General features: G+C 43.8%; 4 protein-coding genes and 1 pseudogene across 11 annotated transcripts; 3 read left to right on the top strand and 2 right to left on the bottom strand.

Moving 5' to 3' along the window:
• Window positions 1–812: 812 nt before the first annotated feature.
• Eif4e2 (eukaryotic translation initiation factor 4E family member 2) lies at window positions 813–28,144 on the top strand. 4 transcript variants are annotated; one of them, XM_070014860.1, is made up of 8 exons: window positions 813–920; window positions 5,632–5,746; window positions 8,074–8,208; window positions 14,788–14,892; window positions 16,650–16,802; window positions 16,897–17,033; window positions 22,977–23,053; window positions 28,095–28,144. In XM_070014860.1, the coding sequence occupies exons 1-7, from the start codon at window positions 901–903 to the stop codon at window positions 23,020–23,022; spliced, it is 711 nt and encodes a 236-aa protein (XP_069870961.1). In that variant the 5' UTR covers window positions 813–900; the 3' UTR covers window positions 23,023–23,053; window positions 28,095–28,144. The 4 variants fall into 4 exon arrangements, with proteins under 4 accessions (XP_069870961.1, XP_069870971.1, XP_069870943.1 ...); XM_070014870.1 differs by lacking the exon at window positions 22,977–23,053; XM_070014842.1 differs by lacking the exons at window positions 22,977–23,053; window positions 28,095–28,144 and adding an exon at window positions 18,689–18,946.
• Window positions 28,145–51,365: 23,221 nt separating this feature from the next.
• On the top strand, window positions 51,366–102,702 carry Efhd1 (EF-hand domain family member D1). Its single transcript, XM_070014827.1, has 4 exons — window positions 51,366–52,085; window positions 84,716–84,863; window positions 93,987–94,121; window positions 101,605–102,702. The coding sequence occupies exons 1-4, from the start codon at window positions 51,706–51,708 to the stop codon at window positions 101,737–101,739; spliced, it is 798 nt and encodes a 265-aa protein (XP_069870928.1). The 5' UTR covers window positions 51,366–51,705; the 3' UTR covers window positions 101,740–102,702.
• An 11,498-nt stretch (window positions 102,703–114,200) lies between these two features.
• Gigyf2 (GRB10 interacting GYF protein 2) lies at window positions 114,201–264,645 on the top strand. Of its 4 annotated transcripts, XM_070014763.1 has the most exons (30): window positions 114,201–114,269; window positions 119,223–119,286; window positions 122,535–122,598; window positions 144,426–144,508; window positions 155,705–155,834; window positions 157,246–157,341; window positions 169,635–169,746; window positions 175,875–175,986; window positions 177,334–177,374; window positions 213,937–214,116; window positions 217,533–217,750; window positions 218,091–218,253; window positions 218,340–218,522; window positions 221,593–221,789; window positions 222,999–223,158; window positions 226,518–226,684; window positions 229,923–230,014; window positions 230,620–230,727; window positions 232,012–232,112; window positions 235,340–235,440; window positions 236,754–236,915; window positions 240,551–240,709; window positions 244,678–244,914; window positions 249,940–250,062; window positions 254,132–254,338; window positions 254,444–254,646; window positions 255,953–256,107; window positions 257,575–257,783; window positions 259,361–259,508; window positions 262,876–264,645. In XM_070014763.1, exons 4-30 carry the CDS (start codon window positions 144,468–144,470, stop codon window positions 262,941–262,943), a joined length of 3,873 nt encoding a protein of 1,290 aa, XP_069870864.1. In that variant the 5' UTR covers window positions 114,201–114,269; window positions 119,223–119,286; window positions 122,535–122,598; window positions 144,426–144,467; the 3' UTR covers window positions 262,944–264,645. The 4 variants fall into 4 exon arrangements, with proteins under 4 accessions (XP_069870864.1, XP_069870883.1, XP_069870874.1 ...); XM_070014773.1 differs by lacking the exon at window positions 119,223–119,286 and having other exon boundaries at window positions 114,203–114,269; XM_070014782.1 differs by lacking the exons at window positions 175,875–175,986; window positions 177,334–177,374.
• Kcnj13 (potassium inwardly rectifying channel subfamily J member 13) lies at window positions 183,427–192,713 on the bottom strand. Of its 2 annotated transcripts, none has more exons than XM_070014815.1 (3): window positions 192,701–192,713; window positions 188,200–188,675; window positions 183,427–185,985 (listed from the first exon to the last, which is right to left on the bottom strand). In XM_070014815.1, exons 2-3 carry the CDS (start codon window positions 188,657–188,659, stop codon window positions 185,363–185,365), a joined length of 1,083 nt encoding a protein of 360 aa, XP_069870916.1. In that variant the 5' UTR covers window positions 188,660–188,675; window positions 192,701–192,713; the 3' UTR covers window positions 183,427–185,362. The 2 variants fall into 2 exon arrangements, with proteins under 2 accessions (XP_069870916.1, XP_069870907.1); XM_070014806.1 differs by lacking the exon at window positions 192,701–192,713 and adding an exon at window positions 191,959–192,188.
• On the bottom strand, window positions 207,435–207,995 carry LOC138826448 (large ribosomal subunit protein eL21-like; annotated as a pseudogene).
• Window positions 264,646–270,401: the final 5,756 nt, after the last annotated feature.

Genomic DNA, 270,401 nt, shown 5'->3' with positions numbered 1-270,401 from the left:
AAGTTCTATGGGCCTAAAAAAGCAGACTCTTACCTCTACCTTCTTTTCTCAAAAGCCAGGACATTTCCTAGGTGAGAATTATGGCTCTGCTTTGAGTGACCAGGGAAGAAGCATGTCAGTCACTTACCTCCTTGAGCCTGTTTCCTCATTTGAAAATAATCATTTTCTATTCATCTTGATCTTTGATCACAGCAGAATCAAAGGCAGAAATTCAAAGTGCCACCTACGGCATGGGGAACCCACGCCCACAATCACGGGGTTGGCTTTGGGTCCCATCACCAGCAGGTTCATTTTATTTACTCCAGTCACAGAGGAAGTCAGGGTCCTCGAGGTAGGGGTTTGGGGGGAGGCGAGGACTTGAGTGGAGGAGACAGTCTGACGGCAGTGAGACCACCTCGGGGTCCCCACAGGCGCCCTTGTAGGCGGGTAATCTGGGCATGACTGTCTCTGAAAGCCACGGAGCACGTTAGCTACTACCATTCCCGGAGGGTCGTTCCTGACAGCCATCCTCGGAATCGCACGGCAATCTGGAGCGCAAGGCGCCTCTGTGCGCCAGGGCCGGCGCCAGAGAGGGACGGGTGCCACCGTGCACCGGGGCGAGTGCCACAGCGGAATCGGCGTCGGGAGGCGGCGCCAGCGCCGGGCCCGAGCCAGGACCCGCCCCGCCCATGGGTGACCAGAGGCCCGACGCGAAGCCCCGCGACCGCCGCGGCCCTCCGCCAGGCCTGCGCTTCTGCGCAGACGCCCTGGACCGGCGTCTCCGGAAAACCGTCCGGCACTGGGCCTGCGCACTGACGTTCCGCTGTGCCCGCAAAACCGGAAGTGTCCGGGCCCGGAGCGAAGGGACTGGACAGAGCGGAAGTCACTCCGTGAGGCAGTGGCGGCCGCGGAGGCGAGAGGATGAATAACAAATTCGACGCGTGAGTGGCGCGTGGCCGTCCCCCGGGTCCCTTTCCCGCAACCGTTTCCCCCCCGCGCCCGCCGGGGCTCGGCGACGCACACCTGGCGGCCCCGGCCTCCCACCGCCGGGCGTGGCCACTGCTGGGCCCGCCCAGGGCCGGCGGGGGAGGGGGGAGGGGGAAGGGGGCCGGGGCGGGGGCGAGGCGGGGGCCCGGGGCGCGGCGGGGGCCGGGGGCGGGCTGGCCACGCCGCCCGGAAGGAGGGGATTGGACGCCCCGCCCCGGGGCGCGGGTTCGGTGGCGTGGAGGGGGGTGGGCGCCGCGGCGGCCTGCGTGTCTCCGAATCCGGTTCTGTCCACGCGCTCCGCGGCCCGGGAAGGTCGCGTGCCCTCGGAGCTGGGCTCCCGTCTTCCACCGGCGGGGACGGTAACGGGCTGTGGTCGTAGAGTTGTGCAACCGCGATGAGGTAACGTGGCGGCCGGGGGCGGCGCTCCGTGCAGGAATTCCCTCGGTCGTCCCGGCTCTTCCGGCTTCCTCCCCCCTCCCCGCCCCGCCCGGGGTCCTGGCGACCCGCCCTTGGTCGCGGGCCATTCCCACTCTCTCAACTCTCAACCTGATCTTTAGTTCCGGCACCAACAGCATATATCCCCTCCAGTGACGGTGTCTTCTTGCATTTTTTTTTTGTCCATTTAACATTAGCTAGGCCGGCGTGGCTCACGTGCTGTGTGTCCAGCTTGCAGTGCGTTCTGTTCTCACTGTCTTCCTATAAGCCTCATCTGTCCGGCTCTTCACCCAGAACCCTGTGTGTGGGTCCCAGACTGTTTTGATAGCAGAAAAAGTTCCCAGGCTCCTGTTTTCCTAACCACTAATGCTGGAGGGATTAGATCACACCCAGCAGTTCTTAGAGGAACTTGTGTAAATCGCTAAATAAGGAGGTATTTAGACACATAATGTGGAATTGCTATTAGCATCTGACTTGCTCCTGCTGACAGTCTAGCCACTGCTGGTGTGCACATTCAGAGAGTCCTGGAGTCCCAGCTCTCCAGGCAGCTCTCATAGTCTTGTTTTCCTGGTTGGGAGAACTTTGGTGAGAAAGCAAGCTATCTTTCTTAATTCTCCTGGGTAGCGGAGCCCAACCCTGCCCTTACCCCCAACCGTAAACCCTGCAGTACTCGCGTCTGTAGCCCGGCCACCCCTCCCCCCACTGACTTAAACAAATCTAGTTACATTCTGAGAAGATACTTTATGGCCCCCCTGTCTCAGTCCTACCCAGGTCATTTAGGGGTCTGCAGCAAGAGTGGAAATAATGGCTTTCCTCTGGTATCTAGCAAGGTATTTCTGTCTTCCAAGTAACTCTGTGATGGGGATCTTAACACCCCCGTTTTTTAAATGTCAGTATTGAGGTTTGAACTTGGGGCCTGGGCACTGTGCCTTAGTTTTTTTTACTCAAGCCTGGCACTCTTCTACTTGAGCCATAGCTGTACTTCTAGCTTTTTGGTGATTAATAGGAAATATAAAGTCTTCATGGACTTTCCTCCCAAGGTTGGCTTCTAACTGCTATCCTCAGATCTCAGCCTCCTGAGTAGCTAGGATTGAAGGAACGAGCCACAGTAACTTGCCCATGACAGATAGAAAGGACCAGGTCAGGTTTGTTGTCTTCACTTTAGTTCAAGCATGTCTTGGTGAATATTGACCTGGCCATTTAAATTATTTGTAAGTATTAGCTATTGCACTGGGTCTTATAACATCTGCTCTCTAGTTTTGAAGGAAGACAAAAGCAAAATGCGTTCTTTTGTTTGAAATAAGCTGCTGAAGATAGCGCTCTTGCCCCTCATTTTGTTTTGGTTGTTTTTTTTTTTTAATGAGAAAGTTCAGCAATACTGGGAACATCATTGCATATTTGGAGTCTGCACACTTTCCAGTAGTGGTCATAGGATGTGTGCCATTTGTCAGAATCCTTCTCAAAGCACAGTGTCTGTAGCTGGGTGCAGCGTTATGATTTGACGGGTTCACATTAAAGGGACGCTCTCACCTCCTTTACTGTGTGGGCTCTGCATCATGGTAATCGACAGGAGTTTCTTGCGGGGGGGGGGGTGTGTAGAGGGTGGTGGCATAGACCCCTACTGATGCAAAACCCTAAGATAAAGACAGTTTCTTAAGAACTGCAGTCTTCCCTCTCTGTACTGTGAAAAATTTGGTATGCAGATCATGCTATTCTTGATTTTGTCTATATTTCTGTGCCATTTTAAAATTATGTATCATTAGCTTTTGACATACTCTCTTTTCTTTCTCTCTCTCATTTATTTATTTATTTATTTATTGTTGCCTGTCTTTGGGCTTGAATTCAGGGCCTGGGTTCTGTCCCTGAGCTTTTGTGCTCAAGGGCAGCACCCTACCTACCACTTGAGCTTTTTTGATAGTTAATTGAAGAAGAGAATTAGCAGTTGTTTTAGATGTAAGCAGTAGAATACCTATGAAGTGCTTGCTGGGAAGACAGAACTGGTCTGGCCAAAGAGCAATAGCAAGGGCAAGAGCAAAGATTGATGTGGAGAGTTCAGTGGAGGGGAGGGTTAGAAAGCGAATTGTAAAGGAGAGTTACCCAGGGGAATAGGCAGAACACGTGTTAGGCATAAGCGGTAAGACTGGGGAACTGCAATTAGGTTGGTAGAACTAGAATAAAAGTGTTTTGGTGGGGGGCTGGGTGCCAGTAGCTCACACCTGTAATCGTAGCTACTAAGGAGGCTGAGATCTGAGGATCACGGAGTTCAAAGTCAGCGAGGGCAGGAAAAGCCGTGAAACTCTTTATCTCCAATTAACCACCTGAAAACTCAAAGTGGCGCTGTGGCTCAAGTGGTAGAGCACTTGCCTTGAGCTGAAGAAGATCTCAGGGACAGAACCCAGACCCAGAGTTCAAGCCCCACACCGACAAAAAAAAAAAAAAAAAAAAAAAAAAAAGGAGTTTTTTGGAACCAGGCAGGAGGTGCTTACAGGGTCATGTGCGCAGAACGAGGGCCTGTGGGTATCTTACCTTCTCAGGTCTTTGGGGACAGGCACTGTGGTAGCCAGTACACAGTATTGGTTTGGTAAATTTTAATCCATTTTTCATCCATAAGACTTACTTACTAGGCAAGCTCCTTTTAAAGCAAAACAGCACAAGTTTAATTAGGAGGACGGAATTTCATGAGCACCAGTGATGGTCACTGGGAAGTGCCGGGAGGCTGCGCCCGGCTGCCCACAGCACTGGCAGTACAGCCAGGTCCTTCTCTGCATATTCTGTTCATCTGCTTCATTCTCTTTGCCTCCCTGGCTATCTCTGTTTTTGGTTCCTTGTTTTGGTTTCCTCATGGCCCATGTGGCTGCCCCAGCTCCTGAATCTGTGATCTTTCCTCTCCTGGATGAAATACTGAGGAAGGAATTATTAGCTCATGGTTTTGAGCAAGGCCTGGAGGACTAGGTAAGCTATGCTGAACTGCCCTTGGGAGGTGGCTTTCCTAGTGGTATCCTGGCCAGGGTGACAGTGGGGGGGCTCATCGCTCAGGTCATGTCTTCCTGAGTAACTCCTACAGCTGCGGCTGCAGCATGGCAGGGCAAGCACTCTAACAGTTAGCTCCAGACCAGTCTGCTGTTTATTGGGTGCTTTTTGTTAAGCACTGCTGGAGATCCATGGGCGAATACCTCCCACTGTAAATGCAAAATACCTTACAGTCTGTTCTAATGTCTATATAGGGCAATATCTGAGTTATAAGTCAAGCAGTTCTGTCTTGAAGCCAGATTCCATCTGACTGTACATTTTGTCATGGAGCCCAAATGATCCTGCTCTAGAAGAAATGACATTCTCATCTTTGTATTCGCCTTCTGCTTATTTATTTTGCTGTTTCTAGTCGATTGGATGTGCCTGGAGGCCTTTAATTGGCTTCACTATGCCTGAGAAGATAGCCCTTTGGCTCTGATCTTGTGAGGCGAGCACTCATTTGTTCCTTCTTTTAGTCTCTTATTTTTCCTTTTAACGTTTCTTCAGCATCTTCTTGTCCTGGGCCACTGGAATGATGTAAGATACCGCTCTGAGGGAACCTTCCCCCTAGTAGAACAAATAGGCATGGGAGGAGCAGTGTCTCAGGCTGGAAGCCATGTGGGATAGAGGCTGCTGGAAAGGAGAGTGCCAGTTGTCAGGACTCAAGATTGTTGAGGTCCTTACCTTGTATTGTACTTTCTCTTAGAAGATAGACATCAAAGAAGAGGGACAGTTGAGAATCTTAAAGATGGAAATTAATCACATTTGCATTTAGAAAGATGTGGAAAATAGGTAGAAAGTAGAGATTGGTGTCAGGGAACCCCTTTAGAGATTTATGAATAAGACAACAGGAGAAGAGGGCATAAAGTAGGGGAGAGAGGGTAAGGACAGGTGGCAGTGTACATAGATAACCTCCATTTGAAATGCCAAAGGAGTTATTTAATCCAGACTCTTGCCATTATTGAGAAAGAAGACAGTCTCTAACTGCTTTTTCATATTGCTTGTTACTTTCTGGAGTTCACAAGTGAGTTGGTGCTGTTTTTGATTTACTCTTCCTAGTTTGCCTTTCTGCATTCCTTTGTCCTCCTCTCGGGCCTTTTACAAGCTTGTGTTTTGAGTGACTTGGGGTTGGTTATGTGGTGCTTCCTGTGACTGGTGGCTTTGTTAGTGAATATAAATCAGCTTGGTCATGGGTTAACATTGCTCTGCCTTCTCACTCAGCTTGAAAGATGATGACAGTGGGGACCACGATCAGAATGAAGAAAACAGCACACAGAAAGATGGTGAGAAGGAAAAGATGGAACGAGACAAGAGTCAGAGCAGCAGTAAGAGGAAGGTATGTTTGGCACTGCGCAGGTGTAATTGCTTTTGGACTTGAGACTTGGTTATCTTGTAGAGTCTGTTTATATGGAAAATATTAGATTAGTTGTATGGCATCCTGTTAGAACTGCAAGAAAAAGTGGGGTTTAGGGGATTGTGGAGAAAGGGGTAAGGTAAGAGAGGAACAACCAAAATATGATATATACACATTTGGAAATATCACAGTGAAATCATGATACTTTTGTTGTTGTTGTTGGCTATGGGGCTTGAACTCAGTGCCTAGCTACTGTCCCTGAGCTCTTTTGTTCAAGGCTGGCACTGTACCACTTTGAGCCAATTGGTGTTTTTTTTTTTTGTTGTTGTTGTTCTTTTTGGTAGTTAATTGGGGATAAGAGTCTCACAAACTGTATAGCCTGGGCTGGCTTTGTACCACAATCCTATCCCAGCCTCCTGAGTAGCTAGGATTACAGGTGTGAGCCACCAGCGCCTAGCAACCATTATACCTTTAAAAGACTGGGATAACTTGAGTTCATGTTGGAACTTAGAACTTTCCTTTGGTCACAGGCCATGCCTTGCATTCTTCTCCCCTGAGGTGAAGAGGTAAATGCTGGTGCTCACCTAGGCTGGGAGCAGTTTCAAAAATGGCTGCTCAGTATTTCAAATGTGCACATCACTATTTTATACTGTAGTCAGTAGTAACTTGAAAGTGACTTGGAACAGAGTGAATTCAGAGAATGAGATACATGCATGGCTCAATTTCTCCTTGATCCTTACTTTTAAAAACAGCAAAAATGCCCATAGCTGATAATCCTTTACTACTAATTTGTGCTGGGCACTGCCAAAGAACTTTTTTTTTTGGGTCTGGTTGTGGGGCTTGAACTCTGGGTCTGGGCGCTGTCCCTCAGCTCTTTAGCTCAAGGCTAGCGCTCTACCACTTGAGCCACAGCGTGACTTCTGGCTTTTTTCTTTTTGCTTATGTGGTGCTAAGGAATCGAACCCAGGGCCTCAGGCATGCAAGGCAAGCGCTCTACCACTGAACCACCTTCCCAGCCCCAGTGCCAAAGAACTATAACTATGAATCCACTTGATTCCCTTAGTAGCCCTTTGAGGTGATTCTTTTTCCTTTCTCCACTTTTCAGGAAGGAAGCTGTAGTACAACCAGGTTGAGTGTCCTACCACATTTTTTTTTTTTTTTTTGGTGCCAGTGCTGGGGCTTGAACTCAGGTCCTGAGCACAGTCCCTGTGTTGGTTTTTACTATGCTAGCACTATGCCACTTGAGCCACAGTGACTCTTCCAGCTTTTTTGGAGTAGTTTATTGGAGATAAGAGTCTTATGGACTCTTCTTTTGTCTGGGCTGACTTTGAACTGCAGTCTTCAAATCTCAGCTTCCTCAGTAGCTAGGATTTCAAGTGTGAGCCACCAGCACCCGGTACATCCTACCACCACCACCACCCCCTCAGGACCTGGGCACTGTCTCTTAAGCTTTTTTTTTGCTCAAGGGTAGCACTCTACCACTTGAGCCATAGCACCACTTCTGGCTTTTCTGTGTATGTGGTACTGAGGAATTAAACCCAGGGCTTCATGCATGCTAGGCAAGTACTTTACCACTAAGCCACATTCCCAGCTCCATCTTACCATTTTTTTTTTTTTTTTTTTTGGTCCAGTCGTGGGGCCTGAACTCTGGGTCTGGGCGCTGTCCCTCAGGTCTTCAGCTCAAGGCTAGCGCTCTACCACTTGAGCCACAGCGTCACTTCCGGTTTTTTTCTTTTTGCTTATGTGGTGCTGAGGAATCGAACCCAGGGCCTCATGCATGCAAGGCAAGCGCTCTACCACTGAGCCACCTCCCCAGCCCCCATCCTACCATTCTTAAGTGGTGAGAGTGTTATAGAGTGGCAGGGATTGGGTAGGGCAAATGGTAAGGAAAGACACAAACACAAATCCCTATTATTAGCTATGTGCTGGTGGTCAATACCTGCAATCTTAGCTGTTCAAGAGGACAGAAAAGCCCACCAGACTAAAATAGCCAGCAAAAAGTAGGGCTGGGGTGTGGCTCAAGTAGAAGAGTATTAGCCTAGCAGGCAGTGCAAGGCCCTAAGTTCAAACCCTAGTACCAAAAAAAAAAAAAAAGTGCCTTTTATATGCGGTAGAAAGCTACTAAAGCCATAATAACACAGTGTTACAGGCTTAGAATCAACTAAGGAAACTTATTTGACCAGAATCTTGTCATTGAGATTGCATTATTTTTTGGTTGTGGTGTGGCAAGAAGTAACATTGTAAAATTGTTCTCAGTCTCAGAGCATATGGCACAAGCCCAGGACTAATCACCTTCTTTAACCTCCCAGGCTGTTGTCCCTGGACCGGCAGAGCATCCCCTGCAGTACAACTACACTTTCTGGTACTCCAGGAGGACTCCAGGCCGTCCCACCAGCTCCCAGAGTTATGAGCAGAATATCAAGCAGATCGGCACCTTCGCCTCAGTGAGTACTTGGAGGTTACAGTCATGTGTTGGTCTGCCTTCCTAGTATGCTGTCTAATGTTTGCTTTCCTTACTCAGCTAATCTGAGTCCCAGCATCAGATGTTTCTCATAGACATCCATAGTTAACATGTAGTTACGAGAATGCTGGCTTTGATCAGTAAAAAGGGTTACTTTGGGGATGTCTGTTCCTTTTTTTTTTTTTTTTTTTTTTAAATAATGTATGGTGTCTGTCTTTTTAAGGTTGGAAAGCAAAAGTGGAGAGTAAAGTTTCTTTTGTATTTGAGAAAATCCCATTAGAACCAGGCGCTGGTATCTCATGTCTATATCCTAGCTACTCAGGAGGTCAAGACCTGAGGATCATGGTTCAAAGCCAGCCTGGGCAGGAAAGTCCATGAGCCTTTTTTTGGGTGGGGGGAGAGGGGGGCGTCGGTCATAGGGCTTGAACTCTGGGCCTAGGCACTGTCTCTGAGCTCTTCAGCTCAAAGCTGAAGAGTGCTCTACCACTTGAGCCACGGCATCACTTCTTCCATGAGCCTTTTAACTCCAGTTAACCAACAAAAGGCTAGAAGTGTAGGTGTAACTCAAGTGGCAGAGCACCAGCCTTGAGTAGAAAAGCTTAAGGGATAGTACCTAGGGCCTGAGTTCAAGTCTCAGTGCTGGCACCAAAAAAAGAGGAAAAATTTCCATTAGGATTTTGGTTATGATAAGGATTTTGCATCAAGTAGCTTCTTTTTCCTGTGCTCAGAAAGAATAATGAAGTATGCAGTAATTGTTTTTGTGAGTGTTGTCAGTATAGACTGACCAGGATTTGTCTCATCTCTGCTTCAGGTGACAAGATTTGTGAACTTGGAGACTACAAACACCACCAGTCATGTTTGACAAAGTCTACCATGCACCTCCTGTGTGGGTCTATGCATGGGTCTCTCTCTGCAGAGTTAAGCACATATTTGTTGGTTTTTAAACTATTTGAGGTATTTCTATAGTTGACAATAACATTATAATAAGTAAGAGGAAAGACACAGTAAATAATAGGCATTTTATTTAGGTAATTTCTTCCAGTCACTAGTAGAATAGACCTATGAGGTCATTGCTATTATCCACATCATACAAATTAGTCAAATGAGATCTGTGTTGAGTATCAAGTACAGGGTCTCAAATGAGTCATAATTCACTTAAGTCTGGGAGCCAGTATTGAAACTTATGCCAGGTAGCCTGGAAATCACAAAGTGCACTAAAAGCATGGCAAAATGCTACTGTTTTAAAATGTTGCTTACTACACAAACTATATTTATTTTTCCATTTGTTACCAATCACATATACATATATTAACTGGTAATAAGATTGTCTCCTTAATGTGAGATAATATTGCTGGGCTGAGATCATAAAATTTCAGCCCAGTGCCAATTGCTGCATTATCACTGGAAAATTTAGGCTTTTCTGAAATATCACAAATAGCCTGGTGCATATTTTAGTCAAATGTTTATTGAAGCTGGGTACCAGTGCCTTATGCCTGTAATCCTAGGGGCTCAGATATCCTAGGATATCTGAGAATAACAGTTTGAAGCCAGCCCAGACAGGAAAGTCTTGAGACTCTTCTCTCTAAGTAACCACCAAAAGACCAGAAGTGGAGCTGTAGTTAGAAAGGTAGAGTGCCAGCCTTGAACAAAAGTGCTCAAGGAAAGCTAGGTGCTGATTGCTCACACCTGTAATCCTAGCTACTCAGGAGGCTGAGATCTGAGGATCGCGGTTCAAAACCAGCTCGGGCAGGAAAGGCTGTGAGACTTTTATCTCCAATAAACCACTCAGAAAACCCGAAGTGGTCCTGTGGCTCAAGTGGTAGAGTTCTAGCCTTGAGCTGAAGAGCTGAGGGACAGTGCCCAGGCCCAGAGTTCAAACCCCATTACCAACCAAAAAAAAAAAAAAATGCTCAAGTTCCCAAGTCCTGAATTCAAACCTTAGGACCAGAACAACAACAACAAAAATGTGAAGGAACTCAAGACCTTATTAAAAAACATTAAGAGAACCTGTCCTTGGGAGTATAATTTCCAATAGTAGGTATACAACAAGTAGAACTTCACAAATATGCCTGGAGTTGGGGTTCCGAGCAAAGAAGGGCCAGTTCCACCTTGAGGAAACCTGCCTGGAAGCAGGTGGGTTTAAGATTGACCTTAAAGGATTTAAAGAGCTTATATAAAAGCAATACTTGACAGAGGAAAGATTAAAATGAAACTTTTGAGATATCTATGCACTTCTAAAATTCCTGAATCTATTGCAGTGAATTTTTTTTTTTTTTTTTTGTCAGTCGTGGGGCTTGAACTCTGGGCCTGGGCACTGTCCCTCAGCTCTTCAGCTCAAGGCGAGCACTCTACCACTTGAGCTACAGCGCCACTTCTGGTTTTCTGGTGGTTTTTATTGGAGATAGGAGTCTCATGGTCTTTCCTGCCTGGGCTGGCTTTGAACCGCGATCCTCAGATCTCAGCCTCCTGAGTAGCTAGGATTACAGGCGTGAGCCACTAGCGCCCGGCACTGCAGTGAATTTTTTTTATTGCCTGCTCTGTGCTAATGCTAGCTAGCACAGACAAATGTCAGCAATTAGGTCATGAACAACTGGTTAAACACTTGGAGGAACAGAGAAGGAACTGTTCTGGGGAAACAGGTTTCAGCTAGATTTCTGTTAAATTGCTTTGCAGTAATTAGGAATATTTCTAGCATTTCTTTCTTTCTTTCTTTCTTTTTTTTTTTTTTTTTGGGTCCAGTCGTGGGGCCTGAACTCTGGGCCTGGGCGCTATCCCTCAGCTCTTCAGCTCAAGGCTAGAGCTCTACCACTTGAGCCACAGCGCCACTTCCGGCTTTTTTCTTATGTGGTGCTGAGGAATCAAACCCAGGGCCTCGAGCATGCAAGGCAAGTGCTCTACCACTAAGCCACCTTCCCAGCCCCTAATTAGGAATATTTCTAGCATTTCTTTCCATCTTGTACTAAATGCATGTATGAATTTACCCCCAAGTGTGCAAGGACGGTTTGTGTCATGTTTCTCCTATAGCATATATAGTGAGTGGCATAAATGTCATCAACACCTGGTGGTTAATGTGCTGTCAGTACTCTGGGAGTTGAAAATCGGTAATTCAAGATACTAGGAAATGGCTCACAGAGAAGTAACAACATTGTGAAACATTTTATCAAGTCCAAAACAATATTTTTCAGTTTTTTGCAACACTGGGCCTTGAACTCAAGGCTGGCTCTCTATCACTTCCTGATCTCAGCCTCCTGAGTAGCTAAGATTATATTAGAGGCATGAGCCACAGAGTGCCCAGGCTCTTCCCAGTGGTTCTCATTTCTAATAAGTGAGCAGCATTAAAAGTTCTTCCAGTAGAGGCCATTGAGAAGGTAGCACTTTGAAATGGAAAGAGCCTTGGACTTTGCATCCTGGGTCTGACCTCTTCTGGTGCGTGGCTGCTGGGGCACACAGGAAGACATTTTCTCAGCTCTGCAGTGAGGAAGATGATGGCATGGATGCGTTCTTGAGGTCATTTCTCCATCTCATATTCTAAGTTTCTGAACTTTATTTTTTCAGTTCAGTTGGACTTTTGAAAAAACATCTTTCAAAGTTAATGTTTCTTAAACTGTTTACTTCATTCATATTGTGCTTGAGGTATACATTTGTCAACTTTGCACAATTTACATATACAGAGAACATGATTTCAGTGTGTGAGTGTTTAGGGAAAAGGGAAAGGAGAAGGGTGAATTAATTTTCAAGTACATTGCAGCTATGTGAAATGTATTTTAAAAAGCTGTTAATGGATGGGCTAGGAATATGGCATAGTGGTAGAGTGCTTGCCTAGCATTCATGAAGCCCTGGGTTCGATTCCTCAGTACCACATAAACAGTAAAAGCCAGAAGTGCTTCTGTGGTTCAAGTGGCAGAGTGCTGGCCTCATGAGCAGAAGCACTCAGACAGTGCCTAGCCCCTGAGTTCAAGCCCCAGGATTGGCAAAAAAAAGAAAAGAAACAATAGAGGCTATTCTGATTAAAATGTTATACATGCACATCTGAAATACCATGGTGGAACAATTTGTCCATACTAAAAATGAATAATAAGAAAGTAAAATGGGCTCTGTGGCAAGAGTAGGTACCAGTGGGAAGGAGAAGGCTAATGAGGAAGTAAATGGGAAAGAATATGATCAAAGAGGTTTATTTACATGTATGAAAATGGAACAGTAAAACCTGTTGAAACTTCTAAACAGCAGTTGTATGCTTGTGTGGAAATGTAGCAATGACACTCTACCCCCTCTTACAACTGATATATGGGAATAGAAAAATTTAGAATTGGAGGAGACAAAACCTTCCAAAGTGATTTTTGTGGGCTCTCACTGCATATAGCCAGACTGGCCTCCAACTCATGATCTCCCTGCCTCAGTTGCTTGATTGCTAGAATTAAAGGCAGTCGTGACCATATCTGGTGCTTCAAGTGATTTTTGACTGGGTGGATTGGTGTACATTCTCTCTACTGTACCCCTCAGATTCCTAATTGACAGCCACTGGTTCTGTTGGGTGCATTTTGTTACTCTCTGTTAGAGTAAAGGTTATATTACTGCTCATTATGCACACATGGCCACTTGTGGTGCCAGTTGCTACACACAGTTAAGCCCAGTGCCTGAAGCCGAGAGGGCTGCATGGTAGTCCTCATGAAGTGTTATTAGTTTCTGGCTTCTTGTAAATGTGTAAGACATTTCATGTGTTCCTGTTCAAGAAAGGAACTGAAAGAAACAGCCATTTTCATGCATTGGAAGGTCACTTTTCCTCTTGCCACCCAGCTCTAGAAGTGTGACCTGAGTACTATATTTGCCAGAACTTCCCTTCTGCTATACAATTTTGGTGTCTTTCTGTGTGTTGACAAACATTCGTGGCTTCTTTCCATGCTCTTCTGGATTTTCTTCACTGTCCTCCTTCATTATGCCTTGTCTTCTGTCAGTACTGAATAGGTACGCTCGCCGGATTGCAGGGGGACCATGTCTACTGTCAAGAACTAGCATGATGAATATAAGTTAACACACAAACCTTGTTCTTCTTTTTTAGATAAAGTTTTTCTGTGTAGTCTAAACTAGGTGATCCACACGTGTGTGCTACCTACACAGTGCTAAAAAATGTGTCTAGTTTCCTATAAGATTTGAAGGTGGGCCAAGGAGAACCATACTTTTTCTAGCTGAGAACTCCCTAGCTCTGAGACTCTGAATCCTGTTTCACTTTAGTGGCCTTGTTATATAGCTATGCATGTGACGGATTCATTTATGCTCAGTAACTTTATGGTCAGATGTATTTCAGTCCAGCTCAGTGCTATAATTGCCAACTAAACAGTCTGATCGAGAATTAACTTGAAGTTGGGTATTGACCAATGGCTCATGCTTGTAATCCAAGCTACTCAGGAAGTTGAGCTCTGAGGACCACAGTGTGAAGCCATGCTGGGCAGGAAAGTTCATGAAACTGCAATTAACCAGCAAAAAGCTGGAAGTGGAGCAATGTCTCAAAAAGTAGAGTACTAGTCCTGAGTAAAAAAGATCAGGGACAGTAACCAGGCCCTGAGTTCAAGCCATAGGGCCAAGGCCTGTGGCTTGTGGAACTTAAGCCTGGAGATTAAGGTTTCCATCATGGGGCGGGGGGGGGGGGGGGGGGGGGTGAATCTAGCCCACAAACTAGAGTATGGCTCAAGTGTTAGAGCTTTTTTTTTTAATTGTGAAAATATTGTACAGGGGCTAGGAAGGTGGCTCAGTGGAGTGGTAGAGCGCTTGCTTTGCATGCCTGAGGCCCTGGGTTCAATTCTTTAGTACCACATGAGCAGAAAAAAGCTGGAAGTGGCACTGTGGCTCAAGTGGTAGAGCGCTAGCCTTGAGCTGAAGAGCTGAGGGACAGCGCCCAGGCCCAGAGTTCAGGCCCCATGACCGGACCCAACAAAAAAAAAAGAAAAAGAAAAGAAAATACTGTACAGAGGTGTTACAATTACATGGGCAAGATAATGAGTACATTTCTTATCAAGCATTGTAGCCTCCTCCTTTGTTTCCCTTTCCCATCCCTTCCCATCCCCACCCAAACATCCCCCCCACCCACCCAAGTGTTAGAGCTTTTACCTGGCAAATGCAAGGCCGAGTTCAAACCTCAAGACTGCCAAAAACAAAAAAGCAGGAAGTTCTTTTACTGTATATGATGATTCTCCTGCCACTTCAAGTGGGAAGGTAAATGTCTTTACCTAATAGTGTCCTTTTACCTAATAGTTACCAGCTTTTCTCACCCAAAGAAGTGTTTGTTTTTCCCAATATTAAGGTTTGAATTCAGGACCTTACACTTGCTAGAAGGTGTTCTACCACTTGAGCCATGTCTTTATCCCAAAAGTTCCTTCTTGGATTGCCAGCGTTTTGTGACTAAACTATAAGCTTTTCCTCTAATAATGCCCTTCTTTCCCACAGTGCTCCACACGAGAATGTGTCAAGTGTCTCCTGTGCTTATGTTCTTAAGTAAATCTTGAGTCTTTGGATCATTCAAAGGGAAGGGAAAAATACATGCTTTGTGCTCTTGGGTCTTCTCTCTTAGGTGGAGCAGTTCTGGAGGTTTTATAGCCACATGGTGCGGCCTGGCGACCTGACGGGCCACAGTGACTTCCATCTCTTCAAAGAGGGAATTAAGCCCATGTGGGAGGTGAGGATTGCCAGCCTCCAGAAAACTTAATTTTGAGTGCATGTGTGTGTATAGTATTTTTACATAGTAGCTATGATAAATGTGGTAAGAAAATAGACTTAAAAAGCTAGAGACCCAGAGCTGAGTTCCAACATCTCTTTGCAGAGCCATTGTTGGCTCCACTCTAGGACAAAACATCTTCTTTTCTGATGCCAGAGCATTTTTCTTTAAGGCCACTGTGATTGCATGCAGCCCATCCCCTTGCCCTTTTATGCAGCTTTTGATAACTACTTGTTACCTAACTTAACTCTTTTTTTATTTAAATACTGGGGTTTGGAATCAGGCCATCATGCTTACCAACTTGGCAGTCATTCTAACACTTAACCACGCCTGCTGATCTTTTTTTTTTTTTTTTGCCAGTCCTAGGGCTTGAACTCAGGCCTGGGAACTATCCTTGAGCTTCTTTTACTCAAGGCTAACACTCTACCACTTGAGCTATAGCACCACTTCTGGATTTTTCTCTATGTGGTACTCTACCTCTAACCCACATTCTCAGCCCCAGGTCTTTCTGCTTTTACATTTTTTAATGTACCACCAGGTACTTAATATTCTGCACATGCATGTCTTTCTTTTAATCAGCATAATACTCTCTGTTTGAAAATTTCATCCCCCCCCCCACGTCTCTATTTAGCAACTTTTAGTGAGATTTCTTAGGACTTTAGGTTTTTTGTTGTGTTTTTTGCCAGTCGTGGGTCTTGAACTGAAGGCCCAGGTGTGCCCCTGAGCATCTTCATTCAAGGCTAGCACTCTACCACTTTAAACCACAGCACCACTTCCAGTTTTTAGTGGTTAATTGAAGCTAAGAATCTTAATGACTTTCCTGCATGAACTGGCTTTGAATCATGATCCTCAGCTCTCAACCCCTGAGTTGCTAGAATTAAAGGCATAAGCCACTGGTGCCCAGCTTCTTGAGGTTATTTTTAGGTGGGTTTCTGTAGAGATTTTCTATGGGGTGCCTTGGGGTCATCCTGGATCATGACCTTCCTACGAAGGCCTCTTTCATAGCTGAGATCCCAGGCATGCACCATACCTGGCTTATTGGTGGAGAGAGAATCTCACTGACTTTTTGCTGTGGCTATCCTTGAATCATGAATTTCCTGATCTCTGCCTCATGACTGTCTGGGATTATAAGCATGAGCTTCCATATCCCACCAGAAGTACATGATTTTTTTAAAGGTATTTAGCTGGTTCTTTTTTTTTTTTTTTTTTAAATCAAATAGCATATGCCAACAATACTTTTTTTTTTTTTAGTTAGCTTATACTAGTTATATACAAGGGGTATCTCGTTTTTTTCTTTTCATTCCATTTCTTTTCTCCATCATTTTACCACTTTTTTCTATAAAGCTGAATAATTGGGAAGGATCAGACTTCCCTGATCTTCAGGGGACTCATGTTTTTTGTTTTTAATTTTAATTTTTTAATTTTTTAATTTTTTTTTGGGTCCGGTCGTGGGGCCTGAACTCTGGGCCTGGGCGCTGTCCCTCAGCTCTTCAGCTCAAGGCTAGTGCTCTACCACTTGAGCCACAGTGCCACTTCTGGCTTTTTTCTTTTTGTTTATGAGGTGCTGAGGAATCGAACCCAGGGCCTCAGGCATGCAAAGCAAGCGCTCTACCACTGAGCCACTTTCCCAGCCCCAATTTTTTAATTTTTTAAACTGCTCTAATGTAAAAGAAAAAGCCATGGAACATTTTAATTTGGATGCTTTTGTCTTTTCATAGGATGATGCAAATAAAAATGGTGGCAAGTGGATCATCCGGCTGCGGAAGGGCTTGGCCTCCCGTTGCTGGGAGAATCTCATCCTGGCCATGCTAGGAGAACAGTTCATGGTTGGGGAGGAGATCTGTGGGGCTGTGGTCTCTGTCCGCTTTCAGGTAAGCCACTTAGGCCATTCTGCTTGCTCTGTTGCCTTCTCTCCCCTCAACTGCCCCTGGTTTGCTGTGATAGTACCTTCTGTTCCTCCTGTAGGAGGACATTATTTCCATATGGAATAAGACTGCCAGCGACCAAGCAACCACAGCCCGAATCCGGGATACACTTCGGCGCGTGCTTAACCTACCTCCCAACACCATTATGGAATACAAAACTCACACCGACAGCATCAAGTACGTGTTGGGGGGGCTGGGGGGAACAGGTCCCTGAACTTAGCAGAAGTAGTTCCATAGCTGGGCCCAGAGGCAGATGGTCATAGAGGAGACTGGCTTGTGGAGAAGGGACGGACCAACCCCCTCTAGGGCTTCTGGCCGTGCTGCAGTTCTTGTTGGCAAGGCTCCCTGCCTGCCCACACTGCAAGGTGCTGGGGAGCAGAGCCTTCTGCAGAAGCCCAGTCATCTTCCTGGGCTCGCTGCATTTCTAGCCAGCTTGTCTTTCCTGTACTAACTACTATCTGAAAATGAAAGACAAAGCACTTTTCTTTTTTCTGGCTGTTTTTAAGATAATTTCACTGAACAATAAAGTCCTCTTCCTTGCCCATCCCTCACCCCACTTCTGCATGTCTGTTTAACCTATTAGCTTTAGTTTGTTTTCTTTGTCCTGGAAAATTGATTTCTCATCAAGAATGATGGCTCCATTTCCTGTGCGTAGAGCTGAAGTCAGAGAGGAAGGAAAGTAATTTGCGGAGGAGAAAGGGAAGGGAAGGAGAAAGGAAAGGGAAGGGAAGGCGGAAGCTACAGGGAAAGAGGCTCTGTGGTCTCCTAAGGACTTGATCCACAGTAAGAATCACTTCGGTGATCAAGTGACATAGTCTCAGGTCCTAGGACCAAATTGTGCGGAGTGGCTGCTAGATGGTCTCAAAAGCGGAGAGAGAACCAGCCAGTTTGGAGCCAGGGCTCTGAGGTTTCATTCTCCCCTGTGGCCTGAAGTCAGTATGCGCCTTTAGCGAGTTTCTGCCACTGCTTCACTTTCCCCGCTGTAAAATGGGGGAGTAACACTTAGTAAGGCTATGGGAGACTGAGTCTCTGTAACCAAGGTTCTTTAGGACAAAGCTCTTAACAGGTCCAAGTATTGCTGCCATCATCATTAGCGACAGTGTCATCATCATGCTATTCTTGTTCAAATAGCAAGCCCAGTGGTTGTGATCATCAGCAGGCAGAACGTTTGGGAATCTCTTTCCCATGCATTCACAGGCAGTGTGGATAGGGTGGGCTTGCAGCAGCAAAGCACCAGTTTTTAACTGGGAGCACTCCATGGAAGTGAGTCCATGGTGACTCTGTAGCCCCTGAGTCATTCACAGCCCAGACCCTGGTTGCTTGCCTCAGCAGTCCTATAGAAACACTTTTTCTTGAGGCAGATCTGTCTTCCTCTCTGCTCTGAGATAGGAGTAGTGTCTGCCCTCCTGCGAGGTTTGGTCCCGGCTGAAGAGATCTATGCCTTTTTCTAGGGCTCTTGTTTTCAAGGTTCCCCAGTTCTCCCACCCCACCAGCCCCCAAGGGTCAGCTTTGCACCTGGGTAGGAAGGAGAAGAAAGCAGTTTTCATCGACTGCCCTTCTCTGCTGTTCTCCCTCTCCAGTACCCTGAGGCAGTTCATCCTCACTTGCAAAAACAGGCATGAGTCCTGCCAGTGCCTAGGAGAGTCTGTGGACTTGGGCCATGGTCTGCTAGAAAGATTGGCCGGCTGTGTGCAGCTCTCCTTGGAGCTCTGCCTCTGGGACTCCAGGCCTACAGACATAGGACCAGAATGCCCTCCTTGAGACCTAGATGCCACTTTCCCTTGCTCCTCCCTCTTTCCTCTCCCAATGAGCCACTTTTGCACTTCCACTAGAATGCCAGGCAGGCTGGGCCCCCAAAGGCTCCTTTTTCAAAACCTCTGGAAGCCGCGATTGAATGTGCCATGACCTCTCACTCTGGATGGCACCGTCATTGAAGCTGGCGTCATCGGAGTCTCTTGTTCTGTTGGCGTGCCACCTGGAAGACCCTTCTGTCCTGGACAAGAGGAATGGAAGAGCATGCTATGCTTTGAGAACAGGCTGACACACAGCTACAACAACAGCTGAGATCACAAATAAATGGTGCTAAACTAGCTTGTCTCATGCTCTTGCTCTTTATGGTGCATCAAGATGTGGCCTTTCGAGATGACTGTCACCATATTAAGGGATGGCACAGACTTCTCCACGCAGGGCCATCCGGGGAACGCAGCTTCATTCCCAGGGGCCCAATTGTGTAGTGTCATGTGGTACTTTGTTCCAGGACTGCCGAAGTCTGGCAGAATGAGGTGACATCTAGCTCTCAGATAATACCCCCTGTCTGGGTACTTGAACTTAGTTTCCATCTAGTCCTGCTGATGATCAGCCCAGAGTGATTTCTGACTTCATATTCAGTTGGAGAAGGGGATCCTTAGCCTTGCTTTGCTAACTTCCATTTGCCTTTACTTCAGAATTTCTTGCCTGGAGATAAAGCCCTGCTTCCATCTGTGTGCAGCCACACATCCATTGCTTCCTTGCTTTGTGCTAACGGTGTTCTTACTGGTGCCAAAGCTGCCCAGGCCCCAAGCTCTTTGCCAGTCTCCTCCTCCTGCTTTCCCTGTAGAGCAGATTGTCTTCCTCTTTGAGCTAGCCTGCTTGCACCATCTCTGGTGATGGCCCTCCCTTCCTCTCAGCCAGGGTTCCCATGCCTCAGGAGCCGGGTGGGGAGGTTTGACCTTGCACATACTGGCCTCTTGTGCTCTGTGGCTTGGCTTACATGTGCTGCAGCTTGGCCTTGGGTCCCTAGCCTGCATGGAGAGTTTTGAGTACACTTCACAGTACATTACGTTTTCTTAGGAGTCACTATCAAAACAGGAAAGACTCATTTTTGCACATTCTAGGTTAGGGTCCGTGGAAGTGGTTGTAATGGTTGAGTTTCCCCCACTGCTTCCTCCACCTTTGGCAGCAGCACCTGGTGCTTGCACCAGGCTCACTGACTCCTCCAGGATGCTGTAAGAACACAGGGAGACCCTGGGCTCGGCGTTGTAGGGATGTCTGTCCTTTCTATGTTTATTGCATCCCCCAATTGGGTTGAAGTTGGGAGGTTTGCTAGAATGTGGAAAGGGCTGTGACCATGTTTTTAGCATTTAGAATTGCCTCCTTTGGCCCGTTCCCCCCACCCCTCCCCCATCTTTTACTGTCAGGTTGCACATGTTGAGCTTAATTTCAGCCACTTTTTAACTGCATCAGGGGATGAGCTTGATGTCACCTTGCAGCGTAAGAGTATCAGCACTAAAATGACGTTGAGACTCTCAGAGCCTGACCACACATGAGCAGAAGTCAAAACTAGTTCTGCCTTGGTCCATTCCTGGTGGCTCTTCTATAGATGTGGTTTTGTTTGAGGCAAGAAACAGCAGCTGCTAAGACTTGAGAGTTCCAAGGAAAAGGAAGGGAGGAGCCTGCTCACAGAGTGCTGTGTCTTCTGGAATGCTTACATTCTTCAGCCATGCCCCCCCGCCCCGCCCCCCTCCAGCTTGCTGTGTCTGTCCCATTCCCACTGTCCCTGGCCTGTTCGTTACTGCTTTGGTCTTTTAATTGCTCTATCCCTAGGAGAGCCACATAGAGGCTGTTGGGTATTGTCCTGGTTTATGGCCAACCACCTGAGGAATGTGAAATGTGTAAAATTGTGGTTTTGCTCAGGTCAAGGCCCCTTTTAAGGAGACCAACTCATTTGAGTTTTTATAGGTTTTTTTAGGTTTGGGTCCTCTATTTCCTCCACTTTGAGGAGAAACTCCGTAACAGGTTAAAGCTGGTCACAGAGCCATATAACCAGCACTATCTTGGGAAGAAATTTCTCTTTGAAATGCTGCCATTGGCTCCTCTGTGCTCCTGGCCTAGAATGGAAAAGCCAGCAGGACCTGTGCCCATCGTGGTCCGCAGTGCTAGGGAATACTACTAGTTGGGTTTTTCTGCAGTCATGGATAGGTGATTGTTCTTGATTCTATAGGAAACACAGATCTACTCTGTGGAGACTTTCCAGATACTTTATTTCAACACCGAATTTTAATATACAAAGTCCAACCCACTCCCTTCTGCCATGGCTAAATCACAGCCTGGTGACGCTGGTCACACCCATGTAAGCAGCTGGCCTGGCGGTGCTGGCACTTAGAGCAAGGGAGGCTGAGCTCCAGCGTGTTCCAGGGCTGACCCACTACCAAGCTCTGATGCCTGCAGGCTGCGAATGGAATGGGGGAACACAGAATTACCCAGAAATGAAATCTCCGTGCTCTCAGAGTTTTCTCCCTGATAGGTGAGACTAGGAAGTGGACTTGAAAGGGCCCTTTGTTACCCTGTCATTGAAATCTGTTCAGAATTCATGGTAGACTGTATTCATCTGAGTTTTTCTCTGCTTTTAGAAATTCTAGTTTTAGAAAGTCTGTCTTTAAAAGAAGGAAGTTTTAATATTCTCTAACATGTCCAATGGAACAGGGCTAGCCTGTGAGAATAGAAGTAATTGTCCTAGAGTTCATGGCCAGCTGTTTTCATCCCCCTGAACCCATGCAACTAAATCCTAAACCCAGAGCCTTCGCTTGAAGAGATTTCTCAAGGAACCAGAAGGTCACTTTGAGCTAGATGGGATTCCAGGTAGCTCTGGAGCTTTGCTTCTTGAGGGTCTTGGCCCACGACTGCTGTTTAGGCTAGGGAAACAAAAGGGAAAATGAGATGAAGCTTCATCCCAGCTGTATCATTTCTTATTGACACCTGTTGACACTGTTAGAACGAGAAGTTTCCCTAGGCCCAGCAGTGGGGCTCCATTTGTCATCATATGGAGTGAAGAGTGAAATTGCCTTTCAGCTCCCCGCATGGATTCCGTGTGCCTCATCACCATCTCTCCAGAAAGGGCTGTGAAACACAACCTGCTGTGGAAATTGAGCTCAGAAGCTAACAGACGGGCAATGCTTCTTCAACAGTCTTACCCTTTTCCTTAAGTTAAATGCTGCTTTTTGAAAGAGAGGGCCTACTGAGACTGGTATACACATGCCACCATGAAGTATACTAAGTCTCCTTATTAATCCCCCCCTTGTAAAGTTTTTTTGGGGGTTCTGCTGAGAATTGAACCTAGGGCATTGCACATGCTAGGCAAGTACCTCTACTAATAAGCTGTACCTCTAAACCCCTTCCTTGTGAAAAACAAAGGTACCTGAAGAAGGTCTGGTCATGGAGTATATTTTAGTGGTCATCCAATGTGCAGTGAGTGACAAGGCATGCGGTCCACCCTGGGTACTTGATCTCCAAGTTAAACCAAGAATGAAACAACTCATAGCAAGAACTTCAGATTTAGAAGCACCAAGTTTTATATCTAAGTTTCCCAAGAAATTTAATGCTTTGAGGCTGAAGAGTAACTACAACAAGAAGGTAGGAAATCAGCTTTTCTGACAAAATACAAGGTGTGGAAGGAGCTCGTAGAGCCCTAGTGGATCGGTTTCTCTGCCCATCCAGCAGCTACCAGTGGCCCTTGAGTCACAGTGCTTATCCCCAAGCCCAGTACACCAACCAGCACGAAGGCTGTGACAGGCATTTCTCCCTGGAGATTTTGAACTCCCATGATGTACACAGCCTAGATTTTAGGATGATGGTGATGGACATTTGACAAATAATTGGAATTGCATATTTAAGGTGTGAGCAGGGTTAGAGTTTGGAAATATGAAAGCAGAGAGTGGCATACCTCGCATCTTTAGACATCATAATTCTGGTAGGTATTTGGTGAGAACTGATGAAGGAAGGCGGTTTCCACATGCTTCCAGGGGCCCAAAGCAGAAAAGGCAGGAAGTGCGGCGGCAGAGGTGTTCTGGTTTTGGCTAAGCTTTAGCCCCAGCCTCAGTGGCCTCCCCTGTAGCCTTGTAGAAGAAACCCTGACAGATCATCAAGGAAGTAGTGAGGGACGCACTTGCCCAGTAGAGGAAGGCTGAAGTGCCCACTGCCCATCTGAGAGTCAAGCCTGCTGGCACCTCGCTGCTCTGCACCCAGCTCCCTGTGGCTCCTCTTAGCCTGAAGGCCATCAGAGTGGGAGGTGGGGTGGCGGTGTCTGCTCTGTTCACAGCATCTCATCTGAATGTGCTATTGTGTTTTTTGTCTCTGGTTTGCCAGGGCCTGGGAGGAGTTTCATGGCCTGGTGAACAGCAGCGGCCGCTGATCGGACGCTCCCCCTCTGTCTCTCACTCAGGGTAGGGCCTTGTCTACCTTCTCTGTAACCCTGTGATGTACCTGTCATCCATAGCAGCCCTCTTCCCAAGGAGATGCCCTCTTCCTGTTGGCCCTCAGACCACTGGGTTTTTAGCCCCATGGGCTATATGTATCTAGGTGAACCCCTGGGCAGGTCACTTGACCACACTGTGACCAAGAGCTCTCTGAGACCCCCTCTGGATACTAACATTTCACTAGGCAGATGTGCCCCAGGCAGATTTTCCTTCTGTTGGGATATGGCCATTCTTGAGCCATCTGCCAATGTCCCTTAGCTAAACTGCAGGTCCCTAGACCCCAGTATGGGTTGGTTGGTGAGAGCTATGGCTCTGTTTGCTCAAGTCTGTGAGGAAGCGATGCCAGAAAGTCAGTTTGGGCAGTGAAAGACGGGAAATGGGAAGCCGGGGACAGGACCTGTAAGACCGTTTCAAGCTGTACTGTAACTAGACCATCACATCTCGGGGAGGGGTGGGGGGGGTAGAGGTCGGGAAGCCAAGCCAACTGCCCTGCGCACTTCGGAAATATTTGCATTTCAATCAGAAGTGTCCACTCCAAGCTTGCGTAGCCCAGAGGAACAGATGAGAGGCCACTGGGCAGAGAGGAGAGCCACAGCACCATGCCAGCGCAGGCTTCTTGAGCAGATGGCACCCGCTGCAGTAGCTGCTGCGGAAATCCCTTCCCTGGAGAAGATGGAGGTTTCCCAGAGAAGGGAGACCACATCTCTTGTGGTCTAAAGAGAGATGACACTGCTGGTGACAGAAGCGGGTAGCTACAGGCTGGTGCTCTGTGCTCTGTTAGGATGATTGTAGGGTTTTTGCACATTTCCATGGGCCCTCTCCCTTCACTTGTCAGTAGTTTGATTCTGGTACAAATTCTGTGTGTGTGTGTGTGTGTGTGTGTGTGTGTGTGTGTGTGTGTGTGTGTGTGTGTGTGTGTGTGTGTGTGTGTGTGTGTGTGTGTGTGTGTGTGTGTGTGTGTGTGTGTGTGTGTGTGTGTGTGTTCCTGATAATTGAACTCAGGGCCTTATGCTAGGTAAATATCCTACTACTTCAGCCATAACTCCAATCTTTTGGGTTTTTTTGGATTATTGTTCGTTTTGTTTTTTGTCATATGGTCTCATACTTTTGCCCAGGTCAGCCTCCGACAGCAATCTTCCTACCTCCATAGTCCCAAGTAGCTGGATCTATAGGCATGTATCACATGCCTTACATTTCAATTTTAAAAAATCAATGTAGAGTTCACAGATGGCTCTAATATATGTACAGGAAGAAATGAAAATGTATGTCCGATCTAATAGTGGATAATTTATTGACATACAGTCTAAAATACAGGAAATAATTGAAATAGGTTAAAATTAAAGTATGGGTTTTAATAACAATTAGTTTTAAGGGTTTTTCATTGGTTTGTTTGCTTTTTAGAGTGATATTAAGGGTCACCTGCTTAACTTCACCACGTCCCAAGCCCTTTAGAATTTTAAAATATGAATGCTCCCAGTGTATGCGATGAGAAAGGCTTTGTCATAGTTGAGTTGGAGTGTCTAGTTGTTGAAGTACATCAAATGATGGTACCTTTCAAAATCAGCACATCTAAGGCTCATGAAGACAAGTTCTTTTGTTTTTTTGTTTTTTTGTTTGTTTTGTTTGTTTTTAAGTTAGAATAATCAGATTGGAAACTTGAAACTTGAAATCACTTCCCCTGAGAAGACACTGAATTCCCCCAAGGAAAATACCTTTGGGTTCCTTGGGGAAAGCAGTTGATGTGGTGGCCTCTCTGTCCTTTTTTAGCTCCACCCTGTCACTTTATAGTTTAGGTATTCTCGAAGCACAGGCCTGTAAGTCTTCACATTTAAACCTAAAGCAATGAGTTTGCTTCCCTATCTTAAGAGACAGAAAAGGGACTTCACTTCATTTCTACTGATTAGGTCTTGTTTTCAGTTGTGGATGCCAGCCTGTTTGCTGACTTGCCACTTAAACACGGATGCTGGCCTGCTGTGTCCACCTGCCACTTGGGAGCCGTAACACTCCCTCTCCGGCCTAATGGCTCTCTCTCTCCTTTTTTCTTCTCCCCTTACAAGTCCATCGTGATCTATGAAGAAAATTGATAGAAAAATTTCTATTTATTTTTGTTGTTGTTGTTGTACTAGAATTTGAACCCAAGGCCTCAAGCTTGCTAGCTACTCTTTGAGCTGTACCTGTTGAATTATTAAATCTCAACTTGCTATTTCCTATCATGAATCATGCCTGCTAGTATGACTGCTAGTACGACTGGTTTAGCCTGCCGAGGACAGAGGTCTGTGCTGTTGGACAGTGCAGCTGGTGTGCTGGTTCAGTGGGAGATGAGAGATTAAACCTTGTTCCCACTGAATCCAGAAAGTGTGCACAGGTTTATGGAGCATATAGAAGAGGAAGCCAGAACCGTGTGTGCCGTAGGGTAGACTGTTCACAAGACCACACACACTTGAGCCAGTAGGCCGGTGGGAGCACACACTCCGCATTCCAAGCCACTCTGAGCTTCTGCAGATGGTGCCCCTCCGCCCTGAGGACCAGGGCCCTTCCATGCTCCCAGGCGGCCAGCACAGCACAGCGGCACCTAGCTCCCGGAGAGGAGATTCTTCACGGGTCTGCCCGCAGGAACTGGGCCCTGCCTTGTCTCTCGTTTCCATGGTGAGGAGTGAGAGGGAGCAGAGCGAGTGGAAGGCTGTGGGTGTTTGGAGGCGGCTTCTCCCGGGGTACCTGGGAAGGTGGCTAGGAGCCAGTCTGGATCAGGCTCTCTGGGAATTCTGAGGCCTCATTGTTGGGGCAAGGAAAGCCAGTAGATGAAGCACGCTCCTCCAGGGCTCTGAACATGGGGCGTCTCGGTCTGTGAGAGGCCCTCAGCATTGCCGGTCAGCATGGCCCGAGGGCCGGAGGGCTGGGGCTCAAGGTGAGACTCCGAGTTTTGGTTTGGAATAGAAAGAAAAAGAAAAGAAGAGCCTCCGGTGTCCCCTGCAACTTTTGTCTGTGTTTTTCTCTTTCCCTGTCACCTAATCTGTGCATGCCGCACCCCGGGTCAAGGATCTAATATTAGTAGCCAGCTTGAGGTGGACACAGCCCTAAGACTAAAATTGGTGCTAATCTGCTCTAAACCTAGTTGTAGAAAGGCGGGACGGCAGCCATGAGGGCCTGCTGCCATTGGCTGCCTTGGCCTGCCTGTCACTCACTGGCTGGGCCAGGCCAGCCACCATCATTACTTGGATGTTTTGTTAAACTGGAACAACTCCACCAGATTCTTCTGTCTCTTCTTTTACTTCTCTCTTCCCCCTTTTCTGTTCTGTAAGTGGACTTGCAAATGATAGGACTTCTGATCAGGTCTCTGGTAAGGAAAGCAACTAGAGTATTAAGCATCTGGATAGAAAGTGAAGTAGCGCTCTCCAGTCTGCCTTTGTGGTGATGGTCCTGACAATCCTTCATATCACAGCTGCTGAGCACTGCCTACTGTCTGAGACAGACACCTCCTCTAAGACAGACACCTCCTCTTCAGTCCGAAATCCCCCATCTACCTCGCACTGTCCTGCCTTTCCAGTCACTTCTAGCATGATCTGTGGTGGCCAGCAACCTGGGGGAAGAAGTTGGTTTCTGTGACGCGTTTCTCAGCGCGCATCTGTGGAGGATAGGCATCTTTGGAAGTGCAGGCTAAACAGCACGTCGCCCCCAAGCACTCAGCAGCCGTGCCCCTGATCATACCCACCTGCTTCTGTCACGCCAGCAGATAGTCCTGGTCCTCTTGGGCCTTTGCTGCGTATTTGTGGCACTCAGAAGAAGGTGTTTTGGTAGTATTTGAGTTTGAACTCAGAGCCCTGTGCTGGCCAGACAGATTCTCCACCATGTGAGCTTCAGCCTTGTTTTTATTTTTATTTATTTGCCCTGGTTACTTTTGAGATAGAGTCTGGCTTTCTGCCCAGGCCAGGCTGGACCGTTTGTGTATGCTTCCTGCCGTTTGCCAACACCCCCAGCCTCACCCCAGCTTTTCTGTTGAGATGGGGTCTTGCAAACCTGCCCACACTGGCCTCAAACCACACACTTCCCAACCTGAAGCTCTGGGCTAAGGTGGCAGTTAGGTGACCTTAAAAGAGAAAGCCAGGTAGTGTTGAGATTCAGGGGGTAATGTTGGTTGGGTTTCTAGTGCAGGGTAGGAAAGGTGGTCAGGCATGAGGGATCGGGCTCACTGCGCCTCTTCCCCCTCAGACCATGTTTCCAAACAGGGTTGGCAGTGTTGCTCTAGGAGGAGCTGCCTTTATAAAGTAGGGGTGGGTGGTTAGCCCCACCCCTGCCAGGTTACACTGTTGCAGTTTATATATACAGAGTATGTCATCTTCCCCTCAGCCCCAGTGCAAAAGGCAGCCTCTGCTGCTCTCTTGTACCTTCTGTTACAGATTGGCTGATGGGGGATCTTTCCATGTTAGGAGGAAGATTCGTGTGTGTGTGTGTGTGTGTGTGTGTGTGTGTCTGTGTGTGTCTGTGTGTGTCTGTGTGTGTGTGTGTCTGTGTCTTGGGGCTCCAAGCGTGGGCGCTGTCCCTGAGCCTTTTTGCTCAAAGCTAGTGCTCTACCACTTGAGCCACAGTTCCAGTTCTAGCTTTTTTGGTAGTTAATTGGACAAGACTTTTCTGCCTAGACTACATTCAATCCATGATCCTCAGATCTCAGCCTCTTGAGTAGCTAGGATTGCATGCTTGAACCACCGGCACCCAGCCTTTTTATTTTTTTAACCTGCACAGTGTCCCACTGTATGGATGTGCCATAACATTGGTGCCTAACCAGTCTCCTCTTGCACTGGCCTGGTTTCTAACCGTTGGCCACTGCAGGCAACCGAGTGGAAGTGTTGGCAGGGACCTGGGAGGCAGGTTGCTATTTGGCATGAGACTGGCAAGGCAGGTGAGAAGGTCCTGGGGTGTGGAGTGGCTGCATCGACGCCCTCCTGTGTGCGTGTGCTTGTGTCTAGATGCTCCGTGTATTGAATGCCCTGTTTTCTTCTATTTTCTCTTGCAGGGACAATTCAAGCTTTCGAAATACAAAAATCACATTGTGAAAGTACACAAGCTGGCAATAATCCTTTTCTGTATGTGTGTGTGTCCAAGCTGGATGGGAGGCTCTGCTGCTCTCTCCATCTGCTCACTGGAGGGACGACCCCGGGGCCCGGCTCCCTTTGCACTCGTTCCTGGAGGCCGGTTCCACAGACACCCTCCGCCACCCTGACTTACAAAGCGGAACAGCTGGAATGGATGAGCCTGGTTCTTGGGCAGGCTCTGGGAGAGCGCATCCTCTCATCTTGCTGAGTGCTGTCCAGATGCCTCTCTGCGTCCTGCTGTGGGAAGGACACCAGGACCACGTGTCCGCTCCGCTCCGAGCTGTGAACCGGCATCAGCAGTATTATGAGTGCTCACACATCCAGAAACGGCCTCTGCCCAGAGTCCGGGGCAGCACGGCCTCCTCCAGCTCTGCCACTAAGTTATTGAGACTTTGATCCCCCCTCTCCCCCCGCCCCACCCCCACCAAGTCCACCACTCTGGAAATGGGTCATGGCTGTGATGGTGCCTGGGATGATGTGTCCTCTCTGCCCTTGGCCCTCCCGTGTCGCTCCGGAGGGACTCTGCTTAGCATTCCTGCACTTAGCACGGTGGTCTGGGGGGAAGGCGCTTAGAGGCTCTGCCTGGGGAGCAGGGAGCAGACTCCAGTGCTCCTGGGAGTCCAATTCTAATGCTGGTCTCAAGTGCAGGGTGTGGAGCGGAGGACGGGGACTGAGCGCAGCTTCCCCTGTGCGGGGCCTGTGCCAAGCCTGTGTCTGTGGGTCTCTGCGTGCCACTCACCGAGGCAGGGATGTGATTGCTGCTCATCACCAGGTATTAACACTTTGGGTGTGGATTCTCCAACCCTGACACTGGGACGTGTAACGGACGTGTGGCCTTGCACACGGCTTTCTTCCCGTGCTGTGCCTGTCCCTGCTTCGAGTCTCCACGTGGGATGTGTGCTGACCACGATGCCCCGAGAGGGACTGCGAAGGCTCCCACACTCATCCTTTCCAAACGGCCCCTCCCTCTTCAGAAAAGCTAGGCGATCTGACTCCAGAAGGCCTCAGGTCAGAGAGGTCAAAAGAGCACCCAGGATTCAAGGAAGGGATGAGCACAGGCCCCCATGTGGCACTGCCGCGCCTGGCTCTCAGGAGCAGAGATCACAGTACCTTAAATTAAGGCCTCTTTAAAACATGTCCTTGAGGTGTGGAAGGTGTGGTCCAGGTGGTAGAGCGCCAGCCAATGAGCAAAAGCATCAGATACCAAGTTGGAGTCCTGGTCTGGGGGTGGGGAGGGGCATTCTCAGCCATCAGGTTCCAGCCTCAGCGCTAGGCATCCCCTTAGCATTTCTCTAACTGTCTTCTGACTTTGATCTCCTGTCACCTCCCTTGGGGGGCCTGGGAGTCCGGGCCAAGCGGGAGGCGTTTCCACTGAAGGGGAAGCCGGATGGCAGAAGATCCAGTGGAGACTGAAACCCCAGGAGTCTGAAGCACGTGGCAGCCTGGGCCGCAGGTGGTTGTGCAATGTTGGCTACCCAGACTGCCTCTGGAGGTCTGGAGACCCGAGGCCTCCACGTTTGCCCAGATTCAGATCTCCATGAAAATTCCAAAGAGCAGACGCTTGGATTCGCCTTCCTTGGGGCATCTGTCTTGCCTGTTGTGTGTGCCTGGTGCATGTTTGGCATGCGGTGGGTTCATGAGCGAGGTTGTGTGTCAGGCCTAGTAGTTAGGTGTATTGGATCTTTTTTTTTTTTTCCTTTGTTCAGATTTTTGACTCTCTTGTATTTTCTGCTCATGTTCATCTTGGTCATTGTATTTGATGGTTATTTGTTGAAATAGGCTGACCCGGCCCGGGTTCCAAGCTGGCGTTTCCAGGCTGCACAGTCTCCTGCCCATTCTGCCCAGCACCTGTGCAGGAGGTTGAATAGTCAGTTTATCCGAGCCGGTCTTCTCTTGTAACTTGATTTTAAGGTCTCTCCTTTTATTTTGACTCCACAGGCTTCTGGTAGGCTGAGGCGCGACTTAGGTATGGTTTCAGATCACGAGAAAAGGGGGAGAAGTCCAACAGGGCAGCGTGGCCAGCGCACTGCTTGGGCTGTTCGCCTCACCCCTTTACTGGGCTCTCTGTTTGGAATTGGCCCCACCCCTGCCTGCTTGTCCATTCACGGTGGGGATGGGTTCCTGTGACACTGGCAGTCAGAGTAACTTTGCAGCCAGAGGAAAGCTCGTGCTCTGCGGTGCTCCAGACATGAATTTGCAAGTCGTTCCAGCAGCTCAGGAGCAGAGGCAGAGAGCGGTGTCCGACGCGCTCAGCAGATTCCCACTGCGGTAATAAACAGAGGAGCAGCGAGAAGAGGCTGTGTGTGGACTCGTCACTGCAAGGGAAGCGGGGCCCTGGACTGTTGGCTGCTAATTCTGCCCTTCAGTACACGAGCCTCCATGGTAAAGGCATTACAGAACAAAATGTGGGGTGGTCCAGGCAGTGCCCACAGCACTGACATGGTTCAGTGTGAATATACTCTGCATTGTCAGGGTCAAAATAGAGCTCTTCACCACGCAGCGGGGGCTCACACCTGTCATCCTAGCTACTCAGGAGGCTGAGATCTGAGCATCACGGTTCAAAGCCAGCCTGGGCAGGAAAGCCTGTGAGAGTCTATCTCCAGTTAACTGGAAGTGGAACTTGGGCTCAGATGGTAGAGTGCTAGCCTTGAGCAAAAGCAGCCTCAGGGACAGAGTTGAAGCCCCTGAGAAAAGAGGAATGTTGGAACAGAAGGAAAGTCACTGAGTTCAATTTTTCTGTGGCACTAGCTGGTGGAACTCAAGTGTGCTACCACTTAAGCCACAGTCCTATCCTGCTTTGGTTTTGTTTATTTTGTATTTTATTTATTTTTAGACAGGGTCTCAATGTTTTACTCAAGGCCAACCACATAGGCCTGTTTTCAAGACAGGGACCTGCTGACATTTTTGGCTGGCTGGCCAGCCTCAGTGATCCTTTTGCCTCCATCTTAAAGCTGGGATTATTACATGGGTGCTCTACCATACTCAGCACTGTCCCCATATGTTTGTTTGTTTTTTGTGCCACTCCTGGGACTTGAACACAGGGCCTGGGTACTTCCAAAGCTAACACTCCATCACTTGACCCACAGCTCCACTTCCACTTTTTTTTTTTTAGGGGGGAGGGGACTTAATTGAAGTCTCACCAGCTTTCCTTCCCTGGCTGGCTTTGAACTGAGAGCCTCAGATCTCAGCCTCCTAAGTAGCTAGGATTACAGGTGTGAACTACCGGCATCCATCTCCATATATAGCTGGGTGCTGGTAGTGCACACCTATATATATATATTTTTTTAATTTTTATTTTTTGTCAGTCATAGGGCTTGAACCCAGGGCTCCTCAGCTCTTCAGCTCAATGTGAGCGCTCTACTACTTGAGCTACAGTACCACTTCCGATTTTCTGAGTGGTTTATTGGAGACAAAAGTCTCAAGGACTTTCCTGCCCTTTGAACCGTGATCCTCATCTCTCAGCCTCCTAAGTAGCTAGGATTACAGGTGTGAGCCACCAGCACCGGGCTCCACATATATTTTTAAAACCAGATCTCACTGTGCAGCCTGGCCTTGGTCCCACGACCCCCCTTCTCAGCCTGTGAAGTGGGAAGATTGCAGGCATTCACCACCATTCCCAGTAAAGAATTGGCTTTTTCAGGCCTTGGTTTGTAATGTTTCCTTCCATCACAGAGCTGAGCCTAAAGATGAGCACACACGCTTGCTGTGGCCCCCACTCAGCACGTGAGCCACCACCAGTGCTTGAGTCGAAAAGAGCCAAGTGTAGAAGACTGATGTTCAAGGCTAGCCTGGGCTACACTTGAGACCTGGTCAAGCCAGATGTGGTGGCTTGAGCCTGTCCACCCAGCTGTGCGAGAGGTGTAGGGAATGTGTACTACAGTCCAAGGCCAGCCCCTGACCAAAACATGAGACCTTAATCCAAAAAAATAAAGCAAAAGGAGGGTAGCAAGAGAGTTGGAACACCGACCTGTCATGCTTCTGAATTCAAATTCCAGAATCCACTTAAATAAGGAAGGAAAATAATAAAAGAGAAAGAGGAAATATAAAAGAGCCAGCTCCTTGGGGAAATGGTTGGTTATAGGACTGGGGTAGAGGAAACAAACCCAGCAAAGCCTCCCACCATTACTGCCGTTTGCAAATGGAGATCTGCCTGGCCCTGCAGGTGAAGCCAAGCGCAGGCCACCTGGGGAGGGGTTTGCTGAGACCCCAGGGGTAGACCAGATGGTCTTTGAAGCCCTGTTCAACTAAGGGATCTAGAGGACCCTTAAAACTGAGGCTTGAGAGTTGCTAAACTCCTCCTCCCTTCCCCAGGCCACGATGTCAGACAGACAGTTGTCAGCTGATGAACTAGGCCTGGTACCAGCAGCAACCTACCAGTCTGCCAGCTTGGCTGGGAGGATGCCAACCATCCTGGCTCTGAGCTCTTGGCCTGCTGGGAAATTTGTCAGGCGTATTTCTAGACTGCAGCTGCCAGCAAGAGGTGGCTTGAAACTCCGTGCAAGCCAGGCAGGGGATTCCTCAAGACCAGAGTGACACAAGTGACGCCACATCTCCACCAGTCTGCCATGCGCCCCTCCCTACCCCCCCCCCCCCGCTGTCCATCTCCCTTCTGTGGCCCTCTCCTTCAGGCCGCTGCCCCCCCCAGGAGTTCCCCTTACCCCAAAGCCAGTGCTCAGTGGCTCTTTCCACCTCTTCCCTCTTTCTAAATGTAGGGCTTTTTTCCCTCTTTCAAAAGCAAGCTCCAAAACTAGACATTCTTTCATACATATGCATAATGGGATAGAATTCAGCAACAGTAATAAAAAGAAGAGCTGGTAAACTCTAGGAAAACTCTAGCCTGGGTCATTCCAACTACTTGACATTCTAGAAAACTCTAAACTATGGAAATGGATCCCATGGGGTTGCCAGACTTAATAGGACCGACAGAGGACCGCAGGGGTTCGGGGCGGTGGAGCCATTGCTCTGAAGAATGCTGCTAATGCAATGGCAGTGTCACCGCGACTGTCCCCAGGGGCTGTGGACCCGCTCAATGAAGCTGATGTGAACCCGGACTTTAATAATAGTGTACCAGTATTTCCTTATCATTTGCAACAATATAGCATGCTAACACCTGGCAAAATAGAGGAAGGAGGAGAGGGATCGGAAGGGGAAAACTGCTCGAAAAAAGCCCAGGAATTTAGCTGGACCGTGGCTCACACCTGTAATCCTAAGTACTCAGGAGGCTGAGATCTGAAAGTGGTGGTTCAAAACCAGCCTGGGCAGGAAAAGCTGTGAGACTCATCTCCCATTAACCACCAAAAAGCTAGAAGTGAGCTGTGGCTCAAGCAGTAGCCAGCCTTGAACAAAAAAAATCTCAGGGATAGTACCCAGGCCCTAAGTTCAAGCCTTAGGACTGGCACACACACACACACACACACACACACACCCTAAGTTCAAGCCTTAGGACTGGCGCGCGCGCACACACACACACACACACACACACACACACACACACACACACACACACACACACACACACCTAAGTTCAAGCCTTAGGACTGGCGCGCACACACACACACACACACACACACACACACACACACACACACACACACACACACACACACACACACACACACACACACACACACACACACACACACACACACACCATCTTGCCTACCCAGAAAAAAATATTCTGTCTACACTGTTTAACCTCATATTGAATTCTAAAGATAAGATCATTCTGTACATTCTTCTAATTCTTCCTTCCTTCCTTCCTTCCTTCCTTCCTTCCTTCCTTCCTTCCTTCCTTCCTTCCTTCCTTCCTTCCTTCTTTGTAAAAATTTCTGTAGTACAGGCACCCAATTTCCTTTTTATGTTTACATAATTATAGACTTACAAGGAACTACAAAACAGTATCACAAAACCAATCTCTTCCTCCTCCTCCCCCTTGCCCCTCCCCCTCATCCCCCTCCCTTTCCCCCTTTCCCCCTCCCCCTCTCTCCTCCCCCTCCCTTCTCCCCCCCCTCCTACTCTAATACCGTTACTGGGGCTTGAAATCAGGGCCTCCCACTCTTGCTTGGCTTTATTGTCCAAGGCTGGTGCTCTACCACTTGAGCCACAGCTCCATTTCTGGCTTTTTTTGGTAGTTAGAATAAAGAGACTCTGGCCTTTTCCTGCTCAGGCTGGTTTCAAACCATGATCCCCAGATGCAGCCTCCTAAGTAGCCAGGATTACAGGCATGAGGCCTGGTGCCTAGATGAGCATCTCCCTCCTGTGGCTGCCCATGAGAACGTTTCAGGTAACTGCAGTACAGTAGCAAGACCCGGAAGCTCACATCAGTCTACTTCCGGCTCTATGTGTACTGTTCTCTGTGTACACCACGGGCATCCTTTCCTGTCAATAATATTACCTGAGGTGATGTGGAGTTTTTGGTGGCTATGTCATAATTCATTGTGTGAATTTCCATATAGTTCCTATGGCTAGACACATGTATTTCCAACTTTTTTCCCCAAATGAATGCCAAGAAGCTTAATTTTAAAAGCCTGCTCCTCTCCTATGCTGTTGCCTGGTCTTGCTTTCCAAATCAGCAATTGACACGGAATCCTTGTTCCAGCACCTGCTTCTGAGGGAGGCCAAGCCGGAGAGGAAACGTGTGCTGCTGGTGTAAACAGAAGTTCTGGGGGGAGAGTAGTTCTGAGGGGGAGCTGCCATTCCATGGTGCTGCCCCCTCCCAGTGCCATTAAGGGTGTAGCTTTTCTCTGCTCTGTGTTCCTTAGGACAGCTTCGTCCTCAGTACTCTTCTTCATGGTAGCAAAATGGTGCCAGCGGTGCCAGCATTCACAACGGATTCTCTTTCTCTCAGAAGGGGAAGGAGGGCAGGAGTCCATGAGCCCTTCCTTTCCAGTAGCCCCAGAAATGTCTCCTCAAGTCTTTTTGGCTTGGATGGAATAGGTGGCCCAACAGAAACCAGCACTGCTGGCTGACAGAAGCCCAGATGCCAATTCATTTCAACTGCTTTTCCTGACCCAATTGCTGGGGCCAAAGAGTGGCATTACCCTAGCAGGAAGAAAATGGTTTGGACCAGGATTAAAGCGGGGTGATATCAGGACTGGAGGCAAGGCTCATGTGGTAGAGCACTTGCTTAGCAAGCCTGAAGGTCCAACTCCAATACTGAAGAGAAAACACAACAACAAAACAAGCCGGGTGCCAGTGGTCAGCCACCATCTCCATTAGCATGAGGAAGACACGTCAAACATTTTAAGTATTTTAAGAGCTTCAGTGGCTCATGTCTGTAATCCTAGTTATCCAGGAGGCTGAGATCTGAGGATCACAGTTCAAAGCTGGCTCAGAGAAGAAAGACTAAGAGACTCTTATTCCCAACTAACCAGCAAAATGCTGGAAGTGGAAGTGTGGCTCAACTGGCAGAGCACCAGCCTTGAGTGGAAAAAGCCAAGTAAGAGTACAAATCCTTGAGTTCAAGTCCTAGTACTAGCACGCGCACACACACACACACACACACAAGAAATATAGATGTAGATATGATGTGTGTGCATGTCTGTGTGTTTATGGGTTTTTTTTTTTTGTTTTGTTTTGTTTTTGGGTCCGGTCGTGGGGCCTGAACTCTGGGCCTGGGCGCTGTCCCTCAGCTCTTCAGCTCAAGGCTAGTGCTCTACCACTTGAGCCACAGCGCCACTTCCGGCTTTTTTCTTTTTGCTTATGTGGTGCTGAGGAATCGAACCCAGGGCCTCAGGCATGCAAGGCAAGCGCTCTACCACTGAGCCACCTTCTCAGCCCTGTCTGTGTGTTTATGAAGGCATACTTTTTGGTTATGTCAGCTGAGAAGACCTGGGAACTCGATTGGCCTATAGTGCAGGCCACACCCACCCCTCAGATTCTGGAAACACTGTTCTTCCCCCAAAGGAAGCAGCACTCCTTGGAGCAGGGGCCAGTACATCCAGAGGCCAGAGAATTAGGACAAGAGAAGAGTGACAGGAAAGAGCAAGGGAAGGGCGACATCGTCCAAAAAGAAGCGTACTTATTACCTGACTTAATGTAGCTGTAACCATGTGTGCATCACCTTTTTTTTTTTTTTTTTTTTTTGTCGGTCGTGGGGCTTGGCTTGAACTCTGGGCCTGGGCGCTGTCCCTCAGCTCTTCAGCTCAAGGCGAGCGCTCTACCACTTGAGCTACAGCGCCACTTCCGGTTTTCTGGTGGTTTATTGGAGATAGGAGTCTCACGGTCTCTCCTGCCCTGGCTGGCTTTGAACCGCGATCCTCAGATCTCAGCCTCCTGAGTAGCGAGGATTACAGGCGTGAGCCACCAGCACCCGGCTTGCATCACCTTTATAATAACAATTCAAGCATTTTTTAAAGAGAAGAATATAGGTGTGTGTGTGTGTGCGCTCAGTGCCAGTATGAGGGCTTGAACTCAGGGCCTGAGTGTTGTCCCTTAGCTTTTGTGCTCAAGGCTGGTGCTCTACCACTTGAGCCACAGTGTCACTTCCAGCTTTTTGGTGGTTAGTATTGGGGAGTCTCACAGACTTTTCTACCTGGGCTGGCTTTGAACCACAATCTTCAGTTTTCAGCCTCTTGAGTAGCTAAGACTACAGGTGTGAGCCACTGGTACCGAGTTGGCTTTTTTTTTTTTTTAACAGAAAAGCCAACAACAAGGGTCTACTAATAGTTAAACCAGAAACAATGTGAGCACCAAATATTGACAACACAGCCCATTAAAGGGTGTGTCAATAAATGAAGGCCGGAATAATGAAGTCATGCCAGCTACCCACCAAGGAGGGAGCAGCCCAGCGTGTCACTCTTTGGCTAGAAAGTAATGTTGGGGTGTGCCAAGCACGTGGGGGGGGAGGCATAAAAGTCAGGGGCTTACATGGTCTCAAGCGTCTCCCCCAGATCACAGTGGGGGGTACACTGTCATCCAGCACCCAGGAGGCAGAGACACCTCTTCTCAAAACAAAGAAAAGAAACTTTATGGTGGAAAAGCCTCTCTCGCACCAAGTGGATAAAGTTATTAGAAGCAGCGTGGGGTAACAGCAGTCAGGGCCCCAGAGACTATGAGGAGACACTGGACAAATCCCCCCAGAGGGCATTCAGTGACAGGACAGGGCCACAGTCCCCCAAAGGGTCAAGCCCTGAATGTCCGTCTGAGGACGGGAGACAAACGTGTGTGGAGACCCTGGGGAGACAGCCCCCTGTTCTGCGAGGCGTGCCTGCTCCCGAGAATTCTGCCGCTGCTGCACCAGGAAACACAAAAGGCAGAAATACACATCGCTGTTTTCAGACATCAAGAATCAGGCCAGGCAGGGGATCATCTGAAGTGAGTTCTCCACTCCTGCTCTCTTCTTGGAAGTGACATCCAGGCCCACCACAGAGATGAGCCCACAGGCTCTGGGTTAAAGGGACAGAGATCAGAGGTTGGGGAGGTCAGGAATCGTAGGCAAGGGAAAAAGCAATGGGCAAACTGCTGGTGTCTGGGGAAAGGCCTGGAGGCCGTGGCTAGATCTCAGTGTGTACCACTGGGTAACACGCAAGTGTGTCACACAGAATGCCTGCCGGGGAAAAATCCATCTCCCAGGGTGCCTTCAAGGTGGGCAGCAGCTGACTGTACAGTGGACGGGCCCACGGGTCACTTGACACGTGCAGTTTCCTTGGCCCAGAACAGACAAAAACCAGTCTTAAAAAAGATGAGAGCACTTTGCAAGTATGTGAGCAACTGGCCATAAAGCTCTAACCCTCAATAAAAGGAAGGCCACCACACCCAGCACCCAACACATAAATCCCACCATGTCTCACATCCAATAAAAACAATAATGTCACATAACAAGGGGGGAAATGACCTTCAGCCTAGATAACAGGCGGCAGAAACTGGCCTGACAAGGACAAAGGACCTAGAACTTTTTCACGTTCCATTTAAAAATAGCTCCCAAGGATCAGTCCCAGGTGATAATGCCGGCTAGGATCCTGGGCTTACCATTCTTTCTTTGTTTGTTGTTATTTTGCAGGTCTTGGGTCTTGAACTCTGGGCCTGGGCACTGTCCCTGAGCTGCTTTTGCTCAATGCTAGCACTCTTCCACTTGAGCCACTTCCAGCCTTTGTGGTACTGAGGAATGAAACCCAGGGCTTCATGCAAGCTAGGCGAGCACTCTACCACTGAGCCACCCCCGAGCCCCTGGGCTTAACCACTGTTGGGAACGATTCCACCTGGCAGAGCTCGGATCCCCGGGGGTCCCTGCCCGCGCCGGCGGCTGCACCGACCCTTGTTTTCCTTGCTCTTGTGTTTCTCTCGGCTCTGCTGTTGCAGGGCCTGCCATCCAAACCCCGGGTGCAGCGAATGCATGCTCAGTTCCAGGCTTCGATGTCAGCAGCCACGTCACCTCCCGCAGGACCCCCCCCCCCCCCAGGCTGAGTCCCGGCCTGTCCCGTGTGTCCTCCCAGCCCCGCGCTCTGGCCTCGGCCATCTGTCACCGCGGGCGGGCGCGGGTGCGACCGAGAACCGGGCCCCGGGGACCCCTGCCACAACCGGGGAGCCCACAAGAGGGCGCTGCGGGCGCCACGCGCTCGCCGGAGGAGGGCTGGGCGGGCTGGGTCGCACCGGGTGGGGTGGGGGGAGTGCGCAGGCGCTCTGGAACGCCGCCCTCACCTTGCAAGTCCGTGACCTCTCCCAAGCGATTTCCGTCGGGACGCGGCCGGCGCGCGGCCGTTCCCCGCGGCGTCCACCAGGGGGCGCTCGCGGGCCGGCACTCCCGGCGCCGCCCGGGGCGCGGCCTGGCCCTGCACACCTGTCACGTCTGGGCCCCCGCCCGTCTGTCTGCAGACCTCGGCAGACCTGAAAAATCCCGCAGCCTGCGAGCGATGGGACGGAGCTTCTCCCCCGTGCTCGCCTTCGTCCTCTGCTCCGGGCAGGTCCCCCGCACCGACCCTCACTTTACAGTGGGGTGCCCGGAATCTGCACGAGGGCCCACCCCAGGGCGCTGGCGCCTGTCAGCCTAGCTGCGCGGCAGGCTGAGATCTGCGGATCGCGGCTCAGAGCCAGCCTGGCAGGCTGGTCTACGACACCTTCCATTAACCGCCGGGGGACCCGAGGCTCCCGGGGAGCCCGGGGAACCCGGGGAACCCGGGGAACCTGAGCCTCCCGGGCAGGAAAGTCAGTGAGACCTGAGGCTCCGCCAAAAGGCCGGAAGTGGCGCTGTAGTTCAAGTGTGGGAGTGCCAGCCTTGAGCCAGAAAGCTGAAGGACTGCAAGCGGGCCTGAACGCCAGCCCAATACTGGTACAAATCAGAAGGCTACACAGGGCAAACCCCCGGCGCGTGGAGTTCTAGGAAAAAGCAAATGAAGCTGTGTGTGTAAGCAAAGTCACATCATTGAATCAATCAGTAATTTCGGGGCACAGATAGGAAGGGAGAGCCGAGTGTGCTAGTCGCTCCATTTTCACGGGTGGGGAACTTGCATTCTTGACTTTGAAGGAATTAGGGCTAGGAGTGTGGCTCAAATGGTGCCTGCCAGCAACCTTGAGGCCTTGCATTCAAAACCCATCCCCCTTGTAAAAGAAAATCCAAAATCAAGCTGGATGCCAGCGGCTCACACCTGTGGCCCTAGCTACTCAGGAAGCTGAGATCTAAGGATCTGTTTGAAGCCAACCCCAGGCAGGAAAGTCTGTGAGATTCTTATCGCCAATAAACTACTCAGAAGAAATCAGAAGTGGCGTTGTGGCTCTCAGGGACAGAGCCCAGGCCCAGAGTTCAAGACTCAAGACTGACAACACACACACACACACACACACACACACACACACACACACACAAAGAAAATCCAAGTTCAGTTCTTTTGGGTGGGTTGAGTATTGAACCTAGCATGTCATGTGGGATAATAACATGGCAGGTACTTGAGTGGAGAAGAGGAAAGAAAAGAAAACCTAGCTCACTAGAGGAAGGGGAAAACCTGGAGTTCCAGTTTAGCTAGCTCTAGAGCAAAGCATTGCGCGTGGTGCCAGGGAATCTCGGGATGACCCACTATGAGCATGCATGGGCTGGTTACACTGTCCAGTTCTGGTGTGAGTTTGGGATTGCGCGCTGGGCTTTGAGCATTAAACATGTGCTCACTCTGTTGCTGTGCCACACACTTGGCCCCTGTCAATGCTGATCAGGGGAGGTGAGTTTTTTGTTTGTTGTTTTGTTTTTGTCAGTCACGGGACTTGAACTCTGGGCTTGGGTGCTGTCCCTGAGCTCAAGGCTAGCGCTTTTTGAGCCACAGCACCACTTCCTTGGGAGGTGAGATTTTCTTATGTGAAATAGAAATAGAAATCCTCCCCTCCCCCCCTTCTCCTCTTCTCCTCCCCCCTTCTCCTCTTCTCCTCCCCCCTTCTCCTCTTCTCCTCCCCCCCTTCTCCTCTTCTCCCTCCCCTTCCCTACCCCCCCCTCCATGCCACCATCTTTGCTCTCTGAAGCTTGCAGAGGCAAAGCAACAAAGATGGCGTCCTGCCCTCTGAGCACCTCCTGCTGGCTGGCACCCAGGGTTTCCTGAGAAGAGAAGTGTGCTGGCAAAGCGTCCTAATAATGGGGTGCTGAGCCAGGGGGGGCACCCGCAGCTCTTGCACCTGCTTCCCAGTGGATCTCGGGGTGGGGGGTGCAGAGGACTCCCACCTGAGGAAGGAGGGGCCCAGCCGGGCCCAGGAATGGGCTCAGTGGGGTAAGGGTGGGCGGCGCCTCACCACCTGACAGAGCGGCTTCTGCATCTGCATCCACCTCCCCCCCCCCCAGCACTTCTTCCCGTGTTCCCATACCTAGGAGATTCCAGGAACTCAACCTGCTCTGCTCCAGGCTAGAGCTGTTCCTGGGAGAGCTGTCTGCCAACAGGAACCTCTGTCCACCTCCAGGAGGCCGGGGGCGTGGCCAGGAGCCAGCTGCCAGGTGATCCTGCGGACGGCCTGGAGGCTTCCATGGGCCGTGTCTACCCAGCGAGGTCCAGTCTAACACCAGCCTGCACCCCTGACATCACACACTACTTCCACTGTCTGTGTCTGTGCGGCTTTCATGCATCTCGGTTCCTGAGAGAAGCCCACACCACCAGGCTCAGAGCAGGTGGCTGCTGAGTTAACCGCTCCATACAACAGGCTCTGGTGGTTCATGCCTGGAATCCCAGCTTCTCAGGGGGCTGAGGTCTGAGGAGCAAGATTTGAAGCCAGTCCCCAGCAAAAACAAGTCCATGAGACTCATATACAATTCACTAGCAAAAAGCTAGGAGATGTGGCTCAGGTGGTAGAGTTAAGCATAAAAAGCCAAGCAACAGCCCTGAGTTCAAGCCCCAGTACTAGCATTAAATATAATAATAATGATAATAATGATAATAATAATAAGCTTCAGAAGAGTTTAAAAATCAATTAGAAACTGGACACTGCTGGCTCACACCTATAATTCCAGCTTATCAGGAGGCTGAGATCTGAGGATTGTGATTCAAAGCCAGCCCAGGCAGAAAAGTCCCTGTGAGACTCATATCTCCAATAAACCACTCAAAAAAGCTAGAAGAGGAGCTGTGGCTCAAGCGGTAGAGCACTAGCCTTGAGCCCAAGGAGACAAGGACAGTGCCCAGACACTGGCAAAATAAATAAATAAAGGAATAAATTAGAAGTCTGAACACAAAGTAGTCTTCTGTGGAACAAATATCCACAATGCATATATTGTGGCAAAGGATTTGATCCAGAATATATAAAGCACTTTTACATCTCAATAGACACATACAGCCAAAGGTTTGAATAACTATTTCACCAAAGAAGATAAAGGGATGGTTAATAGAGACATGAAAACTAACCAGAATTATTAGTCATTGAGGAAGTGCTACTTAACACCACCATGAGAAAGCCAGGTGTGGTGGCGCATACCTGTAATACCAGCACTCAAGAAGCCGAGGCAGGAGGACAGTTTGAGGCAAGCCAGGCCTTGTCACAAAGCACTAAGCAAGATAGTAATTGCAATTGATTGGTTTCCTGCTGTCTGGGGGGAAAAATCAGTTCTGTGGGGCTGCCGGCCCTCCTGCCTTCACACGCGTGCGGGTGCCCGCGTGCTGCGGGGCTCCTCCGTGTGTCCAGGCAGACAGCCGCATGCATTTCCACATACTTCACCTTTGTATGTCAACGCTTGGGTTTGAATTCAGAACCTTGTGCTCTTTTGTCCCTCAACCACTTGAACCATACCGCCACTTCCAGCTTTTGTTTTTTCTTCCTGTGCTGGAGCTAGGTTTGAACTCTGGGCCTGGGTGCTGTCCCTGAGCTCTTCAGCTCAAAGCGAGCGCTCTACCACTTGAGCCACAGCTCCATTTCCGGTTTTCTGGTGGTTTATTGAAGATAAGAGTCACATGGACTTTCCTGCCCACGCTGGCTTCGAACCACGATCCTCAGATCTCAGCCTTTGAGTAGCTAGGATGACAGGTATGAACCGCCAGCACCCAGCCTCCTGTGTTTCTTGTTGGCTGCCCACAGTGGCCTGCCTGTGCCCACGGCTTTTTATGACCCGTGAATGAGGTTATAAAATCCAAACAGCCCCTGGCTGCGTGAGGGCACCCGTGCCCGGCATCGCCCTGCTGCGGCCCGCCCGTCTGTGAATGAGGCCCTGTCCGGTCACCCACCCTGACCTCTGGCTCGTGCTGCTGGGGGCAGAGTGGGTTTGTTTGGTCAAGACGAGGTGGTGGGGCTGCGCCCCAGGAAGTTTCCAGGCTTTCTCGTCTTTGAAGGCAGGAGTTACGCTTTATTGTTATTTTTATTTTTATTTGTTGGTTGTGGGGCCTGAACTCTGGGCCTGGGCGCTGTCCCTCAGCTCTTCAGCTCAAGGCTAGTGCTCTGCCACTAAGCCGCCTTCCCAGCCCCTTCACTGACTTCTCTATCCAGACTGGCCTCAAGTTGCAGTCCTCTAGATCTCAGCCTCTTGAGTAGCTAACTTTACAAATGCCAGCCATCCGTGGCAGGCTAGAGAGTAACTCTTATAATGCATAATTTACAAAATTAGAATAAACACAAAGCACAAGCAACAAGCCACAGACTGGGGATGGTGACACACACCTGTAAGCTCAGTCCTCTGGAGGCTGAGACAGGAAGGTCAAGAGTTTGAGGCCCGCCTGGGCTGCACAGACCCCTCCCGTGCTTATTCCAAGCTTCTGCTCCCAACCCTTCCTGACTTCTAACGCCTTCTGCTTGGCCAACACCTGATCTGACACTTTTCTCTCTTTATGCTTCTTGCTCCTCCACTGACCAATACTCGACAGTGGACACGTGGCCCTCCTCCTGTCTCGCTTCTGCTGGGCCTTGGGGATCAAACATGCAGACTTTAAGAATATAGCTGGGGCTGGGAAGGTGGCTCAGTGGTAGAGTGCTTGCCTTCTATGCATGAGGCCCTGGGTTCGATTCCTCAGCACCACATAAGCAGAAAAAGCCGGAAGTGGCGCTGTGGCTCAAGTGGTAGAGTGCTAGCCTTGAGCTGAAGAGCTCAGGGACAGTGTCCAGGCCCAGAGTTCAAGCCCCATGACAGACAAAAATAAAAAATAAAAAAGAATATTGCCTGGTACCCTTCCTTCCTTTCTTTAATTTGGAGAACAGTCATTAAAAGTCACAAATAGGGGGCTGGGAATGTGGCTCAGTAGTAGAGTGCTTACCTTGCATGCGTGAGGCCCTCGGTTCAGTACCTCAGTAGCACATAAACAGAAAAAGCTGGAAGTAGCACTGTGGCTCACGTGGTAGAGGGCTAGCCTTGAGCAAAGGAAGCTCAGGGACAGTGCCCAGGTCCTGAGTTCAAGCCTCAGGACTGGCAAAAAAAAAAAAAAAAAAGGGTCCTAAGAATGGCTTAGAAGCAGGGGTGACTCATGGTGCATTGTCTTCATAATCTGACTTGTGGAAGTGACAGTCCTTTGTATGATTACCTAGCGATAATAATAATGATAATAATACCTTGTACAAAGGCCCGGGAAGTCTGCCTTACAGGGACTCCATTACTTGATGCGTCTGGCCTGAGCTGGAACCTGTCAAACCCCACTGCACAGGGGTCGCAGTTGTACCATGTGCCCAGAACCAGGGGGCACAGATGCTAGGATTGCTAACGAGCTCCCCAGCCCTGCCTTGCTGGCCCGAGCACTCATCCCCGCCAAACCCACTCGCCTGCCTCCCTCCTCTGCACCGCACCTTGCCTGTGCTTTCTGTGTCCCTTGCAGAATATACCCCTGTCTGTGTCTAACCTTGCATCTCATCTAGAAAAATGCTGACAGCTCTGTGGCTTCCCCTTCTTTCTGGGGAAGAACCTTCCAGAAGAGCCCCTGGTAGACAAGGGAGGGAAGTCAGGCACAGAAGTCGCCTACTGCATGTGTCGCTGTGAATGACATCAGGAGCAGGCAGAGCCGTGAGGCGCAGCTGATGGGTCACATCAGGGGATGCCAAGGCCCAGGCCAGGGCGGGAGTGGGGGGGGGTAGGGCGAGGAGGGGGCTTTCTAAGGAAGTTGGGGTCTTTTTCTGGGATGATGGGGGACAATTTGGAACCCTAAACAATTTGGAACATACAAGTATATTACTTAAAAAAACTATAAAGAGAGAATGCAGGGGTTGGAGGTTGGCTCAGGGGTAGACTGGTTGCTTAGCACAGCGGAGGCCCTGGGTTTGATTCCCAATGTCAAACCCAAACAGTAAGTCTTAAATTCATATATATGGGGAAGAATGATAAAAAAGGGGTGACATTGACCAAGATGCATTGGGTTCATACACTGATTTGTGGAATGGTAACTCCTTTGCACTACTACTCAAAGATAACAAAAAAAATCCATTATACAGGCGTCTCAGACAATATGGTAGCTCAAAGGTTCCATTCTAGGTGGGTGAGATTCTGAAATCCCTTTAGGATCAGCCGAGGCCTGACTTGCTAAAAGGCCTGGTTATGTTAGAACTTTTTATGTGGTGCTGGAGACTGAACCCAGGGCCTCATATGTCCTAAAACAGACTCCACGGTTGAGCTATGTCCCTGGCCCCAGAATTCGTGTCTTGCTATGTGACCCAGAGTGACTTCAGTCCTCTCATTCAGCCTCTGGAGTGCAGTGAATATAGACATGCATGGCCACATCCGGCTTCAGAATTTATTTTTAAGTGAGTACCACTTGAGTCATCCCTCCAGCCCCAGAATTTATTTTTAGGTGGTGAAAATAGAGGTCCATTGACTAAACCAAAGAATATTAAGCATTGAAGGGACAGTTAATGATCTTGCATATATACATATATATCCTCAGCACTGAAAAGTAGTATTATTTAAGATAAGAGTATTCGTAATCTTCTAGTTGAAATATGGATACCGAGTCTCAGTAATGCCATTTTTGTCCTCAGTGACTCTTGGCACCTCAATAGAGGATGAAATAGGTCATTCTTTGAACTGCAGATGTGTCACATTGTTGTCTTGCTCCAGGGAATTCTTACCTGTTTCTCACCTGGTTTGCCTTATTTATATAAAACACTTTTGTTAGCTTTAATTCCTCATACCATATGTGGTTTTGGCCTATATAAGTTTTGTGCTAGCTACATTCGTGGCAGCAAGTTTTGGGGACATGAGTCTGCTTGCAGATGCCAGCCAATTACGACTCCCAATTCCACCTCTTAAAGTGTGTGGCTTCTCCGCATCTCGCTGACCAGATTCCCATATAACACTGTCACTGAGACAAAATGCCCAAGATAATCAGCTTATAAGGAAGATTTATTTAATTTATTTATTATTATTATTATTATTATTATTTTGGTGGTTGTGGGGCTTGAACTCAGGGCCTGGGTGCTGCCCCTGAGCTTTTTTGCTCAAGGCCAATGCTCTACCACTTTGAGCCACAGATCCACTTCCAGGAAGATTTATTTTGACATACAGTTTTAGAAGTTTCCAGCCTCATTGCTTCTGGGCCTTCAGCAAGGCCAGCCCACACACACACACACACACACACACACACACACACACACACACACACACACACACACACATACACACACACACCCGCGCGCGCACACACACACGGCATGCACGCACGCACATGTACACCAACACACAGAGGGAGGGAGGGAGAAGGGAGGGGGAGGGAGAGGAGGAGTGAGAGGACCAGATGGGGAGGGGAAGAGGAGGGGAAAGGGAGGGAAGGGGAAAAGGGGGGAGGGAATAGGAGGGAAGGGGTGGGAGAAGGGGCCCAATTCACCCCCCAGTGACCTAACTTCCAGGAAAGGCCCCCAATAACCTAACTTCAAGGACATACCCCCAGTGACCTAACTTCCTTCCAGGAGGCTCCACCTTCTGAAGGCTCCACCATTTTCCCATAATGCCACAACCTGACAACCGCCCTTCGGGGACAATCAAGGTCCAAATCAAGGCTGTGGCCTGTGGTCTCCCAAAGTGCTCCCCTACCCTGCATCACAGCTAGGAGCCACCAAGGCCTCTGTGTGTGTGTGTGTGTGTGTGTGTGTGTGTGTGTGTGTGTGTGTGTGTGTGTGTGTGTGTGTGTGTGTGTGTGTTTTGGTCATGGGGCTTGAACTCTGGGCCTGGGCACTGTCCCCTAGCTCTTCAACTCGAGGCTTAGTGCTCTACCACTTGAGCCACAGCATCACTTCTGGCTTTTTCTGTGTACATGGTACTAAGGAATTGAACCCAGGACCTCATGCATGCGAGGCAAGCACTCTACCACTGAGCCACCTTTCCAGCCCGTGTTTTTAGCTTTTTGTAGCTAGGGTCTTGCTATGCAGCGCAGGCTGAGCTCAAAGTCATGATCCTCCAGCCTCTGTCCCTGGGGTTCTAGGATTACAAATGCACATTGCTATGCCTGGCTCTGAAGGCTTTGCTTTGAATGGCCCAATTTCCAGCCATCCATGTAAGAATAATTGTGGTTCTCTGGAAGGGGCGCTGTGGCTCAAGTGGTAGAGCCTTGAGCTGAAGAGCACAAGGACAGTGCCCAAGCCTGTAGGTCAAGCCCCAGGACCGATTAGATAGATAGATAGATAGATAGATAGATAGATAGATAGATAGATAGATAGATAGATAGATAGATAGATAGATAGATAGATAGATAATTGTGGTTCTCTGATGCTGGTCAAAAGTGCAGCAAAGGAGTTTGTCCGTGGGACCTGTGTTGGCTTCTGGGACAGGGGACTGAAACTACTGCACCTGCAGAAGAGGTCATCTGAGCCTTCTCATATCTGCTACTCAGGAATCTCATGCCTGTAATCCCAGTTGCTCGGTAGGTGGAGGTCAGGAGGATAGCAGTTTGAGGCTAGTCCAGGCAAAACGTTTGAGAGACACAGCCCCTGCCCCCCCCCTCCAGCTCGACAAAAAAGCGAGGTATGGTGGTGTGTGTTTCTCATCTCAGCTAGGCAGGAGGCTAGCAAAAGCATAAAGGAATGGGGATGTGGCTTAAGTAGTAAAGCACCAGCTGCCTAGGGGTTTTGTATAAGCTAAGCAAGAACTCTGCTATTGAGCTAAACCCTGACTGCCTTTTACTTTCTATGACAACTGGAAAACTTAAGAAAAATGGACAAATGACCCCCAAATGACTTGTACTTACTTTATATTTAATTAATCCCTGATGATGAATCACTAGCGATTGATTCGCTCTCAGCCCATTCTGTTGTTCTGCTGAGTGAGTTATCATAAAACACCAGTATGGGAGAAATAAAAAAGTACAAATGAGGCTGGCACCAGGGGCTCACACTTACAATCCTAGCTACTCAGGAGGCTGAGATCTGAAGATCGCTGGGACTCTCTGTTCTTGGCTGGAGCGCCTCTGCCTCTGGCAATGCAGGACCAGAGCTGGGCTGGGAGCTCCGTGGGCACAAATGCGGTGCACTGGGCTAGAGGAGGGCATGAGCTTCCCTTGTGTCTGTGCTGGGGCTTGAACTCAGGGCTTCACATTCTTGCTGAGATTTTTTTCTACTCAAGGCTGGTACTCTACCATTTGAGTCACACCATCACTTCCGGCTTTTTGCTGATTCATTGGAACTAAGTGTCTCGATTTTTTTGGCCTGCCCAGGGTGGATTTGAGCCCTGATACTCAGTAGTATGACACCTGAGTGGCAAGGATTACAGGTGTGAGCCACCAATGCGGGGCCAGGTTTTCTCACGTCTAACCCAACAGAAGATGGGCGTCCCCACTCTGCCCCTTGCAGTCAGGTTCAGTACCCCAACCTGACCTCTGAGATTCTACGAGACCTGAAAGAGCATCGGTGCCCAAACAACTTCAAGACTTCAGGTGGTCAGATCAGAATGTTCAACCAGAAAAATCCTGTGCAGCAGAGGCATTCAGAAATCTGGTCACAAATCCCAGGATGAGGAACACTCACCCCTAAATCATGTGCATGGGCAAAGACAGGAGTCTGAGGGAGAGGCCGTCCACAGAGCTGCTCATTCAGAGAAAAGAATGTGCAGTGCCAGGGAAAGAAAGAGCCTTCTACCTCCGTCCTCAGAACACCGCCACCCACATTGATCTCTGAAAAGAATTTCCATAATTCTAAGGCATCGTTTGTTTGTATGAATGATTAAATGAATGCTTAAGCCACCATGTCCAACTTCTTCTGGTGAGGTGAAATCTCCCAAACTTTTTTTTTACCAGCCTGATTTGGAACCATGATCCTCTAGATTTCAGCTTTTTCTTTTGGTTGGTCATGGGGCTTGAACCCTGGGCCTGGGTGCTGTCCCCGGGCTCTTCAGCTCAAGGCTAGTGCTCTACCACTTGAGCCACAGCTCCACTTCCTAGATCTCAGCTTTATTTCCCTCCCTCCTTCCCTTTTCTTCTCTCCTTCATTCCTTTCTCTTTCTTCCCCCTTCTCTCCCTCCCTCCTTCGCAACCTCCCTTCTTTTCTTCCTCCTTTCCTTCCCTCCTTCCCTCTTTCCTTCCTTCCTTCCTTCCTTCCTTCCTTCCTTCCTTCCTTCCCTCCCTCCCTTCCTTTCTTCCTTCTTTCCTTCCTCTCTTCCTCTCTTCCTCTCTCCCTCCCACCCTTTTGTTTTTTATTACTATGGATTTGAAAAGGAGATTTCGCCCACAGAACTCTTTCCAAATCTTTGAGCAAAATCATTATTGTCTTGGAGACAATTTGTGATACAGCCATGAAAATGAAAATGTTTTGGAGCTCAAAACAATGATTTAATTTCCCCCGTGAAATGGAGAGCTTCCTCTAGCCAGAAGGACCTTAGTGAGATAATGAAGTCAAGGTTTGATGTCAGAGGAGCGGTAAAAGCTGCCCTGCAGCACAAAGCCCCACCTACCTCTACTTCCTTCCCATCAACTATGGCATTTATGTCCTAAGTATAACATTTTAGTACATTCGTTGAAGGAAATTCAGAAAAATAAGTTCAAGTCCCATGCTGGCACAGAAACAAAGCACAGCACATCACAAGTCACACTGGCACAGATCTTGGTCTGTCTGTCACCAGCTAGAGGGCATGTACCTGGACACTGGAGAAAGGATGCTAGGCATCTTCCCAGTGTGGACAAGACTGTGACCACGTGATCACCAGGGAATGCAGATAGTCCATGCACAGAGCACCAGGTAGTGCCTTGTCAACATTGGTTGCCATGGGCGGGGCAGGGCTTACTGGGTATTCTGTCTCCTACCTTTACCTAGTGGCTGCAGGGGTTGGGGGGCCTCTAATGGGCACAACCCTCCAACTTCTGCTCCTGGTAGAAAATAAGCCTGTTGAGTGACACCAAGCCACACTTGTGAATTATGCAAAAGCAATTCTTGATTCGAAAACCAACAAAAAAAAAGTGGAATTTGTTTCAACGTTCACCCTAATTCAAGAACTTTCATGTGAAAATGGTTTAAGTTTTTAATTGCCAACTGGGGGACAATTCTTGTTGCTAGACTATTGGTGTGTGTGTGTGTGTGTGTGTATGTGTGTGTGTGTGTGTGAGAGAGAGAGAGAGAGAGAGAGAGAGAGAGAGAGAGAGAGAGAGAGTGTGTCCTGGGACTTGAACTCATGGCCTGTGTGTTGGCCCTGAGCTGTTTTTGCTCAAAGTTAAGTGATCTACCACTTGAGCCAGAGTTCTACTTCCTGATTTTTTTCATTTTATATATTTTACAGGGCTTTTGCCTGTGCCAGGCGAACACTCTACCACAGAACTACAACATTTTAAATTTGTTTTGGTAAAAGATATCATACAAAATGTCAAAAGCGATGTGACAACAGAGCGGCCCTTCCAGTCACCTCTACCAGATCAGCACCCCAAACCCTATTTACCAGTTCACACATTAAACCTGTCTTCACAGAACCAAGTTAAAGTTGTTCAAGGGAGATGTTAACAAGCCTTTACACTAAGCCAGGGGCTTGTGGCTCACACCTGTAATCCCAGCTACTCAGGAGACTGAGATCTGAGGATCACCGTTTTGAAGCCAGTCCAGGCAAGAAAGTTGATGACACTCTGATCAACCTCCGTAAGTGGAGCTGTGGCTCAAGTGGTAGAGTGCCAGCCTTGAGCACAAAAGCTTGGAGAGGGCTCCCAAGCCCTGAGCTCAAGCACCAACTGATGATGATGATGATGATGATGATGATGATGATGATGATGATGACGATGATGACGATGACGCTTTTGGGAGCGTTGCTGGATTGAATCCAGGGGCTCCTGCGGCTGTGCCACATCCAACTCTGCCATAAATACTGTAATCACAGGGGTCCTCCCCCACCCCCCACCCCCATCTATAGGACGAAGACAGACCAGAGCTGAGCAGGTCTTCAACCCGAGGGCGTGCTAGGAGCCCAGGCGGTCCCCAACCGCAGCGCACCGGCTGTTTACAGACTTTTCCCCGGCGAGGTGATGTAACCGACCTGGCCTGGTTCTCCCGGGATTCACCCCCGCCCCCACTCCCCAGGCTGATTTCTGTTCAAACCTTCCCTCCCCCTCCTGGAGTTTCTCGGGGTGGAAAGGTCAAAGCCCCCGAGGCTGGGCTGGTCTCCCCTCCGGTGGAACCCGATAGGTTTATTTGATTTTTATTTCATTTTTTCCCTCCCTTGGTTTATTTGTGCGTCGTATTTTTAGTTCGTCTGGAAACATTTCTCTTCGACGAGCATCTGGACAGCAGCTCGCCGGCCCCGCGGGGGCCCAGGACTGGGCGCGGTGGGCGCCCTCCCCGGACGTAGGGGGCGCGCGGGGGCCACGGGGCACCTCGCCCCACCCCCGGCGCGCTCGCAGGGTGGGGGGGGCATGTCTGTGGGACCGGGAAGGAACCTCCGGGAAGGTAGTAGACCCCCAGCCCAGCCCGCCGCCGCTGCGGCTGACGCGGAGACCTCCGGGCGCCCAGCTCCCCCGGGCGGACGCGGACGGTGAAGCCAGAGCTAACCGCTGGGTCCCCGCAGGTCCGGGGTGCGGCGTCGGGGAGGGGGACAGAGACGCGAACCAGGCTCTCGGCTCCCCACCCCTGGGCCCCGCCCCGCAGCCCCGCCCACCGCGGCTCCGCCAACCGCCGGTCCTCCCCTGGCGCCGAGGGGCGTGGCCAGACACCCCGCCCACCGCAGCTCCGCCAACCGCCAGTCCCCCTCAGGCTCCTCGGGGGCGTGGCCAGATGCGGGGGCGTGGCCAGCCGCAGGCCCGCGAGCAGCGCGCGGACGGCGGGTCCCGGGGCGCCCACTCCGCCATGGCCAGCGAGGAGCTGACGCACAGGCTGCAGCGCCGCCTGCGGCTCGGGGAGGGTCCAGGGGGCGGCCAAGGCGACCTCCAGCCCGCGGGCCTCGCCGCCCCCGCCGGGGAACCCCAGCCCGAGACCCCGGGCCGGGCGCCCGCAGCCAGCGCCGACGCCGAGCTGAGCGCCCAGCTGAGCCGACGGCTGGACATCAACGAGGGCGCGGCGCGACCCCGCCGCCGCAGCCGCGTCTTCAACCCCTACACTGAGTTCCCGGAGTTCAGCCGCCGCCTCATCAAGGACCTGGAGAGCGTGTTCAAACGGTGAGCCCCGAGAGCGGGCGGGGGCCGGGCGCCCGAGCGTCGGGGGGACGTTCCGCATCGGGTGAACGCAGCCCCGCAAGGGCGCAGCGGGAGGCGGGTGGGGGGAACCTCGCCGGGCGCCAGACTCCACTTCTGGAGCCTTCGACCCCCGGGTGGTACCCAGAGGATCCCGTGCCCTCTCAGGATCCCCGAGGGACCTGCGGGGGACCCCGAGCCGCCCCCCCCCCCGCAGCACATCTTCTAGGAAACTTGGCTGTCCCCCCAACACGCACACCACCGTCCCCCGTTTGCTTTGCTCCTTTGACCGACGGGGAGAGCGCCCGGGGAGAGCGCCCGGCGAGGGCCCCGTGCGTGCGCACCGCCCCGCCGCACCCCGCCGTTCCAGGCCTCTGGGGGGTGGGGCCTGGGTAGGTCCCCTCATTCCTGGCCCCAAATGTGGGGGGGTGGCAGGGGTCTTCCAGCCTCGGGGCTCCTGGGGGCTGTCGGTCCCCAGGGGTGCACCCGAGCCGAGCCATCCCTGCGCCTCGCTCTCTCCAAGTTCAGGGTGAGCGTCTGGCGGAGCTATTCATATTATACTCAGAATTGGGGCCAGACCCGAAAAAGCGCGGTGGTCGTGGGAAGGGGGCCGCGGGCCGCGGCCGGGTCACCCCTCGGGTCACTTTAAGGCTCACAGGACGCGTTTGCCCTTCACGACCGCGGCATACCGAGGCCGGGCTGCCCTGGCTGTGTCCGATGGCTTCCAGGGCTGCAGTTTCGGGGGGTCCGGCTCTGGTGGTTCAGGCCAGAGTTGGAGCCAAAGGATGGCACGAGGGGGGGTGGGGGGGGAGGGAGGGAACACCGCCGGGTGTCAGAGCCCCATTCAGGGGAAGAGGCTGCCCTCGTCCATAGCTGGATCCAGGTGGATTGGGGAGGGGGGACAGTGACTGGGGGACAGACCTTCATCTTCCAATTGCTCTGGGCTAACTAGGATTATTTTTATTATTTTGTTCGTTCCTGGGGCTCGAACTCTGGGCCTGAGCGCTGTCCCTGAGCCTCTGTGCTCAAAGGCCAGCGCTCTACCCCTTGAGCCACGAGCCCCACTTGCGGCTTTTTCTAAATCGTTTATTGGAGATCAGAGCCTCACAGACTTTCCTGCCTGGGCCGGCTTCAAACTGTGATTCTCAGATCTCAGCCTCCTGTGTAGCTAGGATGACAGGAGTGAGCCCCCAGCGCTTGGCTTTAGAAATTTTTTAAAATGATTATTTTATTATCTTTAAGGAGTTGTACAAAAGAGTTGCCATTGGACAAGGCAGTTTATGACTAGCATGTGTCTTGATCAATGTCACCCCCTTCAACATTCTCCCCCATCCCTCCTTCACTAGAAATTCTTTTGCTTTATCCTAAAAAAAACACTTTTTGGAAGGGTTAGTTAGTTATCCACCTGGTCAGGGGGCTTTTGAGAGACCAAGCAAAATACCACCCATGAGGAATCAGGTACTAGACCAGAGTCAAGATAAGAGGAAGGCAGCAGGTGATAAGTGGTCCCAAGAGAAATCATGGTCTAAATTGTGTCTGGTGTCTCTCCTAAACTATGTATGATCTTGGTCAGAATTCTGGACCCAGTCCTCTGTCACCTGCAACCCAAGTTGGCATAACAAAAAAAGGAATCATTTGGCTTGTGAAACTACAAGGCCATTACTGAGTTCAGGTAAGGCTGGATCTAGGAGCTCTGATGATGTCACCAGTGCTTTGTTCCCTCCCCTCCGCCCCATTGAACCTAAGACCTTGTGAATCGTAAGTACATGCTCTACCACTGAGCTGCACCCTAAGCTCATCCCGTGGCTCATCTCTGGTAGCCACAGCATGGCCACTTCATCCTCAGCGAGTCAGTGGGAAGCAAAGATAGCCACAGCTGAGGCTTTAGTGTTCTCTGTGTGGGAGGGGTGAAGCATTACTAAAGCTAGTTGTTGACTTTTTGTTGTTGTTTTGGTGTGTGTGTGTGTGTGTGTGTGCGCGCGCGCGCCTGTGTGTGTGTGCCAGTGCCAGTCCTGGGGCTTGAACTCAGGGGCCTGGGCACTGTCTCTGGGCTATTTTTTTAGTGGTGGTAGGCTAATACTCTCCCACTTGAACCACAGCTCCACTGCCAGCTTTTTCTGAGTCGTTTATTGAAGAGTCTCATGGACTTTTCCTGCATGGGCTGGATTTGAATGGTGATCCTCAGATCTCAGCCTCCTGAGTGGCTAGGATTTCAGGCATAAGCCATTGGCACCTGGCTTTAGTTTCTGGCTTTTTTGGCCAGGTGAATCTGTTACATCAGCCAGGATTGAACCTCTGGCCTTAGAAGTGCATATTTGCAGTCCTCCCAGGTCCTGCCTTCTAGCTCTCCCCTCTGGCTCCGTGTCAGGCACCCATGTCCTTTGGGCGCAAAGATCCCCCTGTTCAGAACCTGTTAGAACACTTAGTACCCCCAGCCATCACTGGGTATCTGCCTGCCTGGTTTTCTCCCGTTCTGTGGGGGACACCCCAGTCTGGGGATTTGCTGCCCGGACACTTGGGATGCAGCTCATCCACTGGGCGGAGTCTTCCATCAGCTCAGCAGGTGCGTGCAGTTGAGCTATGAAGCCTGTCTTCTATCAGGGCAGGCGCTAGGGCTCACACCTGTAACCCTAGCTATCCAGGAGGCTGAGATCTGAGGATCCTGCTTTGAAGCCACTTTGGGTAGATAAATCTGAGAGAGACTTATCTCCAATTAGACAGCAAAAAATAAATAAAAATAAGAAGTGCAGCTGTGGCTCAAGTGATAGAGTGCCAGCCTTGAACAAAAAAAGCATCGAGCCCCAGTACACACACACACACACACACACACACACACACACACACACACACACACACACACACACACACACACACACACACACACACACACACACACACACACACACACACACACACACACACACACACAGCTGTCTTCTGAAGGGTCCTGAGTGCCTATGGATGCCAGGTTCATCCAGCCTCCCTGTCATCCCTGGCGACTTGCCTTCCATCAGAAGCTGCCGCTGGCTGGCTGGTTGGCTGACTCCGGATGTTTCTCTGCTGAGCCCATCAGCCCCAGGGGCCCTCTGCGCCCTGCTGCCCTTGCCCAGGCTGGGGCAGCCCTGGGTCCCTCTGTGGCCCAGGAAAGCTGCTGTGGGCTTGGCATTTGGGGATTTGCAGACCTGTTCTGGCTGGGCAGTGTCACTGCCCTGTGGTTGACCTTCAGCTTCTCCTTGGGCCCAGTTTTGCTCACAGCCCAGCTGGCTCTTTTGAGTTTCCTTCTTCTGGCCCAGTGTCCTTAATGACCTTTTTTGTTGTTGTTGTTTTATTTTTGTGTTTCTCTGTTCTAGGAATTAACTGAGAGCCTGTGTGTGCATTGGGCTACAGCCTCAGCCTGTGTGTTTTGGTTTTTGTTTGTTTTTTATTTCTGAAACGAGGTCTTGTTTTGCTGCTCTGGCTGATCCCAAGTAGCTGGGATTACAGATGTGCACCACTACACCCAGCTCCTGTGTGACTTTGAAGTAAAAGCTCTCAAGCTCTCTCCAGGCCTTTCTTCTGAAAGCCTGTTGGCTGCTCTTCCCTGAGACTTGCCTCCTCCCCTCTCCCGCCCCCACAACCACTCTCGCACAACACCCATCCACACTGGACCACTGGCGACAAGCCAGGCAGGGAGAGCCTTTCCAGAGGTTTCTCAGGCTCCTCCTAGGTCTGATGTACCCCCTCCTCACTCCCCCTTCAATACAACCCATGGCCTGCTAACTTCCCTGAAAACACAAACACCCCATCTGCCTTCCACTGGTCAGCTGCCACCTAGTCCTGGTGGCACAGTGGTCCAGGGAGCGGCCAGCTCCTGTGGGCAGCCTGTGCTGTCAGCTTCCCTTTCTGTTAGGTGGGGACAGAACAGGACTGTGGGGACTGAAGGAACTCACTTGTATGAAGGTGTCTGCCCGTGCTTGGCTGCTGGGAAGACATACTAGGTTTTTAAATCACTGACGACAATGATGGTGATGATGGTTATTTTTGGTAGCACTAGGGTTTTGAACTCTAGGCCTCGTATTTGTTGGGTAATCAATCAACCATTTGAGCCAGCATTTTAGCCCCCCTCTTTTTTTTTTTGCCGGTCTGGGGCTTAGACTCTGAGACTGGGTGCCATTCCTGGGCTTGTTTTGCTCAAGGCTAATGTTCTACCATTTGAGCCACAACACTACTTCTGGCTTTTTTCTGAGATAAGGGTCTCATGGAGACTTTTCTGCCCACACTGGCTTCAAACCACAATCCTCAGATCTCAGCCTCCTGAGTAGCTAGTGTTATAGGCAATGAGCCACTGGTTCCCAGCTCCTTTTTTGCTTTAGTTATTTTTCAAATACGGTCTTGTTTTGTTTTTGTGTTACTGTTCAGCTGGACTTGAACCTTGATTGTCTCAAATCACAAACCTCTTGAATTGGTACCCTTCTAATCTCCACCTCTTAAGCCACTGTACATGGCTCTTTTTTTTTTTTTTACAAAACTTCAGTGCCACTGGAAAGAATCATCATAGTAATGATCAGTGATTAAAACCTAGTAGGTCTTCCCACCAGTGTTGGCGGTCAAACTCAGGGCCTTGTGCATGCTAGGCAGACACTTTAGCACTCTGCTTTATCCCCAGCCCACAGACTTTAGTTTATCACACATCTTTCATTTTGGTGGCTGCACAACTTTAGTGTGGCTTTATTTATTTGCTTATTTATTTTGTGTTCTAGTGCTGGGGCTTGAACTTAGGGCCTGAGTCTGTTTCCTAGCCTTTTGGCTCAAGGCTAGCACTCTACCATTTGAAGCCACACTTCTATTTCTGTTTTTTTTGTTGTTGTTGTTCTTGTTTTTTGGTCGGTGTGGGGCCTGAACTCTGGGCCTGGGCGCTGTCCCTCAACTCTTCAGCTCAAGGCTAGTGCTCTACCACTTAAGCCACAGCGCCACTTCCAGCTTTTTCTGCTTATGTGATGCTGAGGAATCGAACCCAGGGCCTCATGCATGCAAGGCAACCACTCTACCACTGAGCCACCTTCCCAGCCCATAGTCTTTTCTTCAGTAGTTCTTAGTCAAGCCTGAACTCTCCCTGGAAGGTGATTGTTCGGCAGTTTGAGCTGTGGGATGGCAGCCTGGTACTTCCGGTTCTGATGACAGGTCGGCTGGCTGCAGCATTGGGTTGGTGGACCTGGTCCCTAGAGCTGCTGGGAGAAAACCGCATACACAACAGAATTGCATGCCTTCCTGGTTCTAGAAGCTGGGCCTGACTCTGCAGTCCGGGTGTGGGCAGGGTCCTGCTGGCATCACAGGCTTGCAGAAGAATCCATCTCTGCTTCCCTCCTTTCTCCTGGTGGCGCTGGCAACCTCTGCCATCCACCCCTTCGTTCATGGATTAGGTGTTCCTGCAATCTCTGCCTGGCACTCACGTGGTATGCTCATGTGCGTCTCTATGTCACCACATGGCCTTAGGAGAACACCAGCTGCTAGATTTAGGGCTCACCTTGGTCCAGGCGACCTCATCTCAATTTAATTTGGTACATCTACAAAGGTCCCATTTCTAAATAAGGCCCCATTTATGAGGGTCAGAGTGAACATGTATTGTGGGAGACTGGCAGGGGGCCTTGCAGCCCCCTCCTGGGGATGGGGAGACCTCCAAGAAGGTACCTGGGTTAGGGAACATTGGAATCATCTCACGCGTCTCCAAAATCAGACTGATGCCTGCATCCCCACCTCCCCGAAAGAGCCTAATCCCAACCGACTGGCCATCTACCTGCAGAAGCAGCCTGGCACAGCTGAAACCTGCCTGTGCCAGAATTTCCCCCTTTCAGCAGCTTCTAGATGCACATTCTGATGTCGCCTCCCCTCACTTAGCCCCTTGCAGGATGTAACCTGATTATACCGGTCCGCACAAAGCACACCCGTTCTTTCTGTTGGGAAAAGGGGCAGATAGTGTTCGTGCAGATACAAAACATAGTTTGGCCCTTTTACATCTGCTTTTCTGGTTTCAAAGTCCCTGCCTGAGGGATTTCTTCCATTTTTCAAGACAAGGCTTGTCAGCCCGTGAGCTGGTTGGGTCTTGGAGTTGGTATTACTCGAGTCTTTGTGTTCTCAGACTTCACACAAAGGAGTCTGGGTCCTAAACGGGATGTTGTGGAAGAAAGGGAACTCTGTAATGAGTGTGGGACGCCAGAAGCATCATCAGCCTGGCCAGAGAACGCTGGCCTCTCTGTTTCCAAGTGTGTTACTGGATAGCCGAGCCAGGAGAAGCGTGGCCTGATTTTCAAGGCAGGGTGAGCAGGCCCAGGAGAACTTGACTCTGCAGTGTGTGTGCTCAGTGGAAACACGAGCCGAGCTGGACCAGCAGTCGAGGCTGGACAGGAAACTTTAATTACTCCAGGCCCCTTTCAAAGGGAGGGCATGGGGACAGCCACTTCAAGCAGGACCCAAACTCAACATCTTAACATGCAGCCATGGGGTTTCTGCAGAACACTGAGAGCTTGTATTTCAGTTCCCCCAAAGGAAGGGCGGGAAGAGGCACCCGGCCGGCGGGGCTGGGGGAAAAGGTTGTCTTTTTCTGAAGACTGTGAGATGTCTTGGACTTTGTGCGGACAGACGCCCTGGCCTATTCCCCACATCCCGAGGCTCCACCAAAAGCCAAAAAAGTGGGGTCCTTCATTTCCCACCCTCTCCCTCCCAGTTTCTTCTTCTCCTTAATAGGGTTTAGTACAGCAAGAGGAAGGAAAAGGTGCACGTTGTGCATTTTCCCCCTTCCTTCTTGCCTTCCTGCCTTCCTTCCCTTCCTCCCTCCCTTTTTCCCTCCCTCCCTCCCCCTCCCTTTCCCTCTTTCTCTCCCTTTTCTTCTTTCTTTCCCTTTTCCTCTTCCTCTCCCTTTTCCTCTTCCTCTCCCTTTTCCTCTTCCTCTCCCTTTTCCCCTCTCCCTGTCCCCCTCCCTCCCTATCTCTCCCTCCCTCCCTCCCTCCCCAGCTCTCACAGGGGTGGGTTCTGGGGCTGAAATTCAGGGCTCCACACCCTTCTACTAAGTTCTGTCTCCAGCTTCCCAAAAGAATATAAGTTGGAAAACGGAGAATTTGGCCACGAGTTCAAGTGTGGCCTCTTAAAGGAGGTTTACTGGGCGGGGGAGGGGAGGGACGTCCACACTTGGACATGCTAATCATTTTGGGGATTTGACTTTAACGCTGGAGAAGAGGGCTGGGCCTGGTGGTGATCCCAGCACTTGGGAAGCTGAGGTTAGGTGTGAGGTTAGGTGAGCTTTGATTTGGCAGGGCCTGGGATTCGGGGCCTGGAGGGGGAGGCTGGGGGGCCATGGTTGGCCATTGTAGGGCGTTTCTCCTCCCCACCTCACTGTCTCTGGGAAGTCTCTTCAAAGTCGTCCCTTTTATGAGACTCTGAGGGATAATACTTTGCAACTGAATGATGACAACACTTATTAAAAGTGTGTCTGCGTGTGCATGCACGAATGTGCATACGCTTGACCACGGAGCTCCATCCCCTGCCCAACTAGCAGACTCCACAGTAACTGCTCAGCAGGAAGGGGTGTGATCCCGAAGCGCCCCTCCACCCCCGAATCCATGCACAGGGGACGTGGAGCTTGGGGGTGGTGTGACCTCAGACTGCAGCACTCAGGGAACGTCCCCATCCCCATGGGACAGCCAAGGAGGAGCAGGCAGCTCCACTAGGACAAGATTCGGGCCTGGGAAGAAACCTCTAAAACAGGAAAGAAGGAAGAAAGGAAGGAGGGAGGGAGGGAGGGAGGGAAAGAAGGAAGGAAGGAAAGGAGGGAGGAAAGGAGAGAGGAAAGGAAAAAGAACTGTCTTGCTAGGAGCCCCTGTGAGTGTGGTTGGAAGGGAAGTGTCCTGACCATGGTGAAGAGAGGTGGCAGCTAGGGCAGCTGGGAGTGGGGGACGATGGCCTTGGGGCTCCTTCTAGGCCTTGTGGGCAGGTCTGCCATGTGGCCAACATATCCTGAGAAAGGCCACATAACAGAGGTTTGGCTTTGGGGTCCCTTGTGAGGGTGGGGTCCTCTAGTTACCACACTAACTGCACTTGGGACACTGCTGTGGCCAAGGCTGATACACAGATGACGGGGTTCTGTGTTCCCAGGGATCTTTGGGCCAGATTTGGCTCCAGGCTCACTCCTCCCTCTTCTTGAGAAACCAGTGGTTCGGTTTCACTTGCTAGGCCAGACTTCCCCTGGAGAAAACAATAGAAGCCATGTTGGACCCCTTGGGTGGATGAGTGCCATGTTGGGGCCAGAGTTCCAGAATCCCAGAGTTGTCTCTAGAAGATTGGCAGGAAGCAGAAGCAAGGATTGCACCCGAGTCTCCTACCAATCAAGAACTCTGAGCAGCCCTGGCTTCTAGGATGACACCTGTGTCCTCAGGGAAATTCACCTTCGTATCCCCCACCCAGGTGTTCCAAGGTATGCTTGGTTACTAAGCCCCCTCCCCCCAAAAAGAAATCAAAAACAAAAAAGAGACAGCTGACAGAGGAAATAGAAAACAAAAGGTGATTTGAAGGCCATGGCTTTGGGAATCTGCCTCCTTAGGCCCCAGGGTTCGAGTCCCTATGTCTTTGTGCCCAGGGTGATTCTTGCCTGGAACTGTGCACACATATTTGTAGCATCTGCTCCTCAGAGGATTCCCCTGGTTTAAGGAAAATCTGGAAGCTTGAAGAAAACAACTTGTCTTCATTATTAAAGTAGGATGTTCCTCATTTAAAATTCCCCGTGAGTTAGTGCAGCATTGAGACCAGGGAGCAGGGCCCATTGCCACCTCCGAGCACATTCCTTTTTCCTTTTTGTTCTAGTATTGAGGATTGAAGTCAGGGTGTTGTGCTCGTTTGGCAAGTGCTGTACCACCTTTTGCTTTTTGTAGTTTGTTTCTCTGATAGGGTTTCCCATGAACTTTGCCCAGGCTGTCCTTGAACCATGATCCTCTAATGCCTCCTGGGGAGTTGGCTTTGTATGTGTACTTCACCAAGCTTAGTGTTGTTCACGTTTTCTCTCTCTCTCTGTGTGTGTGTGTGTGTGTGTGTGTGTGTGTGTGTGTGTGTGTGTGTGTGTGTGTGTGTGTGTGTGTGTGTGTGTATTGGGGCTTGAACTCAAGGCCTTGCGCTCTTCTTAGGCTTCTTTGCTCATGGATGGCACTCTATCACGTGGGCCATGCCTGCAGGGTTTTTGTTTGTGTTTTGCTGATGAGTGGATATAAGAGTCTTGCAGACTTTTCTGCGGGGATTGCCTTCGAACCTCCGGCCTCAGATCTCAGCCTCCTGAGTAGCTAGGATTCCACGCATGAGCCAGGCTTGTACTGTCACCAGGGGCTTGGTCTCCACCCTTCTCTGCCCTCTGCTGACCTCTGTGTTGTCATCTTGGGCTGACAGCAAGATGACAAGTTTCCTCAAGTCCTCCTCAAGCCAAGACAAAATGCAGAGCCAGGAAGGACTCAGATTCTTCTGAATGAAGGGGAAAACAGCCACAGTTGCATCCCCTCAGTCAGCCCCCATATCCTATGGCCAGCGGCTGCTAGGAAGGCAGTGATTGCTTAGCGTGCTGAGTTGAGGACGGGTCCTCTTCGCTGTGGGCTGGAGTGGGGGTTCTACTACTAAGGAGGAGAGATGGGCTTCTTTGAGCTGAACAATGTACCAAGATGCTCTCCTGTCCATCTGTGCTTTTGTCTACACGAGGGACTATTTTTGTGTCCAAGACTGGGACTTGAAATCAGTATCTGATGCTTTCACTCATTGGCTGGCATTTTACCATCTGCGCCACACCTCCAACCCCAATGAGGAGAAGTTGGGGTTTTTTTTTGTGCCAGTCCTGGGGCTTGAACTCAGGGTCTGGGTGCTGTCCCTGAGCTTCTTGTTGCTCAAGGCTGGTGCTCTACCACTTGAGCCACAGCTCCACTTCCACCTTTTATTGTGATTCATGAGAAATAAGAGTCTCATGGACTTTTCTGCCCAGGTTGTCTTCCAGCTATAGTCCTCAGAGCTCAGCTTCCCGAGAAGCTAGGATTGCAGGTGGGAGCCACTGGTGCCTGGCTAGGAGGAAGAATTTGTCCCTGGGGACTCATGGAGACCTCTCCAGCCCTGGGACACTTGCATTCATTGTAGTGGACATCCATCCCTGAGTTTGAATTTTTGTTGTTGTTGTTGTTAGCCTTGAACTCTGGGCCTGGGCACTGTCCCTGAGCTCTTCAGCTCAAGGCTAGCGCTCTACCACTTGAGCCACAGTGCCACTTCTGGTTTTCTGATGGTTTATTGGAGATAAGAGTCTCATGGATTTTCCTGCCCAGGCTGGCTTTGAACTGTGATCCTTAGATCTCTGTCTCCTGAGTAGCTAGGATGACAGGCCTGAGCCACCAGCGCCCGGCCTGAGTTTGAATCTTGTTCTGGTGTAGCTCACTGGCAGCCTGGAGTGCTGGGTTGGATGTCTGTGTCAATGCTTTGCTATTTCACTTCCCAGGCTCTGGCCCACCCCATCCTTCTGGGTGTGGAGGGCCCAGCTGATCCATTGCATCATTCCTGAAATCTGCTTGCTGCTGCCTTTGGTTCTCCAGACCATCTCCCGCGCGGGCCCATCTCTCCGCTTTCCTCCCCTCTCACAAGGCTGTCTACTCTATGTGTGCATGCCTGTTATTTTGAGACAGCTTCTCACTATGTAGCTGGCCTGGAGCTCATGATCCTTCTGCCTCAGCCTCCCACTGCCCGAATTACAGGTGTGAACCACTATGTCCCACTTGGCTTTTTGTGTGCTGGGTTTGTGTGCGCTGAACAAGTGCTCTACCCAACAGCTATACTCTCAGTCCTGGGCCTGGTTTTATCTTTCGGCCTTCACCTGGCCATAGTTCCTGAGTGAAGGCGGAGTTTGGTTTTGGAGATAAAGCTTGGCTTCCTGGTAACAGTGGTAACCTCCTCACAGCTGTCAAGTCTTGGTTCTAATCCAGGCAGGGCCTGGGGATGGGGTGGAGCTCCCTTCAGCTGTGCTGGGTGGGGTCTGATTCTAACCAGTGACCCTCATCTCTGTGAGGGGGGGATGGCTTGTCTGCTCTCCCCCTCCAGGGCTGGCCTCGAGGTCACAGACCTGCCCTTCGCCTGCTGCCAACTTGGATTAGGTCTGCAGGAAGTAGGAGGACGTTGTTCAGAACTTACAAGCCGCCCAGTGCCCGTCCTTTGGCCCTTTCTGGGCAGGGAACCAGCACCGAGACCCCACTCCACGCCCAGCTCTGCTTACTGAATACCCATTGTGTCTTGGGACAGCTCGTGCCAAAAAATATCTAGCTGCTGACAGTCCCAGCCCTTCGCTGGTGGGGACCTGGTGAGCTCAGCCATGGCCCGGGATGGGTGGTGACAGAAGCTGGTCCCCCTGCTCTGCAGTGGCCACTGTTACTGAGAACTGGGCTCCAGTGCGTTCTTTCCGTCCAGTCCTCTTAGGTGGGTGCCTCCATCATCCCCTACATGACAGCAGGGAAACAGGCATGGAGGGGCCCCAGCTGATGCTTCTTGTAAGAGGTGGAGCTGCTCTCTGCTCCCTGGGTCATGAATGTCTCTCTCATTAATGTTCCCTCCCCAGCTTCTCAGGCTCCTGGGCTCAGCCATCTTTGCTACTGTCTGCTGCACGGCCAGGCTGGGGCAAGGTTGGCACAGCTTCTGCAGCCTGCATGACCTTGGGGCGCTGCTGGATCACCTGCCTCCCCTACCCCGTCCTACATATTTTAGCCAGGAGCTTGTCAGAGCCCAGATCTCATTCCTTTACTTCCCCTTCAGAAGCCCTCAGAGCTGGAGGCAGCAGACTACATTCAGTGGTTCCTGTCACCTGAGAACAAAGTCTAGAGTCCTCATGTTAAGTCTTTTTTTTTGGGGGGGGGGGGTCTGGTCGTGGGGCCTGAACTCTGGGCCTGGATGCTATCCCTCAGCTCTGCAGCTCAAGGCTAGCACTCTACCACTTGAGCCACAGCACCACTTCCGGCTTTTTCCTTTTTGCTTATGTGGTGCTGAGGAATCGAACCCAGGGCCTCATGCATGCAAGGCAAGTGCTCTACCACTGAGCCACCTTCCCAGCCCCTCATGTTAAGTCTTAAAGCCCACCGCGGGGGGTCATCACAACTTCCTTCCTCACAGATTCTCCAGCCTGTAACTGCCGCCACTGAAACAAACCCCCAACCCACTCTCACCCAAGCCCTCCAATTTCTCTACTTGATTATATGCTGATGGTATGCAGGACTATAACATAAAAGAACTTGAGGTCTTCTTCAAAAATTGATTTTGGTACCAGTACTGGGGCTTGAACTCAGAACCAGGGCATTTTCCCTTCGCTTTTTCTACTCAAGGCTGGCAATCTTGAGCCACAGTACTTTTTTTTTTTTTTTTTTTGCTAATTAATTGGAGATAAGAGTCACATAGACTTTCCTGCCTGAGCTGGCTTTGAACCAAGATCTTCAGATCTCAGCCTCCTGAGTAGTAGTTAAGATTACTGGTGTGAGCCATCTGTGACTACTGTGTGTGTGTGTGTGTGTGTGTGTGTGTGTGTGTTGCTGGTGGTAGAGTCCAGGGTCTGTCTGTATATATTAAGCTAATGCTCTACCATTGAGCCATATCCCCAGTCACCCAGAGACAAGATCCTCATGGCTGAGTGGCTAAGCTGTCCTTGAGTCCCCATGCCTGTCCCAAGGCCATTCTGAATGGGGCCTGGTCCTCTGCAGAGGTCTGTGCTCTGCTGACTGCAGTTACACCCAAGGCCTGACAGCTGCCAAGGGATAAACTGGAGCCTGGGGAAGGGAGAGTCAAGTGGCTCCTACAGCCAGCTTACTGACCCACTCAGTCCCTGACCTGTAAGTGAGATGTGGAAAAAGGTAAGTGACCACCTTCTCAGGTTGTCCCCAAGATCACGTGACCACTGGCTGAGTTGACAGTCAGGGCTTTAATTAGGTCACTGGTTCCAGCCTGTTGTTCTTGACACCATGGGCTGCTAGGTTTAAGGTGGTAACAGCACACAGGGAAAAGTTCTGTAGGTGGGGAGGAGGGGCAGGAGATGGAGGCTGTGAGGCTGGAGGCTGACATCCCAGATGTATTTCCTAATTATCCAAGCCCCGGCACTGTCCCCAGAGACACTCACGGTGAACATGGGGCTGCCTCAGGCCAACACAGCCTGGGCTTCCACTACCACCCTGCCCCTGGCCCTGCCCCTGCCCTGCCCTGCCCCTGCCCTTCCAGGCTTCCTGGCTTGGGAGTCAAGGGGCTGGAATACAGCCTGACCAGCCTGATGGAGTCTGGGTGTGGGAAGTCCACTAGGTATGGGGTCTCTATCCTCCAAGATCTGCAGGGACCTGGGAGTTCCAGGACTATTCCCAGGGGTGCATCCTGCCAGGTGTCCTGCTCCTCAAGACTCTGTGTGTGTGTGTGTACCAGTCCCGAGGCTTGAACTTGGGGCCTGGCTGCTGTCCTTGAGCTTTTTTTTTTGCTCAAAGATGGTACTTTATCACTTGAGCCACTGTGCCATTTCTGGCCTTTTTTCTGAGTACTTTATGGGAGATGAGTCTCATGGACTTTCCTGGTCAGGTTGACTTTGAACCGTGATCATCAGATTGGATTATAAGTATGAGCCATCAGTGGCTGGCTATTTGCCTTTAATCTTAGTAACACCTGGACAGAGGGAGGATCAGATACCCAGAAAATTCCAATAACTCCACCAGCATCACACTACCTGGCCTGGGATGGTGGAGTGATGATGGCCTGGGTGGAGCAGGACGACCTGGCCCGATCCAGCAGAACATATCCAGCCTCCACCACTTGTGCCTTCCCCAGGGAAAGCCCACGCGGCAGGGATTGGCACTCTGGGGTCCTGCGACACTCCCTGGCGGGGGGTGCAGTCCCGCTGCATGCATTGGGACACTGCAGCTTTGGCACCAGCAGAGCTCTACCTTCCTCTGTAATCTTGCCAAGTACCGAGCAGGAAGCGGGAACTGGGGCTTGGGGGCAGCTCTCCCTGCTTCCATCTTAGGGATTTCCAGTATTCAGAAGCACAGGGTGCTGAGGCTGACTTACAGTGGCCTCTAAGTCCATGGGTTTCTCACCAGGTGCCAGTGGCTCATGCCTGTCGCCTTCACTACTCAGGAATCTGAGATCTGAGGGTCACAGTTGCAGGAAAGTCTGTGAGGCTCTTATCTCTGATTAACCAGAAAAAAAAAAACAAACCCAGCAACAACAGAAGTGGAGCTGTGGTTCAAGTGGAGAATGCCAGCCTTGAGCGAAAAAGCCATGTGAGAACACAAAGCCCTGAGTTCAAGGCCCCAGCACTGGCACAAAAAGAAAAAATAATATGGGTCTTTTGCAGGAAGAGGAAAAATATGCTAGCTCTGTCCCAGTGCCACCCTTTCCTGCCTGGCTGGAACTGCTATGCCGGCTGGCCCCACGGAGTTCCACTCCCTCAACTCCCAAGTGCATCCTCTGTCCTGAGCTGAGAGGTTTTCCTGAAAGCCATCTGATGTTGCTCCCCGGGGAGTGGAGAAGGGAGGAGTTGCTCTTTTCCCTATAGGACCACACAACTTTCCCAGAATGCCTTATGTGAGTTGTTGGCCTGCCTCCCCCTTCCAGAATATTCTGGTACCCCAGGACTGCATTGGCCCAAAGACCACTGGCTTTTCCCAGGTTCCTCTGTTGATTCTTCCTTTGTCCCAGCTGCTCCCAGCATGGCCCCATTCTCAAAGCCCCACTGTTCCTTTATCTGCTTCCCTTTCCCGCTGGGACCATCTTTGTGCCTCCTTTCTGCTCTGGAGATGCCCAGGTAGAAGTGAGCCAGGTGGTCAGGAAGGGAGTGAATGGAGCACAAGAGAGCCAGAAGCTCATGCTTCGGAAGTTTGGGCTCTGACTCTCACTTCCTCAGAGCCCGCTACTCATCCTTTGCCTTCTGTGATCTCTGATCTGGAGACAGGAAGGGGGGTGGCGGGGAGACAGATGAGATGATAGCTAGGGATCCAAAACCAGAAACTGAGAAATCTGGGCAGAGGGGCCCCAGCCCGGAGACCTCAGGGAATCGTTGAGATTCACGCAGATGGGCAGAGTTGGGGACACCAGGAGGCCCCACCCCAGGAAAATTAGACTTGAAAGTTCCTGGTGCCACAGAAGAGCCAGTGACCTGCAGGCTGAGGAGATTCTGTCCCTGCCAACGGTTGACAATCCCTCATGTCCTTGTCTTCTGTACTTTGGCCAGCTCTGGCCATTGGAAAGGCATGCATACTTCCAACAAGGCCTTTCTGCATAAAGCAGCCACTGTCCTGGTGGTGGCTGAGGCGTGGGCTACCTCCCACCCCCCCACACACACTAGGGCATTTTCTGGGGCACTGCCATCTTCCTGAGAACCCCCTGGCCCAGGAATTCCCTCCGGAGTCTCTGATGGCTGAGCTTCAGCAAACAAAGACTGCCTGGCTTCATTCTTCCTTTGTTAATGGCACGATTATACTGGTGAGCTGAAAACCAAGAAAACCCAGGGGCTCTGGGCAGTGGAAGCCAAAAGAATAAGTGATTCATTGGCTGAGGAGGGGGGTGAAATTAGGTGGACACTGGACACCAGCTCTGGCCTCTGGGGGGGGGCTAGGGATCACCTGGACCCTTAGACAAGACTAGGGTTTTTCCCAGTTGGTGGGGACCATAGAGGTAGTTGCCTTGATCAAGAATCTCAGTCTGCCTTGATTTACCTTAGCTACCACACCTCAGTGCTTGCCAGCTAGGAAAGGAGGGGGGATATCTTTCCAAGGGAACCTGGAGCAGTACAGGGCTGGGCCAGGGTGAATGTCTATACACCAAGTACCAGTGCCTCACTCCTGTAATGCTAGATACTTAGGAGGCTGGGATCCAAGGACCACATTTGGAGGCCAGTACTGAGAGGAAAGTCCCCGAGACTCTTAATCTCCAATTAGTCAGCAAAAAGCCTGAAGTGGAGCTGTGATTCAAATGGTCCAGCACTACTCTTGAGAGGGGAAAGCTCAGGGACAACACCCACATCCTAAGTTCAAGCCCTAGTCTATGCACACACAAAATCAGCCAGCACAGGGACCGTGGCAGGTGGTTGGGTTGAATTTTCTCCAGGATGCTGAAGATGAATTTGGGACCAAGCGGAGTGTGGGCAGCTTTCTGGAGCCGAGCACTGGAAGCTGTCTTCTTCCTCGTCATTCCTTTAGAGTAGCTTTTTATAAAAATAGCCCTCTTACTCACTGCTGGCTAGTGCCAACGGAGGCCTCTCTCCCTTGGGCTGTTGACAGCTCAGCAAGGCAGAGGGGGCTCAGCTCATTCCTGGTACAGAGAATGTCATCTCTCCCCGTGCAGTGCCGGGCAGGGCACCTGGGTCTGCACCCCGGTCTGAATGTGTGGGGTCATCCCAACAGACTGTGGAGAAGAGAAAGATGAGATTGACTGAGAAAATGGAAACACAAGAAAAGCACACACATCCAGGAAGCCTCAGGAAACAAATATCAGTACAAGGTCCTGGCACGACCAAACTGGGGGTTGAACTCAGGACTTCACACTTGCTCAGCAAGTGTTCTCCCCTGGGAGCCATGCCCCAGTCCTTTTAGTATGCTTTTCAGATAGAGTCCCACACTGACTTTCCCTGGACTGGCATCAGACCACGATCCTCCTACTAAAACCTCCTGTGCATTTTGGGGTTCTATCTATGAGCTACCACAACCTGGCCACATCTAGCCTTTGTGGGTAATTTCTCTTGACTAATCTAGGTTGCTTAAAACAAAGATCTGGGATAGAATTTAACATGACAGTAAAGACTGGGAGTAGAGCTTGGTGGCAGAGCACCTGCAAGGATCCCCGGGTTTGACCACCCCCCAGCATAAAAGCCACAAAAAACAGAATTAAAAAAACAAAAACTACAGAAGCAAAAGGGAGATAAGATGTTGGTAGAGCGACTTGGGAGATGACAGTAAGCATTTGAAAGATGCAAGTCTGTCTGTCTTGTCTCTCTGATTTCAAAAGGAGGAGAGGATATAGGTTTAAGCTGGGCTTTAGAGAGAAATCAGGCCCCAGGCAACAGGTCTCTGTGGGACCTCACAGGGGCCAGGTGACCACCCCCCCCCCAACTCCCAGGCTCTACAGGTTCCTCTGGAGCCACCTGCTAGGGCTATGCCCTGTGGTGAGGATATCCTGGTCTACATACCCAAGCAGCTATTCTAGGGGTACACACACACACACACACACACACACACACACACACACACACACACACACACACACACACACACACACACACACACACACACACACACACACACACACACACACACACACACACACACACACACACACACACACACACACACACACACACACACACACACACACACTGCTGTGTGTGTAGTCCAGCTCAGAGGCAGAGCTGGGGGTTCGGGAATCAGGCTGGCCAGGCTGGGGTGGGGGCAGGGGCGTCCTGTGAGCCTTCTGAGCCCAGTGGCCCAAGCTGATGAGCCTCCCTGGGCCCCAGTATCTCCAGCAGCCTGCTGGTGCCTCACCCCTCTGAGGGGTGTTGAAAGATTAAGCAGGAGAAAATTATATGAAGGGCTCCATTGGCGAGACTTTCTCCAAATGTTTATGAGACAGAAATATTAGCCTTCTCTTGGCCAACAATGACTCCCTCTGCCTGGGATGGTGCCCTGCTCTGAGGCTGTGCATTTCTGGGCCTCCGAGGCAGGCACCAGTCACTTGGGTGGAAGTTTTCACATGTAAATTGCAAAAGACTGACTGAAGCTGAGTGTGGTGGCTCACGCCTGTAATCCTGACTATGCAGGAGGCTGAGATCTGAGGATCACAGTTTGAAGCCAGCCTGGGCAGGAAAGTCCATGAGACTCTTATCTCCAGTTAACCACTAAAAAGCCAGAAGTAGAGCTGAGGCTTAAGTGGTAGAGCCATGGGGCTGGGAAGGTGGCTCAGTGGTAGAGTGCTTGCCTTGCATGCATGAAGCCCTGGGTTCGAGTCCTCAGCACCACATAAGCAAAAAGAAAAAATCCGGAAGTGGCCCTGTGGCTCAAGTGGTACAGCACTAGCCTTGAGCTGAAGAACTGAGGGACAGCGCCCAGGCCCAGAGTTCAGGCCCCACAACTGGACCCCCTCCCCCCCCCAAAAAAAGTGGTAGAGCCACAAAAGTTCAGGAACAGTGCCTAGGTCTTGAGTTCAAGCCCTAGGACTGGCACTCACACAAAAAGTCACTCTGTTATGTATGCACAGTGCACACATGCACATAGCCCGGGTCTCCCCTCACCTCAAGAGGGTGAGTTGGGTATGTAGCATAAACTCAGCCAGTGCTGGTCATTCTTGCCAGCCCTATGCCCCTAAAAAACAGCAAATCCTGACTTGGCCAACCCAGCTCTGTGTGTGTGTGTGTGTGTGTGTGTGTGTGTGTGTGTGTGTGTGTGTGTGTGTGTGTGTGTGTGTGTGTGTGAAATCCTGACTTGGCCAACCCAGCTCTGTGTGTGTGTGTGTGTGTGTGTGTGTGTGTGTGTGTGTGTGTGTGTGTGTGTGTGTGTGTGTGTGTGTGTGTGTGTGTGTGTGTGTGTCTGTCTGTCTGTCTGTCTGTCTGTCTTTCTGTCTATCTTTCTCTGTGTATGTCTATGTGTATGTGTGTAGGTACTGGGGTTTGAATTCAGGACCTGGTAATCTTCCTTTGTGCACAAGGCTGGTTCTCTACCACTTGAGCCACAGCTCCACTTTGGCTCAATTCTGATGCAGAGGATTGGCTTACCTGCTCTCTGCCCACTCGTGACACGGAGCTGTTAATCACCCCTTCCGAGCGCTCCAACCACAATGGCGCACAGTGCCTTGCCTCGGCGAACTCTACATAAAACAGTAAAGGCAGGCGGCTACTATTAACTCATCACACGACTACTGGGCTTAATATCCTAGCTACTCAGAAGGCTGAGTTCTGAGGAGAATCATGGTTCAAAGCCAGTCCAGGTAGCGGCTGTCTCTAATCCCCAAAGAGCTGGAAGAGGAACTGCGGCTCAAGTGGTAGAGCACCTGCTTGGAGTGAAAAAGCTCAGGGACAGTGCCCAGGCCCTGACTTTTGGCACTGAAGGCCCTGAGGCCTGTCATGTGTGGGTGCACCACCGCCGCCTCGGGCTTTGAGGGGACAGACAAAATGGTAGGATGGCACCGGAACATATGAACATTCTTCTGTTTGTTTGGGTTTTTTTTCCCTGCCTGTCTTGTAAATCTTGGAGGAAGCGACCACAGACAAGCCCTTGGAAAGGGTCACTTTGAAGACAGAGGGATGTGCTTGTGATGTTAAATCCCAGCACTACTGGGAGGGGACACCTCTGATGTGGTCACTTTATAGTCTTGCCAGACTCCATAGATGGCACTGGGCTGACGCTTCTAATAGGAACAAAAGAAAGCAGCTTTTCCCGGGCAGGGGTGAGGAGAGGGGGGCGGGGGAGCTGGCCAGCCAGTGGTCCCTCAGTGCAGTGCATCCAGGGTCTTCTCTCTCATCTCATCCTTGGCCTTTTTCCTTGTCTGGGATTGGCCCCCTTGGTGGGGGAGGGAGAGTTCTGCTTCCAGACACATGCTCCCAAAGGGGCAGGATAAACATTTCGCACCCCCTCTCACTGGGGCCCTTTCTGTTAGGCATAGACAGAGTTTGAGGCCTGGGGCCCAGACCAAAGGTTTCTGGGTCAGAAGCCCTGAGGACAGCTCGGCTGTCCCCTCCCTGGGCCCTGGAGGGTGAGCTCCTCCTCCAGCGTGGCGTGGCATCATTGGCATCTGGGGCCATCTCCAGGTTAGAGTAGCTAGAAATGGTTCCCTCCTCTCTCATCTGGCTGAGGACAAATCTCTGCCTTGTTCCCTGACCTTTGCTTATCACCCCCGCATCATCCCAGTGTACCCCTGAAACTTGAGCCTTTCACTACTCCTCTCTTCCTTTCATACCAACACTGTATATGCCTGGACTGATTTATTGTGTGTGTGTGTGTGTGTGTGTGTGTGTGTGTGTGTGTGTGTCTGTCTGTCTGTCTGTCTGTCTGTGTTTGTGTGTGTGTCTGTCTGTCTGTCTATGTGCAGGTACTAGGCTTGAACTCAGGGCCTCACACTGTGGCTTAGTTTTTTTACTCAAGGGCTGGTGCTGTATCACTTGAACCATACCTTCACTTCTGTCTTTTGCTGGTTAATTTGAGATAAAAGTATCAGGAACTTTTCTGCCTGGGCCAGCTTTGAATCTTGATCCTCTGATTTCAGTCTTCTGAGTACCTAGGATTACAGGCATGAGTTAGCAGTACTGGCAGATTTGTGTCTTCAATGTACCACCCTATGGCTCATCTTTTCTGAAAACTTAGTGTAAATGTACACTTCTCTCCTTTGAAGGGACCGTCTGTTGTTTTTTAATTTAACTGGGCCACATCTTTTCTTTTATGGGTGGGTAATAAAGGATGGAACCCAGGGCCTTGTGCAAGCTAGGCAGGTGCTCTACGATTGAACGCCTCCCCCTTCCCCCAAACCCCAGGACCAACCTTCTAACTTTGAATTGCCACCATTTCCAGCGGAAAGTCCCCAGACATAGAGGATTTTGTGCTTGGCTGAACCTGTGTGCTCTGTTCCCTTTTGTAAGTTTTGGACACATGACCACATGGAAGGCTCTGGAAAGTTCCACACTACCATAAACCTGTTTACTTGGACTAGAACTCCTTGTAACAAAGACAGTGCATCTCAGCCTGTTTGGAAGAAAGAGCTCACTTGATTTTCTAGGTCCAGTTCTGGTCAGCGGTTTTGCCAGCAAGCTCCTCTGCATTGAGCTAAAGGCTGTCTTGGTCATTTCCACGTGCAGAGCCGCGCTCTGGCTGCCTACGAAGGTCCTTGTGCTACCCCACAGGCACTACTTTGCTTCCCCAGGCCCAAGGGTCCTGGCTTCTTCTGACTTTATGTAGGGTCTTAGCCCATTCAAACCACGGATTAGCTTCAACCTCCCTGGTTTGTGGGGTCTGTGTAGAATGCAATAGAGCCACGAGGTGGGTGGAAGTATGGCCCCCTTCACTTGGTCTATGATAATTAACTTACATTTTCTGGATGCTTGCTTGCTTGCTTGCTTGCTTGCTTGCTTGCTTGCTTGCTTGCTTGCTTCCTTCCTTCCTTCCTTCCTTCCTCCCTTCCTTCCTTCCTTCCTTCCTCCCTCCTTCCCTCCCTTCCTTCCTTCCTTTCTTCCTTTTTTTTGATCACAGCTAGTGAGTGCTCTACTACTTGAGCCACAGCTTCACTTCTGGCTTTTGGTAGTTAATTCAAGATAAGAATCTCATGGACTTTCCTGCTCGGGGGTGGCTTTGAACCATGATCCAATAGGTATTAGCCTCCTGAATAGTTAGGATTACAGGTGTAAAACACTAGCCCCAGGCTTTAACTTACTATTTAAAAAATGTATAGTTCAGTGGCATGAACTTCATTTTCATTGTTACATGAACATCGCCATCATCTGGACCTGGAACTTTTTCATTGTGCAAAACAGAAACACTGCTCCCATTAAAACAGTCACCTTCCCTTTGCATCCCTCAGCCTCTTGCTCCGAAAATTTGACTCCTCCTCATACCTCACCTGAGAGGAATTCTTCAGTGTGTGTGCTTTTCCTGTGTGTCACCTCATACAATGTGGACTCACCAATCTTGAATTCACCTCAAGGTCCAGTCACGTGGAAGTATGTGTCAGAATTTCCTGTGGCGGAATGCTGTTCCACTGTATGGGTGTACCTGGTGAGGCTTAGCCACTTACTTGCTGATGAGTGGATTCCTTGGGGGTCATCCACCTTTTGGTTATTGTGAATAGAGCTGCAGTTAACAGTGGGGTACAAATATCTCTTTGAGATTCTCCTTCCAGTTATAGCCCTGGAGAAGAATTATTGAATCATGTAGTAATTCTGTACTTACTGTCTGGAATCCTTTTATTTTTTATTAGCATACATTAGCAATGTAAGGGGGAATTTTATTGGGACATTTCCATGCATTTAGACAATATTTTCCCTTCACTCCCCTGTCACTCCCCCCCCCGCCCCGATCCTTCATTTCCTTCCTAATACAATTTCAACAGTTGTTCCATTTTTATACACATTCACAGTCTATTTTGATTATATTCATTCATCCTTTCCACCCTCATTAGCCCAGCTAGTGCTTCTCTCCCCAAACCCCCTCTTCTCCTTATACCCCTATTGAGCAACGGCTTTCATTAAGGTTCTTCATGCTGTTTGCCATCTCAAAATTATTCATAATCTTTTTCTCTCTCCTCTTCCCTTCATCTGCTAAGTGGCCCCTTAGATTCATGCTCTGTATCAGTGCCTTGAAATGTTCCTTGCTGTGTTTTGTCATTGGATACCATACCAAATTGCTAAAGTCTTTGGAGCCTAGATTCTACCTCCTCATATCTGCCCCAGTGAGTCTGAGAGAGCTCCAGAAGAGCCACCTCACCTGACCACCCTGGTATCTGCACTCACCTGTCACCCCCAGAGGGCCTAATAAGGCCTTATCTCCTGAGCACCGACATCAGGTTGGCCATAGTTTTCTGTTGGACCAGCTTGACACCTGTATTTCAGAAATAGAGAAGGAGCTGGGTAGTACATGCCTGTATTCTCAGTACTTGGGAAAGAGGCATGAGGATCGTGAGTTGGAAGCTAGTCTTGGCTACATGGCGAGAGTCCAGGGAGAGAGAGAGCAAGAGTGAGCAAGCAAGCCAGAGGTTGGGGGGCGAAAGTGGGAGGGAGGGAGGGGGGAGGAAAGGAGGGAGTCTGGAAATAATTGATTATGGTAAGTGAGTGTGACTGTGTGACTGTCTAGAATATAAAAGGTCCTGAGTTCAATCTCCAGCACTGCTTCTACCCCCTCAAGAGTAAATGATGGAGGGGAGGCGGGGGGGGGGGGAGATGGGAAGGGATGGGAAGGGGAAACAAAGGAGGAGGCAACAATGCTTGATAAGAAATATACTCATTATCTTGCCCATGTAATTGTAACTCCTCTGTATAGTATTTTTACAATAAAAAAAGAAAAAAAAGAGTAAATGGACAATTGGCCCAGAAATCACCCTCTTAGACATACATTCCCCCAAATTGTAACATAGCTCTATATGAACACTTGTACACTAATACTCAAAGGAGCATTATTTAGGGGAAAAAACTCAAGCACTGATCACCTGATGAATGGATAAATGAAATGTAGCATGTGTGCACCATTAGAATATTACTTGGCAGTAAAAAAGAGGTAGAGCAGATGGATACATGTTGCTATAAAATGAGTGAACCTTGAAAACTTTATACAACATGAAAGAAGTCAGATGAGAATTCTATAAGTGGTCTGAGTCCATTGATAAGAAATACCCATGGGGCTGGGAAGGTGGCTCAGTGGTAGAGTGCTTGCCTTACATGCATGAGGCTCTGGGTTCGATTCCTCAGCACCACATAAGCAGAAAAAGCTGAAAGTGGTGCTGTGGCTCAAGTTGTAGAGCGCTAGCCTTGAGCTGAAGAGCTGAGGGACAGTGTCCAAGCCCTGAGTTCAAATCCTATGACTGACAAAAAAAATACCCAAAAGAGGAAAATCCAGAGATTTTTGACTAGCCATTTGTAAGAGATGGAATGGCACATGAGGAATGATGAGAAATGACTGCTAATGGGTATGCATTTCTCTTTAGTGGGAAGAAAATGTTTTGGACTTCATAGTAATGATGGTGAAACCTGTGAATACACTAAAAAAAAACACTGGACTCAATTAAAAGGAATGAATTATTTAAAGGAGTGAATTATATAATGTGTACATTGTATCTCAGTAAGGCTTTTATTAATTCTTTTGTGTGTGTGCCAGTCCTGGGGCTTGAACTCAGGGTCTGGGCACTGCCCCTAAACTGCTTTTGCTTAAGGCTAGTGCTCTACTACTTGAGCCACAGTACCACTTCTGGCTTTTTCTTTGTATGTGGGTACTGAGGAATGGAACCCAGGGCTTCATGCATGCAAGGCAAGCACTCTACCACTAAGCCACCTTCCCAGCCCGCTTTTTTTTTTTTTTTTTTTTTTTTTTTTTTTTTTTTATCGTGATTAAGTGATTACTTAATTTCCGGAAATTCACAGTATTGTGGAATAATGATGCTCATTTAAAGTCACAAGTTCATTCTAACTTTCCTGGAGCAAATTGTCTATCACAGTCTGTAATATATAACGGTGCTCATATGTTATATACCATATATGTGATCAGCAGCATGGGGATATTTAGTAGTGGTTCAACCAGATGAGTGGGAGTTCTTTGTTTCTTAAGTCCTGTTAGTTTTGTCATATCACCTAACATTTTGGATTCATCATCCACTTATCAGGGAGACCATGTACTGTTTGTCTCTTCGTTCTTGGCTTACCTCGCTCAACATGATTCCTTCTAGCTCCATCCATTTCCCTGCAAATGCCATTATTTTGTCATTTCTAATGGCTGCATAATATTCCATTGTGTATAGATACCACAATTTTTGGATCCATTCATCTGTGGTGGGGCATCTAGGTTGTTTCCATATCCTAGCTATTGCGAACAGTGCTGCAATAAACATGGAGGTGCACGTGTCCTTGTATATTGGTTCCTGTTGTTCAGGGTAGATGCCTAGAAGTGGTATGACTGGGTCGTAAGGGAGGTCAATCTTTAGCTTTCTAAGGACCCTCCAGACTGCTTTCCAAAGTGGTTGTATGAGTGTACATTCCCACCAGCAGTGTAATAGCGTTCCTCGTTCTCCACATCCCCTCCAGCATTTGTCGTTGGCTGATTTGTGGATGTGGGACATTCTGACTGGGGTAAGGTGGTATCTCAGGGTTGTCTTTATTTGCATTTCCTTCACCACCAGGGATGATGAACATTTCCTCATGTGTTTCTTTGCCATTTTTATTTCTTCATTTGAGAAGTCCCTCTTTAGTTCCCTTGCCCATTTAGTAATTGGTGTGTTGGGTTTGGGAGGGATTAGTTTCTTGAGTTCCCTGTATATACAGGATGTTAACCCCTTGTCTGATATATTGCTGGTAAATATTTTTTCCCAATTAGTTGGTTGTCTTTCTAGCTTGGTTGCGATAGCTTTATCTGTGCAGAAGCTTTTTATTTTAAGGTAGTCCCATTTGTCGAGTCTCTCTCCAATTTGTTGTGACCCTGGGACTCTGTTCAGGAAGTTCCTTCCTGTGCCTATTAGTTCAAGTGTCTCTCCTACTCTGTCCTGCAGTAGTTTCAGAGATTCAGGTTTAATGTTAAGGTCTTTAATCCATTTTGAGTTGATGTTGGTGCATGGTGATAGGCTGGGGTCCACTTTTAGTTTTCTGCATGTGGCTGCCCAGTTTTCCCAGCACCAACGGTTGAAGAGGCTGTGTTTCTTCCATTGTATGTCTTTGGCTCCTTTGTCGAATATCAGCTGGCTGTAGGCCTGTGGATTTATTTCTGGATCTTCTATTCTGTTCCATTGGTCTTCGGGTCTGTTTTTGTGCCAGTACCATGCTGTCTTTGTTATTATAGCTCTGTAGTAGAGTTTGAAGTTCGGCATGGATAGCCCTCCCATATTGTCTTTATCCCCTAGAATTGTTTTGGCTATTCTAGGTCTTTTGTTGTTCCATATGAATTTTTGGACTGTTTTCTGTATTTCAGTGATGTACGTCATTGGGATTTTAATAGGAATTGCGTTGAATTTGTATATTAGTTTTGGAAGTATTACCATCTTTACTATATTAAGTCGGCCTATCCAGGAGCATGGGAGGTCTTTCCATTTCCTAGTGTCTTCTGCAATTTCTTTCTTTAACTTTTTATAGTTCTCATTAAATAGTTCTTTTACATCTTTGGTTAGGTTAATTCCTAAATATTTTATTTTTCGGGAGGTTATTGTGAATGGGGTTGCTCCCTTTATTTCCCTCTCTTCCTGTACATTATCAGTGTATAGGAAGGCAACTGATTTTTGTGGGTTTATTTTGTATCCTGCTATTTTGCCGAAGTGATTTATGATTTCTAAGAGTTTGGGGATGGAGTTTTTGGGATCGTGGAGGTATAGTATCATGTCGTCTGCAAAAAGGGATAGTTTAACTTCTTCTTTTCCTATGAGGATCCCTTTAATGTCTTTTTCTTGCCTTATTGCCCTGGCTAAGGGTTCTAGGACTATATTGAAGAGGAGTGGAGACAGTGGGCATCCTTGCCTTGTTCCTGATTTTAGGAGAATTGGTTGTAGCTTTTCCCCATTAAGTATAATATTGGCTATTGGTCTGTCATAAATGGCTTTTATTGTTTTTAGAAATGTTCCTTCTATTCCTATTTTCTCCAGAGCTTTTAGCATGAATGAATGTTGAATTTTGTCAAAGGCCTTTTCTGCATCTGTAGCGATAATCATGTGATTCTTGACCTTGGCTCTGTTGATATGTTGGATTACATTTATTGACTTACGTATGTTAAACCATCCCTGTGTCTCTGGGATGAAGCCTACCTGGTCATAGTGAATTATTTTTTTTATGTGTTTCTGGATTCTGTTAGCTAGAATCTTGTTAAGGATCTTTGCATCTGTGTTCATCAAGGAGATTGGCCTGTAATTCTCCTTTTTGGTTGGGTCTTTGCCTGGTTTGGGGATGAGTGTGATATTGGCTTCGTAGAATGAGTTTGGGATAGCTCCTTCCTTCTCTGTTTCTCTGAAGAGCTTGAGGAGTATGGGTATTAGTTCTTGTTTAAAGGTCTTATAGAATTCTGCTGTGAATCCATCTGGTCCTGGGCTTTTTTTTGTTGGAAGACTTTTGATAGCTTCCTGTATCTCATTATAGGATATTGGCTTATTTAATTGGTTAACTTCTTCTTTGCTCAGTTTGGGCAACTTGTATTTCTCTAAAAATGCATCCATTTCTGCCCGATTTTCTTCCTTTAGAGAGTATAGCTTTTGAAAGTAGTCTGTTAGAATTGTTTGGATATCTTGGGTACGTGTGGTGATGTTTCCCGTGGCATCCCTAATCCTATTAATATGGGTTTCCTCTCTTCTTTTTTTAATTAATCTAGCCAATGGGCCATCAATTTTGTTTATTTTTTCAAAGAACCAGCTTTTTGTTTGGTTTATTTTGGTTATGGTTTTCTGATTTTCTAATTGGTTAATCTCTGCTTTTAATTTGGTTATCTGGCTTCTTCTAGTAGCTTTAGGTTCCATTTTTTCCTGTTTTTCTAGCTGTTTTAATTGCAACATGAGATTATTTACTTGGTCTGTCTCCATTCTCTTGATGTGGGCACTGAGGGCAATAAATTTGCCCCTCAGGACTGCTTTTGCTGTGTCCCACAAGTTTCTTTGTGAGGTGTTTTCATTTTCATTGAGTTGTAGGAAATGCTTTATTTCTTCTCTGATCTCTTCTGTTATCCAGGCATTGTTAAGGAGTGTGCTGTTCAATTTCCATGTATTGGAGAAATTTCTGCTGTATGCTTTGTTATTGAGAGCTAGCTTGATTCCACTGTGGTCAGATAGGATACAGGGGATTATGTCGATCCCTTTGTATTTGCTTAAGTTCCTTGCATGAACTATGATATGGTCTATTTTGGAGAAAGTTCCATGAGCTGCTGAGAAGAATGTGTACTGTGTTGTTTTAGGGTGAAATACTCGGTAGATGTCAGTTAATTCCGCTTGCAGTATGGCCTCTCTTAATTCGGTAGCTTCTTTGCCAATCCTCTGGTTGGTAGACCTGTCCTTTGGTGAGAGTGGTGTGTTAAAGTCTCCTAGTATTATCGTATTGGGATCTATTTTATTCTGTAAGTTTGAGAGCATTTGTTTGACATATCTAGGTGCACCAATATTTGGGGCATATAAGTTGATGATGGTTATATCCTCCTCTTGGATTGTTCCCTTTATTAATATGTAGTGTCCGTCCTTGTCTTTCTGTACTGATTTTAATGAAAAGTTTATTTTGTCAGATATCAGGATAGCTACACCTGCTTTCTTACTGGGGGCGTTTGATTGGTAGATCCTTTTCCACCCCTTCACTCTGAGTTTGTTTGTATGTTTGGCTGAGAGGTGGGTCTCCTGAAGGCAACAGATGGATGGGTCTTGTTTTCTTATCCAGTCCTCAGTTCGTTTTCTTTTAATTGGCGAATTCAGCCCATTTATATTAAGAGAAAGTATAGAGAGATGCATTGTTGTCCCTGCCATTCCGTTTTCCTAAGTTTTTCTTTTTTCCTTTCCTCCTGTGCTTGCTCAGTTAGACTTTGAGTAATGCCTGTTTGGGGCAGGCCCCAGTTCCTGGCTGCTTTCTTCAGGTTGTGTCCCCCCTCTTAGAATTCTTTGTAATGCTGGCTTAATGTTTATGAATTCATTTAGTTTTTCTTTGCTATTAAAAGTTTTCAGTTCTCCATCAAATGTGAATGCTAGCTTTGCCGGGTAGATCAGTCTGGGTTGGCAGTTATTGGCTCTCAGGGCTCGTATGGTGCTTTCCCAGGCTTTTCTTGCATTCATTGTTTGTGTGGAGAGATCTGCAGTAATTCTTATTTTTTTCCCATTGTAGTATAGCTCCTTCTTCATTTTTGCTGCATGCAGGATTGTTTCCTTATTATTCAGATCTATCATTTTTACTATAATGTGTCTAGAAGTGTTTCTCCTGGGGTCTTGCTTGTTGGGTGTTCGATAAGCTTTTGTGATGTAGTTAAGATGGTCGTTTTTGAGGTGGGGAAAATTTTCATTGATTATCTTGTTAAATAGGTGTTGCATTCCCTTGCTCTGGAATTCCTCACCTTCGTCCACTCCAATTATGCGAAGGTTAAATTTTTTAGCATTATCTGCTTGCTCTTGAATATCCCTTTGGTTTAATTTGAGTAATTTTTCCATATCTGTCACTTTTTGGTCCAGTTGGTGTATTCTGTCTTCTGTATCTGACACTCGACCTTCCATTTCATTCACTCTGTTGACAGTGGCTTCTATTGTGGTTTGCATGGAGGAAATGGATCCCTTTATGGATTCAATGTTGGTTCTCAGAGTACTGATCTCACCTCTCAATGAGGTATGCATTACCTCATTGAGCATTACCGCTTTTATTATTTAAAGTAAACATACAAAGTAGTTCGATGCGGTCCACCATGGAGTCATTTTTAGTACGCCCATATAAATCACTGCTTCCTCTTATTTAACAAGCACAGACCAGCCTTTGTTACACAGGTGTGGGGCCAGACCAGCTGATTGGTAACTCTGCTCATTTCCCCTAGAAACCTTGATTGTCACCTGGCTCTTGTCCAGACTTGGGGACCCTGTCTTTGGGGGGCTCATGGGAGACCTTCAGAGCTCACTCAGAGCCACATAGCCACCGTGTGTGGGGCCTTTGGTCTCTGGCCAGTGGGGTGGCCTGGCCCCGGCGCTGAGAGCAAGGACAACTTTGGGGAAGCAATGCCCAGTGGAAGAGGGTGGTACATGCTGGGTACCGGAAAAGGACACACAGTGGGTGCCACTGGAGCACAGAGGAGGAAGAGGGTGGTACACCCCAAGATGTGGGGTGCAGGAAAGCGATGGGGGAAAGCGGGCGGGGGGTGCATGTGTGCGTGGAGGTTGAGGGGGCTGGGGGTGGCATGGATCGGCTTCTGTTCATGAAGCAGTCAGAATTCTCAGACCTCCCGTCCGGGCTGTCTTAAATGCCACGGCCCACAGCCTTGGATTGCCAGTTGTCCACAGGCTGGCTGCATTTTTTGGTGGGTGGCAGTGGTTCTCAACAGTGGCAGGGCTTGTTACTGCATGGGGGTGGGCAGATGGATGGTGAACAAGGCTCACTGGCTGATTTAATTTAATAGATATGCATCACAAAATGTGCCATCATAAGGGTTGAAGTGTCCTGAGTCCCGACAGGAAGCACGTTGGCCGTGCTGCTCTGTAACACTGGCATCCATCTCCCAAGCCTTCCCCTGTCCCAGACTGAACCAGGCAAGGCTGGCTTTCCTTCCCTCTGCGTTTGACTATTCCAGGGGCCTCTCATGTGTGCCCTTGGGTGACCAGCTTACTTCCCCTCGCATGAGGGACAGTCCTTGAAGGTCAACTGCCTTGTAGCAGGTGTTACTTTCCTTCCTTTTTATGGCTGAAGAAAATTGCTTTGCATAAATTATCATGCTCCATTTGAATGCACCGGTCTCGCTTATCCTGCCGCTGTGCATCGACACACAGCCTTCTTTAGGCTGTAGAGTCCTGATTCCTCCCTCACCACTCCCCCCCAAATTCTTGGGATGGAAACCAGGGCCTTGTGGATGCATTCGAGGCGAAACAAAACAAAAACAAAAAACAAATACATACACAATGGAATTCTATGCGTCCATCAGAAAGAATGACATCGCCCCATTTGTTAGGAAATGGAAAGACTTGGAAAAATTTATATTAAGGTGAAGTAAGCCAGGCCCAAAGAAACATAGGTCCCATGGTTATTTGCAATCACTAGTATATGTCTGAGACAAGCAGAAAAGGTCAGATAAGATGACGTTAAGCGAAATGAACCCCAAGATAGGGACACAAGTGGTTTTTTCTTCCTTGCTATTGTTCCTAATGTATTTATAAGGTACCACGTGATTTTTTGTTGCTTTATATGTCCCTCCCCCACGGTATAACCCCTGTTTTCACTGTATTTGATGTTGGTATAATTTGGGGAGTGGAGGGGAAAAAACAAAATGTTTAAATAGGGATACAGGTGGACCTATTGCAAAAATGAGATGTACAAGACGCTATGAACTTTACAATTTAGGTGGGGGAGTGTAGTTGAGGAGGTGGGAGGGAAGGGATGGTAGGGGAAAAACAAAGGAGGAGGTAACAATGCTGGATAAGAAATGTACTCATTACCTTACTCATGTAACTGTAACCCCTCTGTACAGTATCTTCACAATAAAAAAATTTTTTTAAACCCAAAAAACAAAACCCTACCATTAAGCCAGATGCTGGTGGCTTCCACCTGTAAGCTACTCAGGAGACTGAGAGCTGAAGATCAGGGTTCTAAGCTAGCCTGGGCAGAAAAATCTGAGACTCTTATCACCAATTAACCACCAAAAAGCTCAATGATGCAGTGTCATCCTTGAGTGGAAAAGCTAAGAAAGAGCTCAAGGCCCCAAGTCCAAGTCCCAGTACTGGCCCAGAAACACACACACACATACACATACACACACACACACACACACACACACACACACACACACACACACACACCATTGAACTATACTTCCAGCCCAATTATTTAATTAAATATTTGATTAGCATGCTGTAGTTTCACAGGAGGGGGAGATTGAGCTCAAGGCCCCAAGTCCAAGTCCCAGTACTGGCCCAGAAACACACACACACACACACACACACACACACACACACACACACACACACACACACCATTGAACTATACTTCCAGCCCAATTATTTAATTAAATATTTGATTAGCATGCTGTAGTTTCACAGGAGGGGGAGATTCACTTTGACAGACGTGTACAATCTATCCCCCTCTAGCACTTCGTCTTTCCCCTTTCTCATAGCCCTTATCAAACCCAATGCCCTCCCACAGTAACTACCCCAGCAGAGCCTGTTTTACTTTCTTGTCATTCATTGTTGTTGTTGTTTTAGTATGCATTGCACCAAGGAATCTCACCATGGTATTTCATTCATGCATATGTTAACATTTTGTTCACAACAACCCTCTCTTGCTTTCTGTTTGTCCTTCAAATCCCTATTGATCTATAGCATTAAGATTCCCCAGATCATCTTCACACATAGTTTTACTGTATTTTAAAATTATTCAGTATCAGCCAGGTGCTGGGGGCTCACGCCTGTAATCCTAGCTACGTAGGAGGCTGGGATCTGAGGATCACGGTTTGAGGTTACCCTGGGCAGGAAAGTTTGTGAGACTCTTATCTCCAATGAACCACCACCAACAAGCCAGAAGTGGAGCTGTGGCTCAAATTCTAGCCTTGAGGAAAATATGCTCAAGGACAGTTCCCAGGCCCTGAGTTCAAGACCTAGTACCTGTGCATGCACACATGCAAAATACAAATGTGAGTTTTCTCTTTTTTCCTTTCTTCCTTTCTTTCTTTTCTTTTCTTTTTTGTTAGTCATGGAGCTTGAACTCAAGGCCTGGACACTGTCAAGACTAGTGCACTACTTTGAGCCACACACCACTTCTACAAATGTAACCTTTCGTTCTTCTTTTTTTCTTCCTTCCTTCCTTCCTTTCTTCCTTTCCTTCTTTCTTTCTTCCTTTCCTTCTTTCTTTCTTCCTTTCCTTCTTTCTTTCTTTCTTTCTTTCTCTCTCTCTCTTTCTTTCTCTCTTTCTTTCTTTCTCTCTTTCTTTCTCTCTCTCTTTCTTTCTTTCTTTCTTTTTTTTTCAGTCATGTGGATTGAACTCTGAGCCTGGGCACTGTCCTTCAACTCTTCAGCTCAAGGCTAGTGTTCTACCACTTGAGCCACAGCACCACTTCCTGTTTTCTGAGTGATTTATTGGAGATAAGAGTCTCACATACTTTCCTGCCCAGACTGGCTTTAAACCTCGATGTTCAGATCTCAGCCTCCTGAGTAGCCAGGATTACAGGCCTGAGCCACCAGTACCCTGCCCAAATGTGACTTTTCAATACACACTTGGGAGACTAGAAAATGTGTTTGGCCTAACATTTCCTTTTCGCCTGCAGGTATGACGCTGGACGGGATGGTTTCATCGACCTGATGGAGTTGAAGCTGATGATGGAGAAGCTGGGGGCCCCGCAGACTCACCTGGGCCTGAAGAGCATGATCAAGGAGGTGGATGAGGACTTTGATGGCAAGCTCAGCTTCCGGGAGGTACCAATGCCCTGTGGGTCCAGCGCCCCCAGAGGGAGTGGCGGTGGGAGGAACTGCAGTTTACCAATGGGTTGGCCTCCTGAGAGTGCTGTTTGGACATTCAAACTACATTTCTGCTTTTAAAAATACCTTTAACTCAGGAGGCTGAGATCTGAGGATCGAGGCTCAAAGCCAACCAGGGCAGGAAAGTCTGTGGGATCTTATGTCCAATTAACCACCAGAAAACCGGAAGTAGAGCTGTGGCTCAAAGTGGTAGAGCGCTAGCCTTGAGCTGAAGAGCTCAGGAACAGTGTCCAGGCCAAGTTCAAGCCCCACAACCAACCAAAAAAACCACAGAAAAACAAAAAAACTTTAAGAGTTCCCATCTGTAATTCTAGCTACTTGGGAGGTGGAGAACAGAAAGATCTGTTAAATGTCAGCATGGGCAAAAAATATATAACTTCTTCTCAATCAATTAAAAAAACCAGGCATGATGGCTTCTGCCCATCATCCTATCTGCTTGGGAATTATAACTAGGAGGATCAAGGTCCAGGCTGACCAGAGCATAAATGGGAGACCTTACCTGAAAGATAACTAAACCAAATAGGGTTTGGGGCATGGCTTCAGTGGTAGAGTGTCTGCCTAGCAAGCACAAAACCTGGAGTGCTAGACTGGGAAAATGCCCAGGTAACAGACTGAAGACCTGCATGAGTAGCCGAATTGCAAATTGGGCAAAAGAGTAAGAAATGTAGTCATGTGCTGGTGGCCCACATCTGTAATCCTAGCTACGTGGGGGGGTGTCTGGTTGAACTGACCAAGGTGAGCCCCCATCCCCGCTGTGACTAACTGGGCTCATCACACACAACTCCAGAAATTGTCATCTTGTCCTGGCCTAGGCCGTGGAGCAGGTACATGTGCTAATGTGATCTGTATTAGATCTTCCTCCCATTTCCTGACACTCTGCCAGCTCCTAGTCCTCTTGAAATAGCGGAAGTGTCTTTGCATGCGAAAGAGAAGACTCATGACTGGCCACCCCTAGTGGTCACAAGAAGGATCTCTGGGGCTGAAGGTTAAATGGATCACCAGGGACCAATGACTTAATTAACTATGTCTATATAATGACATCTCCATAAAACCAGAAAAAACTGGTTTCTTTATTTTACGGGAGTGGGGAGGTGGGAGGTGTCTAGATTACTAAGCACAGGGAGGTTCCTGAAGGGAAGCCCAGTGTATACATCTCTTCATCAGTAAATGTAATCTGATCCTCTTCTGAATGAGATTCAATGACACCCACTAGGATTCACCACCCACTCATCCACTGCACAATCAACCACTTGTTTGGGGACCCCTCACTCTGGGATCCTAAGTATGGTATGAGAGCTCTTCCCTTTTCTCGTTAGTGTGATCATGGGAAAGCTGTGTGGCATAGCCCTTGGGTGATGGTGTCCAACTTTTACATTCACAGCTAAGGACCTAAGGGGGCCAAAATGGTCAGGATTGTCCAGCGCAGGGCTGCATGAGGGCTGCCGCCTGCCCCTGTCATCACAGCGGGTCTCTCCTGCCTCCTGCTGACCCTCTCCTGCTTTCTGTGTGGGATATGACTGGGTTGGCCTGGGGTATGGGACGTTGGGGGGGGGGTTGCCTCAGGGAAGGGAGCTTCAACTTTGGTCCCCACCTTTGTGACTTCTGGAACAGCACAGGAGATGGGTTTTGGGGGTATTTAGACATAATGCCCACAACGTGCTTGGCTATTTTCTGGTCAGCTTCCCGTGTGGCCATTCCCTGCTGATGGTAGACATCCACATCTGGCAGATCTCCAAAGATGGGTAGTTTTTTGTTTTTTTTGTTTTGTTTTGTTTTTGAGTTTGTATGTGGTTGTTGTTGTTTGGGTGGTACTGGGGCTCAAACTCAGGGCCTGAGTGCTGTCACTTAGCTTTTTTGCCCAAGGCTAGTGCTGCACTTCTGGCTTTGGTAGTTAAAAGGAGATACAGAGTGTTCATGGACTTTTCTGCCTGGGTTTTGAACTAAAATCCTCACGTTAGCCTCCTGAGTAGCTAGGATTACAGGCCTGGATCCTACCCTTGAGTTCTTTAGACATCTTTTTGTTTCATGAATATCTCCTGTTCACTTAAGCCAACTGGTTTATTCTGGTCATCAGCAACCTATGAGATCTAATACGGGGAATGTGTTTCTTCACCAGCCAGAACCAGGGAGTTAACAATCTCTTAAATCTATCAGCATCCATGGCTGATGGCTGAAGAAGCTTTTGAGCTTTCTCTCTCGGTCTCTTTCTCTTTCTGTCTCTGTCTCTTTGCTCCCCTCCTCTCCTTCCCTTCCCTTCCCTTCCCTGTCCTTATAGTCACAGCCAGGACCTTTTTCCACGTCTTCTACCACATTCCTGTCTTTGTGAACTATAAATAGCAAGACAAGCAAGGCTGGGCAGTCTGAGAAATTGTCCTTCAGGGCACTGAGTGACTGTAATGAAATGGAAATGCCAAACATGTCCAGCGTGAGTTGGATTTTCCTTTTTTTTTTTCCTTCTTTGACTGGTTAGGATTGGGGGACCCTTGATTTATGATGGAGCTGCTCTTGGTAATGTGCTGGGGTGGCAGAATGGGTACCAATACCTGGATGGACCCTGGGACCTAACAGCCCAGAAGCCATACCTCTGGGAAAGAAAAAAACAACAAACCTGTGAGGACCTCTTTAATGTTTCCAGTTCACAGAACACAAACACTTTCAGCCCTGCTATAGCTGTGAAGAACTAAGGGTCAGGGATGGGGTGAGCCCTCAGCACTGCTTGGGGCTAAGTTAGAGAGGTGCTCCCTCTTTCCTGAGCCACTTCCCAGGCCCATGAGAACACTGGCATGGCGGGCCACCTCCTCCAGGACAGCGAGGTGGGGCACTCCGGAAATGAAATGCTTAGGACAGGTGGGTGTGTAGTCTGCTTTCTATTGCTCTAACAGCATACCTGAGACTGGATTGTGTAGAAAGAAAAGAGGTTTATTTTAGGTTGTGGTTCTGGAAGTCCAAGAGAATGGTGCTGCTGGTATGTGCTCAGCTATCTGATGAGGGCCTGGTGCTGCTTCAGCTCATGGCTGGAGGTGCCAAGGCGCGCCGGATGTTAGTGGATGAGGGGAAGCAGCCTCCTGAGAAAGGGCGAGGCCCACTTAATGACCTGCTTGCTTGCATGAGTGCTTCCTTGCTTCTCTCCCTCCCTCCCTCCCTCCCTCCCTCCCTTCCTCCCTCCCTCCCTCCCTCCCTTCCTCCCTTCCTTCCTTCTTCCCTCCCTCCATCCCTCTCTTCCTTCCTTCCTTCGTTCCACTTGTGCTTTACCTTTTGAGCCACACCTCCACTTCCCACTTTCTTCTGGTTAATTGAAAATGAGTCTCAGGTGCGTTTCTGTCTGGGCTGGCTTCAAACCACGGTCCTCAGATCTTAGCCTCCTGAGTAGCTAGGATTATAGGCATGAGCCACCAGCATGTGTTGGTGACCTGATTGCTTCTTAAACATGCCCTGTCACTGGACACCATTCTGTTGTAGATCACACTTCCCTATCAGGCTCAGTGGAGACACACCGTATTGGCATTAGAGCAGCCAGCAGGGTGCCGAGGGACAGGCATTCCTTCCCTTCCCACCAATCACATTTACAGCACTGGGGTCTTGGCTGCTGCTGCCTCTTCCAAGCTGGAGCTCTACCATCACCTCCCTCCCCTTGGCCTTGGTCCCACGGCTGGGGGCTGGCTTCCTTTAACACACTTTCTCGTTTTTCAAGCCAGTCTCCTGGCTCTGACGATCTATCACAAACCCAGTCTTTGCTGGCCTCTAGTGAGAGAGCTGGACGCTGCAGCAGGATGAACCTGGCCTTTCTATCCGTCCACACTGGCAGAACTACAAGTCTCAGGGCATCTCGGCTTGTCCTCACTTAGTCTCTGGCAGTGTCCACAGTGACCTGAGCACCCCTGAAGTTTTAAGGGCTGTGATGGTGGGTGAGACTCACTCAGCACACTGCCCTCTGGAAGGAAGAGGCCTGAGCATGACCAACCCTCAAGTTGGAATCTGGGAGGTCTGTGGAAGTGGTTGTCCTGTCACTGTTTTAGAGCTGCAGGAAAATGGTATCTTTTCAGTTGGAAAAATAAGTAGTAAGGATCATCTTAGTTGCTTGCCAGGTAAAATCATGGTTACTTAAAGAACTAAATAGCCACAGAATTGCCTTGGGAGAGATTAGGAAGATGACTGAACAGCCGTTTAAGTTTGAGGGACTTAGTTAAGAATTCATCCTGCAAGGCGCTGGTGGCTCACACCTGTAATTGTAGCTACTCAGAAGGCTGAGATTGGAGGATTGCAATTCAAAGCCAGCCTGGGTGGACAAATCCCAACCAACCAGCAAAAAGCTGGAAATGGAGATACAGACAAGTGGTTGAGTGCCAGACTTGAGTAGAAAAATAGCCAAGCAAGAGCCTGAGGCCCCAAATTCAAACCACACACACCCACCCACACACACACACACACACACACACACACAGAGTACTGTATTGATTTGACAGAGTTGCAAGACTTTGTACAGGTATTATCTTCCTTGTCTTGTACTTTATGATCTAGAATGCTGTGGTATGTACTGGTAACATTAACTGAAAATCCAAATTCATTAACTAAAAAAGCAAGTGACAGTGCCCAGGCTCTGAGTTCAAGCCCCAGCATGAGAAAACACACACACGCACATGCACACACACACACACACACAGAACCCATTTAATACTTAGAACAGCTCTATGTATCTTTTAGCTTTTCACACTTGCTTACCCAATAAATTGCCATGGGCTGTCATCATAGTTTGTAATTGCTAAGTCATGATATTTCAGGTTATTTGAATATAATAACTTTTTGAGGTAATTGGGTGTGTGAGCATGCACGTGTGCATGCACGCATGTGTGCGAGTAATGGGGCTTGAATTCAGAGCTTCACACTCATGCTAACCTATCTATTTGAGGCCAGTGCTCTACCACTTGAGCCACACCTCCCCTTTCAGCTGTTTTAGTAAATTTTTGGCAATAAGAGTCTCATGGACTTCCTTGCCTGGGCTAGTTTCAAACTGAGATCCTCAGGTCTCAGCCTCCTAGGGAGCTAGGATTGCAGTTGAGCCACCTGTGCCCGGGCATTTTTATATTTTAATAGGTGGAATCCATGACGCTATGTAAAAAGATGTAACTAACTGCATTAGAAAATGAAAAATGACAGAATTTTATCCCTAGATCAGATTTTAAAAGCTATGGATAAAGGTTTGTTTAGAAATCATTTGTTACTATGGCATTCTCCCTTTCTCAGAGCAAGTATAATTGACAGAAAGTACACAAGTCACTCCTTCCTCCTCCAATTCCAGGGCATGGACTCAGGGTCTCTCCATCTCATTCTGCTTTTTCTGTTCATGGCTGGCTCTACCACTTGAGACCATACCTCAAGCCTGGCTTTGTGGGTGGTTAATTGAAGATAAGAGTCTCATGGGGCCAGGTGCCAGTGGCTCATGGGGCCAGGTGCCAGTGGCTCATGTCTGTAATCCTAGCTACTCAGGAGGCTGAGATCTGAAGATCATGGTTCAAAGATAGCTTGAACAGGAAAGTCCATGAGACTCTTGTCTCCAACTAACTGCCAGAAAACCAGAAGTGGTGCTGTGGCTCAACTGGTAGAGTGCTAGTCTTGAGCTGAAGAGCTCAGGGACAGCACCCAGGCCCAGAGTTCAAGCCCCACAACCGCAAAAATAAGAGTCTCATGGACTTTACTGCCCAGGATGACTTCAAACTACAGTCCTCAAAGCTCAGCCTCCTGAGAGAGTAGGATTACAAGCGTGAGCCACCAGCACCCAGCCCAAAATTGTTTTAAGAAGTTGGAAGTAGCTGGGTGCTGGTGGCTCATGCCTGTGATTCTAGCTACTCAGTAGGCTGAGATCTGAAGGATCGTGGTTCAAAGCCAGCCCGGGCAGGAAAGTCCATTAGACTCTTATCTCCAATAAACCACCAGAAAACTAGAAGTGGTGCTGTGGTTCAAGTGGTAAAGCTCTTGCCTTGAGCTGAAGAGCTGAGGAACAACGCCCAGGCCCAGAGTTCAAGGCCAATGACCAACAAAAAAAAAAAGAAAAAAAAAATGGAAGTTGGTAAATGAGAGTGATGGGGGGTGAATTTGATCAGGATATATTATGTGAAATGTCAAAATGAGACTCCTCTTTCTGCTAAGGGAAAAGTAAAACACCTTTCTGACTATGAGTTTTTTGAGGGTTTAAAAGAAAAATTATTGTATTGGGCTGGGAAGGTGGCTCAGTGGTAGAGCACTTGCTTTGCATGCATGAGGCTCTGGGTTCAATTCCTCAGCACCACATAAGCAGAAAAAGCCAGAAGTGGCGCTGTGGCTCAAGTGGCCTTGAGCTGAAGAGCTGAGGGGACGGCACCCAGGCCCAGAATTCAGGCCCCATGCAAAAAACAAACAAACAAATAAATAAATAAAATATTATAATATGGTGTACAAAGAGGGGTTCAAGTTGTGTAAGTCAAGTAAAGAGTACATTCTTTTTGGACATTCAAGTAAAGAGTATTCTTTTTTTCTCTCCCAGGAAAAAAAAATTTCCTTTTTTTAAAAAAAAATTTATCCTGTAGATCAATTCAAAGTTTCATTTGTTAGATCTGACATTTTGAATCTGGAGGAAGATTCAAGGATAGATTATTCAATAAATAGCACAAGATTTACTAAGTAACTATTTGGTAGAAAATAAGGTTAATGATTTACCCTCACCAGAGAGAGCAGAATAAATTTCAAAGATTAAATATTTACATGTTTTTAAAAAACAGAGGCCATAAAAATAGTAGATGAAAACACAGGTGAGTGTTTGTGTAACCTCATTGGCAAGAAATGTTTTGCTAAGCATAACTCTGGTGAGAACAAGTAAAAAGATTGCATAGTGTTTGTGTAAACTGTTTTAAAGTGCAAAAATTCCATAAGCAAGCCAAGCAGGGTGTCACACATCTGTAGTCCCAGCTACTTGGGTAGCTGGGACTGGAGGATCAGTTGAGTCACAGGTACCAGACCAGATCAAGCAATATAGCATGACCCCATCTCAAAAAATAAATTACCATGAACATAATTTAAGTGGTAGATGACAGAGTAAAAGTATTTAAAATGTACCTAAAACATACCAAAAGCTTGGAAGACCTTTTAACAATGAGAAGTAAGCACCGGGCACCGGTGGCTCACACCTGTAATCCTAGCTGCTCATGAGGCTGAGATCTGAGGATCACAGTTCAAAGCCAACCCGGGAAGGAAAGTCCATGAGACTCATCTCCAATAAACCACCAGAAAACTGGAAGTGGCACTGTGGCTCAAGCAGTAGAGCAAGAGCCAAAGAGCGCAGGGATAGTGCCCAAGCTCAGGGTTCAAGCCCCATGACAAGAGAGAGAGAGAGAGAGAGAGAGAGAGAGAGAGAGAGAGAGAGAGAGAGAGAGAGAGAGAGAGAGAGGGGTAAGTGATAATGCAAAAATAGAACCTATGAGAAAATGTGAAATGGTTTAAAAAAAAAAAAACATCAAAAATATTCAATTAGCTAGGCACTGGTGGCTCATACCTGTAACCTTAGCTACTCAGGATGCTGAGATCCAGAAGATCAAGGTTTGATGTCAACCTGGGCAGAAAAATATGTGAGTCTCTATTTCTTTTTTTTTTGGGGGGGTCTGGTCGTGGGGCCTGAACTCTGGGCCTGGGTGCCGTCCCTCAGCTCTTCAGCTCAAGGCTAGCGCTCTACAACTTGAGCCACAACGCCACTTCCAGCTTTTTTCTTTTTGCTTTTTATGTGGTGCTGAGGAATGGAACCCAGGGCCTCATGCATGCAAGGCAAGTGCTCTACCACTGAGCCACCTTCCCAGCCCCGTGAGTCTCTATTTCTAATTAACCAGCAAAATGCCAGACTAGGAGTATAGATCAAATGGTAGAGCTGTAGCTAAGTGAGCAAGCCGAGTGAAGTATGAGAGTTTAAACCCCAGTAGTGGCAGAAAAAGTTAAATTATTTACCTTTAAAAAGTATATGCAGGGCTGGGAAGGTGGCTCAGTGGTAGAGTGCTTGCCTTGCATTCATGAGGCCCTGGGCTCAATTCCTCAGTACCACATAAGCAGAAAAAGCCGGAAGTGGCACTGTGGCTCAGTGCTAACCTTGAGCTGAAGAGCTGAGGGACAGTGCCCAGGCCCAGAGTTCAGGCCCCACAACCAACAAAAAAACCAAAACTATATACTGTATATATAGATATAGATATAGATATAGATATATAGATATGTATGTATGTGTGTGTGTATATATATATATATATATATATATATATATATATATATATATATACTGTAGTATATGCAGAATTATTTGATTTTTCTTCCATGGCTGTAAGCTAGGATGTTGCCAGGTTTTGCTTGTATAGATAATGCTTGAATTATTGTGTAAGTTTCTGATGAATAGACTCCTATTAGTGGCATAAGTGGCAGGTGCATAGCATTTATTTTATTTATTGGAACAGAGGATCAAACACATGGCCTCCCCTATGTTATATACTCTGCCAGTGATCCACATTCCTAACCCGGCGTTGTTATTTCATGACAGTCTGGTAAGGGATGAAATAACTCATTGCCTACAAACATAAGCACCCTTTTCAAATGCTTGGAGAAAAAAAAAAGTCATTGGAAAGACAGGTATAGTGCTCATGCTTGTAATTCTAGATGTTCCACGGTTGTAATTCTAGATGCTCAGAGGGCTAATGTTGGGAAGATGGGAGTTTGAGGCCAGCCTAGACAGGAAACAGATAAAAAACGTCTTGAGACCCCATCTCAATGAGTAAAAAGCTGGGTATGGTGGAGTATGCCTGGCATCTATCTGTGAAGGGAAGCATACATAGAAGGGTTGTGGTCTAGATCAGCTGAAGACCCTAGTGGAAAAAAATAACTAAAGCAAAACAGGGATGGGCCCACGGCTCTAGTCGTAGAGTTCCTGCTTGGTGAGCTCTGAGTTCAGTACCATGGGAAAAAAAAAAATAAGTATGGACTTGGGCCAGAGGGATTATTGTTGGTTTCTCAGCCAGATCATCAGAATGTAGCCACCCTCCTGTCCTTCTCCTCCCACAGTTCCTGCTCATTTTCCACAAGGCTGCAGCCGGAGAGCTGCGGGAAGACAGTGGGCTCCTGGCCCTGGCCAAGCTCTCCGAGATAAATGTTGCCCTGGAAGGTGTCAAAGGTGCCAAGGACTTCTTCGAAGCCAAGGTCAGTTGGTTCCTGTTCTTGGTATGCAAAGCCCTGGCTCCTCCCCTCGCTCCAGCAGCGCCCTGGGCACTCCCTGCCCACTGACTGCTCCCTTCACTCTGTCAGGACAAGGAGGTACCTCCTGTACCATCGCAAGGAAAGGCGTGACGAGGCATCTGTCATGTGACAAACAACCGAGGGTGGACAGAGCAGAACCTGTGCACCACTCCCGTGCTCCAAGACCTTCTTCCCATCTAGAGTTTGCTAAAGAATTCTTTCAGCAAACCTTAGCTGCTCAAGAGGCTGAGATCTGAAGATCACAGTTCAAAGCCAGCCTGGGCAGGAAAGTCTGAGAGTCTTATCTCCAGTTAACCACCACATGGAAGTGGACATTTGCCTCAAATGGTAGAGTGTCAGCTTTGAGCAAAAAAGCTAAGGGACAAGTGCCCAGGCCCTGAGTTCAAGCACCACTACCAGTGTGTGCATAAACACACACACACTCTCTCTCTCTTTCTCTCTTACTTTTTTCCCCAATCCCCAGTTAGTTCCTTCAACAGCTCTACCAGCTTTGCCTCTTAAGCCTTTGGGTTACAGACAAGTGAGTAGTGGGGCCTGGGTGGGGCTGGATACCTGGGAAAAGGAGCCCTGGAGAATCCTGGCAGGGATGGCATGCAAAGGGCACTGGGTCTGCCCCACACAGCCTGAGTGCAGATCCTGCCTCCTCCACAGGCTTTATCTTGCTGCCATTATGCCTCAGTTTCATCGTCTGTGCTATGAGGTTGATGATAGGATTTCTCTGAGGATGAAAGGAACACACATCTACATTGTTGATCAAACGTTTGGCTTACTATGGGCACTGGAGTGTAATCTGAGCTATTGGGGCTCCCTGCCAATCCTGCCAGCCTCCAAGGGAGTTTGAACTTTGGGAAGCTTAGGCAGGGACCAAGTGTCCCTTGGTGACATTTCTCAGCCTGCTTAGATTCCCTAAGCAGGAGTCTGTTCTTATTTGTCTGCGATCGTTCTGGGAGTCAAACCCCATGATCTTCCTGCTCTGCAAACCTTATATGCTCACGGTGTCAGAGACAGGCTGGCCACATGCTGTGCCTAGAACATCAGCAAACAAGTGGCCTGTCCTGGATGTGGTTTGGCCTCCTCTTCCTGCCTTCACACTGATGGGTTTATTGATTTGTGCCCAGCAAAGCCAGGCGTCTCAGCCTCTGAGACACAGTTCCATCACAAGGGAGAAGAGGATGAAGTATCTGCCCTCCTGAGGGGGCATACATGGTCCACTGCCCTGCCTCAAGAGGGGAAGTAGAGGGAAGAGAGGGGTGCGTTCTGCTGGGATAGGGCCTCCCCATGCATCCATGGAGCCACACTTGCAGCCTCTTGTGATGCGTTGGACTGGCTGGGGTTGAAGCCCAGGTGTGGACAGTCTACTGCCACGGTGCACAGGGCCATGTGGCACAGGGGGGATGTATGTGAGTCCCTGGGGCCACCTTCTCTGAATGCTGAGCCTGGCTTGAGCCCCATTCCAGCCCTGTGCACCGCCTTCACATGCAGCCAGGCCATTTCACAAGTGGCCTTCAATGGCCACAGGTCCCGCTGCCCCATTCCAGTGCTTCTGCCTAGAAAACCTCCTCCTTTCAAAGCCACCTGTCAGTCTTAAAATTCAATGCATTTCCTACAAAATTAAGGAAGCTGAGGGAAGGTGTGGGGTTGGGAGGACTGGGGGGAGAATGATGAAGGGAGTGGCACTGTGTTCATAAACTGCTTTGTGGAATGACAACCAAACAACAGCAAAAACCTACCTGTCAGGGTAGCTTACTCCTAATTCACCCAGCCAGGGACTGCCCCTCCTCCCTGGGCCCCATCCTCCATGCCTCTTCCCTGTGGCAGTGGTACAAGGTTTTTCCTTCTCAAGTTGTTCTTGGACACTTAAAAAAAAAATCAGTTGTGGGCTTGAACTTGAGGCCTGGGCACTGTCTTTAAGCTCTTTTTGAGAGGCTGTCTCTCTACCACTTTAATCCACAGCTGCACTTCCACTTTTCTGTTGGTTAATTGGAGATAAAAGTCTCACAGACTTTCCTTCCCCTTGGCTGGCTCTGAACCATGATCCTCAGATCTCAGCCTCCTGAATAGCTAGGATCACAGACGTGAGCCATCAGCACCTCAGTCTGAGACTTGCTGTTAACTTGCTGTTGCCTCTGGGATTTTTTCCTTCTGAGGCACTAGAAATTTACATAGATATCTGGGCAGAGATTTTCATACAGCATTATCAGAGACAGAGGGACCTTGGAGATAACCAAAACTTTCACGATCAGAGAAGGAAGGCGATTCTGGTGCAGTCCATGTATGCACACTCTGCAGCCATCAGATTTGAATGAAGGGCCAGACATAGTGGTTTATGCCTATGAGCCCAGCAATCAGGATGCTGAGACAGGAGAATCAAGGGTCCAAGACCAGCATAGAAAGACCTAGAAAGACTCTGTCCCCCAAAAAATTCTTTTCCCATCCTGCAAGATTGAAGTATACTACTCAGGAGGCAGAGATCAGAGGATTGCAACTGGAGGCCAGCCTGAGCAAAAGTTTATGAACCCTATCTCAATCAATAGGTGCAGTGGTGCAGGTATGCAGGCCTGATGTCTCAGCTATGCAAGAGGCTGAGATAAGGAGGACCGTGGTTCCAGCCTAGTCTAGTCAAAAAGTTCTGAGATCCCATTTCATGAGAAAAAGCTAGGCTTGGAAAAACATAGATAGGATCACCTTCCAGGCTGGCTATGAACAAAAGAGCAAGCACTATCTCAAAAATAACGCAAGCAAAAAGGGCAAGAGATGTGACTCAAGCTATAGAATGCCAGCTTAACAAGCACAAAGCTGTGAGTTCAAATCCAAGCACCACAAATTTTAAAAAAAGAATTGAAAGTGCAGCTGTGTGGACAGATATACTCAAAATAATTTAAGCCAAGTAATATGTGTGACATCTGATTTTGTTAAAATGTTTAACGTGTCTGTGGCTCATGCCTGTAATCCTAGCTACTGAAGCCAGCCAAGGCATGAAAGCCTGTGAGCCCCTTATTTCCAATTAACTACCAAAAAAGGGGCAAATGGAGGTATGGCTCAAGTAGTAGAGTTCTAGCATTGAGGTAGTAGAGTTCTAGCATTGAGCTCAGGAACAGCATTCAGGCTCTGAGTTCAAGCCAGCCTCAGGAGCAGTGTGTGTACACGCATGTGTGCACACATGCACGCACACGCACACACATTAACTACACCTGTATAATTATATGCAAAAGTATTAGTAATGGCTATATAGGAGAGATTCCCTTTATAGTCCTGTAATGTTCTATAGTGAGTGTGCATTATTTTCATAAGCAGGAGACAGATGAAAAGCATAACAATAAATGTTTTTCGTCTTGCTATATTTATATGTCTGCCTCCTCACCCACACTCCAAGGCAGAGTAGGTGGGTTACCTTTGTAATTACAGCGCCTGCTGCGTAATGGCCCTCAATAAACGTTTGCATGAGTGACGAATGGAGAGCATCACCACTGGAATTTGGCAGAGGTTGTAAAAGAGCTGACGCTGGTGACAGATGTTCCGAGATGAATGGAGGTTCACCTTGTAATCAAGGAAGGAAGGCGTTCCTTCCAGCCGTGGGAACAGAGTGAGGGCTCCAAGGCATGGAGGGCAGTGAGTATCAGAGGTGGGGAGGCGTCGCCAGGCAGAGAGTACAGGGCAAGTCTGCGGAACACGACTCAGGTGGGAACTGAGCCGCACTTCCCACTCCTGCCACATAGGCCGTGGTGAGTGACAAGGTTGGGAGGGCATCTAGATACAGACCGAAAGCTCTGATCCTCCCCAGGTGGAGGGATGCCTTCCCCAGCCTGCTGAGTGCCGGAACCATCCACACACTCATTTCCCAGGCCCCGCTCAGGTCTGCCTGGGGCTTCTCCAGGAAGGGACTCAGAAACAGGTGTGATCCAGCTGTGCAGGGCATTCCAGTGCTCAGCCTGGCGGGGACTGCAGGGCCTGGATGTGAGTGGGGAAGGCCCTAGGAGAGCCGATGCCTGCGAAGAGCTCTCCACAGACGTCTGATGAAGGCATCAGTCCAGAAAGGCAATGACAGAGGTCAGGGGCAATGTATGGATCAACAGACAACTTTAGAACCCTCGGTATTCCTGACACTGGATTAATAGTGGGAGAGAGAAGCCAGGCTCTGGTGGCTCACGCCTGTAATCCTAGTTACTCAGGAGGCTGAGATCTGAAGATCACGGTTCAAAGCCAGCCCCAGGCAGAGGTTCAAAGCCAGCCCCGGGCAGAAAACTCCGTGAGAGTCTTATCTCCAATAAACTGCTAGAAAACCGGAAGTGGTGCTGTGGCTCAAGTGGTAGAGTGCTCGCCCTGAACTGAAGCGTGCAGGGAAAGCGCCCAGGCCCAGAGTTCAAGCCCCAGGACCAACCAAAAAAAAAAAAAAGTGCGAGAGAGGAAGTGCAGTTTGTAGAGCTGTGAGGTGTGGAGCTGAGGTTTTAATTCAGGACATCCCTTGCCCCGCATGGAGTGGTTTCAGGAAAAACAAAAGTTATGATGTGAAGTCCATGGTACTTCTGGCGTGGGAATGCTGTGTCTCTATTGGCTGAACCTTAGGTTGCTTGCAAGCATTCTTATTTACTTATTTATTTTTCCTGTGTGCTAGTACAGGGGCTTGCACTCAGAGCCTCTCACTCTCACTTTGCTTTTTTGCTCAAGTCTGGTATTCTGCCACTTGAGCTACATTTCCACTTTGGGCTTTTGGGTGGTTAATTGCAGATAAGAGTTTCTCATGATGGGTACTGGTGGCTCACGCCTGTAATCCTAGCACCTCAGAAGGCTGAGATATGGAAGCAAGGTTCAAAGCCAGCCCAGGCAAGAACATGAGACGCTTATCTCCAATAAACCACCAGAAAACCTGAAGTGGGGCTGTGGCTCAAGTGGTAGAGTACTCATCTTGAGCTGAAGAGCTTAGGGACAGTGCCCAGGCCCAGAGTTCAAGCCTCACAACTTACAAAAAAAAAAAAAAGTTTCTCATGGACTTTTCTGCCTGGGCTGGCTTCAAACTCGGACCCTGAAACTTCAGCTTCCTGGAGAGCTAGGATTACAGCATGAACCACCGGGATCAGGCAGGTTATAAGTCATCTTGAATGGCCTCTTGTTGGATAGAACTAGGCCACAAATGTATTTTCTTTATCCTGGGAGATCCTTGTGCCTGACTCTGAGTATCCTCCAGGATAGAATACTAGGTTCTGAGGATTGTGTAGTGATTTTTGCATACACGTTATTCTGTAACCCCTCATGGGAGGAGCTGGCATATCATTTCCCTGATTGCCCCTTTCCCAGGCCAGCAGTTGGGTTAGTCTTCACATACAAATGAGTTTCCCACAGGAATTAAAAGGTGTGAAGCTAGGAGTGGAAACTTCATGGGCTCCAGCTACAGTGCCAACAGGAGCCAACTCCTAAAGTTTGAGTTGAAGGAAGAGATTTACCAATAAATGACAAATGGTAAAGGTGACTGGACTTGGGGAAGGCTGGCTGTGAAGGCTTTAGAGAAAAAGATGCAAACAGAGATCCAAGGAAACCCTGGAGAAAACCCAACACTTGAAGAAAGAAGCAGCTGTGTTTTGTGTGCCCGTACTTGGGCTTGAACTCAGCGTCTTGTAACTTTGCATGACTTTTTTGCTCAAGGCTGGCACTCTACCACTTGAGCCATAGCTCCACTTCTAGCTTTTTGCTGAGAGGAGATAAGCATTGCACTGAGTTTTCCTGCCCAGGCTGAATTTGAACCACAATCCTCAGATCTGAGCCTCCTGAGTAGCTGAAAATGACAGGTGTGAGCTGGGCTGAGCAGGCACAGTTTTAAGATGAGGTTATTAGCCTTGGAGCTGTAGCTCAGAGATAGAGTGTTTGCCTGGGTTGCCTGGGTTCAATCTCTAGCACTGCAAGTAAGTAAACTAATAAGGAATAAATAAAAAAAAACATTAAATCAGACAGGAACAAAGTAGAGCTTTTGGGGCCAAGCAAATGGAGTAGTAGAGATGTTTAGTTTTGGGGGGGGGTGGTTTGGTGGTAGCAGAAATGGATTTAGAGCTTTGGGGGTGAAAACATGGCATAAAATACAAAAGACAGCAGGGCAAAAGTTAGGATTACACTTGTAATCCTAGCTACTCAGGAGGCTGAGATTTGAGAATTGTGGTTTGAAGCCAGCCCAGGCACCAAAGTCCATGAGATCCTTATCTCAAATAAACTACTCATTAAAAGCTGGAAGTGGTGCTGTGGCTCAAGTGGTAGAGTACTAGTCTTAAGCAAAAGAAGGGGGGGTGGGAAGGGGGGGAAGGAGAAGGATTGGGATTGGGGGGGAGGGGGGAGGCTGGGAAGGGATGTGAAGGGTAAACAAAGGAGGAGGCTGCAATGCTTGGTAAGAAATGTACGCATTATCCTGCCCACGTAATTGTAACTCCTCTGTACAGTATGTTCACAAATAAAATAAAATAAAATAAAATAATAAAAATAAAAATAAAAAAAAGCAAAAGAAGCTCAAGGACAGCACCCAAGTCCAGAGTTCAAGCCCCAGGACAGGACAAAAAAAAAAAAAAGACAAAAAGAAAATAGTTGATAGGTTTGGTTACATTAAAATTTTAAGTCAATTTAAGATGCCGTAAAGTTAAAGCAAATGACAAGGAGAAAGTATCTAAAAAAATATGTAGCAAGGGACTAAAATCAAAATTATGTGGCAAATACAAGTTTTAAAGAAAAACAAGCTGAATAGGTAAGTGAGGAAATGGTACACATGGGCAGTTCCCCAAAGAGGAAGTATGAGGAGATGCCAACTTTTTTTTTCCCTATCAGATTGGCAAAAGTAAGACTGTTAATGATAAGCTTTGGCTGAATTAGGGGGAAATGAGTACTTCCAATCCAAGATGGAGGCAGAGGAACAGCTACTTTTGAGAGCAGTGTAACAGCTTTTATTAAAAACTCAATGTGCTGTTTAGAAATTTTATGGCATGGCCAGGCACCAGCGGCTCACCCTTGTAATCTTAACTACTCAGGAGCCTGAGACTGAGAATTTCAATTCAAACCCAGGCAGGGCAGGGAAATCCTTGAAACTCTTATCTTCAGTTAACCAGCCAAAAAAAAAAAAAAGGGCTGGAAGTGGAACTGTGGCTTAGGTGCTAGAGCTCTAACCTTAAGTGAATTAACTTAGGGACTGCACCCAGAGCCTGAATGCTAGTGCCAGTATAGCAACACAAGCATGCATGTGTGTCCACACGCACACCCACCCACAGAGTGCTTGTGTAAACCAGCAACAGTGTTTGTGCCACTAACTTGTGTTCAGCTTGTAAGTTTAAAGGAAACAGCGGTGCCAGGCTTATGCCCTGGGCAGGACCAACTCCACCTGTCCAAGGCCTGAGTGGGTGAGGATTTCCATCTCCCCCTCCGACTCATCTATCCATCTGTGTTTGCTGTTTCTCTGCAGGCCCAGGCCTTGTCATCCTCCAGTAAATTTGAAGCAGAGTTAAAAGCTGAGCAAGAAGAACGGAAGCGGGAGGAGGAGGAGAGGCGGCTACGCCGAGCGGCCTTCAAGGAGCTCAAGGCTGCCTTCAGCACATAATCCTACCAACCTTGACCCAAAACCACACTGTGCCTTGCAGTCTCCCAGGGAAAGAGGACCCCTGCCAGTCCCCCCCTCTTATGCCTCCTCCCCTACTCCAGGACCCCTAGATCTTCCTCCTTAGCTTCTCAGGGGTGGCCAGAGGCTACATTGAAGTTTCCCAGTGCCTTGGCCCTTCCTTTCAAAGGCTTACTCCTCTGTCCTGCTCTCTAGCCAGGACCTGCCTTTTCTTGGCCACCTACACTTTTTTCCCCTCGACCCTTTCGTGGTTTCTGGTCAACCAGTAATCTGTTGGGTTCATTTGTACAGATTTGCTTTCTTTCATGGTCCTGAGCGCACACGGTGCCCTTTCCTTGGGCTGTCTCTGTGCTTCTCCTTTTGTTCTCTTTTTGGCCAGTCTGCCAGCTGCTTCGGTTCTGTCTTCTGTGATGCTGGTGGGAGGCGTGGGGGGCGGGGCATGACCCATCCCCTCTCCATTAGGTGGAGGAAGTGCGCAGTCCTGCCATCTCTCCTTCCCTCTCCTCCATGTCTTCCCATTCAGCACTTGTCTTCCATTCCTAAATACCGCGCTACAGAACTGTAACAAGGAATCATGAGAAGTAAGAGACCGAAGCAGAAAGGTTCATGTTAACTCTGGTCCTATACAAATATCCCCTGGGCCCTTGGTGTTCCCAGGTGACGTCCCGAGTGATGGCCATGCAGACCTCCGCCTGTCCCCAGCATCTGCTCCAGGCGTTGAGGCAAGGCCATTCCCACCCACAGGTTGGCGTGTTGTAAGTTCTTGGGATTGCTCAGACATACTTGGAGTTTGTTGAGTGATTTTTTTTTTTAAAAAGAAATTTCTAATACCAGATTTGTTACTTCTCTTTTGTAACCACTGTATTTACAATAAAGAAATCATCTGTCTTTCTACCTTAACCTGTTTGGTTTTCAATAAACTGTGCAAATGAACTTGGCCATCCACCTCTGTGTGCCTCTGGTCATCTTTGAATTGGGAGAGAGTGGAGCGAGGCCCTGGGTGTCGAAGCCACAGGTAGGAATAGAAACTGGAGCCTGCTCTCCCTCTGGTGTTCACAGTGAGATGCTCTTAATTACTGGTTACATCTGTAGTTTCTTTTCTTTTTTTTGTCAGCTCTGTGGCTTGAATTCAGGGCCACTGTCCCTGAGCTTTTTTGTTCAAGGCTAGGGCTCTATCACTTTTCAGCCACAGCTCCACTTCTGGTTTTCTGGGGGATAATTGGAGATAAGAGTCCCAAGGGCTTTCCTGCCTGGGCTGGCTTTGAACTGAGATCTTCAGATCGCAACCTCCTGAGTAGCCAGGATTGCAGGCATGAGCCATCAGCAACCTGCTATTGCAGGTAGCTCATGCCCATAATCCCAGTATTTGGGAAGCTGAGGTACAAGACTGAGAGTTCGAGACCAGCTTGAGCTATATAGCAAGACTCTGTTTCCGCCCTCACCCTCCAAGAGAGTTAATTTCTTTTGTATCTAGACACCTTAAACCTAGGTGAGGGCCAGTGCCTCTGTCTACCGCATATAATCCCGAGATGTTCGGGAGACCCATGTAAGGGCCTCCAGTAAGAACAATTTTCTCCCCAGAGTCATTCTATTTCTGTACCCATCAAAGACCCGTTGCCTGTCTGTCTGCCTGCTTCCTCCTCTTCTTCCTCCTCCCCCTTTCCTTGGCTGGCTTTGACTCCCTTGTGCCTCTGCTCCCTGAGTGCTGAGATTACAGGTATGCGCTATCACATCCAGTCTCTTTTACTAGCTAGGGTTACCTCACCCAGCGGTGGGAGGGAGCTGGAAAATGAATGGGGGCGTTCCTACCACCATTTCAAATGTCTCCAAAGGAGAGGAGAAGCTCATGCCCCCACAGAGCCCGCACAGGGACATCTACGGTATCTGTTACTGCAAAACCTTGGAAGCACCCAAGATGTGCTGGCTGAGGTGGGTAGATTCATGGGCTCTACCCACACTAGAATGTTACCCCTAGAAAGAGATGGGGTACCAAGCCACAAAAAGGCAAAGAGGAAATGGACACACGCCTCAGTAAGTCGGAGAACCATCCAGCACAAGACCCTACTAGGTTACTTCCTGTAAAATACAGAACGTAGGGTGACAGAAGGCCCATTGTTGTCCAGGGTTGAGAGGGGAGGGAGGGAGGCAAAGGGAGGGAGAGTGAGGAGGGTAATAGGGAGGAGGGGGCAGGAATCATGGGGATTTTGAGGGCAGTTATTTTTCTGTATCACTGATGTGGATACATTTGTCAAGAATCATAGAATGTACCAGAGAAAACATGAAGTCTATGTACACAGTGGGTTTCAGTTAACATTAACATTGTATCCATGTGGGCACAGCCACTGTGACAAACAGTACAGGGCTGGAAGAGCCATGGGCGAACAGCTGGGGACAGAGGACAGAGAGAGGAGAGAGGAGTATATGGAGGTGTTTGGGTTTTTTTGTTTGTTTGTTTTTGTTTTTTGGTCATGGGGCCTGAACTCTGGGCCTGGGCGCCGTCCCTCAGCTCTTCAGCTCAAGGCTAGCGCTCTACCACTTGAACCACAGCACCACTTCCGGCTTTTTCTGCTTATGTGGTATTGAGGAATCGAACCCAGGGCCTCGTGCATTCAAGGCAAGCGCTCTACCACCAAGCCACCTTCCCAGCCCAGTATATGGAGTTTTACTGAAGGAGAGAGAGAGGAAAACACATGAGAATTGTTTCTCTGGACAAACAGGCGTATGTAAGAGTTAAAACCTTTTTTGTTTACTGAGAGAGACAGAATCACTAATTAAGCCAGGCTAGCTTGATCTCAGGATCCTACTGCTCTAGTCCCTTCTGGGACCAGGACTATAGGCATGCACCTCAGTGCTGGCCTCGGAGAGTTAAAATTCTGGAATGCAAATGACAAAGAATGTTAACACTAGAGGACTTTGGACAAAAAGGAGTCACCTGGGTGAGGTAACCACAAAGACCAGGCAAGATAAGACGTCTTTCCCCATCTTAGTCACCATGTTCTCGAGAAGTTACTTCCTCCATGGCTGTCCTCTCCCCACCTCCACCACCAAGGCCAAAGCCAAAGCTCAGCCCCTTCACTGTCCTAGGTCTCTGCAGAGACCAAACTGGTTTCTTTTGTCACTTTGATCAACAACCGGAATAATCGTGGTTGTGTGTGTGTGTGTGTGTGTGTGTGTGTGTGTGTGTGTGTGTGTGTGTGTGTGTGTGTTTAATCGTGGTGTGTGTGTGTGTGTGTGTGTGTTTAATCGTGGTGTGTGTGTGTGTGTGTGTGTGTGTGTGTGTGTGTGTGTGCTAATCCTGGGGCTTGAACTCAGGACCTGGGTGCTGGTCCTGAACTTTTCTGCCCAAGGCTAGTGTTCTACCACTTGAGCTACAGCTCCACTTCTGGCTTTTTGATAGTTAATTGGAGATAAGGGTCTTTACTGCCTGGGCTGGCTTTGAACCACGATCCTCAGATCTTAGCCTCCTGAGTAGCTAGGATTACAAGTGCTACTGGTGCCTGGCTGGAATAATCTTTATAAAATTCATATCTGTTCCTAACTTCTTCTCCATTTTTGTTTTCTACTTTCAGGATCTGGCCTCTGCTTACCTCATCCTCCCCACCCCTGCCCTCTTGGCAGTATGGGATTTGAACTCAGGACTTAAGTTTGCTTGGCAGGTGTTCTACCACTTGAGCCATACTCCCAGTTCTTTTTGTTTTATTTTTCTACAGAGTCTTGAGTTTCTCTTTTCTTTCTTTCTTTCTTTCTTTCTTTCTTTCTTTCTTTCTTTCTTTCTTCCTTCCTTCCTTCCTTCCTTCCTTCTTTTCTTTTTCTTTCTTTCTTTCTTTCTTTCTTTCTTTCTTTCTTTCTTTCTTTCTTCCTTTCTTTCTTTCTTTCTTTCTCTTTCTTTCTTTTCCTTCCTTTCCTTTCCCTCCCTCCCTTCCTTTTCTCCCTCCCTCCCTCCTCCCTCCTTTACTTCCTTCCTTCCTTCCTTGCTTGCTTCCTTCCTTCCTTCCTTTTTCCTTCCCTCCCTCCCTCCTTCCTTCCCTCCCTCCCTCCTTCCTTCCCTCCCTCCCTCCCTTCCTTCCTTCCTTCCTACATTCCTTTCTTCTCAGGCTGGCCTAGGACCAAGGTTATTTTACCTATGACTTCCCAAGTAGCTGGGATTATAGTTGTAAACCACCACTCTCAGCTTATACGTTAAGATGTGGTCTCGCTAGCCTTTTGCCCAGGCTATTCTCAAACCATAATCCTCCCAATCAATCTCTGTCTACCAAGTAGCTGGCATTACAGGTGTGAGCTACTACACATTGCCTCTACCTTGCTCCCTTTTCCTTTCTCCCTGTCCAGAATTGTACAGCCCAGGTCCATGCAACATATAATAATTCTTGGAAAATGCTACACCTGCAGTGTTCCCGTCACGCTGTTTCCTTGGCCTGGTCTCTGGCCCCTGGCCTCCTTCCCACTGACAAACTGCCTCTCATTGTTGACTCAGCTTGGAGGAAGCTCTCTTGGTCTACAAGGCCAGGTGAGGAGCCTCTTGTCAAGGTTCTCATTTCACCCTCCGCTCTCTCCGCTGCAATCCTGCAGCATCCCCTCGTATCCCTGTCTACTCTTCTGCCTTCCCTTCCCGTCTGGAACCCTTGGAGGGCAGGAGACTCTGCTCACCCGCTGCTACAGGTACGTAGCCTGACATTCCGCCATGTTCTTTTCAGATGTAGTATCTGAAAGCACAGTGTGTCATTTCTCTCCTGGCCTAATGATCTTGAGTACAGAACCTGCTGAGTCCTGGTGGCTCACTCCTGTAAACCTAGTTACTCAGGTTCGTAGCCATCCAGGCCGACAAATCTGAGAGACTCTTTTTTTTTTTAATTGTGAAAATACTGTACAGAGGGGTTAAAATTACATGGGCAAGATAATGAGTACATTTCTTATCAAGCATTGTAGCCTCCTTTGTTTCCCCTTCCCATCCCTTCCCATTCTTCCCTCCCGCTCCCCCCCCCACTCTTATCTTCAATTAATCACCCAAAAAGCTAGAAGTGAACATGTGGCTCAAGTGGTAGAGCACCATTCTTGATTGAAAAAGCTCAGAACTCAAGGCCCTGAGTTCAAGCCCCAGTACTTGCATGCATGTATACACACACACACACACACACACACACACACACACACACACACACACACACACACACACACACACACACACACACACACGAATCAGGATCTGAAGTGGAAGTAGCAGAATCGAAGCCAGGCTGATTGAAACAAGAAAGGGGCTGATTGAAAAGACATGGAAGGAGCTCCCAGCATCACTGGTGGCTGCGCAGAGGTGGGTGGGAGTCAGGCTAAGGAAACAGGCAGAAGGCCAAACAGCTGGGATAGCAGCCAAGAGCAGGCCCTGGGAACCGGCCAGGGTAGAGGTACCATCCTCAACCCTGATCTCTCTGTTGCCCTCTTCCCCGGGTCATTTACTACAGATCTAGCATTGAAGGCTGAGCCCAGTCACATGCCCATGGGTGGAAGATGAGGGAGGGTTTGGGCGTTTTGTCTTCTAGAAAGAGAAGCAGCTTCTATTCTGCTTAGGATTCTCATTGTCCCCCAAACACACACAGGCAGGGCAGTTGTCCTCTGTACAAATATGATGTTTTTGCTTTCCTTTGTTTTGCGTTTTGTTTTGCTTTGTTGGAGATAGGGTCTCAATATGTAGCCCAGGTTAGCTTCCAACTCAAGATTCCCTTCCCTTTAACCGTTCAAGTGCTGGAATTATAGGCATGAGCCATCATGCCTGGCTTTACTCATGAACTGTGACCTTGGAATTTATCCTATAGGTAAACATAAAAATGAAGAAGGATATATTTAAAGGGATTTTTATGACAGTGTTGGTTGTAATATGAAAAACATGGTATTTCTTCCATTAGCAAGGAACAGGTGAAGTAGATTATGGCATCGCCACATAAATGGGGCTGATAGAGAAGTCATCAAAAGCAAGTGGGGAGACCTCCAGGACATCTTCCTTCTTTGGGGAAGGCTGGGGGAGCAGGGCCGATGAACAACAAGCTCACCTGCTTCCTTTTGCATATTTTTTGGGGGGAGGGGGCAACTGTGTCTGCTCAAGAACACTGTACGCTTCATTCCAGCAGTATCCGGGTAGCTTTGGGGATGGCCTTGATATCCCTAGCACTTAGTAATTACCAGGATGAAGAGAATGAATGAATACAACAAGAAATGGAGGGGAAGAAACCCCTGGGTCTTCTAGGTTGTATGGCTGTTGTTTTTTTCATATTTATTTTTGGTGATACTGGGATTTGAACTTAGAGCTTCATGCTTGCTAAGCAGGTCCTCTGCTACTTGAGACAGGCCCTCAGCCCTTTTTGTGCTATGGTTATTATTTTTTACCCGGTCATGGGGCTTGAACTCAGGGCTTGAATGCTGTCCCTCAGCTCTTCAGCTGAGCCACTTGAGCCACAGCGTCATTTATTGGAGATAAGAGTCTTATGGACTTTCCTCCCCGGGCTGGCTTTGAACCACTATTCTCAGATCTCAGCCTCCTGAGTAGGTAGGATTACAGGTGTGAGCCAACTATGCCTGGCTATGCTCTGGTTATTTTTGAGATAGGTTCTTGCTTTTAGCCCAGGCCTGTTTGGACCACATTCCTCCTATTTTATGTTTCCAATTTGTAGCTGGGATGGTAGGCGTTAATATACCAGCTTTTTCTGTTGACAAGGGGGTCTTGAAAACTTTTTATGTGAACTGGCATAGAACCTACAACCTTTTCATCTTAGATTCCTGAGTAACTAGGATTAGAGGCATGAACCACATATAAAGTCTGGAGCCTTTTTATGTTTTTGTACTATAACATTTTTAGAACTATAAATAGTTTTGTGATGATGGCAACTGCTAACCCCATCATCATCACCATAAAACCAATACAAATGAGAGGGATATCTATGTCCATAAGGAAAACAAAACAAAAAAGAATGAGAAAAAACAGTTGAACAGCATGGGGGAACTCTTCGTAAAAGTAGAATATGAAACTCGTATTATGTGTGAAACTTGTTTTATGTGTGTGTGTGTGTGTGTGTGTGTGTGTGTATTAGTGATACTGGAGACTAAGCACAGAGCCTTTGCTTTGGTAAGAAGGTGCTCTTCCACTTGAGCCACACTTCCAGCCCTTTTCCAAGGTAAGGTCTTTTGTTGTTGTTGTTCTTGAGGCTTGAACTCAGGGCCTACATGCTATTACTGAGTTCTTTTGCTCAAGGCTAGCACTCTACCACTTTGAGCTACAGCACCCAGTTTTCTGGTGGTTAACTGGAAATAAGAATCTCGTGGGAATTTTTCTGCCTGGGCTGGCTTTGAACTAAGAGCCTCAGGGCTCAGCCTCCTGAGTAGCTAGGATTACAGCCATGAGAAACCAGTGCCCAGAATCCAAAGTAAGGTCTTACTGGCTTTATGCCAGGCTGACCTGGGTTTTGGTCCTCCTACTTTAGCTTCGCAGTGTATCTGGGGATGATGGGCATGTGCCACTGTGTCCAGCTATTGGTTGAGGTGCAGTCTCTTGTAATTTTTTGCCTGAGCTGGCCTGGAACTGAAATACTGGGGACTCTCCCTCCCAAGTAACTAGATTACAGGTGTGTCCCAGCTGCACACCTGCCCCCATTTTGTCTTAATTACCCTTTGAAGGTCTACCTCCAAATAAGATCATATTCTAATATACCTAGGATTAGGATGTCAAAGTATCTTTTATGGAAGATGGTTCAAGGTATAATAATGACATTCAGTCACAGTTGAGAGCAAATGACTCTAACACATGGTTTACAGTGACCATTTTGTTATCCTGAAGAAATGATTAGAAATCCAGACACTGGGATCTGGGAAGGTGGCTCAGTGATAGAGTGCTTGCCTTGCATGCATGAGGCCCTGGGTTCGATTCCTCAGCACCACATAAGCAGAAAAAAAAGCCAGAAGTGGCGCTGTGGCTCAAGTGGTAGAGCGCTAGCCTTGAGGTGAAGAGCTGAGGGACAGCGCCCAGGCCCAGAGTTCAGGCCCCACGACCGGAACAACAACAACAAAAAAAATCCAGACACTGCGTCATGTGAAGGTACTTGTTCCAGGATGTCCTGGCTTCTAATCAAACTTCTCAGTGGCCTTTGCACTCAGATGTCTGCCGGTTGATGCTGGCTCTTGAGGGGACAACGAGGCACATGGGCCTGTCCTTGTTGGCTGGGCTTCAAGCAGCCACAGGACATTTGGATTTTCTTTGTTTCCAAAAACAAAAGTTGAGCCTGGTGGTGGGGTTCACACATGGAATCCTAGCTACTCAGGAAGCTGAGATCATGTTAGCAGTTCAAAACCAGCTCAGACAGGAAAGTCTATCAGACTATCTCCAATTAACCACCAAAAAGCCAGAAGTGAAGCTGTGGCTCAAGTGGTAGAGTGCTAGCCTTGGGAAAATCACTAATGGATAGTGCCCAGGCCCCTCTATTCAAGCCCCAGGACTGGCACCCAGTTAGTCAAGCGTGGTGGAGGCTGTGTCACCCCTCCTCTTCTGGCACTGTGAGTCAGCTGCTTTCACTACTACCAACACTGCCCATTACAAGGGCTGAGGGGGAGGGAAATTTGTTTCTAAACTAGGAAAGGGTGGGGCACTGCTGGCTCACTCTGGTAATCTTAGCCACTCATAAGCCTGAGACCAGAGGACCATGGTTCAAAGCCATCCTTGGGCAGAAAAATCTATGAGACTTCAGTTAGTCACCAAAAAGCCAGAAGTAGAAAAATAGTAGTATACACACACACACATGCACAAAACAAAAACAAACAAAAACAAAAAACAAAATAAAACGACAACAGAACAGAAAAACTATGTAATTAAGAATTTGACTCCATAGGTATCTATTGAGCATTTATTGACAGTGGCCGAGGATATAAAGTTGAATGATGCAGTATATATAATGGGAAAATCATGGAGTTTGGTCACTTTAGATTGCTATCATAAGCCTTCCTTTGATTTGGTTCCTGCTTTCTGGGAGCCTATAATGTAGGCGTAAAGGCACTCTGAAAAACAGTTTGGCAGTTTCTGATGAAGTCAAACAATCAATACACAGTACCAATCCCATTCCTAGATATTGACCCAAGTAGAACAAAAACTTGTGTTCTCACAAATGCCTTTATGTGAATATTCATAGAGGCTTTGTGAATGATCTTCCTGAACTGAAAACAACCCAAATGTCTCTCAACTAAGAAATGGATCAGCATATATGCCATAAAATACTATTCAGCAATTTTTTAAAAAGTAATAATATGGATGAATCATGCATTGGACTAAGCGAAAGTGTGAACTGCGGATTTTACTGTTCTATGTGACAGTCATGAGATGATAATAGAAGGCTAAGAATAAGGTAAGGATAGAAACTAGCAGCTGGGAGGGGCAGTCAGGGCTGACTTCCAAGGTCATCTGGGGAACAAATGGGGGTGATACAAAGACAGTTCCAGGAGCTGCAAATGTGGCTTAGTGGTTGAGTGCTTGCCTATCATGCATGAAGCCCTGGGTTCCATTCCCCAGTACCACATAAACAGAAAAAAGCTGGAAAGGGTGCTGTGGCTCAAGTGGTAGAGTGCTAGCCTTGAGCAAAAAAGCTCAGGGACAGTATCCAGGCTCTAAGTTCAAGCCCCAGGCCTGGAAAAAAAATAAAAAAGAAGAAAGAAGACACTTCTGTACCTTGATTTGATGGTAGTTTCACGTGCTTGTGGCTCTGCCATCAGCCACTTTGGGCTTGAGTCTCCTGGTTGAGATTCCAAAAGCACTTTGCTCAGAAGCTCAGGTGGTTTTCTTAGTGCTACTTAGCTTGGTCACCATTATTCAAGAGGATTCAAGCAAAACCATTACTGAGGTGGTTAGCACATAACACATGTGTTTTTATTCTTGCTTAAAGGGTATAGTTCAAGGGATTAACTGATTTTATGGAAGAGATTGAAGACATCATCACTGAGGGTTGGGAATGTAGCTCAGTGGTAGTTTGCTTGCCTAGCATGTACAAGGCCCTGGGCTTGATCCTGTAGGCTTTTAAAGCTGAACAGGAGTTATTTGTTGGGAAGAAGGGGAATGTGTTGGACTTGGCACTAAAATGCAAGGGAATAGCAGGTGCAAACACTAACACTGAATGTCATGTGGGAGGGCGCTCATGCACAGTTGCAGTGAGAACACAAGGGTGGGGGAGGGGCAGTATGGCTCATACAGGTACCATGGTGATTTGAGATTTTTCATTTATTTATTTATTGTCAGTCATGGAGCTTGACTCTGGGCCTGGGTGCTGTCCCTCAGCTCTTCAGCTCAATGTTAGCACTCTACCACTTGAGTCATAAAACCACTTCTAGGGCTGGGAAGGTGGCTCAGTGGTAGAGTGCTTGCCTTACATGCATGAGGCCCTGGGTTCGATTCTTCAGCCCCACATAAGTGGAAAAAGCCGGAAGTGGTGCTGTGGCTCAAGTGGTAGAGGGCTAACCTTGAGCTGAAGAGCTGAGGGACAGTGCCCAGGCCCAGAGTTCAGGCCCACAACCGACAAAAATAAATAAATAAATAAATAAATAAAATAAAAAAAAATAAAACTACTTCTGGTTTTCTGAGTGGTTTATTGGAGATAACAGTCTCACGGACTTTCCGCTTGGGCTGGCTTTGAACTGTGATCCTCAGATCTCAGCCTCCTGAGTAGTTAGGATTACAGGTGTGAGCCACTGGTGCCCTGCTTTTTTTTTTTTTTTTAATGCTGGTCCTGGGACTTGAACTTAGTGCCTGTGTGCTGTCCCTGTGCTTTTTTTCCCCAAGGCTAGTTAGTGCTCTACTAGTTATGCCACAGATCTATTTCTGTTTTTTTAGTAGTTTATTGGCGATAAGAGTCTCAAGGACTTTCCTGCCCATGCTGGCTTCAAACTGAAATCTTCAGATCTCAGCCTCCTGAGGAGCTAGGATTACAGGTATGAGCCACCAGCACTGCATGAGAATCTGCTTTTCTAACAAGCCTTCAAGTGATGCTGATGCTTGACTACTTTGAGCAATAAAAGGTCAAGGGAAGTGGTTAATCATATTGATGAAGACAAAAATCTCATTATCAACCTGTAGGTTAAGGTGTCCTTAAGGTAAGTTGGAGATGAATAACAGCTCTTTTGGCAGTTTGGCTTTGAAAGGAAGCACAGAAGTTGAGAGATAGAAGGGAAAACTGTGGTTCTTTTTTCTTTTTTTGAATACTTTTATTCATCTACCCCTCTTCCCGTGCGCCCCCACCCCAAGTACCCATTTCCTGGTACTTATTTTGTTGGGCGTTGACTTAGATTTTCTGAAGAATTAAGGTATTTGAGTTCTCCATTGAGTGAGTCTATTATTCATTCATTTGTCTGTTCATTCATTTGTAACAGCTTGTATAGGCACAGTCTAACTACCACAAATGAGGGATGCTATGCAACTTTTGTTTCTTCAGGTCTGGCTTACTTCACTTAATGTAATCAGCCCGGATGCCCCTCAATGGACCTGCCAATGGATCAAGAAAATGTGGTATATATACACACAATGAAATTCTACTCACCCCTCAGAAAGAGTGCTACTGTACCATTCATAAGGAAATTGAAAGACTTGGAAAAAATTATACAAAGTGACACTAGTTCTTACATCGAATTTTCAGACGCGTGTGTGTGTGTATGGTTGAATCCTGTAAAGAGGAGCCCAGAGACTGAGAGCATGGGGTGGAGCTCAATGGTAGAGCACCTGCCTGGCGTGTGAGCCCCTGGTTGGATGCCCAGCTCGGAGGGGCGGGGAGGGAGGGAGTGATGGCATGTAAAGAACATGTAAAGACGCGTAAGGATGACATGTAAAGAACGACCTTAGAAGGTAGTCAGCCCTAGCAGCTTAAGATCTGAATGTCACACATGCAAGGTGTGTCCCGGACATTGCCGGGTTCTGGTATTTTACGTGGCACCAGGAGGGCTTCGTAGGCCCAGCTGTACCAGGGGGCACCCCTGAAGTTCTTCCCGGAGGTCACGTTCCAACACTCCAAAATGAACCCCCAGTTCCACGAGTCTGCTGGACGAAAAGCTGGGGAAAAGTTGCAGTTGGAAGACCAGCTGATAAGCGATGCGGAGATTTCTGAGCTGCGAGCTGGCCCCGCGCGGGAGCACAGGACGGCGAGTCCTCAGGGTCCCTGGCCTGGCTCCGAGCCCGGACACTGGCTCCACTCAAGGGCAGGCGAGGAGCTGCAGCCCAGAGCCCACGCGCGCCTGCGTGTCGCCACCATCCCGCCCTCTTCCAGAACGTCATCCGGGTCTCGGAAAGGGGCGGGTCTGGACGAGGGGTGGGCGGTAGCGGAAAGGAAGCGCGTCGTGGGAGGCTGGAGAGTAGGGAGGGAGGCAGGCCGGGGGAGTGGGCGGGGCCGGGGGCGTGGCGGAGCGCGCGCAGTCACGTGACGTGCGTGGCGACGTGTCGGCCATCTTGTGTTGTTGAGGCTGAGGGCTGACTTGGGTTCTGAGAGACTCCCTGTCCCGGACCGCAGGTAACCAGTGGCTCTGTCTCGCTCCCCTGCCTGGCTCCGCTGCGCGCCCCGGCCCTGCCGCCGCGTCCCGGGCCGCCTGAGCCTCACTCGCGTCCCCGCAGCTCCGGCCCAAGCCGGCCGCATGGACACCCCCCGGGCTGCCCAGCCAGCGGCCGCGGCCGGCTTGGGGCGTCTTGGCGAGGGGACAGGTCAGGTGAGGGGCGGGAGGGGGCTGCCTCCCGGGCGAGGGGCGCCGCGGGGTCCGGGCCCGGGCCGGCCTCGGGGGAGCCCCTCTGCCGGGGCCCCCGAGGCGTCGCGGGGGTCTCGGCGGCGGGCGGAGGGCGGCGGGCAGCGTCGGGCCGGTTCGCTCCGGGCCCCGGCGCTCGCCTGGCGCTGCCCCCGGAGCCCGCCCAGCCTCGGGGTACGCCGGGTAACAGCTGCCGCGGCCGACAGCTGCCCCGGGCCGGCCCGCGGGAGGTGCGCCCCGGCTTTCCCCCACCCAGCATCTGCACGACGTGGGGGGAAGGCTGCTTCCGTGGTGAGCGGACTGGGTCTGGACCAGGCCCGAGGCAAGGTGGAGCCATGATGGGATCCTAGGACGGGCGGGGAGCGTCGAGCCCCTGGAAGCTTTGGGGATCCGAACGTTCTCGGCAGGTTGAAGCGGGCATTATTGTCAGCCTTAGGTGTAAAGCAGTTTTCCCACGAAGCACTCCGAGCACTTCAGTTTTGTGTGGCTGAAATAGAGATCAAGCGAGCACGGCAGTCGTGTATTAAAGAAACAGATTGGATGCCCGTGTTTGGGAAGCAGTGACTGTGCTTTGCATTTATCTAGTCCTGCTCCTCCTTCCTCCCGTCCCCCATCAGTTTCCTGAAAGTCAAAGCACTTAAACACACTTAGTCTCTCTGTAAGAAAGATGGTAAGTATATCCAATATAACTTGTAAGAAATGAACGGTCTAGAACCTCCGAATGGGCTTCTACCCAGTGCTGTGTAACTTGGATTACAAGCAATTTTAGTCCCCAGTGTTGTATTCTGGGAAGATGTTTTTTCCTTAAGTAGTGTCTTCCTTTTTGGAGACTAATGACTACCTAGATTTAGGAAGGAGATTTTTTATTATTTATTTATGGTCATCCTTTCGGTACCTTAACTTTCATCCTATTGGCCGATCTGGCCTTGAAGAGTGTGGCTTTTTTGGTTAGAACACAAATGCTCTCATTCATTGATGTTTTTTTATTTTTATGTTTTGCTAGTCAGTGTAGCAGCTTTTGGATTGCTTAAACTGGAATATGTACTTTTTGTTACATCAGATGTTACATCAGAGGAGGACATTGGAAAAATAATTTAAAAGTGGCATGTAGCTGGGAAATTGGCACGTGATCCTTTGACAGCACAGGTGATGATAGTAATTTATTAGAAAGGAAAAGACTTCACACTCTTTTGGTACTGGACAAAGCACTTTAGAGTTTTGAGATTGGGGAGGGAGAAGGCACTATGTATTTCCATTCATTCACTCTTTGACAAACATTGAGTCCTTATCTATACATAACTGTTGAGTAAGAAACAAAACTCCTGTCTCCATGAAGTTTGTTTCTAAACAGGAAAGTAAATTCATAGGTGAGATAAACAGATGCTCCTTAACATAATGATGAGGCTATGTTCCTGTGGTAGGAAGCCTTTTTTTTTCTTCTTCTTGCCAAGGGCCATTGGATATTTATAACATCATTCTGGACTGTACAAAATTACCAATATAGGCAAATGGGCCTTGGGCAGCCAAGAAGAAGCATTATGTGTCTGTACTGTCATGTAACCGAATGATTTTGTGGACCTTATATGGTTTCCCACCCCTTTATCCATTTTTTTTTTTTTGGGGGTCCGGTCGTGGGGCCTGAAACTCTGGGCCTGGGCGCTGTCCTTCAGCTCTTCAGCTCAAGGCTAGCGCTCTACCACTTGAGCCACAGCGCCACTTCCGGCTTTTTTTCTTTTTGCTTATGTGGTGCTGAGGAATCGAACCCAGGGCCTCAGGCATGCAAGGCAAGCGCTCTACCACTGAGCCACCTTCCCAGCCCCCCTTTACCCATTTTAAGTTGAAAATATTGAAGTTTAAAAAATGAGTTTACTGGGGCCCAGAGTTCAGGCCCATGACTGGACTCAAAAACAAACAACAAACAAAAAATGAGTTTACTGGGCTGGGAATGTAGCTTAGTGGTAGAGTGCTGCCTAGCATGTATGAATCCCTGGGTTCCATTCCTCAGTACCACATACACAGAAAAAGCCAGAAGTGGCCCTATGTCTCAAGTGGCAGAGTGCTAGCCTTGAGCACAGAGAGGTTCAGGGACAGTGCCCAGGCCCTGATTTCAAGCCCCAGGACTGGCCAAAAAAAAAAAAAAAAAAGTTTACCTAATTTATTACACATAACAGCTTAGCCACACAGTCTACAGTAGAGTCTTGTCTATTTCTCTTTAGGATCTCTTGGCTGGGAACTGTGAATACTGTCACTGGCCAGCATTACCAGGGACTATTGTACCTCATATTGCTAGCCTGGAAAAGGGTCAGAATTCAAAGAATGGTTTCTGCGGAGTATATAAAATTCAAAATTGAACAGTCCAAGTTGGCGACCATCTGTATAGTGATAGGGAAAAAATAGGATAGGGAGTTGCGGAAGGGTTTATTTTGGGGCAGTACTGTGGTTTGAACTTAAGGCTTTCTGCTTGCTAAGCAGGTGCTGGCCTGGACCACAGTCCTCCTGTTTATACTTCCTGCTATAGCTGGAAGGTGCACCTTACCATACCTTTTTCTGTTGAGATGGGATCTTGAACATTCATGCCTGTGCTGTCCTGAAACCTAGCTCCACACATATGAGCATCCTGATGTAGATAGGATTGCAGGTGTGAACTACCAGCACTCAGCCCACGAGGGATTAATTTTAAGTTGAGGCCCAACTCCCTGAGAGGGTAAGCTGACTTTTTTTGGTAGTAGTGGTACTGGGGTTTGAACTCTAGCTTGCTAGATAGGTGCTGTGCCACTTTGCTTGCTGGAAGCTAACATTTGGAAAGAACCTGAGGCTTCTCCTGAGGCAGAAGAGGCAGGAGTGAAAGGGAATCTAATAGGAAATGTGTGTGCACACCTCTTTAGTATAAAGATGAGATGGCTCATTCACTGTCCATCCTGAAATGTGTATCTTTTTCCTTTTTTCTTATGACTTCTGGTTTGAGGCAGGGTTTTGCTTTGTGGCCAGGGCTGACTTTGAACTTCCTAGGTATGGAGCCTAGGCTGGCTTGAAACTTGGAACTTGTGAATATCTCCTGAGTACTGAGATTTCATTATGACTCAAAAAAGAAAATCAGATTATGCAGACATAGACCAACATTTCCCACCCCATTTTGAAAAATGCAGGATGTTCATATATTTTAGGAAGTTAAAATTTTCCTTTCTTAAAAGTAAGTTTTAAAAAATGAGATTAGTGCTATGCTTTAAGTATTAGTGAAAAGGAATAGTTTATTAAGAAGAAGCTCTTAGTTGGGTGCCTCCTAGTTACTCAGGAGATGATCCAGAGGATCACGGTTTGAAACCAGCATGGGGAAGAAGTCCATAGGCCCTGTCTGCAAAATGACCAGCACAAAGACAGGCTGAAAATGGGCTTTAGTGGTAGAGCAGGCAAACTGAATGTCAGGTTCTGAGTTCAAACCCCACTATTGCCCGAAAAAGGGGCTATCTTCGGAACTTCTAGAATATTTGGAAATGTAAAAGAAATGAGGAATTCCCATCGACGTTTAGACACAGGTGATACGAGTATATTAATTTACCCTTAACTGTTTAGTAAAGAGTTTCTTTTAATTCTGTATTGTTTAGTTTTAAATACTTCAGAAACTCTCCTAGTTTTTTTTTTTTTTCTTTTCTCTTTTCTCAGTTGTGGGGCTTGAAGTCTGGGCCTGGGACTGTCCCTCAGCTCTTCAGCTCAACGCTAGCTAGCACTCTACCACTTGAGCCACAGTGCCACTTCTGGCTTTTTCTGTTTATGTGTGCTCAGGAATCAAACCCAGGGCCTCATGCATGGGAGGCGAGCACTCTGTCCCTAAGCCACATTCCCAGTCCTCTCCTAGGTTTTAAATGTCCTTTATAATATTTCTTCTCCTTTTCATTCTTCCGCTGTTACCTTTTAGACTAGTTCTTAAATTCATCTGATGCTTAATAAACTAGGGAATTACTTTTTGTTTCCTTTTACTTTGTCTCCAGTTTCTTTTAAGTGCCCTCTTTCATTTTAGTTTACTTGAATATTTTTTAGTTTTGAAGCATTTTTGCTGATGAATTGTCTATATGGAAAATAATTTGTAGCAGACTTGCCTCAAAATCAGGTAAAGATGGAAATTACAAAGTCAGAATGTGAATGGAGTTCTGGCTTGTAGAGGACATAATGATGATATTGATGAGGTAGTGTTTGAACTAATTACATTTCTCCCTCTTGTTCTTTTGTTGAAATTTTGAAATGAAGTATAATGTCCTCGATGTTATATCAGCTTGTTTCATCTCATGACTCTGCATTTTAATATTCCATATGTCTGTTCTCTTCGTTAATCTTTTTTTTTTTTTTTTGCCAGTCGTGGGGCCCGAACTCTGGGCCTGGGCACTGTCCCTCAGCTCTTCAGCTCAAGGCTAGTGCTCTACCACTTGAGCCACAGCGCCACTTCCAGCTTTTTTCTGCTTATGTGGTGCTGAGGAATCGAACCCAGGGCCTCATGCATGCAAGGCAAGCACTCTACCACTGAGCCACTTTCCCAGCCCCTCTTTGTTAATCTTTACAATGGAAGATATACTACTGAAAGTAATTGCTGTTTGGGAGGACTTTCTGGGTGAAAAGAGTACTACTGTCTCTTGCCCTTCTAATCTTTTGATGTGTGCTATTTTTAAAAACTGACTTTGTAACTCGATTAGCTTCTACTGATTAAATTTTTCCATACTTTCTGTTTTATTCTATAGTGGGGACCAGTCTCATTAGGTTGAATCAACAGCCTACGTTGGTGTTAATCCACATAACTTAGAGGCAAGTTACAAGTCCATTTTTCTTTAACAATTTGAATTGCCTTAACATTATTTAGTCATTGTTACAAAAGTCTGAACCTAAATCTTTTCTTCTCCTTAAACCCTCACTAGTGTTTTAAGATTTCTAATCAGTTTTGGATGCTCTGAAGATTTTTGTCTTTTTTTTGTGTGTGTGCTGATACTGGGGCATAAACTCAAGGTCTCATGCTCTTCCTCAGCTTTTATGCTCATGGCTAATGTGCTGCCACTTGAGCAACACCTCCAGTTCACCATTTTGCTTGTTAATTGGTGATGGAGTCTAATGGACTTTTCTTCTTGTTGATTTTGAACCATGATACTCTAGGTCTCAGCCTCCTGAGTAGTTAGGATTATGTGCGTTAAACACTGGTTCCTAGCTCCAGAATTTCACTATTCTTGACCATATTATTATTCTTCTAAAATTTTACCATGAATGGAAAATGGGAATGGAAAATGATAATGTTGAATTGCCTTTAATTTTATGTGAGGTTGGGAGAAGAGGAAATTTGAAAAACGAAAGATTATTCCCTTTAGTAGCCAACTTCATTTTATAAAAAGTGTTTTCAAAGTATTTCCCTAACTAAAGTACTTAAGGAACACAATTATATATTGCCTTATTAACTATAAGGTTTTATTAACTTGAACTTATGTTGTAATAGAAAATACCCTGGAGCTAGTTCTCATGAATTAGGCCCATAGGAGAATTTTTTGATTTACCCACTTTTCCTTCTGCCGTAATTGGATGAACTTTTAGAAAACATGATGACTATTTTTGCAAAATTAAATCAAAGGCATAAGTCTTTTTTGGTGCTTGAACTCAGGGCCTAGGCACTGTCCCTGAGCTTTTGTGTGCAAAGGTAGCACTCTACCTTGAACCACAACTCAAGCTCTGGCTTTTTTGGTAGTTAATTGGAGATGAGTATCTCATGGGTTTTCCTGCCTAGCATTAGCTTGGAATAGTGATTCTCAAATCTCAGCCTACTGAGTAGGTAGGAATTTTGGCATGGGCCACCAGTACCCAGCCATGTGACTTTCTTAAGTTGTTTTTGTTAATTAAATTGTCAACTTGTAATTACTTATTTTTTAAAAAAGATAAATAGTAAAGTTATTTAAAAGTGAAAGGAAAACCCTCTATGTGGAGAGGGGCTCAAAAAAGAGTTCCAGTTATTTATTTTCTTGAGACGGTGTTGCTGTATTTCCCATACCTGTCTCAAACTCACCATCCTCCTGCCTTTGCCTCCTAGTGCTGGTGTATGCCATCATGCCTAAGTTACTATTTTAAAAATATCCAACACATTATTTAATTCTCGCTAAGAAACTACTTGCAGCTATTATATTACAGCCTTGTCATTTGAAGTGTCACCATCTTGCAGAAATTTATTTGTTTATTTATTCGTGTACCAATACTAGAGCTTGAACTTAAGGCATGGGCGATATTTTTCTGCTTAAGCCTGGCACTCTACCAATTAAGACACAGCTCCAATTCTGTTTTTGTTTTTTTTGCTGGCTAGTTAGAGATAAGAATCTATGGACTGTTAAAAGGACCTGTCCAGGCTGGCTTTGAACTTTGATTCTCAGCTCTGATCCTTTTGAGTAGCTAGGATTATAGGCATGAACCATTGTGCCTGGATTCCTTCTTCACATCCCCCCATCCCCCTTCTTTTTTTCTTTTTTTTTTTTTTCTGGTTCCTGGGCCTGTACTCAGAGGCCTTATACTTGCTTAGCTTGCTTGGTCATAGTTGGCACTCTACCACTTGAGTCACACCTTCAGCCTGGTGTTTTATTTGTTAATTGGAGATGGGAGTCTGCAACTTTTTGGCCCAAGGTTTGTTTGCAACCTTGATCCTTAACAATTCAGTATCGTGAGTGGCTAGGATTGTAGACAGGAGCCACTAGCATCTGTCTATCTTGGATTTTTTTTTTTTTTGGGGGGTCCGGTCCTGGGGCCTGAACTCTGGGCCTGGGTGCTGTCCCTCAGCTCTTCAGCTCAAGGCTAGCACTCTACCACTTGAGCCATAGCACCACTTCCGGCTTTTTCTCCTTATGTGGTGCTGAGGAATCGAACCCAGGACCTCATGCATGCAAGGCAAGGGCTTTACCACTGAGCCACCTTCCCAGCCCCTCTATCTTGGATTTTTAAGATGATTCTTTAAACATACCATTATGAGTAGGTTGTGATTTTGCAGCAGGAAGCACATCTGGAGCTTTGCTCCTTGGATAGTTTGGTAGTTGTCAAATTTCTGGGTACTTGATACATGTAGAGGATTTACATTGCTGTGATGCTACTCTATTTTATTTTTCTGTCATATTCTGTAACAGTTAATAACTTGTGCCAGTGGCTCATGGCTGGAATCCTAGCTACACAGGAGGCTTGAGATCTGAGGCTTGTGATTTGAAGCCAGCACAGGCAGGAAAGTCCATGAAACTCTTTTTATTTTCAGTGAATTACCAAAAAAGCTGGAAGTGGAGCTGTGACTCAAGTGGTATTTCTGAGCAAAAAAGCTCAGAGACAGTGCCCATGTCCTGAATTTAAGCCCTAGGACTGGAACGAAAGAGTTAACAACAAAATAATAACAAAGTCCTGTAATATATGGTTTTGAATAAAATCCCAAATAACAATCTCTCTGAGGCACTGTAGTGTTAATCAGCATCGTCAGAATCATTTAGGCTTTTTGTAAAAGAAAAAAAATACATTTTTTCATCCCTCTTCTGTTTCTTTTTCTTTTTTTTTTTTGGTTGGTCGTGGGGTCTGAAATTGGGGCCTGGGCGCTGTCCCTCAGCTTTTCAGCTCAATGCTAGCATTCTACCATTTGAGCCATAGTGCCCCTTCCTGCTTTTTCTGCTTATGTGGTGCTGAGGAATCGAACTGAGGGCCTCATGCAATCGAACCGAGGGCCTCATGCATGCAAGGCAAGCACTCTACCACTGAGCCATCTTCCCAGCCCTCCTCTTCTGTATTTTGATGAGAGTGAATCTAGACTCTGGGCTATGTTGCCTAGGTCATGGACTTCTAGGCTCAAATGATCCTCTTGCCTTAGACTCCGAAGTAGCTGGAACTACTGACATGTTTCACTGTGCTGCCAACAAATCTAATTTATAAACATACCAGGTGATTCTAGTATTTTAACAAGGTTTGGAACTATTTCCTATAAAATATATTCATGATAAAAAGCTTTCAGGTTTCTAAAAGAGTGCTAGGTGATTTACATGTAATGCTTTTTTTATTTACAGTGTTAAAAGGACCTGAACAGTCTACTCTAACCTCTTGCTGTGAACCAGCAGAGCTTTTGAACAGGTAAGTTGGAAGAGAAGCACAAAGTTGGAGGCACATGCAAATATGTGATTTGTGATTTGAAATAACATTTAAAATTTTTTTGGTTGTGCTGTGGACCTTGCGCAAACTAGGCAAGTACTTTGAGTTGCAATCCAGTTCTCACACAGAGTTTTTGCTTTTATTTTCATACTGTTATTCCTCGTGAAGTTATGGATAGTGAGTAGAAACTTCTTTTCTGGTGTCTCAGATTCTTTATGAACCAGACAAATAGATGACCTTTCTTGGAATGAGTGTGGTATGAATTTGTGTCAGCCTATTGCAGTGACTTATTTTTGTTGCTGGTCCTAGCTTTTGAACTCAGGGCCTGAGCACTGTCCCTAAGCTTTTGTGCTTAAGATTAGTACTCTACCACTTTGAGCTACAGCTTAATTTCTGGCTTTAGTAGTTAATGGGAGATTAGAGTCTTAAGGACTTTCCTTCCCAGGCCGGCTTTGAACTGTGATCCTCAGTTCTCAGCCTCTTGAGTAGCTAGGATTATAGGCTTGAGCCATTGGATTCTAGACTGTAATGTTACTTTTTGATGGCAAGGAATAAGAAAAGAAGTGCTTTGAAGGCAAGTGTGCAGAGGGGCCAAAGTATTGTAAGAGAACCCAAGAGCAGTTGACTGTATGATGGATATGAATAGCAAACTAAAGCATTCTCAAGGCAAGATAGTTAGATAGATAGTTAGATAGTTCTCCCAGTTGGTTAGATGTGTTCTCTGTTTCTTTTTTGTTCCTGTCTTTGTGAACCTTCTGTTGTGTGGCCTTTTGTGCTTTAACAAACACGTGGAAGAACATGGCTGCTTCATTTCTGAAGCCTCACATGAAGCCAAGCTCTCATGTTACTAGCCAGCTGATTGTTACTAGCCAGCTCAGTGTTCATATTTCTATTTCTGGGAAGGAAAATTTGATGAATTATACTTGGCTCAGTTTTCTCTTAGTAGTGTAATTAGTGTTAGCATGAGTTTGGAGTCTAGTTGTGCAAACATAGCTGAAAAGGTCCTGCTCCAAAAAGGTAGAAACAGAATTCTGTAGAAGTTTCTAGGCAATTTTTGTCTTTTCTAGCATTCTGTATGTATAATTTTACAGTTTTCTGTGTCCTGAAGAGTTAATATATACACATATTTTACCAAGTACCCTTTAGGACTTAGCAGGCTTTTTTTTTTTTTTTTTTTCTTTCTTGTCGTTCGTGGGGCTTGAGCTCTGGGCCTGTACGCTGTCCCTCACCTCTTCAGCTCAAGGCTAGCACTCTACCACTTGAGGCAGAATGCCACTTTCTGTTTATGTGGTTCTAAGGAATCGAACCCAGTGCCTCATGCATGCAAGCACTCTACAGCTGAGCCACCTTCCCAGCTGTTGGTGATTATTTAGAGATAAGAGTCTCAGACTTTGCTGCCTGGGCTAACTTTGACCTGGGATTTGCAGATCTCAGCCTCCTGAGTAGCTAGGATTATAAACATGAGCCACAGGACCTGGCTGAAATTACATTTTTATATTCTAGAATTATTATATAGTGCTGGAGATTGAATCCAGAGCATTGTACATGGTAAGCATATTATTTACCATTGAGCTCCATTCCTAGTCCATGAAGTAGACTTCCTTTTTTTGAGACAGTCTTTGCTTGTAGTCTAGGCTGGCCTCAAACTTGAGATCTTCTTGCCTCCTAAATTGCTGGGATGATTGGTGTGCCTCAGCATGCCTATCTACTTTTAAAAAGTGTAATGTGTGTGTGTAATGTGTGTGTGCACATGTGCATGTATATACGTATACATATATACATGTATATACACACATGCACACACATATGTATGCATACATTTCTATCTATGTATGTGTATTATATATATATATATATATGCATTTTTATATATGTATTTTTGTGTGTGTGTTTGTGTGTGCTGGTCTGGGGCTTGAACTCAGGGCTTGGGTGCTATCCCTGAGCTGCTTCTGCTCAAGGCCAGTACTTTACCACTCTACCACTTGAGCCACAGCTCCACATCCAACTTTTTTTGTTTTGGTAGTTGGTAGAGATAAGAGTCTCACACACTTTGCTACCTGGTCTGGCTTTGAACTGTGATCCGCAGATCTTAGCCTTCTTATTAGCTAGGATTTCAGGTGTGAACCACTGGAACCCAGTGCACACGCATGCGTGTGTACACACACACACACACACACACACACACACACACACACACACACACACACACACACACACACACACACACACACACACACACACACACACACACACACTCTCTCTCTCTCTCTCTCTCTCTCTCTCTCTCTCTCTCTCTCTCTCTCTCTCTCTCTCTCTCTCTCTCTCTCTCTCTCTCTCTCTCTCACACACGTATGGTCATGGGGCCTGAACTCTGGGCCTGGGTGCTGTCCCTCAGCTCTTCAGCTCAAGGCTAGCGCTCTACCACTTGAGCCACAGCGCCACTTCCGGCTTTTTTCTTTTTGCTTATGTGGTGCTGAGGAATTGAACCCAGGGCCTCATGCATGCAAGGCAAGCACTCTACTACTGAGCCACCTTCCCAGCCCCACACGTGTGTTTATATATGTTTATATATGTGTGTGTGTGTATGTGTATGTGTGTGTGTATGTCTCTCTCTCTCTCTCTCTCTCTCTCTCTCTCTATATATATATATATATATATATATTTTTTTTTTTTTTTTTTTTGGTTGATGGTGGGGCCTGAACTCTGGGCCCAGGCGCTGTCCCTTGGCTCTTCATCTCAAGGCTAGTAGTGCTCTATCACTTGAGCCATAGCGCCACTTCTGGCCTTTTCTGCTTATATGGTGCTGAGGAATCAAACCCAGGGCCTCATGCATGTGAGGCAAGCATTCTACCACCAAGCCACCTTCCCAGCCCCAAAAGTTTATATTTTTGAAGTACTATTTATTTTGTTTGTAGAGTGTGTGTACATGTTCTATATCATTTTTTAAAATCATTTTTATTGAGATTAAGTGATTATATAACTTTTACAAATTTCACAGTATTGTGGGATAGTGCTACTTAAACTCACAAACAGTTCTGTATCATTTTTATAAAAACCTTCCAGAGTCTTGGATTTCTCTGAAAACATGTTTGTGTTGAGAGTATAATACAAAACAGCAGTGCTTATCGCATTGTAATTTTTCTGAAAGTGGTTTATCTTTGCTTATTCTTAATTTTCTACAGCAATGGGGAAGATAGCAATAATACCTTTTCTTATTAGAGTCATCTTTAGTGGCCAGTTATTTGGAGACCTGACTTTATTTAAAATTGTCCTGGAGGAAGTCTTGGCCATACTCTAGAATTCTTCCTTCTTAGTTCTTTGTAGAGACTAAAATAACAGTAATATTGTTTTGTAACCCTCCTCCCCCATGTACCCCTAATCCTGGGGTTTGAATTCAGGGCCTGGCACTGACCTTCATTTTCTTTTACAGACACTCTTTCTTTTGTTTGTTTGTTGGTCATGGGGCCTGAACTCTGGGCCTGGGCACTGTCCCAAGACTAGCACTCTACTAGTTGAGCCACAGGGCCACTTCCGGCTTTTTTTTTTCTTCTTTTGCTTATGAGGTACTGAGGAATGGAACCCAGGGCCTCATGCATGCAAGGCAAGTGCTCTACCACTGAGCCACCTTCCTGCATGCAAGGCAAGTGCTCTACCACTGAGCCACCTTCCTAGCCCCAGACACTCTTTTTAGATTTTTTTTTTTTTTTGCCGGTCATGGGGCCTGAACTCTGGGTCTGGGCATTGTCCCTCAGCTCTTCAGCTCAAGGCTAGTGCTCTACCACTGGAGCCACAGCGCCACTTCCGGCTTTTTCTGTTTATGTGGTGCTGAGGATTCGAACCCAGGGCCTCATGCTTGCAAGGCATGCACTCTACCGCTGAGCTACCTTCCCAGCCCCTCTTTTTAGGTTTTTAAACTTTATTACGTGTGTGTGTGTGTGTGTGTGTGTGTGTGTGTGTGTGTGTGTGTGTGTGTGTGTGTGTGTGTGTGTGTGTTGGGGCTTGCTTCATTCTGTGTGTGTGTGTGTGTGTGTGTATACTGGGGCTTGATGTCAGGGATGGGCACTGTCCCCTTAGCTTTCTTATTCTACACTGGCACTCTACCACTTAAGTCACATCTCCATTTTTCCTGTTTTTTTAGTAGTTAATTGGAGATAAGAGTCTCAGACTTTCCTGTTTGGTCTGGCTTTGAACTACAATCTTCAGAGATCTCAGCCTCCTGAGTAGCTAGGATTACAGGCATTTTTACTGTCATTTGACCCGATATAAACCTTTTTATGAAAATACTTGTTTTCTCAAACACTTGAAAAATAATTGGCTATGGAGGGTATCATTGTTTCCATTTTTGTCGGTCTTGGGGCCTGAACTCTGAATCGAGGGCTTTATGCATGCTAGGCAAGCACTCTGCCGCTAAGCCACATTCCTAGCCTGTATAGTTCATTTTCAACATTGTGTCTAGTGACATTTACTATTTTTTAAAATATAATTTTATTGTTATTAATAAGGTGGTATACTGTGGGGTTATCATTTCATAAGTCATGTACTGAATATGTTTCTTTTTTTTTTTTTTTGGAAAATGTCACCCCTTCTCTTCCCCCCAGTGTTCCGTCCCATCCCTGCCTACACATTACATAGTTCATTTTCCTCTTTACTTCCCATTGGAAATGTTTATGTACAGGGAATAAGATTAGTGTAGTTAATACTGGTTATTGAGATGCCAAAGGCATTCTTTTTTTGAGAGGTGGGGAGGGGTGCTGGTACTGGGGCTTGAATTCAGGGCCTGGATGCTGTCCCTGAGCTTTTTTAGCTCAATGCTAGTGCTCTACCACTTGAGCCATGGCTCTTCTTCTTTTTGGTAGTTAATTGGAGATAAGAGTCTCAAGGACTTCCTGCTTGGTCTGGCTTTGAACTGAGATCCTGGGATCTCAGCCTCCTGAGTTGCTAGGATTGCAGGTGTGAACCTCTGGTGCCTGGTACCAAGGGCATTCTGAATGTCCTTTTTATTCTTTTTGTGAGTACAGCACTAATAGAATACTGATATCATGTGGTATCATTAACTTAAGTGATGTTAAAGTGCCAGCAGTTTTACCCATCATATGATCACTGTCAGAGCCATCATAATGAAAAAGGCAAGGGATTTCTGAATAGGATTATGATGAAAATCATTTGGGTATCACATATGCTCTGAAAGAGTTTTGATGTCTGGAGGCTATACTTTGTGAATAACTACTTTGAGGAGTGGAGCAATTCTTTTTTTTTTTTTTTTTTTGGTTCTGAGACTAGGATTTGCACTCAGTACTTGGATGTTTTTGCTGATTGGCTATTGTTCTACCAATGGAGTCATGCCTCTAACCCCTAGAATAATTCTTAGTATTACAGTTTACATGCTATACTCGTTTGTGTGTGTGGTACTGGGAACAGAACCCAGGGCTTCAGGGAAGCTAGGCAAACTGTTTACAACTGAACATACCTAGCCTAGAATGTGTTCTTAAAAATAATTTAAAAAGGGGCTGGGAAGGTAGAGTGCTTGCCTTGCATGCATGAGGCCCTGGGTTTGATTCCTTTGCACCACATAAACAGAAAAAACTGGAAGTGGCTCTGTGACTCAAGTGGTAGAGCACTAGCCTTGAGCTGAAGAGCTGAGGGACAGCGCCCAGGCCCAGAGTTCAGGCCCCACCACCAACCCAAAAAAAAAAAAAGATTTAAAAATTGTTTGAAATTGGATGAACGCATCATTGAGGTTTAAGAATATTTTTGGTTCTGAGGATTGAGCTCAGCGGCTTTTTTTTTAAGATACTTTTTTATTGTGAAAATACTGTACAGAGAGGTTGCAATTACATGGGCAAGGTAATGAGTACATTTCTTTTTTTTTTTCTTTTTTTTTATTGTGAACATACTGTACAGAGGGGTTACAATTACATGGGCAAGATAATGAATATACATTTCTTATCAAGCATTGCAGCCTCCTCCTTTGTTTACCCTTCACATCCATTCCCAGCCTCCTCCCGCCCCCCCACCCAATCCTCCCCCTCCACACCAAAGTTGTAAAGTTCGTTTTCGACATGACAACTTGTACTTCTGAGCTCAGCGGCTTATAGATGCTAAGTATTCACTTTGCCATAGATCTTGAGAACCTTCATGGAGGATTTTAGTGCTTAGGAGATAAGGATTTAAGGAAGTTGTGATCAACTATAATTCCTTTTAAAAGTAATTTATGCCACCTCAATCAAACTTGTGCTGTGGTTAATATGTCCCCTCAGTCTCCACTGTCTTAATTGCTATAGGTGTGTATATATGTGCGTTTTTGAGCATATGAGATGTGTCTAGTTTGATTGAGGAAATTTTTGAGACAAGGTCTTGTTATGTAGTTTGATTGAGGAAATTTTTGAGACAAGGTCTTGTTATGTAGTCCAGACTGGAGTTGAATTTGTGATCCTTCAGCCTCAGCTTCCTGAATATTATGATTATAGGCTTGAGCCACCACGACTGGCTCATATTTCCTTAGATTTACCTTGTGTCTTTTCTTTTTGAAGATCCCATCCAAGATGTCATATTAGATTTAGTCATGTATCCTTGCCTTCTTTTGGCTTGAGACTGTGCCTCGTTTTGATATCCTTAAGTTTAAGAGCTATTGCAGGTTAAGTATTTTGTAGAATACCTCTTTCTTTCTCTTAGAGTTTATTTGATATTTTTCTCACAATAGATTGGGGTTGTGGGTTTTGGGATAGATCCTAGATGGGACAAAGGACATTTCTGTTACATCATATCAAGATCTTGTACTATGGACATGATTGATACAGTTGATAAACTTGGATCCTTGTCATGTTTGTCCCTTGCAGAACTGAATTTAATTTTTTTGTATGGCACTTGTACTTAGAGTTCCTGCTTGACCTTTTCACTCAAGGTTGGTGCTCTTCCCCTTGAGCCACACCTCTACTTCTGTCTTTTTTACTGGCAATTAGAGAGTGTCTCAGACTTTGCCGGGCGCTGGTGGCTCACGCCTGTTATCTTAGCTACTCAGGAGGCTGAGATCTGAGGATCGCAGTTCAAAGCCAGCCCGGGCAGGAGAGACTGTGAGACTCCTATCTCCAATAAAAACCACCAGAAAACCGAAAGTGGCGCTGTAGCTCAATTGGTAGAGAGCTCGCCTTGAGCTGAAGAGCTGAGGGACAGCTCCCAGGCCCAGAGTTCAAGCCCCACGACTGACCAAAAAAAAAAAAAAAAAAAAGGGTGTCTCAGACTTTTTTGCCCTGGCTGTCTTTAAGATTCAGTTCTCAGGTTTTCAGCTTCCTGAATATCTAGGATTACAATCTGAGCCACTTGTCCCTGGCTTAAAACCTTTTTTTGAAGAAGAAATTCTATTTACTTTTAGTAAGCTTAGTCTTAAAAAAAAAGTTTTTGAGTTATAATTTACATATAGCAAAATACCTTCATTTTAAGTATACTCGTACATTTTGATGAGTTTTGATAAATATTTGTGTAGTGATAAATAACCTTTTCATCACTCCCCCCATTAGTTGCCTTTTTTCTTAAAGTCATTTCTCCTCCTTTCTGCTAATCTGTTTTCTGTGATTATAGATTTTAATTAATTAATTTATTTTTGGTTCTGGTTCTGAGGCTTGAACTCAGGTCTGTGCTCTCACTTGGCTGTCCATTCCAGCTTTTAAATTTTATTGTTGTTATTAAGGTGTTGTTCAGAGTGGTTACTATTTTATAAGTTAGGTAATAAGTACATTCCTTTTTTCTTATACTTCTGCCTTTTTGCTGTTTAACTGGAGAGATCAGACTTTCCTGCCTGGGCTGACTTTGAAGCAGGATCCTCAGATCTCAGCTTCCTGAGTAGCTAGGATTTCGGTGTGAGCCACCAGTGTCCTGAAATTTTGTCTCCTGGAATTTCATGTAAACAGAATCTTTAAGTGTGTGTTCTTTTTGTATCTGGTTTCTTTTTCCTAACGTAACATCTGTGATTCATCCACGTCTCATGTATTATTATTATTATTAATACTACAACTACTTCTTAGAAAGGGGCCCTGACACTTGAGGCTTTCTCTCAACCCTTTTTTTGCTTCAATTCTTTTCTTGTTCTTTTTTTTTTTTTTTTTTTGTTCTGTTGTAGGGCTTGAACTTGGGGACTGGGTACTGTCCCTGAGCTCTTTAAGCCACAGCCCCACTTCCTGTTTTCTGTTGGTTAATTGGAGATAAGAATCTCAAGGATTTTCCTGCAGGTGCTGGCTTTGAACTGAGATCCTCAGATTTCAGCCTTCTAAGTAGCTAGGATTACAAGTTGTAAGCCACTAGCACTTTGCTTGCTTTAGTTATTTTTCTGGAAGAATCTTTCATTTTTGCCTGGGGCTATCCTTCAGATCAAGGTCTTTTGCCTGCCTCCCAAGTACCTGGAATTATAGCAGTATACCAATATACCCAGCTTATTTATTGAAGTAGTCTCACTTTCTGCTTGGACTGGCCTTGAATGGCAATCAAACAGTTCTCTGCCTTCTAAGTAGCTGGCATTATAGGTAAGCCACTATGCCTGATCTTGATATGTTCTTAATTGTACTATTTTTTTCTAGCTATACCATTTGTTTTAATTTAACCTTTATAAAAATAGGTATAAAAGCCAGGTGCCAGTGGCTCACGTCTGTAATCCTAGTGACTCAGGAGGCTGAGATCTGAGGGTTGTGGTTCGAAGCCAGCCCCGGAAGGAAAGTCCATGAGACTCTTATCTCCAATAAACCACCACAATACTAGAAGTGGCACTGTGGCTCAAGTGGTAGAGAGCTAGCCTTGAGCTGAAGAGCTGAGGGACAGTGCCCAGTCCCAGAGTTCAAGACCCATGACCAATGACCAAAAAAAAAAAAAAAAAAAAGATATAAAATACAGCAAATCTGTCCTCAAATCTGAAGCATATGTACGCTTTGATAAATTCAGCCTGGTTTACTTTTAATGTATCTATATTGTTAGTAATATCTGTGTCACACATACTTTTCTGGTTTTAAGGGTTATATATTGATCTTAGCCATAAATCATCTTTGTTCAGAACCCTTTTTCCTATGGAGTTCATGCTGTGTGACAATACAGTGTTTGTTCTTATTATAAGATGTAGACATTGTAGTATCACTTTTGTATTTACTATCTTATGTATTCTTTTCTTTTTTCTTTTCTGTTTTTCTTTTTTGCCAGTCCTGGGGCTTGAACTCAGAGCTTGGGCACTGTCCCTAGGCTTCTTTTGCTCAAGATTAGCAGTCTTCCACTTGAGCCACAGTGTCACTTACCACGTTTTCTGTTTATGTGGTACTGAGGAATGGAACCCAGGATTTCATGCATGCTAGGCAAACACTCCACCACTAAGCTACATTCCCAGCCCCTCTTTCAGAGCTACTCTTTCCTGCCATTATTCTAAAGTATGACTTCAGTGTCCTAGGCTCCTGGTTTCTTGACTTTTACTTCCACCTCAAATTCCTTAACTGTTTCATTTTATCACAGGCCTATCTTTTGGCCTTACTAGAATTTCAGATTTGTCTGTTCTTCCTTTTCCACTGTGTCTAGATCACGCTTTTGTCAGTATTGATACTTCACGCTTTTACTCACCAAATCTTAACCCTGACTATTAGCTTTCATTCTTTTATACTTTGGTTACCAAGTTGGAGAAAGAAGACTGCAATGCTGCATATAGGCTAAATGCAATGAGGTGTCTTGGATGGATCCTGGAATAGAAAGGGGACTTTGTTAGAACTGGTGAAATCTGAATAAACTCAGAACTTCAGTCAATAGTGTTGTACAAATTTGATCTCTTACTTTTGAGGGATGTAGTGTGGTTAATAATAGAGGAAACTGGGGTGGGAATGTGACTTAGTGGAAGAGTACTTGCCTAGCATGCATGAAGCACTGGGTTCCATTCCCCAGTACCACGTAAACAAATAAAGCTGGAAGTGGTACTGTGGCTCAAGTGGTAGAGCGCTAGCCTTGAGCAAAAGAAGTTCAGTTCAAGCTCCAAGACTGGCCAAAAATAAAAAAAGTAAAAGTAGAAGAAATGGAAAGTTTCATTCTCTTTGTATTAAAAAATAAATTAACCATTATTTTAAGTAAAATTTATTTATTTATTTTGTCAATCATGGGGATTGAACTCAGGGCCTGGGCACTATCCCTAAGCTCTTTTTGCGGGGCTGGGAAGGTGGCTCAGTAGTAGAGTGCTTGCCTTGCATACCTGAGGCCCTGGGTTCGATTCCTCAGCACCACATGAGCAAAAAGAAAAAAGCCGGAAGTGGCGCTGTGGCTCAAGGGGTAGAGTGCTAGCCTTGAGCTGAAGAGCTGAGGGACAGCGCCCAGGCCCAGAGTTCAGGACCCACGACCGGACCCCAAAATACCCCCAAAACCCCTAAGCTCTTTTTGATCAAAGCTAGCTCTCTGCCACTTTGAGCCACACCCTTACTTCCAGATTTCTGGTGGTTAATCACAGATAATAGTCTCTAGGCTGGGAGGGTGGCTCAATGGTAGAGTGCTTACCTTGCATGCATGAGGCCCTGGGTTCGATTCTTCAGCACCACATAAGCAGAAAAAGCTGGAAGTGGTGCTGTGGCTCAAGTGGTAGAGCACTAGCCTTGAGCTGAAGAGCTGAGGGACAGCGCCCAAGCCCAGAGTTCAGGCCCACAACTGACAAAACAAAAAACAAAAAAACAAAAAAAAAAACCCAAGAAAACATTGTCATTTAGGTCTACTTATCACAGTAGATAGGAGTAAATGTTTCTTTTTCTTTTCCCATTTGTTCTCTTATTTTCCCATTTGTTCTCTTAAACTTCATCTTTTCTGATTTCTCAGACTTTAGTAACATCATATTTTTGCTAAATTGTCTCTTTATCTTGGCCTCTAGTATTCTCTCCTACTTTTTTTTTTTTTTTCTTTTTCTTCCCAGTAACAGGATTGAACCTAGGGCTTCAAATTTGCTAGGTCAGTTGAACTACAATTCAGCGACTCTCCTTTCACACTTTTTTTCCCCCCTCTTTGTTATTTGTCCTAGGGCTTGAATTTGGGGCTTAGGTGCTGTTCCTGAGCTTTGTGCTCAAGGTTAGTGTTCTACCACTTGATCCATAGCTCCAGCTCTTGGGTGGCTAATTAGAGACAAGAGTCTAACAGACTGACTTCAGAATCCTTAGATCTCAGTCTCTTTAGTAGCTGGGATTATAGGTTTGAGCCACTGGTGCCTAGCTCGCACTTTTTATTTTATTTTATTTTATTTTATTTTATTTTTTGGGTCCGGTTGTGGGGCCTGAACTCTGGGCCTGGGCGCTGTCCCTCAGCTCTTCAGCTCAAGGCTAGCACTCTACCACTTGAGCCACAGTGCCACTTCCGGCTTTTTTCTTTTTGCTTATGTGGTGCTGAGGAGTCGAACCCAGGGTTTCATGCATGCAAGGCAAGTGCACTACCACTGAGCCACCTTTCCAGCCCCCCCCTTTTTTTTTTGGGTCTGGTTGTGGGGCCTGAACTCTGGGCCTGGGTGCTGTCCCTCAGCTCTTCAGCTCAAGACTAGCGCTCTACAACTTGAGCCACAGCGCCACTTACGGCTTTCTTTTTCTTTCTGCTTATGTGGTGCTGGGGAATCGAACCCAGGGCCTCATGCATTGCAAGGCAAGCGCTCTGACACTGAGCCATCTTCCCAGCCCCCCCCGCCCCCGCTTTTTTTTAAACATTCTCACTGTTACCTTTGCTCAGGTTGGCCTCAAACTTGGTATCTTCCTGCCTCCTCTAGAGCAGTTGGGATTATAGATGTGTACCTACAGCTTATTTTGTTTGCTTGTTTTTCTCTCTCCCTTCCCCCCTCCTCTCCCTCCCCCCCCCCTTTCTCTGCCACTCTTGGGGCTTGAACTCAGGGCCTGGGCACTGTCCCTGAGTTGCTTTTGCTCAAGGCTAGCGCTACTGCTTTTTTTTTTTTTTTTTTTTTGTCGGTTGTGGGGCTTGAACTCTGGGCCTGGGCACTGTCCTTCAGCTCTTCAGCTCAAGGCGAGCGCTCTACCACTTGAGCTACAGTGCCATTTCCGGTTTTCTGGTGGTTTATTGGAGATAGGAGTCTCCCAGTCTTTCCTGCCCCGGCTGGCTTTGAACTGTGATCCTCAGATTTCAGCCTCCTGAGTAGCTAGGATTACAGGCGTGAGCCACCAGCACCCGGCAGCACTACCGCTTTTTCTGTTTATGTGGTACTGGGGAATCAAACCCAGGGCTTCATGCATGCTAGGCAAGCACTCTACCACTAAGCCACATTTCCATCTTCTCTCTCTCTCTCTCTCTCTCTCTCTCTCTCTTTCTCTTTTTTAATGTAGCCCAGATTTTCTTGAAACTCTTCTTCTTCTTCCTTAGCCTCCCAAGTGTTGGGATTACAGGTGTATAGCACCATATCTGGTTGGTACTTGGGATTTGTGGGTATGGGTGTCACTTGGTTTTTCTGCTTAGGAATGGTGCTGTAGTACTCGAGCCATTCCTCCACTTGCAGGGTTTTCTTTGTACCAGTCCTGGGGCTTGACCTCAGGGTCTGAGTACTGTCCTTGAGCTTTTTTGATCAAGTGGAGCCACAGCTTCACTTTCTCGGTTTTTTGATGGTTAATTGGAGATGAGTCTCATGGATTTCCCTGCCCTGGCTGGCTTCACACTGTGATCCTTAGATTACAACCAGTTATGAATCACCAGCACCTGGCTGGGGTATTTTCATCTAAAATAAAGTACAGAATTCTTTTTTGTATTTAATTTCACCCTTTTGTGCTAAAATTCTTTTTTTTTTTTTTTTTTTGTCAGTCATGGGACTTGAACTCTGGGCCTGGACACCGTCCCAGAGCTCTTCAGCTCAAGGCTAGGCTAGTGCTCTGCTACTTGTGCCAGTGCCACTTCCAGTTTTCTGTTGGTTAATTGGTGATAAGAGTCTCATGGACTTAACTGCCCGTGCTGTGTTTGACAGGTGATCCTCAGATCTCAACCTCCTGAGTAGGTAGAATTACAGGCACCTGAATAGCTATGATTTCAGGTATGAGCCACCAGCACCTGGCCTAAATTTCTTGTTGTTCTTGTTCTTGTTGGTTGTGGGGCTTGAACTCAGGTCATGAGGTCTTTTGCTCATGGTTCTATTCAGAAATAAAGATTATTATTTTAGAGATCTATTTATATATACAATGTGTTTTAATATGTATTAGATATAGTCATACTCTCTATATTCTGTAATTTGCTTTGAACACAATATAGTTCTTATAAAATTTTAATTTTTAATTTTTAATTTTTTTTTGGTTGGTCATGGGGCTTGAATTCTGGGCTTGGATGCTCTTCAGCTCAGGGCGAGCGCTCTACCGTTTGAGCCACAGTGCCATTTCTGGTTTTCTAGTGGTTTTTATTGGAGATAAGAGTTTCACGGACTTTCCTGCCCAGGCTGGCTTTGAACTGTGATCCTCAGATCTCAGCCTCTTGAGTAGCTAGGATTACAGGCGTGAGCCACCAGTGTCCGGCTTTGTAATTCCTTTTTTACTCAGTTATTTTTACTAGACTTGCATCTTAATTAGGGGTTGTCATTTGTATTTCTTGTTTTTTTTTTTGTTGTTGTTGTTGGTTGTGAGGCTTGAACTCTAGGCCTGGGCACTGTCCCTCAGCTCTTCAGCTCAAGGTTACCTCTCTGCCACTTGAGCCACAGTGCCACTTCCAGCTTTTTCTGTTTATATGGTGCTGAGGAATCAAACCCAGGCCCTCATGCATGCAAGGCAAGCATTCTACCACTGAGCTACCTTCCCAGCTCATATTCCTTGTTCTTAATGGGTCTGGCTAGATGCCTTAACAGATAATAGGATTAGCTATTGCCAGATAATGTTACTAGCATTTATCAGATTTTTATATTGAAACAAAATATTTTAGTATAGGATTTTCTTTAGAATGCCTAATCTTAGATATTTCTGTACGTGAAGTGTATTATAGAAAATGTAGGGCCAAGTCCTCCGTTCCTTGAGGTACCTGATAGTAATAATGACAGCTTTGAACCTTTTGTAGTTTTGTAAATAAGTCAGTTGGGAGCATGTTCCTTTTCTCTTCTCCAAAATAAATATCCTTAGTTGTAAATTTTAAAAAAGTATAAAGAAAATAAAGATGTTCCATAGCCCTTGAGTATTGGAGATCTTGCAAATTAGCTTGATCTTTAACACTTTCATGTTGTTGTGCATGTGAATATGAGTGCATATGTGCACATACGTATTTGTGTGTGTGCTAGTTCTGCATCTTGAACTCTGTGCCTTGCTCTCTGAGATTTTTTTTTTTTTTTTGGTTGTTGTTGGTGGGGCTTGAACTCTGGGCTGTCCCTGAGCTCTTCAGCTCAAGGTGAGCACTCTACTACTTGAGCCACTGCCCCACTTGTGGTTTTCTGTTGTCTAATTAGAGATGTGAGTCTCTCAGACTTTCCTGCCTGGGCTGGCTTTGAACTATGATCCCCAGATTTCAGCCTCCTAGGTAGCTAGGATTACAGTTGTGAGCCACTGGCACCTGGTTTCACTAGTATTTTTGTTGGAATTGGAGCTCTACCACTGGAGCCATGCCTCCGTTTCCAACTTTTTGCTTGTTAATTGGAGATGAGTCTTTGAATGGGATAGCTTCAAACAGCAGTCCTCAGCTCTCAGTCTCTTGAATAGCTAGAATTATTGGTGTGAGCCACCTGTAGTTGGCTTTTAACAGCATTAATTTTTTTTTTATTGTAACGGGATTTGAAATCCAGACTTCACAATTGCTTAGTAACTCTACCACTTAAGCCACAACTCTTCTCCCCTAATTTTTTCTCTTTTAAAAAGTTTTATTCTGAATGCCTATTTGTAGAAGGTAACATAATTTTACAGATCATTAGAAAAATTCAGTTCTTTTAAAAATGTTACAAAACAGTAGCCTGTGACTATACATTTACTATGTACCTTAAGACAAATAAGTTGATAGTGTGCTATAATTACACTGCAGAAAACTTTTTATTCTACCATACACAACTGACCAGGGGTAGTGCCTGAATTTATAAATGTCCATGAAACCAGCTATTTAAATGTAAATGTATTATTATTATTATTATTTTTTTTTTTGTTGCCGGTTGTGGGTCTTGAACTCGGGGCCTGGGCGCTGTCTCTAAGCTCTTCAGCTCAAGGCTAGCGCTCTACCACTTGAGCCACAGCGCCACTTCTGGCTTTTTTCTTTTTGCTTATGTGGTGCTGAGGAATCGAACCCAGGGCCTCAGGCATGCAAGGCAAGCACTCTACAACTGAGCCGCCTTCCCAGCCCCTCGTAAATGTATTATTTAGCATGGAAAAACATAAATATTCAACTGAACTTTCATGATTCATTTTCTGAATTTTTGCCTTTTTTTTTTGTTGTTGTTGTTGTTGGTCAATGGGGCCTGAACTCTGGGGCTGGGCGCTGTCCCTGAGCTCTTCAGCTCAAGGCTAGCACTCTACTACTTGAGCCACAGCCCCACTTTGGGCTTTTTCTGCTTATATGGTGCTGAGGAATAGAACCCAGGGCCTCATGCATGCAAGGCAAGCCACCTTCCCAGCCCTTGCCATCTTTTTCTTAAAAGTAATTTACATGATAATTATGGAAATAAATTTTTCTAAATATTTTAGAAAATAAATTGACATTCTTTTTTGTAGCTTTCCTAAATATGTTAATTGTGATAATTACTTACAAAGGTGGGTACCAGTGGCTCAAGTCTGTAATCCTAGCTACTCAGGAGGCTGAGATCTGAGGACTGAGGTTCAGAGGCAGCCCAGGCAGAAAAGTTTGTGAGTCTTATGTTCAATTAACCAGCAAAAGCTGGAAGTGGAGGTATGGCCCAAGTGGGAAATAAGTATTTTTGGACTAAGTTAATGGGTCCTTGGTGTTGCACAGACCATTCCAGAGGTTGGCTTCTGTGATAAAGGAATATTGTAAGCATCAACAAAAACAAGTTAAATGCAATGGATGAAATAGAAAGCTCTCGTTGGTGTTGAGTTGGGAGGTAAAAAACAGTAGATTGAGTTGGGAGGCATAGATTGTGAGTGATGGGAATCTGACATACTCAAGAGTCTTGACTGTGCATAATATGTTTTTAGAGATAGGCTGTGACCAGACTGGTATTTTAGAGAAAGAAGTTGGGGCTGCACACATGGCTCAGTTTGTAGAGTGAAAGCGTCAGGTATGGAGTTTGAGTCCTGGTCTTGTACTTTTTTTTAAACCAAAACAAAGGGGCCTGGGAAAGTGGCTCAGTGGTAGAGTGCTTGCCTTGCATGCATGAGGCCCTGGTTTCAATTCCGCAGTACTACATAAGCAGAAAATGCCGAAGTGGCGCTGTGGTTCAAGTGGTAGTGCACTAGCCTTGAGCTGAAGAGATGAGGACAGTGCCCAGCCCCAGAGTTCAGGCCCCATGACCAACAAAAAAAAAGAAAAAAGAAAAAAAAGAATAGAGAATGAAGTTGATCTTGAGGCTGAGTCAGGGAAACAAATTAGGTTTGATTCCTCCTCCTCCCCACAAAGGGTTTCACTATCTAGACCAAACAAACTGGCCTTAACTGGCTATGTAACACAAGCTGACCTCAAATTCAGTATTTTCCTCAGTGGTGGCATTATAGGCATGTACCACCCCACCCATCACTCCTAGTAAACAAGAGATGAAAGAGCTACAATTATAATGAAGTATGCAAGAAGAATCTTGGGATTTAACTGGATCTTAGGAAAAATGACTAGACGAAGGATAGAAACAGAAGGAAGGAGTTTTAGATGACGCTGGCCTTTTGAACCTGGTTGACTGATATAATGGTGAAAAATGTTTCCTTCAATACTTACTACTCCCTTTCCGTTCAGTGGGCCATTTTAGAAATTTGTGGGAGAATTTTTCATTGCTCTTAATGATATTTTCCCATTTCTAAAATGCCCTTTCTGCCACTCCACCATTTTTTTTTTTTTTTTTTTTTTGGGTCCAGTGGTGGGGCCTGAACTCTGGGCCTGGGCGCTGTCCCTCAGCTCTTCAGCTCAAGGCTAGCGCTCTACCACTTGAGCCACAGTGCCACTTCCGGCTTTTTTCTTTTTGCTTATGTGGTGCTGAGGAATTGAACTCAGGGCCTCGTGCATGCAAGGCAAGCACTCTACCACTGAGTCTCCTTCCCAGCTCCTCCACCATTTTTTTTTATTGTTATGATAAAGGTGATGTACAGAGAGCTTACAGTACAGAAGTCAGGTAATGAGTACGTTTTTGGTTGTTATTGTTGGTTGTGGAGCTTGAACTCAGCCTGGACGCTATCCCTGAGCTCTTTTGCTCAAGGCTAGTGCTCTACTTTGAGCAACAGTATCACTTCTGGTTAATTGGAGCTAAGACTCTCTTGAACTTTCCTGCTTGGGCTGCCTCATATCTCAGATCTCAGCCTCCTGAGTAGCTAGGATTTCAGGTGTGAGTCACCAGCACCTGGCATGAGTACATTTCTTTTTGAACATGTTACCCCTTCCCTCATTCTCATTTTCAATATAGTGTCTAGTGGCTACTCTACAATTTAGAGGGTAGAGTTTTCCCCATAAGATTAGTAAAGAGCACTACTATAGTTATAAAATGTTGAAAAATAGAACAGAATTTATAATATAATGTATCATGGGTGCTGTGAGGCAAGAAAGAAGAGAAATAAAGAAAAAAATGAAACAATACCAGGATAGTGCTAGAAGTGAAAGAAAAGGAGGAACTAGTTTCAAGAGAAGGCAGGCTATAAAGGCAGCACACAGTTTAGAGTCTGGTTTAAATCTTGAGTAGTTTTATAAATTGATAACCATTTTCTAAAGATCACAGGCATTTGGGGTTTGAACTGAAAACATTTGGCTACATTTCAACAACTTACTATACCTTAGAAAAGATAGTTCAAGCTGAGTCCTGGTGGTTCATGCCTCTAATCCTAGCTACTCAGGAGGCTGAGATCTGAGGATTGCAATTTGAAGCTCCAATAAACTGCTCTGACATCTCAGCCTCCTGAGTACCTAGGATATTATAGGCACGAGCCACTAGTGCCCAGCTTACTTGTGAAAGCCTTAACAGCAATATATATATATATATATATATATATATATATATATATATATATATATATACACATACATATGTGTGTATGTATAAATGGTTTATTTATTTATTTTTTTTGTCGTGGGGCCTAAACTCTGGGTCTGGGCACTGTCCCTCAACTCTTCAGCTTAAGGCTAGCATTCTACCATTTGAGCTACAGCGCCACGTCCGGCTTTTCCTGTTTAGGTGGTGCTTAGTACTCAAACCCAGGGCCTCAGGCATGCAAGGCAAGCACTCTACAACTGAGCCACCTTTCCGGCCCTAAATGGTTTAATTTTAACCTCTTCATTATATTCTTTCTTAAAAGACTTAGTCTCTATAACTTGTTCAGCTTGCGCTGAACTCCTGAAGTTCTATTCTGTTCAGCCTCTTGAACTAGTGGAGGTTCGAGCTGCTACTAAGCCTGGTAATTTTTTAACCCCTTTGAATATTTCAATGGGCTGCATGTGACTGTTAGGATTGTGCAGTGTCATATAGGAGTGGTAACTTAATGATCTTCATTGTGCCCTCCCTCACCATCTTCCCTCCTCTCTCTTCCTGTGTTTTTAATCTTTTTCTTTCCCTCGCCTTCCCTTTCTTCTTTCCTCTCCTCTTTCTCACTCTCCTTCCCTCTTTCTCCCCCCCCCCTTTTTTTTAGCATTTGGGATTATTCTGCCATTAATGAATAGCTATGTCACTTATATCCCATTGCTGTTTTTCTTCCTTTGTGTTATATAATAAATTTTCTTTTTAAAAAATAGAATCTTAGCTGGACGCCGGTGGCTCTTGCCTGTAATCCTAGCTACTCAGGAGGCTGAGATCTGAGGATTGCGGTTCAAAGCCAGCCCGGGCTGGAAAGTCCGTGAGACTCTTACCTCCAATAAACCACTTGAAAACCGGAAGTGGCGCTGTGGCTCAAGCGAGAGCGCTTGCCTTGAGCTGAAGAGTGCAGAGGCAGCACCCAGGCCCAGAGTTCAAGCCCTACAACTGATCCCTCCCCCCCAAAAAAAGAATCTTATTGTTATTATTAAGGTGTTGTATAGAGAGGGGTTACTATTTTATAAGTCAGATAGTGAGTACAATTCTTTTTGGACAGTGTCACCCCTTTCTTTGCTTCTAAGTTTTAATGCAGAATCTTCTGATTTTTTTTTGGGGGGGGGGGTCCGGTCGTAGGGCCTGAACTCTGGGCTTGGGCGCTGTCCCTCAGCTCTTCAGATCAAGGCTAGCGCTCTACCACTTGAGCTACAGCGCCACTTCTGGCTTTTTTCTTTTTCTTATGTGGTGCTGAGGAATCGAACCCAGGGCCTCATGCATGCAAGGCAAGCGCTCTACCACTGAGCCACCTTCCCAGCCCCTCTTCTGATAATTTTTGAAGGTATTTAGGCAGTAGTTAGAACCAAAATTGCCCATGTGCAGACAAGTTAGCCAGCTATACCCCAACAGTGGCAATTGTAACATGACATTTATTTAAGATACAGTCTAACCAGAAAAATTAAAATATAAAAAAGAAAATTGGTCTCTTTAAAAAAAAAATCAGTTGCTTAGAAGTGAAGAGGACACTAAGTGTCTCTCAGCTTGAGTCCAGGGTCTCACCCCAGCTCTGTGCAGGGAGGAGGTCTGATGGAAGTGTAGAAAACTCCCTGGAGTCCACTAACAGAAGGCCAGAAATTATCTTCCAGTAAGAGGACAGATAATCAAATAGTTGATTATGGAGACTAATATACCTTGATTTTCTATTTCTTCCACTCCCTCCTTCCCTTTCTCCCCTCCCCCCTTTTGGTACTGTGGCATGAATTCAGAGACCTTCTTGGTGTGTGTATATGTGTGTGTGTCTGTGTGTGTGTTTGTGTGTGTCTGTGTCTGTCTGTGTCTGTGTGTGTCTGTGTCCTGGGGCTAACTCTAGGCCTGGGCTTTTGTGTTCAAGGCTAGCGTTCTACCACTTAAGCCGTGTGTGTGTGTGTGTGTGTGTGTGTGTGTGTGTGTGTGTGCGTGCGCGTGCGTGTGCGTGTGCGCGCGCGCTAGGCCTGGGCTTTTGTGTTCAAGGCTAGCGTTCTACCACTTAAGCCGTGTGCGTGTGTGTGTGTGTGTGTGTGCGTGTGTGCGCGTGTGCGCGTGTGCGCGCGCACGCGCTAGGCCTGGGCTTTTGTGTTCAAGGCTAGCGTTCTACCACTTAAGCCGTGTGTGTGTGTGTGTGTGTGTGTGTGTGTGTGTGTGTGTGTGTGTGTGTGTGTGTGTGTGTGGCTGTGTGTGTGTGGCTGTGTGTGTGTGGCTGTGTGTGTGTATCCTGGGGCTAACTCTGGTCCTGGGCTTTTGTGCTCAAGGCTAGCATTCTATCACTTAAGCCGTCTGTCTGTCTGTCTGTCTGTCTGTCTGTCTGTCTGTCTGTCTGTCTGTCTGTCTGTCTGTCTGTCTGTCTCTCTCTCTCTCTCTCTCTCTCTCTCTGTCTCTGTTTCTCTCCTGTGAGTTTAGCTTTTTTGCTTAACTGGCTTTCTAATTAAGCCACTTAAGCCATCTACTTAAGGAATCACTTTGGAATTTTTGGTGATTAATTGGACATACCAGTCTCATGGATTTGCTGGCCTGGGCTGGCTTTGAATCTTTATCTTCAGATCTCATTCTCCTGAATAAATAGAACTACAGGTGTGAGCTACTACTATTGGTTAGCTCTTTCCTTTTTAAAGAGCATTGTATATACTAGGCAGGTACATGCCACTATACCTGGTTTATTGTTACTTCTGAAATGTTACTTTTGAAATGCATTGGCTTTATCATTTTAACTTGACCCAAGGTAATTTTTTAAAGCATCTCCAGTGTACAAATTGCTAACCAGGAAGTGAGGAAGAGGTCGAGCAGATGCTGTTGAGATATGTGAGGAGGTCCTTACTAATAAAACGGTGCATGCCTATAATTTCAGAGGGGAGGTGGATACTGGAGAATCTCCAGTTAGATGCCAAGAATCCTTGTCTCTCAGGGTAACATGGGCTATTCCAAGTCAGTAAGAGAAACGTAAATGTGTTTTATTCGTGTCTATTGCTCTAAAGCTAATAGAGAAAAATCTTTAATTTGTCTGCTTCTGCTTGCTTCACTAGTTGACTCTATATCTTATATATATATATTTTGGTCGTGAGGCCTGAACTCTGAGCCTGGATATGTTCCTTAATTCTTCAGCTCAAGGCGAGCACTCTACCATTTGAGCCACAGGGCTATTTCTGGCTTTTTTCTGCTTATGTAGTGCTGGGGAATTGAACCCAGGGCCTCATGCTTGCAAGGCAAGCACTTTACCACTGAGCCACCTTCCCAGACCCTGACTCTGTATCTTGTTGCCTCAGATAAATAAGAGAAAATGATTAGTTTGGAGAGTAGGGTAGATTTAATTTCACTTTGCTTGCTGTATTGCTATAAATAGGAATTTAAAAAATCTCGTTCTTGGGGCTAGGAAGGTGGCTCAGTGGTAGAGCGCTTGCCTTGCATGCCTGAGGCCCTGGGTTCTATTCCTCAGCACCACATAAGCAAAAAGAAAAAAGCCGGAAATGGCGCTGTGGCTCAAGTGGTAGAGTGCTAGCCTTGAGCTGAAGAGCTGAGGGACAGCGCCCAGGCCCAGAGTTCAGGCCCCACTACCGGACCCCCAAAAAAAAAATAAATAAATCTCATTCTTAGGATTTCAGTTGAGAGAAAATAAAGCACTAACAACATACTCTGTTGTACATTCTGGCTTGAAATTTGCACTTCATCTTGACTAATTGTATGGAGCTATTTTTCTCTTCAACAGGTTTCTTCACATATAGAATTCTTTGTAAAAATACGGAGAAGAATGGCAGCAGAAACTCAGACACTGAACTTTGGGCCTGAATGGTGAGTTTTAAGTCTCATCCTATTTGATAATGCAGTATGTAGTAAGTTAATAATACGGGTACTGGGTAGTCTATAAATGTACATGTTTTTGAAATTTTGCTTTATGTGCCTAGTTCAAAATAACATGGCTAGGTCAGTAATAAAATTATATTTGGTAAATGACTATATTCTATTATTTTATTGATTTTTTTTTTCTTGGTCTGGTTATGTGTTGGTAATGGAATTAAAACTCACCATAATCCACCATCCTAGAACATTGTTTATGTTTTAAGTCTTTGTCTAGGTAAATATAAGTTTATATAAATAAAATTGTAACATTTTAATATCCATGTTTTCTGCTACAATTCTGTTTTGTAATTGCTATTCATAGACTTGTTTGAAAAAATAGTTTTAATTGAAGTGTTATTTAAATTTTATTTTATTGGTGGGCTAGACAGGTGGTCCAGAATTATACTGGCTGTTAGCAGTAGCCCAGCTAGAATTGAGTTAGCACTTGCCATAATAACAATTAATTGACCTTTGAGTCTCTTACAGATTGTTTGGACCCGAATATGGAATTCTCATGGAATTTTGAGATCCATCACATTGTAGTGTGACTTTCCCCCCCTCTTCTTCCTTTTCCCCAAAAGTTGATGATTGAAGATCCTCTCTTCAGTGGCGTGAATAATGATAGTTACTTTTTCCATTCATACTTCGAACAACCCCTTGGGTAATGTCAGAGACAGTATTTATAGTTGATGAGCTGGATTAGTGCCTTAAACATTCATGATTATTGAGGTGTGAAGGCAATTTGATAAGACTTTCTGTAGTAGTTCCTGATTTGAGGATTCTTATGCAAACTTACCCAGTGATATACATTTCCTTTTTTATGTATTTCCTAGATTTCCCTAACCTTTCTAGCTAACATTTAGAGACTGAGGAGAAATTACTATTTGAGGGTTGATGCAACTTCTGTAGTTTGAGTTTATTTTAAAAAATACTGACCCAAGTGATGCTGCACTTGTATTAGTACTTTCTATTTTAGAGAGCATTTTACTACCAAATTAATATTTACAAAAATCAAAAATTATAAGTAATAGAGAAGGTATAGCCAAAATTTCACCATCTGTGGTAATCTCTGTAAATATTTTGGTGTATCTTTCCAGGTGGTTCTATGTATCTACTTGTATATATATGTACACTTATTTTCACAGAAATGGGATCATACTGTAACTCAATTTTGTAACTTAAAAAAAAATCTAAATCAAAGCCATCATTTTTAAAAATCAATAAATATTTCTGTTCTGTTAAATAGTTTCATTGTATGGATGTACTATCATTTATTTAACTAGTCCTCCAGATATAGTACGTAGAGATTGTTGTCAGTTTTTCATTATTATAAAAATATTTTAATGAGCTTTTTTAATAGTTGAATCTTCATTCACGCCTTACTTATTTTACCAGGTGGATTTAAATTCATGTAGTTCACTTTGCAAAGCACTTCATGTGCAGCTCTTCTGCTGTTACTTGAATTTATAATTCTTGTATTCATTTATAAACCTTATGTCTTTTTCTTTACAAATACATAGTAAAAATCTATTAAAGTGTCTTGTCAATAGGTAAAAATAGCAACACCAGAAATTAAGAAAAACAAAACAAATTGGTAATACTTGTTATTTGACATTTAGCTTGATGTTTTACATCATAGGTTGCCAAACTGCAGTCCATGGGACTGTAAGTAAAGCTTTTGTAAAATTTTGTGAAGTGTTAATGGAAGGCAGCCATTCCCATTTGTTTGTATCTTACCTGGTTACTTTTATGCTACTTTGACAGGTCTAGTAGTTACACTAGCTTCTCAGGGCTTAAGTAATTTCTCTGACCCTAAACAGAATAATTTGGCTGGCTCCTGCCCTACAGCATGCATTCCTAAACAGCAAATCATTTCTAGGCATTTCTGTGTCTTTGAACCATCTGTCAGTAGTCTCTTACACACCCTCATTTTCATTGGTTCTCTGAAGTTTTGTTTGATGGTATTTTGTTTGATCAGCCTAGTGTTTTAGGCAAAATTTGAATTGAGATAGTTTTAGCAGTGGGCAGTAACTGATCCCTTCCTAAAGCCAGTAGTGTTACCTGGTTTTACCTCTGTTACCCTGCAAGTTTACCCTAAGTCACAGAAATTGCTAATAAACTGAGGAATGAAGGTATAAGTGGGCACTGCTTTATTGGTATCATGTATCAAAATTCCTTGAAGCTCTTAAAGCGTTGACCCTGAGCTAGAAAGCACAGTATGATAGGGACTATTGCCATGTTTTTCTACATGTAATCGTTCATTATGGATCTGAGGGAAGTATCAAGGATTTCAATGATTGCATTGAATTGAATGTGTATCTCTGAATGATACAGAAACATGTAGTGATCTTCTTTCCAGGAAGGTCATCATTTTTGTAATGAACAATGTAAAATATGTTTAATGAGAGATTGATAAAATAAAGAGATTTATTTGTATGTGGGGGCAGTTGTGAAGATGGGAAAACACTGAAACTTGTGGTGGGGCTAGAACACACCTGTAGGTTTAGACCTGACAATCGATAAAATTACTAGGCTACAGATTATATTTGGATAAAGAAATTTTTACAGAACCATCAAAACAACTTAAAAGGATGTGATAGATTTAATGGAGAAGTAAATCACTCCTAGGTATGAATTAGTCACTTTTTACAGCCTTTCTTAAGTGCTATTACCATAGAACTTCCTGACCATCTGTACAACTTGTCCTGTGTCCCTCTTACTCCCTATCTCTCATAACTCCTTCAGTGGTCTGTAGAAAATGTTACATGCCAAATACCCTGTGCACATATTTTCTTTATTATTGATAGCTCATCCTCTACTCCCACTAGACTGTGAGCTCCAATGAGGGCAGGTATCTGGACTGGATTTTTGTATAGCTTGTTCGTTACTGTATCTCCAGTGCCTGGCACATAGTTAGGCACTCAATAAATGTTTATTAAATGAATAAGTGAATTGTTGGAAAGTAAACTTGTTTTTAATGTTTTGCTATTGTAAGTGATATGTATATATACGACTCTGAATGGTTTGTTTGTATTTGGGTCCTTTCCTTGAAAAAAATTTCTTGGAGGTAGAATTGTTAAATCAAAACTTCCATTTTACGGTTTTTGGAAGATAATGTGCAGACTGGCCACCAAAAAGATTGTATGAACCTGATTTCCATCCTGTGTATTTACTTTATGTTTGATGAAACACTTAAGTGCTTATTAATGGAACTTTTTTTTTTGTATGTGCTTATGGATCTTACATTGTTATTTACAGTAACAAATCTACCCATTCTGATAATCGGGGAGGAAATTACAGTAGTACAGAAGAAAAAACATCCAAATTATCCTTAATACTATATCCCAAGAGCCTTTGCTAGGGTTTTGGTTTTTATCCTTCATCTTGTTTCTTTGCAAATGTGTACTTCAAGGCATACAAGAAACCAACAATGGCTCTTGTTTAATACGTTTTGTTGTTGTTGTTGTTGTTTGTTTGTTTTTTTTGGGTCTAGTTGTGGGCCTGAACTCTGGGCCTGGGTGCTGTCTCTCAGCTCTTCAGCTCAAGGCCAGCGCTCTACCACTTGAGCCACAGCGCCACTTCTGGCTTTTTTCTTTTTGCTTATGTGGTGCTGAGGAATCGAACCCAGGGCCTCATGCGTGCAAGGTAAGCGCTCTACCACTGAGCCACCTTCCCAGCCCCAATACTGGCTTTTTTTTGAGAATCAGAAGCCTCAATTTTAGTCTCGATGAGGACTTTTGAGATATGGTGGTGCTGTGTAGCTTAGGCTGGCCTAAAACTCGCTGCTCCAGCCTCAGCCTCTGAATGCTGAGATTACAGACATATACCACGATGTCTGGCCTAGACAAAGACTTAATTGTAGGGAGCATTATTATAGTGACCTGGCTACAAAGGATGCTTCTTTGAGGTGGTTTCTTGTATCACATATCCATGGTCTTCAGGAATTCTTCCCAGATCTTTTCTTGTCAAAAAGAGGGACTTAACTCTATTTTCCCCAGAGCACTTAGTTTATACCTCTGTTAAAATGGTCACCTTTTTGTGGTTTATCTCATTTGTATATGTGTTTACTTTAGGAAAGCTACACTGTAAAAAAACGAAAACATAGTATTTCCCCATTTAGTAAGTTGGTGGTTTATTTTAGTGCTTTAGTCAGAAGTAGACACACTAAATTTTGTTGAATGAAGGCCTTTGGGAGAGTGTGTTGGGGATAAGATCATGTAAACCTGAGATTGCTAGCTTACTGTCTGGGATTTTTGTGGAGAAAATGGAGAAGTTTTGGAGCATAGAACACATTATAATTCTTAGTTTACAAAAGAGGTGAGAGGGTAGTAAGCTTAAAGAGGCAGTAAAGAGTATGTTTTAGAAGAGCATATTAAGACTGGTTCAGAAAAACATTTTACCAAATGCTTGCTACATTCTGTATCAATATTTAGATCCCAGTCTCACTCTGTCTTGCATGCTCCTTCCACTTCTCTGTTCTTCCCATTTAAGCTTTCTTCTCCCTAGCATCTGTCCTCTGCATTGTTGAAAAGAAAGTTTGGAAAATGTTTCTACAGCAAAAAGGGCATGTTTAAAGACGTATTATCAAGAAGCTGCAGATGTAAAAGGACTCAGATGTTTGCCTTTACTGTAATATGAAGTGTGGGAGAAATATGTTTGGGGGCTGGCCTTTATGTGAAGAATCTTCGAGTTTTATTTGGTCATGGTGTGTTGGGGAAGGATTAGAGTTTTCAGGTTTGCATTTTAAATAAGTAATTTGTTGTAATGTGAAGATAGACTAAGACTAGTTATATCATCGAGGATACTGTTACAGAAATAAAAGCATAGCAACAATTAGGTCACTAGATAAGGAGATGGCTTGAGATTTGGGATTCAGTAAAATGGGAATGGGAACGGGAGAAGTGAAGGCCGAATCCCAGACTCTTTAATTTAGTGGTTGATAGATGGTAGTGTCCTTCCCTCTGGAAATAAAAGCAGTAGAGTTTGGAATGAATAGACTGATGAGAACAAGATTTGGGACATTTGGGGCTTGATGGACCTGTCACTGTGTGAAGAGTCAGCTGGATTTGAGAATCATGAGTTTATACAGAAGCATTGTTTGTGGTGTTGTTGTGTTTTGTTTTGCTGTTCATGGAGCTTGAACTCAGATGCTTTCCACAAGCTTCTATTTGCTCAAGGCTAGCGCTCTATAATTTGAGCCACAGCTCCACTTCTGGCATTTTCTGAGTAGCCTATTGGAGATAAGAGTCTCATGGACATTTCTGCCTGGGTTGGCGTCAAATTGTGATCCTCAGATCCCAGCCTCCTGAGTAGCTAGGATTACTGGTGTGAGCCATTGTTGTCCAACTTCCTTTAGCCTTTTTGCTGAAGGCTAGCACTTATCACTTGAACCAAAGCTTCACTTCTGGCTATTTGTTGGCTAATTGGAGATAAAGAGTCCTGCCTGGGATGGTTTTGACCTCAATCCTCAGATCTCAGGCTTCTTAGTAGCATGAGCCACTAGTACTAGACCCAAATTACTTAAGCTGAAGTTTGTGGCTTGAGCAGCACTTAAGTGAAAGTTTGAGACCCATCGTGAGGTTTTAAGAGTCTTAGTGGTACCATTCATTACTACTAAAAAGTGGAACGGAGCCTTCTGGGTTAGCAGATTTCAGTGCAGGCCAGGGAGATGATGACCATGAAGATAGAAAAATTCTCTTGATTTTTCTGTGTTAAGGTTATTAATGTTAAGGTTATTAATCACTTTGCAGAGTAGTGAATATCAGGTAACACTGGGTTTGAAGTGACAGGAAAATGAGGATGTAAAAATAATTTCATAATGAAGAGGAGAGTTGAGCATAGCTAGAAGTAGAATGCTGCACTAAACAAGTTACTGAAGTGTGTTTAGAAATGGAGGGCAAAGTATATGGTAAGGGAATGAATGTTTAGAAGAGAAGGTTGTATGAAGGAGGTAACGATCACTGATGGGCTTTCAGCTTTCCTAAGTATCTGTAGGGTGAGGGTCTTTGAGTAGAATTTGTTGCCTGTTGAGTCAGCACACCCATCATTCTAACACAGGCAGTCCTCTTCTTAATTGGCTCAGTTTCTTCATAGAAGTAGGAGAAATCTCTGATCATGTTACTCAGTAGATCTGGTGCTTGTAGAAAGTGTTCAGTCCTGAATAGCCATTGGGAGTCTGGGGCCAGTTTAAAACCTTAATGTGAGGAGTAGTTCCAGAAAATGATGATACTATGTCATGGAAAGGAGTTTCTGTAAAGATATAATAGCTGTTTGCCAAGACTAGAATGATTTTCATCTGAGAGAGGACTGAGCTAGGCCCTTCAGTAGTAGAAAGTATGGAGAAGCATATTGGCTGAGCATAAAGAAGATACTTTATAATTTCTAATAAAAATACAGGAACATTTTCAAGTTAATGTTTGACAATCTGTGGCTCTTCTAAATATAGTAGTGTTGAGACCTTGTTGTTGGAATGGTCAGTTCTTTTAGTCATAAAAACCCAGATTTGAATCTTAGTTTTTGGGGCATGACTAGGCAAGTTGTTTATTAACCCCTCAGCTTCTGCTTTTTCTCTTTGCTTTTCTTTCTCCTTTCCTTTTCTCTTCCCCTTTCCTTTCTTTCGTGTGTGTGTGTGTGTGTGTGTGTGTGTGTGTGTGTGTGTGTGTGTGTGTGTGTGTGTGTGTGTGTGCGCGCGTGCACGTGCGTGCGTGTGCGCTCACATATAGATCTGTGATTTGGAGATTGATACCAGGAGATTGAACCACTCAGCTACCTTTCCAGCCCTTGAAACTTCACTTTTCATGTCTGTTATATTGGAGTTTTTATGAAACTTAAGTGAGATGAATCGAGCTAATGTGTGTAATATTCCCAGCTTAAGTTCTTAGGAGATGTCAATTCCACTTTTTCAGAAAAGAGCCTAACTTTACAGGATTGATGGGAAGCAGTTTCCTGGAAGATTCTTCAGCAGTGGTTGGATAGCTCAACCTATTGTTTTGTTTTCTGGTTGTTGAACTTGTTTTAATGTGTAAACTTAGGAGTCATTTGAAATGATCAACCCAGTAGTAATGAGCACTTCTAACACTCATAACATGATCTTTGTGTATACTAGAGAGAATCAGGGCTCCTTAGAAAAATGGTGGATTCCAGATATGAGGCAAGAAATAAGATAACCTGGAACAGTTTGGCATACCAAAATAAAGATGATGCCTAAGACAACTAGGATCATGTGAAAAGGACCAGGAGCCAGTCCAGGCTTCCTCTAGTCAAAGATGAGACAATTTCAAGATTGTTAGGAATAACTGCAGTGGATTGTACTATTAAAGGATGCTAGTGAGCCAAGCTACTATTTTGAAAACAAATAAATAACAGGCTATTTTCCTTCCTTTCCTGTATAAACTGTATCACTGGGTAACTGTACCAAATAGTTTAAGAGGTAAGTTTCTCTTTGCAGAAATGTTCCAGCAAATAAAAAGGAATGATAGAATAGAAACACTTTACAACCACTTTAGTGAACTTAGGGATCCAAGCATTGATCATCAGTAGCTAGTGGTATCACAGAACAGCCAAGCACTCTGTGCCTTTGATGGAATAATACACCACTATCCGGGAAGTATTCTTAACCCACATCTCATCAAGAATCTATACCCAGTTGCCAGTTTTTTTTTTTTTTTTTTTGGTCGGTCATGGGGCTTGAACTCGGCCTGGGCGCTGTCCCTCAGCTCTTCAGCTCAAGGCGAGCGCTCTACCACTTGAGCTACAGCGCCACTTCCGGTTTTCTGGTGGTTTATTGGAGATAGGAGTCTCACGGTCTCTCCTGCCCTGGCTGGCTTTGAACCGTGATCCTCAGATCTCAGCCTCCTGAGTAGCTAGGATTACAGGCGTGAGCCACCAGCGCCTGGCCCCAGTTGCCAATTTGCATGAAATGCAGAAGATACAGAAACATTTTAAGTTACACTATGATAAAACCAGCAAATCCAGACTTCTAAAAATGTCCATGTTAGTGATAATATTATGTACTGGTGTAATATTAAGCCAAAAATTTCCTTCAAAATAGTATCAAGAGAGGGTTAGCTGGGGCGCTAAAAAGAGCTACATTGCCACAGATTGCTGATTTGGGGGCTGAATGATCTGTATATGAGTTTCTTAATGTTCTTTTTATATAAGTAATATAATTGTTTGTAATATGCTAAAATTGCAGATCTAGAAGATAAATTGGAAAAATCTATAGCCTCAGTTATGTATTTTTTTTGTTGTTGTTGTTGTTGGTTGTGGGGCTTGAACTCAGCCTAGGCACTGTCCCTCAGCTCTTCAGCCCAAGGCAAATGCTCTTCCATTTGAGCCACAGCGCCACTTCCGTTTTTCTGAATGGTTTATTGGAGATAAGAGTTTCACGAACTTTCCTGCCTGGGTAGCTTTGAACCGAGATCCTCAGATCTCAGCATCCTGAGTAGCTAGGATTATAGACATGAGCCAGCGGCATCTGGCTACTTACATATATTCTTACACATTATTATATTAGTCACTTACCATTTTTTATAATAATCTGCAGATATTTACTGTGCTTTAGCTGCCTTCCTATTACATTTTTATTTTGTGTTGGGACTTGAACTTAGGGCTTCAAGCTCTTGCTTGGCTTTTTTACTCACAATTAGTTTGCTACCACTTGAGCTACACTACCAGTCCATCATTTTGCTAGTTAATTGAAGGTAAGTTTTTCATATTGTCTGCCAATGTGGGCTTCAGACCTTGATTCTCAGATCTTTGCCTCCTGAGAAGCAATCATATAAGCACCAACCATTGTGCCTGCCCATACCAGCTTTTTTGTGTGTAACCATTTAATACATCATTCCTATCTTCTTGTTTTTATGAGTAAAACTATAGCAGTTTGGGATACATATTTTAGTGCTTTTATTGAATTTTCCCTAGAAAATTCCCTAGGCTTATGGGAAAATTCAGTGCATCAGAATTAAGCTGAGTACAACTGAATTAAGGTTCAGTGGTCTCTGTTAGCCTTGGTATTAAAGAAATTCCAGCAGCCCTAGACTATTAGCTAATCTCAGTATTAGTTTTTCTAGTATTAGTTCTATGGTATAGTCCTGCAAGTAGGCTTCTTTTTTTTTTCTGCTTTTTTCTTTTAAAAACACCACCCCCCTTTTTGTTGGTAGTAATAGAGTTGGAGCCCAGATCTTTGTTTCTGCCAGATACGCATAAAATTAAAGGAGCCCAGGCACTGTGACTCACACTTTAATCCTAGCTACTCAGGAGGCTGATATGTGAGGATCATGGTTTGAAGCCAGTCGAGGCAGAAAAGTCCATGAGATTATCTCCAATTAACTACCAAAAAGCTGGAAGTGGAGTTGTGACTTAAGTGGTAGAACACTAGCCTTTAGCAAAAATCTAAGAGCCAGTGCCCAAGTCTTTTTTTTTGGGTCCGGTTGTGGGGCCTGAACTCTGGGCCTGGGTGCTGTCCCTCAGCTCTTCAGCTCAAGGCTAGCACTCTACCACTTGAGCCACAGTGCCACTTCCGGCTTTTTTCTTTTTTGCTTATGTGATGCTGAGGAATCGAGCCCAGGGCCTCAGGCATGCAAGGCAAGTGCTCTACCACTGAGCCACCTTCCCAGCCCCAGTGCCCAAGTCTTGAATTCAGCCCCAAGACTGGAACCAGACAGGTGCTGGTGGCTCAGACCTGTAATCCAAGCTACTTAGGATTCTGAGATCTAAGCATTGTGGTTTGAAGTCAGTCTGGGCAGTAAAGTCCCTGAGATTTATCTCTAATTAACCACCAGAAAATCTGGCAGTGGAGCTATTAAGGTTCAAGTAGAGTCAGAAAAGCTCAGGACAGTGCCTAGGCCCTGAGTTCCAAGTCCCAGGACTGGCATACATAGAGAATAGTCCCTTTATCCCCATTTCTGTTCTTGAATGCGTCTTGTTAGCTTGGAGTACATTTAAAGTTTTTTCTTGTGCGTAATAAATAATTATTTTTGTCCCATACTTTATTGACTTTAATTCTTTACACTGATTATTGATTTTTATTAAAATAGATTATGAAATAATACAAACAAAATTATATAACACCTGCATAGTCATTACCAAGCTGAACAAAGTATTATAGATACAATTAAAGTTCTTTTTATACTTGCTCTTGGGGATGATATAACCCTATCCTTTAATGATGTATTTATTATTCCATGATTCATTCTGCTTTTACCATCTTTTGTATGTCTATAAAGAATTCAAACCTATTTGTGATTTATACATTTCGTTATCTATGCTATAAGCTTTTAAATTTTGCTTATTTTATGTGATTATATATTACCAAATAGCCAAATAGCTTTTATGTAACTACCAAATTATTTTTTGAAGTAAGTGAGCCCATTTATAACATAAATACTACATTAGAGTTTTCATTGTTTTACATCCTTACTGATGAGCAGTATTGTTAATACTTTTTATTAGTCTCATAGGTAAAAAGTGGCACCTCACTTTTTTTATTCTTGCCAGTGTTGGTGCTTGAACTCAGGGCCTGGGTGGTGTTCCAGAGCTGCTTTTGCTCAAGGCTAGCATTCTACCACTTGAGCCACAGTGCCACTTCTGGCTTTTTCTGTTTATGTGGTACTGAGGAATGGTACCCAGGGCTTCATGCGTGCTAGGCAAGCACTACTACAAAGCCAGGGGAATGTCCCTGAGCTCTTTTTGCTCAAGGCTCACACTTTACCCCTTGAGCCACAGCACCACTTCCAGATTTTTCTGTGATTAATTGGAGATAGGAGTTTTAATAGACTTTACTGCCTGGGCTGGCTTTGAACTGCGATCCTCAGATCTCAGCCTCCTGAGTAGCTAGGATTATAGGCATGAACCACTGGTACCTGGTGTACTTTTCTATAATTTGATACAAAAAACATCCCTTCCCTAACTCCCAAGCCTTCAAGGATATACTATGATACATTAAGTGGTGAGATTGCCACATGGTTGTGTACCATGCAGTGAACTTGTCATATAGTGTGCTATTAGAAGAAAAATCTTTACTCCCTTAAGATAATGGGGCTCTTCCTAATTTTTCTCAAGAACTAAAACAGATTTTTCTTACAGTATATGAGAAATTCATAGTGCTACAATATCTGCTGCTTTATATTGTTTTCTTTCCTATTCTAGGCTCCGAGCTCTGTCCAGTGGTGGGAGTATCACATCCCCTCCTCTTTCTCCAGCACTGCCGAAGTATAAATTAGCTGATTATCGCTATGGCAGAGAAGAAATGTTAGCACTTTTCCTTAAAGACAACAAGGTAAAAAAATAGGAAAAGAAGTCAGAATTTTGGCTGAGACTTTAGAGTGATATTTACAATGATATATTAATAAAATGAATATATATCTCAAATGTATCTTTTGTCTATATGTTGATTTATGTTTTCTTTTCCTCTACCTTTTTCCTGTACTGAAGCATAACTGTAGTTAACAGTGGGTGTAAGTGTAATGCCTTCTCCTTAAAGAAAACTGATGATGTCATTATAGAAGCAGTTGGCTTCCTGGCAACAGGACAGTCATCACTTCATTTCATCCTGCCCTTCTTCTGATTTCTCTGTCCCAGTTTGATAGCTGACAAATGAAGAATTTCTTTTTTTCCTCTTCTTTTTTCTTTTTTCTTTTGGTGTGTGTGCCAGTTGTACATAAGGTCTGGGCACTGTCCCTGAGCTTTTTTGCTCAAGGTTAGTGCTCTACCACTTAAGCCATAGGCCTACTGTTGACTTTTTACCAGTTAATTAGAGACTATAGAGTCTTGCAGACTTTTCTGCCCAGGGCTCGCTTCAAACTATGGTCCTCAGATCTCAGCCGTAGCTAGGATTACAGGTGTGAGCCACCAGTTCCTGGCTTCCGTTCTCTTTATTGCACCCTTTATTCTACTCAGAAGGAAAGAATGAGAGTAACTTTCTTACCCTTTTCTCTTTTTAAGTTAAATATGAAATTTTTGTTAGAAATCTTAAAAATAACATTTTTTTCACTTACAAATGATCAAACTCACACCTGTAATCCTAGCTACTTAGGAGGCTGATATCTGAGGATCGTGGTTCAAAGCCAGCCCAGGCTGGAAAGTCTATGAGACTCTTATCTCCAGTTAACCACCAGAAAACTGGAAGTGGCGCTGTGGTCAAGTGGTAGAGCATTGGCCTTGAGCTGAAATGCTGAGGAACAGCGTTCAGGCCCAGAATTCAAGCCCCGTGACTGACAAAAAAAAAAAAAAAAAAAACCTGGAAAATACAAGGCAGATGTATCTGACTAGGGAGACATTTTCTGTTTTTCTCAATATACTTTGTTATTAATTTATTAACGGAGGATCTTGAGTTTTAGTGATGGTTGCTAAGGATAGATAATTGCTTATGAAACTCTCATTACCATCTGCTTTGAGTTAAATGTGGAGACTCTTACTCCTCCACTGTGTTTTCTGGAATATCAGAGTTAATGCTGAATCCAAAGTAGTGGACCAATGGGAGGAGGAGGAGGAGGATGACCTTAGTTTTTAACATTTGCCTGTTTTCATATATGTAACTACCAGATAATCACAAGTTAATTGTAGGTAGAAAAGCTTAGATTAACATTTATACTAATTAGTAATATGTGAGCAAATATTTTTTCCTTGGCTTTTTCTTTTTGTAATTGGAGGAATAGTATTAATCTTAGGGCCGTGTGTTTGTTGTACAGATACCTTCAGATCTTCTGGATAAAGAATTTCTACCTATCCTACAGGAGGAGCCCCTGCCACCATTGGCTCTAGTACCCTTTACAGAAGAAGAGCAGGTATGTGCCTGCTCTAGATCTCAGATCAAAGTATTATTATTCTACCTCTGATGAATGAAATCAGGAAGCTACTACTACTTAGGCCCTAAAGATTATGTTGAGTTCTCCCAAATCTTCCTTTTTGCATTTGAGTGGCCTATGTTTTGCTTTTGTATCTGAAGCCATTTACCTGTAGGTAGAGATGAGGAAATGCGTCTGGAATCTTAAGGAACTATCTCTTCTGACTTACTCAGAAAGCAAGTATTTTTTTCTGAGGGACTGTGGAAGATTGAACATCTATGCAGAAAAACATAGTTTTTTAGAAGTAATTGTCCACATGAATTTTCACCAAGTGCATTTATTTTTACCACTAGAGGAAAATGTGGATACTTATAACTACAGTTCTTCTGTTACCCGTGTGTGTGTGTGTGTGTGTGTGTGTGTGTGTGTGTGTGTGTGTGTGTGTGTGTGTGTGTGTGTGTGTGTGTGTGTGTGTGTGTGTGTGTGTGTGTGTGTGTGTGTGTGTGTGTGTGTGTGTGTGTGTGTGTGTGTGTGTGTGTGTGTGTGTGTACTACTAGGCTAGAAAGTGGCAGATTTTGTTCTCTTCCCATTCATTCAATATGTTCTGGGCAAAGTTAAACTTCTGATTCTTAAAATCAGATTCTACTAACAGTGGAAAAATGAAGCTTTTTTGGAATACCACTTCATTTTATATTAATTTTGAGACAGGGTTTTACTATATAGCTTTGAACATGATCATCCTGCTTCCACCTCCTTAGTGCTGGTTTTACAGGTATATGCTGTTATACCTGGCTGCAGTGTTGCTTTAAGTGAAGAATTATAACAACTATTTTTTTGTTGGTTGTGGGGCTTGAACTGGGCTTGGGCACAGTTTCTCATCTCTTCAGCTCAAGGCTATCACTCTACCACTTGAGCCACAGCACCACTCCCGGTTTTCTGGTGATTAATTGGAGATAAGAGTTTCATGGACTTTCCTGCCCAGGCTGGCTTTGAACTTCAAGCCTAAGATCTCAGCCTCCTGAGTAGCTAGGATTACAGGCATGAGCCACCAGCGCCCTGCATCTTTCTTTTTTTTTTTTTTTTCTTTTTTATTATAAAAATACTGTACAGAGGGGTTACAGTTATATGAGCAAGGTAATGAATACATTTCCTGTCGAGCACTGTTACCTCCTCCTTTGTTTTTCCCCTACCATCCCTTCCCTCCCCAACTCTTTCCCCTCCCCCCAAGTTGTAAAGTTTGTTTTCAACATAGTGTTGGCATCTTTTATACAACTAGTTTTGATTATAGGTTCTTGGAAGTCATACTAGTTCCATTAAGATGCTGCTGAGCTACACCTTGAGCTGTCTTCACTGATTATTTTTTAGGATAAGGTTTCACTTCCTTCCCATCATGCCCTTGAGCTGAGATCTGCTGCCTTTTAGGCTTTATATTATTGCTTGTGATCATAAGTGTGAGCTACTGTCTCTAGCTTTCTTTCCACAAGATGGAAACTCATGGACTTTTCTGCCTGGGCTGGCTGGCTTGGCACCATGATCTTCCCAATTTCAGCCTCCCCATGTAACTTGGGACAACTGGCACCAGACACTGTACCCAGGTATGGTTTGAGAAGGGTTCTCACAGACTGCTCAGCTTTCAAAGTGTCTTAAGATTATAGATATGAACCATATCAGCACCTGGCTCAGACTTGTTCTGTTTTTATTCACAAAACATGATATCTTGTAGGGTCATTAGCAGATATTATTTAAAAAGATATATATATATATATATGTATATATGTATGTATGTATGTATGTATGTATATATGTATGTATGCATGCATTTTGATGCTGTTCCTGGGACTTGAACTCAGGGCCTGGGTGGTGTCCCTGAGCTTTTGTTGCTTAAAGCTAGCACTCTACCACTTGAGTGATCCACAACTCTACTTCTGTATTTTTGAGTTTCATAGACTTTTTCTACCAAGGCTGACTTCTAACCTGAATCCTCAGAGCTCAGCCTCCTAAGTAGCTAAGATTACAGGTCTGAGCCCCATAGGTGCCATGTTATATTTTCTTTTATTAGCATACGTAAATTCCACATTGGGAAGTTGATTGTGACACTTACTCTCTCATACGGAATGACCCAATTAAACTCACTCTTATCACTCTCCCTTCTAAAGCAGTGTCAACAAGTTTATTCTTACTTTAATGTGTACAGATAAACTACTTTAACCATAACTATCTTTATTCATCTTTTCTATTTGCTCTCCCCTCTCACACTGGTACTTAACTCCCCAATAGAGTCTGGTTTTGTTGTTGTTGTTGTTGGTTGTCACCATAAACTCTGGGCCTGGGCGCTGTCCCTCAGCTCTTCAGCTCAAGGCTAATGCTCTACCGCTTGAGCCACAGCACCACTTCCAGTTTTCTGAGTGGTTTATTGGAGATTAGAGTGTCACGGACTTCTTTCCTAGGCTGGCTTTGAACCTCTGTTCAGATCTCAGCCTTCTGTGTAGCTAGGATTATAGGTGTGAGCCACCGGTGTCCTGCTATATACACATTTTTGCAGTACAGCAAAATATCTCCTTATCTGTTGATATGTGGAAATACTATGAAGATGATCCGTTATGCCATGAAAGTAGGGATAGACAGTACACTGCTGATGGAATGTTACTGTGACTAGCCAGTGTGCAGTCAATCCTTGGATATAGCGTAAACACAAAGTGAACATATGTATGACTCTAAAAGTAAGCATATCGTAAGATATATTATTAGTACCTTCCTCAAGAGAAATCAGTTGAAGTTGGAAAAGATGGCACAGTACCTTTCAGTTTCTCCATGAAACTAAAAAAAACACCATCAGCTTGCATACCTATATCAGGGTATGTATGCAAGGCAAGTCAAGGGAACAGTAAACAGTAGAACCAGAGGAATACTGAACTTCAGATTTATAAAAGAAACAAAAAATGTGCAAAGAGTTTTAAGTACATACGGTAGGGAAGGAATATTCCTCCAGTAAGGCTGCAAGAAAGAAAAAAAAGCCTAGAAAGTCTCATGGGCCCACAAACTGGTACTTTGCAGAAACAGATTAACCAAGGAACAGATAGACGCTGGTGCTGTGAAGGGGAATCATCTTAGGATATTTGGCTCTTAGAGCTTGGCTTATTGTGTTCAACATGGTGATCTTCACTTCCATCTTTTTATTTATTTATTTATTTTGCTGGTTGTGGGGCTTGAACTCTGGGCCTGGGCGCTGTCCCTCAGCTCTTGAGCTCAAGGCTAGCACTCTACTTGAGCCACAGCACCACTTCTGGCTTTTTCTGCTTATGTGGTGCTGAGGAATGAAACCCAGGGCCTCATGCATACAAGGTAAGCACTCTACCACTGAGCTACCTTCCCACCTTCATCCTTTTTATTTTTAAACAAATGATTTTCTTAATGACTATGTAATATTCCATATATTCTTTATCCACTTGTCTCTTGTTGGGTACCTCAGTTGATTCCAGTTTGGCTGCTTTTGAATAGTGCTGGAATAAATGTGTATGCAGGTATCTTTTATTGACTTTCTTTTAATAAATGTTGAATAGTGATATGGTGAGGTCATAGAATAGATCTATTTTTAGTTGTTTTTTTTTTTTGTTGTTGTTGTTGTTGCTTTTTTTTTTGGTTGGTCATGGGTCTTGAACTTTGGGCCTGGACACTATGCTGAGCTCTTCAGCTCAAGGCTAGAGCTCTTTCACTTGAGCCATAGCACCACTCCTGGTTTTCTGGTGGTTAATTGGAGATAAGAGTCTCACGGATTTTCCTGCCCAGGCTGGCTTTGAACCGTGATCCTAAGGTCTCAGCCTCCTGAGTAGCTAGGATTATAAGTATGAGTCACTGGCATAAGGCTGTTTTTAGTTTTTTAAAGGAACCTACATTATTGATTTCTATAGTGGTTGCACTAATTTACATCCTCACCAATGTGCATCCTCACCAGCATTATTTGTTTATTTTTTGTTGTTGTTTGTTTCTTGATGATTAGCATTCTGACTGGAGTGAGTGGAATCTTAGTATAGTTTTTTTAGTTTAGATTTTGACCTTTTTGTTTTTCTTGGTTTTATAATGATGTCAGGTTTGTGGATGTTTTTTTTTTTCCTTTATCGAGATTAAGTGATTACATAAATTTCACAGTACTGTGGCATAGTGATACTTAGCTAAAGTCACAAACACATTTTAACCATCATAATGCAAACTGTCATCTTGATCTATAAAGCTTATGAACTGTACAAACTTTTTTTTGGGTACAGTCGTGGGGCTGAACTCTTGGGCCTGGGCGCTGTCCCTCAGCTCTTCAGCTCAAGGCTAGCGCTCTACTACTTGAGTCACAGTGCCACTTCTGGCTTTTTTTTTCTGCTTATGTGGTGCTGAGGAATCGAACCCAGGGCCTCATGCATGCAAGGCAAGCGCTCTACCACTGGGCCACCTTCCCAGCCCCATGAACTCTACAAACTTTAACAATAAACTATTTCTTTCAAATTGGGTGATTTATACATTTCTTTCCTTTTGCTTATTGTCATCTTTTCCCCCTTTCTCTTTCATTTCCTCCCTCCCATTGCTGCCCTTGAGTTGCTTAGTTCACTTTCATCACTGTGGCCCTCTGCTACCTTTTTTCACCTGTTTTCCTCTAATTGTATGCCCTCCTCTTAGTTTCTGTCAGGTGTGCACGTGTATATACCATATATGGGGTCCAGAACATAGATTCATCTAGAAACTCCATGACAAATTAAGAACAGGTCCTTTTATTTCTTTTGAATCTAATATCTGCATATCTTGGCTTATCTTTCTCAACATGATTTGTTCTAGTTTCATCCATTTCCCTAGGACTGTCATTATTTTGAAATATCCTTTCTAATGGCTGTGTAATAATCCATTGTATATAGGTACCACAATTTTTTGACCCATTCATTTGTGGTGGGGCATCTGGGTTGTTTCCATATTTTGGGTATTGTGAACAGTATTTTTCTTGGTGTTTATAATGACCTTAGGTTTGTGTGTGTGGTTTGTTTTTTTTTTTTTTTTTTTTTTGTATTGGGGCTTGAACTCAGGGCCAAGGTACTGTCCCTGAACTATTTTGCTCATGGCTAGCACTCTACCACTTGAGCCTCAGCTCTACTTCTGGCTTTTTGTGATTAAAGAGTCTTTCAGAACTTTTCTTCCTGGGCTAGCTTTGAACCATGATCCTCAGATCTCAGCCCCCTGAGTAGCGGGCTACAGGCAAGAGCCACCAGCATCTGGCCCTTGCACGCTTTTCTTAGATTTGCTCTATGCTGGTGCTCTATCATTTGAGTCATGCTTTCACTTTTGTCTTTTTGCTGGTGAATTGGCAATTGGAGTCTCCTGGATTTTTGTGCCCTGGCTAGCTCTCCATCACCTTAGTATCTAGTAATACAGACATGAGTTGATGGTGCCTGGTTCAGTTTTGTTAATTTTTTTTTTTTTGGGGGGGGGTCCGGTTGTGGAGCCTGAACTTTTGGCCTGGGTACTGTCCCTCAGCTCTTCAGCTCAAGGCTGGTGCTCTACCACTTGAGCCACAGTGCCACTTCTGGCTTTTTTTTCTTATTGCTTATGTGGTGCTGAGGAATCGAACCCAGGTCCTCATGCATGCAAGGTAAGCGCTCTACCACTGAGCCACCTTCCCAACCCCCAGTTTTGTTAATTTTGAAAAAATTAACAACAAAAAAAGTGCTTGGTATCATGAATATATATGACTAGAGAATGATACCAAGCACTATTTTTTTTTTTATTAAGATAATGGCACCTGCATTTTTCCCTTTAGGCAAATTCTGTTGGCTTTATGCTGTTGTCCAGCACCCTGTCCTTTTAATACCGTTGTTACTGTTTTAGAATCTTTGTCATACATAATAAAATGCTGTTTCTTTCTTCACAGCTTTTTTTTTATTATTTATTAAAGGATTGATTTATTGATTGTCAGTTGTGGGATTTGAACTTCGTGCTTTCTTTCTTTATTTTTTTGCCGATTGTGGGACTTGAACTCTGGGTCTGGACACTGTCCCTCAGCTCTTCAGCTCAAGGCTAGTGCTCTACCACTTGAGCCAGATTGTGCCATTCTGGCTTTTTCTGCTTATGAAGAATGGAACCCAGGGCCTCATGCATGCAAGGCAAGCACTCTACCACTGGGCCACCTTCCTAGCCCCTGAACTTAGGGCTTGGGCCCTGTCCCTGAGCTGTTTTACTCAAGGCTAGTTAGTACCTTCCACTTTGAGCCATACATCTTCGTTTATTTTTTTGGTGGCTAGTTGGACATAAGAGTCAAGGACTTTCCTGCCTGGGCTGTCTTTGAACTGTGATCCTCAGATCTCAGTCTCCTGAGTAAAATTTATTTTTTATTGATATTATGAAGATGATGTACAGAGGGTTTTCCGTTTCATAAGTCAGGTAAAGAGTACATTTTTGGGGGCTGGGAAGATGCTCAGTGGAAGAGTGCTTGCTTTGCCTACACGAGGTCCTGGGTTTGATTCCTCAGCACCACATAAGCAGAAAAAGCCAGAAGTGGCGCTGTGGCTCAAGTGGTAGAGAGCTTGTCTTGAGCTGAAGAGCTGAGGGACAGCACCCAGGCCCAAGTTCAGGCCCCATGACTGACCAAAAAAAAAAAAGTACTTGGGACTGGGAAGGTGGCTCAGTGGTAGAGCGCTTGCCTTGCATGCATGAGGCCCTGGGTTCAATTCCTCAGCACCACATAAGCAGGGAAAAAAAAGCCGGAAGTGGTGCTATAGCAAAAGTAGTAGTATGCTAGCCTTGAGCTGAAGAGCTGAGGGACAGAGTTCAGGCCCCATGACTGGACCCAAAAAAAGAAAAAGTACATTTTTTTGGACAGTGTCACCCCTTCTTCACTCGCTCCAGTTTTTCCCTCCCGTCCTCACCCACAAGTTTTTTTTTTTTTTTAAGTTTATTTGTATAATGTGACTTGCTTTCAATGAGGTTCTACAATTAGGATATGTTTTAAAAAGTCATAAAGGTGTTAAGTCTAGCTTCTTGGTACAGTGATGCTCACCCACAAGTTTTATAGTTCATTTTCAACTGAGTACCACTGCTGCATTTGCTCACCCGTTCTCCTTCCATTAGCTTAATGTAGTTTTGATTTGCATTTTATTTATGGCTAAGGATGTTTAACATTTCTTTACATATCCATTAGCAATTTGTATTCCCAAGAACTCTATTCAATTTGCTTTCCTTTTACTAATTACTTGTTCATTTGCTGTTGAGTGTATTGAATTCTTTGTATATTCTGGATGTTAATCCTTTATATATTGATTATGATTTTTTGTTTATTCTGTGTGTTGTCTCTTAATTCTGATCATCGTTTCTTTTGCTGTGAAATTTTTCAATTTGATGTAATTTTATTTGTCAATTCTTGTTCATTTCTGGGCAGTTGAACTATCAAAAAATAATTACCCGTGCCTTTAACTTTCAAAGTTTTCTGCATGTTTTCCTTTAGTAGATTTAAAGTTTTAGTTACTTTGAGTTCTTTCATCTATTTGGAGTTGATTTTTTTTTTTTTTTACAGAGTGAATGACAGGCTTCACATTTCAATATCCTGCTAGGAGTTGGTAGCTCACACCTGTAATCCTAGGTATGCAGGAGACTGAGATCTGAGGATCGAAAAATTAACTTGGGCAGACACGCTAACTCTTGTCTCCAATTAACTACCAAAAAGCTGGAAATGGAACTGTAGTTCTGGTGTTATAGCACCAGCCTTGAGTAAAAAAACTAAAGTTTTTTTATGCCCAGTACTGGCATACAAACACATAAAATGTTTTAGTCCCTTCCAAATAGATAACCAGTTTTCCAACATCATTTGTTGAAGATGTTATTTTTCTCAAGTGTATGTTTTGAGGTTCTTTGTTGAAAATTAGATAAGTATAATCGTGGTTTTACTTCTGGACCATCCATTCCATACCATTACAGTGATCTTTGTGCTGTTTTGTTACTGTATTTCTGTAGTATAATTTGAAAGCTAGTATTGTGATATGTCCAGTTTTGCTCCTTTTACGGAGATTTGTTTTGGTTATTCAGTGTCTTTTATGGTTCCATGTAAATTTTTGGATTGATTTTTCTATGTCTGTGAGGAATGAATGATATTGGGATTTTGATGGATATTGTATTTAATCTGTAGATTGCTTTTAGCAGAATGGTCATTTTTACAATATTGATTATGCCAATCCATGAGCATGGGAGTTCTTTCCATCATCTAGTCTTTCCTCAAGAAAGACTATATAATTGTAGAGGTCTTTTGCTTCTTTGCCTCAAGTTAATACTATTTTATTGTTTTGAGGCTATTATGAATGGAATTGTTTTCCTTATTGCTTCAGCCTGTTCATTACTAGTATATAGAAAAGCTCCTGATTATTATTATTTTTTGCATTTTTCTTTTTCTTAATTTTTTTGTTATTATAAAGATTATGTACAGAAGGGACTATAGTTACATAAATGGGGTAAAGAGTACATTTCTTTTTGGACAATGTCAGCTTTTCCCTTCCTCTCAGTTTTTCCCTCCTATCCCTACCTACAAGTTGTATAGTTCATTTTTCAACTTAGTGTCTAGTGAGTATCACTGATGCATTTGTTCATCTTTTGTCCCTCCATTTCTGTACTTCCATTGCCCTCTTAAAGACAAGTAAGTACACAAAAAAAGACAAAAAGCGCAGAAAAAACAGCAATGAAGTAAAAGCTTCTCATTTTCATTTCCTGGTATTCATTTAGATAAATATTATTGCATATGAACAGTTGCACATAGGCATTGTACCTTTGTGTTCATCTCCTAAGAATATCCTCCTTTGGTCTCACTGTCTATGAATGCCTAGAGTCTTGTATGTTTGATCATGTCCCAGTGTATTTTAGATCTAACTTCCGCATATGAGAGAAAACGTGTAGTTTGTGTCTCTGAGCTTGGTTTACCTCACTTAACATAATTTGTTCTATATCCATCCATTTCCCTGCAAATGCCCTAATAGTATTCTTTCTAATGGCTGTCTAAAATTCCATTGTGTTCCAGTACCATATTTTTTTGGATCTACTCATCTATTGTGGGGCATCTGGACTGTTTTTATAACTTGGCTGTTGTGAATAGTGCAGCAGTGAACATGGATGTGCAAATGTCTTTATGATATCCTGGTTTGTGATGTTCTGGGTGGATGCCCAAGAGTGGTATGGCTGGGTTATAGGAAAAATCTGTTTAGTTTTCTGAGGAACCTCCAGACTGCTGGCCAGAGTGATTGAAGCTGCTGTTTTCTGAATGTTGATCACCTTCAGACTCTGTAGGGCAGTAAGTATAGAATTATATCTTCAAATAAGGTTAATTTGGTTTCTCCCTTATATCCCCTTTTTTCTTTGTCCTAAATATTGTTCTAGCAAGAACTTGAGTACCATATTGAGTAAGAGTGAGGAGAGTGGACACCCTTGTTTCATCCTGACTTTAAGGGAAATGACTTGTTTTTTCCTGTTTAATTTGAGGTTACTGTGTCCATCTACAGTCTTTATCATGTTCAGGTACATCCCTTCTATTTCTAGTTTCATCAGTACCTTTATTAAAGATTGTTAAATGCTCTGAAAAGCTTTTTGTGTGGAAATTGAGATGATCGTGTGATTTTTATTTTTTTATTTTTTTTGCCAGTTCTGGGGCTTGAACTCAGAGCCTGGGTGCAGGCCCTGAGCTTCTTTTGCTCAAGACTAGTGCTCTACCACTTGAATCACAGCACCACTTCCAGCTTTTTCTGAGTAATTTATTGGATATAGGAGTCTCATGGACTTTCTTCTACCTGGGCTAGCTCAGGCTGCTCTCAGCCTCCTGAGTAACTAGGATTATAGATGTGAACCGCCAGCACCCAGCATTTTTGTTCTTTTTTTTGGGTGTGTGCCAGTACTAGGGCCTACCACTTTGAGCTTTTTGGTGGTTGATTAGAAATAAGAGTCTTACGGACTTTATTGCTCAATCCTCATATCTCAGTCTCCTGAGTGGCTAGGATTATAGATGTGAGCCACCGGCACCCAGCTACAAAATTTGTATCAAAATCAGAATGATGTTTATGGCCTCAAGTTAAACAGACATTGTTAATTTTGTGTAAATTCAAACTCTCATCTCAGTGTTCCTGCCATTCTATATAACTTGCCTCTTTTGCTGTTTTTGACAAGTGTTTGCATATTTAGTCTATTATCTATAATATGTCTAGGGTGTTTCTTCTCCGACCTTGCATGTTTGTTCTGTAAGCCACCTTCACTTGAATGATTCTTCTCAAGGTTAGAGGGGTTTTCTGCTATTCTTATTTACTGGTCCTGGGGCTTGAGCTCAGGACCTGGGTGCTGACATGAGCTCTTGTGCTCAAGGGTAGCAGTCTACCACTTGAGCCATAACTAAAATATATATATATATATATGTATATATATATTATAAAGATACTGTACAGAGGAGTTACAGTTACATGAGCAAGATGAGTCCATTTCCTATTGAGCATTGTTACCCCCTCCTTTATTTTTTCCCTGCCACCCCTTTCCTCTCCAATACTTCCCCCCCAAAGTTGTAAAGGTCATTTTCAACAGTGTTTGAGCCATAACTTTATATCTGGCATTTTGGTGATTGATTACAGATAAGAGTCCCACAGACCATAACTTTATATCTGGAATTTTGGTGATTGATTACAGATAAGAGTCCCACAGACTTTCTTGATTGGCTGGCTTTGAACTACAGTTCTCAGATCTCAGCCTCCTGAGTAGCTAGGACTATAGATGAGAGCCATTGGTGCCGGCTTTCAGTTACATTTTAAGGCATCAGTTTTGTAGTTACTTGATTATATGATCTTCTGCTATAAACTCAATAACCAACATTGATACATATCCTAAAATTTTCTTGAATAACTTATATTGAATAAATTCTGAAAACTACGAACAAGCAAATAAAGAGAAAATGTCATATATATTAAAAGGAAAAGTGCAGAATTGAAAGGTTTTAAAAGAGAGATGTATAGATGCCATATATCAACTAATTTAGAGTCAAAATAGAACATCAGTGGGAAACACTTAAGACTAAAAAATGAATTGAATTGCAAGATTTTTACTCACCTCAACTCTGAATGTTTTCTATTCCTCGGCCAGGAGGGAACACAGTTTATCTAGGCCAGGCCCAAGTTTCATTTTCATTTTTATACTTTACCTGTGTATTTTTGTGGTTGACCTTGTGTAGAATCTTACTGGCTTTGTGCTTGCTATGCAAACTACTTACACTTGAATCATTCCCCCATCACCCTCATTCCCCAGTCCTGTTTTCTTTTAGTGTTTTTAGGTAGAGTCTTATGCTTTTTCTTTTTTTTTTCTTTTTTTTTTTTGGGGTCCAGTCGTGGGGCCTGAACTCTGGGCCTGGGCGCTGTCCCTCAGCTCTTCAGCTCCAGGCTAGTGCTCTACCACTTGAGCCACAGCGCCACTGCCGGCTTTTTGCTTATGTGGTGCTGAGGAATCGAACCCAGGGCCTCAGGCATACAAGGCAAGCACTCTACCACTGAGCCACCTTCCCAGCCCATCTTATGCTTTTTCTCAGGCTGGCCTTTGGACCTTCATCCTCCTACCTCTGCTTCCTGAGTAATTGAGATTTCATGTGTGTACCTGGCCATTATTCTGTCAAATACTACTTGGAGTTACTAATTCATATTGTTTAGGCTGAAAATGGTTTTCTTTTTTCTTTTGTTTTTGGTCGGTCGTGGGGCTTGAACTTTGGGCCTGGGTACTGTCCCTCAGCTCTTCAGCTCAAGGCGAGCGCTCTACCACTTGAGCCACAGTGCCACTTCCGGTTTTCTGGTGGTTTATTGGAGATAGGAAGTCTCTTGGTCTTTCCTGGCGGGGCTGGCTTTGAACCGAGATCCTCAGATCTTAGCCTCCTGAGTAGCTAGGATTACAGGCATGAGCCACCAGCGCCTGGCTGAAAATAGTTTTCTTTATGCTACTCTTAGATCTTTTTATGACTACCTCTCATTTTTCACTAAAGTCTTAAAGGACTACTCAGACGTTGTCTTTTACAATTTGTTGTTGCCTATTTACCCTATCAGCTTTTGGAAACATAACAGCTTATTCGCTTATTAGGTTGTCAGTTTTGTTGATCAGAAATATCAGTTCTAAATTATTTGGTAAAACCAGGTTTTGGATAAATGTCTGTGTCAATGGTTTCCCATTGCTAGTAGTAAATAGATATCATTTTATAGCCACAGGAATATGGGGAGAAGTGTGCAGTTTTATATTTGTTTTTATCCATTTCTTTGTTTTTTATTTTTTGGCAGAGAAACTTTTCCATGTCTGTAAATAGTGCTGCTGTCCTGCGATTGACAGGGCGAGGAGGAGGCGGCACAGTGGTGGGGGCTCCTCGAGGGCGAAGTTCTTCAAGAGGCCGAGGTGAGCTACCACGTGAAAAAAGCAATCACAGAGCAAGAGAGGGATCTTAATTACTTATTTTAATGCCATACTCTATTTTATTTTTAAAACCTGGTCTTTGTGCTAACCGCATACTAAATGTTCTTTATTTTCTTAACCATTTCTTAAAGGTATCTTCATCACAACTCCTGATTAGGAGCAGAGGCTTATAATTCTAGCTGAATAAATTTGAGTTTCAGGAGATCTACACAGTCCCATTAAATTTCTGCAAATCCTTCTTTCCAATCCTTGTCCACAAGAAGTCTTGAACCTAGAGATCTAGAGTATTCTGATTCATAGAGCAGCAGTAACGTCCCTATGGGCCTTCAGTTTCTGTATGAGGGCTCTGAGCCAAAAGTGACCCCAAGCCATAGGAGGACTATAGCAGAAACTATATCAATGTTTTGGTGGGATTATATAGAACAAGAAATAATTAGACAGCAGTCACTTATAAATATACAGTTTTATGGTTTCATGTCTCAGAAAAAATTCTTATTTGCTGCTACTTGGTTCTTTGATATTGCTCCCTATTTTGGATTGCTTTTTTTTGCTAAATAAGAACATTCTTGATGTTTACAGTATACCTACTTGAGTATTTATCCCTATGTTGGTTAAATCATAACATTAGTTTAATCATGTCTTATACTCTTGGAGCTGCTTAAGAATTGGATCTTCACAGGGATAGAGGCCATCATCTTCACATCTCATACAAGCAGATTGATGTGATTGAATTTTTTTTCAACTTTTAAGGTTGTGTCTTATGAGTACAGTGATTTTTATACAATCTATAGAGAATATTTTCAAATAGATTTCTTCTAGTAGTTAGTTAAAATGTGTTTTATGACTAACAAAGGATAACTGGTCCCTCTTTACTTGTTTTTCTAGATATTGTTAGCTAATTGTATATTTTTCCCCCTTTTATTTATTTAAAACAGTAGTTATAAGCTGAGCATTATGGCTCATGCCTGTAATTCTAGCTATTCAAGAGTTGAGAGCTGAGGATTGTCGTTTGAAGCTAGCCTGGGCAAGACCTCCATTAAACTACCAAAATAACCAGAAGTAGAGTTGTAGCTCAAGGGGTAGAGTGCTAGCCCTGAGCACAAAAGCTCAGGGACAGCATCCAAGCCCTAAATTCAAGCCACAGGACCAGGAAAAGCAAACAAACAAAAAAACTGGGGCTGGGAAGTTGGCTCAGTGGTAAGTGCTTGCCTTGCATGCATGAGGCCCCCCTTGCTTGGATTCCTCAGCACCACATAAGCAGAAAAAGCCAGAAGTGGTGCTATCCCTCAAGTAGTAGAGTGCTAGCCTTGTACTGAAGAGCTGAGGGACAGCACTCAGGCCCTATGACCGACACCAAAAAAAACCCAAAAAAATGAAAGTTTTTATGTAAGGCATAAACTTAATACTAATGCCACAGTTATTTGTATGGCAACATCTAAGTATGTCTGTGCTTCAAAAGATTGAGATGACTTAGATTCACATACCTGGTTAGGCTCAATAGTATAGAATTTCTTCAGGATCTGTGCATCTTGGTGATACAGAAAGCCAGAAGTGGAGTTATGGCTCAAGTGGTAGAATGCTAGCCTTGAACATAAAAATGGTCATGTATAGTGCCCACTCCTTGAGTTCAAGCTCCAGGACTGGTGCCCCTACTCCAAAAAAAAAAGCAAAAACTAGGAATGGTGGCATGTGTCTGTAACATTAGCACTTAGGAGCCTAAGACAGGAGGGTCATGCGAGAGGCATGGTTTGGCCTACTTAGTGAAGTTCTTTCTCAGAAACCCCCAAAATTAAAATAAAGCAAATCCACATAACTGTCACCCATGTCTTCAGTATTGTTTTAAAGGGAATGTGTCTGTATATATCAACAAACAGTTTTGGCAGTAATAGAGTTTTGAACTCAGGACTTCATTGCTAAGGCTTCACTATTGTTAGGCTCCACCAAATTGAGCTATACCTCTAGCTTGTTTTGCTTTGGTCATTTTTGAGGTAAGGTCTAGGTCTTTTTGTCTCATCTGGCCTTGTTTCCTGTATTTTATGCTTCCTGCCATAGCTGGAATGACAGATGCATACCCCCATGTCCAGCTCTTAGTAGAGATGGGGGTCTCACTAACATTTTTGCCTGGGCTGGCTTTGAACTGCAGTCCTACTGATAGCCAGCTCCTGAGTATAGGTGTGAGTCACTAGCACAGATACACATGCATACTCAAACATACATGTGTGTATGAATGTATATACATATGTATATTTGTGTATAGTATAGTATGTATATATAGAGATATATATGTAATTTTTTGGTGGTAGTTGTGGCAATTGAAGTCAGGACTTGTTCTTGCTAGGGAGGCACTCTATCATTTAAGTTGTGCTTCTGGTTCTTTTTGCTCTGATTATTTTGGGGGAAAATTTTTTCCTTTTTTGCCCATGCTGATCTCTGGGCTGTAGTTCTGCTCTTAAGCTTTCTACCCTGGCCGGGATTGACCAGCAAGTACAACTAGACACAGCCTTTTATGTTGGTGGAGTCTTAGGAACTTTTTTTGCCCCAGGCTGGCCTCAAACTTCAGTCCTTTTGACCTTAGCCTGCCATGTAGCGGGGACAACAGACACATGCCACCTAATGGTTGAAAAGGGGGGTCTTGTGAACTTTTTGCCTGGACTAGCTTCAGTTATAGTCCCCCAGTCTTTTGTCTCCTGAGTAGCTAAGGTAAGATTATAGGCATGAGCCCACCAGTGGGTTGAAATCTCAGACAATAGAATAATCCTTCAGATTTAATGTTATGAAAAATTAATCACACTGATCTTTTGTTTATCCAGATTTGTGTTGTAAGGTCCTAAAATGTAATCTTTTAATATATTCCATCAGTAAACATCAGCAATTTCATAATCAGAACCAATGCTTGCCATACTGGCAGTTAACTATTTTTACATATGTTTTCCTGGTACATTTTTTATGTATTCATATGTTTCTAGGATAAATTGTTATCTTACAGATGATACTCATGTAATGAGTTCTGAGAAAATTATTCTCTGAAAGGAATCATTGTTGAAAAGGAACATTGTAGTATAGCATCAGAGTTTGTATTTCATTATTTTAGGGTCTTAAATAAAATGTATACATCCTCTAAAGAGGAGAGACTCACTGGACATTTGTTGAAAACTTGTGAGTGGGGGTGGGGGTGGAAAAACGGGAAGCGCTCTCCAGAGGGAAGGGGAGACATTGTCCATAAAGAAATGTACTGACTAATGTAACCCCCTCTCTCTGTACATCACCTTTATAACAACAGAAAAAAAAAATTAAGAGTGATACTGAAGAGATATGGAAGATAATTTTAGGACTGAAGTAGTTCCACTATGGTCCTTATTTCATCTCACAGATGAAATGATACTTAGACTAGTCAAGAGAGCATCCATTGTTTCTAAGATTAACCACATACAATTCTGTGCACTATTTCTGTATTTTATAATATGGTCACAAAAATACAGCTATATTCTGAGTTCTTTGTTTTTCTTTTTTTTCTGTCGGTTGAACTCTGGGCCTGGGCACTGTCCCTCAGCTCAAGGCGAGAGCTCTACCACTTGAGCACAGTGCCACTTTTGGTTTTCTGAGTGGTTTATTGAAGATAAGAGTCTCATGGAGTTTCCTGCCTGGGCTGGCTTTGACCTCAGATCTCAGCCTCCTGAGTAGCTAGGATTACAGGTGTGAGCCACTGATGCTGGCCTGAGTTATTTCTTGATAATGATGTAGAAATAATGACTGGCTTTTTCTTTTGATGTATTTGGTTTTAGAATGCATTCATGTTTTTGCTGAAAATTCATCATTGGAGAGGTACATATGTAGTTGAGGGGTAGAGCATTTGTCTAGCTTGTATGAATCATGGATTTAGTTCTCAGTACCATAAACAAGTAAGTAAAATGAAAACGAATCAATTTTCCTTTGAGTTGTACACTGTAGGAGAAATTGAGCTAGGGATGAGGGCTAAGATTTCATAAATATACCTTTAGACACCCATACTTCTTCCAGTTTTCTAATGTGTGTATTGGGTACAAATTGTGTGCCTTATGTAGGAAAACTACAGAAAGTATAAAACTAAAAGTGCAAACAGCTTTCTGCCTCCTGATCTCACAGTATGGAAGTCTGTCCTTTTTGACCCTTACTGTGCAGTAATATTTACATAAATGGAATATTTTTAATAATGTTCTAAAGTATATTGTTGTCATTCAATAGCAGGATCTAAAGATTTCAGTTAAATGTGCTTCCTAATATTCTACATATTTGTTTATGTGTGTATGCATGCATACATGAGTGTGTATTTGTGCATGCATATACATGACAGTCCTGGGGCTTGAACTCAGGGTCTGGGCACTATCCTTGAGCTTTATTTTACTCAAGGCTAGAGCTCTACCACTTGAGCCACAGCTTCACTTGGGGTTTTTTGGTAGCTAATTGGAGATAAGTCTCAGAGACTTTTCTGCTTGGGCTGGCTTTGAACCATGATCCTCAGATCTCAGGCTCCTGAGTAGCTACGATTACAGATGTGAGCCATCAGCATTGGGCTTACAGGTTATTTTAATTAGAACTTTTGTAGCCAATAGATTATTAATTTTTGAAATTGCAAATAGAAAATCATACCTTATTTAACAGTTGAATGCATTCTGAGAAATGCTTCATTAGATGATTTCAGTTTCATTATTGTGTGAATCCAGTAATATATTTACATAAACATTGATAGCACAGGTCAGTCACTTGACTTACAGATGTATGATGCTGCTCCCTGCATAATATGGCATATTGCTTTACAGTAAAATTTTCTTGCATTTTTTATGTCAGTATACATTAGCTATAGAAGAGTGACTTACATTGCTACATTTCCATACATGTATATAATATATTCTAGTCTACCCCCTCTATGACTTTCTTACCTTCTTTGCTGTTACAGTTTCAGCAGGTTTCATTGTTCAGTTTTCATACATATTGACCATCTATTTTGACCATATTCATCCTTTTTCATCCTCATTAACCCAGCCCTCTCTTGCTAGTACCTATCTCAACAGAGCGTTTATCTCCTCATACCCCAAGTGATAAATAGCTTTCATTGAGGTTCTTTATGCTGTTTGTATATATAGTCCCTTAGACTCATGTTCTGTGAGTAAACTTAGAAAAAAAAAAGTAGAGCAATTTAAATAATGATAAAAATGGTATATGGTAAATACATGAATCAGTAACGTCATTATTCTTATCAAGTACTGTGTATAGTTGTTAGTATCACATTTTTATATGATTGGTGGTACAGAAAGTTGGTACTATATTACTACAAACATTTAGGTAACATTTCTAAGTGATAGAAGTTTTCATTTCCATTGTTATCTGATGGAGCTATGAATATATAAACAATCAGTCATTGAAGTGTTATGCATTGCATAGCTACCTTTTCTTATTTTTTACAAGTACTGTTGGTATAAATTCTGAGTAGAATTGTAGAGTCAGGAGTTGTATATTTTACAGAATAGCCTTTAGCAAAGGTCAGTTCATATTTGAACTATGAAAGCCTCTAAACCCCTACATCCATTCATGAGAGTCAGCTATGTAGTTTGAATTTAATTCTGACGTTTTTCTTACTTCAAGTTTTTAATAGAGGGCAAAAAATGCCTTTTATCCTATAAGGAGGTAGTTCATGATACAAGAAGTTTTAGACTCAATGAAGTCACGTTTTTCATGGGAGTAGAGTATTTTGTCATTTGTGGTTGACTTTTTATTGTTTCTTTTCATAAACTCCCTTCAAATTAAAGTTTTCCCATTTTACTGAAAACACTTAATTTAACATAATTATTTACTTACTATCTTAGTAACTTACTATTGAGCTTTTTAAATAGAGCTTAATCTTGATTCTGTGTATTGTTCACCATTGGAACTCTTCTATTCGTTTTTAAATTTTTTTCTTTCAACCTGTGTTCCAGCTACTGCAGTGCCATCATTGATCTCACAGGTAAATTCTTCAGGCCTTGCTAAGTGTTTAAATGTAGACATCATGTTTTGTATAGAGACAGAACGTTAGAGATGAATCTTTCATGTTGAATGTGTGCTAGATCATTTTTTTTCTGTTTTCTTATTTTTAGGTAGAGGTAGAGGTGAATGTGGTTTCTACCAAAGAAGTTTTGATGAAGTAGAGGGTGTGTTTGGTCGAGGAGGTGGCAGAGAAATGCATAGATCACAGAGCTGGGAGGAAAGGTAATTAAAGGACCCAGATGTTGGTATAAAGATACCTTGGTATATAAAACTTAAGTCAGATACAGTAGTACATACCTCCAACCAGATTCTTGGAAGACCAAGGCAGGTGTTTGCAAGTTTGAGGCCCAGTCTGGGCAAACTAGCAAGACTGTGTTAAATAGAAGTTTTCTTTTAAAGGACTGGGAATATAACTCAGTGGTAGAGTCCTTGCCCAGCATCCAAGAAGCTAGGGGTTTAATAAAAGACAAACAATAGAACTAACTTATTTTCTGGTTTCTGCAGAGAAACCTCTATATATTGTTGTGGCATTCCTTTTTTTTTTCTTAATGTGCTACTAGTGAATATCAAATAGTATGTTGGCATTTTTTTTTTTGTTAACATAGAAAGGCTTTATTTGCAGGGGGGCAGAAGTTTAATCAAAACAGGCTAAATTCAATTTTATCAGACATTTTAAAGTGAACATTAGGAGCTGGTGGGTGAGCATCTATAATCTTAGCTACTTGGGAAGCTGAGATCTGAGGATTGTGCTTGGAAAGCCAACCTGGGCAGAGAAGTCTATCAGACTTTTATCTCCAGTTAACCACCAAAGACCTGGAAGTGGAGATGTTACTCAAAAGGTAGAATAACAATCTTGAGTATAAAAAGGTTAATAAGCAAAAGCTTGAGGCCAAGTTCAAGCTCTAGTAGTGATACACACACAAAAAAAATTTTTTTAAGTGATTCTTATTTATAGGCTGAAGCATTATAGACTAATAGACTAAAATGTTATTGTCACTGTGGATAATTAGTTCAGTTTGAATTGGTTAGCATTTCAGGGGAAGCATTACCATTTTATATGTTGCTGTTAGAAAAGCATCTTCTCTCTGTTGTTTGTGACTTTTGTGAAGTCTGTCCAGATGAATGAACGCAGTTGCACAAAGAAGGATAATTACAAGGCTGTTCACTATATTGATACTTACAATATAAAAAATTGGAAACAAACTGAACAGACTGATACTGCCCTTATAAAGGTTATCCACACTGTAGGATACCACATATAACCATTAGGATGGTTTTGGTCTTATTTAATGATGTGGGAAAACATATTCTAAAAGGACTATGTAAAACTATATATGTCATATATATTCTAGGTCAGTAGAAGTTAGTTTTTGGTAGGTGAGATGGTAAGAGTTTTTGTTGTCATCTTTGAGCTTTTCTGTAGTTCCAAATACTAGGCAGTGAAGATGCCTTTTTTTAATATAACTTGGAAAAAAAAACTGGTATTAAAGGAAATGTAGCCAAGTGGGTGACATGGGAAATCTGTATTATTTTTCCATCCTTGTTTGAAACTTATTTTGTCTTTTTTAGGGGTGATAGACGTTTTGAAAAACCAGGGCGAAAAGATATAGGTAAGGTTCTTGTTTTGAAATATTTCCTGGATCTCTGTGGTAGTATTGGTTAACTAATGAGGCTCTAATATGTGGACTCTTACTAAAAATCTCAGGTACCTGCACTTCTCCAGTAGATGGGGTTGTAGCATTGCTTTAATTTAGGACTCCATGGTTCTTTAAGGCTTCCATTGTATGAAACCAGGGGTGATCAATATAATCACTAAGATTTCCCTTAACATTTTAGGTTTATATGTTCTCTGAAAGATACATATTCTTCATTAGGGCCCTTGAACTAATGTTTCAAGTTAGAAATCAACTTGTTAGCTCCTTTTCCAGTGTGAATAGCTTCTTGCAGGTGAGAAGACCTGGGGAAAGTCTCAAGCTTTTGTTCTGGTATTACAGAGAAAGCTAAACCTATGCTTTTGCTATAATCATCTATTTAGCTTTTTTATTTTTTTGCTGCTCCTGGGGCTTGAACTTGGGGCATGGGCCCTGTCTTTGAGCTTTTGTGCTCAAAACTAGCACTCTCCCATTTGAGCCACAGATCCACTTTTGGCTTTTTATGGTTAATTGGAGATGAGAGTCTCATGAACTTTTCTTGCCTCGGCTGGCTTTGAACTGTGGTCCTCAGATCTCAGCTCCCTGAGTGGCTAGGATTACAAATGTAAGCCGCCAGTGCAAGACCCATTTGGCTTTTTACAATAAATAAGCATGATGCCAATACTGGGGCTTGAACCTTGTGTTCTTGCTTTGCTTTTTTGCTCATGGCTGGTCGGTACTCTACCACTTGAGTCACACCTCCAGTCCATTTGTGTGTGTGTGTGTGTGTGTGAGAGAGAGAGAGAGAGAGAGAGAGAGAGAGAGAGAGAGAGAGAGAGAGAGAGAGAGAGAGAGAGAGAGAGAGAGAGAGAGAGAGAGAGAGAGAGAGAGAGAGAATGATTAATTGGAGATGGAATCTCATGAACTTGCTTGTCAGGCTGGCTTTGAACAGCCATCCTCCAGGTCTTAGCCTCCTGAGAGGCTAGAATTATAGTTGTAAGTCACCAACATTTGACTATTTTTGCTATGTACTTTTTTCCTTTGTGAGATGTCAGCAATCAAATAAATGACATTACTGGGGCTGGGAAGGTGCCTCCATGGTAGAGTGCTTGCCTTGCATGCATGAGGCCCTGGGTTTGATTCCTCAGCACCACATAAGCAGAAAAAGCCAGAAATGGCGCTGTAGCTCAAATGGTGAAGTGCTAGCCTTGAGCTGAAGGGCTGAGGGACAGTGCCCAGGCCTAGAGTTCAGGCCCCACGACCAACAAAGAAATAAAAAAATTTTAAAAAATGACGTTACTGATGAGGAATATCATAAGGGAAGTAGATTTCAGTGTTCGTGAAGAATTAATCATAATTTCTATAAAAGAATTTATGTTAAGATGGGATTTCTGACTGACTGAAGGTGTAATCTTATAAACTGCCAGTAGACATTAGTATCTGAGAGAAGAAAAATGCAACTTACAGTGTTATTGCAGTCATGAAATTATAATGTCTACCTTCCTGCAAGTTCCCAAAAAGTTCTCCAGAGTGTGATTAAATCTGATAGTGGTAAACATTTCTTATAAACATAGGTGAAGTATATAAATACCATTTACTGGTAGATTGTAACAACTAGTTTTGCTTTACTGTTTCCGTATAATACTCATTTAAATATATCAGTAAGTCAAATTCATTCATTAACACCGTATTGGGAATACTTGGTTTATTTATATTAAGAGTAAGATATTAAATGAGTATAGCATGAAGAAATTTGAGCCAGACTATGTTGATCAGTAATTGTATTTTTTGGTTCCTGTACTGGGGCTTGAACTCAGAGTTTTACATTCTCACTTAGCTTTATCACTCAAAACTAGTGCTTTACCACTTGAGTCACACCTCTACTTCTAACTTTTTGCTGGTTGATTGGAGGTAAGAATCCCAGACTTGTCTGCCCAGACTTGTCTGGCTTCAAATAATGATCCTCAGCTCATAGTCTCCTGAGTAGCTAGAATTATAGGCATGAGCCACTGTTGTCTGGCCAATTTATTGTAATCTTTACTCACATTGTACTTTATTAGTTACGTATAATCTTGAGGCACTTGTTTAGGACCTCTGTTCCCATTGTTGACTGATTAAGTAGTTTTGCCAGAGTATATGGAGAGGCATTGAGCATAAAGTAAATATACAGGATTTGAATGAGAAGAGCTTGAGTATTCTGGGCTCTTAAATATTCATTAGTTTTGAAATAAAATGAGTTGCCTTCTGAAATTTATAATGTTAAATAACAGTGACTTTGCTTATTAGTTTATTCAATAAATATTGAATTTTGAATTATGTTCCAGACCTTGTGCTAGGTGCTAAGTCCTAAGTGCAGGGTCTTTTTTGGGGGAGGACATTGTTGGGAGTTTTCAGACTTTTAAATCATTCAATGTTGAAAGGGATATTTATGGAATGGGAAAATTTGTTGGAGTTGATCAGATTTAAGGTGAACCGAATCTAATTAAGTGAAGGTTTAACAGCAGAAAATAGGAAGTCTTATATAAGCACAATACAGAATTTAAAGTATAAAGTAGCCACTTGTAACAGTAGCTGGGGAAAGATTCTGCCCTCTCATTGACTGCGAAAAAACATGTAATAATTAGAGTTGTTTGAAATGATTGGGTTGCCTTGGAAGTGGTCAGTTCCATGGTAGAATATCTTGATTCTAACCAAACACATATTTACATGTTGAATAGCTGAGTGTTAAGTTAAATTTTCATCATTATTTGTGGATATGTTAATTCAATTTATTTTCTAGACAGATTCTATTAGGAGTAAAGACTTTTTTCTTTTCCACTCTGTAAAAATTCACTTGAAGAAGTGAATTCCATAAAACTGATTTGGCATGATATGTAAAAATATTAAGGAGGTCAGCATACCAACTACAAGTATATTAAGTGAGAGGGCAATTTTTACTCTGTGTGTGTGTGCGTACGTGCATGCGTGCGTGCGTGCGTGCGTGCGTGTGTGTGTGTGTGTGTGTGTGTGTGTGTGTGTGTGTGTAGTTTGTCATAATTGCTTTAATCCAATGTTTATTTTTTATTTTTTTGTCAGTTGTGGGGCTTGAACTCTGGTCCTGAGTCCCTGCGTCTTCAGCTCATGGTGAGCACTCTACCACTTGAGCAACAGCGCCACTTCCGGTTTTCTGGTGGTTAATTGGAGATAAGAGTTTCATGGACTTTGTTGTCCAGGCTGGCTTTGAACCGTGATCCTCAGATCTCAGCCTACTGAGTAGCTAGGATTACAGGCATGAGCCACTGGCTCCCGGCTAATCAAATATTTTTTGATAAGAAGACTTCAAGGTTAACTGCTAAGGATTCTGTATTTTTTTTTTTTTTTTGTGGTGGTTACATTTGTTGAAAGTAATATAGATTAAAAATGCTTATATCTTAACACTATACAAGAATAATGGCACTAGTTTGTTGGAACATTGATCAACTATGAGATATCTGCAATATCAAATTAGGATAATTAAAGTATTATGATTTAAGACTGTTTTTGTTGCCAGATGCTGGTGGCTCATTCCTATAATCCTAGCTACTCAGGAGGCTGAGAGCTGAGGATTATGGTTTGAAGCCAGCTTGGCTAGGAAAGTCTGTGAGACTTTCATCTCTTAATTATCCACCAGAAAACTGGAAGTAGAGCTGTGGCTCAGAGTGGTAAGTGCTAGCCTTGAGCAGAAAAGCTCAGTGATAGGGTCCAGGCTCTGAGTTCAAGCTCCATAACTTGCAGAAAGAAAAAAAATGATTTTTTTTTGTTTTTAAAATTAGAGATGGTTCATGTCATGTTTTTTTGTTTGTTTAAATTCCTAGGAATCAAATCAAAGGCCTTGCTCATGCTAGGCAAGTTCTCTACCATTGAGCTGTACCCCCAGCCTATATGTATTTGCTTTGTATGTGAAGAAAAGAGAATAGAATTACAAATCTGTATAAGAATCATATATAACCTCTGGGGATGCCATGGATCCATGGGAGAATGTAGAGATGGCAAAAGGCCTCTGATACTGGATTTCAAATTTCTGTTCAGTAGAACAAGAAGTACAAGGGAGATCAGTTTCTATGATCATCTTGTAGTTTGTTTCCATGAAGATGAAATGAAATATTCATTAGTAACTGATCACAGTGGCATTGGTTATTCATGCCTATAATCCTAGCTACTCAGGAGACTGAGATTGATTAGGTTGTAGTTCAAGGTCAGCCTGGACAAAATGTTCTTTAATTAATATCTGGGTAGGTTGGCCTGTGCCTGTCATCCTAGCTACATGAGAGAATGAAATTGTAAGGATAATAATTTCCAGGCCAACCTGGGCAAAAATGTTTGTAAACTTCCTGTCAGTGGAAGCAGCGAACCTGGTATGGTACAGGTGCCTGTAATCCCAGATACTGTAGGAATGACTTTACTATAGGAGGATGGAGATAAGGAGGGCATAGGCCCAGGTTGGAAGCAAGATCTTATCTAAAAAATAACTAATGTAAGCTGGGCACTGGTGGCTAACACCTGTAATCCTAGCTACTCAGGAGGCTGAGATCTGAGGATCAAGGTTCAAAGTCAGCCCCAGTAGAAAACTCCATGAGACTCTTACCTACAGTTAACCAACAAAGAGCCAGAAGTAGAGCTATGACCCAAGTCTTAAAGAGTGCTAGCTTTAAGCACAAAAACTTCGGGACAGTACCTAGGCCCCTAGTTCAAACCCTAGGACCTGTACCCAAAAACAAAACCCAAAAAGCTGAAGAGTTGACTCAAAAATTGAGTAACTTAGTTATCAAGCATAAGGGCTTGAGTTCAAATCCCAGGACTACCACTGTAAATAAATAAACCAACAACTAAATAAATAAACATATACATGTATGTGTGTGTGTATATATAAATACCCACACAACATACACTATTAACTATATATAATGAATATGATCCAGATGCAATTAGGAGGATTGCAATTCAGGTTATACCTGTGCAAAACAAAAGTGCTGAACATGGTGGCCTTTGCCACCATATGCAGATAGGCTATAAAGCTGCATAGAAGACTGGTCTGGGAATTAACACACTAATTTATTTTTTAAAAAATAGCTAAAGTAGGGGCTGGGAAGGTGGCTCAGTGGTAGAGCGCTTGCCTTGCATGCACGAGGCCCTGGGTTCGATTCCTCAGCACCACATAAGCAAAAAGAAAAAAGCCAGAAGTGGTGCTGTGGCTCAAGTGGTAGAGCGCTAGCCTTGAGCTGAAGAGCTGAGGGACAGCGCCCAGACCCCACGACTGGACCAAAAAAAAAAAAAAAAAGCTAAAGTAAAAGGGGTTTGTGGCATGATTTAAATGGTAGAATGCCTGTCTCACAAGTGCAAAATTTTGAGTACAAATCCCATTACCACTAAAAAAGTATCCATGTCCATATGGCATCAGTAGGCTGAGCCAAGTTGGATATTGATTAGTGCATTGTAGGGAGCCGATTTGAAATGAAATGAAATTTTGATTACAGACATTCTAGAAGTTGGTAATATAGGCCATAATAAGCAAAAATATAGGCTCTTAAGATTTTTAAGAATGATTTGTCTTTAGTTTGTTAAATAGTCATGCTATCTATCTTGGTGTCCCAGAGTACTTTATCATTTCTGAAGTGAGCTTCCTGATCACATATGTGAGTTCTTTGGTGGCCCATGTAGGAGCTGCACAGCCCAGGAAGGCAGAGTTGCCATTTTTCTCAATAATTTTTCTTTTTCCATTCATACTTTATTTTCTGGAGGGGATAATGGTATCGCAGGAGGATTTTTATCCTAGAAACTTATTCTTTGAATAAGTGAAAGTATTACTGAACAGTATTCCTACAAGTATTCAATTCTCTGGACAAAAGTTTTTGCTTATATTTCTTTTATGTAAATTATTAAATAGCAGTAGTTTACTAAGAAAAATTTTTGGTTGTTGTTTTTATTTTTTGGCACATCGAAGGGGAGTCACACTTGGTTTCCACATTTACTTAATTCTCACATTAATGTTACTTTTCAAGTTTGCCTGAATACTAAATGCGAGTCATCTGAGCGGGAACATGAACCATCTATAGGGAGACTGAGTCCCAAGTCTCTTCACACGTTCACTTGTATTACCTTGAGCAGCTTCACTTCACTATTGAAATTATAATCTATGTAAGTGACATAGCAATTTTAGGAAGAAACATACCATGTGAGTCTTTGGTACTACTTTTATTTTCACAGGTTATGTGACTGTTCATTTATTATAGATAGAAGAGTTTCTTCTGGCTTCATGTGTTACAGCAGTCTTGGGTTGGAAAAAAATGTGTTCACTTGATTACTACTTAAGAATAAATATTAAGATTTTAAACATCAGGTTTTCACAAAAATTAGGTTTCTGTGTTCTTGATATTCTTCTGATTTATCAGTCTTAGACCTTGCCAAAATTCTTCTTTATTTTCCTTTTGGTCAAACAGTAGAAAATTTTAACTTGCTGCTGTACCCTGCTCTTTAAAACTTCCTGTCTTTACTCAGCTAGTATTTATTTCAGGAGATGATTCCTGCCTGGGTCATGCAGCAGTAGGGAAGCTCAATCTTTCATTCTTCCCACATAAGCCTGAATAAGGGAAATTTCAGAAAAGCTGAACAGCTACAGATCTGTTTGAAACTGGATAGGGTTTTTGTTTTGTTTTGCTAGCAGTCTCAAGTTTTTAATTGAAATAAGAGTTATTCACCAAAGTATCTTAAATTAAACTGGATGTAAGAGAAAGTGTTCATCTTATTTTATATAAAATAAAAACATGCAGAGAAAGAATAATTTTCATGGAGCATTAGAGTTGAAAAGAAATAATAGAGATCATTTAGTCCAACCTCCTACTGGTGAATAAACACTCATTTTGTGTTTATAGAAAAAACTATTTGATGTTGGAAACAGGAATTTGAGTTTGAAAATACTTTGTTGCCTAATTATTTTTTGCTTTATTTATTGGGGATTTTTCTCCTAGTTGACATATCTAACCTTTGAATTGATAAAAACTTAAATATATTTGTATATGTGAAGTTTTTAGAGCCATCATGATTTTTAATGTCATTGAATGGGTCATAAATAAGAGAAAGATTTTACTTCAATTGTAAATAATTCAGATGATTGGGTGATTATAGTTTTTAAATCATGAATTATTAGGCACTAATAAATCACTAATTATTAATGATTAAATCACTAATTATTAGTTTTAAAGCAGATGTAATTTTGCATATTCTTGCCAAATATATCATCCTGCAGGTTGGTACAGAACTTTACTTCATTGTTCTGATCACTTTCTCCTATGGGCATATGAACACATATATACATTTAAGTGTCATGCTCAAATGCTTTTAGGGTTAAGTAGACATTTGTGCAAGTTTCTGTTGGGATTTTTGGTTTTTAGCTGTTAAAAAATTAAGGCAATAATACTTACCCTAGTTTTGTAGTTTAAAGAGCCAAAGGAATGATCTTTGCTGTCTTGAAAAAATAACAGTTGTAAAAGGTTGTTCACCAAATATTGTGAAATCATCTTTCCACCCAGGGAGCTATGTTTGAAACTAGACTGTTGCTTCAGTTTGCAGATGAAAATGAGAGATTTGTGTTTGATTTTCTTGGAATTCAGCAATGTTAAATTTCACTGTCCATTTTACCTTCATTATTGGTATCATACCAAATCTTTATAAATTCATGAGCAACATTTCTATTATGAGTATCTGTCAAGTTGAGTTGTATTGATTTCAGTAGATAACCATAGATAAAAGCTTTGTAAGAATGTTTTCAAAATGTGTATTGATAGTGCAGCCATTTTTTTGTGGACAAAGGCATGATTGATTACCTTGATGTAATCAGATGGATGTAATCAGCATTGAAAAAGGAAAACATGAGATACACTGAAGGAATAGTAACTGCATAACTGGCTGAGATACATTTAATACATTAAAAAATAGAATGGCATGGTTAAGTCTTACTCTGTCAGTCCTGTTTCAGAGATCTGAAAATTGTCAATGCTTTGTCCATTGATACGGATATCTAGGTCAGTCCTGTGTGGGCTCTTAGAGACCGGAGGAGTTGGAAGTTCAGGAACAGTCTTGTCAAAATTCTCCATCTTGACTTGATATTCACCTTTGGAACCTCGGGTCATCAGAGATGCAAAACAGTGATGTAACATGATCTCAGAGGGTAGATAGGATGTCCTCCTTTGACAGATTTCACCAGTACCTTCCTGCATTGCTGACAGGAACACAACTAATTCAAAGTGGGGAGGGTTTTCATGCTGGAGTAGAGTTGCCAGAGGACTTGATGGTGTAATAGTATGGTAGTAGGTTAGTGGAAAGATAAAGAATGGACATTCTTCAGAACTGATGCCATCAAGGTGAAAGTCCACACTGGTCTGATGGAGTTCGCCATTTTCCTTTTCCTGATAGAGTACAGCTGAGACTCGGACACTGGTCAGAGGGCTAGGTCGGATGTTAGCCACTTGGAAGATAAGATTAGGTTTGCCATCTATGTGAGCTACTACTGCTAAGTCAGTAAATCGAATTGAGAAAGCTCGATTTTTTGGCCGGGCAATCTTCGCCACAAAGGCACCTAAATTAGAAACCATTGAATTTTTTTTAGAACAAAGATGTCAATATATCAATACCTTTTGCAGATGAGAAGAATATATCAAGTACTTGTACATTTCTTGGTGCTATTCTTTACAGTGAGTCAGGAATTAAACTCATTAATGTTGGATAGTCAGTATACATACATTTCTGTTACAAGAAACCCATTATTTTAAATGTATAAGCAAAAATTATTTGCTATAGACTCTAAAATAATCTACTTTCATACAAAGTTAAAGAGTTGATCTTTATACATATATACATACATATGTATACATATAAACATACGTGTATATATGTAAAGACCTATGTGTTGGTCTTTGTGTATATGTGTGTGTATATACACACATATGTATATATACATGTATATATATGTATACACACACACACGATAGGCCACATACATACACATATACATACACACATTATAACCTTACTTAAAAAAAATAGATGATAAAAGCTGGGTGTTGGTGGCTCATGCCTTTAGCTACCCAGGAGACTGAGATATGAAGATCATAGTTCAAAGCTAGCCTTGGCAGGAAAGGCTATTGCACTCTTATCCTATTAACCACTGGGAAAATGGAAATGGAGCTGTGTCTCAAAGTGGTAGAGAGTTAGCCTTAAGCAAAATTGCTGAGGGATAGTGCCCAGGCCTTGAGTTCAAGCCCCATGACCAACAAAAAAAATAAATAAAACTCAAGGACAGCACTCAGGTCCTCAGTTCAAGCCCTAGGACTAGCACACACAGAAAAGTTACAGAAAATGAATGCAGTGTACTTGTAACTAGATAACTTTGAAGTTGAGCTAGAAATTTGAGAATAGGATAATTTAGTGGGGAGGGGACTTGCTAAAGGGAATAATAGACTGAAGCATTTTTTAGCACTGAAACTTAGGTAAACCTTGTTCTTTTGGGGAAACTGGCAATAAGTTGATTTCTGTGTACCTTGTGAGAACATCCTCCTTGTGCCTAGCTATAGAGGAAGGTTTCCTAACCATCATGCACTACAGAGCTTGTTGGAAGGCTGGTGGATCCTATGTAGCCCTTACCTGAATTATATTTTAAATGTTAATATGTAAATGCAAACCAAGGAAACTAGATATTTTCAAATTCAGTTGAACATTTAAAAAATATAATACGTAGTAGTATATTTATTAGTGCATTAAATAACAAAATTAATTGTAGGTTTAATTTTGTGATTTTTGAAGTATGGTGATTTGATAAAAAAAAAAAAAAAAGCTCATTTCTATTTGGACCAAGATACTGGTAATGCTGATGTTGTAGTTTTTGTTATTATTGAATACATTTTAGGAAATGCAAAATTCAGTTAGGGGTTCGTGTAAAAAATTTCCCCCCACTTAATCTAATAGTTACCCTAAATTTATCCTAAGAACTGACCCAGTAGATATCTTGCAGATGGAAAGTTGTAAAACCAGTTGGCAGCACACTGGGACTTCATTCCAGATGACTTATCATGTGGTCCAGTGCTTACACTCTTAGACTATTACTGGATATACATTAAGGCCAAATTTTCTACTTGTTTTTCTTTTAAATTTTATATCTCATGTAACAAGAAAACTATTAGAATCTTAGATATTATCAGTTGTGTAACAAAATTCCACAATTGTTGTGGCTGTATTTTTAATACATTTTGCTAGTGTGTGTGTGTGTGTGTGTGTGTGTGTGTGTGTGTGTGTGTGTGTGTGGAACATATTTCTCTAACATACTGTGTTAAACTTTCTCTAACACATAGTGCTATGATGCTTGTATGCTTACTTGCATTCAATGGATGTTGATCATATGATTTCAGAGGAGAAAATTGTAGAACATCAAAAAGAAAAACAAAAATCAAGTTCCTGTTAGTAACATGGTAGATAGGTAAGGCATACCTTGAGCTTATTCACTAAGTATTTAACAAAATACTAATTTTAGACCAACTGTAATATTCATGAAAGTTAGTATCAAAGTGCTCCCCCCCTTTTTAAGGAGTTCCAGTAGTAATATTTAAACAATAAGTCTTAGATTCCTTATATGTTTCTATTGTTTGTCCCTAGAATTTTTTTTTCCTTCTTTAGGCATATTGCCATTCTTCCTAGGCATCACCTGATAATAATAGAAATAAATTATTTCAATGCTGCTTATAATTGATTATACCCTTTTCAAAGTTTTGCATTGTTTCAAAAGAACAAAGACAATTACCTGTGATAAAAGCCTCTAGCATGAGGCCTAGGAGCATTTGTATGGCAAGTAAGGCGATTGCACTTGGACAGTCACCACTGGGGAACATGGTACCATAACCAATTGTGAGTTGCGTCTCCAGGGAGAAGGAGAATGCAGCTGTAAAACTGGTGATGTACTTGACACAGATAGTGTGGTTTTCAGGTGGGGCATCATGATCTAGTTCCAGATCACCATTCATCTCAGCTAGAACATACCAGAGCACTGCAAAGACAAGCCAGTGGACAACAAAAGAAGCAGAAAAGACCAGCATCATCCAACGCCAGCGCATGTCCATTAGGATTCCCCATGCGTCTCGAAGATAGGCAAGACCTCTTTGAGCACCATCCATCTGAAGTGTGCTGTGGCCATCTTTGGTGACCATCCTCCGGTATCTTTGACTTAGGAGAGGAGCGATAACTTTGCAATTACTGCTGTCCATCTTATGCTTTGATTCTCTGTAATTAAAGTAAGTTAGTCAGCCATTAACTGTCTTAGTATTCATGAATTCTGAAACCACCTTTCTTGCTTTTTTGAAACTGTTCTGTGACTACAATTTGGACAGGCTTTTTCTCAAACGGCTTGCTTACAGGGGCAGTTATTGACCACGTCATCTATTTGTTAGCTAGTTATGTATTATATTAGGTTATCGCTACCATTTTCCTGGCTACTAAAACATTATATCTACTAAGTGTATTTTAGAATTCCTGAGGAGGTCAGGGAGATGATTTGTGCCTGTTTAACATCCCTGAATCATCTTTGCCTAAGTCCAGGTATTATTTGATTAAATGTTAAGTGTAAATAATAGCTTTTAGTAATTATTAAAATTATGGGTAATTAAGAGGAATAAGTTTAAGTATTTTACTGTATATGAACGAATAGAAATCATTTGGAACTTAGCCTTAAACATTAGTATAATTGACTCTTGCTGCTTACTTCACAAGTAGATACCCTTTCAAAGTGCTGGGTATCTTTTTCATGCTTTTTAAGATGGTCTCACTGTGTAGCCCAGGCTGGCCTCCCAACTCATGATCCTCCTGCCTCAGCCTCCAGACTGCTGTGATTACAGGTGTGCCCTAAGCTCTGTCCTGCCTATTTAATGACACTTAAGCACGACACTACACTTGTACACAGCAATGTTGTTGCTTGGGATTGCTGGGTCCTTTTTTGTTTAGGGACTCTGGATATTGTCTTTCTGTAGTATTGGAACTGGATGTTGGCCAGCCGGTTATATGCAACTTAAAGTAGCCTCAGGACAAAAGAGAAAGTTGCATGCAACCATTATTAACTTTATATATGACTCTGACAATGATAGTGATTACTATTACTAGCGAATAGTATTTATTGTTTGCCAGAAATCATACCAAATACTTCACAAGTATTAACTCATGTGAAATTAGTAGACTGCTTAGTGTAGAGTAAGTGCTCACTAGATATTAGTTGCTTTACTGTGACTAACATTTTCTCACTTTTACATTAATAAGTACATTATTATTTCCATTGTATGGAGGATGAGACTGAGGTACAGTGACTTTTCTAAGATTACAAAGATAGTGTCAGTGGTATTAATTTCATGCTTTCCAAGTCCAGAGTCAGCCTTATGTTGCTTCAAAACCAGACATTTGATCCTGGTCAGAATTTTTGTTCTTCAGTAACACTTACTAGGTTATTTGAAAATAAGAAACACATTTTCAGTCAAGGAAGACTTCTTTCAAGACTTTAAGGTTAGTACTATCAGAATTATTAGTCTGTAATTTGCAGTACAGATTTTTTGCCAGTAAGGTTTGCCCTCAGGGCTTTGTGCTTGCTAGGCAGGAGGAGCTCTACTGCCAAGCCACACCTCTAGTTTAAGAGGAGATTTTTATGTAGTATTCATAATTTAGATGCCAAATTAAGAAGATAATTTAAAATACTGTCAGCATAATTTTACCAAAGGAAAAATTCTGACACTGAAAGAAGGATGTGAGAGTGAAAGGATATAAGAAAAAAAAGGAAAGGACAGTTGTTTTCTTTCATAAAGATGTGTGAATATCTTTTGTTTCTTGCTTCCTGCCTATATGAAAATGCCTCTTGTAACATGAAATGTGCCCTGGTGACTGCTACTATGTGTTGTTTCACAAAGCTTGAGGAAGAAACAGCTGCATGGTCCTACAGTATTTATGAATGTCCTAAACTTCCTTCCTTTGCTTCTCTAACTATATCTTACACATTTCTCATATAAAGAAAACACGATAGGGAACCTGGGCGTCTGCTGGCATCTGCTCTTAACTGGCCAGGTTTTCTTAGATTTTTTTTTAAGGTGAGAGGGAGGGAGGTGGAGAGAGAGAGAGAAAGAGAGAGAGAGAGGTAGGACAAAGAGAAATTGATCCTTTAAAGCTCTACAACTTTGTTGTTTTCAATTCCCTCAACTGATACAGCTTTTCTATGAAATTTTATTTTTCTAGATAGTTTTATGTCTGCCTCCTTTAAAATGATTCTTTTGAAATGGTTTTATGGCTTCTTTAAGACTTATATTATTGTTGCCTTATATTTAGGATCTTTTTCTATCAGACTTAAAAAGTATCTAATGGACATTGTGTCCATACTATTATATTACTAAATAATTTTTATATCCCCAGAGGCATATGAGTACTTGTTGTATGTACTTGTCTTGATTTAGATGTATATTATTCTCATTAGCTAATCCTAACAAAAAGTAGAATAGAAAAGCAGAAAAGTTTGCATGTATTTTTTTTGTATGTGGCCTCTAAAGGATGGAAAAAGAGTTTATCATAAAAATGATAGTTTACGGTCAAAATAACTTGTTTAATTCTACTTATTAAGTTGTAGTTCTCAAAGTTATTTCTTTTGTATTGCTGCTTTAAAGTAGTGCTATAGTTCATGTTAAAGTTAAGATAGAGGCTGTATTTGCACTGGTTAATGAACACAATATTTGTCCACATCTGATGTAAAAGGCTTTCAGATAATATTGAGAGTCTTGTAATCATCTCTCCTGCTCTCCGTAATTAGGGCAAATGATGTGGATTCTAGCCCTATTATGTAAGCTCAGATTCTTTCATATTTATTATTATTTTTTTTTACTACTTGTAATGGCATCTACTGATTTCAATGGTAATTCTATGCTTAAAAATTCATTTAGAATACTGGTCCTTTTTCTTGAGAAAAACATAGTGAGAAAAACACATTCTTTTTGCATTTATTTTCATATGTTCATTATAGATTTATCTAATCCCTACCAATAGACATTTTTAAAGAATTTTATCTAGGGCTTTTCTGCTATATGCATTTATATATAATAATGGAGAGTCATTATCCTGCCCATGTAATTGTAACCCCTCTGTACAGTATGTTCTCAAATAAAATAAAATAAAATAAAATAAAAAATAATGGAGAGTAAGTTTACATTAAAAAGGAACAAAAGTTACAGGAATGTTTTCAATAGGGCTGTTATTCCAATCCTAAAATTTAAGGAAAAAGAATAAAGCATCTTAATTTAAGACCCTATAAATAGGGGTTGGAAGCGTGGCTCAGTTGGTAGAGGGCCAGACAGTGAGCAAAAGTGTCAGGTATGGAGGTTGAGTCCCAGTCTTACAACAAGAAAATAAAGTTATAAATGTAATATCTTTAGTTTTTTTTTTTTTTAATCTGTTGTAAGTAATCATGCCTTGGCCTTGTTTACTGGTTAATTTTTCCCCTGCTCCCCTTAAGGAGAGAAATAAGAATATTATTTCATTTACTCACCTCTTCTTTTGCAAGTTCAGCCTGTAGCATAGGTTCCTAAGGAAGCTTGCAGAGTATCTTTTTGATCAGGTAGTTTTAACCTACAAGTCTAGTTTGTAGGTTTTCTTCTTGGACTGGCGTTAGAGCTTACATTCCTGTGTTTATAATGTCCTGGGAGCTGGTTTCAGCTGAAGATGATGTGATTGGTCACTTAGTCTGCAGGGGGGCCAATTAGCTCTGATCATGTGGAAAAGAATGCTGGTTTGTTAGGAGGTCTTTCTTTACCCAACACAAACCTTAACAACTCTGGAGAAAGCCTCCAGAGCTGACTTGGAGAACGGGTGCATTTTTTCCTCTAATCAGGACCGGTTTTTAGTAAGTTTGCATAATCTTACTTAAGAGTTTATTTGAAAGTTCAAAGGGATAAAATTCCCTGCAAGATTTCCTTTCAGCCGTCTTTCCTTATATAGCATGTTGAAGTGTGAGATATCTCCTTCACTAATCTTTTTTTCCACCATTTCTTGGGGGAAGATTTATTTGGATAAGGATGTTTAGATCTAAAGTAATAAGCTGATTTTCTTAGTTTTTTTTTTCATATCCCATATCATTAGAATGACTAGTAAGTATAGGTAGTTTATTTACCTTAAACCTTTCCTATTTTTAATTGAAAAGGGACGGACTTTTGTAAGAAGCTATGTAATAAGACCTCAGGTAGGAATAAAATTGATTTTTTGATACCTTGTACTATCTCTGCACCACATACCTGTGTGAAAAGGCTGAAGAGCTTCCTTAAATCTTGCTTTAGTATTATTTAGGGGATGATTTCTTGATAAGTATGATGAACTAGAATAAAACATAGTGTTGAAAGCATATAGAACTAGACATTTAAGTTACGTTTTGCTTGAGAATGTCTATGATACAGCATGAGTTGAGGTATGGCTTTGTATAATGCATTAGTGAACAGTACTTTTCTTCTGTTAGCTGCTAATTTTAAAACTTTGATCAAATGGCACATGTAAGAGGATTTGAGAAACAAAGGCTGCAGTTGTTCAAAGTATAATCATGGAAGGCCTGCTGGGAAACTTATTAATGTAGACCAATATAATGCTACTTAGAAAGGGAAATCCGCCTTTGTAGATCCCTCTCCTCCCTCCCTGACAACTTAAGAAATACATTAATTTCTTCTTTGTTTTATTAATGACAAGCATTTCAATACAAGTTCAGACACAGCCTTGTAAACTTTGACTGGAGAAGGTAAGGATTAATGGTAGGCTTCTTTCCAGCCTAAGCTGGCTCAACAAATAGTTCTGATCTTTAACTTTAAGCCGTAGAGGTGATTCAGAAAACCTCCACTACCTACCCCTAGACAGTGACTGCTCCATGGGCTGGCCCTGGGGAGTGACTTAACACTGTTCCCAAGCCAATCTTTTTGCAGTTATTTTGCAGCCATCCTGGAAGGGCCTGACCAACCACCAGGCCTTGAACTCTCATTGAACCTATGAGGCCAGTGAATCTCAACAAGGTCCCATCTGACCAATCCTGAGACCATGGACTATCAAACCACCTAATACCACCTCTGAACCTGCTTGTGACAGTGACTGTTTTAACTATGTATATCTCACATCGGACTCCAGTTTTTCCTATTTAACATAATGCCAATGTCTGTACCCTTGAAGAGAGCAGCAGATGAAGGTGCTCATGGCATCATGCTATAGATAATCTTTCCTGCCATGTTTCTTTAACTTTCTTGTTATGTTCAAAGGAAAAAAAAAAAGGCCCAAAAAACTAGAGAGGGTAAAGGTGCCATGGAGGAACTTGTGGTATGAGGCTTATTTCCTGAATGTGCTAGTGGAAATTAGATTTTCTATTGGCTGCTTGGGGAGAAAAAAATTCAAACCAACCAAAATGCTAGCGCATTGCTTTTCAGAAAGAAGAAACACTTCAATGGACCTGCTGATGGCAGATGTGTTCAAGACACATGTCTTGAGTGGATATTGAATAGATGAAATATAAGAACGTAGAGGCCACAGCTTGGCATGGTGGTATATCTCTATAGTTCTAGCACTAGAGAAGACAGGCAGGCAAGCAAACTAGAAAAGGCTTTTACTCAACTTGGATGCTTCTTTCTGTAAGGTACTCCATTTCAGAATATATGTAATAAATTGTTTGGTAAATATCTTCAGTTGAGCTAGTTACCTGTGGCTCACGCTGTAATCCTGGCTGCTCAGGAGACTAACACCTGGAAGATACAAGTATGAAGCCATCTCAGGTAGAAAAGTATGAGAAACGATCTCCAGTTAACCAGCAAAAATGTCAGGCTGTGACTCAAGTATAGATGCCAGCTCTGAACAAGAAAGCGAAGCAAGAGGGCAAGGCTCTGAGTTCAAACCCCAGTAGTGGCACACACACACAAAAATTCTCAGGAAGAAATGCCCTTCTTACATGAAGTTTTGAATGCCTAAATTTTTCCAACTTGCAAGTGTGCCATAGACAGCAATTCCTCATCACTAACTGTGGATATGATGGGACAGCTCTGAAGTGCTTTCTGTCATGTGAGCATGATAGTCCCTTGATAGTAGCCTGAGCATCTAAGCTATTTCTGGTTCAAGTTGCCAGGTTATCTGATACTGGCACAGATCATATGCCAACTTTTAAAGTACATAGACTCCCAATCTAAGTGTAATCTTTGATTTCTGTTTAAGATAGCACAATAAGGTTAATTGGAGATTACTTTTTCATTAATTGATTTTTTAAATTCAAAATTACAGTGATTAGGCCAGATGCTAAGGCTATGTATATAAATTGTTCCTCAATAAATCCATTTCTGTTTCTTTCAGCTGTAGTAATCTAGTACACAATCCACAAATAATACTAAATTTTGAAGCGTGCTGCCCTGCCTATGTATGCAGGCATTCACTGATGTGGTCTTCAGGTTCTTCCCCTCCATCCCCCTCACCTTTTTTTTTTCTAAACAGGATCTTGTTTTGTGGTCCAGGTGGGCCCAGAACTCATTGTGTGGCTCAAGTTGACACCAAGCTTACGATCCTTCTGTCTCCCTGAATGTTAGCATTATAGATATGAACCATCATGCCAGGCAGTGGACTCCATATTCTTTCTTACATTGCTTTGTACTTAGCTTTGTTTTTAAAAGATCTAGACCTCTTTCGGTTTTGCATGTTCAAGCCTCCCCACTGATTTGCCTTCCCAAAAGATTTCAAACAACTTTTGAATATGCACCAGCAGACAGTGTAGGAGGTGGTTTTCAGAGATGAGGTGGGTTTTTTGTTTTGTTTCTTAAAGAGATTCTGACATGCTGTAACCTTTCCAGTCCTTCTCCAACCAGGCACGGCTGTTTTCTGGACCATGTTAAACAGCAGAGCAAGCATCTCCTCAGGGGTTAGGCTGGGAGGAAAGTTGCAAATCTGTGGGTATAGAACTTAACTTTTCTATCCTAGCCACTCTATTTTATTTGTAAGTATTTATTTGGAGATATTTGGGAGTAAATAGCAATAGTTGGATGGAATTCCCTTTCACTGTTTCAATTGTTACAAAAATTTGCACATAAACAAGCTTCAAAGTCTGTCCCATAATTCCACTTTTGCTTTTGGAGATTGGGCACTTGTAAGCTCCAAGTCTCACAGCTGTAGATTTTGTTGGCTGAGTGCCTCTCTGCTCCATTTGAAGTTTTCCATAAACACCATTTTTGGCTGTGAGTCAAACATGCACACAGGTGCCCTTTTACTGCTCTTTCTCCTTAGGAAGTCCACTCAGTCAGACCAAGCAAAAACCAGCACTGCATTTCAATTTCATTTTATTTTTAGAAGAATCCTATTTAGATTTAATATGCTAAGCCAGAAACATATATTTACTGTCACTGGGGACACTAAACACATAGTATAGTATATAGTTTCTCAAAAAAAAAAATGTTATTTACTTCACTGAGTAGAAAATAGTGCATTTTAAGTTTGTAGGTGTTGTTTTGATTTTTGTTTTTTTTTTCCTTTTGAAAGTCATAGATAACCTAAAAGTGTTGATGAAAGCCTTAAGACCTTTTTCCTGAAGAAAGAATAAAGCATTCTGGCTTACAGTACACCTCTTAGTCTAGAGATGAGTCCTGAGATCATTCATTGATTGTATTTGATTCGGGTATGAATTTATATACTTTCCAATTAGATTTACTTTTTTTTTTGGTCGTGGGGTTTGAACTCTGGGCCTAGGTGCTGTTTCTGAGCTCTTCAGTTCATGGACAGTGCTCTACCACTTGAGCCACAGTGCCACTTCCGGTTTTCTGGTGGTTACTTGGAGATGAGTCTCATGGACTTTCCTGCCCTGGCTGGTTTTGAACTGCAATCCTCAGATCTCAGCTTCCTGAGTAGCTAGGATTACAGATGTGAGCCACCAGCACTGGGCTAGATTTACTTGTAAATCATTTTGTAGATTTGTTAAAAATTTAAAAGTGATAAGCTAAAGTGTTTTAGTTGACTTTATTGTACTGATATGGAAAGAAGAGTTAGACATGAAAGCAGCTTGAGATATCACATTTAAATTACCATGAAGAACTTGAATGTTTAGCATTTATTGTTGAAACTTTGGGAAGGGGAAAGGGAGCATTATAGAGGGCATGAGATTGATTGGAACATATTGTATATGAATGTGGATATGTAACAATGAACTCTCCCTCTAACCAATGTAAGCTAATGAAAAATTTTAAAATAGCATTTATTTGAAGATTGCAATATATTTTGTTCCATCTTTCCCCTTTTAGAGATGTTGATAGACTGCATCCTGAAGTTACACTCTGCATGGCATATCTGCTGCCTATTTGAAGTCTGTCATGTTTAGATCCTAGATCTTCCTCTTCTTATTTCAGTTTTTTCTAGAATTTCTGGCTTCTTTCACTGGTTCTAGTTTGTGAGTAAATCACTTAGAATAATATAAAATTGGATTAGGAAGTTGAATAAGTTTTGTAAGTTCTGTTTCTGATATGGCTATGACTCAGATACATAAATTTTGGAAATTACAGGGATCCCATTCTTCACAATAATAGAGATGGTGAGGTTTAAGTTAATGTTTTGTGTTTAATATGAAGATGAGATGAGATAGATCAATATATTGTATCAACTGTAATGTATTTGGTCATTTATTCATGCGTGTTACTGGACTGTGGTCCTAGAAGCAGGTGCTGTGTCCTGAGTCTTGTTCTTAATCCTGTGAGTCTTATTGTATTTGTTTATAGAGAAGTTGATCATGTTACTGTTTGCTAGGGATTTGAGTAACAATCAAGTGGATATAGTAGTACCATTGTTTTAGGAAAATTACAAAAGTCGAACTTGCTATAACCCAACAGTTTCATATCTAGATGAACTATATTCTCAAATGCAGTTGTTTGTTCAACAAAATTGATATCCAAGAATGTTTATAGAAGCATAATTTGTAATAGTAAAAAGCCAGAAATAACATAAATGGGTGGTCAGTAGTAGAGTAATAAGAGTAATAGGTTGTGGAAAGGTCATACAATGGGATCCTATATCAATCAAAAGAACAAACTACTATTTGCTGTAACAGTGGGAATGATTCTCCAATGATGTTCAGCAAAAGACTCTCTAATCCATTATATTAAAAAAAAATCTCTTGCCTGGCACTGGTAGCTTGTACCTGCAATCCCAGCCTTTCAGAAGGCTGAGATAGGAGGATAAAGGTTTGAAGTCAGCCCAGGCTGGAAAGTCCATGATATTCTTATCTCCAATTAGCCACTAAGAAGCTGAACATGGAGCTGTGACTTGTGATAGATAGCTAGCCTTGAACAAAAAAAGCTAAGGGACAGTGCCCAGGCCTGAGTTCAAGCCCTAGAGTGTACACACACACACACACACGCACGCACACACGCACGCGCGCGCGCGCACACACACACACACACACACATACACAGCTAAGGGACAATGCCCAGGCCTGAGTTCAAGCCCTAGAGTGTACACACACACGCACGCACGCGCGCGCGCGCACACACACACACACACACACACACACACTTTTTTTTGTTTTTGTTTTTTGCCAATCCTGGTCTTGAACTCTTTGCTCAAGGCTACCAGAGCCACAGTGCCACTTCTGCTTTTTCTATGTATGTAGTGCTGAGGAATCAAACCCAGGGCTCATGCATGCGAGGCAAGCACTCTACCCCTAAGCCACATTCCCAGCCTAAAAACTAGATTTTTTAAACAATAGTTCCTTCGTTCTTACCCTATCCAATCCTTTATATTTTTGTTTTTCCTAGGTACTAATAGAAAAGGTTTTTCAGGATTTGACAAAGTGAACATCTTAGGGAAAATAGTAAACAAAAATTCACATAAAAGGAAACAAAAAATGTGAATTTTTTTATTTTTAATATTGTTATAAAGCTAATGCACAGAGGGGTTACAGTTACATACATTGGGTAAATTTTTAAATAATTTTAAAGAAAAATTCAGATGAGCCACATTAATGTGACATTTTAATTTTTTAAATTGGTTGGGTTGTTGGGACTGTTGCTTAGAGTTGTGGATATTTGGAACTGAGGTCTATGGCTTAATAATTTATTAAGATAGGAGAATAGGAAAAAAGCAAAATTTGTTAGGATGCCAGTCAAGAGAAACTTTGGGCAAGTTACTTTTGATTGGCTATTCTATTTAGTGGATCCTGTTTATTGGCTTTCTTTCTTGTATCATGGCAGCAGTGGTTTGAGTTCTCTGTTTTCATATCTGTCCCATTTTCTGGCCTTGACTTGCTTTCTCATCCTACCTGGACTTTGGCATTTTTCTATCTGCCGCATCATCTTAAATGGGGCCTCTTCCCAGAACAATAAAGCCAGTCCTGGTGCTAGTAGGAAGGTATTCAATCATCTGGTAACTTCTTGGAGTTGAGTAAGTTATAGAGCTGTCCCTACCTATATATTTGTTGTTTTGGAAGAAGATTAAGAAGTGGTCCATAGGGACACAGCAGGATCTAATTGAATATCTAAATGAAATGTACAAGAGTCTGTCTAGGGGCCTAAGAGGCCATAAAGGGTCACATAGTGATGATGGAAGCTGCATTGTAGCATCATTTGTAACTTTATGGCCTGGAGTTGTCAAAACAACAGAGGTCTTCTGTAGGCTCCCAGTGGTAACTGGAAGTCAGGGAGTCTTGGGGTGGAGGTGTTGTCTTGATCCTGGAGATAGGAATCCATGGAAAAACACTTGAAAGTGCCTGATGGGGACCTGTCCAGTTAGACTTTCAGGCTCTATCTTGGAGAGAAGTATTTTAAGATACATCCAATCTCCAGGTCCAAAGGTAGGTTTTTTTGGAGACTTTTCTAATGAGTCCGATTCGGGATTTTTTAGCCTGTTGGTACTCCTGGGTCACTGTCGATTACTCCTAGTGATAGGACATACTGGGTCAATTTTGCTGGGCTTCTGGGTCTAGTTCTATCTGAAGAGAAGGCTTTCCATGTAATACTTCAGAAGGACTAAGGTAGGCTTTTCTCTTTGAGATCAAAGAAGTGTTACTGGGAGCAGGGTGGACTGGGATTGTTGTGTTTCCTGCACTAATTGGCTTAGGTATCTTTTAGGGTACATTTAGTTCTTACTACTTTTCCTGAAGATTGTGGATACCAGGCAGCATATAGGCATATTTTAATATGAAGAGCCTGGCAAAGTTCCTGAGTAACCTACCCTGTGATAGGAACATGGGACCATTATCCAATTGTAAAGATATAAGGAATCCAAAATGAAGTTTTGTATGTTCAATATAATACCTGTCTGAATAGGAAAAGCCTTTATTAAGCTAGTATAAAAGTATCTACAGAAACAAGCAAGTATTTGAGGCCTTTGCAAGGGTGTATATGGGAGAAATCAAGTTGCCAATCTTTCCCTGGTAAAGTCTTTTGCCTCTTAATAGGTTGGAGAAGAAATGGGTTTCTCAAGGTTTGTTATAGCAGCAGATAAGATCAACTAAGTGATAGAACACAGTCTTGATTATCCCTTCTCTTGTGAAAGAAAGCATGTTTAAAAGGTTTTGTAGGGTACTGTCTCGAAGATGGGTAGATTAATGAAGGCCAGACAAAATGTACCTTCCATTAGAAGGACTCAGGCAGAAGGAGATGATGGTCTTGTCCCTGTAAACAACTCTCGGGGGTATACGAGAAACCTTAGGCATTGCCTTCCCATTTCCTTAGAGGAATATTGGGGAGAAGGCAGAAGAGGGCTGACCTCCTTGTCTTATCGCCTGATTATTACCCAAAGATACCCTAGTGGCCTTCCGAATGGCTTTGCAAGGAAGTATGGTTATCCTTGTTGGGGGCTTGGTTGCCTCTAGTAAGTTTGTGATTTCAGGACATGTTTGATTGGGATGTTTGGGGCTGTTAAAAGTCCTTTTCATTTCTAGTATAAACATATACTTCAACACACACACACACACACACACACACACACACACACACACACACACACACACACACACACACACACACACACACACACACACACACACACACACACACACACACACACACACACACACACACACACACACACACACACACACACACACACACACACACACACACACACACACACACACACACACACACACACACACACACACAGCTCGCACGTGCAAGACAGAGATTGAGTGAGTGCTCTCCCTGTTGGATTGAAGTAGGGCTATCAGGGAGGGGCCAAATTCAATGATCTCTGAGGGGCTGACAGTTGCATAATCTAAGATATATCTTCTATCTTTCTTTAGTAGCTCCTGCCATCATCGAGGCAGGTAACAAGTGGTTCGGGGAAGTCAAACCTGGCAGTGCAGGTGAGATCAATAACTTCTAAGCAGGAATATTGGAATGTGGGGTCAGAGTTTGGGTTTGGCAATAATTTGGCTAGGTTTAGGGTTTGACAGGGATGAATCTGATGGTTGGAGGTTCCTAAAAGGAGACTTTAGTATTTTTGAATGCAGCTATCAGATTTCCAGTGGTTAGTTTTTTGAGTTTAGACTATCTGTCCCTTGATGGGGACTGAATACTGTCATCCCTTACCCCAGAATCAGTTTGGAAGCCTCTTAGAACATGGATGCCAATGCACTGAGACATAAGGCCACCTCTGAAACTACCATATGTTTGACAGGTATGCTACTGGATGACTGATTGAGTCAGGACTCCCAATTTAATTCCCCCCTTCTTGTGAATATATAGGGAGCCTGGAGAGCTCGGCTCATTCAATGATCCAGTATAGAGGCTCTCTTTTGAGTCCTCCTCAAACCTCATAGAAGCTTTAGGCTGTAAGTGCAAACTGTGGGATCCAGATGTGCCCTTGTGTTGAGGCTTGAAATTGGGGTCAAGGTTTAGCTTTTTCCACTCAAGGCTAGTGCTCTACCACTTGCAGATAAGAGTCTCAGAGATTTTTCTCTCTTGCTTCCCTGAAACAGTGATCCTTGGATCCCAACCTCTTAGCTAGGATTACAGTCATGAGCCACTGGCCCCCAATTATTATTGTTGGTTTAAAATTAACTCCTTTTGTTTTTCAGTTAAATGTATTATCACAAGGGTTAGAATTGGTCTCAGGAGCTGTACTTTTTGTAGGGAAATCTAGGTCTTATTGGGGGAACCTTAAGTCCTTATGCTTCCAGTGTCTATAGTATTTGTTGGTATTTAAATGAGAGGCCTTTTTGTTAGGACTACAAATAAGAATGTTGTGCAGACTCAGAGACCTTTATTTGGGAAAGGTCCTTTGCCTAGATCCTGACCAAAAACTAAGGGCTGTCCCTGACAAGATCTCCCTGCCCTGCCCTGCCCTGCCATGGCAGGTTGGCTGTCAGCAACCCAGCTATCAGTACTTCTCCACTCAGAAGCAGATAGGAACTGAGTGTCCCAGTGGACTGGATTGCAAAAGAAGGCATCCTTCAAATTGTTTGTTTGTTTGTTTGTTTTTTGGGTCCGGTCGTGGGGCCTGAATTCTGGGCCTGGGCGCTGTCCCTCAGCTCTTCAGCTCAAGGCTAGCACTCTACCACTTGAGCCACAGTGCCACTTCTGGCTTTTTTTTTCCCTTTTTGCTTATGTGGTGCTGAGGAATCGAACCCAAGGCCTCATGCATGCAAGGCAAGCGCTCTACCACTGAGCCACATTCCCAGCCCGGCATCCTTCAAATAGAGCACTATAAACCAGGAAGTCCTCATGAAGATTTGATTTAATCCAGTCTATGGGTTAGGATAATTAGGTAGATGAGGAAAACTGCCTTTATTAATGGTACTGAGATTTTGTACTATAAGCATCATCTGATTTCTTTGCTGCTAGCCAGAACAGGTGTATTAGAGGGGGGAATTCTAAACATGTATGGCTCTTGCCTGTAATTCTAGCTACTAAGGAGGCTGAGATCTGAGGATTGTGATTCAAAGCCAGTCTGGGCAGGAAAGTCCATGAAACCACCAGAAAACTAGAAGTGGCACTGTGATTCAAGTGGTAGAGCGCTAGCTTTGAGCCTAAGAGCTTAGGGCAGCGCCCTGGCCCAGAGTTCAAGCCCCACAACTAACCTCCTCCTTCTCCCCCAAAAAAAGAATTTAGCAATATCAGGCCTGGAGTTTTCTTTCTACCTGTAGCTTGAAGGGGATATTGGAGTGCCTAGGGAAGAAGTTGGGATCTTCTAGAAATATTTTAACTGGAGTTGTAGAAAGTGAAGAGGAGAATAGTGTTCTAGACCTCAGGAAAAACTTGGTGAAGTATGGAGTTTGTAGTCAAGGGTGACTTGGAACTGTGGGACCAGAAATACCAATAAAAGAGTGGATCCTGAACTATCTCTTCCCTAGACCCTGAGGCTAGCTCTCAGTTTGGATGAGACATGACATCCCAGGAATAGGATAGGACTGTAAGAGTAGCAACACAGTGAGTAAAGCGGTTTCTGGTAAGCGAAACAGCTGGGAGAATAAAACAGCCCTATCAAAGTTGTCCATCTTTTTCTGTGAAGAAGATAGGGAAGCCAGGCACCCGTGGCTCACAGCTGTAATCCTGGCTACTCAGGAGGCTGAGATCTGAGGATCACGGTTCAAAGCCTGCCCAGCAGGAAAGTCCATGAGACTCTTCAGTAAACAACTAGAAAACCGGAAGTGGCGCTGTGGCTCAAGTGGTAGAGTGCTAGCCTTGAGCTGAAGAGCTGAGGGACAGCACCCAGGCCCAGAATTCAAGCCCCATGACTGACCCCCCCCCCCCCCCAAAAAAAAAGATAGGGGATTGAAAAGTGGAACCAGAGAAGTAATTAGGGCAGAATATGAAGCACTTATATCTATGAAGAAGGTGGTTTTTAATCTCCCGGCACATTTAGGGAGATGAAGAACTTGGGCACCTTTATAGCCCCATCAGTTGAGCTATAGGAGGTGTCCCCTGTCTGTTGGTTTCTTGTGGCCCAGAAACTGGGTTGAAGGAAGGGAGGCAGGCATCTGCTGGCCCCTGGGATTAGGCTATGGTTCATAGGAGTCCTAGGCTTGGGATGACCTCTCCTTTTGTCAAAGAACAAGACAATCCTACCTTCAGTGTGAACATAGGCCTGATGATTTTGACAGTTGTGCCCGAAATGTCCCAGCTGGCAACAGTTACAGCTGACCATTGAGAGCCGTCAGAGAGCTTGTGGCTGTTAGTAACCCACAATCAGTCTAGGAGGGTGAATATGTAGAGTCCGACAGTACCCCGAGTTGGCAGTTGTCAAGGCCATCTTCTCAGCCTGCCCACTTGTATTTCTTTTTCTTTTCTTTTTAATTGTTATCATTAAAGAGTTGTACAAAGGGGTTAATGAGTACAGTGCTTCTTGGTCAGTGTTACCACATCTTATGCTTTTCCCCATTTTTCCTTTCCTGTTCCTTCCCATAAATTGCATAGTTCACTTTTTTACATAGTATATATTGAGTACAATATATACCATCTTGCTTACCCTTCTTCCCTCCATTCATGGGCCCCCATTTTTCCCCCTCCCTAAAAAAATGAAGAACAACAAAAACATGTTTCCATTTCCTGGAATTTGTTTTGGTAAACAGTACTTTGGATGTTCAGGCAGTTACCCCATTGGGTTCCTCCACTAAGGGTATACTTCTTTAGTCAGTTTGTATCTAAATGCATAGAGCCCTGTATAAGTTATATTCAGTTGTAGTTTAGATCTAGCATATGTACTGTCTCACTGGGCTTAGCTTAGCTCATTCAACACGAACATGATTTGTTCTGAGTCCATCCATTTCCTTGCAAATGACATAATATTCTTTCTAATGGATGAGTATATATATGTAGCACATTTTCTTGATCCACTCATCTATAGTGGGGTGTCTGGGTTGTTTCTGTAACTTGGCTGTATTGAACATCGAGAAAGTGTTTTTACTGTATCCTGACTTAAAATTTTCTGGGTAGATGCTCAAGAGTGGTATGTCAGCCTGCCTACTTTTATTTTATTTTGCCAGTCCTGGGGCTTGAACTCAGGGCCTGGGCACTGTCCCTGAGCTTTTTTTGCTCAAGTCTAGCACTCTACCACTTGAGCCACAGTGACACTTCTGGCTTTTTCTGTTTATGTGGTACTGAGGAATTGAACCCAGGGCTTCATACATGCTAGGCAAGCACTCTACCACTAAGCCATACTCTCAGTCCAACCTGCCTACTTCTTTTTTGTTGTTGTTGGTCATGGGATTTGAACTCATCCCTCAGCTCTTCAGCTCAAGGCAAGCACTCTACTGCTTGAGCAACAGCGCCACTTCTGGTTTTCTGGTGGTTAATTGGAGATAAGAGTTTTATGGCTTTTCCTGCCTGGGCTGGCTTTGAACCACAATCCTCAGATCTCAGCCTCCTGAGTTGCTAGGATTACAGGTGTGAGCCACCTGCACCCAGCTCTAACCTGCCTACGTTTACGTCTGTTTCTAGTTAGGTTGGGAAAGCAGTTAGGGGCCTGATAAAATCATTTGGGGTTCTACTTTTGCCATGTTTTTCTAATGTCTGGTGACGATGGCTGATAAATGCTTGGTTAATACTGCTAGACCTCTTGATATCTCAGGGTTTAAAGTGATATAATTGCACATGGTATTTCTTCCCTGGAGTAAAAGATTTTCAGTGGGACCTTGAGGAATTTCCCTTAATTTGTTAAGTTAACAGGTCCTCTGCCTGTCCTTCAAGAAGCAAGTAATCATCTGATTTCCTTGATCTCTGTCCCTTGATCCTTCCCTCTAATCCCATTTAGCCTTTCTTGGGAAGGCATTTCTTCTAGGGACGTTTTGAATGTAAGCCTCACCAGCCCAACTGTCAGCTAAGTGACTGAATTCTAGACCTTTCCTCATGGGTGCAACATATGTTCAAAATGGCCCAAATGTCACACCAGGAAAGAGCTTTGAATTCCTTCACAAAAGTGGAAGGGTCTTGGCTGACAGAGCCAAGCCTAGCTGAGATTTTTATCTAGGTCGGATAGGGGGAAAGGGGACATGCATACCTGTCCCCTTGACCAAAGGGTAAAGACCTTTCTTAGCTTGTCTTAAAAGGTCCTGTTTTCAGGTATTAAATGTTTGACCTGACCTGGTGTTCTGAGGAGGCTAGAAGGCCAGAGTTTCCTGCATAAGGAAGAAGGGCAATTCCAAGTAATTGGAAGAAATTTAAAGAAAGAGCACAAGCCTGTTAGGAGCTGGAAGTAGGGTTCGGGCTCCTGGGAAGGACTGAGCACTTGGAAGAAGGGGGAGGAGGGCAAGAGACCCATATTAGACTGTATAGGTGATGCAGAGGAAAGCGAAGGGTCATTTAGAATATGAGCTGAGTCTTCAGCTTCAGAGAATAAGGCCAGACATTGCCCCCTGAAGTCTATATCCTAGAAAAAAAGAGGTGGGGTAGGAAGGATCATCAGAGGAGTTACAGCAAAAGAGGTTAAGTTCTAGAATGGTCTTATGGTTAAGAGTATTGCTTTGAAGCTGAGTGCTGGTGGTTCATGCCTATAATCCTAGCTACTCAGGAGGCAGAGATATGCAAATCCTACTTCCATGCCAGCTGGGCAGACAAATCTCTGACATCCTTATCTCCCAATTAATCTGCAAAAAAAAAAGTTGAGACAGGCAGCGTTAGGGTACACCAGCCATAAGTGAAAAACCTGAGCCAAAGCTCAAGGCCCTGAGATCAAGCCCCAGTACCAGTACTCCCTTTACCACCCCACCACCCCCCAAAAAGCATTGTTTTGAGATCTGAACTTTCCACCTAGCAGTTTGTTGTAAGCTGGCCAGGCCACATTACAGAGAAGTGTTGTTTCTCTTTAACAAGGGTAGCCTGGGGTGAGTCTTAAAGGAATAAAGAGATTTGTTCCATGTTGAGGGAGGGTTTTCCAGTGCCCAAGTCTCTTCTAAGTGTCCTACCAGGAGAAAAGGGGCCCAAATGTCCACAAGGGCATAGAATCAGGAAAGCTGCTCTGACGGACATTAACCAGTGAGAGGGTCCCCAAAATTGGGGTGCAACTTTCAAGGACGTAAAGACTCCTAGAATGCAATCCTCAAAGTTGAGAGGACTTAAAACACTAAATCAGGGTGCACATTCTGGACAAAACCAGAGAAATGAGGGGCAGGGGAAACTCACTACTGGCACCAAGACTCCTTCCACAGGGCAAGAATAATCTTTTTCCCAGAACATAAGAGGATTTGGAAGTAAAAGTAGGAGGAGAGAGATAAGTCCCCTTGGAGATTGGAAGCAGAAGCTTGAAATAGCTAACAGACAGGCTCTTCACCTTGAGGCTATAGGCAGGCAGATCTTCTTTTTGCTGATTTTTTTTGTTGTTGTTGTTGTTGTCATTGATGACAACCAGAGAGTTGCCCTGGCCAGAGATCTGTAGGTTATGCACCCCGAAGATCACTCAACCCTAAGAGCAATGAGTTCTAGACACCAGCTTAGTGCAACACTAGCGACAGTCCTGATAGAAGCAAAGAAGCCCTCCAAATATCCATGTACAGGCTTAGATGTGGATATTTGGAGCTGAGGTTGAGGATTAGTAAAAGGATTTATCAAGACAGGACAATTGGAAAAACAAAGGTTTATTTTAGGGTACCAGTTGGGAGTGGGTTTTTTTTCCCTTTGGCTTGGTGGGCTACTTCAGATGGGCTATTGCATTTTGTAGAACATACTGACTGGCTCTCTCTTGTACCATGTCTTATATTTCATGTGACCAGGAATGGCTTGAGCCCTCTGTTTTCATATCTGTGTTCCATCTGGCCCATTTCCTGGCTTTGACTCAAGTCCTCATTCCCTCTGGATCTTTTTTTTTTTTTTTTTTTTCTGTCATGGGGCTTGAACTCTGGGCCTGGGCGCTGCCCCTCAGCTCTTCAATTCAAGGTGAGTAGTCTACCACTTGAGCCACAGCACCACTTTCAGTTTTCTGGTGGTTTTTTGGAGATGTGTTTCACGGACTTTCCTGCCAGGGCTGGCTTTGAGTCATGATCCTCAGATCTCAGCTTCCTGAGTAGCTAGGATTACAGGAGTGAGCCACCGGCATCTGGCTCTGGGCTTTATTTCTTTTTTCTTTTTATAGTCCAGCAGTCTTATTTTTTAACATCTCTTAGGCCATGAATTCATAGGGAATAGGTTCCAATAGCTCAGGCTCCTTTCCGTTGGTTCTCACAAAATGTGCTTCTCTGGGTGGAGCAAGCTGGTGCTTCAGTTGAACCCAGGTTCCTTTCTCTTTGGCTTCCTTCTTTTTCTGGTCATTTTCCTTCACTCATTTCAGGAAGCTTTCTCTGCTCTTGGAGTGTTTAATATGCTCAATTTGCACATTAATCCTCTTGGCACAAGGATCTTGCCCTTAACTTGCTTGTTCACAACAGTGCCAACAGCATGCTGGGTAACATTATAGACTCTTCCAGTTTTGCCATGATAACATTTGTGGGGGCATTCCTTTTTGAACAGTACCCATTCCCTTGATGTCTACAATATCACCCTTCTTGTAGATTCTCATGTATGTGGCCAAAGGAACAATTCCATGTTTCCGGAAGGGCCTACAGAACATGTATCGAGTCCCTCTCCTCTTCCCCTTTGTGTTCGTCATTTTGGCAAATTACTGGAAGATGGCGGTTCCAGCCAAAAGGTGGATCTTTTTTTATTTTTTTTTTAAGCCGGGCACTGGTGGCTCATGCCTGTAATCCTAGCTACTAAGGAGGCTGAGATCTGAGGATTGCAGTTCAAAGCTAGCCAGCACAGGAAAGTCCATGAGACTCTGACCTCCAATTAACCACCAGAAAACTAGAAGTAGCACTGTTGCTCAAGTGGTAGAGCTCTCATATTGAGCTGAAGAGCTCAGGAACAGTGCCCAGACCCAGAGTTCAAGCCCCATGACAGACAAAATAAAATTATTTTTATTGTTTTATTGTTATTATAAAGGTGATATACAGAGCGGTTACAGTTACATAAACCAGGAAATGAGTACATTTCTCTTTGGACAATACTCTCCTAATTTTCCCTCCTGTCCCCACCCACAAGTTGTACAGTTCATTTTTAACATAGTGTCTAGTTAGTACCACTGCTGCATTTGTTCACCTTTTGTTCCTCCATTTCTTTCCTCCCCACTTACCCTCCTAAAAACAGATAAACAAGACAAAAACAATAACAAAGAAACCCGTTGTTTCCATCCGGATCTTGATAGTTCTTTCTCCACCATATCTTCTTAATTGGGGTCTCCTCTATACCTAGGAAGCTCAAGGTCATGAGTATTCAAACACTAGTACAAGTCAAGTATAGCATCATTCAGTGCTAATAATACCAATAATATAATGTTTGGTTTCTCCTCTCCCCTTTTTTTTGGTCCATCATGGGGCTTGAACTCTGGCACTGTCCCTGCACTCTTCAGCTCAAGGCAAACACTACCGTTTGAGCCACAGAGCCGCTTCTGGTTTTCTAGTGGTTTATTGGAGATAAGAGTCTCAAAAGCTTTCCTACCCAGGCTGGCTTTGAACCTGATCCTCATGGCAGTTCTTTTTTTGGGGGGGGGTGTCTGGTCGTGGGGCCTGAACTCTGGGCCTGGGCGCTGTCCCTCAGCTCTTCAGCTCAAGGCTAGCGCTCTACCACTTGAGCCACAGTGCCACTTCCAGCTTTTTCTGCTTATGTGGTGCTGAGGAATCGAACCCAGGGCCTCAGGCATGCAAGGCTCTACCACTGAGCCACCTTCCCAGCCCCTGAACCTGATCCTCAGATCTCAGCCTCCTGAGTAGCTAGGGTGACAGGCATGAGCCACCGGCGCCTGGCTTTTTCCTTTCCCTATTTTTTATGTAGAGGTGTATTAATACATCAAGCCTGTCATTTGGCCTAGTAGTTTTACTCTTTTAAGTTTTTCATTCACAGTAAGTAATTGAAAAAAATGCAAAGTACACATGGTGGTAGATACTTCTTGCCTCATTGTCTACAATGGGAAAAAAGTTAGTTACAATATACAAGTTCTGGGCCACACAGGGAGACGTTCTCTAAAGGAAGAAAGGATGGAGAGCTTTCTTTGATTAGCTTTCACATAACTCCCCCTCCCTATTTTTTTTTTGAGACAAAGTGTCACTGGGTGGCTTAGATTGCCTCAGACTCTGTATGTAGCCCAACTCAACAATCCTCCAGCCTCACCCTCTCTAGTGCTAGGATTATAGGCATGTGCCACCATCTCTGGATAGATTTCTATTTTTAATATTCATAGGTTAGTTCCTAGCATAATAATTTTAACATTTTAATATTAACTTGAATTGTTAGGAAAAGTACTGATAATGGGTTTTGATGAATTATGCATTTTTCCATTAATGCTGTTGTTTACTTTGGTACATTTATTAATTTTTCAGAAGCTTGGTGTGAAAGTCGATGATGAAAGTGAGTGGTTTGACTAGTTTAGTAATCATGTAATTAGCTTTGTATGTACAAATTGCAGCTCAGTACTTGGCATGTATTTCTCTGTAAAAAGCCATTCTTCACTATTTTCCAATTTATATACATTGAGGTTTCTTCCTACCCTTGTTTGCCTTCTACTTTCTATTCCTGCCACACCCTGCCCTCACATTAAAGGTTTCTTTGTTTTAAATTTCTCTTCATTAAGTCATTTAATGAAAATGGTGGTTTATAGAAAGGATTGTCTCCTTTAAAAATTTTAAAGTATTTTTAGTTTTAAAATCACAACTTGATTATCATATAATTCCCATACCATAAAATGGGACCTTTTAAAGTGTCCAGATCATTGGATTTAAGCCAATTTTCAGTTGTACACCCATTAACACAACATAATTTTTTTTTGGGGGTCCGGTTGTGGGGCCTGAACTCTGGGCCTGGGCACTGTCCCTCAGCTCTTCAGCTCAAGGCTAGCGCTCTACCACTTGAGCCACAGCACCACTTCCAGCTTTTTTCTTTTTTGCTTATGTGGTGCTGAAGAATCGAACCCAGGGCCTCATGCATGCAAGGCAAGCACTCTACCACTGAGCCACCTTCCCAGCCCCAACACAACATAATTTTATACCCACCTCAGCCCTAAAAGAAGGTCTCCTGCCGGTCATTAGTCATTAGTTGCTTACCTTCAGCAACCGAGAATGCTGTGGCTGTTAGCTTCTGTGTACAGGCTCTGCCCTCATCTTTTCAGATGCTGTTGGTGTTGGGTCATCTTGTGGTGGCAGGCCTCAGTTCTTTATAATATAAGCTTCTCCACTGGGTCACACTATGCCTTGACTGCTGGCTCTCCTTAGGTGGAAGCCACAGTCTTTTTAAGCTTAGTATCAGAATGGCACCTCATCACTTTAGTTGGATTCTGTTTGTCAGGGATGAATTGTTGTATACAATGACTTATACAAAACCAACAGGCAGGGGTTGTTGGGGCACATGCACTCTACAGACCACAACACGAAAGTAGTTAGCGCCAGATGCCAGTGGCTCATGCCTATAATCCCACCTACTCTGGAGGTTGAAGGAGGTTGAAATCTTAGGATCACAGTTTGAATCCAGCCTGCTCTGGAAACTACACTTAGTGACAGAATCTAGGCCCTGAGTTCAAGCCCCAGGATACACACACACACACACACACTTTGAATACACACACACACACACACACACACACACACACACACACACACACACACACACACACTCTCTCTCTCTCTCTCTCTCTCTCTCTCTCTCTCTCTCTCTCTCTCTCTCTTCACTTTGAATCCAGCCTGCTCTGGAAACTACACTTAGTGACAGAATCTAGGCCCTGAGTTCAAACCCCAGGATAAACACACACACACACACACACACACACACACACACACACACACACACCATACAGTTTAACAAGCAATTTACACTTAATGTAACTTTTTTTTGTAATGGAAATGATAGGAAAGTTGATTAGTAAACAAATACATTTTCAGTAGACCAAAAGCAATTGTTTTTACTTTGGCACAAGTTTTTGTTGAAGTGTAAGGGGCTTAGAGATGTAGTTGACTCACTAAATAGGCTGGAATGAAGCCTTTCATTAATGGTTAGGTGAGTGAGACACTCAAAAAACTCATTTTGTAGCCTGATGCTAGTGGCTCATGCCTATAATCCTAGGTACTCAGGAGGCCAAGATCTGAGGATCATAGTGCAAAGCCAGCTGGGGCTGGAAAGTCTTGGTGAGATTTTTTGGGGGCGGGGGGAGTCCAGTCATGGGGCCTGAACTCTGAGCCTGGGCGCTGTCCCTCAGCACTTCAGCTCAAGGCTAGCGCTCTACCAGTTGAGTCACGGCACCACTTCCAGCTTTTTTTCTTTTTGCTTATGTGGTGCTGGGGAATCGAACCCAGGGCCTCATGCATGCAAGGCAAGCGCTTTACCACTGAGCCACCTTCCCAGCACCTTGGTGAGATTCTTGTCTCCAATTAAGCACCAGAAAAGCCACAAGTAGAGCTGTGGCTCAAGTGGCAGAGCATTTGCCTTGAGCACAGAAAGCTCAAATACAGGTCCTTGAGTTTAAGCCCCAGGACTGGATGGGGTGGGGTAGATAGAAACACGTCTTAGGTGTTTTTTTTTTGGTCGGTCATGGGGCTTGAACTCTAGGCTTGGGTGCTGTCTTTGTGCTCTTCAGCTCAAGGTGAACACTATACCACTTGAGCCACAGTACCACTTCCGGATTTGTAGCGGTTTATTGGAGATAAGAGTCTCACAAACTTTCCTGCCTGGGCTGGCTTTGAACAGCGATCCTCAGATCTCAGCCTCCTGAGTAGCTAGGATTACAGGCATCAGCCACCGGCGCCCGGCTAGAAACACATCTTAGGAAGTTCCAGAACCTTGGTTACCTTTTAAGTTGAAATGCTTAAGTTTTCTTTGCATTTTCCCATTGCTCATGGTTAACCTATCATTTCCCTTCAAAGACTTGAGACCTTGAATCCTTCTGGGGAATGATAAAATTAAGTCACTCTTTGACTTACTTATAATTTAGGAGTCTTTAGCCCTCAATTTCTGTGGAGACAGCAGTGATACCACTCGTAAGTTATCCAGAAGGCCCTTTTAGAGTAGGGATATCCTTTGGAAATCACAGTCCATGTAGTTGTTTACGGAGGGGTTTGTGCATGTGGAGTCAGGAGATCAAGAACATAGGAGAGTCCCAATTGTGTAGCAGAGTCAGACATTGCATTGATCTGGGCCTGGCTATATTGGCTGAATTGTCTCAAACTAACTTTTTAGTCTTAGAGCTGTAGTTGTAGTTTTATATACTTAGAATTCACTAAATATTTAAAAGCTGTCTCAGTTCGAGAAGTAAATACTTGTGAGAGTTACCTCCTATGGGCCAGTTAACTAGAAATGCTCCAGAGAAGGAACAAATCTCCTGCAGACACAGACATATTACCAGAAATGTTACATAGAGTCAGTACAGCTATCTACCTTGTCCTTGTTTTCTGCAGGGAATTTAGGCTAGATTTGAAAGGAAAAAAATGATAGGAAAGATAATTAGGAAAGGAATTAACATTTTCAATAAACAAAAAATGGTCATCTCTAGGGTGAGAATGACCTAATTCAACTCTTGAGACATTAAGTTAGACCTAGCTTAGTATTGAACATTGTCTCAAAGTGGTTTGTTGTATATATGTACTGTACTAGGTGCTGGAGTAAATGGGAACATTATTTTAAATTTGTGATCTTTTTTTTTTAATAGAAGAGGTTTAACTGTATATAGTTCCTGTTCAGGCACAGTCGCCAATACTATAAATTATAGTACATCAAGTAATAGAGACTATCTTTCAAAAATGTTTTCGCTGGCCAGGAATGGTTCAGGTATGAGCCAGATATTGAATCCCAGCACTCCAGATGAGGCAAGGGGATTCTAAGTTTGAAGACCTGTCTCAAAAGCAAACAGACAAAAAGTAAGAGCTGGCTAGGATGAATTGGCAAGATATACTGTTAAGTGAAACTAGCAAGGATTCAAAACAGTATGTGTAATAGTACCACATGCTGAAAGTGGCATTTGTGTGGATGACATCCATAGTGAGCCATGGACACTTTGGGTGGGGCTTTTTAATAGACTAATGATGGTAATTATTTCGGGGGAATTAAGACTCTCCAGAGAAAAGAGGAGAGAGAGAGAGAGAGAGAGAGAGAGAGAGAGAGAGAGAGAGAGAGAGAGTGTGTGTGTGTGTGTGTGTGTTAACTTTCCTTGTCTATGATAATTCAGCTTTCAGATAACCAAACTTTTTGGGGGGGATGAGGAGTTAGTCCTGGGGCTTGAACTCAGGGCTTGGGCACTATCACTGAGCTTCTTTTGCTCAAGGCTAGCACTCTACCACTTGAGCCACAGTGCCACTTCCAGCCTTTTCTGTTTATATGGTACTGAGGAATCGAACCCAAGGCTTCAGTGCATGCTTAGCAAGCACTCTACCACTGTCGCATTCCCATCCCAACCACACTTACTTTATTCATACTTCATGAACATTAAAATGGGAAGGCTTGAGGAAAGCTTACTGTGAGCTGGCGTATTTGTTCATATTTGTTCAGGGCTTATGTTATTTATGTTATGGTAACTATGCCATTTTCTTGTTTTGTTATAGTGAGACCAAATTTTGAGGAAAGTGGACCAACATCAGTGGGGAGAAAGCATGAATTTATACGGTCAGAAAGTGAAAATTGGAGAATTTTTAGAGAGGAACAAAATGGAGAAGATGAAGATGGAGGCTGGAGATTAGCTGGATCAAGAAGGGATGGAGAGCGGTGGCGGCCCCACAGCCCTGGTAAGTGTTAGCACACAGGAACTGAAAGAAGGGGGAGTTTGGTGAAAATGTTTAGGATTAAAAGGAAAGTGCAGGTGGGTACCTGTGGTTCACGCCTGTAATCCTAGCTACTCAGGAGGCTGAGATCTGAGGATCACAGTTCAAAGCAAACCCAGGCAGGAAAAGTCTGTGAGACTCATCTCCAATAAACCACCAGAAAACCAGAAATGGCGCTGTGCTTCAAGTGGTAGAGCGCTAGTCCTGAGCTGAAGAGCTGAGGGACAGCGCCCAGGGCCAGAGTTCAAGCCCCACGACCGACCAAAAAAAAGGAAAATGCAAATTGTTTAAAAAAAAAAAAAAAAAAGAAGAAAATTATTTATGCCAGCATACTCAGCCTACTGTGAACTGTGAAAAAAATTCAAGAAACAACTCCTCAATACATAATATATTCAGTTGTTTGAAATCACTTTATTCCTGAGACACATAATACAGTTTAGTAGAAGCACCTGTCTGCAACCCAGAAAAAAAATGATAGTTTTATTCAGTTTTGTCTAACTCTGAATCTTTTAAACCATCTTTAGCATTGTTTAAAACTTATAGTATTCAAGTGTTGGGAAAAAAAACTAAGTATATAACTGTACATTTGAGAATACAGTCTCTCTACTAGTATTTTTCCTGAATAAGAAAGGATTTTTTTCTTCTACATTTTTTTTCTTTCTGAAAATGTCATTTATACTTATTTGAAGAATGCACTTTAAACCCAGGTCAGAGACATAATCACAAGTTTGTTCTTTTGACTTTTGAAAAGGGACACAGAATAATAGTGATGAGTAGTGTTTTAGATTCTTCTGTTGGACTCTTAAGAATGCTTCAAACTGTTCTTCTTGGACATTAGATACGCTGGTAATTGAAGACACTGGTGCTTTGTGTTAAAGTTCATTCTCTACCACAGTACTGATCCCTTGCCTCATGGTAATCAGATGCAACTGTGGCTCGTGCTGAGGGGGTCAGTGTATGTGCATACATTATGAGGTTTATGTACCTAATCATATTTTCTATAAGCCATATGCCAGATAAGATTACTTTTAATAGAGGAAACTATGATGTAATTTTCTTTTACTTTTAAAATTAAGTTTTAGCCAAACCAGTAGCCTACGTCTTAGGAAACATTATGATAGGCATCCAAACTATTTTATGGAGTTGTAGGTAGGTAGAAATATGCAAAAGTTAGTCTTTGAGTAAAGTTATGATGCATTTACACTAAGTCTTTTTGGTTGCCTCTCGGGCAAATTTTCAGTCATTAGTAGGCATTGTTTACGTCATAGGATCTAGGCAGTTTTCATCAATCAGTGTCCTGGGCAACCAAATGGTATAGTTCTCTTCAAGACATTGCAGCATTTTGTGTTGAGCTTGCCTGTAAGCAGAAGGGATTGTAGACTATGTTCCCAACAAGCCTTCAGTGAAGAATGGACCAGATTTGGGCTGAGCAAGAAGAAGAGAAATTCCAGCTAGTCAAAAACAAACAAGGTGAATGTTTTGGAAGATGAACAATGTTTCTAAGACCAAATGTGTGATATTGATTCTATTAAAAGCAGTTAAACAAGTACAATTTTAATGTTCTACTGTTGCCCACCGCAGCCCACCTACAATTTAGATATGGATTGTCTTTCTCATCTTTTTAGAACCTTTTTCCTTAATTTGACTTTAATATTTTGCCATCTACTTGACAGTTTTCCAAAATTTTTATCCATATATTTTTAACATACATTTTGGAGAGTCTAAAGAGTCTGAAGTAGGCACATTTTTAAAAGCAGAAAGCTATTTACTTTTTAATGTAGCATACTGAAGGTTTAGTTTGATTACATCAGTTATAGGTTAACCCTTAAGTTATAATCTTTTGTTAGAATATGAGTAGAATATGAAATACAATTGTTTTGACTAATTTATGAAAATAATGTCTTAAGCTTAGATGTAATGTCTATAAAGCAATATTAAGCCTTAATAAGCTGTCTGCCTTGCCTGCTGCTTTTTAGTTTCATGACTAATATTTTATTAGCTCTTGGTAAGATAGCAACAGAATTATGGGATGTAGTTTTATTAAAGTAGGGCTTATGGCTAGAGATAGATCATGGAGGACAGTGAAACATCCACTCTGGAAGCTGAATTTAGGAAACTCAAGTAGAGGGAAATAGGAGCCGGGGTGGGGGTGGGGGTCTAGAAGGATAGATTCCTATCACAGTACATACTTGGGCTGTTTAGAAATGATAGGTGTAGACAGAGAACTTTGGAATTCAACATTTGACTTCAAGATTGCTTTCAAGTAATAGTTGTAGGTTTATATTTAAATAATCTGTATACAATAAAATTTCTCGAGTCTCATAGATGATAGTAACTAGTGTTTTGTTGTAAATAGAAGTATTAAATGTGAGATTAATATCTTTTTGTATCTTATAAGATGCTACTAGGATTTGGCATCATATTGTTTTGCTCCTTTAGATTGCTGGCTCTAGCAAATTGGGTTTCACTAGTAAGACCATTTCACTTTTTCATTATTTATTTGTATATCTCCCAGCGGAGTAAGCAGTCATAAATAGAAAATTCTCATAGGTTAAAACTTTCCTTTCTTTTTAAGAATGTTTTATTCTTATATTTGACAGATTTTAACAAGAATTTCTTTTTAAATAAAATAGCTATCTTAAGCAGTCTTTTTCTGATGGAAAGTAGATGCAATAAATAGTATGCTAGCTTAGAGTTAGGAATGCCCCTGAGGGTGTTACACAGAAAGGAGAATTAAAAGATGAGAAAAGGGAAAAGGATAGCAGGCATGTTATTGTGGAAAAAGCAGCAGAGGATGTAGAATTGGATTCAACTTTGCTTTGTCATTGTGCCAGTTATATCTGTTGTTAAAATTTGAGTTTCTACTTAATAAAATTAGGATAGGGAGTCATATATCTTTTCCAACATATAAGCTGCTAGAATTCCATACCGTTTGTTGGGAATCAAAATTACAAGAGCAAAGTTGGTACTAGTAAGTAGACAAAGTGTGTTTGATATTATGAATTGATAAAGGAAGCTAGTCTTATCCATATAGAGAAATATTTTCATGGGAACAAAGTTCCTTAATATCTGACAAGGGGAAGGCTTAAATTTTAGTTTCTGATGATACTAAATGTTTGTCTTGGCTAGGAGTAGAATACATGTGTGGCTAATTGCTTTACTTTTTCTGCTTTGAAGATGTGGTATGGCAGTACTTTAAATGTTGCTGTCACTTAGTGATGGTATGTATACTATGAACTCTGGGTTTCATTCGCCTTCCTTAATCTTTCTCTTTAGGTGGATTGGCCCATTTGGATATCCTATCGATGAAGTTTCCATAATTTTATTTTTCAAATAGTATTATAAAACTTTTCTAACATTTATGTCCTCTCTCACCTCAGATGGCCCTCGCTCTTCAGGCTGGCGGGAGCACATGGAACGCCGTCGGAGGTTTGAGTTTGATTTTCGAGATCGAGATGATGAGCGGGGTTATCGAAGGGTGCGCTCTGGCAGTGGGAGCATGGATGATGACAGGGATAGCTTACCGGAATGGTGCTTAGAGGATGCTGAAGAAGAAATGGGTACATTTGATTCATCTGGAGCATTCCTTTCTCTAAAAGTAAGGAGTTTGTTTTTTGTTTTTATTTTTGTTTTGTTTGTGCTGGTTCTAGGTGTTATGCTCTTATCTGCCTTTGTTGCCCAAGGCTGGCGCCCTGTCACTTGTGCCTCAACTCCACTTGCGGCTTTTTGCTGGTTAACTGGCAATAGAGTCTTTTGGATTTGTCTGGTTAGGCCGGCTTTGACTCTTGCTCCTCAGATCTCAGCCTCCTGAGAAGCTGGGATTACAAGTATGAGCTGCTGGTGCCTGGCAAGAAATTTATTTAAATGTCAGGACAGGCACTGACATTGTACCAAAGCCAAATATGTTGTTGACCTTCAGTTTTAATTTATTGTTATAGAAAGTACAGAAAGAGCCTATTCCTGAAGAGCAGGAGATGGACTTCCGGCCTGTGGAGGAAGGGGAGGAGTGCTCTGATTCTGAGGGTAGCCATAATGAAGAGGCCAAAGAACCTGATAAGACAAATAAGAAAGATGGAGAGAAAACAGACAGAGTAGCAGTTGGTAAGACCCATTTTGTCTTTTTACCTTTTTTCCCCTCATCAAACCCAAACTTTGCTGAATTGATTTTGAGATTACTTGTGTTCCAGAAGCCAGTGAGGAAACACCCCAAACTTCATCTGTTAGACCAGGGTCTCCTTCAGACCATAAGCCTCAGGAAGCACCACAGTGTGAGAGGAAAGATGAACCAAAAATGGAACAGATAGAAAAAGCTGAAGAGGAGAGTCGGACAGAAAACAGTTTACCAGCCAAAGTGCCCAGCAGAGGGGATGGTATGTATCTATGAGAGTAGACAAGCTAAAGTCACAGGTTTTTATTTGTCTCTTGGGGGTCAGTTTTGGGAATCAATTATTTTACCAGTAACCTCAGAGTTAGAATATGCAAGGACATGGTTTTAGATTCTCACTTCCTAACGTCTTGACAGCCTCTGAAGGCTCAGATTGGATCCTCTGCATTGGTTTGACTCCCCTGACAGTTAACTCCTTTGGTGTTTCTGTGCCTGTCATCACACTAAAATGCCGTTGTTTCAAAAGAATACATAGATGAATCTAGAAGTCAGTCACCTTTGATACAAAATAAGCTTATAGTATTATATAGCTCCTCTTCCTCCTTCTGAACTCTTTTTCAGGCCACATACTGTTTATTTCTTGTTGTTTGGGGATGGTTTTTATGGGTTTCATCATAACATTTTCATGCACGCATATAATGCTTCAGATGTTGTAACACTTAGTATTAAAAGGTTAAGTGATAAATTCACCATAAAAATTTATACCTTGTGATGCCTTGTATGATCTTGCATCTGTGTCCCTTCATACAGTTTCAGTCTTTTTAACAACCAACAATTTCTAACTCTATGACAAAGAATGATTGTTTTCCCCAATGGACAATGTTGAAGACTTGAACCAAGAATTTCTTTAGTTTTTTTATGTTTAGAACACAGTTGAATGGATGAATGAACGAATGAAGCAAGCAAGCATGTATTTGCCTTTCTACATATCAGGCACTGTGTGAACTGTACATCTTGAGATCTCCTTGACTCATAGTAGTTGCTTCTCAGTTACGTTGTACCTCAGAAGTGCTTGCAGTGAACATTCTTGACATGCCTGAAAGTCTTATTCTAGGAAGTTTCAGAATCTCAGAATCTCATCTAGACATGTATATTTTGAGACAGCTTCATAGATATATTTACAAGGCTGACATTCTGTAGGGAGTTGAGTCAGAATGTATCAGTAACCCAGGACAAAAATAATGATAGTTGACTATTGGCATATAGTCGGTATGCTTTGGGAAACAAATAGTCTTTGAATATACCATGGAATAATAAGTAGAATTATGAGAGAACATTACTGTACCAGAAAGCAGTAAGAATAAAGTGAGGAAGTAATCAAAGCACTGGCAAGAATCAATTCCTGGACTTATTTAAATGGGATGTGAGGTATCAAAAAGAAGCTTGTGGGAAGTAGGTTGCAACTTAGATTAGATAGCTGTGTGTTAGGGTATCTTGTGATGAACTATACTCTGTCCTGTTAGACTTCTTAGCAATCATAAGATAGTGAGGTAGTGGCACATGAGATTTCAAAGTTGAAATTGGCAAGGCCTAGTAATTGACTGTTATTTATTGTGTATCAGGGTAGAGAAGAGTCAAAGATGACTGAGGTATTTGAGAGGATTATGGTGCTGTTCTCAGGATTCGTTGAGGTGCCCATTGGGAGAGGAGAAATAAATTCAGTTTTGAATGTTTACTCTGAAGTGTTAATAAGAAATTAAGTAGTGATAGCCAGAGGACAGTTGTAAATGAGGGACAAGTAGTAGTTAAGGTCTAGGTGGCACATACCTGTAATCCTAACTCTCAGGAAGCTAAGATGGGTGAATTTAAAAAGTTTGAGGTCAGCCTATACTACATTGTAAGATCCTGTTTCAACAAATAAAACAAATAATTATGTACACTTGGTAAAGATTAGGAAAAAAGACTGTGACTAGAATAATAGGTAATTCAGTTTTAGATGTGGGGAGGGGAAGGGAAAACAGAAATCATCAGAGACAAATAGTACAAGCCAGGAGAGTAGAATGCATAGAAATTGAGAAAGGAGAAGTCAGTTTAGAACTGGATTAATAACACCTGATGTGCAAAGAGACTGGATCATGAGGATGAGGAAGAATCACTGAATTTGGCTGCTTTGTGTCACTTTACTACATATCTTTGAGAGAGAGTTGGGAAGTATAGGTCACTGGGCAGTTAGGTAGTAGTAAAGTGGATACTGTCCATTAAAGCCTGACACAGAGTAAGGAGAAGAAGAATTTGGAGAGGCTATTTCTAACAGAACAAAGCCTTCAAAGGAGAAGCTGTAATTGTATCCAGTTACTTCTGCCTCCCCACTTCTACCCTCCTTAAGTGCCCTCATACCAAGTGATTAAGAACTAGGAATCAAGATAGCTGCTTTTCCAATTTTTATCAGTACTGAGAAAAGCATCCTTCACTGTTCAGATAGCTTAAATAAAGCATGTAATTTATTGAATTGTTCTAATTATGATTCTGAATAGGTAATTATGTAGGATTATTGTATACATTTTCAATAAAGGTTTATATGAGATATGACAGACTTGAGAGATAATTAGGAGTCTTTGATTAATTTGGAAATAGTAAAGACAGTTAATTAAGAATCCAGGGGCTGAGAAGGTGGCTCAGTGGTAGAGCGCTTGCCTTGCATGCATGAGGCCCTGGGTTCGATTCCTCAGCACCACATAAGCAGAGAAAAACAAAACGGAAGTGGTGCTATGGCTCACATGGTAGCGCGCTACCCTTGAGCTGAAGAGCTGAGGGACAGCTCCCAGGCCCAGATGAGGTTGACTCCCTTGCCAAGGGATCTGCCTGTAACTGTTGGGCAGATGCTCTGTGTTATACATAGATCTTGTAGAAAAACTTAACCTTTGTTCTTCTGTGAACATAATGCTGTCATTCTTAGAGAGAAAATATACTTCTCAAGGAGTGGCTTCAGTGTTCATGGCAGAGTACACATTTCAGTTGGGCTTAGTTTTAGCAGCTGCGCACCTCAATAATGTAAAGTTAGCCTTTTTTTTTTTTTTCTTCGTCGTGTAGCCTGAACTCTCTGGAACTGGGCTCTGTCCCTCAGCTTTTCGGCTCAAGGTTAGCTCCCTACCACTTGAGCACAGCACCACTTCCGGTTTTTTCTGCTTATGTGATCCTGAGGAATCAAACCCAGGGCCTCATTGCATGCGAGGCAAGCATTCTACCACTGAGCCACCTTCCCAGCCCCAAAGTTAGCCTTCTTAGAGTCTACCTCTTTCCAAAGATTGTTATCAGTGTAACTTCTTTCCCTTTAGAAATGGTTCCTGATGTCCAGCAGCCCCTGACACAGCTCCCTTCAGACACAGCTTCTCCTCTTCTCATCCTTCCACCTCCTGTTTCCACTCCTAGTCCTGCCCTGCAGCCAGTTGAGCAACCTGTTGTTGGCGCTCCTGGTATGGGCAGTGTTTCTACAGAGCCAGATGATGAAGAGGGTCTCAAACACTTGGAACAGGTAATCACATTCATTCTTGTCTCTGTCCAAACTGCCATAAAAAATTGGAAAGGCTTTATTGAATATTCAAATAAAGTACTTTTATACACTAGCTTTTAAGTTCTCTAAAGGTTGGGTTATTTAGTATTTTTGTGAGTAATTGTCTTTCAAATAATTTCATGCTTATAAGTTTCTGCTATGTAGTAGCCATTTTGTCAGGTTATTTTTTGCTCTTCTGAGGTTGCCCTTAGCTGTTTTCTTTTTTCTTTTGGACATTAAGGAATGCCAAAAATGGTGAAGACAGCAGCTGTGGATGATAACTTTTCTGAGGGTTTTTTTGTTGTTGTTGTTGTATTTGTTGTGTTTTTGCCTAAAGTACAGCAGGGAAAATAGTTACAAGGTTACTAATGTCTCTAGATTTCTCTAATATATAGCATTGTTACAGGTAAAATAATGATAGCTTGCCCTTTTTTTGGTGTGGTAGCTTGATTTTATACAAAAGAATTTCTCTTGCCTATGGGATAAGATGGTTAGAATCAGGATATGCTGAAGAATAGCAAAACTTATTACTAAAACTTATTACTAAAACTTGTTACTAAAACTTATTAAAGACTTTATTTGTAATTGTGTTTGTTGAGGCTCTTGTTCTATTAACCATCCTGCCTAAACATACAGGGTTTGTTTAGACTATTTAGAGTTGACCAGCAGCTTAATGATTTAGAAGCTTGTTAATGTATTATTAGAAGTCTGGGTTTATATCCATAAATAGTTTGCATTTCAATCTCAGTTTGCTTAATTGTTTTGAGACCTTGCTGAAAACTCGAACACCTTTTTTTTTGAGCTCTTCAGCTCAAGGCGAGCGCTCTACCACTTGAGCTACAACGCCACTTCCGGTTTTCTGGTGGTTTATTGGAGATAGGAGTCTCACGGTCTCTCCTGCCCGGGCTGGCTTTGAACCGCGATCCTCAGATCTCAGCCTCCTGAGTAGCTAGGATTACAGGCGTGAGCCACCAGCGCCCGGCACTCGAACACCTTTGACTCTAGTTTTGTCTTTGTGTATAATAGGTTCTCTCACTGTCTATTTTGTGTTATTTTTTGAGATAGTTAAATTGTTACCTGCTGTGTGCCTTAGATAGTGCCTTTCACAAAGAAAGTAGTCTTAAGAAGTGGCCATTATTATTACATGTCTGAATATTAATTTAGGATAACATTTCATTTTTTTGTTCCTAGCAAGCTGAGAAGATGGTGGCTTATCTCCAAGACAGTGCACTAGACGATGAGAGACTAGCATCAAAACTGCAAGAACATAGAGCTAAAGGAGTGTCAATTCCATTGATGCATGAAGCAATGCAGAAGTGGTATTATAAAGATCCTCAGGGAGAAATTCAAGGTAAGTTGTTATTTCTCCTTTACTCTGCAATGTCTGCCATTGCCTCCAAAATGTCTTAGGAAGGAGATTTGTTTAATGTTAAAATGCACTATAGTGGAAAAAGAAGCCAACAAGCTTTCCTATAAATATGAAGAAAAAAATACTTGAATAATTTGATAACTAATTTAACAGTGTTATACTCTTTCTTAGCTCCAACATCTAGTTGGAGGTGGTAAGTTACTCATCTTTGTGCATTAGTCTTCCAGACCATTAAAAAGTGATGGCAATCTAGGAATGCTAATGCCAATTTATAATCTCAGCACTCAGGAGGCTCAGGCAAGAGGATCAAGAGTTCCAGGCCAGCCTGAGCCATAGGAGACCCTTTCTTAAAACAAAATAAAAAGGTGGTTACAATATGTAACAATTTGAAATTGGCTGTATTTAGCATAATGCCTTGGAGATCCAGGTGGTTATATATATTAGTAGTTTGTTACTTATTACCAGTAGTAATATTAGATGGTATCAATGTGTCATAGTTTGCCCATGTGAGTTTAGTTGTTGCCTAATATGAATAAGGTTTGTCTTTGTTCTGATGTTAGAGGAAAACCATGCATTTTTTCATCTTAAATATAATATTTGCTGTGAGGCTTTCACTATTTTAGCGTAGATCTATTCCTGCTTATTTTTTTTTTAGTGAAAGTTGAATTTTGTCAACATTTCTTCTGTATCAATTGAAATGATTATGTAGTTCTTCCTTTATTCTATAACATAGTTATCACCCACCCTCCCTCTGTCTTTCCCTTGCTTGTCTTTACCTCCTTCTTCTCTGTTCCCCTCTCTCTCCTTCTACCTCCACCCTCCTTCTCTTTGGTTTGTTGTGATATAGTCTGGTTATACTCTTCCCTCACTTTCCTGAGGCTAGAATTACAGGCATGCATCACCATGTCTGGTGTACATTGATAAATCTTCATATATTGAACCATCCTTGCATTCTAGCAGTTTCATTTAGTCAAGGTGTATAATCTTTTTCATATGTTCCTGGTTTCTGCTTGTTATTTTATTTAGAATTCTTTTTTTGGGGGGTGGGGGTGGGGCTGAACTCTGGGCCTGAGCGCTGTCGCTCCGCTCTTCAGCTCAAGGCTAGCGCTCTACCACTTGAGCCACAGCGCCCACTTCCGGCTTTTTTCTTTTTGCTTATGTGGTGCTGAGGAATAGAACCCAGGGCCTCATGCATGCAAGGCAAGTGCTCTACTGCTGAGCCACCTTCCCAGCCCTTTATTTAGAATTCTTATGTCAATGTTTGCAAGGGATTTTGGACTTGGGTTTTGTTTAGCAGCATTGGGGATTAAATTTACAGTGATCCCTCACTTATCTCAGGAGTTACATTCCAGAGACCCCTAAAATCAGTGAAAATCTTCAAAGAAACAGCATTATATTTATTTTATTATTTATATTTTTAAGGCTTTATAAGCCCCACTTTCCTATAAACCTTTCTTATTAACCTTTTCCATACTTAATATGCTCTTAAACACTTTCAACACTCTTTTTTTCTTTTTTCTTTTTCTTTCTTTCTTTCTTTTTTTTTTTTTTTTTTTTTTGTCCGTTGTGGGGCTTGAACTCTAGGCCTGGGCACTGTCCCTGAGCTCTTCAGTTCAAGGCAGGCGCTCTACCACTTGAGCCACAGTGCCCACTTCTGGCTTTGCCTGTGTATGTGGTGCTGAGGAATTGAACCCAGGGCCTCATGCATGCGAGGCAAGCACTGTACCGCTGAGCCACTTCCCAGCCCCTTTCAATACTTTTTTTGTTTTGTTTTGTTTTGTTTTTAATTTATTCTGTCCTATATGTATGGAAGACCTTGTCCTCACAAGAGGACAACTCCTGTTGGGGAAGCAACCAGACCTTTTTTTTTTTTTTTTTTTTTAATGAGTCCCATGTGGAGCTCTAACACAGCTGAGCAAAACACATCCTGATCAATTGTTTTCTTTTTTCTTTTTTTATTGTGAAAATACCATAGAGAGGGGTTACAATTACATGGGTAAGGTAATGAGTACATTTCTTATCAAGCATTGTGCCCTCCTCCTTTGTGTCCCCTCTTTCAACACTCTTAACCCTATGTAATTTTAACAACTGTCTTCTGGTTGCTGGACAAGCGTGTGCAATTTGAGCCATGTCTCCAGTCCTTTTGTTTTTTAGAGAGGGTCTCATGCTAACTTTGCCCAGCTGGCCTTGGACTTCTTTGTCAAAAATCACATTATTATGGGTGCATCTTTTGGCTTTCTTGCACATTAAACCACTTGAGCCATACCTCTAGTCCTTTTTATTTTCTATTTTATCGATTTCTGCTTCTTATTTTCTCCATGTGCTTAGGATTTGTCATTTTAAATCAAACTTAGATTATTTGTTTAAATCAAAGAATATATATAAATGTGTGTATATATATGTATATGTGTATGTGTGTAAAATGAGTAATAGTCTAGTACTTCACCACTGAGTCACATTCCCAGAACTGATTCCTCTTTTCTCATGTGAGGATTTCTCATGTAACCTTTTCTCTCAGTATCTTTGTCTCCAGAAGTTGATGTATATTTTCATTCATTTGTATATATTTGAAATTTTTCTTCCTTTTTAATCATTATGTGAAATATTTTTAGTTTTCAAGTGTATGGAGATTTTCATCTTTTGTTGATAGGTGGTTTCATTCTGTTTTCTGTTGTGATTTAAAAAATATAGTCTGTATGATTTCAATTTTGTGTATATGTGTGTATGTGACCAAGGCTGGTGGTCTACCACTTGATCCACCGCTCCACTCTTGCTTTCTGGTAATTATTGGATATAAGAATCTTAAGAGACTGTCTTCAAACTATGATCCTCAGATCTCAGTCTCCTGAGTAGCTAGGATTATAGGCATACTTGCATAACAGCACTGCAAATGAATAAAGAAACAATAACTAAGACATTTCAATATTATTTATCTTGCGTTTGTAATTGTTTCTGTTGTAATTTGCCTTCAGCGATAAATTAAGACACTGTAAAATTTCTCTATGTATTTGCTGGTACTACGGCTTGAATTCAATGCGATAGGCCCTCACTTAGCTTTTTTACTCAAGCCTGATGCTCTGTCACTTGAGCCACAATTGCTATCTCCAGACTTTTGCTTGATAATTGGAGATAAGAGTCTCAGATTTAAAAAAAAAAAAAAAAAGAGTCTCAGATTTTTGCCTATGCTAGTTTCAAACCTTGATCCTCATATCCCATCCTCCTGAGTAGCTTGGATGGCAGCACCTGGTAAGACACTGTAAAATCTTATGTAAAGATCAGACCCAAAAGCTTTTTTTTTTTCCTTTGTGATTTTATTGCCCTGTTGTTTCATTCTCTTACAGGTCCCTTCAATAATCAGGAGATGGCAGAATGGTTTCAGGCAGGCTATTTTACAATGTCTTTGCTTGTGAAGAGAGCATGTGATGAAAGCTTCCAGCCTCTTGGTGACATAATGAAAATGTGGGGAAGGGTTCCTTTCTCCCCAGGTCCAGCTCCCCCTCCTCATATGGTAAGTACCTTCCAACTGGCATTTCTTTTAAATACAGCAGCACTTGTTACTCTTTGAAATACAACCTTGTAATTTTATCTACAGAGAAAGCAGTCATAGTTTATTTGAAATTAATTTAAGTTAGTTCATTCTCTTTCAGTGAGAGACTGAAACTGAGTTTTAATGACATTTTGACTGTGTGTGTGTGTGTGTGTGTGTGCGTGCATGCGTGCGTGCGTGCGTGCGTGCGTGCCTGCGTGCGTGCGTGCGTGCGTGCGCACACGCTTTTCCTGGGGCTTGAACTCAGTACTGGACTCAAGGCTAGCACACTACCACTTGAACTACAGCTCCTGGCTTTTTAACTGGCTAATTGTAGATAAAGTTCTCAGGGACTGTCCTGCCTGGACTGGCTTTGAACCATGATCCTATATCTTAGCCTACTGGGTAGCTAGTATTACAGGCATGAGCCACTGGTGCCTGTCATTGTAATGGTCTTTTCAAAACTTGGCTGTAGTCAGGAACGCAAGAAGGCCCATGTGTACAAATGTGCACGTGTGCAATGTGAACACACACACACAACAAAAACAAACCCCTTTGGTACCTTTCCTTATCCTGACCTACCTACTAACTCCTACTTGGTATTATGGTTCTGCCTTTTCAAAGCTCATACCATGTCATAGTGTTCATTTTATTCATTTATCAAAGCTCTTATTATGGCATTTATTTGTTTGTTTACTATTCTTCAACACAGCCTCTGTTACCACTGGTTAGAATATGCATTTCATCCTCTCCCCTCCACTTGTCTCTTTATGGCTTATAAAGTTCTTAAGTTTGAAGCTCACCCTAAAACAGATGCCACGAGTACTTGAGGCTGTTTCAAGAACTTGAATCTTTGGCTGGACAATTTTTTCTCTTGAAGCTGCTACTAGCCTCTCCTAATTAGTATTCTTTTTGGAGATCTCATGTTTCCATCTCTAAATTAGAGCAAGTAGTGACTGGCCATGGTTAAAAGTGACCTTAGTCAGAAACATTGTGTGAACTCTGATTCACACATTGTAGTTGATGGCCTATCATTGATTATATATTGAGGTCCTTTGTGGTAAGTTCTTTTTTTTAAGTTTGTTTATTATTAAAAGGTGATGTATAGAGGTGTTACAGTTATATGTCAGGTAAAGAATATATTTCTTCTACTCAGGAGACTGAGATTTGAGGATCATGGTTCAAAGCCAGCCTGGGCAACAAAATCCATGAGACACTATCTCCAGTAAACCACCAGAAAACTGGAAATGGCACTATGGCTCAAGTGGTAGAATACTCGCCTTGAGCTGAAGAGCTCAGGGACAGAGCCCAGGCCCAGATTTCAAGCCCCACGACCAACCAAAAAAAAAGGAATACACTTCTTTTTAGACAGTATCACCCTTCCTTGCTCTCTCTGAGTGTGTTAATGAGATGAAGATGCGTAAGACATAGCCTCTGTAATCTAGAGAGTTTATAGGCAAGCACAGCATCCCTCATTCTTTGCCATGACTCGGATTCATAGATGAAGAGAATTTTCCTACTTCTTTTATTCTAAAGAAAAACTATGCTATATATTGTTTATGGACTTAACTTACACACCAAGTTTGAACCTTATTTCTCTTCTCTGAAATTGAGATATAAATTTTATCTTGCATATGTCAAGGGCTAAAAGCTCTCACTTGGATCTTGCTTGCTCCCATCCATTTCCACCTTGTGCTACAGGAGCTGAGCCCTGATTGAGGTTCTACTCAAGTAGAAAAACTTGGGGAAGCTCTGCTTCTCTTGAGAAATACTACCTTTGCTCTAAGTAGCACTGATAGTAAGAGTTTAATCTCATGATCAATAGTCCTCAAAACTTGTTTTCATGTAGAAGCTTTAGCTCAGCCACCCAGAGTAGCTTCTGTTTTATGGTGTTTAATGAGAAAGAAAAAATGTGACTGAAGTTCATATTATCCCTGCCTTAAAATAATGTATATCATCTTAATGTTTTCTTTCAAACTATAACTAGCATATACGAAAGATACCAACTGTTTACTCATAATTTGCCTAGGTTTAGTCTGTTCTAGCCATATGCTTTTATTTTTGTTATCTTATGATTCATATTTCTTTTTTCCATTTTGACTTTCTCAGAAGAAAAATTCTGACCATGTTTTAAATACAAGCTAAAAGTTCAGGGGTTTGCCACAGGTTATTATTTGTAACTTATGATATAGTAATAGCAGTAGAAACACCTGATTTTTTGCTACAAGATTGTAGTTTTCAAAGTTCTTTTCATAGTCTCAACATTTTAAAGATATTTATATACTGGCCTACTGTCTTCATCATATGCCATTGCAAAATTCCTTACATAACCAGTAATTTTACTGTTTTCTGTATTGTTTTGTTTCCCTCAATTTTTCATAATCTCCAAATTTAGAAATCAATTTTTAAGACTGGTGTAATATGGAGCACAATTCAGCGTGATGGGAGAAGAACCTCTAAATAAGGAAGGGACCCATCCTTCCCATCCTTGCCGTAGGGAATCTCTTATACTGTCAAAACCAATTTACTCCACTAGATGTCATTGTTAGGATTTTTTGTTTTTGTTTTTCTTTTTTTTTGGGGGGGGGGTTATGTTGTGGTTGGTTTTGCGGGGGGGGGGGTCTAGTTGTGGGGCCTGAATTCTGGGCCTGGACGCTGTCCCTCAGCTCTTCAGCTCAAGACTAGCATTCTACCACTTGAGCCACAGCGCCACTTCTAGCTTTTTTCTTTTTGCTTATGTAGTGCTGAGGAATCGAACCCAGGGCCTCAGGCATGCAAGGCAAGCACTCTACCACTGCGCCACCTTCCCAGCCCTGGTTGTTTTGTTTTTGTTTTGTCAGTCGTGGGGCTTGAATTCAGGACGTGGATACTATCCCTGAGCTCTTTTGACTGTGGCTCTACCACTTTGAGCCACAATTCCACTTCCAGTTTTCTGATAGTTAATTAGAGGTAAGAGTCTTAGACTTTGCTGCTCAAGCTGGCTTTGAACTGCAGTCCTTAATCTGAGCCTGTGGAGTAGATAGGATTACAAGTGTGAGCCACTAGCACCCAGCTTGTTTAGGTTTCTAAATGTGTTAGAATTTTTAGTTTGGGATAAAGGATTGAGTAGAAAGGAGTTGAAGGTGTTAGATTTATTTACTTTCAGATAAACAGACCAGTAACTTTTATGCCCTTTGCCATTTACTTAATGGTGTTTCTTTCTCTACCTCTTTATTAATAGGGGGAATTGGACCAGGAACGTCTGGCCAGGCAACAGGAACTCAGCACCTTATACCACATGCAACACCTTCAGTATCAGCAGTTCTTAATACAGTAAGAGCAGTAGTAATGTAATAGTATATATCTGCAGCACCAAACGAGCCTGAGATAGACCAAGTCTTACCTTTACCTCAAGATTGAAGGCTTCCGTGATATTTCAGTAGCCTACTAGTGATATATTTACCAGTATCCAAGTGGTTGAGAGGCTCAACTTTAAATGGTATAGAGAAGACACATAAGTGAGAGGATGGGAAGAAGTTAAACTTCATCCTGTTAGGAATGGTGTGAATTGATGGCAAAATCACTCAGGTTCTTTATCCCTTTTAGTCCCTGCCCCTTGACTTCATTATCTATATCTATTTATATGTTATGTATATACACATATATATTATATTTGATGTGTGTGTTTGTGTGTATGTGTAAGGGGTCTCTGTGTCCTCTACCCCAAAACTTCCTTATGAGTTGAGTTCTATTTGGAGTAAGTCAGAATTTTCAGTGTGACTACTATTAGGAAAAATTATAAGATACATTTGATTGCTATTTCTAATGGTGCTAATTTGGAGGTGATTTACTGAAATTTGTTTTTTTTGTTGTGTCAGTCAGATAAAATAAATGTAGCTATATGTCACCCCTCTATTTTTTTTCTTAACTTTTTGAAGACAACAGTATGCACAGGTTTTGAATCAACAGCAGAAAGCAGCTTTGCCATCCCAGCATCAGCAACAGCTAGCTCTTCTTCTCCAGCAATTCCAGGCCTTGAAGATGAGGTTGGTGGTCATTCCATAATATTGCTACATTGTATGTGTGTACAAGTATGTCTGCCTAAAAGAGACACAAGAAATTTTGGTACAATGTGTGAATTCTAGCATCAAAATAGTCACATGTAACATATAATATGATCTTAAAAAAATAGTTTAGCTAGAGGTAGACATTTGTTATTTTTACTCACAGAGGATACTTTTTATCTGCCAGTTCTAATAAGGCATGAATTCAGGGCCTGGACACTGTCACTGAGGTTTTTGTTTTTTTCCGTGTGGGGCTCAAGGCTGGTGCTCTACCACTTGAGCCACACCTCTACTTCTGGCTTTTTGGTGATTAATTGGGTAGAAGAATCTCACAGTCCTTACTGCCTAGGCTGGCTTGGAACTGTAATCCTCGGATCTCATCCTCCTGAATAATTAGGATTATAGATGTGAGCTACCTGCTCCAGGCCTAGAGAATATATTTTGAATACTAACCAAAGAGTAGTAAAAACACTTGAGAAGCATTAGAGACTCATGGTTTCTATAGCAGGAGAATTATACCCTAAGAGTTTAATTTCTTATTTACCTGTTAATCTCAAAAAAAGATTAATAATGCTACATAGGGTGTGATTTTTCGAGAATCTTCAAAGCATTAAGGTAGATATTCAGAAAAGGTAGATTCAGTGATAGTGTTATATCTGCTGTTTCAGACTATCATTCAGGATATTTGCCTTAGCTCCTGAAGTGTGTGTTACTGCTCCCAAATATTGTTCCATTTAATCAAAGTGATTTTCATTTCTCCTTTGAGCTCTACCCCATGTACCAAGTAGATAGTGGTGAGACCTCTGTTTTAAAGTTATACAAACTGGGACTCTTAAGACAAGGACTTGACTAACCTAACACAAGCAAAACTCCAGAGGAAAATAAGAAAATGCAAAATTTTGGCTTTTCCATCACAGCATGTTTTGCCATTACTGTTATTGAGATAATCTGGATTTCTTTGAGAAGCATGTGTGGCCATTATTTAGAAATAAATATTTATGGGTTGGAGGCATGGCTCAGGTGATAGAGCACCAGCCAGTGAGTGAAAGTAAGCATCAGGTGGCTAGTTTGAGTCCTGGTCAATGATCACTGCTTCTAATTTTGCTCCTTTCCTAATTGCTTTGGTAGTGTTAGGTTTTATTTAAAATAATGAAAGTTTTCTGACCAAATAATCTGGAAGAGTGACCTACAAATAATATAGAGATTCTCTTTGTCCTGTTTTTGCAAGTAACAAGAACACATTCTTGTTCTTTTCCCCTTTTGCAGAATATCTGATCAGAACCTCATTCCCTCAGTAACGAGGTCTGTGTCGGTGCCAGATACTGGCTCTATATGGGAGCTTCAGCCAGCTGCTTCACAACCCACAGGTAAAAACTTGGATTTGCTTTTGGTACATGCCCAAGGATTTAGACTGTAATAATAGTTTATGATTCAAGTGAAAATTATCAGATTTTGATCCATTTTTATTGAATATTAACAAAAAGTTTCATTTTAATAGACCAAGAAAAAGATTGCATCCATATGTTGAAAATGTACTTTAAATTTATTAGAAATTGTTTACTATATATTTATTGAATATTTTGAATCAGCTTCTCTTTTTTTAATGTTACCTCAAAGCAATGTGGAGAAGTCATTTTCTTATGTAGTATTGGGATTAAATGAAGGTCCGAGTGAATGCTAGATAAGTGCTTTACCACTGAATCATACCACTTTACCTCTAGCCATAGAAAAGTCTGTTTATCTCTTCAGTCATGGTCTGAGGTGAGAGGAAGCAGAAGTGAAAACATAAGTAACAGTTATCTCCTTTTGTGCTGGTACTGGGGACTAACTTGGGCCAACACATCCTGCTTGGTTTTTTTCCACTCAAAGCTAATGCTTTACCATTTGAGCCACACCTCTACTTCCATGGTCTCTCCTTTTGAAGTAAAGATTGAGACATAATGCTAATTAACACTACAGATTGTCAATAATTTGAGGAAGAGAAAAGCCTGTTTTGAAGTGAATACCTTTCTTTGTTTTCTAATCTTTGGAAATTTTGAAAACTTAGAAGTTATTAAGAAGAGATAATTGAGTTTGAAGATTCTCAAGTACCTTAAATGCAGAATTTTCTGAGGTGTTGTGCCAACAAGCTGTAGTTTTCTGTTTAGTTTAGTTTTGTTTTGTATTTTTGTTGACTGCGGGGCTTGAAGTCTGGGCCTGGGTGCTGTCTCTGAGCTCTGTCAATTCAAAGAAGCACTCTACCACTTGAGCCACAGCACCACTAAGCTATAGTTTTCTTTTTTTTTTTTTTTTTCCTGTCTATATCAGGCATTTATTTCCATGATTCATTAAATAATACACTAGTTACCTGCTAAAGATAATCCTAGTCACATTTATCTTGCTCTTTTTTTTTTTTAATTTTATTTTATTTTATTTGAGAACATACTGTACAGAGGGGCTACAATTACATGGGCAGGATAATGCATACATTTCTTACCAAGCATTGCAGCCTCCTCCTTTGTTTACCCTTCACCTCCCTTCCCAGCCTCCCCCCTCCCCCCACCCAATTATACCCCCCACACCGACATTGTAAAGCTGGTTTTGACATGACATTTTGTACTTCTCATTGTTGCAACAGGTCAGCTATAGTTTTCTTAACATTGATTCTGAAGGTTATTACAGTGGGACTTACTGTTCTCCTGTAGAAACTTTTCATACTATATATAAAATATTTTTTCCTGGTATTCATTTATAGATAAGATGTTAAAATATTCTGTAGTATTATAGAAATTCTTAAGTATTAAATAATTTTCCTTTATTAAATAATTTTTCTTTGAGCTTATATTAATCCAAGGTCCTTAAACTAGTCCATACATTTTTTAATTTTTGTTTGTTTTGGTTGGTCATGGGGCTTGAACTCAGGGACTAGGCACTGTCCCTGAGCTTTTTTGCTCATGGCTAGTGCTCTACCACTTTGAGCCACAGTTCCACTCCAGTTTTCTCGTGGTTAATTGGAGATAAGAGTCTCACAGACTTTCGTGTCCAGTCAGGTTTTGAACCTCCATCCTCAGATCTCAGCCTCCTGAGTAACTAGATTACAGGTGTGACCTCCCAGTGCCAGACCACAAATTTTATTCAGACAACATTTAGTAGTTCAAAAATTGATTATAGTAGAAATTTAGAAAATAGAGACTGTTGAAAACTAGTTCAATGGAAATAAGAAAAATGTCCTTAAACTAAGAAGAAAAGAAACTAAGATTAAAAGAAGGTAGACAATGTTAGCAATAGCCTCATAGTCACCCACAGGATCGACAAGGAAGTAACACCCAATCCAAGAATGTGGGCTTTAAAAACAAAAATAAAAATAAAGAAAAATGTCCTTAGAAGCCTTTATTTGTTAACTTCTTGGTCTGATCCTGTGTTGCTTTTAAGCCAGCCAGACCAAATGTTTTCTGTAGGACCTAGCCAGTCTTTCCAGAGTCATCCCCAGTCTGGCTGTAGTGTGTGTGCTGTCTTCTCTTTATTAGGATGAATTTATGTTTTTAACCATTCTTAAATGAATTAACAGTTACAGTGGCAGTTAATACATTACGTTGAGGGGCTGGGAAGGTGGCTCAGTGGTAGAGCACTTGCCTTGCATGCTCGAGGCCCTGGGTTCAATTCCTCAGCACCACATAAGCAAAAAAAAAAAAAAAAAAAAAAGAAATACATTACGTTGAGCAGCCACTCCAATACACTGGAGTTTAAATCCTGGTATTGTGACATTTTTGTTTATCTGTGAAGATGAGCATATGAACAAGTGTTACTGAGATTTTTAACAATGAAATCAGTTTCCCAGTGAAGGCCTCATATTTCCTTTCTTCTAGATGTATTAACATGGGTAGGAACTACAGCATACTTAAAGTTCACTCTGCTTGAAAGCTTAGCAGCTGAGTGACACATCTCTATAATCCCAGTATGTCAAGGAGGCTGAAGCTGGAAAATCTTGAAGTTGATGCCAGCTCTTGAAGTTGATGCCAGCCTGGGCTACATAGCAAAAATATGTTTTACATAAAAAGTAAAATGCTGGGTGCTAGTAGCTCACACTTAGAATCCTAGGTAACTACTCAGCAGGCTGAAATCTGAGGAATGTGATTTGAAACCAGCTGGGGCAGTAAAACCCATGAGACTCTTAACTCCAAAAAGCCTCAAGTGGAGCTGTGGCTCAAAGTATTAGAGCCATAAAAGCTCAGGGACAGCACCTAAACTCTGAGTTCAAGCCCCAAGACCAGCACCAAAAAAAAAAAAAAAAAAGCCTGATGCCAGTGGCTCACAACTTTAATCCTAGCTGTTCAGGAGGCTGAAACCCTTTCCTGGCCAAGCAGGGGAAGTCCATGAGTCTCTAACCTCCAATTAACCACCAGAATCCAGAGCTGTACTTCTACCGTCCAGGCCCTGAGCTCAAGACTGTGCATACACACACACACACAACACACACACACACACACACACACACACACACACACACACAAAACCAATGTGTATGATATGGCTTGTTCAAGCACAGAAAAGGCTTTTTTTACAGTATACCATGTGTGTGATCTCTCACTTCCATCATTTTTACCCTTGTTTACAGTTTGGGAAGGCAGTAGTGTATGGGATCTTCCCCTGGACACTACAACACCAGGCCCTGCCCTAGAACAGCTTCAGCAACTGGAGAAGGCCAAAGCTGCAAAGGTTTGAAGCTCATTCTTTCTTGGTGGGGCACAACTCACAGTTGCACCTTCTCTCCCTCTCCCTCTCCCTCTCCCTCCTTCTCTCTCTCTCTTTCTTCTCTGTCTTTCTCTCTCTCTCTCTGGTCAGCTATAAATTTTGGTTTACTGCTATTTACCTGGTATAGTATGTTTAAAATCAGTTATTCTGCCTTTTTTTTCTTAAAAAAACCCTCAAAACAGTTCAAATTAATGTATAAATGTTGGTTGACAGATACACTGATCATGGTCATATTAATAGTTGTTTTATTTGTGTTATGAACATTTTATAAGTACTAAGACTGAGAAAAATACCCATTATATTGTTTATTAGACCTCATGGTCTGACTTGAGTTCCCACACTGAACTTTTATAGTCATTTTCTAGTCACATATGAAACTGAGGCTTAGTAGTGTCATACCTTGTGTTCCATTCACGTTTTCTAGAGAGCTAGAATCTTGAATTTCGGTTTTAATATTTTTCAAAAGAGAATGTCTGTTTATTTTTTGCCAATCCTGTGGCTTGAACTCAGGGCCTGGGCACTGTCCCTGGGCTTCTTTTGCTCAAGGCTAGCACTTATCCATAGTTTTACTTCCTGCTTTTTCTGTTTACATGGTACTGAGGAATTAAACCTGGGCTTCATTCATGTTAAGCAAGCACTTTACCACTAAGCTACGTTCTCAGCCTGAGAACTATTTAGAAGTGTGAGAACAAGTTGAACTCAAAGAACAGTAAATAAAATGAGTCTGGCTTGGAATTACATTTGAGGAATGAAAAAAAATGAAGAGACTCAAGAAGGTGAGGCAGGCCAGTTATAAGGAGCCTTGTGTTTATTATATCAAGGAATTAGCATTTATTTTTAGAATAGAGTAATGTTTTTCATGGAGATTGTGTTAAGCTAAGGAACTTGGACAAAGCTAGATGTGAGGAAACTAGATTTAGGAATGATGAGGCTGATAATTGCTATTACTTCCTGACAGCTTTACTACATAGGTGCTAATACCTTGTAGCCACCACTGCTAGATCTTCTGTCAGAAAAATCTTTGTAATGATGAGTAAAAAAAACACCAGTCAAACCATCCCACAAGAGTTCTGACATTGCTGTCACTGGACACTTGCTGACACACACACACACACACACACACACACACACACACACACACACACGATACAATGTAGTGTGAAGTGAGGAGATGATCAAAGTGAGAGGGGAAGCATTAAGTATAGAAGAGTATACAGCTGTAGTAGTTTCTTTGTGGGTTATTCCATGTATTTAAGAATATTCTTAAACAATCCCAGCTAGAGCAGGAGAGAAGAGAGGCGGAAATGAGGGCAAAACGCGAAGAGGAGGAACGAAAGAGGCAAGAAGAGCTCCGTAGGCAACAGGAAGAAATGCTTCGGAGGCAGCAGGAGGAAGAGAGGAAACGGCGGGAGGAGGAAGAGCTTGCCCGAAGGAAACAGGTAAATCTCTGAGGACTCTTGCTTGTAGAGTAGCTCTTGGTTAGAACTGCGGTAGTCTGGTAGTCCGCACACCTCACATCATCATCCACAGGATAATAGAAGCAGTGTCTATTGTCTACCAACACCCAATGCAAAACTATTGGTAGGTTTTGGAATTGATTTCCTTTGCATAATTTCCTACAGTTTATGAATGAGTTAGATTTCAAGGCAAAGCCTGCCTCCCTCTTTACAAAATTTTGATATTTCTGGTGGTTTTGTACTCAGGGTGTTTTGCTTGCTGGGCAAGCACACCATCACTTGAGGCATGCTTCAAACCCATTTTTCTTTGGCTGATCTCAGACTGTGATCCTCTTATCTATACCTCCTTAGATAGATGTGAGCCACTATACTTGGTGGGCCTTGAATCATGATCCTTCTGATCTCTGCCTCTTGAGTAGTTGGATTTATAGGCATGTATCACCCTGGTCTATTCTTAATACTAAAAACATGAGAATGTAATGTTTGGTTCATAACATTAAATGTTATGTTATTTATAAAGTCAAATGGGTTTTTTAAAGCACTTGTAGTAATGCCAAGTACCTGTGGCTCACAACTATAACCCTACCTACTCAGGCTGAGATCTGAGGATACAGGTTCAAAGTCAGTCCAGGAAACTCATTGATAATCTCCAGTTAATCACCAAGAAGCCAGAAGTGGAGCTGTGGCTCAAATAGTAGAATAGTAGAGCACAAAGAAGCTCAGGGAGAGTGTTTAGGACCTGATTTCAAGCCCCAGGATCAGCCAACACATACACACACATATACACCCTGGCCACACACACACACACACACACACCCTGCCAACACACACAGAGCCAGACACACACACACACACACCCCCCTGGCCACACACACACACACACACCTGGCCACACACACAGAGCTAGACACACACACACACACACACACACTCCTGGCCACACACACACACACACACCCTGCCAACACACACAGAGCCAGACACACACACACACACCCCTGGCCACACACACACACACCCCTGGCCACACACACACACACCCCTGGCCACATACACACACACACACACACACACACACACCTCTGGCCACACACACACACACACACACACACACATACACCCCTACCCCTGGCCAACACACACAGAGCCTGGAGTAACATATACATAACACAAAATTTATCCCTCCCTCTCTTTTCTCTTTCTGGCAATGAACTGCAGGCCTTTTTATTCTGGAATATGAAGGGCCACGTCTTACCCACCCCCCACATTTATATTTTTATTACTGGGTCCCTCCTTAGTCTTATGAACAATTTACCATCTTAAGTACCCTCTAGCCCCCACCTCCCCCCCCCCCCCCCCCAGGATTGGTTTTGCACTCAGTGATTCACACTTGCTAGGCCGGTACTTTACCAGTTGAACTACACCTCTGGCCCTTTTGTCCGTCCCCCTTTCCCTCTAGATGAGGACTCCGCTTGCTTTGTGCAGGCCAGACTGTGATCTTCGAACATTATACTTCCCACTTAGCTGAAATGCAGAGGTGTTCCGCCACACTCAGCTCGTTTCATTAATAGGACTTCTCAAAAACCACGATCCTCCCAGTTTCTGCCTCCTGAGTAGCCGGTATTACAGTTGTGAACACTGGCTGGCTGATGTTAAGCATTTGAAGCCACATTCAATACATGTACACTGTTATATAACCCTCACCAATATCCATTTGCAGAACCACTTCATCTTCCCTAACCACAACTCTGTTTAATAGATACATTAAACAAGGGTCCCAGTTCTTCTTTCTGCATCTTCTGATAACCACCATTCTTAATTTTGTTTCTATGCATCTGACCACTCTGATAGCCCTTGAAAGTGGAATTAGACAATATTTGTCTTTTTATGACTTTTGTCACTTAGAAAATCATGGATAAACCATAAGATATTTCTTCTTATTTTTAGGGCATAATAATAAGGAAAAAAAGTATATACACATTCGGTTTAAATATAATTCTTGTTTCCCATATATTTTTAGCCCATAGTTGATTGAACTGAGGACCAGACATGTGCTTCTTTGAGAGTTGTGTGTCATTCATACTGAATGTTTTAGAACCTACTTTTGTTTTGTTTTGTAGGTCATGGGGCCTGAACTCTGGGTCTGGGCGCTGTCCCTTAGCTCTTCACCTCAAGGCTAGTGCTCTACCACTTGAGCCACAGCACCATTTCAGGCTTTTTCCGCTTATGTGGTGCTGAGGAATTGAACCAGGGCCTCATGCATGCAAGGAAAACACTCTAACACTGAGCCACCTTCCCAGTCCCAGAACCTACTTTTTGACATTGAATTTTGTTAATTTTTCCATGCATATGTACATCTACAAATTTATATCATATTAACTGACTAAATGGAATTGTATCTTCTAAGTTTATAATAATACAGTCATTCCCCATTACCATGAAGCTTATTCCTAAGTTTCTACTTACATAAAAGTACTTGGAAGTACTTGCTAAGTCTTTGTGCAAGTATTGGTCACCAGTGAGACTTAACATTTTCCATTTTTTTTCACTATTTCATTTTGGGGAATTCTGTTCACTCACTTGTTCCATTTTTCTATTGGGGTTTTTATAGACTCCAAAGAATCTACACTCTAGTGGCCCCAAAGCCTAGCACTACTTGTCAGCTCCAAGAAGTGCTCTGTAAGAACAAAAGGATCCATGCTGAGATGAGAACTACTTTTATATTTTAGAGTTACCCTATGTGTCAGTACAAAAGTGACAAAAGAAGTATTAGCAATAAAGAAATGCATTTAATTCTGTAGGGCTCAATGTTCATAAAATGATATCAGTAGGATCCCTTTCTGTGTTGTACTTAACATAATTTTGGGGGGTGGGGGTGGTGTTCTTCAGAACATGTTCTGGGACACATTCTCCCAGTAATTCTGACTGGGGAAACAGTCAGAAATTCCTCACTAGGAGTTTTGGGTGGCTTGTTGATTTGACCCCTCTATGCCTTTGGTTTCTAGTTGATTAAAAGAGACCAAAGGTACCAGTGGAAAAACCAAAGGCTGAGTTCTAATGTAGATCTCTCTACATTACCTCTCTGAGTAAATGGTATAACTGATTTAAAAAAAAATCAAATTAGACTTTCCAGTGTCTTACAGTCTACTCACATTCTAAATACAGGATTTTGTTTGTTTGGTTTGGAGTTTATTTTGGGGTGGAGGGGGTGTTAGTACTGGATCTGTTTCTTAGTTTTTCACTCAAGCCTGGTGCACTCAAGCCTGGTGTTCTATCACTTGAGTCACATCTCCACTTCAAACCTTTTGCTCTAGTTAATTGGAGATAAGAGTCTTGTAGACTTACTCTGAGATCTTAGTCTTCTCTGAGTAGCTAGTATGACAGGCATAAGCCATTGGCATCTATCTTTCGTTTGGCTTTTTATTCTTAATGTTCCCACTGTGCAACTCATATATACTTTTTCTCTACATCTTGGTTATATTATTTAATATTTACAGAGATATAGTAGCACATAAACAGTATCTCTTCAAATTACGGCATGTGTATTGATTGCTAGACCCTGAGTTTCACATACTCTCACTCTCTTTTTTGCTCGCTCGCTCTATTTTTCTCTTAAGGAAGAGGCTCTGCGACGCCAAAGAGAGCAAGAACTCGCATTACGGCGTCAGCGAGAAGAGGAGGAGAGACAGCAGCAAGAAGAAGCTCTTAGAAGACTGGAGGAGAGGAGGAGAGAAGAAGAGGAGAGGCGGAAGCAGGAAGAGTTGTTACGAAAGCAGGTGGCCAGATACTTACTCTTCCAATTGTTGCTTTAAGTTAGGAAAATTAGTGATAAGGATTTAAGATAGCCTTTGTTAAGCCTTTTCAGGTTGCTAAAATTGCCAGAAGAGCTAACTGGCTCTTGTTTTTGCCTAAATATTTCCTTTCTCTTTAAATAATAACCTTTTTTTTTAAAGGAGAATGTAAAATTATCCAGTTTTTGTTCATTTACCTTGTGAAAATGTAAAAGATGTACACAAAATAGACTATTACATCAGATTCCCACAAATCATTCCTAGCTTCAGTAATATTAATGCAGTGCATTTTTTTGTGTGTGAATAGTATGTAAGTTGAGTGTCTGGTTTCATTCTCCTGCATGTGAATATCTAGTTTTCTAGCACCATTTATTGAAGAGACTGTTCTTTGTTCTTGGCATCTCTATTGAAAACCAGTTGCCTGCAAGTGGCATGTATTTATTTCTGGGATTCCTAGGGGGGGTGTGTGTGTGTGTGTGTGTGTGTGTGTGTGTGTGTGTGTGTGTGTGTGTGTGTGTGTGTGTGTGTGTGTGTGTGTGTGTGTGTGTGTGTGTGTGTGTGTGTGTGTGTGTGTGTGTGTGTGTGTGTGTGTGTGTGTGTGTGTGTGTGTGTGTGTGTGTGTGTGTGTGTGTGTGTGTGCGTCTGTGTGTGTGTGTGTGTCTCTGTGTGTGTCTGTGTGTGTGTGTCTGTGTGTGTGTCTGTGTGTGTGTCTGTGTGTGTGTCTGTGTGTGTGTGTTGGTATGCTTTAGGGGTGTATGTGTGTTATTTGGTGGTATGCTTTGGACCAAAAATTTGGACCAAAAATTTAAGTTTTAAATTTTGATAATGTCCAATTAACTTTTTAACAATTTTATGTGTTTGCCCATTTAGATATAAAATCTTTATATTCTGAATATGTGTGTACTGGGGGATTTGGTAAGCTTTATCACTTGACCTGTACCCCAGTTCTTTATACTTAAGGTATCTGGAATGTTTATGCCAGTGCAGGCCTGAGTTTCTATCCTCCATCTATAGCTGGGACAACAGATATGCATCACTATACTGAGATAAACTTTTTACCTGGCTAGCCTGGAAACATCATCTGTTCAATCTCTACTTGAATGAGCACTGTCTCTAAGCTCTTCAGCCCAAAGCTAGTGCTCTACCACTTGGAGCCACAGCGCCACTTCTTGTTTTCTGGTGCTTAATTGAAGATAAGACTCTCATTTCCTGCCTATGCTGGTTTTGAACCACGATCCTCAGATCTCAGCCTCCTATGTAACGAGAATTACAGGTGTGAGCCACCAGTGCCTGGCTCAGTTTCCACTTTTGTTAGCTAATGGTAAACCACCATACCAGGAGCTGAGTAGATATGCTCTATTAAATAAATATTTCTCCCTTTTGCTGTAGCTTCTGTGTTTTCTTATTTTGTTAAGAAGGCCTGTTTTTTTTTTTGTTTGTTTGTTTCTTTTTGTCGATTGTGAAGCTTGAACTCAGGGCCTAAAAACTGTTCCTGAACTTCTCAAGGCTAGTGCTATACTAATTTGAGCCATAGCTCTGTTTCCAATTTTCTGGTGGTTAAGTGGAAATAAGAGATAAGAGCTGGTGGAGGTTCACACCTATAATCTTAGCTACTCAGGAGGCTGAGATCTGAGGATCCCGGTTCAAAGCCAGCCTGGGCAGAAAAGCCTGTAAAACTCTTTATCTCCAGTAAACCACCAGAAAACCAGAAGTGGCACTGTGGTTCAAGTGGTAGAGCCACTTGCCTTGCTGAAGAGCTGAGGGACAGCACCCAGTCCCAGAGTTCAAGCACCATGACCCACCAGAGAGGGGGGCGGAGGGGGGGGAGTATCTCACAGACTTTCCTGCTTGGGCTGGCTTTGAACCACCATCTTTAGATCTCAGCCTCCTGAGTGGCTAGGATTACAGACATGAGCCACCAGTGCCTGGCAACAGACCTGATTTTTAATTTTGATGTGATTTTTTTTTTCTTAGTGATTCTGGGAATTGAACATTACACATGCATTACAGGCTATGCTCCCAGTCTAGCTTTTCTTTTTGTTGTGTTTTCTCTCCATTAGAAAAAAATAAATCCTTAGCTACAGAGTACTAAATTATCTTCTATACTTTTTTCCAAGTTACAAAACTTTAATTTTACAAGTAAGTTTGTTTTGGGTTTTTTGTGGGGTTTTTTGTTTTTGTTTTTTGGGGGTTTTTTTTGGTTGATCATGGGGCTTAAACTCTGAGCCAAGGTGCTATCCCTTAGCTCCTTAGCTCAAGGTGAACGCTCTACCACTTGAGCCACAGCACCACTTCAGGGTTTTTTTGTGCAAGAAATGCGTTGTTTCAACACGTTTTTATGTCTCAGTTTTTTCCATTAAAATTTTCTTGTGCTTTTTGTATAAATATGGTTCTTTTTCTAGACTTTTTAACCCATTAATCACCTGTTTTTAAACCATAGGGTGGCTTGATTACTATAGCTTTAAGTTTTGAAGTTAGCCATCACCTTCCAGTTTTCTTTTATTGAAGACTGCTTAATTATCTTAATCTTTTGCTTTCTCATTAAAATTTAACACCTTCTTCTATAGGCTCATAGCTGCTCCTGGTTACATTGGAAACTTTAAAAAAAAAAAAAAAGCATCTAAAAATCTGTGATGTGACAGGAGACTTTATCTGTAAGAAAGAAAGCTGAAAGAAGTTTAATGTTGGCTAGATAGAAATTGAAGCTATAGCCAGAGGCACCAGTGGTTCACGTTTATAATCTTAGCTGCTCAGAAGGCTGAGATCTGAGAATTGTGGTTCAAAGCCAGCCCGGGCAGGAAAGTCCATGAGACTCTTATCTCCAATTAACCACCAGAAAACTGAAAGTGGCTCTGTGACTCAAGTGGTAGAGTACTAGCCTTGAGTGAAAAAGCCTAGGGACAGAGCCTAGGCCCTGAGTTCAAGGTCTACGACTGCAGGGGTTGGGGGTAGGGGGTAGAGAGAGGGAGAGGGAGGGGAGGGAAAAAAAGGTAGGAAGGAAAGGAAGAAAGAAACTACACCAGGTGCTGCAGTTCCCCTGTATCACAGAATGGCAGACAAGGGGTATGTATGTGGGGCATTGTCAAAGGCAAAGGGAACATCTGCTATCCCAGTGCCTGTGAGTGGCAGGATGGGAGGATGTCAGAATTGACCTAAGCTTTGCAGACAAGACAGACAGAACATTGTAGCCAGAGTAAACAGAACTGTAAAGGTGAGGAGATGCCGAATAGTGAAACAAGTTGGAGAGGACACAGGGGGCTAGTTTTTAAGAGAAGGAACTACAGATAGATAGTAAGTCCAGGTGAGGGGACAGGTAGTAGAAGGTAAAGGAAAGGGACCTGTGCTTGTGGCAGGAAGGGAGGGAGTTAATGTGGTGGTCTTGCATAGTAGATAGATGCTTTGGTTCCATACATGCCCCACTACCCTCACCAGATCTTGGTAGCTCTTCGAATAACACCCTCAAAAACTTGCTTGGCCTAGAGTGTTGGAATGGTGCTTTCAGGAGACTTGAAGCTGATGGTGAGCCACTATGAGATTCTGGATTTCACTACAGACCTTCAAAGTGGCCACTCTGTAATCTGTTACAGTGGCACTCTGGAGCCATCTTTGTGAGCACAATGTGTTTTGTTTTAAGCAATTTTTTTTTATTAGCTTACATTAGTTACAAAGGGGAATTTCATTGTTTCATTTCCACACGTATTTGCAATATATCCCAATCAATCTTACCTCTTCTATCACTTTCCTTCCCAAAACAATTTCAGTGAGTTTCCTTGTTCTGGTAGATTTAAAAAAACAAAAACAAAAACAAAATCTTCTGTTACATGTTATCCTAAATAAGGTTTTCACTCTCTGTAATTTTGATACACTACTTGATAGAAGCCTTCAAGAATGATTCATACTTTTTTCCTATAACTAATAAAATCTTTTTTTCTTTAATTTTTCCTTCTGGAAAGGAAGAGGAGGCTGCCAAATGGGCCCGGGAGGAAGAAGAAGCTCAGCGTCGATTAGAAGAGAACAGGCTGCGGATGGAAGAGGAAGCAGCCAGACTCCGGCACGAGGAGGAGGAGCGGAAGAGGAAGGAGCTGGAGCTGCAGCGTCAGAAGGAACTGATACGCCAGAGGCAGCAGCAGCAAGAGGCCCTCCGGAGATTGCAGCAGCAGCAGCAGCAGCAACAGTTGGCACAGATGAAGGTACAACCTTAGGCACATCCAGAGGTGCCTTTGTTGACACGTTGTTGTAAGGCAGATGCTGGCAATGTTGGTAGCTGTGAAACTACTTTTTGTCAGTAAATTACTAATGGATATTTGGATCATCAACAAGATGGAACATGATGCATGTTAGGCACTTAAGCCAGAGAGGCAATACACAGAAGAGGTAGAACATGAGCTGTGATACAAGCATATATGTCAGCTATTTGGTTCATAGTTTGATGGGGAACCATGATCATTGGAATGCTTTTTTGTACACCATTACTAAGACAGAAGCGAGCCATCATCCTCCAGAAAGAGTTTAGATTTGCAGCAGCAGAAGGGCATACTAACATGTGAATTTGTAAATGTGAACCAGATCATAGGACTTAAAACCTTAGGGCTTATTAAAAGTTGGATTCAAAGACCCCAATTGAACACTTCACATTTCTAATTGCAGTGCAACTTGTAACATTACAGGCCATTATATGGATGTTTTCTGTTCCCATGAAGTATAGACAGTAACATTGAAACGTGTACTTATTTTAGAAAAATAATATAAACTCAGTCTTTTTGTTTTGTTATATTTGTGAGAGGTATGTGCATGTGCATATATGTATGTGCGCACGTGCTGGTCCTAAAGCTTCACTTGGGGACACCTGAGCTTTTCTTTTGGGTCCGATCGTGGGGCCTGAACTCTGTGCCCTCAGCTCTTCAGCTCAAGGCTAGCGCTCTACCACTTGAGCCACAGCGCCACTTCCGGCTTTTTTTCTTTTTGCTTATATGGTGCTGAGGAATCGACCCAGGGCCTCAGGCATGCAAGGCAAGCGCTCTACCACTGAGCCACCTTCCCAGCCCACACCTGAGCTTTTTTCCCTCAAGGTTTCCACTCTTCCCCCTTGAGCACTTTTGGCTTCTTGGTGGTTAATCAGAAATGAGTCTCACAGACTTTCCCTCTCAGGCTGACTTCAAACCATGGTGCTCAGATCATAGCCTCCTGAGTAGCTAGGATTACAGGCGTGAGGCATCAACACTCAGCTTGTTTTTGTTTTTTTTAACTGTGGAGTTCCAAATTTAATTTTAAATTTCAATTCCTGAGCATAACACCTGAGTGCAAGGGATAGCCTGTTTTATTTTTTGCATTGAAAGCCAATAATGCTACAAGGAAATTCTTTTGATTCTTTAAAAAACAAAACAGATATTTGTTTCAACAAAGGAGAAAATGAAGACTGAGATCCCAGTAGTAAATGGTGTCAAAGACAGAAGCTGGGGTGTGACTGTGAGTCTTCATCAACTTAGGAAGGTTGTGGGATTGCTCCTGAAACCAAGTGTCTAGGAAGAGAAGAGTGGGTCCGTAGCAGGAGCTGCATGACTTCAAGCTGGGCTCATAGTTAACAATAAGATTTAGTCTTCCTTATCTTTGTGAAACTCAGAGGGCAAAGACACAGGAAGAGAGATTTAGAATACAGGGTGGTAGGTATAGAAGTAGAGATGGCATTATGCAGTAGTTCTCAGATACTGATCTCCTGGAAACTTGTGAGACCTGCAAATTCCCTAGTCTGCTCCAGACGCTCCAGACGTATTGGATATGAACCTCTATGAGGAGAACACAGGACGACTGTGTTTGAACAGATTCCCCCCAAGGTATTTTGATGCTTGATAAAATGTGAAATTGTCTAAGTTAGGCAGTTTAGGTTCTGAGAGAGGCATCATGGAGCAAGTAGAGGCATGAGGTTTAGAAATACTATGGAACATTAGGGGAAATTTAAAGAACAGGTTACTTTTTTTTTTATTTTGGTTTGTCATGGGGCTTGAACTCTGGGTCTGAGCACTGTCCCTGTGCTCTTCAGCTCAAGGCAAGCACTCTCCCACTTGAGCCGCAGCACCACTTCTGATTTTCTGGTGGCTAATTGGAGATGAGAGTCTCATGGACTTTCCTGCCTGGGCTGGCTTTAAACTACTCAGCCTCCTAAGTAGTAAGATTACAGGCGTGAGCGACAGGCACCCAACTAACAGGTTACTGTTTCTTAATGAAGTATAAGTACAGGCAGACTCCATCGCACCATGGGCTGTCTAGACCTTATTAAATAATTACAACTTAAGCCAAGTTCCAATAATGATCCTAGATTCTCAGGAATCTGAGATCTGAGGATCATGGTTCAAAGCCAAAGCCAACCAAGGCAGGAAATTAGAATTTAAAGTGACAGAACACTGGAAATAACACCATGAGCTTTTCAGGAGAGCTAAATGGATTTGAAGGAAACATAACTGGAGGTTAGCAGACCAGTAGCCAGGCAGTCGATAAAAGGCTTGGTGCAGGGCTGAAGGCATGTGGAAAGGAGAGGTAAGAGGTATACTAATTATTGAGTGGTTGCTGTGTCAGGTACATACTAATAATTTTTCAATAACTTAATATGGTTTAATCTTCACCAAACTTTCTTATAAAACTTTGGGATGTTCATTTACCAAGGAGGAATATGCTGAGAATAATTCTGAGTGAGTTGCTTTGAGTCTGAGAGCTGGTAGTAGATAGATGTGGTTCTGAGCCACAAAAAAGTTGTCAAGACTTTTCTAAGAGGCCACATCACAGGATAGTGGTTATTTGTGAGGCTTTGGGGTGAAGCAGGTAAAGGCATGGGTAATTTCCAGATCTTGTGTGTATAGTTTTTTCTCCTTATTCTCCAAAAATGAAGATTAAAGTACTGAAAGATGGTTGTAAAGTATTGCTAAATGAGAAAAGATGAGCAGTTTTTAAAACAGCTTTATTGAGATAATTTTTCTGCCATACTGTTAAACAAGTTACAGTGTATAATTAAGTGGGGTTGAGGTTTTTTTGCATATTCACAGATGATGTACATCCATCGCCTTAATTGATTTACAGTTTTGAAGTTTCTATGGTAGCATGTAATACTGGATTATTCCTTTATATGACTAGTAATATTCCATTATATAAATGTGCCACATTTTGTGCTTTCATTCATGAATTTGGACATTGGAACTACTTTCTCCTTTTGGTTCTCATAAATAATGCTGCTGTAAATAATTCATATGTAGTTTTTATGTGGTTACATGGGGTTTTTTTCTCGTATAGGAATGATGTATTGTGTCCCATGGTAACTGTATTTGACACTTTGAGGGAACTGGCAGCCTGTTTGCAGAGTGGCTGTACCCTCTCAGAGCAGGGTATGATTTATCTGAGAGAGCAGACCCATGCAGGGATTGGACACCATATACTCTAGATAGATAGATAGATAGATAGATAGATAGATAGATAGATAGATAGATAGATAGATAGATAGAATGGTATGTCTATATGTGATGTGTCTGTAGATAGGTAGATAAGGAGTTGATGGTGAAGAAAATGAACGTTTTGGCAGCAGTTGGAAGAATCTTAGAGGCACCCCAGAGGGACCATAGCCATTTCTAAGGAAGTGATCAGCAGAGGCCAGGAGACGTCTGCTCCAGAGGGCTGGAGATTGTTTTTGACTGTTACAAGATGATACAGCCACTAGGATATTAGCCAACGTCCCTGGTGACATCAAACTTGGAAAGATTTATGGATTCTCTTTTCTCACCTCTGAATCTTCTGGGCAATTAGGTGTGGTGGAGCCAAGACATTTGTATTTTTATATTTCCCCTGAGGTGATGCAGCCGGTTTTAGACTTGGCTGCCTGACTAGTGCCTTCCAAATGTGTAATTTCCTATAGAGTATTTGGTTTTGCTCAATTTGCCTACATAGTCTTTACCCTCCTTTTCTCTGTTAGCTTCTCTCTGGGCCTATCCCTTACCCCATGCCCTACTGCCTATCATATTGTTGAGGGTTGATTGACAGTGTTCATTTGCTTTGGGCAATATAGATAACAGTGTAAACTGTTCATTCCCTCTACCTTATTAGTTGGACCCTTAGACTATTTGGCGTTTTGATCTATGTTCATATGTTTCATTGAACATATTTTAAAATTATGGTTAGAATTGGTTTTCTTGTTTTTGTTTAAGAAGCCATAAGATGCTCCTAAAGGGGCTGGGAAGGTGGCCCAGTGGTAGAGTGCTTGCCTTGCATGCATGAGGCCCTGGGTTCGATTCCTCAGCACCACATAAGCAAAAAGCCGGAAGTGGCGCTGTGGCTCAAGTGGTAGAGCGCTAGCCTTGAGCTGAAGAGCTGAGGGACAGCACCCAGGCCCAGAGTTCAGGCCCCACAACCGGACCCAAAAAAAAAAAAAAAAAAAAAAAAAAAAGATGCTCCTAAAGTCTGCAATTTTTCTGGCCATTTAAAAGGCTAGGCACTGGTGGCTCACGCCTTTAATCTTAGCTACTCAGGAAGCTGAGATCTAAGGATCACAAGTTGAAGCCAGCCTAATCAGCAAGGTCTGAGATTCTTATCTCCAATTAAGCATTAAAAAACAAAAAAAAAAAAAAAAAAAAAAACTGGAAGTGGAGTTCCAGCCCCAGGACCAGAACCAAAAACAAACAGAATAACCATTTGAAACTCAAGTTTTCAAGACCCACATATTTATGTTCTGTTTTAATTGATAATAGGAAAAGCAGAATTGTTGATTAAAAATAGACTCACTCTTAACAGACTGAGACTGAGGACCATGCCCGACATCTCCTATTAGCTACCTATTATACCTTCTCATTCAGATATCTTGTTTTTAATCAGTGATGGTTCTTCATGACTTCATGGATTAAAAATCTCCAAGTCAATGTAGCCATTTGTTTTGTTAACTCCTTTGCCTTTATGATTGCATATTGTTATATGTGATAATGCTAGATATAACAGATAGCTAAAGCAAGTATAAAGGTGTAAGTATAAAGGTGTATGTTTAGGTTTGGGGCAATTGATTAAAAAAGAAATAGAAGCAAGCAAGCAAGCAAACAGGAAAGTATGGAAAAGATATGGACAGATTTGTTTTAGTGAATGTTGCAAATGATGAGGAAAAAAACCATAGATGTTTTAACTGTACATAATTATGTATTTGTCTCCTATTTACATTTCCTCAAAAATTCTGCCTTTCCATTTCTTTTTAGCTTCCCTCTTCTTCAACATGGGGCCAACAGTCTAATACAACGCCATGTCAGTCCCAAGCCACCCTGTCATTGGCTGAAATCCAAAAGTTGGAGGAAGAAAGAGAACGGCAGCTTCGAGAAGAGGTAATTTGTAAAGAGTGATGTGCCTGAATATAGTGTTCTAGAAGATGGAGTGGGTTAATGGTGCCTTAAGATGGTAGTCACTCTCTAGATTGGTGTGTGTTTGATTTGGATATACTCTTACTAAATACTTAAGCCTATGGTTGGGCACTTTGGCTTATAATTTGATCATTCTTCAGCCTGTAATTTGGTCACCTTGAAGAATTCAACAGGAATAACCAAAGATTGAGTAACATAAATGTTCAGCTTCCTTAAACATTTTTCTGTAGCTCTTGAGCATAACTCATAAACAAAAATACATAGATTGTTCAGAATTGTGGGTGAGTTTTGTGGAGATAGGAATTTAATGATGCAAAGATGTGAGTTTAATGCATACTACATTTTTGTCCGAAGGGTTAGGCTTTTTTGACTGGCCTAGAAAATCTTAAAGTGTGACAAAAATCAAGTATCCTGGCTTTTAACTTTATATCCCGAAGTTCATCATGAGATAGGAAGATACGAAAGAGTGGAAGAAAGCTGGAAAAGAGGAATAACAGTTCTCAACAGAGGAGGAACTGCTATTAATTTCTTATTTCCTGATTCTTTCAACACATATAAAGCATGTACTTGCTTGTAGTCTGGTGTTGTAATTGAGGATGAAACAAACAAAATACCTGATAGTTGGGAAGATGAACAATAGAAGTTAAATAAAACATACAAAATAAACCAGAATGTTGGAGAGTAAGCATGAGTACCAGAGAGGAAGATTTTGTGGGAAGAGGAGAAGAATGACATGGAAGTCATGATGGTGCTGGAGATGGCATGGTGGCCTGTTCCCTCTTAGGTGTTATGCTCTGGGAAAGCCTCTGTAAAAGGTGACATAATAGCCGGGCACTGGTGGCTCACGCCTGTAATCCTAGCTACTCAGGAGGCTGAGATCTGAGGATCGCAGTTCAAAGCCAGCCTGGGCAGGAGAGACCGTGAGACTCCTATCTCCAATAAACTACCAGAAAACCCGAAGTGGCGCTGTAGCTCAAGTGGTAGAGCGCTCACCTTGAGCTGAAGAGCTGAGGGACAGCGCCCAGGCCCAGAGTTCAAGCCCCACGACCGACCAAAAAAAAAAAAGGTGACATAATAGCCAAGTCTTGAAGAACATGCTTTATGGGGATATAACTTGAATGATCAGTTGGAGATTATAGGTTCTTTCTTTTGGATCTGGGTTGTGTGGTTCATTGAATTAAGAGACATGGTCTCCTAAAGTAAGAGTTGTCTAGGTGTATTTGCCATACCATGTGCTTGATGTCATCTAGTAAGTTAAAATGTTTCTTCACCTTGAAAGTTGCCATATTTTTGATTGATTGATTGACTGATTGATGATTGATTTTACTGGTACTGGTCCTTGAACTGCTGGGGCCTTTCACTCTTGCTTTTTTTTTTTTTTTTTTTTTGGCTCAAAGTTGGAGCTCTGCCATTTGAGCCTCAACTCTGGCTTTTTTTTTTTTTTTTTTTTTTTCATGGTTAATTGGAGATCAGTATCTTTTGGATTTATCTTCTCCAGAGTGGCTTCAAATCAATTCTCAGATCTTGGTCTGAATAGATAGAATTATAGGTATGATTATAGGTACCTATATGATTATAGGTACCCAACTCTCTTACTTGTTTTTTTAAATTAAAAAAAAAAAAAAACCACCCTTCTCTAAAAATTTATCCGTAAATGGGATGCAGTTAGAGTATCTTCAAGGTTAGAAAGTATTTCAATAACTTTGATTTCTGTTGAGTGAAAACTTAGTGTTAATAAGAATCACAGCACATGTTCCCTCCCCTCCTCCCTTCTCTTCCCTCTTCTCTTTCTCTTCTCCTAACTCTCCTCCCCACTTTCTGTCCCTTGATCTTCTCTTTCCCTCTTCCTCTTTCATTCACTAACTTTATTCTCTCCCTTTTTCCTTCCTTACCTCCATTTCTTAATTCATCCTGTGCTCTGTCCCTCCTGCTTTCTCTTCTTCCTTCCTTCCCTCCATTTCTTCCTTTCTCCCTTGCTGTGTGCCTCCCTTCCTTCTCACACATGCTATGTAGGCATTCTGCCACTGAGCTACATTCCCAGCCACAGATCTTTTTTTGTTCATCTTTTTTGCTTCCCAGAACTTAATGGTTATTTCATCTGTATTTTCATTAGATGCATTTTCTTTGGACTTTTAATTCTTTCTATATCCTATAGAGGGCAAGAAATGCCATTCCACACATATTTACCACATGGAGAAATATTAAAATCATATTTCATTTTCTCCTCCTGGAAGCATCCTTTCTGGGACCTTCTAACTTGTTCCAGTCTGGACACTGCTATGCGGCTATTCTTTTTTCTTTTCTTTTTCTGAAATTGCGTGATTTTTTTTTCTTTTCCATCTCTGTCTTTCATCTTTTTTGAAGTAATGCACCCATTTTACCAGTCCTCCTTTTCACCTTTTAATGTGTCTTCTTTTAAATTTGTCTTACACCTGATTGGTTAATTGATTGATCGGGTTTGACCTCAAGGCCTCATGCTTTCCATGCTGGCAGGATACCACTGAGCTTTACCTCCGGCCCTATTTTTCACTGTTTTTTTTTTTTGTTTTTTTTTGGGGTCCGGTCGTGGGGTCTGAACTCTGGGCCTGGGCGCTGTCCCTCAGCTCTTCAGTTCAAGGCTAGCGCTCTACCACTTGAGCCACAGTGTCACTTCCGGCTTTTTTCTTTTTGCTTATGTGGTGCTGAGGAATCGAACCCAGGGCCTCAGGCATGCAAGGCAAGCGCTCTACCACTGAGCCACCTTCCCAGCCCTTCACTGGTTATTTTTAAGATAGAGTCTGACTCCCCCGTGGCTGTGTGTTTGAGTCTAGATCTACCCAATTTCAGACTTTTCCATTGTTGCTGTGGTTTCAGGCACATACCACTATCCATCTTATTTAAGGTTATTATTTAAGTAGGTTCATAAAATCCAATCCTATTTTCCTTTTTTCTCCTCTGAATTTTCTGTATTTGTTTCGGTGTTTGGTTCTTATCTAGAAGCATGTTAAATGTTTGGTAATTTCAGTGTGTTTATCAACTTGGTAGTAGAAGCTTGTTGGAGATCTGTATGGCCACCTTGGTGGATTCCCCACAGAGGTTTCTGTCTCAGCTATTCTGTTGGAGGATGTCTGCCTATTTATTATCTGTGAGTGTACTTACTTGTACTTGCTCATTTACCAATAGAGCAACCTGCCCATCTGGTTCAGCCTTTCCAAACAAAACACTTCCCGTTTTCTTGTTAGGTTAGGCAAAGTCAGCTTCTTAACCGCTTAAGGTTCTTGCTGCTTTTGTTCACAGATTTCAGTCTTACTCTGGGATATTCCTCCAGTTCCTGAAATTTTTGTAGGAATCAGCTTGTTCTTGAACTTCCTTTACTTAGGTTTCAGCTTATTGGACCTGTTAACACTAGTTATCATTAACTATGTGCTTTCCAGGTTTTCTTTCTTGTTTTTTGTTTGCTTTTGTTTTTTGTGCCAGGCCTGGGATTTGAACTTAGGGTCTGGGCACTGCCCCTGAGCTTCTTTGCTCAATGCCAGCATTCTACTACCTGACCTGTAGTTCCATTTCTGGCTCTTTGGTCCTTTATTGGAGTTAAGAGTTTCATAAACTTTTCTACCTGGGCAGGCTTTGAGCCTCAATCCTCATATCTCAGCTTCCTGCTAGCTAGAATTAAAGGTGTGAGCCATTGGTGTTGAGCTTACTTTCCAGTTTTAAAAAAAAAATCTGTTCTTTGTCCTTACTGGCTTATGCTTTTTAAAAAGCGTATATGCTTACTGTGATTTTGATAGACTTGAGAAGTCAACATAGACATTTCATTTCTATGCTTAGCCAGAGCACCCATTTAACTTAATTTGTAAGGAATAATTTTGCATTTGATCTTTTTATTCTCTTCTGTGTATCTAGTAGTTTACATATTTATTTGCAGCAGAAGGATTAGCTCCATCAAGTTAATGGTCTTCAGTTACTGTACATTAGCATTCCATATAGCATACTGCATGTTTGTAACTTGTCTAAAAACAGGAATCCTGAGCCAGCTTTCGTTTTTCTACAACAGCAAAGGCGTCAGCAGAGAGAATTGATGAAAGCTCTCCAGCAGCAGCAACAGCAGCAACAGCAGAAACTCTCAGGTTGGGGGAATGTCAGCAAGCCTGCGGGTTCCACAAAGTCTCTTTTGGAGATCCAGCAGGAAGAGGCCAGGCAGATGCAGAAGCAGCAGCAGCAGCAGCAGCACCAGCAACCAAACAGAGCCCGGAATAATGCAGTGGGTTCATCTTCCTCAGTTGGCTTTCTATGGACTGCTGTTACATTACATTATCTTTTCATCTTTTCAGTATGTTAACCATAATCATTTCTGTTTCTTTGACAGCATTCCAACCTGCATACCAGCATTGGAAATTCTGTTTGGGGCTCTATAAATTCTGGTCCTCCTAACCAGTGGGCCTCTGACCTGGTCAGTAGTATCTGGAGTAATGCTGACTCTAAAAACTCCAACATGGGATTCTGGGATGATGCCGTAAAAGAAGTGGGACCTAGGAATTCAACAAATAAAAATAAAAACTCCAGTCTCAGGTAGGGCTCAGAGTGACCACCCTCTAGAGTACCTTGATTGGATGGGGGGATGGTAGAGGTATGGTGGAATGTTGGGTGGGCTGAGAAAGGAGTTAGTTTTACTTAGAGTTTTCATCTGTGTCCAGGCACATAAGTCATTATTATGGTGATTGCTTTCTTCCCCATAGAAGCACATTTGTATTATTTCTTAGGGACCTTTGTACTGCCGAGCACTCAAGAACATGGTAAATATTAAGAACAGCATACTATTTTTGTCATTGTTCAACATTTCTCCAAATACCTTAGCATTTTTTTCTAAGTCTATTTTAAGTTACTTTGATACTATAATTCGTATTACAAAATACCTCTGTAATGACCTATTAATTTTTATGACAAGTTAGTTACATTTCATCTTCCCCAGTTAGACAGTGTTGTTGAACACCATGGGTTTTAACACTTAATACATGAACTCAAGTCCTAGCACTACCACTTACTAGCTGTGTGACTTTGGGCAAGAGGGACGCTCTTTTGCGCCTCAGTTCCCTCATCAGTAAAAGGAAGATGGTAACTTCACTCGTGTAGAGATATAAAGATTAGGGCTGGGAAGGTGGCTCAGTGGTAGAGCGCTTGCCTTGCATGCCTGAGGCCCTGGGTTCGATTCCTCAGCAAAAGAAATTTAAAAGCCAGAAGTGGTGCTGTGGCTCAAGTGGTAGAGCGCTAGCCTTGAGCTGAAGAGCTGAGGGACAGCGCCCAGGCCCAGAGTACAGGCCCCATGACCGGACCCAAAAAAAAAAAAAAGAAAGAAAAGAGATATAAAGATTAAATCAGTGTGTATGAAGTAGTAAAGTGCTGGCACATGGTAACTACTTAATAAATGGTAGTGTTGTCAGGTTTTTTTGATTGAGGGCTTAAGAGCAGCAGATATGTGTTAGTTACTTGCGCATTGTTGCCAGGCTCTATGTTCTAGGGCTTTGCATACAGTGTCTTTATTCCTCATTATAACCCAAAGAAGTATACTTAGTACCATTTTACAGATGAGAAAACTGAGGCTTAGTAAAAATGAAACACCTTACCTAAAAACAAATAGGAAGATTGTATTTTTTCTCTAATAGAAGGCCTGTATTCACAAATGAGGATATATTAGCAGAGGCTAGATTTAAGAGGTTTTTCAATCCAAGTACTTGAACTTTTTTTTTCTTTTATAAAGCTAAGAACTAGATTACTGAACTGCTATCCAGTGTTTCCAAGCCATTATTTATGGTATTATAATATAACCATATAGTAACAGTTTCTGGGAATATAATATCGCCCTATTGTTTTGCTTTAGTAAATCTGTAGGTGTGTCTAACCGGCAGAATAAGAAAGTAGAAGAAGAAGAAAAGTTGCTGAAGCTCTTTCAGGGAGTAAATAAAGCCCAAGATGGATTTACCCAGTGGTGTGAACAGATGCTTCATGCCCTTAATACGGCAAATAACTTGGATGGTAAGAATTGGGGAGGGAACCCCAGCATGTGGAATGACAGAGAGGATGCCCAAAGGGATTGGCAAAACTCAGGAGTGGCCAAAACTCAGATCAAATCTAAGAAGGCCAAGTTTCACACTTACAGTAAGAACTTGGCTCATTTGGAGTTGGAGAGAAAACTCCCTCAATATTAAGATCAAATAAGTTGTGCGTGGTTGCCAAAGAGTATGTATCATTTCAGGCTGCTTTAATGATATAATGAGACAGAGGTGATGATTCTGTGCTGTGTATTTCATGGGAGATGTTGTCAGATGTGTTAGGTTCATCTTGGGGACCGAGGTCAGCCTGGGCAAGAGAAGACTGAGGTGCTGTGACATTACCACCTTCGTGCCTCTGCAAAGGGATTGGAATCATGACACAGAAAGCAGAATCACTTTGCGGGGGATAAAATTATATGTAAAATTAAGAAGTTTCAGCACAGTTTGAACAGGCAGTTTTTTGTAGTGAGCTGTTTACAGAGGACTTACCTGCTAAATGTTTGAACAGACTAGTAGGCAGAGATAGAAAGGGTCTCCATAACTGATAGTTCAAGTTAAATTAGTCCACCCCTGATGCCTGGCCTAAAGCTTGAGAATCTTAAAAACCAGAAGTAAAGGAAGAGAAAGGTCCCTTTGTGGCCTTGTAACAGCATCTAATGGTCTAAACAGCTGCAGAGCGATCGATTATAAATAATAATAATAATGGCTACCATACATTAAGCACCTACCATGTGCTAGGCACTATCGAGGGCCAACATGTTATCCCAGCAATGCAGTTCTGGTACTAAATTTCAAAGATACTTGTACAAGGGAGGTGGTATTATCCCCATTTCTAAAATTAGGAAACGGGCTCAGAATGGTTAAGTAGCTCATCAAGGTCACACAGCCACCAGATTTCAGAGTCAAGTTTAAAACCCATATTTTTCTAACTCTGTTATTTGTGCTATTTGTCTAGTACCACACGACTTGACATTTTCCATTTGATTTCTCTAGATATAAATATAAAATGTCTCCATGGATTAGGAGCTCTGGGAGGATATCCTCCCAGCTATACTTTAGTATCTTTCTTGGTGCCTGGAACACATCACACACTTAATATGAATTATTGATTGAGTTAAAGGAAAGCAGGACTGAATCTCCAAATCACTGGAATCCTAAGCAAATAACTGTTTCAATGACATTAGTCAAATTAAGCTTTGTGATATGTCTTTGATTGTTTGCCATCCCAGATAATTTTAGGCATCATGATGATAGGTGTTTTTTTTTTTCCGTTTCTACAAGGTAGATTAAGGAACTTCTAACACATAGCTGCAGAGTTTCCATGTTTCTGTTGTTAAAGTGTAATGAGGTATAGCAATACCTTAAAACCTGAAGCTCCTTTTTTCATAAGTTATTCTTATTAATTATTTCACTATTACTGTCTTGTGTTTTTGCCCCTACCATATTGCAGTTCCCACATTTGTTTCTTTTTTGAAAGAAGTCGAATCTCCTTATGAGGTCCATGATTATATCAGGGCCTATTTAGGAGACACTTCTGAGGCCAAGGAGTTTGCCAAGCAGTTCCTTGAGCGTCGTGCCAAACAGAAAGCCAACCAGCAGCGTCAACAGCAGCAGCAGCAGCAGCAGCAGCAGCAGCAACAGCAGCAGCAGCAGCAACAGGTAAAAAGTAATATGCAGTACCTCTGTGAGGATTACTGCCTATAAATAATCGACTAGCCACAGAAATAAAAATTAGAAAAGTTCCATTTTTGCACATACACTGATGAAAACTTTTTAAAATACATAGACTTGGGGCTTGAACTCAGGGCCTGGGCACTGTCCCTAGGCGTCTTTTTTGTTCAAGGCTAGCACTCTACTACATGAGCCACAGTGTTTATATGGTGCTGAGGAACTGAGCCCAGTGCAAGCACTGTACCACTAAGCCACATTCCCAGCCCCAGACTTGATATTTTCAAATTACCTGCCTCTGTCAATTTCCCAAATAGTAAATACAGCCATTTATTCTGTACTAGGCATGCTAGTTTCAGTTTTCTTGATTCACTTATGTGTATTAGTGAAACTGCAGCCCCCTGTATTCACTGTAGTCAACAAAGCCAACAGTATCTGTGGATAGTTCATGTATTGTTGATGGGGCTTTAAAAGATAGTCTCCTCTCATTATTGGTTGTTCTATAAAATCCTCATGAACATTAAATTGGAAAGCACTGAAATGTTGTTCCTAAGGCTTAAGTTCTGGTTATATTTTCACCATGCATTCCGTATATAATTCTGTTTTATATGTGTTTCTGTTTAAAGAAACCTTATTTAATATATGCTGATTTATTATTAACATTTAACTATGCTAAGACCACTGTAAGTCATGACTGAAAAAAGCTCTTCTAAATAGTGACAGTTGAGTAGATGGTGATAGTTGAGTAGATAGTGATAGTTGAGTAGATGGGCTAATGGGTAAACTAAGAGCAATGACAGGTGACAGTACCTGAACAGCACTAGAAAAGATGTGGAACAATGCAGGAGCATTTTGTGTCTGTGGAATGTCCTCCCCTGTGGGCTACAAGGGGAGGACTCCTACATGTCCCCGTGCCTCACGTGTCTCCTTCCAGTGTTTCCTCCACTCCTTCCCCACTGCTGCCATGTTCAGCCTTTGAGTTGGCTCCTTGAGATTGGTCTAATAAAAGCAACAAAAAGTACAAAAGGTTGGTGGACTATTTCACTGTCTGACCAGTTGGCAGTAAGTATGTAGGCATTATTTGCTGGCAAGATCCCTTCTGGGATTGCTGATAGGAATAACACATATAGACTTTAGCTTTCTTTGGTGATATTCTACCAGGTGGTTCCCAGCCTGTCTGTCCCAGGGCACAGAGTGCAAAGAATTGTACTTTGAGTAGATGAGGGGTATACATTGGCATTAATACAGGTGCTTGTTTGTGATTATTTACTATGCATTTCATTTCCTAGTAGATAGCATAGATGTCATATTTTCTATAGAACTTGTGACAGCTATGCTGACACAGCAGAGTAGAGAACCAGTTTCCCTGGAAAGGTTTAAGTAGGGTGTTGGAATGTAAATGAGGCTCAGTGGTCTGTTCTTGGATTTAGTGTTGCCAGAGCTGTAACAGGCTTTTTGTCTTTATATTCATACTTAGTATGGTATGGGCAAGTTAGTGGGTCTAAGAATCTTAGGGCTACAATCATACATCTACAGTGTATTCTCAGGTATGTTGTCTCATTTCACAGGACTCTGTGTGGGGGATGAATCACAGTACACTCCATTCAGTATTTCAGACCAATCAAAGCAACAACCAACAATCCAATTTTGAGGCTGTGCAAAGCGGCAAGAAGAAGAAAAAGCAGAAGATGGTTCGAGCAGATCCCAGTTTACTAGGTGAGCCCAGGCCTGGCATTGCTGCTGGGTGTGGGGGCACAGGTGAGGGCAGTGAGCAGATGGGCTCTACGCAGTATGCTCACGAAGATTAATTTTAAAACTGGTTTAAAGTAAGTAGCCAGTACTTCCTGAGCATCTCAGTGCAGAAGAGATGGCTTACATGTTTTAGTGGATAGGAAAAATTAATGACATTGTATGATGCTTTAAACTTTCAGTTTAGTTTGAGAATAATAAGGGAAACCAATAAAAATAGTTTAGAATCATAAATATTGATTTGGGTTGAAAGCAGGCCATTAATCTGATGATATGTTCAGGAACTGATACTTGTTGATATCTACTGTCTGTAGGATATAAGGCTTGGATAAAGTGATGTCCTGATTCTCACAATTATTAGACCAAGGCCTATTTAGAACATTTTCCCAGTGCTTTTGTTGAGGACTAGTATCTTCATGCAAAGCATTCAAAATGGAGTTTGAAAGACTGGAGTAGGGGCTGGGAAGCTGGCTCAGTGGTAGAGTGCTTGCCTTGCATGCATGAGGTCCTGGGTTCAATTCCTCAGCACCACATAAGCAGAAAAAGCTGGAAGTAGCACTGTGGCTCAAGTGGTAGGGCGCTAGCCTTGAGCTGAAGAGCTGAGCTCAGGACAGTGCCCAGGCCCAGAGTTCACACCCCAAGACCGACAAAAAACAAACAAACAAAAAAAAGAAAACTGTGAGGAGGAGGAAAACTTCGACAAAGTATTGAAAAACTCATGGGCAGGTTAGAAAAGGACCATCTTAAGAATATGACTGCTCAGCTAAGCCTCCTGAAAATTCCTTTGATCATTGCTCATTTCTATTCTGTGCTTACTCATTCCCAGTTTTTAAATTTATATGTCAACTGTAGGTTTACAGATTGGAAAATTTTTAAATGACTGTCCATTAGCCTCAGGTTTCCTATACACAAAATGGAAAAGTTCTTACTTCATGTGAAAATATCCATTGGATATCCATTGGTTGAAAGAGAACCCTTCATCTTGTCTGTAATCCCAGCTACTCAGGTGGTTGAGATCAGGAGAATCTAGTTCCAGGATAGCCTAGGCAAAAATTAGCAAGGCCCCCAGGCATGGCCCAGATACATGGGAGACTATAGATAGGAAGTTTATGTTCCACGCTGGCCCTGGGGAAAAACCCAAGACTTGAAAATTAGCTGAAGGTAAAAAGGGTTGAGGGGTATGGCTAAAGTGGTAGACTGTTGAGCAAATTCAAGGTCCTGAGTTCTGCACCAATACCCACAGAGACAGAAGGGGAGAAGGAGGGGAGAGAATGAGAGAGAAAGAAAAGAAGGGAAGTGAAGGGAGGGAAAGAGGAAGAGAACAATGTGAGTTCTTTGCTTGCTTTACTTCTAAAACAAGCCAACAGAGGGAGCTCCAGACTCGTTTCCTTTCCCACATAATCCTCTAGTCTTACGTTTCATACTATAGTTTTTAGAACTGGCCAGTATGAATCAGCTGGACAATAAATAATATGCTCACTTGTGAGGGTAGTCTCACAAACCTTAATGTGAGTGTGTCTGTTCCGAACCTAGCAGGATGTGGTCTGTACAGCACCAATAGTGGGGAATTCCCTCTCCCCTGAAAGGCAGTGCCTTGGCACCTGGCAGCCCAGAGTTTTCCTCTGTCAGGTGGGGAGGTTGAATGCACACCTGACCAAGGTTTGGTGGGAGGTTTGGTTTGGTTTTGTTTGGGGGGTTTGCGTTTTGGTAGGCCTTTTGGTTGTTTCGTTGTTGATGATCAGTGTCTGGGTGCTGTCCCTGATCATCATTTGTGCTCAAGGCTGGTGCTCTGCCACTTGAGCCCCAGCTCCACTTCTGGCCTTTTGATAGTTAATTGGAGATAAGAGCCTCATGGACTTTCTTGCCAAGGCTGACTTCAATCCTCAGTCCTCAGATCTCAGCCTCCTAGTAGTTAGGATTATAGGTGTGAGCCACCAGCTCCCAGCATGACTAGGGTTTTATTAAATACTTGAACAGAGCCATGTCCTAACTGCCTACCCTAGTAACCAACACAATAGTATCAAATAGCCACATTTTCCCCCATAGACTCCTCCCTTCTTGTCCTTGCATGAAAATAAGTTTGATTTTAAATTAAGTTTCTACTACTGTTCCATATAAGTTAGTTTTTAATTGTTACTATAAAGGTGATATACAGAGGGTTACAGTTATATGAGTCAGGTAAAGATTATATTTCTTTTTGAACAATGTCACCCCTTCCCTTGCTTTCTCCCAATTTTTTCCTACCATCCCCCACCCACAAGTTGTATAGTTCATTTTCAACATAGTGTCTAGTGAGTACTAGTGCTGCATTTGTTCTTCCTTTGTCCCTCTATTTCTGTGCCTTTCCCTAAAACCCTCCCAAGGACAGATAAGCGAAAAAACAAAAAAACGGCAACAAAGAAAAAAGTCTTGTTTCCATTTCCTGGAGTTCATCTCAATAAATATTATTTTGTTTGATCAGAGATAAGCTATTTTTAAACATATGCCACCTTTCATAGATACTTGGTCTTTAGGTTCTTGGGCTTACCTAACTAAATCATGACTTCAAAAATAAGAACTAAGACTTGTTATTTCCAGGGGAGAAAGGTCTTTTGCAGATGGGCGACCGTTGGCTGGTGGGCTTGAGTAGGGTTTTGGGGCGGCTCAGCCGCTTCCTCTGCAAGCTCCTTAGTAAACAAGTGTGTTTATTTTTTCAAATCGTGATATTTTGAGTCAGTTAATTAAGCTGTTTTATTATGTAAGGCATTCTTGTTTGTTATTGGAACATTTCAGATGAGTGTTTATTTGAAAGCTTGAGCATTGAGGTACCAAAAAACGGGTATGAAAACCCACCAGTGGTAACGAGCGCTTTTGGAGTGGAGGGAGCAGAGGGAGTGGAAGGCATCGCCTGTTTGTTTTTGGTTTTCAAAGGGCAGCTGAAACAGTTTGGGAATTCATCCCAGGTGGAGAAACTGGAAAGCTTTCTGAGAGTCACTTGCTCTACACAGGACCTATTTGTTGTAATTTTTATCAACCTCTGATTATGGATTTTATTGAAAGAGTACGTACATGTGACCACTGGTGTTCAGTTTTCCAGTGAAGATAGTGTTTATGAATACTGCCTGTGGCCTTCCTGGGTATGCTAGTAACTGCTTTTTCTAAGGCAGATTCTAGTTGTTGATACCTGAAATCCTCACCTGTTCAGGTCTTCTGACTTAGCTTTCTCTGCTCTCCCCTATATTACCCAGCTAATGTGCGCAAAGACTTGAATTCACACAAGCCCGCTGCTGAGGACTTGGGCTGGGCTCCTTGATTGTTGCGGTAGTCACTCATCACCCTTTTCTCCTCCCCGCAGGGTTTTCCGTCAACGCGTCATCAGAGCGACTCAACATGGGCGAGATTGAGACTCTGGATGACTACTGAGCCCGCTGCTGCCCCGCCCTCCCTCTCTGCCCGCCAACCACACGCTCTCCACTTGGACACATCATGCACTCGTCATTTGCTCTCTGTCACTCTGCAACAAATCACAGAATCGATCATCTCAGGCTTTTTCTCCTAGCCCTTTGTGTCCAAGATTCTTTAAATCAATTTTGTTGGTGAGCCCCTCAGACTGTACGTAGTGGGCCAAACCCTGTGTCTCAGGGTGGCAGCTGGGATTTGCTCCCCAACAAGGCTGATGTTGGCAGCACATGGTCGCTGTGCCGTGGTTTCATCTGCTGTCTCCAGAAAGTGTGTTGGGATCTGCTGATAGCAGCTTACTTTCCCTTACCACTTTTTTTCCTTCTGTTTTGTTTTTTCTTCTTCTTTTCTCCCCCTGTAAGGGCAGGAGGTCTAATGGTGCAATCATGAAGAGAGTCAATGGTAACAGACAGTGGCCAGCAACACAGTGTCCCATGGACTGTGACTTGGGTATCCGCAGAGACAGTCCAAGCTCTCCATCTGGTTGTATTGCCACTGCTAACTTCGGGATTGCATCAAAGAGACCCCCAGTGGAGGGGGGTGGAGGGTGGATTGGTTTGGTGGTGCATATCCGTCGCCTGCTCTTTCTGAACACCCTTTCGGAGAAAGGATTCATGTTTTCTTCATTAGATAGTGACTTGCAAACAAGCTGACGTCTCCCCTGGCGTGCTCCAACCTTACGGGACAAAAGAAACCCTGTGGCCTGGGAGAGAGACTTATTCTTAATTTTTCTTTCTTACAAAAACTGATTTTTTTTCCCATAAATATTTTTACTTCAGAGGACTAGGACCAGTTTGTTTTGGGCCCTTCTGTGAAAATTTGTCTCGTTTAAGAGACAGCTAGGATCTTTACCATATGTATGAATTTGTATAATTTCATTTTGGATAGGGATAAACTTTTGCTTCCGATAAAAGCCCGGAATTTCATCTGGTTCCTCAGAGCATTGCGTGTGTGTCTTGCTATGCCCCCAAAAGGTTCTGTTTAAAGATGATTGGATGGTAAGTTGCCTGCCTTTTCTGGAAGAAAAAAAAAATGTACAAAACCTGGCCATCTCTAAGACCTTCATCCATGGAAAGCCCTGTGGTGGAGGCCGCGGCGGGGCGGTGGGTGAGAGCAGCAGCGGGAAGCCTGCACCGCCGGCTTCTGCTCCCAGCTCCCCCTTCCCCTCCACATCACCTAGAAATGTGCTTGAGCTCTATTTATAAACAAACGCTCTTCCTGCCCACCAACTCCCACAGAACATGGGACGGCCAGTCACAGCGGAGCTGCACTGCTCTGCCCGCCGGAGGCGCCGTGGGGCCGGCTCCTGGGCGAGGCGCCTTTCCTCGCCATCACCGGTGCCTGGACAGGCTGGAGTGGCTCTGAGAGCAGTTGGGTCTGGGAGGATTCTATTTGGTTTCTATTTTTATTGTTTTGGATCACCACTGTCCTCATCCCTTCTTGCCTCCCTCCCTCTAAACATGTACAATAACTATACAGAGACTGCTCAAACTTGTATATAGTTTTTGGATCAAATAGCATGAGGAGATGGGAACTCCTACTCTCCTTTGCTTTGTAAATTCAAAAGTGGGGGGTGGGAGGAGGGATAGTTAAAATGTTTACAAAACTTTAAGCTCCCTCGGACTTTTGCCAGTGTGGAGGAAAATAAAAAAAAAAAAAAAAAGAACTTAAGTAACAATGTGGTTGTGTTCTCTGAGCGCACCTCTGGTATTCGCCTTCATCGAGGCAGAGTTTTACACTAAACTTTTCCTCTTGGCGAAATGGAAGAGCTCCCAACATTGCAGGCTCCCAAGACAGAGGTGGCCCCGGCTCCTGGCCCAGCTGTGGCTATGGCGCCTGGCTGGGTGTGTGTGAGGTGGTAGAGGTCAAGGTAAACATGGGCAGCTGAAGAACAGCGCTCCTTTTTTGCCACTCCTTTTCTGCCAAGCTGGGGATGTGCTCCTGGCCTTACACCAGAAACTACCTTCTGAGCGTGCCCAGAGCCAGCCCACATCTTCTAAATAGGACTCTGCTATTTGTTCAGCAGAAATAAAAATAAAGTTTAGAAAATTTGTGGAGTGGGCATATGAGAACAAAGCCATTTTAATCAGGGAAGATTCCATTTGCTTAACTAGGACTGGTTTCTATGTGGACAGTTTCTTGCTTGGAGGGAAGACTGTTCTTCTCTGGGAAGGCCTGTCTTTCCTCATTTCTCAGCCATATTCTTTTTTGTCCACTCTTCTTCCTGTAATTGTGATTCCTTCATTCTCCCTGAGGGTTTTTCTTTTCTGGGAGGGGAGGCCATCCTGGGGTGCCGGTGATCGGGCCCAGGACCGCACGCATGGCCAAGAGGCAGGTGCTTGAAGCACTGAGCTCCAGCGTCAGCCCTTTCTGAGGTTTGTTTGGGGATGGCACTAGGGAATAAATTCAGGGCCTTGAGCTCCAGGGCCTCCGGGGCCTTTAATTTTTGTTAATTTTGAGGTAAGATCTCACCTCGCTCTTGGGCCAGCCTGGCTACCGCGGAGGATGGCAGTCACGTGCCCCTGTGCCAGCCATTGTGCTGCTTCTGTAGCTAGGACAAAGTCTCTTGGTGTCTGCAGGGCACTGGTTCTAAAACCCTAACCGATAACTCCTTAATACTAATTTGTGTGGTCTGTTCCTATAACCTGTGTACCTCCTCATGTATACTTTAAGTCTGTAGATTCCTTCTAACACCTAATACAAATGCTCTGTAAGGAAATAACGACAAAAATCTCCACATAGCAATACATATGCAATGTTTTTCTCAAACATTGAAGATATATAGGTACTACTGGGGGCACTTGTATTTTGTACATTGTTCTTTTATTTAATGCCAGGCCTGAGTGCTGTCCCTTTGTTTGCTCAAGGCTAGAGTGCTTTACTATTTGAGCGACAGCTCCACTTCTGACTTTTGATAGTTAATTGGAGATAGAACACTCGTGGACTTTTCCTGCCCCAGCTGGCTTTAAACCACAATCCTCAGATCGAAGTCTTGAGTAGCTAGGATTATAGACTTGAGTCTCTGGAACTTGACTCTCCTTTATTTAATGTTGTTCCTGTACTGGCTTGAACTCTGGACCAGGGCGATCCCCCCTAACTTTTTTGCCCGAGTCTCTCTCTCAAGTTACAGTTCCAAAAGCTCTGGCTTTTTGGTGGTTAATTGAAGATAAAAGCCTCATGGACTTTCTTGCCCTGGCTGGCTTTGAACTGTAATCCTTCAATCTCAGCCTCTTGAGTAGTTAGGATCACAGCCACCAGTGCCTGGCTGTTTATTACTTTGTAATTCTCAGGTTTAAAAAACATTTCCAGTTTCAAGATTTTTCCCAAGGTGGGTGGTCTGGACACCATTGCTGCATAATATAATTGCCTTCACATTGACTTACAACTACTTCCTTATAGTGTTCTATTCCCTGCTTTGGGAATGGCTTCCAAGGTGGTTCTTCATGGTCTCTTGTGGTCATGGTCTTGTGTCAGCAGGGTTACTTGCGTAGAAGGGGAGCGGTCTGAATTGGCTCTCGCATGACTGGTGGTTGATGTTGGCGGGCAGTGTCGTCTGGCAGAGCATCTTCCCAGCATTACCTTTTCTTGCCTATCGTGGTAATAGCCGGCGTGCTACTCGGATGCCTGCCCTCTCACCAAAGGTGGCAAGGCCATGTTCACAAGAGCGTAAAATGAGTTTTATTGATTTGTTGAATCAAGGACTTGGTTTTCATTGACTCTTCTCAGTGCAGGGTTATTTTGTTTTGGGTTGTTTCAGATTCCAGGATAGATCATGGTGCTTCCAGCTTTATTTTAAACGATTTTTGGGGCAGCCATTTTTATACACACAAGCACAACCACACTATTTCAAAATTGGTGATGAGTGGGCTGGGAAGGTGGCTCAAGTGGTAGAGTGCTAGCCTTGAGCTGAAGAGCTGAGGGACAGCGCCCAGGCCCAGAGTTCAGGCCCCACGACCGGACCCCCCCCCAAAAAAAATGTGTGATGAGTTACGGTGTAAAAAGTCCATGTGTGATGGGGCTGGGAAGGTAGCTCAGCGGTAGAGTGCATGCCTTGCAAGCATGAGGCCCTGGGTTCGATTCCTCAGCACCACATAAACAGAAAAAGCCGGAAGTGGTGCTGTGGCTCCAGTGGTAGAGCACTAGCCTTGAGCTGAAGAGCTGAGGGACAGCGTCCAGGCCCAGAGTTCAGGCCCCATGACCGGCAAAAAAATAAATAAATAAATAAAAAATAAAAAAAATAAAAAGTCCATGTGTGAATCTGAGGAACAGAGCGGTCCTTAGAAAAGCACGTGTTTCTGCACGCTGCTTTGGGGATGTAAAGGTCTTTATAGAAGGAGCACTGCGCGCGTGTGGTGGGTGGCCGCATGGCAGGTGGGTGCATCCAGAGCTGCTCCTACACCAGCGTTGGCCTCTTGCTGATGAGTTTCTCAGGACTCTGGTCCTGCTTGAGTTCAACCTTTCCCTGCTGAGTGGGAGCCTGCCGTGCTTGCTGGGACTTTGGGGTGTGTGTCTGGGAACCTTGAAGCCACCAGATGTGTGAGGCTCATTTTACAGGTGTTGGGGTGACGGCCACATACAGCTTTGGGTACTTCTACAGGCCAGGAGCCAAAGCCTGCAAAAGGAGCTTCTGCCAGACATCACTGGGAGGGTTTTACAAGTGAAGTAATGACTATAGCTGTCGTTTGCAGCTAGGCTTCTTCCCTGAGAGCTGCTCTGCCCCCCTGAAAGCTGTCATCGCACCCCATTGCCCCCCAGCTGCTCTGCCACCTGAAAGAGGTCATCCCTTCCTCCCCCCTCCCCCCCCCCATGGAGAGGAGATGGAACAGCATGGCGTGATGCAGTTGCTCTCAGGAAACTTGACACGGCTCCCTCCCCCCTCCACACCACCAAACTACCGGAGGGCTCCATTAGTGGCCTTGGGCAGTGAATTGCCTTTTTCTTTGAATTCCTTCCTGAACAGGAGGCAAATGGACCTGAGAATAGTCGTTGGGTCAGTGTTGAGTCTGTGGTATATAACAGAAGACCCAAGCAACGAATGCCCTGAGGTGGTTTACTTCTGGGAGGAGTTGGGGGTCATCAAGTCCAGGTTGCAGGACCCGGTCCTTCCTATTTGCCACCCTGACTAGTTTCCATCCTCAAGATGCAAGGTGGCTGCTGAAGGACACACTTCGTGCCCGTGTAGCGGGCATGAGGAAGGGGTGGTACACCTCTCTACTTGGCTCCTTTTAGGGAGCTAGAATATAGAGATGGAGCTAGGCTTAGTGGTAAGAAAGGGGAGCTTGCGGGCTCACCGGCGCACTCTTCCACAGTGGCTCAAATCCCATCATGGGGAGGCCCAGTTGGGAAATGGCTTTAGGATGTCCTGAGTAGCCTCAGGGCGCCTGCTGGCCAGCCGTGCGGGAGCTTTCATGGCCGCTGAGGGAGAGCACAGCAGAGGGCTGCTGGCCTTGACTCCATGGCCGCCCATGCCAGCTCACCCGGAGTTCAAGTGGTAGGCCTTGTGCTGGAGCAGAGAACTTCGCTGGGTTTTCAGAGTTTGTTTTCAGTGGGTCCTGAAGCAATTGGTGCTTTGTGGGTTGGGAACAAATTGGGGAAAAGAAAGCTGGTGGGAGATGAGAAGCCGCTGGCACCGTGTCCGGTGGCGGCTGCGCAGTCCCTGTGACGCCAGGTGAGGCCCATGCCCAGCAACTTCAGGAGCTCTTCAGTGTCTGCCACCCAGAGAACTGAAGTGTACCATACATACTAATATGTGTGTACACAGGGCTGTGAAGGTAGCTGAGTGGTAGAGTGCTTGCCTTGCATGCATGAAGCCCTGGGTTCGATTCCTCAGTGCCACATACACAGAAAAAGCTGGAAGTGGCGCTGTGGCTCAAGTGGTAGAGCGCTAGCCTTGAGCTGAAGAGCTGAGGGACAGCGCCCAGGCCCTGAGTTCAACCCCCAGGACTGGCCAAAAGAAAAAATGTGTTTACATAAAAAGGAAGAGGGGGGCTGGGAAGTTGGCTCAGTGGTAGAGCGCTTGCCTTGCATGCCTGAGGCCCTGGGTTCGATTCCTCAGCACCACATAAGCAAAAAGAAAAAAGCCGGAAGTGGCGCTGTGGCTCAAGTGGTAGAGCACTGGCCTTGAGCTGAAGAGCTGAGGGACAGTGCTCAGGCCCAGAGTTCAGGCCCCACAACCGGACCAAAAAAAAAAAAAAAAGGAAGAGGACGTGCACCTGCGTGGTCCCATGGCTGTAAAGGTCCTGAGGTTGGGGTGTGGCTTGTGCTCTTCAGTCTAAGCTCTGCCAGCCCCTTACGGCTAGCCACCTCCCTGCAGCCTGAGGCACACCTGCACACCTCCGCTCCTGAGACATCCGGCTCGCGTCACTGCTTGTCACCTTCAACTAGGCTTTTCCAAAATTCAGTTTTTAATGAAATCATTCAAACATACAGAGTAGACAATTTGATAAACTCTTCCCTAATATAAGGAGCTTCACTAGGTACTGACATTTTTATATAATTTTATTATTCTAAGGATGTTGCACGGGGGGGGGGGGTTACCATTTCATAAGTCAAGTGATGAGTATATTTCCTTTTTGGACAATGTCACTTCTTTGCTGTCTCCCTGGGTATTAATGTTTCGCTCATTTTTCTTTATCCTACTTTTATTTATCAGAGTATTTTAAAGCAAAACCTAGCTAGAAGACCCTTAAGAGAAGTCATGCCTAATCATATTAACTCAATATTTATGCACACACCATATATGATTTTCTCAATCATCTCAAAAGTATCCTTACCACATCTGAATCAAAACCAAAATGTTTTACTGCATTTGAATAATTTGCTTTATCACCTAACAGCCGGGTGGCAGTGGCTCACGCATGTAATCCTAGCAACTCAGGAGGCTGAGATCTGAGGATCGTGGTTCAAAGCCAGCCCAGGCAGGAAAGTCTGTGAGACTCTCTTCTCCAATAAACCATTAAGAAAACCAGAAGTTGTGCTGTGGCTCGAGTGGTAGAGTGCTCGCCTTGAGCTGAAGAGCTGAGGGACAGAGTTCAAGTCCCACAACTGACCCCCTCCTCCCCCCAAAAAATCATGTAACAGTTCCTTTAATTAAAAAAAAAAAAAAAGTGAAACTGGGTCATTGGCAGAAAATTCCATTCTGAATATAGTAGCAAAATGTCTTGGTGATGCCAGATTCTTCATGCCCCCTGAGTTTTCTTTAAATTAGGCAGTCTTTGTTTATGTCCTGTAAATCCAGGCTTTTCTTTTCCACCGTCCACAGGAAGACTCTTCTGCCAGCGTTGTGCCTTCCTGTGGCATCCGCCACTTGCCAGGCCCTAGATATAGTTTGCACCCATTGTCATGCCAAAATTGATTGCTGTCACCGCTGTTGCTGGAGCTGTAATGCGGGGCTGAAAAGTGATTTGGGGGTGGGGCACTGTT

The sequence above is a fragment of the Dipodomys merriami genome, unplaced genomic scaffold, assembly GCF_024711535.1.
Source record: "Dipodomys merriami isolate MVZ:Mamm:240054 unplaced genomic scaffold, mDipMer1.0.p SCAF_1, whole genome shotgun sequence".
NCBI lineage: Eukaryota > Metazoa > Chordata > Mammalia > Rodentia > Heteromyidae > Dipodomys > Dipodomys merriami.
The sequence above is the reverse complement of the archived record's forward strand: the minus strand, read 5'-3'. Positions and strand labels throughout refer to the sequence as shown.

Excerpts from the sequence above, each read along its gene's own strand:
- Eif4e2 (XM_070014842.1), top strand. The coding sequence starts at position 901 with ATGAATAACAAATTCGACGC. Across the intron at positions 921-5,631 it reads ATGAATAACAAATTCGACGC|CTTGAAAGATGATGACAGTG; the intron begins GTGAGTGGCGCG and ends CTTCTCACTCAG. Across the intron at positions 17,034-18,688 it reads ACTCACACCGACAGCATCAA|AATGCCAGGCAGGCTGGGCC; the intron begins GTACGTGTTGGG and ends CACTTCCACTAG.
- Kcnj13 (XM_070014815.1), bottom strand. The coding sequence starts at position 188,659 with ATGGACAGCAGTAATTGCAAAGTTATCGCTCCTCTCCTAAGTCAAAGA. Across the intron at positions 185,986-188,199 it reads GCTAGAGGCTTTTATCACAG|GTGCCTTTGTGGCGAAGATT; the intron begins GTAATTGTCTTT and ends TTTCTAATTTAG.
- Efhd1 (XM_070014827.1), top strand. The coding sequence starts at position 51,706 with ATGCGGGGGCGTGGCCAGCCGCAGGCCCGCGAGCAGCGCGCGGACGGC. Across the intron at positions 52,086-84,715 it reads CTGGAGAGCGTGTTCAAACG|GTATGACGCTGGACGGGATG; the intron begins GTGAGCCCCGAG and ends TTTCGCCTGCAG. Across the intron at positions 94,122-101,604 it reads AGGACTTCTTCGAAGCCAAG|GCCCAGGCCTTGTCATCCTC; the intron begins GTCAGTTGGTTC and ends GTTTCTCTGCAG.
- Gigyf2 (XM_070014763.1), top strand. The coding sequence starts at position 144,468 with ATGGCAGCAGAAACTCAGACACTGAACTTTGGGCCTGAATG. Across the intron at positions 223,159-226,517 it reads TCCTCAGGGAGAAATTCAAG|GTCCCTTCAATAATCAGGAG; the intron begins GTAAGTTGTTAT and ends ATTCTCTTACAG. Across the intron at positions 250,063-254,131 it reads AACGGCAGCTTCGAGAAGAG|CAAAGGCGTCAGCAGAGAGA; the intron begins GTAATTTGTAAA and ends TTTCTACAACAG.